This window comes from Atractosteus spatula, chromosome 13 (genome assembly GCF_055471065.1).
Source record: "Atractosteus spatula isolate fAtrSpa1 chromosome 13, fAtrSpa1.hap1, whole genome shotgun sequence".
In the NCBI taxonomy this organism is placed as follows: domain Eukaryota; kingdom Metazoa; phylum Chordata; class Actinopteri; order Semionotiformes; family Lepisosteidae; genus Atractosteus; species Atractosteus spatula.
The window spans coordinates 32309999-32598356 of NC_142718.1; the positions used below are offsets into that span (position 1 = coordinate 32309999).

Below are 288358 nucleotides of genomic sequence, written 5' to 3' on the forward strand. Positions count from 1 at the left end.
GGAATTAGCAAAATGTAGGTACATGTTTATTTACATATATTTGGACACAGGGTGATATGTTATTTCTACCTACTCAGGCTGTTTCTCAGCACCAGAAACAGCATATTGAAAAACAGAAATCCGACGTTGTAACTACTGTTTTTCAGGATCAAAACCCCTTGCTCTGCACCAGTCACTTACATTATGCAGATTTGTATGACATCACTACAATATACTGCCAAGGTACAGTTCTAAAGCAACCATACGCTGATTCCTTACCCTGTGCAGCTAATTGTAAGGATATAGAAATCATATAATCTCGAAAATGTGCAAACGCATACGCTAAACACTGCACATAGCTGCAACACAATTTGCAGAACAATTTATTGCATCCTCGTTATGTGTCACATGTGCAGTGGATTGCTTTTGTGGCGCCGGAGCTGCTAGAAAGAGGAGGGTGAATTCTGAACAATAGAGAGAAATGCAGCGCTGTTCTTTGTAATAACACGGACGGAAACCCACGACTGGAAAGCGAACAGCTGCGACCAGGAACACAAGAATATGGAGGGGATCGTGCACTGATTCTGTGAGACACATCACTGGATATACTTCGAGTTACATTTCCCTTTCTAAAATCCACGGGAGAAAGAAGAAGATGAATTCAGCCGAAGCACCCGATGAAGGACTGAATGATTCGGATGCAGACGCGTTTTTCAAAATAGGTAATGGGTTATTTTTTTTTCTGTTATCACACGTAACTGAAAGGAAATGATTCTGCAGCATCCTGTGAAGGCGAAATGTTAATTATACATTGTGTACGCCTGAGCATGTATTGACCCCGGTATTGACACTGAGTAAAGGAAATCAGAAAACACACCAACGATCATCACTTCGGCCTCAATAGCTCACGTTATGTATTGTACCGGGTTGAAGGAACTGGGTTTCTAACACTCCTGGGAGAGAAAGATTATTTCGTTTTGTGAGAGAGGTGGATTAAACAGGAATAGGATCTCGGAATGTATAGTTATACTAGCTGCTATAGGTGCGTTTAAACGTATGTTTTCTTTCGTGTCGGTGTGCACAATCTTGGCTGATCTTAGATTTTTATAGCCTATAAACAGGGAGTGACTGAATGAGAAAAACATGCCACATACACGCAAACAAGCATGTTGGTGCCGAATACTTACATGTAGTCTATCCCCGTTTATTCTGTATATTGTGTGTGCATGTACGTATGTATGCAGCCATTTCTATCTTTATTTGCCTTTCTGTACACACGTACACATTGGATCAGTGTACACATACATAAGCAAGTGATGTGTAATAATGAGTATGGTAATTTAAAAGTTTAACTGTTAAACGGTTCATTCATGGGGTGATACATTTAAATATAGAGGATTAGTATCAACCCATGCTTTTGCACATTGTAAAACAGTAACGAAACTGTCACCTTAAAATTTATAATCGTGTATCAGTCCAATTCTTTATACTTATTACATATATTATTTAAGTTTATCCATCCTGTTGCGTTTTATTAGTATAATTCAATATGATACAAATATGGAATACATCGATAATTTATTATTGAGAGTGAGCACATGAATGTAACCATATACAGTATCTATATTCTCCACCCTAATCTTCTCTTGTCTCTTGTTATTTTAGTTCCTAAAATGTTTTGGTAGATATAGTTAAATAATTTAGATTTCCTGTTGACAAAGTGACTGTAGGTCCTGGAGAGAATAAAACAGAAAAAGGGAGTGTCTTCAAATTACCCATCACCCTCATCAAATACAGTATGTGTGTGTGTATCCTTTCCTAGCACAAACCTTCCTTTTTAGGGTGTTTTTTATTCTGCACATGCAATGGAGATGTTAAAACATTACAATCTGGATTAATCATTAAATCCATTAGACATCTGCTCTTTGGAGTGACATCTAAACCATGAAGTCAAACAATCTGTCTGAAACCACCAGACAATTGAACACCATTTGCACATTGGGCTGTTAGTTGGCTGAGAGATTCTGGTTTCACTATGGTGACTGTATACCCTCTAACCCCCCAAGCTGAAACTTAGACACAAGCCACAGGATAGCCTTTATAAACCTTAGCTAACCCTATTTGTATTATGCAGGTAAAAATGGCACTTTTTAAAAACTAAATTAGTACTGTAGCATTTGTGTGCTGTTGTTTTTAATTCAGGTCGGATACATGGTGCTGATGTTGTCAGTCTCTCTGATAGCTAGTGATGTAATACTGGCCAAGTCAGGGTTTTTCAATAAAGAGCTTACATTTTGCTGTACCATAGAACCTATTGTATACTCGTTTAAGTTCAAAGGTGTGTTTTCATTCTCGTGGCAATTTCTTACAGAGTAACTAAGAACAGAAAAGTAGAGCCAGCTGCAAAAAAAAACCCAAACAAATTATTTATATGAGAAAATGCCTAACTGAATTTAATCAAATAAATCCTTTAATAACGCTGTTTTTTGCAGAAAAGGAGGGCAGTGTTATATCAGTGTGTGACAGCTTTGTCAAAGTAGGCCAAAGTCGGCGCAAAGGTGTGGTTTTTCCACATAGAAAAATATAGAAGTTTCAGACCAAGTAAGAAGAAGGTTTCTTTTATTCTTTATTTGGTCCACTTATATGAAACCTACCAATTTCTGTTTAACATGCTCTATCAATGGGAGTATTGTGTTGCTATAAATTTTAGTTTTAATTCTACTTACATGACATGACAGAGTGAAGAATTCAGACAGGTTAGTCAAGTTTTTGATTCATGACAGCTTTTACACACCAACATATTTTAGTTATGTAGTAAGTAGTTTTATTTTCTTTTATGGGTGCAATTGAATGTATTAATACAACTGTGTATAAATATGGTAGCATGGTAGCATGTCTTGAAAAGTATTGTAATATTTGCTACAATAATCTCTAGTATGATCAGTTGCTTACATTTGTATAGTGCTTTTTATTCCAGAGAATCCCATAGTGCTTCATGTATAGGAGGACACCCATTTAAAGTGAAGTAACCAAACGTATTTTGCACAGCAGGGTTGCTGGCACACAATGGCTCTTGTGCAAAATACATTTGGTTCATGGGAAAGGAGTGAGACATTGCTTTACCAATTGAATTTAGGAGAAAATTACAGAGTCCAGATTACGGAATCCTGAAATTTAGCTGGGCCTTTGGAGTCAATATGCCTGCTTTTTCAAACAGTGCCAGGGATCTTTATGACCAAGTACACAGAACCTCAGTTTAATGTTTTATCTTAAAGATGGCATGTCCGCAGAATTTTGTCTCTTCTCAACATACTGGTGCATTGGTTTAGGAAATTCTGTTTCAGAGAGAGAGAGAGGAGTGCCACCTACTGATCTGCCAACATCTCACACAGCAGCAGTCTGATGTTTCTTAGGTTTCTCCCGTTCTAGTACTGACCACACTCAACCTTGATCAGCTTCTGAGCTGTGACGAGATCAGGCTGTAAGGTGATAATGCAAAAATACCATTCTTATGAAGTATGTACAGTACCACATGAAGGTTTAATCCATCTTTAGCTATGCAGGATAAGGGGAGGGTTGTTGAGCAGGTTGAGACATCTGCTATTAAAATGTCTCTCTGAACACGTATGATTTTATTTGTAGGATCAGTTTGTTGGGGAATTACGGTACTTGTACAAATTAATCTCCTTTGTTAAGTGGGGCATATGTCTGTGTCCCAAAAAAGCTTACTCAGTGCTTTCAGAACAGATGTATACCAGAAAGTAAGATCTAAACTAAAAAAATGTGCAGAGAAGAAACATTTTCTTTAGTGTCAAGATATAAAGAAGTACAGGGCTGTGTTCGTTCAGAGACTTTTGAGTTCAGATGAACATGAAATGACTCACAGATGGTGAAGGCTGTAAATGCTGCTTGTGAGAATTTGATTCGGTTATTGCTTTATAGACATAGCATGGACATCTGGTCTCCTTTCACAGAGAAGCATCATCAATACTTAATATTGATACATTATGACATTCTGTGTCCTGGAGCTACAGGGATAACAAGAAGGCATGTTGTCGACTCTATACTGAACTCAATGTTTGCATTGTAAAGAAAGATATTATAGAGCTGAAAAGACCAGTAAAGTAGATTTATGTTTTGTGTTTGGAGTGTTTTTTTACTTGGGATCCTAGAGGTGACAGGTAATAACCTTGGGATATGAGGATATGATTTTAATATACCTGTAAAATGTGCTTTTAATGGTGTCATGTAAGAAATATACAGTGAAGAATTTCAAATGTTTGTTAGTTTTATTAACTGATAATTAAGTTGATAGTTTGTTGCAAGACACATCAGCTTGTTGCTTTGAATTCCTTTTCTGAATTGTATGCCTCAGCAATCTATTGACTTTCATTAATCGAGCTAATAAGTGCAAAAGATTGGCAGCAGCAAGTTTTGCAGATCAATATTTGGATTACTTGAGTCTAGCTGTCTGCTAGAAATAGTTTATATTAAGTGCAATACTGTGGAGTACAGAAGCTGGCAATACAACTACTTCATTCCGTTGAGTCTGTCAGAACAGAGTCTGTAGTAGACTTTTTAGCTTAATTAGTTAATTATATCATTAGACTCTAGGCTACAAACACAATGGGAAACTGGAGTAAAGTTTATTTTTAAAGCCCGAGTTTAGGTATTGGTTTGTCAGAATGTGTTAGGCAGACATATTTTAATGGTGGCCTCATTCAGAATTTAGGAAGGGGTTCTATCATACAATCACTGCCGTGGGTGGTGTCTATCTTAATATCACAGATGTGGGTAGTGTCAATGTGAGACGCACAAGCTACACAAATTTATTTGCTCAGCTGTTTTGACCCCAGTGCCCTGAGGAGCTATAATATTTGAGGGTGGTCCTGGTATTCCGTCCAAATACTGTACATGATCCAGAGTGCTGACTTCATGTGTCAACCAAGTTAATGTCTGCTGTGAGAATACATTTGTTTTATACTGGATTTCTCGGTAACTGGTAGCAGAATCTAGGTGTTAAGAATATTCTAATTTGTGGCACCTTTTTAAATTTAAAACCACTTTAGTTTACAATCGTTTATTCTGGCAAAACATCAGGATTTTTCAGCTTTTGCTGCCTCCGTGGCCGCATGACCAGTCTCAGCACACAAGGAGGCACTTAAAACACTGAGGGAACACTGAGTGGTTCACTGGTGTGTAGAATATTTTTGAAAAAATGCTGGTGCTAAATTCGGCAGAACGAGGGGTTAGGATAAACTCAGGCGTGCCATTTCATGGTTTTCTATGCTTATTTGGTATGATAGCATAATAGGAGTTGCATTGTTCTTCCAGAAAATGAATCCAGGGTTTTATTTGGGATGCTGATGTAAATATTGTTTAATTCATTCATTTTCATTCAGCCTGAGAAGCCTCCTCTAAAATGTGTCCTGGCTTCCTTCCCATCTCATAAGGGACCCCTGATACCCTGCTGGCTAATCGCAAATGGTGGCTCTACTCTGTGTATTTTCATGACTCGTGAACAATGAGGTTTGATTCTTGACTGTCAGATGGAACAATAGCCCTGCTGATGGGATGTCTCGGTCTCCACTGATGGGAGTGCGCTCCATTTATAGAGCAATAAAAGCATGGCAGATGGCTAATTGGACAAGATAAACCACTAGGGTAATAGGGAGAGTAAAAGACGATTTGCAGGGATTATTGAGTCATGATCTGACGTGGAAATTGGAGGAAGCTCCCCCAAAGGCTGCAGGTTCTAACTTTTTTTTTTCTATCTCTGACCATATGCCACCTCCAGTGGAAAAGTGAGCCTGGGCAGATAATGTAGATTGGATCTCATTAGTGAAACAGCTCTTCCATTGCTAACCAAAAAATGTTATTTAGATAATTAATTAGGTCTGCTCCCACAGGACATGTTCAGGGTTTGAGGGTATCGTTCTTGAATAGAACAATTGCTTATTTTGAAAATGGTTTAAGCTCACATTTGAATTTTCCATTTATCAAATGTGAACATTTGTTCAGAGAACACATTTTACATACAGTCGTTTCTTTTAGTGTAATATTTTAGCTTGTGATCTCTGGTTACCCAATGGACTTAAAAAAAATAACCAGCACTTTGTTTTTGTATGCTTTATTTCCTTGTCTGACAACCAGGTTGAAGAAAAAGTCCTGTAAAGGCTGAAATGGGCTCAGTCAAATGGTTTTAAACATAAGATTACTAATGTGTACTACAGTACATCATGGCACTACACTTTGCTGATCTTGCTAAACAACATTTTACATTTTCATCAACGTTTATGATTTAATTAATATTAGTTCACATACTTTATCTGCTGTTACATTTTCCACAAAGTTAATCTTTCATTTGGTCATTAGCAGCATTCTACTGAAACTGAGTAACTGAAAAATATATTTTAAATGCAAAAAACAACCAGAATACCAGGATGACATGGTCATCTGGCAAATTAGACTTTAAAGTCAGTAAATCAAAGCATGCCTGGTGGCGATGTTGGATTTAACTTTCTGTCTTGTTTTTTAATCTCTAAATACAGTTAAAATCAACCAGATTAGCCTGTGTGCTTAGCCTTTTGTATTCCTTAAGTGTTTTAAGTGGATATTAGTCTGCTCCTTAAGGAAATAAATAGGAGCACACCGGTCAGCTTGAACACTGTGGTACAGAAATGTTAAACCCACCAGCTCATACAGGTGGAGAGAGATGAAGTATACACAGAGCTCAAGTACAGAGGTAAACAAGGCTATTGAAGTACAAGAAGTCTTAAAAAGGAGTTACGTTCTTTTGTAAATCTGGTGCTGCTGCTTTACACTTGTAAAAGCAGACTTGGAGTATTAGCATTTGCTAATCATTAGCCTCTTGGCAGAGCTGTCCTTGATAACAGGAATGTGCTGTGAAGTAGGCCAATTTTTGCAATAAATAGAGAATTGAAATCAATTGTGGCTATAGTGTCTTTATGTGCACAGTAGGTATGTACTGTATACATGTACAAAGAGAACATTTTCATTCCTGCTCTAACACAAAACTGGTTGAATTAAGGAAAGCTGTTGATACTGTGGGCCATGTGAATGGATATTGTTGGGCCTTATGTGTCTGCCTTTTCATGACATTTTTTGGCATATTTTCTATATGAAAAGAGGTCATGGGCTACAGTCCCCTTTTAAAACTCAGATTACCCTATCTGTGCTTATATGATGACAGGAACATTTAAGCCTTTTTTTGGCTAAAGCCTCTGTTCAGAATGTGTAGCCTTCTGGGTTTGATATTGTCAGTCTTGACTCTGGAACACTACCCCACATTGATCACATTGAGCTAGACTTCTAACATCTAACCAGTATCTGGCAGCGTATCACTCCTACACTTACATCTCTACATTGGTTGCCACGTATTCAATATAAGATCTTGTTATTGACTTTAAAGGCTTTAAATAATCTCACTCCATCATACAGCTCTGAACTCCTCCATATTTACACTCTCTCCTGTAGGCTCCGTTCAGTTTGAGGCTAGTCTGTTGTTCTCCATATCTAGGACTAAATCTTGGATTACTGGTGATTGTGCTTTTTCTCTTGCCGCTCCATTATTATGAAATGCCCTTCCTCCGACTGACTCTTTGAGATACAAATTCCTGAACTCTCTTCAGATCTAAACTTAAAACTCACCTTTTTACTAAGGCCTATGTCTGAGTACCCTACAGTTTATCCTGTATGTTCTTGTTTAATATTTTTTTCTTTTACTTTTCATTGTATTTCTTGTCCTTTACTTTCTTTATGACTATGTAGAGCATCCATGGGGTTTACAAAGTCACTTTATAAATAAAAGGTGTTATTATTATTATTATTATTATTATTATTATTATTATTATTATAGGCTCTCTGATTCCAGCACTCAGCCAGTCAGTTACCACTAGGGTTGGGTAGGGTTAACCATGTACCAGAAACTGGTTTGGAATTTGCAAGCTTGTGACGTTATCATTCAGAAATGTGGCAGTCTTCTGCTCTGCTGCTCTGCCTTTGGGAATCAAATGGTCTGACAGTGTGTCTGTATTGTTCTGTTCTCTCTTCTTTTCTGGTCTGTGCAGTACAGGAGAGCCCAAGTTAATGAGAACTGGCTTTCGAAAATTTGTTGAGCATGACAGTTAGAAGATGATGGATGATTCCATATTCACCAAAAATGGTGACACAAATTATTTACGGAAAGACACAAAATGAGAAATTTAAGATGTTGCAGGTTAAAAAAAACAACCAGAAAAAATGAAGGAAAGACAACTCCTCCATTGCTTTAGATATTGTGGGTCTGGATGTCTGTAAGTTGACTTGCTTGCTAAAAAAAACATACCGCCTCTGGGCCAGAATTCTGTGGTTATTCATGATGGAGTGACAGCCACAAGATCACTCAGGGTAGGACATCTAGGAATTTTTCATTTCTTTTTCAACGTATGTTTGTTAGTAAGTTCCTATGGTCAAAAGTTTTACACTTTGTTTTGGTCCATTTGAAACCAATTAGCACTGTATTGCGTCAGATGTCAGGTGGTTTTGTTGTGCTGATTTGAATGTGCATGCACTAAAAGGAATTTTTACAGAGAGTTCTGTACTAGAATGGCCAGGAACAGTCATTATTACAGTGTTTGTTCATTTATTTTATGTGTTACCACTTCCTTTCCTGGATAAATTCCTTTTGCTTTGCAAGGTTTTAAAGACTTATAAATACTATTCTTTTGGAATGTGCATAACTTTCCTTATTTAACTAATTTGGTTGATATTTTAGTCTCATGAGAGTCAACATACTTAAATTTGTTGCTGTGTATTTTGGCTTGACTAGAGAATGTTTTATTGATGAATCCTCAAAGCATGCAGTCTAAAACATTATTATGATTAAAGCTTAATCACGTCAGACATTACTAATAGCTTAACCTTAACCAATGAAGCCAGCATTTTATTTAATATAAAAAACTATAAAAATACAATATAAAAATGTCTGCTGAGGTGTATAATACACTTTTTCCACATTTGACCTGCTATGCTGGTTCTTTCTCACTCAGAAAGGTGATCTACCTCATCAATTTAAATGGTTAATATAATATTTTTTTTGGAGTCAGTAGTAAATTTGTTTTGCCAGATGAGTATAACTGTTAAATTTAATTTGTGTAACTAGATTCAAGTGATATGAAGAAGGTTTATACACATAAATTGCAGTTTTCCAGTAGTTATCTGGTTTCCAGTTATCTGGCTATGCCTAAATAAGAGAATGATCCACAATTGTAATGATGCTACTGTAAATGACCTGTCTTAGATGGTGACCTGTCTTAAAGTGTATTGTAAATTAGATGCAAAAACTACTCTAAAATCAGAATACATCCATCCATTTTCTAACTGCTTTATCTGATAGAGGATTCAAAGGGAGCTGGGCCTATCCCAGCAAACAGTGGTTACATAGCGGCATACACTCTGAATGGGATGCCAGTCTATTGCAAAGCATTTGCAGACACGCATGCACTCACACCAGGGCCAGTTTTTACAGACGCTAAAAAATCTACCAGTATGTCTTTGGACTGTGGGAGGAAACTGGAGTACCCTGTGAAAACACAAGCAATCACAGGGAGAACTTATAGAAAACAGCAGTTGAACCCAGGGCTCCATCCTTGTGAGGCAGCAGAGCTAACCGGATGCTAATCAGATGACAGCGCAAATAATTTAAAGTATTTTGGTGTAATGTGACTTGTAACTGGATTAGCAATTCTTTAAATAGTGAAGTTAAAAAAATGGGTAATTGCACAATGATAGTAGACAGAAGAGATACCTTGTGGCTGTAGTACTAAATTACCAGCACACTGAAAGTGAGTGAAATTTAAGGTTTGTCTTCCTGAAATAGGGCTGTTATACCCGATTATTGAAGATACCCAAAATAACAATAACAATAAAAACAATAATAAATAGCATACCATAAATAGAGTTCAAATTATTGTAGATACTGCAAGTGTTTGTTTTCCAGCAACTCACCTTGTAATCTTTTCCTCAAAATCCATTCCTTTTTGATAGAAAATCAGACTTGGGAAAAATGAGTCCAGTGTTCAAAACCATACAGGAATCGGGATAAGCATTTAGAGCAGTGGTCAAGCTTTCCTGCTGGATTTTCCGAGCACACGTATCTGTAATATGCAGCCAGAGTAGCTCAGCAGGCACAGAACCCAGGATATAATGATCACATTTTTAAAAAATGTGAAATGTGTGCATTTTATTTACTAGTGGTGGTTTCTCAGCTGTGCTGGTGTAATTCAGAAAAGACGTGTTTAGACTTTTAATCTCTCTGGGTATTGCATGCAGTGGTTAGGCAGCTCCACCGAGCTGGCGTGTATAGCTCAAATGGTTGGAAAACACTACGTTGCCACTATATAGCTTTACATTTTTTCTTTGCCTCTTCATGGATATGTGATGCAAAGAGATACAATTTACTGTACCACAAGATATGCATGCCAACATAGTGATGCCTTAGTGGTATTAGTTTCCCAGTGCTGATTAATTGTTAGAAACCTCATGTGGCCAGTAAGTTTCATGAGAAATTCGCCATGATTACTTCTCTTTTATAAAAAAGGACAAGTTGTTAAAGACAGTTACTGTACACCTAAATCTTGCATTTCTTACAGAGCTGCTGGCACTATTGGTGCTTATGAATCCTTTTGAAGCATGCTTTGCTTAAAAGATTCTTTCTTTAAAAAATTAGAATCTAAATAAAATAAATGTATTTAAAAACAAATGCCCGTTGCAGTTACACTAGTTCTTCTCATTTAGTGGATTTTTAATTTAGCCTTCTTGCATTGTCACTACAGATGCCGGCATGCTTTATGAGAGGAAATGGCTTGAAGCCTGTAACCACGACTGACTAAACAGATTTAGAAAATCACGTCTTTGCAGTCCTTTTTTCAATACAGTATGGCGAGCAGTTCTGTGTCTCTTTACAACTATATGACATTATTGCTTCTCCAGATCAGGTTTTGTTTTCATTTACCTAGTGATAGGAAGTGCAAATTTTAAAAAAAAAAAGCTTGAGTGGAAGTTTGTTCAGGAGCAGCTGGTCAAAGGAAAAGGAGTGAATGTGATTGACAGCATGTTCTGTGACTGGTAAGTCAAGTGCCTTGGCTCTGTAACAGGGCTGTTCTATTCCAGTTTATTACAGCATGCTTAATTTTTGAGTATTTGTGTTTCCTAATCAGATTAGGGTGATTGGCAAAGACAATAAGCATAATTGCTGCAGTCAGAGCCTTCCCATCGTTGATTAACAGTTACTAATTCCAAACCACTATGTGCTGAAAGCTGATAAAAATCCCTAGATACCGTAATTACTTAAATGTATGCAGGGCTGAAAGTTAAGACCACACTTTCTTACACACTTCGCATTAAATGTAATTCATTAGAAGAATAAGCTTTTAATGCCCAAAACAAAGAAGAGTGATACGATATTCGAATGGCAAAAATATTTAGGGTATTTCCTGCTTAAGGGCACAAATTAATATATTTTGCATAGGATTGGTTTACGGAAATATGCGCTTCCCTTTGCATGTGGTCTAATTCCCAGTGATGTCTTAATAAAACGGAAAGAGGAAGCCTTTACACAGCAGTAACTTTATTGGGAATGCTTGTGTTATGTTCTTTTCTGCTGGTACATTGGAAGGTTGGTATTTCATGTGGCTATTCTCTACTTTTACTGCTCCCTTGTATTATCTCCTTTGGAGCTGAGCATATTAAAATCAAACGACATTTAATACTCAGCTTATACAACGGATTAGTCAGTTCATAGTGGGACTTAACAGTAGTAGCATAAGGGAGCCCTGCTGTGATTTAAAAGGTTCTTGATTCCCCTTCTGTGGCTAATACCAGGTAGGATTTGGCATTGCAAATTAATTTGAAACATTAAAAATGTCAATTATATCCATTAAGTGCTAATTTAAAATTTCCTTATTTAAGTTTACTTTTTATGCTTTTTCACTACTATTTTTGTAGCTTTCTTTGTTTTGGTACAGCAACAAGATGTTTTCATTCTAGCACCCTAAAAGCAATCATTCTTAATATAATGTGCTGCATACAGTGTATGCAGTTGATCATATAAGCCAAAACCTCAGTGGCCATAATCTTTTAAGCAACCTGATGTTTTTGCACATTCATGCTTTACCTTTTGAACTATGAATGTATTCAGAATACTAATTTACAATATTGTGTACAATTTTGGTCACCACATGCCAAAAATGATATTGCTGCTCTGGAGCCAGTCCAGAGAAGAGCAATCAGATACATTCTGAAGCTGAAAGGAATGTCCTACATTGGTGGACTGAAAGAGCTGTTTTTTTGAACAAAGAATACTTCTTGTCTGCAAAATCATCAAAGATACGGACGAAGTAAACTCAGTGGTCTTCTTCAGGATCAGCAGTGAAACACAAAAAAAAGAACTCAAGTGAAAACAACAGGGAAGTCCCTTTAAAACTGCGTACAGGAGCCACTTCTTGACTCAAAAAGCATTGTGGGAGTGTGGGACAAGCTAGCCAGCCATGTTGCTGAAGCGGATACCCTGGTTTTCAAATGTGATTGATGGACCAAATGGCCTCCTCTGGTTTGTAACCTTGCTTATTTACTCAACAGGATGTCCCTATCGCATTTTCAGTAGGCTTTCGGTTGCCTGTCACCATTATTTGAGAAACTGCTGCATGGGTGCAGCGTTCAGAATTAAACATGACAACACGAGACTCTTGCTCATTAAGCAGAAACCAATGTCTAGCCTATTATTTTACCTCAGCCTAATGCTTTTTCCTTTAAGCCTTCAGTGAGTTTGCTCAGTGTAACCACAACTTTGCTAAAAGAAGCTAAAAGCTTCTTATTTTGTGAAAAGAAAAAAGTCAAGACGTCCCTAAATAATAGGGCAACATCTGTACCAGATGTTTTTGGGTATATTTAGCATGCAGATTTGTTTTAAATTGAATTTTTGTGAGTAAACAATGATGTGGAGTTTTCTAGACATATAAACCTTTCTGCTTTGGTCCTTCTGGTCTTAGGATAATCACAATGAGAGCAATTTTAAAACAAAACATGTGCTGTTCATCTTGTTATGATACTGCAATCAGATTTCACCAAACATTTTTATAGCTGGTAATATTTTGGGCTTTGACTCTTAGTACCTTCCGCAATTAGGAGAGCAAATGCAGTGTTCACTGCCAAATAAGTACAGTAACCAAACAGATTTTTTGGTATTTACTGAAGAAATATAAAACAACATTACTCATCTTCACCCTCTTGCTTTTGTGCTTAGTTCTTAAGTACCAGCAGTCATTTTTTGCATAACTGGTCTGGTGCAGTATGTACAGCATTAGGTACTGTGCAAGCTGTGTGTCTGAGACCAGAGCTAAACATTAATATATCTTCTGCTGCCTTCTGCCTCACTTTACTGTAATTTATCTAATTCAACATTAGTCTTATTCTTCAAACTCAACTTCTTCTTCATCAGTGTGCTCGGCTTTTGACTCTTTGTCTCTCTACCAGACGTTGCGTAAGTAGATGAGTGAGTCAGCTCTGAGGAAGCCAAGGTAAAGAAAGCTCTTATACAGTACCTCTGAAGTTCAGTGGTGGGAATGTGGGAGAGATTTAATATCTGTGAATCGAGCTTAGATGTAAACTGTAAAAACAAATTGATAGGTTTTGATCTAGTACTCATCCTCTTTTCTAAGAGCCTAAGAAGGTTTTCAAGTAGGCAGAGACATTTCAGCTCTTCTTGCTTGTTTGATAGCTGGTAACTCTTCTCAGACAGGTCTTGAAAGATGCAACTGAATGAGCAAAAATGGCCATCTCTCATGTTTAAGTTTTCTTGTGCTATTAACTTGGCCAGATATTTTTTTTAGGAACCCCGTAACTCTTAATGTAAAGAAGTACCTTCAGTCCTGATGGAGCTAATATCATCTAAAAGTTTAAGTATAAGATGTTAATAAGGAAAACAGTTAAAATTGTGTTGATCTGGGATGGTTACTTACAGTAGCTAATGATGTCCACATGATTTCTGATCATGTTGTGCCCTACTGAACATTTAAGAAACGTAAACAATAATGCACTTATTCTTATAAGTCCTAGTGTAGGAAGCCAGTTGAATCTAGGATCTCTGGTTTCTGTATAAATGTTTTTGCATCCTTTTAATAAACCTGTGGTCTTTTAGATCTTAAGTTCTTATAGCATATTTTCTTTACAGATATGAGTTCTTGCTTAAAATAAATGCATAAAAGACAAGACAGACAGCACATTTCTGTTTTATCTTTACAGAGGATATAAATGGTGTGGAAGTGGAAGACTCCTGAATTGTGGACACATTAAGAATGTAATTCAGCTGTTTTGTGATATTGCATGAAGCCATAAGTTAAATATAATTGTAAAATGTGTTTTTATTTCAGAAAAGCTTGGATGAAATGGCTGTTTTTAAATCGGTTATCCAAATGTGTTATATGTGATCCTTTGCACTGTGAAAAGAAGTAAGCTGACAGTACATTGTTCCTTAACACCGAAACAGGAACATAATGACTAGTGTATAGATAATGAGATGTCTGCTCTTACTTCTGCTGTTTGTTGTTCTTTTTGATGTTCTTGGAAAGTCTAAATATGCACCTAATTACAAAGCAGTTAAAGTATATTTTTGTTTTAATTGCCTTTTGCTTTTTTATTACATGGTCTGCAAGGTGCAAAGTAGCTGGTACATCCACAGACCTTCAATTTATATGTTTTGCTCTGAACTATTTACACTGAGAGAGTCAGTTTCACAATGAAGACTGGTAGCATGAAAACGCTAGAACATATACAGTACCAAAGAGTGTTCAAAATTGATTGGCATTCCTCCCAGGGTGTATCCTGCCTTGCGCCCGTTGTTTGTCAGGATAGGCTCCAGGTACCCCACGACCCTGTATTGGATAAAGCTGTTAGAAAATTAATGGCTGGATGGGCACCCCTGAAGGAAAGATAGTTGAAATTTTTAAATGTCCAGCTTCTTCAGAGAATTATTCTTTCATCTGTAGTCATGCTACAGGAGTGTAATGGGCCCTCTGTCTCAGAGAGTGTATGACTTTTGACCTTGCTGTCATTTTTAGCAGTGGCAATAAAAATGTGATATTAAGATTTTTGCTGTAGTAGTTATTTCCTTGTTTTACACCATCTCAATTGGACATGTGTTGGTGAGGATCTAAGACATAAGGAGAAGACGAAAATGAGACAAGGTTTCTAAGTGAAAACGTCTGCCCCATTGTGCAGCAGGGTTTGTAGTCTTACATGAAATGACTCTTGACAACAGCTGTGTAATCTCATAGGAGACCTATAATGAAAATTGTTCAGCATCTCAGATTGTGAGTTTGGTGTGGTAGATGGAATTTCCAAACACTCCTTTTGGGAGAGATCTAGCACAGCAGCAGGCTACTGTATAGAAGCAACATGCCAGACCTAACAGAATGTCTGTTTTGCACTCTAGCCTGCAACTGCTTAAGCCGTTTTTAGAAAGAGGACATCTTTTTTAGTAATACTGCAAGAGGAGACTCCCTGGGGTTGTACTGATGTTTGATGTGGTGGATATTTATGCTTGTCGTATAAACTGTTCCCTTTTTTAAGGCTTCATCCAGAGAAAGAGTCTGAAGTGAACCTTCGCTGGGTGATGTATTTTATTGAATATCACAGCTGAATTACACGGTGTCTCTTAATATGAAACTGGATGTTTAGATTAGTTTTAAGAGCCATGCTTTTAGCCTTTCTGTTGAACCTGCTTGGTGGAGATCTCAAATCCCCAGTGCTGATAGCAGGAGTTTCTTGGGGTCTGGCAGGAGCAGAATACAGTACATGTCTTTTTTGACAGCAGTGCCTATTAAAGGCCTCTTGTCTCTTGCCAATACTCCATGTATTTTTATTCTTAGTCTTTTGCCCACTTTTGTGCTTCAACATACGTACAGCCCTGCATCCTTTAGAATTATTTAAAAGCAATGTTAGTTACTATGGCTAAGAAGAAGGCATTGAATTCACAGTGAGACTTGTTATTAAAATTAGTCTGTGTGGTACAGAAAAGTGCAATAATTCCTAAGGCCTTACAGCTGGCATTTTATTTTCTCCTTAGAGGCACACTTTGGATTTGCTCTGACTTTGTGAGCCATAATTGCGAATCTGTTCCAGTCTTCACTTTATTTCTGGTAAATTAATATTTGCCAGTTGCAGGAGCAGTGATGTGTGCACGGCATTCTCCACAGAACGTGGGTGCATTATGGATTCCAAACCCACATTAAGGTGGAGGTACGTAGATAATGAGGTGTGAAGATTTGATAATTATGTAATCAGTAGGGAGCAAGATCTTATGTGCACACTCTGGCAGAGTTAGTCATATAAGCTATCTTTGGTTTGAACATGGCACTTGATGTTTTACTGGGTTGTAAAATTTCTTCCATTCACAGATGTTGATATTGAGTGATGCATTGCCATTCCATAAGATTTATATCTGGAATTTTAGGTCTTCTGAGCAAAACCTTCTCAAGTTTCGTTCGACACAGCTTGGATAGACACTCATGCACATAAAAAAGTATCAAAATTTGACATATGTGAATACCATGATACAAAAATCGTCTCTCAGTCTGTTTTCATTTCTGGCTTTCCTTCTGATACCCACAATTCCTTATTCGATGGGTTGGCAACTCAAAATCCAATTTATTATTGTCTTGCTAGGGAGCCACAGGCACTGTTGGCACTGTTATGATTGTTACACCCGCACACTGAACAATTTTATCACGGTGGAGTCTCTTGCGGAAACACACAAGGGACAAAATCTTGTTTCTTTTTGTCAGAACAGCTGTAGACTGTCACCTGCTGATTCAATATCATAATGAAAGTGCAGACCTAGTCTCTTTAGGTAAAAGCCTAAAGAGCACATGTGAGGTTTTCAAAATTGCAATACAGCGCTTTCACTTTTTATCATCGGGAATTGTGGTACTACACGCGGAGGGCGTGTTCAGTGTGGAGGCGGAGCCCTGGAGGAAGGGCAACGCCTCACCTTTGGAATCACAGCTGCCGCCCAACTTTGATTAGTGCGTATATATGCATATGAGAATATTTCTTATTTCTTTTTATTATACAGGTACTGTATTTGCTACAATAATATTGTGTGAATGAGAATGAGTTAATTGTGCGGATAATGTATGTTTTTATAGAATACATATCCATGTCTTCCAGTACTTGATGCTTACAACATAATGTGATTATTCTGGAGAAGAGGTTCATATCTGTTAAACAAAGGCATTACAAATTCAGGACTTGGCACAGACTTCAGCAACAGGCCAGTGTTAAAAAACTGCAATACAATGGCTTTGTCCTACACAACAGCTGACAAGTGAGAGAACTGTGACGTCAGACTGTTCTTGGCATTTGTTTAGCAAAATCTTAAACGGATCCTTTACAATTGGATATTGAACCTTAATAAATAAATTTGTGCAGTTTGGTTGCACATGATGGCCCACATCATTTTTGTTTTTCTTTGAAATGTAGATGTTTTTGCCTTCTGCTTGCTATGGAATTGGAAACAAAGGTCATAGTGATGTCAGGAAAAACAAATTAATGGCTTCATTGACTTACTGTATTGTTTGAATAGATGTGATCTTTAGGATTCTTGATGAAAAACAAATGCTGTGCAAAGCCAGCATAATGGCACCAGAGCTGCGTTTATTGTGGCTGATTTACAATTTGAATATCATACAGTGGCCACCAAAGAGCTGTAAGATATCTTTTGAAGTCTTTTGTATATGCAAAATGGTGGCCTTTCATTAACATATAATTTATGTTGATTACAGGGAAACCAATAGTTTCTTTTGAGTACATTTCCTGGTCTTATGGACCTATTAGGATGTAAAATAGTACTACTGGAGGTAATCACACATTTTTCAACTTCAAGGAACTGATCTTTGTCTTGATTTTTGAAAAGATGAATAAAAACGTTATCAACATAATCTGCTTAATCCAGGATTTGCTCCAACTGCACTAAACATCTTAGGTTTTCATCAGCTATTGCTCAGCTATTATTTTAATGCAGACAAACTACATGGTTAAGTATTATGGTCTGGTACTGTCGTAGTGTTCTCTTTAAAAGTGTGCTTTTGATCATGGTAGTTTAAGTACAGCAGGGAATTTGTAGCAGTGGCAATATGCAGATTTGATGCCTTTGAAAACCTGATTAAAAACTAAATAGTTACTTTACCATAGCTACTGTAGAATTTCAGGTGGTTGTTCTATTATGTTAACAAAGCAGTTAAATTTCATTCCAGGAGGGGAAGTATAAACTCTGTTTGGCCATAATTCAAACACTTTGTGCATAAAGCATGCATATTAACTTCAGTAATGGAGATATGTATTTCCATATTTACTCCAAAAATTAATCACAATGGATTTTAGATTACCTTATTAAAGAGCTCTGTTTTCAGGCTTCCCCTCTTATTTATCAGTGTTGTCTGCTGGGATTACTGGCAGGTAGCAGATGTTAGGAATTTTGTGCAGTGGAGCAAATAGAACAGTATTTTGTGACTTTGTTTTAAATCCGCTTATTAATGCGATGTTCACTGGAACATGCTGGGTGCCTGGGTTTTAAATGGGCCCTGTACAGCTGAATAAGCATGGCTAAAGTATACGGTTTCACAGGACACACTCAGGCAAAAAAATGATGTTGCTGTCTTAATGTACATTTTGAGATATACAATCAGTATTGGTATTCTGGGTTTATAAATACATATTGAACCCATTGTATGTTAAATGTTGATTTAGTCTGGACCCAGATTCAAGGCTGAACATCTTATCACAGCTGGTAGAAAAAGGATGAGTTGATATACTGCTAATAAACGTCAGCATTTGAAAAGAGAATAAGACATGAACAGTCTGGGCTGGGCAACAGGGAACTTTTGCCAGCCTGACAGCATGTATGGTGTTAAATATAACCCGATAGAAAACTAGATAAGTACTTCGAGCAACATGAGTGTGAATAGGCAAAATCAACTATTAACAAAGAAAATCATAACTCTGTAAATATATTTCTGCACACACCTACAAAACTGACAGGCTATCCCAGAGATAGAATCTTGCTTCATATGCTGTTGTTAAAATGGTTTTAGTACTTCTGTAATGTCTTGTCAGTGGCTATATACTTGGCTGAAGAGCCTGAAGTGGATACTCATCAAGCAGACACAAGTCTTTGTTTTCAAAGATCCACAAAGACTAGAAGAGTTAGTGTTGTCATTTTAAAAGGAATCTTTACCTATGGTCATTTACAAGAAGAAACATTATCTGCAGGGCTTAATCAGGGTCAAAAGGTTACAGGGGCAGCTGTTGCCAAGAATGTACTTTAGAGACCACTTGTCATACATTGAACACTGAGAATAATGTAATTGCTTTTATCTCTCTTGACACTATGTAAGAAAGGTGCAGGAATATCCCCTTCGTGATTTTGAAAGAGATCCATGAAGGATTAGTGGGCCAACACAAATACTCTGGGTCTATACTAAGCTGAAGCTTTAGTAATTAACTCATTTATTATTTCAGAGACTGGTGTCGTCTTTCTCTAAATATAATTCTGGCACAGGTGAGAGGAAAGATAAAGAAGGAACATCCTCTACTATAATCAAGTTTGCATTGCAGCTTTCCACACAGAAGAGCCAAGCACATCCCCATAAATGAGATGCAAATCAGAAACTGCTATGCAAATTGAAATAACAAGGAGCGAGTGAAAGCCATTTTGATTTGGGAATTGCTGAATTGTACCAGGTATTCTTAGCTCCATGGTCATTAAACTGTTCTCATTTACCTTTTAGCAGGGATCATTAAGACATAGCCAATACATCATTCAGATATTACTTGTGTGCTGTATACTCTCAGGGAAAAGCTCATTGGCTTTCACTTGTGCCATACAGTACCTCTCTTCAGAGGTTTTTGAAGATGTGTGTAGATAGCATATTTGATTTTTGTACACCATTTTGTACACCATGTCAAATTTGAGAAAATGTCTGAATTAGCATTTTTCAGTTTGTTTTATGTGTTTCGATAAACATTTCACTGGAGGAAGGAAGCCCTTTTCTTGAGCATTCATGGGTGTTCCAGCCAAATGTGGGTAATAGTGACTGACTCCCAGCATTGGAACAGGTTGCAGCTCCCTGCTCCAAGTGAACATTCTAAACATACTGTTGCCATTATTTAGAACCTCAGGAAGAATTCCGTCATAATCCTGGAACGCTCTAGAAGAATGCAAGATATGTGATTTCAGTATTATGGTTGAAAGAACCACGCTAGATATTTAGACCAAAACACGGCGTCATATTCTTGTGTGTTTCCTATTTCATTAAATAAAAAATAAAGTGTTTTTATAAGACTTTTTTTATCATGCTACCTGTATTATTGACACACGGAAAGTATTTAAAATTAAACATTCATTTACTCTGTTAAAAAAGCTCGCATTTACCTTTCAGAAATGTTACTGACGTTGTGAATACATCTGTGGCTAGATACTGTACGAGGGGTGTACAATTCAGTAGAAACATACAGTGGTTCCATTTCGCTCCATGGTATTGGAGTGACAGCTCAGGAGGCAGACAGCCCTGTGTATGTGTAGCTTACCTAAGCTTTGGTATCGCATCTTCCCCAGTGTGCGTGGCTTCACAGTGCTGCTCTCCATCAGTGCCCTTGTTCATCATGATTCCTTGGATCATTACCACCTCATGGGGGAGTTCCAGGCCCTCCTCCTTACAACTGGGCTGTCGTCCCTTCAGCCAAGCAGGAAAAGCCAACAAATCAAAATCTGTTTCATTAAATGGGGTCGTCTAAGGTACTGAACTGATCTAGGGGATTGGCAGTCATATATACACAGTATATGTTCTGGACAACAAAAGCTAGAAAGTACCTACAGTATTTGAATGTTGTTGGCTTTTCACCTGAGGAGTACCATGTCTTCAGGGCATTGTAGTATTGTATTGGGTTTTGCCATGCAAGAAATATTTTTTTTCTGAAGTCCTTCCCACTTATTAGATTATACTTTGTGTGGATTTTTTGCTCCATAAATTAAATGAGGCAGTGTGTTTATTAGATATATACAGATTTGAAACGTAGAGATTTTCATATAGCAATATCTGTCTTTTGTTTTAATTTCTTAATTACAAATAAGCACAAATCTATACAAATTGCATGTACTATATGTATAATCATTAAATAAAATTCAAAAGCATTTGTTATTTTTCATTCATGTTAGCTGAAGACACGTTTCAACAACTGTGATCATGTGGCATTCTTCTTGACACCATTTTGTATTATTTCTTGGTGAAAATGCATTCGTATTTGTGTTATGCAATTATATTTTCCAGAATTTTAAACAGCAATGGGAAAATGACTGAATTGGACTTTTTGTTCATTGCACCATGTAAAATTCCCTTGATTTAAACTAAAAAGACACTAACTGTGAAGCAAACATTTTATCTAGCTCTTAAATAATTAAGGTTGTTGCTCACTCCATATGACTATGACAGAGAAGGCAAACAAGTTGAATTTAATAGTATACATTAAAAATAAACTGTGTATATGTCATCTGATTTTCTGCTTTTATACTCAACATTTTTTTTAGCCTCTAAGATTTCTGTTAATACCTGAGTAAACTGCTCTTATATCTCAATTTCTGAAATTGCTCATAGAAAATGTAGATGTGTGAGCATCATCAACGTGATTGTAGAAGTTATACTCTGAGTCTCCTGCACACAATCAGAGACAGAGAAATGTAAGCAGTTCATGTGTATTTTATAACAGAATACTCTGTGGTGATTTTCAATTCCTGAAGTACTCTAGAGCTCTTGTGCAATGAGTGGACATCTTTGCAAGGGAAATCAGAAATACAAATGTGAGTGTATTAAATGAGGTTGGTCTGGAAACCTGAAACACACTTTTTAAAAGATGTTATTAGAAATACAAGCTTTATTTATGCTTCCTGAGACTGAGATTTCCATAGGTAAAATCTTTTATTTAGGGAAAATGGTGTTAAAGCACACATATATGTTATTATGTAGCATTGCTTTTTACATTGCAAGGCAAACATTTCAATATAATGATCCTTTTTGGAGCAGCCCTGATACTGTGATTGCAGGTTTTTCTATCTGGGAAATGTGGTGTAATCTGTCTACTCTACCAAAAAGAGTGCAGTCAGGTCATAACCAGTAAAATTATATGAGTTTGCTACAAGGCCTCTTTAAAACTGTTTTCTTAAAAGGGGATGATTTATGTGCCGTTTGTATATATTAGTATTATGTCTAGTTCATATGCAGTTTATGTTTGAAGTGCATGTTTGAAGAGCTCTTTGGTTTTCACTTTGCTGTTCTTCCCTGCAGACAGTATCCGTGCCAACACATATGTCATCGATGTATGGCATTTCTATCAAATGAAGACATACTGTAAGAAGGGAGCTTGCATTGGTTTTCAAGTGCAGAATTGCACTTACAAACAGAATTTTCTCAGGCAGTGGAAGGGCTCTGCGAAACATCAAAGTCCTCATGATTTTTACAGAGCAAATGGTCTGAGTGACAGTTCTCACTCCCTCTTGAAAAATTCAGAATTGGAAGCAAAAGCAATGTCTTAGGCCCGCTAGCACTTTTATTTAAAAACTGAAATTCTAAGAAGAATTTAAGAAGAGTTTCTAAGAAGAGTTTCTAGGAAGAAACGGGAATAGATTTAATTTGCCACTTCAACACAGTGCAACTTCTGAGGACAAAAAGCAAAAGACAAAACACAGCAAAGTGACTACAATGCAATAATACAGTATAACATCTTTACTGCCACACTAATGAATGAACAGTAAAAGTAGCCCTAGTTACAAACTAACTAATGAGTTAGTTTGTAACTTATTAAAGTCTAAATCCATAACAAGGGGTAATTTTAGTTAATGTAATGGCCTAGAATCGATAAATATTTTTTGTGAGTGAGTTACTCCAAAACATGTAATGCTTTTCTCAGGTTGTAAATCATCGAAGCAGGTTCAGTTTAACAAAGCCACTATTTAATTTAGAAAAGCAAACATGAGCCTTGAAGAGGTATATTTATTCTTAGCAGCTTCACTACAGAGCAGGAGAATTAGCCTATCTTGGGAATCTGGGAGCAAGTATGCTCAGTGTTTAAATACATCTTCATTTCCATTTTTTTTAAAGGTATTCACATTCACAAAGTATGAAATGTCTTTGTTGTTTGTACTACAACAAAAGTGCCTTTTATTGAAGCAGTAACTATTGACAACTGCCATTTTTGGGGTTAATAACCTTGAGCCATTTTGAAAATCTATAATAAAGTGTCACTGTGATTGTTTGTTGATAAAATACAAGGGCTTACAAAATATTGATTCCTCTTCCTTTATATTTCTTTCCAGAAAAGGATTTGTTTGCCTTAACCAATTAAAATAGTCTTTTAGGATGGATTTTACCTTTTTTTTTTCTTATGTTGGTATTTTACACTATTTGCTATCGAGCAATAATATAGTTCTGGATTATGCTTCGTACAGATCTCTACAGACTAAATTTACTAATAACTGCTGCTTATTATGAGTATAGACATTTATTTTTGGTACAGTACATGTATAACATAACAATACATTCTCGCACCTTACTATACCTAGATATGTGTGTATTGAGTGGAAATTAGACTGATTAGGGATGTTTACATTGTTAGCACTGTGGTACTATTACAGGACTGCTCAGAACCAGAATACTTGTGCTGCTGTTCTCTCACTCTAACAGTATTTGTAATCCTTTCAATCCATAAAAAGCCAAATTTATAAAATGTTACATTATAGTGAAATTGAACATGACTGACAAAAGCTTTTCTCACAAATGAAGCCACAGTATATAAGCAGCTTAGAAATCATGTCATCTTTAAATATTTCCATTATAATGTGAAATTGCAGTGAACTTTGAGACATCATAAAGATTTTTTATACCCTTAGCGTGATATGTCTTGTGAATTTGAAAAGTTCAGAATGTCATTCAGGTCATTTGCTATCAAAATGTTTTAAGGTTGATAAGCCATAATCTCCAAATTCCAGTCAGAAATGCAGCTTGAAATCCTTCTTCAACTTGACAGTAGTTCTAGTGATTTCAAGATGTGGTACAGGGAAAAATATTTTGCCGAAAAAAAAGTGTCTTGTGTAGGTGGTGCATTAGCTTTCTTTTGCAAGATGATGTGTCAGTGAATCTCAGTTGCAGCTGAACATCTCTGCCTCAGATACAATTCAAATTAATCATTCCTTCATCAACCATGAATGCACTTTCTGCTTCTTACAGTTCACTGGACAGTAAGTCATTATTTTGCACTCTGCAGATTAAATAAGATGATAACCAGAAAGAATGATTGCCGAGTCTTTTATTTTAAGCAGTAACATTAAAAAATAATTTTAAACATATCATTTGTGGAACCATAATGGTTAAAAGAGACTTTGGTAGTGAGAATATTGGAGTTTTACGATGGGTGATGCACTATGCTTGCACAGTTCAAAGAATACATATAACTTTGCTCTTGTTAGGTTTATATTCAGCATTTGGTAGTTGGTGGTTTCTCTCTTTATGTGTGCAATCTAATTAATATTTTTTTTTTACCCCGAGTGGAACATAACATGCAAGAGCTTAGGCTGTTATAGGTTTCTGTTAGGCACATGTTGAGAAGAGGACACTTAATTACTTTTAGCAATATTTATACGTTCGTGAAGCACTTATTTTAAAGAACAGTTTGCTATTACCAGTATTGGCAAGGAAAAGAAATGGTGCCAACTGTTTTAACAGAAGGCCGCATTTAAAATTCAGCGCATGTACAGTATTTGTAGCAGGATCTTGTGTGGGTGGACTGGGTTTAGCTTTTTATTCACTCTGTAAAATCAAGACTTAAAGATGAGATCAAATGCAAAGGTTCTAAGCTGTCTTGCCCATTAAGGAGTTAATTTCTGTTTATTGTGCTTACCTATTTTTCTGCTGTTGCATACGGTATTACTAAATTTAGAAATAGATTATGTAGCTGAGACGAGCAAGGGAAGCATTTTTATTTTCAGAAGCAAACAGAAACAGCAGATACAGCTGCAAATGAAATGTAATTATCATTAGGAAGAGGTAACTATAACCTCAAATCATAGTGCGTATTTTATTAAAGAGCATGTTACATAAATTAAAAAGCACAAAGCTATTTGACTGTGATGAACCTGTGGGTTTTGTTCGAGTGTGTTCAGAAACCCATAGTTAGTTCTAATTTGTTTTGTACCATCCATTGGAAAACATTCAGCAGCTGATCACTTACATTTGTAGCTGTGCTACAGTGGATGTGTGAAATAAGCAGTCTTTATAAGCAGGTTTATTGAATTCCAAGTATGTAAAACAAATGTAGCCATGTAGGGTGTCTATAGTCATTTGTAATTCCTTCTCAGGATGTTTGAGCATGTTTCACTTGAGGTTTGTGTGATACATGTGTAAATAAAAGTAAATAAAATAAATTCTGATTTAATATATCTCTTTTTCAGGCCACAAAATATGTTACTTTGGAAAGGGTGTATAGACTCCACTGTATATGGTGATGTAAAAAATAACTCCATGGGTTAAAACATTAAAAATAAAAACATTATTACCTAATTTTTAAAATATTATTCTAACATTATCCCATAAATCCAAAGAACTACGTGGTGAGTCTTGGAAAAAGCACAGACAAAAAAGCAACATGTACTGTAGCAGAACCTATTAAACCAGGGAATAAGCATAAGAAATTGAAAACATTACTTTAGTGTGTCAGACCTTGAATGTGGCATTAAAGATTTTGTAAAATTATGTCACTCTCTAGAACATTGAAGCATTTATTTTGGAAAATGTACTGTATGTAAAAAATACAGTATAAATATATGCATACAGTATATGTGTCCATAGATACCAGTACATGTACGTGTACAGTGAGCAAATGGTGGGCTAGCACTGAAAAGCACCGATAAAGATGCAGAGTGTGGTTCTTTCCCATTGGCTTTTGGATGCAGGCGGTGATGAAAATTTTACTGATGGTGGGCAAGAGTTAAGGAAGTAAACAAGGAGGCAAGCCTGATTAGTTGTTTACAAGCCTGTTAAACTGCAACATTCAATTAACTGTAGGTGGAGTTGTATTATTTTGGAATACAAATGCATATACGTTCTTTAAGTCTTGCGATTAAAATCGGACTCAGCAGCAATTTGCTTCTTTGGTTTCGCTCTTGGGCGCAGCTCCCTGTGAAATGGACAGAGCTCGCCGCCCGCTGCTTCCTTTTCAGATCGGCAGAATGGAGGAATGTTCTTTAGCACATGTAAGAGCTGAAGTGTAAAAAAGGATATGGAGCATAAGACTGCATTTCTCAAGGAAGCAGTGAAAAAGTATTAAAAGTGTTTTTTATTATAAATGAGCTGTTTGAGACCTTTTTACACGATCTTGGGAGTTCACATAAACATGATACATCTGTGCTTTCTGCTGTTTTTAGTGTTATGCATAAGGTCACAGAACAGTAGCTCTTTGTAAAACCATTCGATAGTGATTGTTCATTAGGCCTACAGCTGAAGAGGTGAATGCCTAAGAATCTCCTTTCCCCTTCATGAAACTAGATTTTGAAGGAGGTAAAGGAGATCCTTTGTACTGCTAAGGAACACAAATGCTATGTTACTCTTGTAAGATAACAAATGCCAGGAGTTTTGGATCGGATTTGAAGGCAAATTGCATATTAGTTTAATGTGTACATGAAGCATTGGATAATGCACCAGATGTTTCAGTAAACAAGGGATGTTTCTTTTAAGCTGACTGATAGCAATAATGTGCCAATTTAGACTGTTTTTTATCATGTTTGAGTGATGAGTGCATTACTACTGCCCCTTCCGGCAACAAAAATAAATATTTGTTATTATTCATTTGTCACTGCCAGTTTAATTTTGCTAATATATTTAGAATCAAACTTTGATTGATGTCTCGAGTTTGTCTCTTTCGTTTTGTTTATTGTATCCGAATGGTGCATGCTCATGCTTTGTCCATGAGAGATCTCATTCGATTATTTACCAGTGAGACAGTGAGAAACATATAACATACCAAAAAATGAATTTGAATGGAAGAAAAACCTGTTTCTCTGAGAACTGTGAATGCAATAATGAGTTTGTCATTCCAGCTCATTGTTTATACTGTACTGCCTGGTTTCACAGTGTAAAGGATGAGCTGAATCTGGCACGCAGTGAGTTTCGATAGCTGACAGGAGAGAATTCTCTCCGCTGGCATGGCGAGCTGTGCCGATGGCTGCCGTCTCATTAAAGCGACACATGAAGTCTTTGTCACTGACGTTTACGTGTACTGTATCCCTGGGGAAGAGCAGTCTTCATTATCACCACACTCTGGCTTTTCGTTTTTCGCTGCTGATCATGCTTTCTCCTGTCTGCTCCCACCCTTCGCCAAGTTATCCCCAGCTCTCTTTTTCCCCTTTTGGTTTATTACCATCCATCAATGCCTCGGGACTGCACTGGTTCCAAAACATTTTCTGTCGCTGGCTCTGCCACGGCACCCGTTCTGTTCTCATCTTCCTTGGTACATTATGCTGCAATCAAATGTGTTAAATCTGTCTGCTGATACTGAGAGATCTGCAACACCAAACACATGAATAGATTATTTTGTTCCTGGAGAACTCTGTGCTATTAAATGTGCTGAAGAAAAATGGAAATGATCACCTGTTACTTAGCAACAAATCAGAGCGCCTTCTCTCTGAATTTTCTCAAAGGCAGGGCTTGGGTCTTTCTCTCAACATTGATCATAACATGAAAATTAACCTGTTATTTATCTGTCCATCCATTTTCTAACTGCTTTGTCCAGTACAGGGTTATGGAACGAGGCCGAATGGGACTCCAGTCCATCACAGGGCACTCTCAGACACAGACAAACACACTCACGCCAGGGACAATTTTCCCAGAAGCCAATTAGCCTATTTTACATGTTTCTGGACAGCGGGCAGAAACCATAGCTCCCAGAGGAAAACCTACACAAACACGGGGAGAACTCTTATTTAAATTATATCTAAATTGAAATGAAATGATATCTATACGTAAGTGAAACTGCAAGTTTAGGTGCAGATCATTCTTGCAGCTATATGTTTTAAATCAACAATCTTTCAGCTTCTGTTCTTCAATAAAATGTATTTTCCTGTGATCTGTTACAATGTAGGTAACTGTGCTCCACTCACATCATATCAAATCATATTTTAATCCAAAATGGAAAGAATGCATGACAAAGGTAGTGTTTGTAAAACAGTGAAATTTTAATAATCCCTTTTATTGTAATTTTGGGTCGTTTGTTAACAAATTCATCTAAACTTAGGTTTATATTCAGCATTTGCTTTTGAGTATTTATAAATATTCAGCTAAATATTTTAGTTGTTTGCTAGATTAGTTTACAAATAAAGCTTCATTGTATTGTCTGACAGATGTTACTGCAGTAATTCCTTTTGTAATTGTTTTTCTTTTATGCAGTGTCACTTTTTAGATCACTTTGATGAAAGTTTCAGTCGGCTTACAGCATAAGAAGAAGTGAGTTCATGTTGTTTCCATGCAGCGTTTGTCCTTGAATTCTCACTTACCCCAGCTTGGGTTACGGCTAAATTCAGAGGTAGTGATCTGAGGGCGGTGGAATGTTAATTAAGGGTGAGTTACTCTATTTTAGCAGAGACTTCTTCATTGTATCCATTTTAAAAACTTTATATCTTATGTTACAGTGCTTTATAAGGGAAGCTTGAGACTTTTTATCCTCATTTAGGATTCAGTATTGTCAAAGTACCTGCAATACAAAGAAGAATGACAGCTGGCACTACTGTAGCATCAAGGAAACAGCTCTTTATCATGTGCCTTGAATGCCATTGTATATAAAATGATATTAGTGAATATACACTGCTCTGTTTGCAGTGGCTAATACACAGTACTACAGGTTTAGTAGATTGTTTGCACAAGATAAGCACTCAGTTACTAAGTAAAACAGCACATTTTAGTGCACAGCCAAGCAATGACCTAAATCTAATGATGTGTTGTAGTTCATCTGCAAGTACTACAGTACATGCCTATTTCCCAACAACATGACAGTAGCTTGTTATCCTCATCACATTACAACATTTAAATTGCTCTCCTTTGCTTAGCCATCGTTTCTTGACATTGTATTATGCTTTATCAAAGCTGATCTGCTACACTTTACCGTGTTGTTATAGTGGAAAGCCATTTTCCACTATTACAAGTGGACAGTTTGTTTTTAATGGAAAGAATAAAAAGAGAACAACAAGACTTTGTTAATATATTCAACTTATTCAATGTACTGTAACTACTGCTTTAGGTGATGTGAGCATACAGTGGAAAACACTAACACAAAACTCTAAACTCTCATGATAGCAGAGGTAATGATATTGGAAACTCTCAATTGTCTGCGACACAAGTCCTAGTTTTCTCAGTCCTACTGAGGTACAGGTGGCAGAATGCAGTCATGTGTGAGCCAGTTGCTGTCCCATTTTTCTTATCTGGAAGCCTTGTGGGATCCTATCCTAACATTGATTAAAACACCTACAGGAGATAATAAGGTCAGAAATTCCCTAAACAGGAAGTGGGAATTGTTTTGTCCTTTGAGCTCAAGTGGTTTTTATATAACATCTGTAAAGAAAGTATACTTATTTTTAAAATGACAATATACATTGCACTAGATGTAGGCTACTGGTTTATATAGTTTGCATCGGTATACATCACAAGAATATTTGTTTTATAGTGCTTGTGTGTTTTAATATGAATTTAGCAAAATCAGGAGTCATTCCTTTGCTTGTGAATTCTAGGTGTTTGAAAGAGGCTTTTTAATGTATTGATTTATATTTCTATGTAGGCCAGTGAGAATACCAAACTGTATGCAAATGAAAGGTTTCCTTGGCAATCCCTGACAGTGATCTCCAATGTTCTCTAGCAAGTGTTGCAGGGTGGAATAAAATGGCATGCAGTGTAGGAGGGTTTATTCATTTAACCTGCAGCTATTCTTTTGTTGTTGATGTATTTTTTCTTTTCAATTACAGGCCTGAAATGGTTTACATTATTTTGTGAAGGTTGCAGTGCAGAGATATTGCATATAATCATGAAATCCTTAGGATTACTATTGTGAAAGGTACAGGATAGTACAATGGATTCTAACGTGATTTGTTAAAAAATTTAATTTATCTAAGTAATAATACATCGTTTTTCTTAATGAATGTATTAAACATAAATGTTTTATGAGCATTTTTGCCTTTTCTGTTATTGTGTATAATAATAGGATTTTCATAGTCTAATAGACATAAAGAGATTTATTAGTTAGAAGTGTTCTTGTTATATTAGGAGCAGGACCTTCCTAGTTAAATCTTTAGTGCATAAAGGTTTAAATTGAAGAAGTTGTTTTTTTTAAGTTCAGTTTGCTCCCTGTACCCTGCTATTGTTCTTCTGTGATGGTAAATGTACACTATTGTTTTAGGTGACTTATCATCAGGGAGAAGCTACAATGGAGAAAGCACACAATAGTGTTGTGAAAACAGACAAACACTCTCAGCACTTCTATGCCTGACTTTGCTTTAAATATGACATTATTTTATACACTTAATATAGCTCACAGTTATATATTATTTGATACAGCCCTGCTTCATTTTTCTCACTTTTTTCTAAGTCCTCAACTCATAGCAGCCTTATACTGTACTCAGGTTCTTATTATTTACATAAGAAATACTACTTCTGTGTTGTATTTAGAGGTATGAAACAATTTATTTTTAATACCACATAAAATCCTTGTTTTGTATTCTTTTCCACAACCTGGTTCAATAGGTATGAGCTGGACATTAACCATCTCAGTTTCCATAGTCATTAATATTTTCACATAATAATTAAATAATTAAGTGCATTACGGCTTTTCCCTCAGAGCATTCGTTGGTGATGTCAGAACCATGAAAACCCATTTAAACTGTCACATGTACTAAGCAGGTTTTCAGAATTTCATTCAGTTAATATTTTTAAAATGTGACTAGCATACAGACAATTTATTCTTTTTTATTTGTGTGGGACCAGTAACAGCTGGTTTAGGGCACATTCATTTATTTTTATGGTTCATGAACACTCATTATGTAGTTCCTGTGATTCATCCTGTCATTTCATTCCTGAAAACTGCATTTGTTCCTTTGTTTTATGATGGTAATCCCATATTTTATCACATTCTGACATTATCAAGGATGAAAATGTATCTTTTCTCTTGACAGTAACCATAACCTTCTCCTGGAACCTTAGACTATTAAAGTGCCAGGGAGTCAATGACTTCCTTGTGTGTGGTATGCAAAGTACTGAGTTATGTCAAAGATTTTTCCTTCAGGTACTTGTTGCACTTATCATCACCTTAATGTTTTACTTCTTACAAAGACATGAATTGGTAATACATTTTGACCCTTCCTGTAACCTGTAGGTAATTATCCAGGAAGGTATTCCAGGAAAAAGGAGAAATACTTCTTTACATCTCCTGACTTGCAGGCGCTACTGAAGCATTTATTAATTATTTCTGGAAAGTTTCTATGGTACAGCTGCTTAGCAGCCTGAGGATGTCAATGTTAATGGTTAGTGTGGAATGACCCTGATGTGGCCAAGAATATATTTTTTCTGTGCTGAGGAACAAAGACTATCATTATAGATCTTTTTAGTCTTTTAAAAGAGTAGATTAACATTAACATTGATTTTTCTGCCCTAAAGCGTTAATGGAGTCCGGTTCTTCCTGCTTTCATTAAAGGTCATTTTAATTACAGGGAAAGAGAACTTTGCATATTTAATCCTGCATTCACACCTTAGGTCTCAGTTACATGTGAATACTTATTAAGAAGTGAAGGAACTACACCTGGCAATAGATTTAGAGTGATACAATAGGTGACTGTTTTACATTTTATTTAACTAGGATAATCTATGGATTTTATACTGGTCCATTTTTGTTTGTGGGCATACAAATATCAACAGTATATGATTGATTGTTGATTGTTGAAAGATTGAATATTTTCAATGTTACAGTATAGGCTAAGAAGGTCTTACTGTTTTTTTTCCTGCTAATCAGCTTGAATAAGACATGGATTAAATCTTTATGGAATTCCAGAAGTTGTATTCTCAGATTTTATCCAAAACAACATATAGACACAGTTTCAAAACCACAACACATTGTCACTTTTGCTAACATTCTGGTAGGGAATCAATCTTCAAGAATCAATCTTGCAATCTTCAACTGCAAAAAAAAATCCTTGACAAGAGTATTTCTTTCACAGGGCTCTCTTGAGAGAGTCTCACACATTACCTTAATACTAATAAAAAAAAGAAACATGTACTCTATAGCAAACCAAACACAAAATTCAGAAGGATTTGAATAGCTTTCACTGTGTCTTGCATAGAGTGGACCTTTTTTTCTGTTTAAAGCCAAATTTCTTTTGTGGCAAGGAAACAACAAAATTCTGCTGTTTTTCGCAAAGGTGCATTAAAAACTCTGTTGTCTATTTTTGCCTTTTTTCCGTCTTTGACTTGTCCTTGATACATATACTGTATTCTGGCTCCGTACTCTGATAATAGATGCTCCATTTACAGTATTACCCTGTAGTGCTGTGTCTGTGCTTCAGAGATATCATATGGTTTCATGTCTCCATTGAAGTAGGTTCTAAAAAAAAAGTCAATGACAGAAAGTGATGCTGGATTACTCAATAGATGTTCGCCCTTGCCGTAGAGTGTCAGAGTGCTACAATTCCTACTGACTTTTGCTAACTTGTGAAAAAAAGACTCAAAGTCACAGCAAATGAGTTGGTATGATTTACAGTACCTGTGAGAACTAATTCCTGAGGTACAGTGATGTGCTCAGTCTCTCACTCCTGTGTAGGTGTGAATCCAACAAGCGGACAATTTAGGCTCATTATATTTTCAACATGAAGTGTTTACTTCCTTTTGTTTTCAGCTGTGGCTATATTAATCAGCCAAAAAAAGGAGCAACGGCATTTCTTGTTGTGTTCATGGTTTTCCTAGGAAAAGGAAGGTTCTTTGTTTCATGTACGCATGAAAAATCTACTGTACATCTGAACTGAATGTGTTTACCTACTTTTGGATTAGCGATTTACCAGCTGTTTAGAAGGGGAAGCCTTTACCGATATTATGAGCTTTCTCTTCAGATAAACACAGAAAGGCTCGCAAACCACTGGCTTGCAAAGACTTAAAAACACAGATTAATTTAACTGCTATTGACTTAAAGATGATGATATTGTGAATGGGCTAGAATTTCATCAATTAAAACAAAATAAATGAAAATAAATTGTGTTAAGGGAGACAGACAGCAATGTTGGGTTATTTCTAGTACCTTACTTAATACACCCTTAGTTTTAGTTCAACTTTAATTGAAAATAAAAAGGCAAATTTTAAAATGAAATTAATGTATGCCAAGCAAAGAAACGTTTTACCATATTTTCTAATAAAAACAAGGCACAAAACCACATTTAGGAATCATTTTCTAAGTATGCTTTATCATGAGAAACAAGATGACAAATTGATGTAAATTGTGCCCAATGAGTGATGGAGAAAGACCCACTGGTCTTATACATATACTTATACTGTATAAATACACTTTTTCACCCTCCCCCCTCTTTGTGCAAAAAAAAATGATATAGCACCACAGTATTTGTGATGTTTTTAAGCATTATCTCTTATGAGATTGATAAGCTTCTGTCCTGCTCTCAGAACTATAAATAAATGACCAGCTGTTTTCAGTGGGATCTTTTTTCTCATAGAAAGGAAATATTCTAAAAATAACTTCCTAATTTTTTATTAATCAGCTCTCAGTTATAAACCATTCCAATAGGATGGAACTATCACCTTAAATACGACATTTCTGTTTCCATTTTGTTTTTTAATTTGGGTATGTACAGTTCTTCATATTATGGGTTGCTTTTAATACCCATTAAATATTTTAGTGCAATCTGATGCACTATTCATATGTCTCTTCGTGGTCTTTGAATGAACTATTTACAATGTTACAATTTTGTTAACATATTTTCAAAGTACTAAGCACAATAGTATATGAAGTATTTTTGTGTGTTTAGAGTACATGACAGTCCCAGACTGCTTGTAAAGACTGTGAAAAATGAATCTGATCTGATACAATTTTATTGAAATAGTGAAGAGAATCACGTCTTATCATGTAGGTGGGGAGACATTTCACCTGAAATGAATTGTAACAGATCATCTGCAATGAGACTATCCTTATAGCCTGATCTGTACCAGAACTGTCATATTATTGCTTGTTATAACCTTCTGCTATAACAATGCATAAGGAATTGTCAAATTCAACTCACACGTGTGAAGCTTTTAACTGAGGGTAAGCAGAGGTGTTTCCCTCTCGTGAATGATTCTGCTGTATTAAGGATCAAACTTTTTAGCTCACACATTTGTTTTTGTTGTAATTGTTCAATGTAAGGTAATTACAGGTAATTGTTTTTATTTTTAAACCCAATGAATATTACTCAGAACGCATCTTTTTTCTTCTAACAAAAATGTTTCAAGGAAGTTCTCTTCCTTTATCTAAAACTCTACTGTCTCTCTCAGTATTCAATTTCATTTTTTTGGCAGACGCTGAAAAGTGTTCTCTGTTGCTGATCTCCCGATATCCCTCAACTTCCCAGGCTAAACCCTGCTCATCTTGCAAGATGAATCTTCTCCTGTCTTGTACTAAAATTAAAAAATATGTTTTCAATATCAGGGAAAAACAGATTACATTTCTGTAGTACAAGCTCTGCAGGAAATTCAGCGCTCGGTAATAATAAAACATGACTTAGCAGCTGCCCATGGAAGTGAGTTCAAAACAAGGACAAAATTGTGATCTATGGCCACATGAATTCTACCTGAGTGATGGGAGGAAGTGCAGTTCAGGAGAACCTGGTAAAAAACCTAATCATGGAGAATGTTTTCTTTATGCTGTAGAAGAAATGAAATGACCATCAGCTGTTTGAGGGTTAAAACACTCAAACTAGTGACAAAACATTATGACTTGAGATAGCTCTTGTACTTGAAAGAACTGTATTGTGCTAAAGTTGAGTTTTGTCTTGGTAGTTATCGGAATACACTTTATAATTTCTTATAAAACAAACAGCTTAACCAATAATCTTGCAATAAAAGTAGATTTCTAGTGTGGTATTGTGCGGGGGCTTGCCCAGCGTGGAGGCGGAGCCCTGGTAGATGGGCGGAGCCTCGCCTTTGTAGTCCCAGCTGTCCCGGCTTCTAGATGATGAGCCACAGCTGGGCAGGTCCTATAAAGGCACACTGGACACCCCCGGAAGGGGGAGTTTTTACACCAACAGTCCCGGAAGGGATGGCACCTGCATAAGGCGTTCTTTTTCTTTTCTTTTTTCCTGTCTCATCACATATTTTCACCGGGGCAGGCACACCTTTTTCACACACTAAATTTTTATTTTGTTTTTGCCTTACGCGGCCTGCTTGATCAGACTGGACCCCGCTAAATAGGGTAAGCCCAGCCTGGAGGTCACGAGGGACAGTGGTACACCTTTCTTTTTCCTTTTGGTTTATTTTTCACCCTTTTTGTGTCATTTGTGGTCCCTGCTAACCTCACACCGGTGCTTCTGTCCCTGCACCTGGGGCGGTGGCTTTTTACTGGTGCTCGCTGCGGTGCCTCCCACTCTGCACTGTCACACTAGTTTCACTATAGTAATGGGCTTTGATTTCTATTTACACTATCCATAGCTATCTTCTGTGCAAACTAGCAGTCATCATAACATACAGATTTCTTCTGTATTCATCTTCGTATTGTATTGTTTTTTTAAACTATAGTGCAACAAATAACTGGGTTTTGACATTCTTTGCTCAGTTTTTTGTTTTCTATCTCTCCCTTTTTGAGGTGTGTGTTATTTATGCTGCTGCATGAAACAGATGTATTTAATGTTCCTGTAGAGGATATTCCTCTGTGCTGAAATCAGTTACTGCTATTCAAGGCTACTAGAATAAAAAAAAAATGGAGAGGATCCTAATATGCAACATGTGTTGCTTTTGTAATCCTGCTTCTTCTTTATCAGGTGTATAGAGATTGAGCCAGGGGTATAGCTATGAATTTTAGTGCCCCTTTTTTAATACTGTGCCACGCATCAGTAGCAGAATGGTATACAGTAGCTCAGTGCTTTGATCACCTAGGGGATAAACGAGAGAGAAAAACCTTTCTTGTAGGCTGTTGACATCTACCAGGAAGTGGTTCTCATCTTGTCGTTTCAAATTACTTAATAGAAACGTCCAGCTTTGTTTATCGCAATTGTCGTTTGTATGTGGGATGCTGCTTTCAGTGCCGAGATCTCCCCTTTTTTGTGCAGTGCCTTCATTTTGTTGTACTGTACTTGGGTGGGTGTGTTTTGCATGTTTTATGCAGTATGTGTAGCATAGCTTGACGCCTACAGAAAAAAGGGTTGTCATTGTACAAGCACAAGGATGAGCTGGAGTGCAGTGCAATCTTTTTTTTAGTCAGAGGTAGAGTAGAGGTTATTCTAAGATTCTTTTAGATGTTTTTTACTTTCCTGCTGCTCAATTGGACCTATGCCTGAGTAGCCTGTTTGATTTGTTGCATTTTGCACCAAAAAAAAATAGTTCTTCAACAGGTGTACCGTTGTGTTTAAGGTAACAAGCAGATTAGATATTCAGTGCTTGGTGACAGTGAATGAATGCAATTTGATTCCTGTACTGTACTCATTTTTAATTTATTCTGCACTATTTCTATTTTTACCCACCTTAGGTAAACTCATATATGATGTTGCTCTTTTTTTTAGCTGGGAAAGAAATTGTTCTTTTGAAAGTAAAAAAAAAACTTTAATTCCAAGGAAGAATGGACCCGTAAAAAGCTCTTGCTTTAATTACTGAGACAGGATGGAAACACTGTTATAACAATAAAGGAAAAATAAATTGTTGTGTTTGTGAAAACACTTAGTAATTGGAACAGTAGTTTAATTATGCTTATACTAGCAAAAAATCCTTACAGTTCAATTACTTTGGTTGAGTGTAAGTTCTTCAAATGTTAAGTTCTTAAATGCGCTTTAAAATCTAATGTCTCCCACAGTTGAGCCTTGTGTTTTCTGCAAATTCATATGGTAGAACAAAAATGTAGCACATATTTAATTTCTTGCTGTATGAAGTACCTCTATATTTAAAACAGTCTTAAGTCGTTTATTTTTTTTTTAGATTGCCAAATTTAATTTGCTTGTTATTTACAGCATCACTGTATATTTTCTAGTTATTTGGTAATTATAAGGTGCTTTACTAACACTGGAAGATCTCTTGCAACACAATTTTCCTGAAAATTGTATCTTTGGGAAGGAAAAAAATGTTTGTTACTACAAAGTGGGCTGACCTTCTTAACTGTCTCAATATGACACTGTTGACTTTAATTGAAAAATCATGCTTTTGGCCAGGTCTGCAGCCACTTTTCAAATGAAATGTCCCCGCTGAGAACTCTTGGCCACACTTACACATGGCAGAAAGGTGCAAAAAGCTGATGAATTTAATTTTGATGTATTTCATGATCTCCTTGGTGACCGGACAACAAGCTGTTTATTGATGTGATGGCTCCATTGAGGAGGGATGAGCACAATCAGATAAGTCCCCAGTGGGGAGCCATTACAGATACACTACGAATGCCAGTTAGGACTATGGGAGACTCACTGTTTTGCCACTGACCAGTATAATTTCTCCAATGAACCATGTAGCCCAGTTTCCGGAGTCAAAGGACTCAAACTACAATGAGAATGATATTGACAGAGACAAATTTAATATCTGTAGGCTGCTTTTACAAAAGTACCAAAGAAAGTACACTATATTTCTGTCTAGTTGTTATGTACTATAATATCCTTTTTTGCCTCTGAAGAAGGTGTGCAGAGCGCCCATTAAAATTTGTCCCCAATACTGCAATATTTCTAATGTATTTGACGTGACTTTAACAAACCAGTATTCAATTACTTTGCAGAAATAATAAAATCTGCATGAATCGCTCATATCCCTTTTTTGTTGAGGATTTGAAACCTAAGTCTAGGTTTAGAATATCTTGCTATCCTTTTCCCGTAAAACTGAATTGTGGATATTAGATGAACTAGAGTCTTCATGAAGAAGAAATGTGAAACAGGTGGAATCCATTGCTACAAATTATTTTAACTATAAAATGGTTCATTGATCTTCAGACAGCAAGATCATATAAACGTGAGATAAAGAGCCAAGGACAGCCCAGGTCGTACATGAGTCTGTAGTCTTAAGACTACAAAATGTGATTTCCTTGGCTTAAAGTAGTGAACTCTCAAGTTCTGAAATACTTTGATGATCAAGACTTCTTGTGGAAAGGAATTAATGATTTTATTTTGTGAAAACAAATCTGATTCATTATTTCTGCACACTCTTACGATGGCTGAAAAGATGAGCGTGTTATGCTGAAACAATCTTTTTTGTGTAGGTATCTGGTTAACAGCTGTCAGTAACATTTGAATGAAAACATTAATGGCTATGTTGATTGAAAGACAGAATCAAAGGCTTAATTTTTAAGGAACAGTTACACAAAGAAGGTACAACAATCACACACTCAAATGCATACCAATACAAGTCATGTGGGGGTTTACTGCTACAATATGTATGTGCATTGCCTTCAAAGCCTATAGAGCACAATGCTACCATCATAGGGAACAACAATAATAAATAAAAGAATATGTACCATTAAATGTTTTTCAGTAACTCAACACTGCCTTTATATTAAGTGTTATGCTTAATTTAGTACTTAGCAGAATTAATTTTAATGGACCGTAATTTCATAAAATTGCGTGCTTGTATAGTATGTATACTGTACATAGGGGAATATTTAAGAGTTTTGTTCTTTGTAGGCTCTCAAATCTAACATATAAAAATATATTATGTGTCTGACGATAATTACTCAGCCACACTGAGACTCGTATATACTTTTATATGATATATACTGTACTGTATATAGCATACTTAAATATTTTCCTGTGCTTTAAGCCTGAAAAATGTCACACATATTTCCAACAAATGAGTACAATAAAGCTTGCATCGGAAAACTCATAATTTTTTAACACAAGTTTCTCAGAAATATTTATGGATCTAGCCTTTCCTACAATTTGATGGGCTTACAAGTGTGGAAAAAATGTCAAATTGCTTTTCACTCAGTGACATGCTCTATATTTCAGTCACACTGTTCAGCTGTGGAGAAATGTATGCATTAATGCTTCATCTCATTTATATTCAGATATTCCGATAACTCCGTAGAGAGCCTGCTTTTCTTTCCTGGAGTACACCTTTAACAATGCTAGAAGATGAGCTCTGAAGAGAATGCTATTGAGCAAGCATTCTTGAGGAAGTAGCCATTTTGTTTTGGCAGTAAATTCCTATTGCATACATGTGTGTTTTTCACCTGGAGAGTGGGAATACAATGTGATGGATTTCCGAATAAGTGTTGCTGAATCGCTTACTTGAATACTGTCATACCCAACAGTGTATTTAAACACCCGAAATGCATGAGATTCTAACCATAAACCAAGGGTTGGAGCTCTTTAAGATAGACAGATAAATGATGGGTTTTCCAGTGTGTGATTTAAAACACTCCTAGGTAATGGATCATCATTATGTTTATAGTTGTAATCAATTTTAAATTGAAAATTGTGGTAACTTTTTTTTTTCAGCCTGGGAAACATCTGCTAATAATTGTCGTGAATGCAAGTAAGGAATGATTTCGTTGAAGGGGCCAGCTTGATTTCCAAGCTCATATGATGAATACATTTGGTAGTACAGAATACACAACCACATCATACAATTAGTCTTTATTCCAATTACAGTTAATGTCAATGGAAGTTGTTTGATTGGAGGCAGTGCAGATGTTTTTCTTTGCATTTTCTTTTACTTATGAACAGCTTTGTTTAAGGCTTTTTGGCTGATTATGCATTTGAGCTCTAATTGTTTTGTTGACATGACAAAAAGTCTTTATTGAGATTTAAAAACAGTTTAGACTCCCAAATTCTGTTGAAGTAGAAAAGTATAGCAAAACTAATGGCTGATGCATGGAATGTAAATCATGTCTTGAATTAAACAAGTTATATATATAGACAAGCCATAGTTTAAACAAATATTTCTGTTTATACAGGGTGTCCAGTGGGTTTATCCAGCAACATTGCAAAGGAAAGTGTGTTCAAAAAGTCTATGTCGTAATCATATAGTGTATAGTATTTATGTGACTTCTGTGATGTATGTTGATGATTATTGGAGAAAAACATTGCTGTAAAAACTGGCAAAGATATGGAGCTGCTGGAAGATATTCCCTTATATATACTGTATATGGAGTGCAGCAAACAAGTGTATATGTGCAAACATAATGTCTCAATTGACATTGTGACTAATATAGGAATTGCTGCTTATGTAAAATATGGAGCAGCTGCACATTCTAGTGAAATGTTATAAATAGAAATAGGACTTCATTGTACTCTGTACATTATATTTTGGCTTGTTATTTTTTTTTTTTAGCTTTTTAAGCTTGCTAGATTTTTCTTAATGATTCTTTATTTTTGGCATCTTACCATTTATGAAAAGCAAAATAGGCTGAATGCAAGTGCAGCTTTCTCATTTATAATCATACAGAAAATTGAATACAGTAAAAGTAAAAATGTTTTCTTGACATGTACAAAATTCAGATGTACAGTATATCCTCAAGCTTTACCTGAATTTACACATTTCTAGGAGATACAGATACTACAAATCAAACAAGACTGTGCTGTTGCTAATTTTACTACCCCTATCATCTTTAGTAGACAGCTATTTTACAATGAGAACGCTACAAAAGTTTGGGGTAAAATAATCAAAGTCATCATTTACAGTACAAATACTATGTAAATTAACACATTACCTTTTTAAAAAGTATTCATTTTAAAATGTAATCCCTTGCATGAGTAACTTGTGTAATGTAATAATGGGTTACTTTTTAAAAATAGCTTTTTCTAACACTGTCTTTATTCAAGGGGATCAAAACCAAGAACAAAGACAATCAAATCTGAAATTTAAAGTGATACACTGTATAATCAGGTACAGTATGTGTTTGTAATATTGCTCCAGAAAGTCCTGTGTTTCTTACCTACAATATTACTTCTAAAGTAACAGTACGTTTATTACTTCTGGCTTCTGCAAGCACCATGAAGGTATATACTGTATTTCCTGGGAGATGCATAGTCATAATATAAAGATGACGTGATAAAAACAATCAGATTGCTAGAGTCAAACTGCTTGCTCAAGTTGAATTCTTTAACAAAATGCTTCCATAAGGCCGTGTGGCAGGTTGGTTGTAGACATCATCGGAGTTATTTGTTTCCTTTTTTTATAGAATTCATTGCACATGGATTCAATCACAGAGTCAGAAAATTCCCAAACAGCCATTTAAATGGCTTTTTTGCACAGCATTTCATTGTTTTGTTTTTCATCATTTTCAGTCTGCTTTGCATCACTTCTTTATGGCATCTCAACTGAATTAAAAATCTGCCCATTGTGTTTTTTCTTCTCTCCATGCAATTGCATGGCATCTCTGAAATCCATTTTTATTGTTGGAAAAGCCTAGAATCCCTGCCAGTATTTTTCCAATATTGATGTTTGTGAAATTGACAAAAGACAACAACTGCAGTTTTTAAGTCCTCAAGTTCTGAGTCCATTATACATAATGCACTGGAAAATGGCACATTTTGAACATGCAATGTCATTTAAAAATGAAAAACTGTTTGGGGAAAAAAGGTGCAACTGTTGGATCTTCATTATGTTTGACCATTTTTTATTCTGGTGGTTTCTCTGAAACACACTGAAGCACAAGCTGTTGTTGGACCAAGCTCTCCTGATGCCCAGAGAACATGTCAGCACTTTTTTTTGTTTCTTTGCTTTACCAGGTAGGCCTGCTTAGAATAATTTCTCGTTCGCAGTGTGGTACCTTACTCAGTGGTACAACAGCAGTAGCCCTCCAGAGAATTTGAGCCTACAGCCCACATGTACACTAACCTACCAACCACCCACTCCATGCTCATTCCTCAACTGTGTCCCATTTTGGTTCGAAACACTTAACATTGACAAAACAAACTGTTTTCAATAGATGCAGGTCCTTAACATTCAAAATCAACATTAATTTTAAATTACTTTAAGTACTCTTTTCTATCTCTTGGTCGGCCTTCCTTCTGCAAAAAGAGCTTCAAACACTTCATGCATTATTGTTACTGTTTCTTGCTAGACAAAACATAACAACAGGTTATGTGGTTTGACTGGATCTATCACCTTTAATCAAAAAGAATGCAGTTGGGTAGAAAAAGAATTGGTTTGTTACTGTGGAAGACTGAGCATGTAGTCAAATCATTGATTTGAGTGCTCTGGTGCTTTACCATTTTACTATAGTGTAATTCTGATGAAAGATTTTACTCCTGCCTTGTATTGTTTGACTGTTCCTGTTACTGTTACAGCAGAAGCATGAGGTTTTTAAATGATCACTATTAAAGTTACATTATGTAACCCACATCATTAAAATTACAGAAGGCAGTTTTAATACACTGAATACTAGAAGCATGTAAGAAAACACTTAATCTTTCACAGAGCAATTGTGGGAACACAGAAGAAGCAGACTGGAGTCTTAAAAGAAAGGGAGCGTATCCACAGAGGCAACAGCATGTGGCATGGGAAAAGGAGAGAAGCTATGAGCTGATTCACTGGGCATGTGTACCAGCCAGTCAAGACACATTTGCATTGTTAATGGTTTTCTCTTACTTTTCAGAGCTGCTTGTCTAAACAGATTGCACTCCAGAGTAGGAAGACTTTTTTGACTGCTTTCCACAACTCTCATAAACTGGCATCAATACTTGCCAGATGGTTAGAAGTTTGATCACTTCAGAGAGGAATTTACTTGCCAAATTCCTCCTTCTTCGGAGAGTGATATTGTATAGGAGAAAGGACATGGTCAGGCTCACAGGTCATTGAGGGAGATAGAAATATCCATCGTGTGAAGAAAGGTGGGCTTTATACAGTTGAACACCTCCACATGTCTCATGAAAATGCATTTTACTTTAAAGAGCAAGAAATGTTTTAAACGGGTTACATTTTATATTGTCAATTGCCAACAATTTTATATTGTTGTGTTCACTAAATGAGTGTAAATAAGAGTGAGCACAAACATCTAACGTTTACAGTATTCAATGTGTGGTGTGGGGTCCTAACTTTTACTGCGCTAATCGAAGTAGTTTAATACTTTTAGAAGACAGTCACATACAAATTAATGCCTTTAAGTTTAATTACAGTATTTTATGAAATACGATATTATAAATATTTTAAAAACTGTTGCCATGGAGCTTTACAAGAACTATTTCCAGGGCTCCATAAAACTTGTCCCTATGATTTGGACAATAAAGCTGCAGGTCCCGTGTGCCTCTCTGTCCTGAAACAGGAGGGCAGTGCTGCCTGCCGCACAGCAGGAGTCCAGAGGGAAGCACTCGACCTGTCCAGATCTGCTCACATTGAATTTGTGAGACGGCTTCAGGTGCAGCTGAGGCCAATAGCGCAGTTTAACTATGGAAATCTGCTGTGCCTCTTCACTTCTGAAAAGATGCTATTTTTTTAAAGTGGATCTTCACATTTGCACTGGAGCAGATCTATAGGCTTAAATTATTGTGTGTGCGGTTTACATGTTTTTCATATGTATACATTGTTGTATTTTAAATTATTAAGAATTTAAGTGCTGTATATGAGATGGAGATCGGTAAATTGGGTTACTGCTACAATAGCTTCGGCTGTTCCTGCATTTTTGGCATTTGCACCTTTGTAGATCAGAAAATGAGAAATTGCACATAATGGAGGGTTGCCTAGTTCTGAGAAACAATTTAATTTACTGGGTTTGTGATGTTCAGAAGGACTAATTTGGTTGTCATGGAAACGTTTTGAAAGAGGGAGAGTAAGAAAGATTGGCATACCAGCATGCTTGAATGCATCAAGGTTAGATCACGACAGAGGCTGATAGACAGCTAAGGCGATAGAAGACAGCTGTGGAGACGAAAAGCGATTTTAGAATATTTTCTAATGACAACATTTCTTATTTTATTTTCACTCCTAGTGAGGAAATAGACATCTGACCCAAGATTAATGTTAAAGCAATCATATCTGCTTTCTAAAGCAGAAAAATCACAATAGAAAATTCATACTAACTCCTTGTATTTGCTAGTTTAAATAATTACACCTTAAATTATTTACTTTATATTAGCTTACATAAAATTTCCTCTATATACAGTATCATACTGTGTGTAGCCCAGAAGAATTTTTCAGTACTTGGAATTCACAGACTTCACTTTTTTCAAGCATATTTCTGTATGATGTCTGTATGTTTATGACAAAAGCTTGCATCATGACACTTTGAGTACTGGATTTTCGATATATCAAGATTAACATTAGCTAGCAACTCAAAGTTTGTTCTTTATTTTTAGGATTGATTGCCCCCTTGAGTATATCCTGTGTAAATATCAATGATATTAATAGAAAGCTGAATGTGATATCATATTTGCACTATACTGTATCTTTGTTCCTAGCTTCTGTTAGACCTTGTTCTGCGGTTTTAAACTTGAAGGTTTTCACTTGTACAGCATAGATCATGCCCATTTTGTTGTGTATAAAATTATTGAATTATTGATTGCAATCCCAATAATCTATGTGATTTAGAGTTTCATGTAATCCTTTTCAAGGCACATCGCCAAAGGCTTGCTGAATATAATATTTAACTGGAAACTCAAATAGATGTTGTGAGTCAGATAATTAATGGGATGTATGTAGCATGTAGAACAAGCCAATGGTTGGAAATATTCATAAGTGAATTAGGAAGAGTTTTTTTTTTCAATTTTCAATTACAAGAATTATTAATTCCTTTCCCAAGCTATTGAAATTCCAAATACACCGAAGTCTGTTGCTATCTGGTTGTTGCCACAGTAACAGAATAATCTACTTAAATCATACCTCCACAGATGTTTCACTCATGGCTTTTTCTACAGAGTGGATGAGTGCCAGGCGTTCTGTGTAACGGCAGGCCTTGGCAAATCATAATTAAGATGACACGTTTTTTTGGACTGAATGGTCATTAGGGAGCTACTAAAGAGAATAGCAGAGTTCTTGTCTGGACACAGTAGATCACAAGGGGATTACAGGTTTCTTTTCATTGCATTTAAATAAGAACCTGTTTGAGGTTTTTCAGATTACAGCAGAGCAGACGTTAACACTGTACTCAATACATCCATCCATTATCGGAAAACTGTCAAAATCCTGGAAGCTTGGGTTACAAGGCAGGACTGACAGCACACGATTTCTCTAGCCCTGGATGGGACACCAGTCCATTGCAGGACCAAGGAAAAAGGCAAATGTTAGAATAAACCTTTAAGCCTTTCCAGTGTGTCTTTTGTAAGTGGGAGGGCATTGGAGCACCCACAGAAAACCCAAATGAACATAGAGATGAATATGCGAGCTCTGCACAGAAGAAGCAAAGACCCTAGCACCTACCACTATGCCATCTGATATAAATGTATACAGTATTTATACATAAGAAATTATTTCTTAAGAGTTGTATTTCAGCATTTTTATATTTGCTTTGGAAAATAAAGCTTTAGCAATCTACTCTAGGAATTTAGACTTAAACATGATCAGTAAACTGCATTTTCAATGAGACTGTTAACTTTGTAAATTTATACAGAAATTAAAGAACACATGTAGTAGTCCCAGTAATCATTTGGATTGCATTTGAAATTAAGAATAGGTGTAGTTAGTTTACTGTTTCCTGGTGATCATGCTAATACACTTTCACCACCATTGACCTCTTGGTTAATGGGGGGATTTCTTTGTCCATGTGGTCAGGATTTTGTCCCTTTAACTACAGTAAATAGGTTACAGCCAAAACATCAATAAAGACTCCTTTCACATTTGCCTGGGGTTTGTATTTTCTGAACTGACATTGGTTTAGAAGTGAAATGTTTGTCTTGCAAATACTGCATTCAATAGATTTTTATGCTATTGTAGGAAAAAACCTTAAGAGGGCTATTAGTATGTATTTCTTTATGAAAACCTTAGAATATATTCAATCAAGTTAATAAAATGATATGTAAATATGAAACAAAATGTTTGTTAATAAAAATGTTTTACAGTGAAGAATGTATTTATAATAAGGTTGAATGGACAGACAATTGTAACCTCACATCAGTCTTCTAAACATATCTTCAGGTTTTTATTCAAACCTCTTAACTACAGTATAATACACAACTGAGTACTCCTCCTGCTAAAAGTTGATACAATAATGGTGATGGATTAAGCCTTCTGCAAATGAAATATATTCAGGAAATGGAAGTGATATATTTACTAATCATCCGCCCTTTTGGGATAATGTAACAGCTTTTCAGAAGAGGCTGCACAGATATGTCTCCCTTTTGATTTACCAAAATGGACGGAAAACTGTAGTTTGTTGAGGATGAGTCTTGAAGATGATGAGTCGAGAAAAAAAACCCAGATAATTTTCCACTGAGCACCATTAATATTGCAATTGGCAAATGTAGGCAACAATATAAAAAATCTTAAAAGATCATTTCTGTGTACCTACAAAAACTAAAAAAAGGCAAAAGGGTGCAGTCCTAAATCACTGTTAAAACGATATGGTTCACTACTATGCAAAATGACATTTAGCTGTGAAAGTGCTTTTTTGCTTAGGAGTGATCTGTGTTGGTGCATGGTGATGTGAGATTTAACTACAGTTCTGACATACAGTAATTTGAAAGCCCATGGCTAGTATAGTTGAGTTTCCCACACCTAATTATAATGCCTCTATTGAGCTCGATGCTGAGACACGTCTTCACCCTAATTTGATAACAGAGCTTGACAGAGAAGCAAGCCATGGATATTTGTCTGCAGGAAGAAAAGAAAAAGAAATAAAAACAAAGTCTAGAAAGTTCTTGGCAAACAATTGTTATTTTTCACTGTGGATATACAAGATGTTTTAATTGGTTTGTGACTGTAGAGAGATGAGATGGAAGACATAGCCAGTACTAGGATTTTCTTACACGTATGTTGCACAGTGCAAAAAATGTTCTTTATTGTGATTAATTATATTTACAGAACATCATAACATATTTACAGTATTAACAACATTTACATAACATATTAACATAACATCAAACCTGTGTTTTTTTAACATTTTTGAGAGAGCAGTTAAACTGTTGTGCTATGTAGCTGTGGAAACAGAAAATTTATTTTAATTTGACTGCCTGATATTATTATTACTGTATATTATTATTATTGGTATGATATAAAAATGTCTACTTGATTAGTTGTACAGTACACGCTTCTTCATCCCTTAAAAGCTAGCCATTATTTAAATATGCTGCAAAGGAACAAGTAATAGGTTTATTCCATGCTGAAAAAAAGAAGAAAGAGAACACAACGTTTCGGCCGTGGAGCCTTCTTCAGGTGTGTGAAGGCTCCACGGCCGAAACGTTGTGTTCTCTTTCTTCTTTTTTTCAGCATGGAATAAACCTATTACTTGTTCCTTTGCAGCCTACGCATGCTGACGCAGCTACCCACCTGAATTATTTAAATATATTTGTCTGCTCAATGGTGTAAAATTACAATATAAGAGTTTCCATTATATCATTGCCTTGTTACTGTGGATCAATGAAGACTACAGTGGCCACTCTTCGCCTAGAATTTAGGACTTTTCTGGCATGATTTGGAAAGATAATATGTTTTAAAGGCAGTAATTCCTTTTAGGATGTCATAGAGGCCTATATGAGCTCCCCATTTTAATGGAGGAGGATGTGGAGGATAAAATGTAATGAATGATGACAGATTTAACTTATTCTTGGCTGTGTTTCTGAAACTAATCCGAGTTCTCCAGGACTTTGATTCTCTTTGGGAGGTTCAGGTTTGTGTAGGTAGCCTGGCATTTCATTAACTCTGAAAACTAAACTAGCCGTGATGTAGATATGCACCTTTTCACTTTATTAAAGGGTTCCCCTTTTAAATGTCTTTTGTAGAGATTTAACGTACACATTCAGCATTTTGTAGTGAACAGCATGGCACCAGGCTAGCGTCAGTAGTGTGGATTAATTAGTGGAAGTGAAAACGGCACTGTAAGTGATAAAGGTTGAAAAGAAAATTACTGCCTTTCTGGAGCTCCCAGACACAGGGAACATCACAGCTTTTATCTTTATGAGAAATTTTGATATAACATGTTAGCATCTGTGCTATTTTTTTTCTTTTTTCAGCTTCTTTGTTTCTGAGCCAGTTAAAAGTTGGTCTATGTGCACACTGACAGCAGGAATCTTACAGTCGTGCCTGGATACCCATGTTAGACGTTAGTCCTTTACAGATTTTGCTCTGAAAACCCAATGGAGGAAAATAAATAGCATATTTATTCACAGTGATCATGCGTGCAATGAGGCCAGGAAGACATTATCTGAAATGAGCATGAAAATCCAAGTTAAATGGCTTGGCAGAATCCACCAGAAAAGAGGGAATGGCTAAACAGTGAGTTTTGAGCAGTCACACTGCTCTACCCATTGGCATATTTGTAAAGCAGCAGGGGAAGAAGGCATTGTACACTATCAGCTGAAAACAAAAAATAAACTACTGGAATATAACTGTGTTTTTGTAATACATATTAGGGCACTATGAAACAGCAGAATGCACTATGCACTGCATATAATGTATATTAGCATTACATTGGTTAATTCATTTTGTATCATTACAGGTTGGGATAACATACTCAAATACTGTAATGTACTGTAATTTCATAAAACTCCAGGTACTTGGTGTTTGCTGAGTCAAATTAAAATTGCCAAAATGTGTTTAGGCATAAAAGGCATAATGTTAATATAAAAACAGCAAAAGATCACACTATCCCTTCATGGAGTAGTGAAGATTGCTTTGTGGATATAGGCGTGACTGAAGGTGGTAGGTACACTATGTGTGTGAGAGAGGTTGCTTGGAGAATGAGGTGTTCTGCTTCAGAACTTAGAGGACTAGTCCAGAGAAACAACTAAACCAGCTCTATGAGTGACAGGCCATGTCCTGTAAGAGGGTCACCACACTGGCCCCTGACCATCACATCTGTGTGATCACTCATTTTCAAATTGCATGAGTTACAACTTCCAGGAAACAATAACCTTTGCATCAGCAGAATGATGATAATAATAATAATAATAATGTTTCTTTATTAGCCCTATACAATTTCTTGCATTAGGAATTTGTCTTTTCACATACACCAGCTTTTCTCCATGAGACACAGACAGGGAGAGAAGCTTGGGGTCAGAGCACAGAGTCAGCCATTGTACAGCACCCCTGGAGCAGTTGGGGTTAAGGGCCTTGCTCAGGGGCCCAACAGAGTATGATTCCTCTGCTAGCCGCAGGATTTGAACCAGCAACCTTCCAGTCACAGGCACAGATCCTTAGCCACAGAGCCACCGCTCCACCCTCAAAAGTGATTACAGCTCATTTTCTGACTGAATATGATCTGCATGCATGGAGTGTAATTCAATTTTCAGAAGGCCTTTGGTGAACGTTCCTTATAAAAGTTTAATACTCATATTCCAGGTTGGTAGGCATTAAGGGAAATGTGAGTGTTTGGATTGAGAATTGATTAATATAAAACAAAGATTGTACTTTAGTTAGGGGGTGAATACTCAAACAGGAGCTTACCTTCCAGCCAGCCAATTTTAAAGTGTTGATTTTCCAGGAGGGAAGAGTGGAGAACATCCCATAGCACTCTGTCCAGAGGCTGAACAAGTTCCATAGGGAATCGAGGAGTTCCTCAAGTTCCTCCTCAGGGAATACCAATAGTAACTTTGTTACATTTTCACAGTGATTTTGGCAGTGAGTCATGTTTCATGTTCAAAAACTTTCATGGTTCTTTGATCTGAATCAAGTCTAAAATATTTGATCAATGTTTTACATGTTTTACATGTGTAATGTTATGTATGCACTAAAATTAAAAAGGAAAAAAGTACAAAAGAAGAAGAGCAGCAGAAGAAGAGCATTGTATCTTGTTGTTGAGAGGTGTTTTTCTATTAAGGTGTTTTCTATGAAACACAAATAAATGCTTTATCATCTGGTACCCTTGCAAAGGAAACTCAGACAAATCTAATTTTCACACAATTCCCATGATCATTTTTTTGTCTTTCACAAAAAAATTAGAAAGGTTATTTTCGTACCAAGAAATTAATATTGCACTGGGAATATCTTATAATGATATTCCCAGTGCACAGTAACATATTCTTTTCGGAGATTGAGTTAGCTTTTTGAGATTGACTTAAAAACCCTACGGTACCATTTTTGTTCTTCATTATCATGTACTGTATATATGAAGTTCATGCTTAATGTCATTTCCATGACTATTTACTATAATTATACCATGACATAACTATTAAGAATACTTCTGTTGTAAACAGAAGTGTGATGGGCTGATGTGGGTTATGAGGAGAGTTCTCCTCCCATAATTTCTATTCTGACTGCTTGGATAAAAACAAAAACCAGTTGCTTCCCTGAAGTAAGAAGTTTGAAGACTATTCGTATAGCAGCTCCAATATTGAGGTTCCTAGCTATCTGTAACTGTACATCTAGATCAACAGCCATACAGTATAGTCTAAACAATGTTTTTTACCTTGTATTTCAGGGGAAAAAAAGTAAAGTGACAGGAGAGCTATGGATTTGAACGGTATTTCTGAATATAAGCTGCTCTGCTTTGTTCTCTCCTTGCAACACGACGAAGTTTAAAAAAGGAAGCTCAGGATAATATATTGATTTTCAAAACAGTCTTATTAAATTCATCCTTATCATTTACGCAGCAGGTAGGCTACAGGGAAAGTCTTTGGTTACGAGGGTTTTATGTGGCAGCATACCAGTGTCATTTGTAAATCATGGTGTGTAGATACTGTGGCATTGTCAAATGTTTTTATAGCTAGAATAACGCTGATCACATGAATCTGGAGTAAATAACAAGTGACAGAACTGACAAGCCTTGCCTTACATCTGGGAATGTATTAAGAAGTAGCAATGAAGAGGAAAGTCCTCTTACACTACACTGTGTTTAGATGAGTAGACAACATGTGGTATCCTTTTGCTGATTTGATTTTAGAGAAGAAAAGCACTGTAACACAAATGACTTACAGACTCTGAAACTGCTCGCAGGCTTTCATGTGGTTTTATTAGGTAATTTTATATAGTTGTTTTTAATGTGCGATTCTGGATTTCTCCTGCCTTTCTTACACAGGGCTGCCCTAGTGTACTGTAAAAACAATACATAAAAAAGAGACAACTTTTTTTTTTACTAATCTTGTAGTAAAAGCTGTATTAGTGCTGGCTGCTTATAATACAGTTATAGCTGTATTAATGTGGGAAAGTTGCATAACAAGAAGATCTGTCTCTACATACAAAGGCAGCTGCCAGAGTTATCTAACAAGCCATCCCTCTGTGTGTGCTGATTCTGAGGTACTGATCGCATACTGTAGAAACCTCAGTTCAATTGTGGCATTGTGTGCTCTACACAAGGAATAGCACAACACATGTTCACTGTGTTTCCCATCCGATAATCTAGTCTGTTCAAATCTATCTAATCTGTGTTCTTCTACTGGGCAGGGGTCCAATCCTAGTCAACAACAGTAACAGATAAAGGCAACAACTGTAATGGATACACAAAGCGCATGATGCATTTAGATTTTCAGAAGGTTTTCCTCATAAACGATTAATTCTCAAATTGCAGGTGGTAGGCATTCCGAGAAAAACGAATTTGAATTGAGAAATGGTTAATAAGTACAGATAAGGGATGAATACTCAAATTTGGGTAATTAGTGGGGTACCACAGTCATCTGCACTGAGATCACTGCTCTTCATAAAATCAATGATCTGGATTCTAATATTGTTAGTAAACCAGTCAAGTTTGCAGATGATCCCGAAATTGGAGGATAAGCAAACACTGCTGAAGCAACAAATTAAATTGAAATAAATTTAGATAAAATTATAAAGACTAGGATTTTATACTGAAAAAGACTGGGCTAACACCCGACAGATGTCGTTTAATGTAAACAAGTGTGGGGAAAAACATACTTATGAAAGAGACTTGTTTATGTTTACATAATTCATATCTTGTAGATAATGTGGGGAAACAAAAAGGCAAGCAAAGAATATATAGTTAAAAGCATAGAATTTAAATTAAGACGTTACGATAAAATGATCTAATCTTCTAGTAAAGGCTTGTTTAGAATTTTTGTGTAGTTATGGTCACAATTTTATAGAAAATATATTACTACTCAGGAATCAGTCCAATCAAGAGCAACCAAATAATATTCTGTGGCTTAATGGAATATCCTACAGGACTTTTTTAGTTTTGAATATTGAAGAATATTCAATGGCACTGACAAAGTCCACTCAGTGGATCTCCAGAAGGAACAGTGAAACACAAATGAGAGGACACAGGTGACTACACTGAAGTTAATTTAAAACCCAGATCAAGTGGCAATTCTTTACTCAACAGGTTATGGGATAATCTACCCATCCACTGTTGCTGATGCTAATATGCTGGGTTCCTTGAATCAATGAGTACAAACTACCAAATAAGCTCATTTGTCACCTTTCGAGTATTCTTACACTATTCCTTTTGGGCAGGTGTGTCTGCAGGTTTTCTACGCGTCTTTAAAGATCTTTAGAGTAGCATTTGTAGAGCTGGGAAAAGGTGTTACGTTGCTTCATTAAGTTGAATTTGCTCACTAAGTGAGTTGAGTTGGAATGAAAACATACACTGGCCCTCTAGGACCAGGATTAGACAGTCCTGTGTTCGGACAGCTAGCTTTGTCTGAATGTACAGTATTACACCGAGTTTACTCAATAGAGAGATGTCTGCTGTTAAGGGAAGAATTTCAGTCATTATGTTTGGAGTACATGTACAGTAAGTGCATGTTTACATATTCTTGTTCCATTTAGTATGATATTTTTTTTAATCTATAGATTTCCAAGGCTTTTTCATTGGACTTGGGGAGGTCTAGAATCCAGTATAGAAAGGATCATCATTAAAGAAATCCTCTCATGTCTTAGGCAGTCTGTATTTTTCCAATTGATATTTTATAGCTGCCGCAAATGAGCCTTCTGTTAGACAAATGCTGCCTATTGTAGTAACATCCCTGAACTTCAGTTCAACAGTTAATTGGATGTTGAATTGCTTTTTCTCAAACAACCCCATTTTTTGGTGTCTGTATGCGTGAGCCAGTGCAATGAAAATTATCTGCCGCCTGATTGGATGAGGATAATTGCTCATCAGTGCACTTGGCATACTTGTAGCAGAGTTGTGAAGTGGGAACTCACAATTGAACATCTGTTTATGGAGACATTAAAGTGGCATGCTGGCAAGCTTTATCATCACAGCGAGAAAGACAGGTATTTATTGCAATAAACTGTGTAGATTAAAGTTTCTGTGGTCTTGTGTGCATGTGCAAGCCTGTGTAAAATTTGGGGCCGTGTTGACTTTTAAAGACCATAAAACATTACTATAACGAAAAACACAAAAGCGATTCTCGAGAATTCATTTTCAACATTCATTTTGTTCATTTCAAATTCTTTTTTAGCCTGATGTTTTAGCAGAGTGACTGTATTTTCATCATGTGTTGTACAGATTAGAATAAATGCTTTTCTACATATTGTATTGCTAGTACAGTATTGCTTATAGCATTTTTTCTCTGTTCTGATGAGATGCTTTTGATTAAATGTCAAGCATATTTAAATAAAAGAAATTGTAATCATGGTTTAATCTTAACCGCTGAATGAAATACGCCTAGCTTGAAATCTCTTCCATACATTGTGATATGCTTGAAATATTAAGCATAATGGAGAGTCATTGGTTATATTTGGAGTATCTTAATGTGTATCAGTATATTTATACCTGTTCTTGAGTTTAACAGATTGTTAATTGAGATGAAACAAACCATAGTTTTAAATAATTTCAGTAAAGTGACTCACTGTGTGTTTCCAAAATGTGCACAGCAAAAAAACGTTTAAGGAAACATACAGATTTCTGTTTTAACATGAAGTGCTTGACAATATTGTTCTAAAAGATGGCGTGAATGTAATGTTGTTTATAATGCTTTAAATTACTTTGTTACTAAGCAGAAGGGTTGCAAGAATTTTTCAATTTAAACATATGGAACATATGCATGACACAAAATAATTTTAAAAATTATGGTTATATTGCAGATATTGTTTAATGTGTAGAATTTAGTTGTGTATTAAAATGTATAAAGAACTTTTTGATATAGGAAAGTGAACAAATGATATTTGTGTGCTGGAGATTTTAATTTGGAGCTTGAAATAAAAACTGGTATTCTTTTTTTATGTTTTTGGTAAGGCAGTAGGACTTATTTCTCCTGTAGTCATTTCTGGGAACGTAAGAGAATCATTTTGATTAATTAAAATCAGATTAAAGAATCAGGTTTATCCAAAGAATTCTTAGGTTTATCCATTATCTAAGACAAATGCTAAAATAGTAATGATGCTGTAGAATGGAGAGGTACTGTGTGCTATGATGGAAAACTTATATAGCCAGATAAGAGTCAATGTTATTAAGATTCTGGTTGCATAGAGATTGTATGCTCTTGCCCAGTAGCATGAAAAATGACGAGAAGCACAGGAATGAAATGGCAGTCCTGTTTCCAGTAGGTCTGCTCTATTGATCAAAACCATATTTGTGTCTAATCGGCAGTATGAGCAGCAGATATACAGTAGTACGCAGGTGGATTTTCACAGGCTTTGTCTCGTGGCTTCTTTGTTACAGCAGTGGGTTTTTAGCTAGTTCAATAAAACAAGTTGTAGAAAAAGATTGTTTTTTTTCCCCTCTCATTATTTTTGAAGAGGGAGGATCTCCAGTCGAACATGAACGCAAAGAGGGAACCGATTTCTTTTCAGAAATGCTGTCTGGTGTTTTTCAAATTCTAAATGCAGTTCCACTGCAAGGGTAGTTTTCATGCTTCAGGTCGCAGTCTATATAGCTAATTTATTCTACCCAGTGAGCCAACCCCACAGTTGCTAGGGTTTCGTCTACTAAGCACGATAAACGCGATGTTGGATGCAGCTTTGCAGTGGTGTTATGCAACTAGAGAGAGAGGCAACTTCCTTTTGCCCCTCATCCATTGGTAAAATAACATACAATAGAGTTTACGACCAGTTTCACTTAAATATTCATAGTAATTCCTAGCAATTTATATACTGTATAAAGCTGTTACAAACAATGTATGTTAAGCAAGAATATTATAAATCGTTAGGCATTATTTTGGTTATAATGATGTCTGGGCAGATGTTTATTATAATGCAGTTCTTGTGTTATATTGCATTACATTAAAGGAGGTTTTAAGGGGGCAATATGGTTGGTACTACATTGAATTAGAAGAATAAGATGCAGTCTTAATATAAATGGAATGAAATTATAAAGATGGACTTCCTGTCTAAACAACTGAATATTTCTCTTTTCATCACTCAATGATAGATTGGCACAAAGAGGTAATATAGTAGCTATTAATAGATTTATGCAAGTCAAATAATTTTTAATAATAAAATAAATTGATAAATTTAATAAATTTAAAAATAAAATTGACACAACCTTTTCAACTTTAAAGAACTGGATACTCGATTGATACTCAGCATTTCAATGTTGATCAATCTAGTACTGTATGTTCATTCTCAGTATTTATTTAATCCCTCATTTTTGGTAAGCTAAATAGTTTGACATTCCCTGTTTTCATGCTTACATATTGCATATTTATTAGCTCTATTTTCCAACAGTATGTTGTACCATTTTCCAAACCAATGAATGCTTTTTCCTGATTTCATATTTTTTTTATTTAGTGCAATATACTTCTGCCACAATATGCTAAAGAAACTTTTGTAAGGGGCACAGATACACATTTCTGTGCAAGAAATCCTTTACATTTCAAGCATTGTACAGTACTTGACAGGAGCTTCACTCTACAACATGTACAACATAATGTCTAAAAAAGTGTGTGAAAACGTATTTCAAAATATTGAAAATTGTGAATGGAAAGGAAATAGAGGAGGATGTTGTAGATATTCTTCCTTTTCTGGTTTCATTTGTCTAGTCTACAATTGGTCACATTTGTGCAGCAGAAGTGCCACAAACCCCAGTAGCCCTAGGGAGCTGATGGCCTTTCTAATGGTGAAAATTGATTGTTGCTTGAGCTTTTTTTTTTGTTGTTTTCGATTGTTGTAAGTCACATGTTGATCCAAGTGACTGGTCATTGATGTTTTCAGATATGGCTCCAGAACTCCAAGACAGCTGTTTGGTACTTTGTAGTGTGATTTGAGTGGATTTGTCTACATGGAAGGAAAGGAATTGAAAACTGAAAGACAAACAAGGGTTGTCTCCCGGGATATTGCTGTATGACTTCTTGGGAATCTAATTGTCCCTTTAATGTGTTTTGACCTTCCATTTGCATGCATTATCATATCGGAGCTGTAGTGTTTTCTGTACCAGATGCTTCTTTTTGTCATTGTTTCAATGCCATCAAGCTGCATTGTTCCATTTCTTACAACAGGAAATATTCTGACAGTTAACAGTATTAACAATTAGCATAGCCTCCTACCTCTGCCTACATTTGTGCCTTTCTTATTTTCGTGGATATGTTCTCGGCATGCGAGAACAATTTAAAGGTCAAATTTGGCAGAATTAGCAAATTTGAAATTGAGAATTCAGATGGACCTTATTTTCAGATAGTAGCTCTGATTGGGTGCTTTTCACCCTTACATTAAGTGACAGAAACATGTTCCAAATACACAGGCTTCTGGGTTGTGTTAAGAAAATCCCTGTGAGAATTCTAATTACGTATTTCACTAAGAATCTTTTACTCCACCAATTACCCGTAGCTGTGGCCTAGCCTGAGAGGAAACCTTCGGAGGCAGTTTTCAGGTATGGTGCTAAAATTTATAAGGCTAGTTGAGCATGGAAACTGATGAAAGTGGGTGTTTTTGAGTGCAAAACGAGTTGTTATTGCTTCTCAAGAACTTCACGTTAATGAGTGCTGTTTAAAGTAATTCAAAAGACTTTGATTTTAAAGTCCATCTTTTTTCCTTTCTGGCTTGGCAGCATTTCAGAGCTTTCCCACTTCCCTGATTCTCAAACTGACCATAAACACAGGCAGTAAGAGCCCAGTATATTCTGAGCTGTAGCCTAGAGCACTTGCAGGCTGAATCAGATTTGGCATTAGTGACATCTATCCCTGTATGTATTGAGAGTGTAAGAGAGCATTTCTCGGATAGAATTCTCAGAAGAGTAGCAGGTAATGGCTTACTGGATCAATGCTGGCTATATTGTGCTAGACTTGAAAATGTCACATAGGCAATGTTTCTGTCACCTTTTCTTTGTACAGGGAAATTTGAGCAAGCGTTGGGATTGTATGGTAGTATCCTTCTGTTTATTGCAGGAAAAGCTAAGTACCAAACTCTTTCACGACTGCATTTGTTTAAAGTATGTTTTGTGGTATAGATTGTGTGTTAAGTTTGAATGCATGGTAAAAAAATCCAAATCCAAAATAAAATGGGACTCCTTTTTGTAACAGACAAAAGTATTTCTTTCCATGACTGAAAACATCATAGTAAAAATTTGTGGAAAGGTTATAATTAAAATGAAACAACATTTGCATCTTTAATCCCTTAGCTTTTGGTAAGATTAATAGTTTAACATTCCCTACAATTTTTGCATCTGAGCTACGTAGTTAGAAGTATTGAAAGTCTTTGCCAATGGCCAGTAAAAATGATGGGTTCACCCCTCTTCATACCTTATGTTAACCAAGTGGTGAAGTGATTCACCAAGTAAAAATATAGTAAAAGTCTTTCCCATAACAAATGGACATTGTAAAATTGAAGGTTTCGTCTGTTTAACTATTGTGTTTTTACTTCTAGTAATGTATTGCACACTGAGCAAGAGAGGCTCTAAAAGATATCTTACTTACACATTTCAAAAAGAAATAACTTACAGAGCACACTCCCTAACGTAAGGATCTTCGAATCTTAAATGTAAATCTTAAACATACGGTCTTGGATGTATATGATTAGGTCTGGTTTAAGAAAAAGGGTGGAAATATTGTAGCATCAAGACTCCTCTTTCAGTGATATACTGTACTGAAAAGAAGAGAATTAAGGCACATATGCTAACACTGACCTCAAGCACATGTTTTTAATGAAGACACATTTAGTAAAATGGAGACATGGACTACACTTTAATAGAGCAAAGGAAGTACTGATATTTAATTCTTTGATTTATGTAGAATCCTTTGGGATGCATTCTGTAATCTCCCAAACTGAGTTCCTGACTTTATGGACAATTGGTAACATGGACTTCTCGGTATTATATAGCAAGAAATTGGTCCATACCATTTTTTCTTATTATTTATTATTCAGTAGTTCAGCTCGGAGAATATGTGTGTATACAGTAATTGTCTGTACTGTCTTCCTAAAATTATCCTTTTTTTGTGAGCAAAGACAATACAGAATTTTTCAGAAATAAAAACCCACTTGAATATTAGGCTGTTTGTAAGAACAGCAGGTCTGTATAAAGGTGTGCTTGACCTGGTTTTCTGTGTGGGATATTATAAGTTGGCATGGGTAACTGTTTTGGTGTTGTTGTTTTTTTTCCGGGGGGGTCTTGCTGGTTTAGTGCTGAGCTTTTAAAGTCTCACGAGAAGGAGTCACTTTAATTTGAAAATTGTACCAGCAGGTACAGTAGCTTAGAGGAATACTTGAACTGGACATAAGAAGAGTCTTCTTTACAAAGGTATAATTTGTACGTTAATTTGCATCAAACAGATAGGCCTGCTTTATTTCTCTTTGCCTTTCTTGAAGTAATAGCGTGCTTGATAAAGCTTGTTAGTGAACAATATTCAGGTGTTTTTACCCATGAAAAATACTGTGCTCTGTCCTTTTGAGATAGTAAATAACTGGTAAAGCTTAGGCAATGTATTTGTGTGTCAACAAAATGTGGCAAAAAATCTTACAAGAATTTCATTAGTACAACTAGTGGCCAACACAATCATTAGTAGAATGTAAGGTACACAAGCGTGTATCTTCTTCAGTCTTGGCTGTATCCTAGAATTTGTGAGTGGACTTTATTAGTAAGGTTCAGCAAAAGAATGTGGGTTAATGCTATTTTTTAGTGCACCAAATCACACACACACATCGTACTGTAGGGCATTTCAGACGTCTTAAGCTGCTTATTGGAGATTCCTCATCTTAAAACTGCCCACATGTCCTTCACTTAAGGAAGAGAATGATGAATACAAAGTGCTTTTCCCCAGATATGTCCTGCTGGTCTCTCCCCTGCCTTTTTTATTCTCTGCCCACTCACTTTGGCATCACCAGTTGTTTGCTGTTGTACAACTGTGCCGGGTGAATGAGGATTCGCAGACGTGCTTCTCTGACATGATCACCTGCTCAGAGCCATTCACCTTTCAATGCATTGCAAGCTCAGCAGTGTCTTATGGGAAGAGTGCCACAATATCTTACTGAAGTCACTGCAAGCTCACAGGCTGCCAGTAAATTTGGAGGGGTCACTGTTTCACTGGAAACTCAAAGAATGCTGACTAACCAACACTTACCTCATCCTGCCACATGTAGTACATAGAGGTTCAAGTGATCAGTGGCATCAGTGTGTGAGCTGCAAGGGAACAAGTAGAGTTAAATTCCATGCTGACAATTAGAAAGGAAGGAAAATCATAACATTTCAACTGTTATCTTTGAGAAGTTCAATTTGTTCCATACAGTACTGTATAGTACAAACTGTATAAATACAAAAACATGTATACAGTACCACAGCCTTTGATTTTGCTAATTTTTTTAATTTGGTTTTCTAGTAGAGGTTTGCTTTTTTGTGCTTTTTTTTTACTTTCATCGCTGATTTCTGGGGACCCGTTTTGTTTTTGACTGGCGAATGTAGACTTTCTTTCATCTGTTTTAAAAGAAAGGTAACAAGTGACAGAAAATAAACGACTGACAATTATTGTGAATCTTAATGAGTAGTAAAAATGGACAATGATATTTTACAAAGAAAAAGTAGGCCTTTCACATGACAAAGAAAAGAAAAGCTGATGTGAATATCAAAAAATGGTTTCCAAAAAGTATTTTTTTATACTTTATAGTGTAGCTTTAAGTTTACTAAAGTGAACAAAAGCTGTTGTATGTTTCTTTGGGTTTGTGGATATATGATTCACATATGATTTCAGAGGTGCCATCAGTGTTTTCAGTGTAACCGAGCTGGAGTGCTTTCGCCTGGGTACATTTTCACTTTCCAAATAAATAGAAACTAATACCCATCTGTAGTCTGAGCTGGCTTTGTAGCATACGGAGTAAATATACTTACACATGTCAACAGCACCACCTCAGCTTTGATTGCTTTCCTGGAATGGAGAATGTTATTATTTTTGTATGCCTGGTGGTATCAAAAACAGTGCCAGGCTCTTCAGCATGAAATCTAACTTTTGGGCAGCATTTCTTAGTCCCCCAGAAAACTTGGTTTCAGCTGTTCTTTTCAGAGATGGGATAGATTATACTGTATGTAAAAAACAAAATATTATTGAGAAATCTAAAATGTCATCAAAATGTAAAAATCTGATTATTTTCTAATATGTAAAACACTATTTGTGAATGTGTAAAATTCATAAACTTTCTTTAAATGTTCAATATGAATAGTACACAGAAAATATCTTAGAAGAGCCTGTCTAGTCTAGTATGTTTTAGGAATGAAAAACACAGCCGAAACATTTTTATAATACAGTACTACAGTACTGTAATACAGTATTTGTTCAACCTATGTATTTATTATCTAATGTATTTATGTAAAGTATGTATTAATAAAGTATAAAGTATGTACAGTATGTATCCTTATAGCTCCTTAAAATAAAGCTGAGGGGCTTCTGAGATGTTTTGAGATCTTCAGAGATGTTCAACCAACAAAGGGGCACAGGTCCAACTCTCTAAGCTAGTCTTTGCTGGTCTGTCTTTAGCTACTATGTCTTGGATGCCTTTCTTACAGTACATGGTGGTACACAGTCTAGCAATCACCACTGAGCTCAGGTAGGCCTGAAATGGCCATGGTAACCTTGGGTTGCCATGCAGCAGTGACCCCTATGACATTCCAGGCTCCGGTAAGCTTGCATTGCTGTTTGAGCTGCAGCACTTCTCCAGTCAATTCTACCTCTGCTCTGGGCCCTTTGGAAGGCTCTGTCGCTACAAGCACTGCACTGTACCTTCAGTGCATGATTTAGGCTCATAATGGAAAAGCCAATTTGATTATGTACTTTTCAGAGACGAGAACTATAAAAGGAAACTTAATCATGTGCAATGGCATTTACTTAGATAAAGAAACACAAATAAAAAACAGCCTTTTTTTTACTGATTGAGCCACTGTTCTATTTCAGGTACATGTAAAGGCATTTCTCCAGAAATTAAATTCAAAGAATGTGGTTAAAATATTGAGGAACGGTAAATACTTCAAAATGATATTGAATGCTTTTAAAATGTATTAAAAGCATATTTAGAGAATTAAGGTTTCCTTTTGAACCGGGCTTTCAGATTCTGTGACTCACTTGCTGAGATACAGTACAGCTCATTACAGACATATTAACAGGGCTCATATGATGTAGGAGTAAACTCTCACTTTTTTAATACTGTCAGCTGATGAGCATGCTAGTCTTTCAGCCTTTATATCCCAGCTGTTAAACGAGGGATTGTAAAAGTAACAGATTGTGCCACTAATGAATAACTGCCATCATAATTGGGCCAAATGGCAAAAGTTTTGATCTTTGGAAGAGTGTAATGTACATTATGTGTTTGGATGATTCCTTTCAGGGGTTTACACAGTGGACACATTTCTACCTTTGACAGTAGTCTGCACTTTACTGCTGACATTTTTCACGAAACTCAACATTTGTTTCTTAATTTCCTCCTTCAGATTTCATTTCTGAACAATATGTGATGGCATTATAGGGCATCAGAGCTTTTAAATATGGAAATCTGAGCTATCCCCTGTGCATTCATATTCCATTTTCCCAGAAGCTGAAACACAAAGCAGTCAAAGCAGGCTGTGCAGTGTCTTGCAAAATGTGCAAACAGCCACATAGCATGTGTATATGCAGTTTGCTTGTATCTGTTAGTCACGAAAATAAGACATTTTAATACTTTGAGGAACAGACAGTATTTCTTCGATAAACAACAAGCAGCATAATTCTTGGCTGTTTAATATGGTATATACATTTCACAATTCAGAAAATCAAATTTGACAATCCGGAACATCTGTATTTGGTACATTCATTCATAGTGGCTGTAAATATCCCAGCAAATTCCTGTCTGCCATCTAAATGGAGTTTGACAGTGATGTGAAAGGGTGTCTTTAAAAATATATCCTGATGCTTTCATTAGTTGTTACACTGTAGATACATATAATATATAATATCTTTAGAAATGCTTTCATTGACTTCAAAGAGTTTCTGGGCTTGAATAAAAAAATAAGTGTTTTCTTTAGCGTTATACATTTAGATCTCAGGGGAAAGGAACAAAAACTGATATGACATCAAGAGCTTGAAAATTTGTTTTATGTGTAGATTTCATGAAACAAATATTTATACAGCTCTGTGCGATATTTGGGCCTACAGGTTTGATAATTTGTGGCTAGACAGCAAACTACAGACTCATGTTCTGTGTACTACATACAGTTTAACAGCAAATGATGTGGAAACTTCTTTGTCAGGTTAAAAAAATGGAAACAGTTACAGTATCTTCACTTGTAATATCCATTACAAGTAATATGAAATATAAGGTATTCTGGATGCAATGTAAGCATTCTTGATGCCAGACATCTTGGTAAGGGAAAGCACAGGGTTATGTAGTTGCTTATGCAAGAAATACACTTGAGCAGAAAAACATGTGTACTGGGTTATCTATCTACTGCACTGACAGTTTTGTTGTCACTTAAACAGTAGTTGTAGTAATGTAAATACATTGTTGACGTACAGATAGGTGTGTGCATGTAATAAAAATTATAGTGTTTTAAGTAACAGAATGAATGTACTCATCAAAGTTGATCTTCTGTTCCATGCACAGTAGGCCATTCATTTCTAAAATAGGTGTTGTGAAATAAAGAATAAAATAGTGTCATGAGACTGCAGAACATCAAGTATAATGTAATTATTGGGTTGACACTGGGAATCCCAAAACACACATACTCTGATTTCATTATTTAACTTGAGGCAGTAAGTAGCCAAATGCAGCATGTTGATCTTTATATGTAGATTTAAGATATTATCCAGAGATGTTGCTATGTACCTGCTGTGTAGATGTACCATTGTGTTCTATTATTTATAACATCTTCTGGAAACAACACTTTAGTTATGTGGAGATTTACACATTTTCTCTGTGCAAGAAAATGTCTTGAAATCATTCTGTCCTGCTTGATATTAATAGTAACAGTGGTTTGTGTCCTTTGCAGTTTCGTCTATGGTATTGAAATGCTTGAAATGCATACTTTGTTCGGAAAAAAAAAACACTGAATGCTTCTTCATTTTAAAACATAAAGTGGTTAAGCTAGACATGCCAAAACGGATACTGCAGTTTCAGTTCATTCGATATGTTTAAACAAGCCAATTGTTAGGCAGTGCAGCTGCAGTTGAGATTGCCAAAGCAGACTGCTCAGAGGAAGAGCTTTTACCCTGCCTAGATGTTTGATGTCCAGATACAAGCTGATTACATGTTCTGAAGAGTCAAATACTCCATTACGTTGGGCGCCCACATTCTCTTCTTTCCAGGAATAGTGGAGAAATTATGGATTTTATCGTTCTTGGATTAATGTGGAATGAAAACAAATACCATTTATGATTCTGTGTGAAATGAAGATGAAATGTAAAAGAGCAGCACAATTTTGCTTTTGCGTTCCATGCAAAACAGTGAAGTACAGTATAAAGAAGCTTTTTTGTTGTCTTTGGAGGCAGATAATGAAAGTATAATTTAAAGCCTATAGAATGGTTAACAATCCTTGTACACATGCCATACTGATATCTACATTTATGATCTAGAAGTCTGTTAATGCATGTTTATACATCTGAAATTATACAGTTATTCTATATTTCATGAATATCTATTTTTTGCAGAAATCAATGAACAGATGTTTCATTCTAAGGATGCATTAAGGAGTCCAGAAAGTCCATAGTATGCACACTGACCAGTTTTATAGCTGAGTGAAAGTATGGTTTAGTGTCCTAAAAGAGGTTATGTGCTTATTGTATTCTATTCTTCTATTCGTGTATTTTGCAATGAAACAGCAAGAGCTTGACCTATTCATTCACATCATATAAAAATTAATAAAAATTGCATAATTCATAGCATGCTCTTAAAGGAACACCATAATCCTGAAAGGTGCCCATTGTAAAACACACAAATTATATTGTTTGGATTTAAGTCTATGGCGAATGGCTATATCAATATTAAAAAACAACTGTTGAGTATTGTGTTGAAAGGAGATGAAAGGGCAAAGTGGAAAATAAATGGGGCTAAATCAACAATTTTCTTTCAACAAAAATATGAAGTTTAAACTACTAGACTTCATTTTCAGTCCATTCATGTATACTGTCTATAGTGCTTGGTACTTTTACAAAGGAGAAAAGTGGTGTGTGACTCCTTTATTCTGTTCTGGATGAGCAATGTTGTACAGTAATCATTTTTTATCTTAATGACTTGCTTATAGTAATGCCAATTATCTAACCTAAACCAATTACTATATGCAGGTAAAGTTTTTTAATGATTTAAGTATATATTATGTAAATAGGCAGACATATTTACAGTATTGAAAGAAGTTGAAAACAACTCTCAGATGTGTAGGTCATTACTTTAATTGATTAATTCATTATTAAAATTACTTTTTTTCAAACATTTAATTACCCTTCTGCATAATGAAAATAAATCCTCTTAGAAGCTTTCCAAAGCTAATTATTCTACTTATTTTTAATATGCAAGTGGTACATAGTGTCTGTTTTAGACAGGTATGATTGTAAGGCAATTTGTGAAGGTGGAGGGTGATTGCATTATTTTAACAATTTTGCAAACCTTTTGTGGTATGTGTATTTATAAATACAATTAAAAATGTAAAAATAAGTTTACTGAGAGCAGTTATTTATTTCTGATTTTTTTCCATTGAAATTTGCGTGTGTGTCCAGGAATTTTAATCTTGTTATGAGATTAAATGTTAAATCAGATTATCAAATTCTTTCTGTATTTTTTTTCAGGGTCTTTCAGAAATGATGGAATTAAAGCATCTGATGTCTTGCCTGTACTAAAAGAAAAAGTGGCCTTTGTATCAGGTGAGTTAATTGTGCAAATGCAACTTAAATTTAAATATGACAAATGGTAATAGTGTTACTGAATGCTTTGTGCTTGAAACATTCAAACCATAGATTTTTTTTTTTAGAAAAACAAAAAGTGGCAACATACTAAACAAATGGGTTACAAGGGCTGTTGAAAGGTGGAGGCATCTGTGCAGGATGAGTTGAGCAGGATTGTTGTGAGATTCATCATCTGCAGATTTCTACACATTTGAAAGAAAGTAACAGATACATGCAACAGACTTATTTTTTTGTTTTTGCTTTGAATGCCTTGTGTTTCTGTATTGGTGAAAACATGCAAATGCCAAATGAAATGGTGATCGATCTGAAGTTTAAGTGCAAAGGACTAGCCCTGTGCCACACCAGATACAATGTACTGTATACTGTATATATACAGTATATGGGTTCCTGGCCTCCTTTCTTCCACCTCAAGTGATTTGGGATGGAGGTTCCAATTGCCTCATTCTTACAGCTCCTCTGTAATTCTTTCACTCAAGCTGTCTTACAGCCAAATCTACATTTCAGATTGCCCCTGTACTGAACTGCTCAATGCCGGTCCAAAGCTACTGAATTTAAAATGAATATCTTACTTAGCTGCATGCTTCTTTTTGCTTGAAGTTCTCTTTGCATTCCTTTTGTAAATAAGGGACACTGATATGTGAGTTTGCATGTAAAATACTCGTAACTTTGATTCTCATGGGGTGTTTATGTTTTGCTCGTTAATGTGTACTTAATACAGAGGGATTGACTTTACTGCAGATAAAACATAACTTCTGTGTAAACAATTGTTGATCCACACTAGGGCATGATTACCCTAAAAAAAACTTAAAAAGAAAGAACTTTTTTGTCCTGAGAAGGTAAAAGATCTCATGTGTTCTTAATTAAAATGATGCCTTGGTATTGTTTAGCCATTAGGGGATGGACTGCTTTTTGTAGCTTACATGTAGGAGGACAATCAGAAACCTAGATGTGAATACTTTTTTGGGATGTTTTTATTCTCACTCCATCCCCACCACAGAGGCCTGTTCTTTGTTTTATTTTTCCTGTTCTCTGTGTCTGGTAATCATTACCTCCACCTCCCAAATGGGAATGGGACTGAGGTGAACTACAGATCCAGATACTCAAGACTAAGGCCAGGTTTAAATCAGAGCCCATCCTCCAAATGCTCTTTATAACTCCTCCACTTAGAAGTGGCCCTTTGTTTCACGGATTTGCTTGTTGTTTTCACAGAGTCTTGTTTCTTTTACCCCATAGAAACCCACCATACAGGTTTACGTTTGGACTTGAAGCTGACGTTTTGATTCAGTCCAGTTTCTAGTTTTGATGCTGATTAGCTGAATAATTCAAAAAGAGAGTGATCTGGGGAAAAACACTTTCCTTTCATTTGAGTAATTTAGTTATTAGGGAACTCTTCCCGGGTATTTGCACACAGCAATTGTGAGACACAGTATAGGCCCTTGGTCATTAAATGAACTGAAGGAAAAAAAAACATATCTTCCCTGTATCAAAGGAAGGTGGAAGTCGCTTTGATAAAAGCCACCGAAAGCCCCTGGAAATCCCTGAATTCTGGGAAACAAGCCTACTTTGAACTACTTTTGTACAATGGAAGATAAACTAGAAAAAAAAGAATAGCATTTTTTTTCTTTATATAAAAATATACTGAGATAAATTTTAAAAAGCCAAGTGTTACTGGTTCTAATGCTCATTTGTTGCATTTTAATGCCTCTCAGTATATTAAGACTTTTACTGTGTATCGTCAATGGCAAACTATTCCCCTTAGTGAGGAACAGAATTGGCTTGGATTTAATGAAGAGTTAGCCCAAATAGAATCTCATGCTGTTTCATCCATTTTTTTCTTTATCTTTTGATATTGGGCAATGAGTAGCACTGTTTTGGCATTTGTATAAAGAAAAAAAACACAACCTGTAGATGTTGATTGATGTTGGATAGCAGAAAAGAGCTGCCGAGTTCATTTAAGTAGAATGTGGATGTATTCTAAAGATAAAGTGTTCCCAAAAAGTGTCAGCATGAATCTGTCACTGTGATCATACAGAGATTATTTTAATTCTTTCCTTCCTTGTCTCATGACTTCTGGTGTGTGCGCTGAGGGACTTCTAAGTATCAGAACGGACAAATATGTACTGCACTTCCTCCACAATCAGATGAGCTTTCCCTCTTCACATGTGAATAATGGTGAAAAGCCTCTGTTTTAAACTAACTTTGAGAGCTGCATAACTCTCGTGCTTCTCACGGTCAAATACCGTAGGTTAAAAAGTGGTAACATTTCTATTGTTTCTTGAATACAAAAAACAGGCCATTCACCATTTTTAACTCCATCAGATCAGCTTTTCCTGTTTTATATTACCATCCTAAGGCCATATTCTCTGGAGTGAACGGTGGCTTAATATGTCTCATTGTATCATTTTAATGTGCTGATGTCTTATTGTTTTATAATGCTTATAAGGTTTACACTAATGAGGGCAATCCCTTGAGTGATTTTGAGATTTTGCTAGAACACCTGGCAGGTATTGTATAATTGAATGTCGGCCACCACAGACTTTCACAGTGCAGTGTGTCGTCTACAGGAGGCCGTGACAAAAGAGGTGGCCCAATCTTGACCTTCCCAGCAAGAAGTAACCATGACAGAATAAAGCAGGAAGACCTCCGAAGACTGGTACAATATTTGGCTACTGTACCAAGGTAAACACAAACACGCTAGCCCATGCAGTGAATAAGGCAGCTTTCAACCTTCTGTCGATTGCTGATTGGTTCTACTAAATTGGTCTTATTAATTTATTTATATACAGTATGTGCAGAAATCCATGCAGTATTTATTCTTTTTTTTTTCTTCAGATATTCTATATAATATACAGATGAGATGCAGAGAAATATAATAGATGAAAAAATCCTTCTTCAGATTGAGATTAGATTATTTGTATTACATTGATTTCTGATGACAAAAAAAAAATGGCACTGATTTTTTTCTCAAATATCAGCTTTGGAAAGGATTCTTTTTTCCGGAGTGTGTTTTTATTTTTGTTGGAATACCAGAAGGCGTGGTCCTGTCATATACAGTACTATAGTAACTGCTGGCAGCAGTTGCTGTGGCTTGCATTACTCTGCTTCTAGCACACTTTTTTTCTGGTGTTGGTATTGAATTGTTTGCAAGGTTCCTGTCACGGCTTTAATTCTATAAGTCAATATTCCACTAATGAAGAATTTGATACACCAGTCAACTACGTGCCACCGATCTTACCTCATTATAGAACCCAAAACGGTTTCTCGAGCTAAAAAACGTTCACCTAACCTTTGATGTATCTGATTATTCATCTACCGTACATGTGAGGCTTTTATTGTAGGGCACTTCGTAATTTGTATCTTAAACATTACACTGGGTGCACATAATACACACTGTACGTGCCTCTAACTTGGCATAGACAAAAGTAAAAATGTAATAACATGAAATTAAATGGAATTTGTCTATAAATAATTTCAGTTTTGATAATACACCATGTATAGTATCAGTTAAATAAATAACCCATGAGGGACCTGATTGTTATGTATTGTCCATACAACAAAGTCCATTCACTCTTCATTGTTAGAAAAATGCTTCATCATTCTGTCAGAAGTGAAGTAATTGGGACTATTCTTCCTAGCAGGATCTATTAAATGTGATATATAGGTTTAGCACTGGTGCATTACTGTCAAATAAGTACTTCTGAGTTTAGAAAGTTGTGCCGAGAAGATGGCAGGGTGATTCATGAAGGAGAAGCTCATAAAACATACAGGTAGGAATAAAGACATGTGTTGAGTAATAGACGCATGACTTAGGTTGTGTAGTTACATTTATATACAATATGGTGAAAGCACCGGTGTCATGTTTTTTGGAGTTACTTTACAGGTGCTGTCTTGTAATTTTTCCAACATCGTTTTTGGAGGCGTCACATTCATAATCAGAAATTATAATTTAATTGCGAATTACGTAATATTTACAATATTGTATAATATGTGCTGTAGCTGCTTATTTTCAAGAAACACGACAGCTTGACTATTTTAAATTAAATATATAAATATTGCATAAACATACAGTATTTATTTATGTGAACAAAGAAAGCATAAATTGGTTTTTGAGATATCAGTCCCTGTCAGACTGTAATAAATAATATAGGTAACATGACAGTAGTAATAGATTAATAGTTACATTTACTACATACTGTAATTCAGTATTTAACCTATTATTCAAACAGATGTTTGTTACAATGCTTTAAATTAAATGTATGTTTTTATTATTTCAGCTTTTTTAATTAAGACCCTTTGGCTTACTAAAACGAAACATATGTAATTCTTTTTTATAGGTACTTCACACCTTCTTGATGTATGGTGTAAATCTAGGCACAGCATCCTATCTGTTTCTAAGTCAACCTCCTAGAAAGACTTAATATTATTCATAAATAAGAGCTTATACTAGTCGAATATATTTTTTATTCCTTAATGATTGTGTGAAACTTCCCACAGCTGTTTTCTTTGCCTGTTTTATTTTTATATTAGACTACAGAGGGAGTTCTGGTCTGTTATAGATACAGAACTGTAGGTAGCTTTAATGACAACTTTATCTTTCCAGAAAGGCACCAAATTAAATTCTGCCTGTTAAGGAGATGATTCAAGTTGCTTCACTTAGAAGAAATATGAGGAACAGTTTATGCTTAATTTGTGGAAGCAATATATTATTTCCCTGCCCATGCAATCTGTATCCTAACCTTTTGCTTTCCGCTAATTGATTGTTCATCATGTGTTTTACTTGTTGGGATTGATGTTGAATCCAATTGACAGTCATGTGTATTTTGAATTTAGCAAATGAATGAACTGTTTTACCTTCTTAAGGTGTTTTTTAACCCTTGGTAAGATACTGATATAGATATGCAGTCTAGCTCTGCTGCATTTTAAAAATGTAGGAAATCTCTGCACGCTGGTGCTTAATCCGTTCAGGAACAATGTCAGGACAGTACTGCTCTGTCACGCATTGATCAGTCTTGGCACAGTGCCTATGAAGTAAACTTCAAAGCTCTCTGTAATATAGGACAAAGGCTTGTTAATTAGACTTTAAACAGCCTGATACCTTAGGGGAAAATAGTATAAATAAAAGATACTTTTTCCACCTAACCTTACTTTATTAATACACTCAGAGCACTGGAAATAAGAAACCTCCTTTCATGTCATGATGATTTGCCTCTTTCATTCTAGTAACCTTCTTGAACTGAAAGCTTGTGTATTCATGAAAACTGTTATTTGACTGTTATTTGACTGTTCTTATCTATATTTCACTAAACTTCCTCTTCTGCTTTTAAAACATAAGAAAACATTAAAATTATTTAGCAACATGTAACGAGGAGCAGTTGCAGTACTTTAAGTAGGTTTAGAACTGAGTATTGCACGTTACTATTCAAATTTTGTACAATAAGGTTATACTGTAAGAGATAGTTTTTCCTATCTCTAACATTTGTTCTAAATTAGGACTTGACTTTACTGTCCACAGTCAGAATATCTTTTATACTGTAAATATACAATATTTCGTGTTTGCCAAAATGTAGTGTTTTAACATAAACATTAAAATAAAAGCTTTTTTTTTGTTTTAGGACACATCTCTGCTCTATTACTGTATATCAAATGGTTGATGGAAGTAAAGAAGAGGGAAACAGGGAAATAGAATTATTGATCTACTTTTTTTCAAACTACTACTTGTTTTAAAGATAATGTAAACATTCGGGGTGCACATTTTAAAGGTGTATACAGACATTGAAATATATGAAAATAGAGGTAACAGTTTTACTTAGCAATCATCAGTAGTTTTCTTTTCTTAATCTAACAAGAGGGAATAAAATGCACTGTAATATTGAACTGTTTTCCATGAGTGTGTTTTTAACTAAGATAGTACAACAGCTACAAGGCATTTTTAATTTCCCGCTACTGTAATATTTTCTTCTGCTGTAATATTTTTTTTAAAGATTACTGCCATTAGAAGAGTAAATATCGCAACATAATGTCTGTCTGGAATGTTTCCAGTTTCAGTTTCTTTCAGTGTTTTTAGTGTTACTCTGCTCACTAATTTTGCTTGTACTTATTATTTTCAAAAGATAAGAGGTAAAAATTGTAGATAATTATTTTTTAAAACTTTCACCTTTCATAAAGTCATTTTTAGGTTTGTCCTTTTAACATGTGTTTCCTAACTTAAAGGTACACTATTTTTATATTTAATGCATGAGTCAATATATTGTTGCATTTAATAAGCCAATTGTTGTAAGTGGTATGGTTTCATAGTTACTGTGGCTTGGTTCTTGGCGAGAGTAATTTTCTCTGTGGATCCAGTATTACTTAAAAACAGCTTCTGTCCTGGAGCATCTTAGATGTTCTTTTCTTGTCTTTTCACTGCTGTGATTTGTTTTGTGCTCAAACGCATCCTTTTTGCTACTGCTGTCAAGTGACCCATTTATAATTGAATATAGAGGAAATTAAATGGATAATAACGCTGCTTTTATTGTTAGAATAACTACACGCTTGTGTGGAAATAACAAACATTGCGTTCAGTGGATTTGTAGCCTTAAAGCAAAAAAGAGATTAGTATCACATTAATTCCAGCCGTTTTAAAAGGTTCAGAAGGGCAGGAAAAGGAGTAGAGCAATTATTACTTGTTTTATCTAAGCATCATCACTAATATGTGTTTTCAAAATAAAGGTGCACAGGATTTTAATAGCAGTGTAAGCCGTGAGAAAATAAGATATATATATATTCATTTTCATTAAAGGTTTTAATTAAAATGACCTAATCTCATAACTAAAACTGTAAAAGGTTTCAGAGGACCATGCTAAACAATTGGATATTGGATATCAGTCAGGATATGGTTTATTTACCCAATTGTAGAGAAAAGAATTGCTGCATGGGTAAAAAAGACTTTCAGACCCATAATATTAAAGCTTTGCTGGATTTGCCATTCAGAAATGCAACTGGTATATGATTGTAATCCATTTCACTTAATCAGAGCAGTGAAAAGTTTGTGATATTTTTAAGGTTCCTTTTGGGAAGCAAAGCCTGACTCAGTATAAATGGACTTGAAAGATGTTCATTTTCAGATCATCTGCAGAGTCTCTTTTGACCCAATTGCATGTTTAAAGTGTGTGACTGATGTTGTAGAATGCCATGTTGGCTGTGCTCTAATAGCAATGTTTTTCCACTTCACAGCGATGATGTCTGTAAGCGGGGTTTCACTGTAATTATTGACATGCGAGGCTCTAAGTGGGACTTGATCAAACCTCTTCTGAAAACCCTGCAAGAAGCTTTTCCTGCTGAGATCTGTGTTGCACTTATTATCAAACCGGACAATTTTTGGCAGAAGCAGAAAACTAATTTTGGCAGCTCAAAGTTTACATTCGAGGTGAGGATTTGGTATACATATGAACAAAGAACTTTTTATTTTTGAATCCCATGCATGTGGATTTTATCTTCAAAAAGAATTAACAGTGGTTTGTGTGCCTGTGCTACATGAACAGGTATTATAAAGTTAGTTATGAGATAATAATCGCTTCAGAGACAATGCATGGGGCATTTCATGGTGTAAAGAGATTTATAATGGTGTTTAAAAGATAATAAACTGTATGACCATTTGAATAAATCATATCTGAATGTCAAAATAAAAATATTTAGTGCATGGGAATTATTCTTTTGAATACTTTTTTTTTCCACAGCTTAATTTTGTTGGAAGTACATGTAAAATCGGAAGAGTTGGAAGTGCTCTTAAATCAAAAATAATCTGCATATTCTCTGTGTTTAATAATATTCTCTGATAAGTTAAATTTTGTACAAATAAATGCATAAATGATATAAATGATTCCTCTATTTTTTTCCAGACCAGTATGGTGTCAGTGGAAGGTCTTTCAAAGCTAGTTGACCCATCCCAGCTGACTGACGACTTTGAAGGCTCTTTGGAGTACAACCATGATGAGTGGATTGAACTCCGTGTGTCTTTGGAAGAGTTCATTGGCAGTGCTGTGCACTTGTTATCCCGTCTAGAAGAACTACAAGAGATACTGGCCAAAAAGGAGTTTCCTGTGGATGTGGAGGGGTCCAGGAGATTGATAGATGAGCATACTCAGCTGAAGAAGAAGGTGCTTAAGGCTCCAGTGGAGGAGCTAGACCGTGAAGGCCAGAGGTTGCTGCAGTGTATTCGCTGTAGTGATGGGTTTTCAGGGAGAAACTGCATCCCTGGCAGTGCAGACTTCCAGAGTGTTGTGCCAAAGATTGCCAGTCTTCTTGACAAACTGCATTCCACCAGACAGCACTTGCACCAGATGTGGCACATGAGAAAACTGAAGTTAGATCAGTGTTTTCAGCTTCGACTCTTTGAGCAGGATGCAGAGAAGGTAAAGTTGATTCCCAGTAGGACTCTTTGAGTCACAAATTCCTAGTGACTAAGAAAGTTTATTTGTAAAGTTCAGGGTCTGTTTCTAGTTTGAAATTGCTTAGTCTTATTGCTTAGTTTTACGTAGAGTTACTATAAATGTGAACACGGTATTTCCCTACAAGATACATTGTATTTAGTACCAAGAAAAACAGGATTTCGACCTGCTAGTATCTACATCACTGATTGTCACTTACAGTATGTGGCATGTGTCTAGCTGTGCAGGGGAATTCAAATAACAATTAGAAATGACCAAATTCAATATTTGTGAGATGTTAACAGGGTATTTGCAGGTTACATACAGTACAATGGCACCAATCAGAATTGTTTGCATTCCTGATGTATGTATACTGGGAGGTGTTATAATTTTTCATATTTTTAAAGATTATTATTATTATTATCTTTTTGAGGCTTTGTATCGCACAGATATCTTCATATACAGTACATGTTACAAATGTAATATACTGTATTAATATTGTGCTCGAGAATAAGAATTCTGTAAATGTTTTATAAATGTGTGACTCAGATACATGACATCAAGAAACCTAAACAATTCTTCATCTGGAACCAGTTTAAAAACTGGATATGGAGGATAAAAGCAAAACACAGCAACTTATGATATGTAACTTTCCATAAAGCAACAAGCATTTGTAAATTTAAGTAGTTGCAAGCAATGTATAGTACAGTCTTTCATCTTCATAAATATTTTTAAAGCACTTCGTGTGCTTTCCAGATGTAAAAGTGTTCATATGGTATACAGGCAATTTAAGCCTTTTCTGTCTGCAAACACTTTCCAAGCAATTTGAAAGTAGTGTAGGAAAAATAAAACCACATACCTTCAGATGTAATGGGAAAGCCCAAGCTACAGTAGGTTATTGTACATATGTCAACCCACAGAAGTTTGAAATATCAGATGATTTATTTTAGCAGTTCAGGGCTGCAAGTTTTAGGGTGAAAGTTGAGGATACTGTATGTTGGTCTTTGGAAGTTTCAAAGCAAAGGTTAGCACTTAAAGAAAAGGCTGGTGCCTGGACAAAAGAACGGTCAAATCTATTTTCCAGCTTCTAAGTAAATTACTTCTTTTTCTTACCCTGTGCAATTTACTAAACCTTAGTCTGCTCTGTGCTTTGATTGTCATACAGTAAAAAAAATACAGGAAAGGGTCCCGTTTTCAATTACCGTAGGTTACTCTGTATGTAACAGTACTCCATCCTTTTGTCTTTCCTGAGTTACTCTGGATAAATTAATTTTGCAAGTGACATAAATTTTTATCAAGATCATGTAGTGATAATTGTATCCCATAATCAATCATTACTCCCACATTTCATGTGCTATACGTATAAAAGAGGATGCAATTCATCCACAAATGAAGTGCAGCCCCTTAATTGACCTAGTGAATCCAAATATTTATCTAGCACTTATAATCCCTCAGACTATCAAAATTATATTGATCAAAAGTTGGTTCAGCAACAATGTGACTGCGCTGAATATTGATATTTTTCCTTCAGTCTGCTGGGTTTGAGAGACCACTGCTTGGCCATATGTGTGAGGAAGGCGGAACCCCCCTGATCATGCAGGAGGTTATTAATCTGGGGGTGGAGCTGGGGATGGCAGTGGGGTGTTAGTGCAACATATGCTGGTTTAGAGTCCCATATTTATACCCTGGGGCCAGTGATCAATAGAAACTTGTCCTCCTCCTGAACCCCTTCTCCTCCTTTTGTTAGGAACTCCATTTAAATTCAAGTAAAAAAAAAACATTGGTCGCAGCATAAACAGAAATAAAATAGGTTACATGTGAAATTAATGAGTTACAATGCATACTGTACCTGTGTTTCTATTATAGAATAATAGAACTACCATTATATAACTCACCATGAGCCTGTTCTTTTTTGCCTTTATAGTGTATGTCCCGGAATGACAGCCTAGTAGGACAATAGCTCCCAAATTATATGTTCAAGACCTAATTAGGATAAGTGCAGATACTTCCCTAATTAGTGTCTGCCCCCATGGTGCCTGTTCTTAGAATGGGCAAAGTTAGCTTTTAATTTCCCTGGTGAGGCAGTGCTGATTTAGGACAGAGCCATGTTTGTTTCTGATCTTACAAGTTGCTAATTCTTATGGTGCCATATGCTGTCTTTATGTTTTTAAACATCCTTTCAATGGAAGGCCATTGTTTTTGCTATCAAAGTGCATGATTGATTTTCAGCTTTTCCTTTACTGCTCCTTTACAATTTATATTTTTATAGCACACATCTCAAAATGTTGTGAAAAAAGTTATTTTTTAAAGCCCTGTGATATTGTATCTGGGAAATAGTGGGCACACTAATTAATTTCTTTAAGGGCATAACTTGGACGTTATGTCCTGCTTACTCCTGATTTTTACTAACTCGTTCTGAAGTAGAAGCAGTAATTTGTGAACAGCAAAGCTTGTTACGCATATCAGGAAACCATGCATTTTACAGTTTACAGTACTTTTCTGCAAAGATGACACAAACCCATTAAGCAGTCAGAAGCACCAAAAACGCATGATTTTTAAAAATTAATAGAAACTGGAAAAAGGAGGCATACCAGAGAGAAATACAGAAATACAGTAGCAGAAATATTGAGTTTTGTGTTTTTTTCCCATGGAAATTTTTTTTAAGGAACTGACATTGGTAGAACCATGCTTCTTATTTACTTCTTAATGGAATGAACTTAATGAAAATAATTAAATCACTTTAAATGAAAGCCACTTTTAGGTAATTCCATTGGTATATATTACAGTTTGTAATGTTTGTGAAAATTGTAATTGGAATTTACAATTAAACATTATTGACTCTCCACTTCTATATGTACTTTAATTTGACAGTCACTGATCACTTTGTTTTATGTGAAATGTTGAAGTTCTGTCTTGTCCTGACTAACATTTTTTTTAAACCATTAATGGTTTATTTTCTCACTTTTTAAAGTGTAGTTTTTTTTTGTTGCAACTGGGTAGATGGATGACTACATGTGTTGTCATGTCGAGTTTGAATTTGCTAGAGGTCACCACATTTTTTCCTCATGAATGTGCTTACATTTTGGTAAATACAATTAAAATCAAGTTGAAAAACAAACCATTACTGGTATAAATATTTGTAACTTGAAAGCCAGTGAAATGGCACAGTGACTTGAGTCATTTGACGGTTTTCAGGCACTGTGAAATTAAGATTTCTTTTGTACTTATGAATTTCTTAATTTAGATGTTTGACTGGATCAGTCACAACAAGGAGCTGTTCCTACAGAGCCACACAGAGATTGGGGTCAGTTATCAACATGCAGTGGATTTACAGACACAGCACAATCACTTTGCTATGAACTCAATGGTAAGACTTTTTTTTGCTGAAAACATATTTGGGGTTTTAAAGGCATTGTCTCTTCATCTGCTGGTGAATTATTGATTGTGTGAATAATTCAGTGTTACTCCAAAACTCCCATATAGACATGAATACTTTGGAAACTATGAAAACAACAAGGTAATTGATAAAGACTGATGTTGTTAATTCCTTGTCAAACCTCTTATTACATCAATGACAAAGATCTGTTAGATTATTTTTGAAGTATTATTATGTGTAATGATTCTTTATTCATTGGTTTCTTTTTAAGTAAAATTCTTTCATGCTTAAAAATATTTTTAAAAATATTTTTTAAATGTTCTTTTTCAACAACACATCACTGTCCCTAAAGTTAACAAGTCTTAGACTTGAAAGTCAGTGTTTTAAAATAACCCAGTTAAAAAAAACAGTACAGTATAGTGTCCTTTATTATTTTTAATGTGTTTATTAACAAGAACAGATTGGTGCATTCTTGTTCCTACAATACAAATATATAATGTTCAATTTACACAATCTGTATGGATAAACTAAACTATCTGATGTAAATAATATCATCATTGTGACACATATACTGTACCAGACATACACTCATAACCTTTTAAGAGAGGTATTATTTTAAAGAGTTTCATAAGCTGAACAGATAGAAATATACAGATAAAAGCCAGATGGCAGTACAGCACATGATACTGTTTTTAGTGAGGGTATCAACAAAGATGCACATACTGTATGTTTGATGATTTCTACCCAAATTCAGCTAATACAATGTTCGGTTTTTAATATGTTCAGCAGACTTATTTCCCCGTGCTTCATTCCTATTCCTCTTGTCAGCTTGCAAGTAGATGTTTTATCACAGATATGTTCCCTGTCCTCCCTCATCAGAATGCATACGTCAACATCAATCGGATAATGTCTGTGGCATCCAGACTGTCAGAAGCTGGCCACTACGCCTCCCAGCAAATCAAACAGATCTCGGCCCAGCTAGATCAAGAGTGGAAAAGCTTCGCTGCTGCCCTGGATGAGCGTAGCACCATCCTGGCAATGTCTGCAGTGTTTCATCAGAAGTCTGAACAGGTTAGAGCTGGTATCATCAGTAAGAACTGTACAAATATGTCTATGACTGTAGAATAAGTGCACTATATTTATCATGATGTTTGATTTGAATTGATTCTGTAGAAAATAGTTCAAGTGCACAAAAAATGGAACGGTATCAGTGTCTGCTGACAGCTTTTGCTAAGATTTTTAACTGAGCACTGTGCTGTTCACAGTTTTCTGAACATCAGTTGGAGGTAAATGCTGGCAAAAATATTTTCTATGTTAGTGTTGTTGTTTGGAGTTTTAGGATTTTTATCATAATGTTTTTCATTTTAATGAGAACCCTGCACCTTTTATAAGGTTTGGCCTTCAGGTAACATACAAACCAAAAGACTTGATTACCTCTGCATGTTTTGAGTTGATGAATATTCACAAAATGGAGTCCACTATGAACGTTTGAGAGAGGGACAAGCCCCTGATTGTACCCATGGCGGGCTCCTTCCTTTATATGATATAGAGACATCTAACTTTCCTTTACCCCTTTTCTCATCCCACATACAGTACAGTAGGTGTGCTAGACCACTTTGTCCATGTGGCCATCCTCACCCCTCTAACCAAGCAGGATAGGCCAAAGTAAAACTTCAAGCATCCTGAATCAATATCTCCATAGTCCCTGTGTACAGTGTGTTTAAATGTTTTAAGATGTGTATTACAGTCCAAAATTACTATTTTGAGTTATACTTAATGTTATGTACAGTATATACCTGTATTGCACTGAAGTGTTCATAGAGAAAAACCTTTTTAAACTGGTATTTGATGTCTGATGTTCTTAAAGCAAAGCATAAATATGGTGACTCTTGTAGGTTGTAAACAAAAAATACTGCTCACTGTCAGCAGGCACTTAGCTGCTGATTCCTGTTTACTTCACCAGTCATTAAGTAGAACAGCACTGAGCAACGAATGTACATCTGACCTTGCCATTGTACCCCATTCTCCTTTGTGATATGTCTTTGTCGGAACGTGTTTCTGGACTGATTCCAGTTTCTGTCGGGCGTTGATGCTTGGTGTAAAATGTGCAGTGAGGGAGGCCTGCCATCGGAAATGCAAGACCTGGAGCTTGCCATCCACCATCACCAGTCACTGTACGAACAAGTTACCCAAGCCTATGCAGAGGTAAAGGATTCTGTTTCTTATGAAATGTAGTCTTGCTTGATCATTTAATTGGATTTAAAAGGAAAGCATATTTTTCAGCATCAGATCTAAATCTCTGGAGCACTTTTACCACCTCACGTCTGGATGAAGGATTAGCGAACCATACAGTAGGTAGCATCAAGCTCATAAAGTGAAGAACTGAGTGAACTTGCATTGAGTGTTGTAGAGCTCTTGCATCAATTGAGTTGATGATCTTGGCAACAGCTTTTTTTACTGAGAAAAGTCAGTAACCTTACTTACAAGTGCCTGTTGGTGGAAAACAGAGAGTGGGGAGCATTTCAGGATCATTTCTGCAAATTGCAATGAAGCCTGCATAGACTTCTAGCATTTCACCATTGGTAGTGATTGAAGTGTTTCTTTAACGAAATGGCACATACCTTTTACATTTCTTGTAGATATCATTTCACCTCGTTTGCTTTTAAAGAGCCAAAATAGTGAAAAAAACATCCTTTGCTGTTGAATCCTTGAAGTCTATTTAGACAAAAATTGTAATATCTGCTAATATGTAAGGCCATATCAGTCATGCTCACTGATTCACTGAACTGCAGTGGAAAACATTCACAATATAATAAGTCGTGGTGTATTTGCTAAGACATCCTTTTCCCTTCTGCCTGCTGTTGAAGCTCCAAATGGCATGTTCTTGATAGTTAGCATCTTTGTTTTTAAAGTCTTTGAAGTTTTAAACTTAAACTTTTAATGTGCTGACAGCAACTGTCATTGTCTCCTTAATAACTTTGCCATGGATGAATGATTTCTTTTTTTCACCACCAGATGGTTAATATGAAAAGACACCTCTGTGTCAGGCTTGTCTTTAGCCAAAGGTTAGGCAGGTTTTGAGCTTTCAAAATGCCCTTTAATTCCTTAAAGATCTCACACGAAAAATTGTGAAGGCTTCGCTGTGGTGGAAAACTAGGCAAATGCTCAGGTCTTTAAAATTGGTGAAAAGAAATCCACTGTCCCATTGCTGCCCTCTTCTATGACAGCCTTGGCTTCGCATTCGCCATCTTTGCTTTTCTAAATGAATCCTTGAAAAATAAAAAAATCTAAATCCCACTAAAACTAAACTAAAATCCCACTTTATTTCACGTCTCTGCATTTTGACGGCAGCAGTGATCGTGAGATGCAAAACATCTGGGGCAGTACAGTGGCTGTTTTATACTCTACACATGTATAAGCTAAAAATAATAAACATAATACATAATCAAAATCATAGGAGTTCTGTTTTCTGTAGCGTTCTGATTGGACAAAGACCTAATTAATATGCATGCCCACTATACATTCTCAGATTCCCACAGTAAACTGTAAGAGTGTGCATTCTAATATACTGTATAACCTACTGTATGTTGTGCAGATTTAAATTTTGATCTTTAATATCCTGTGTGGTATTTAAGTTATGACTGTTTTATTACAGTTATTGTTTCTAATTTTTTTTATTTTGCATAAGTAACTTTTTCTAATTTCTGAATTACTAAGTGCTGTTTTTTTCCATTTCGTTTTTCAGTAAATACAATCTTTGCTCCAGGCCATTTATAAAGCAAACAGAGATGAGATGGACAGCAGTGTTTGTGTTAGTTATGTCACCTATAAAAAAGCAAAAAACAAAGTATCTATTTGCTACATTAATATTGACTTTGTAGGCTGAATTCATCATAAACCTGGATAAGAATGTATAGTTTACTCAAATAATCAATGTGAAACAGACATTTCATTTTGGTTAAATCAAAGATATTAGACTATGGATCCACACATTATTAGCTCACTACCTGCAGGATAGTTTTATATTAAAAATGTCAATTGAGACCTTACTCTTTAAGCACTGTTTGAGTATGAAATGAAACAATGTGCAGGCTACTACAGTAAATACACTGTTGTATTTCTGCACCTGACTATAGGTGAGCCAGGATGGGAAAGCACTGTTGGATGTTCTGCAGCGGCCTTTAAGTCCTGGAAATTCAGAGTCACTCACTGCAACAGCCAATTACTCCAAAGCTGTACATTGTGTCTTAGATGTGGTACACGAGGTACTGCACCATCAGCGAAGGCTGGAGAGCATCTGGCAGCATCGTAAGGTTCGCCTGCATCAGCGACTGCAGCTCTGTGTTTTCCAACAGGATGTCCAACAGGTAAAAACCACAGTATGGCAGTGAAGATAAAGTCAGTTTGCTTTCTGCACCACTTATTATTGTTACAGGGATTTGGCAAAAGGAGAGGTCTGTGTTTTTTACTGGTAACATTCTGAGCAGCAGTTGTCTTTGATAATATTTCCTTTTGAGTCCTTTTGTTCTGTTTAGAGGGACAAGTTAATACGTAAAGAAGGTGAAAACTCTGATTCAAGTGTTTCGCCAAAAATAATTGCTAGTAACTCCATTGATTTTGACCCGAAGTGTGCACTTCCAGTGTGGTTCAGCACACTCCTTATTATAATGCTTCTGTGTTGTCTATGCACTTATTGACTTGCGAGTCCTTAAGTCATTGGTCTGTCTTGAAGGAATCACTAGGAGTTCTGTGTTAAAAATGTCACCAATTAGCCAAGGCACCCTGCCTTCTAATTAATGTAGACAATATCTTTGTCACGGATGTCGGAAAGGACAAACCGGGGAATGGCAGGAGAGCGAAAAGACCCTATGCGTAGCGGTAGGACGGGGGTTAGCCCGGTCTCAGCATTGACGTTTGGATGTCCTGAGACCCGCCTAGCACCAGGTTGCCCCATGTCCGCTTAGGTTTCTGAGGGCATAGGTTTCTATACGGCATTTCCTGAACAGCTGAGCCCAGGCTAACCCCTGTCTCGCTACTACGCATAGGGTCTCTTACGCTCTCCTGCCATTCCACGGTGCGTCCTTTCCGACATCCGTGACAATCTTATTGCCTACGTTATATTACCATATGGCTATTATATGGGATATAAGGCACTATATTGATATATTTAAACTACATTATTGAAGAAACACTGTTCTAGACAGCACACATTACATCAGCTTGTTTAGTGTGAAGTAAAGGACATTATATTTAGTATGGTACCTGTTTACTGAGAAATAAATTTTGCTTGTAAATACTGTTCGATATTTTATGACCAAACTGCCAGTTATTATTGGTTGTTGATTTATTGATAATCAACCATATATACACACAGAATCAAACACATAAACTATTTAATAAGTACCATTTATTAAAACTCTTGAAGAATGCAAAATAACAATGCATCTAGGATTCTCTTATTCCTTCTTTGACATTTTGCCAAGAATAGGGATAATAACCCTTGCATGAACCCTACAGTTAAATATAAGCCGGATCTCACTCAAAAGTCAAGTAGTTTTATCAGCAACATGCTCCGACACTTAGGTCAGGTTTAATTCCACTTAAAGGTTTGCCAGTTGTGTATGCCAAGTTTCAGTTTTCTTAAAGGAGTAAAAAAAGCAACAGCTGGTCATTACTAAATGTGATCAAGTTCACTGTTAATTTGTATTTCGCCTCAGGTGATTAATTATTAATTTAATAAATAAATTGGAAACATATATTTACAACACACACACTGCCCTATTATTAGTGTATTTTCCAAATGACCTCTCAGAAAGCAACAGCATACCTGTCTGATGTGTCATTTCAGGCAGTCTCAAGAGAAAAAAACACCATCATAAAGTGCAGTTCAGTTTGCAGGAAGCTACTGAATTGCTACCTAAAGTACATCTCATACTGTAATGTTTGTGGCAGAGGGTGTTTATACAGTATGCATGTTCTCTTTAAAAAAAACACTAATATAATAGAAAATACAAAATTCTAAAACTCTATGAGCAATTTTAGGAGCTTGATAGTGAAATTACTGTATACAGTATCTTCATGGCAAGGATGGAGATGGAAGTTTTTAAAAAAATGTTATTTACTCAGAAAATGTGGTATGGTGTTGCTGTGGTTAGCATTGGTGCCTCATAGCACTGGGGCATTAGGTTCAATTCCAGACCTGGGGTGCTGTTTGGGTGGAGTTTTTTTTTCTCACTGTGTTCGCATGGGTTTCCTCCCACAGTCCAAAAACATACTGGTGGGTTAATTGGCTTCTGGGAAATTTGGCACTGGTGTGAGTTTGTACATGTCTGCGTTTATGTCTGTCTGCCCTGCGATGGCCTTGTGTCCTGCCCAGGGGGTACCCTGCCTTGTGCCCGTTGCTTCCCAGGATAGGTGCCGGCTCCCCCGGGACCCTGAATTGGAAAAAGTGGTTAGCAAATGGATAGATGGATAAGTCAGAAAAGGTCATCATGACAGACAACATACAAACCCTCATGAGCCTTTTTCTGTAGTATATTTAATGTACTTTTTGATATCCTAGTGGCCTGGGCTAGTGGTTTTTGAATCATGGAAGCTATTTCTCATACTGTAGATAACACCTTTCTCCCTTTCCTTCAGTAATATCCCGTTCAAGCCATTCCCTCCTCCTTAATTCTGACCAGTAGATAAACTTACTGACATATAATAATAATAATAATAATAATAATTGCTTACACTTATATAGCGCTTTTCTGGGCACTCCACTCAAAGCACTTTACAGGTAATGGGGACTCCCCTCCACCGCCACCAATCTGCAGCATCCACCTGAGTCATCCACCTGATATTAGAGTCAGACCTTCCCGTTCATTATTATTATCCAGTTACAGAGAAAAACACAATTCCCTTGCGTTTAATAAAAATATGAATGTGAATTAAATGGATACTTCCAGCTGAGGAACCCTGGCTGGCATGCATCTCAATCTGAGCTGTAGCTTGTGTTGTACAACTAGAAACAGGTGTCCAAAACCCTTATTCATCTGAAAGCCCACCCTTAATATATTACTCATTTTGCTTTGGGGTTAAATTTAGCCCAATCTGTGCTCACCTCACTTTTCAGTTACATATACCACATGTATCATTTAATGGTAGCTTTGTGATTGCCAGAATCTTTTTTTGTATTTATCCAATGGATAGCCACAGTAAAATAGTGGGTTTGCATTAGCAGTTGTCAGGAAGGTTGATAATATTATTTAGTCTTGGTAGTAGTCTAATAAATGTAGTGACTATGTTATACAACCAGTTCAGAAGTGAAGATACATTTTCAGTTGCTAGGGTTTTCACAATCCCCATAACTTCTTATATTGTACTTTCCACAATTAAATCTGTCCAGAAACAGATTGCATTTCTTTATTAGAGAGTCTAGGTAATAAACCTTTGAACATTTCTGGATTGTTTTGACCTTTGCTATTTTCATCGTGGATAACACTGTCGTTTTATATACGGTTTACAAGATTTTCTTTCCCCAGGCTTTCTTTATTGTTAAAGGAAAGACAAATACTTTGTAGGCTAATGGTAAAAACAGGACTGCAATCCATCAGAGCTTTTGCAACCTATCAGAACTACCAAATGACATCGTTACCCAAACTTTAATGTGACATTTAGCCTCACAGCACACATAATCGTACTTAAAGGTGTGAAAAGTAATATGGAATTGTGGTCTCAGGTCTCATGTTCTGTCTGTATATTTTTATATGCTTTGCAAAGAGCAAAAGTAACGTTGTCCTGCTCCTAAAACTGTTCTACTGATTTACTTTACAAATAATCATGAGGAAGAAATGCAAGAAACCCCCATGCGGAATAGTTGGATGATACAAAATTATGTTGTTTTGGCAAACAAAGGCTCACACAACTCCTCGGATAAAAATGTGAATGAGCATTTTGTGATCAGGACTATCATCTCTATTAAGAAACTACTTGGACAGCAGTAGTGGGACCATATAAGTCATTTAGTCTTACAGAGCAGTCTTTGTTTCGGACAGTACTTTTTAGTCTCTCAGCTTCTTGGGACCAAACATAATTATTTGTTTTTCTGTTTAATAAGGTGTCATTACTCATTGTATCTTTACTCAATGAAATGCAGTTAAGGAGTGGAGAAATGCAGAAAGAATTGGACTGTTTCCCGGTGTATTAAGAAAGTCGGGTCTGTGGTTTGAATGTATACCTCCTTTCTTATAAAAATGGAGCTATAGTTAGAAATGAAGACTGTTTTAGCAATTTACCTTAATAATGTGTCTGTTTTCATCATAAGCCTTGATTGAATGTTCACTGCTAAAAGCCAAAGTGTGCAAACACTCAACAGTAATGAAGACTGTGCCAGGGATTCTTGTACCTGTCTCTGATTTCAGTGGCTCTAATGCCAGTGCAGAAAGAACTGATAAAAGAGGATATTTCATTTAGGGGACACAGATTACATGTTGTTGAAAAAGATAAGGGGGATTAATAGCTTCACTGTTTCTCTTCTGGGGGCTAATTATCATCTTTCAAAGGTTACTTTCTATTCATTCTGTTTGTTGAACATCGAGTTTTTGTTTAACAACAAAAAAAGTGAAATATTGTTTAGAACCAATAAGCTGCACAAATGTTTAATACGTTTCTAGTAAATCAGACGAACAACATCAGCAGCTCTGTATGAACTTTCATCCTGTTCCAGCCACATTTTTAACGAGGCGGCATCACTACATTAGCAACCTGCTTGCATTTCTTTATTTTTTTAATAATACACTGACCTCAATCAAGAGCGAATTTTTTTCCGGATCTGTTAATGAGTAATTCAGTTTCAAACTTTTATATTTTCAATTTCCAACAAAGAAACTGAAGCATTCGGCATAGGAAGCAGAATTACATCATATGAAAAATGTGTGATTGATGTAATCCACTGTGGCAGCTGTAGTAAACTCTGCAACATCAATTCTGTTGCTCGGAATAAATCTAACGAGAGAAAAGAAACAATTCCATAAATGTCTCCTTCAGCAAGCGGTGCATCATTCTGTCTGGGCAAATTGCTCTTTTAAGAGGCTATACATATTTATAATTTTTATATAGGAGGTAGGAGCTTTCTGATGCCTGTGGTTAAAGACGTAATATGATCGTATGGAGATGGCATTTGTGAGGTAACCACAAAACATTTTTTCAGTTTTATCTAATGATGCAGGGATGGGAGCCAGCTTTCAAGATTAGCAAACGTTAGCCTTTGTTGTAGGCTCATTGGCAAGGCGCTGCTGATGCGTGATTGAAGCCCTTCCATTTCATTACAGCGGTTATCAGTGCAGTGCACAAGTGACAGTTCCAAAGCAAATAATGTGGAGTGCAAATTTCTTTCATTTCAAGTCTTTGAGCCATAAAGTGGCTTCCAAAGAAAATGGAATCTTCCTAAGCCATGTGTGGGACGTTATTTTACACCCTCTATCAAAGGACATCTATACAAAAATGTGTTAAAAGTAAGAGAACATTAAAAACAAGAGAACAGAAAAAAAGAGGGGAAGCTGGAGCTACAGCATTGGTACACTGCAGCAGTCATTGCTTCCAGGAAATTCACTACCGGAACATTCCTTTCACTTCTCACGTTAGAGTTTAAAGGAATCTTTATAGGTGTGATTTAAGAATGTTTAAAAAAGTCTTAAAAACATAATAAGTGTTAGAAATGTTACTGTATTAACCATCACATGAAAATACAGGATTTCTACAATTTGAGGTAATATACAGTATGAACAATTAAATGTTACAGCAATTACAGTAAGTGATGGTTGGGTTGCAGTGTGACCTAATGGTCAGTAAATGATTTATAACTAACGCCACTCTATTTTATCATGTAAAATGACTAATCTAGCAATACAACAATTTACAGCGCTCATAATGTCAGAAAGAATTAGACTGTGTACCCAATCATCCTATGTGTACATATTTTTAAGAAAAACTTTTGTTTATTGCATATCCTGGAGCTAATATATACAAATATACATCATTATTTTCTTTGCTTTTCATAATGTGCATAAAACGTTGTAAGAAACAGTTCTTTCCGGACCCTATGCGGACGACACAATCCAGAGTAGTGAGGAAACACTGGGGAAAAAGTCATGCAGGAATACGGGGATAAAAACATGGGGGCATGTCCATGCAGTGCTGGTGATCAGGGGAGGTGTGGCCGAGGCAAACAATCCAAAGAATAAGTCCAAGGGAGAATCCAAAAAACAAGCAAAAGTCCATGGCCGGGTAATCCATCCAAAACAAGGGATTAAAAACAGGTTCCGGGATGGGACCGGCGGGGAGGAACAGGAGCAGGAAGCTAAAAGCATAACGGAGCCAGACGCAACCAGGTCCCGGGCTCGCACGATGTGGAAATCAGGTGCAGAACCTCGATTGGCGACTGGGTCTGGCTTTTAAAGGGAAGGAGACTGGAACAGGGGGCAGGTGCGGGGAATAGGGCAAACAAGGAAGAGCTGGAGCGCCCTTAAGGAGGAGGAACTACAATCGTGACAAAAGTGAGATATACTTAATACTCAGGTTGATCATTATACTGTTTATACTGTATTAGAGCTCATAGATCCATTTAGTGGCAGATTCAATTACATTTAGCAGGTCAGGAACTACCTAAAACAATGGTTTATGACTTAAAATGATGCTTGACTTCAAGCCAATGACTCTGAACAGTGCCTTCAGTGCTGCTGCTATTGATATTACACTTTTCCATTAACAGATTTACAAAGGGATTCTTAAAGTCTCCGACTGTATTTATGGACATACTTACTATCCCCTGAGTTTTTTAACCTCAAGCAAACAGTGCTCATACAGTACATTAAAAAAATATACTAAATGAAAACATTAATTAGCCGAAAGTAACTGAAAAATAAAAATGAAGATGGGAGAAAAGTATCACTCTTCCTAAAGTTAACTTGGGTCCCCAAATCTCGCCATGAGGTTAAAATATGTCTCAGTCTTTTGAAAACCCTAACCCTAACCCTAGCTGGGGTTTAAACTGAGCTTTTGTGTGATCTGTCTCTGAAGCCCTATATTTGTCAGATTTGAAAATGTTACTCAAATAAAGAAATATGAGCCTAAAACAGTCAAATCCATGTGTAAAAGCTCATGCACATTCGTCTTCTTCAATAATGTACCTTCTCGAAGCAACTTTTCATCGAGCTGAAAAATCCTGCTACAGTGGTTTTTAAATGAGCGTGCCTTGAGGCCAGACTAGGGTTAGGGTTACAAGACCCATCCAATTTTGACTTCATTTATACTTCTCTGTCCACTTGAAATGATAAAAGTGAGATAGTTTTCCTGGTAGAATGCATTTTCTTTACACTTTTATTTTCACTGTTTTGGAGCACAATTCCTGTGCTACGGAATACAATATAAATAGCCAAAAGTAACTGAAAAATTAAAGTAAACATGACAGAAAAATATCACTCTTCCTAAAGTTACCTTGGGTCCCAAAATCTCGCCATGAAGTTAAAAATAGTTTTAGTACTGTGAAAATCCTAACCCTAACCCTAGCTGGGGTTTAAACTGAGCTTTTGTGCGATCTGTCTCTGAAGCCCTATATTAATCAGATTTGAAAATGTTACTCAAATAAAAAAATATGAGCCTAAAACAGTCAAATCCATGTGTAAAAGCTCATGCACATTCATGTTCAGGTTACAAGACCCATCCAAGTCACATTCAGGTTACAAGACCCATCCAATTTTGACTTCATTTATACTTCTGTTTCCACCTGAAATTTTAAAATTGAGATTATTTACGCAGTAGAATGCATTTTCTTAACACTTTTATTTATGTATTTTATTGGAACATTTTTGGAATTCCTGTGCTACGGAATACAATATACTGTATAATATGAGAGTATCAGCAGTAATGTCATAGATATGTAACCTAGCTTTATCCACTTATTTGCTGTCACAGATACAGTATGTAACTAAACCTTAACTATTTATATTCACTGTACTTTATATTCAGAATAAAAGTATGAAAGTAACTTCAAATTCAGAATTATTTCAATCACAATTCTGTCACGTTCTGTTGAAAACAAGGGGCTAATTGCGATGTACACTCTGCGAAATAAATCCAGCTCTCTCAAAGACTGTGCAAATTAGGAAAATTAAAGTACAAAACGCCTGTTTTAGAATTGTCTTTTCATGGAAACAGTAATTAAGATGAGAAAACATGTTTCATTCACACAGAACATCAGCTTTTGCACGGTCTCTTTCAAGTTTTCCTGACTCAGAGTCTATACAGAGATGGAATCTGATTATGGAATCTGCACTTGGGGCAACACAGGAAAATGAGATAATTGATGTTTCCATGGCTCAAACTTAAACAAATTAATTATAATCTTTTTACACTGTGATGTTTGGAAGCAGCATTATACAAGAATGTAGTAGTTTCATGCTGCTTGTAAGATGGATCAAAGAAATCCACAGGGCAGTTTTGAATTTCATTTGACCCTGATTGTTTATCCTTAAGCAAACACAAAAGCTAAACCAATGATTTCATTTCAGCAATAATCCTGATTCACTGATTACCATTTAAATGCACTGTATTTACATATTCTGGTGATGGATGCTAGTTAGTAATTTGTATTTATTTCAGTCTGAATGTATCAGAAATTAAATTTGAACTCAGTCCACTTGATCTACATTAAGTCTGCTTGCATTATAGTTACCTTTTTCTTCAGTGTTCTAGCCTTTGGTAGTATTGATTTCAAACTTTATGTATTTAGCGTTCCTTTAATCATTATTTCATTTTCTGAAATGTATACTTTGGTATCTTATTTATCATCTGTGTACAGTGCTTTCTAAATGTATTGAGACAGCAAAGTCAAAACTGTTATTTCTGATTTACAGTCAAACATTTTGAGTTTGTGATTAGTATGAATAAGTACAATATAATATACATTATATTTTATTTTTGGGAAATTGCATGCATATGGGGCTCTTCAAAATTAATTTTGTATGGCACCCTTTGCAACTGTCTGTATTGTCTGTATTGATGATGTGGCTAAATTTATCTGCTTATGTAGAAGAACATTCTTACATACTTATTGGACAGCACTTCATTCTACAGCATGTCAGTGACTCAAAGCACACATCCAGTGCAACCCAAGAGTTCATCAAAGAAATAAAAGGAAAATCTTAGACCAGCCGTCAATCTCCAGATTTAAATTAAACTGAGCATACATTTCACTTGCTGAAGAAAACTGAAGAAAAAAACTTAAAATACCTTAAGAACCCAAAGTGGCAGTTTCAAAGCATCCAAAATATTTACAGTGTTTGGTGAGTTCATGCAGTTATTGCCTCAAAGGTATATGCAATCAATTACTGACTTTTATGCTCTGAAATGTGCCTGAAGTATACAGTATGAGTCCCAGTACTTCCGGTTACTTGAAGTAAATGGGTTGAACACAAAGTATGTTTTTGTCCGATCAAATGTACTGTATGCATGGAATAACATAAAAAAAATTAATATTATATGTATTATTTATGCTAATCTCATGATCACAAATGCAGATTGTTTGACCATAAAGCAAAAACAGCCAGCAGCTACAGTAACTAACAACTGGCAGCCCACTGAAGTTAACCAGGTGTGAGCCTGGACAATACATGGATGGGTGAGCTCCTGGGAAAGCTACTGGAAGCTACTGGGAAAGCTACTGTTAGTGGGACCAGTAGGGGGTGCTCATACTGCGGTCTGTGTGGGTCCTAATACACCAGTGTAGTGATGGGGACCCAATACTGTAAAAATGGTGCCGTCCTTCAAATGAGACATAAAACAGAGGTCATGACTCTCCATGGTCATTGAAAATCCCAGGGCGTTTCTTGAAAAGAGTAAGGGTGTTACCCCTGTGTCCTGTTTTTTTTTTCCAAGTCCTCCTAATAATCCCAGTTCATGAATTGGCTTCAGCACTCTGTTCTCCTCTCCACTGATACCTGATGTGTGAGGAGTGTACTGGTGCACTTTGGCTGCTGTCACATCATCCAAGTGGGGGTGCACATTGGTGGTGGAGGGGAGTCCCCATTACCTGTAAAATGCTTTGAGTGAAGTGTCCAGAAAAGCACTATATACATTTAAGGAATAATTCATTATTATTAAAAATAACAGTTTTAAGTTTTCTCTCTCAATACTGTCGGAGGGCACTGTACGCGTGTATCATCTGCCTTCAGTTAAAACCCGAAAAGCTTTAATTACACTCCAGTCATTGCTTTGCTGCAATCCTATTTCATTATCTAAAACATATGTCATTTAATTTCTCTGTGGTCTTCTCTAATTCTTTGAAAAAATTATGACCTTGGATAAGACATGCACTATCCATATACAATCTCCTGCCATGTGCACATTCACATCATTATACGAACAGACAATCATTTGAAGCGCAATGTTTGCCACCCAAAATAGATGGTGTAATTTTTTTGTCAGTGGGCAGTATAGTAAAATGACAGTTAATGTTGCTGTTTTATAGCTCTTATAGGGGTACTTTGTGGAGTTTGTTATAATATGCAGCATTTTCATGATGGATGGATCACTTTCCTCAGTTTGAACAATGGTTAAAGCATGCAAAGTATGATACCAGTGAATTGAGCAACTGCTACTGTATAGGAGTGCCAATTTCCAGACTCTTGGCAAGTATAGTTGAAAGAGTGCACTATCCTATCACATGAATGTTCCTGGTACAAGACAGCCATGACAAGAAACACAAGCCTTGACAAGGAACACAAAGGGCTCTGCCCCACAAATTAGTTGCATAGATTTAATCTCTCCTTGTCTATAGAGCACATGTTGACAGATAGAGCTCATTCATAAAGCAGTTTTTTTTTGGATATCATCCAACATTCCGCACCATCAGCCATGAAAATATGTCCTGTCATGAAACCGTCCTATGGTTGGAGAACATGAGACCATTCAAGTGTTTGCAACTGAATGAGAGAGATCTTTTGGTAGATAATTGATCCAAGGATCTCATTTAACTGATTCTTGAAATAAGCCAGGATATCAGCTTCAACAACATGGCTGGGTAGTTGTTTTTTCTGTCCCATATCCCTTTTCATTAAGAAGTGCCTCTTTTTTAAAGTGTCCTCTGTTTCATGTTTCACTGTGGATTCAAAGGGCTTTGATTTTGTCAGTGCCTTTGATTTTAATATTTGAATCAGGTCGTCTTGTAGTCTTCTCTGTGACTAAAACAATTTAGTTCTTCTCTCTTGTCTTTATAGGATATGATGTGTTTAACTCAGCAATTCCATAATCTGTGCTGTTGTTCTGATATTTAATAACGTCTCATGGTGTGTATAATCTGGCTGTAGGTAATGGACTGGATTGAGAATCATGGAGAAGCCTTTCTCAGCAAACACACAGGAGTTGGGAAATCTCTTCACAGAGCACGGGCACTGCAGAAGAGACATGATGATTTTGAAGAAGTTGCTCAGGTAAGAAAAACAATAGAATAAGGTAATGGCTTCCAGTTCATACAGCACTTTAAAAGTCAAACAGAAAAGTGTAACTGCAGATTGAGTAATCTGCATGATTTTAAACTGTTGAATAAAAATGTGTCAGAAGTAGAAAAAGTTAGCAAGTAGCTTAAAATTCAGGAAACAAATAAAGAAACAGGTGCTTCTCATTCAAGGGGTAGCTGTAAAATCTTCAATGGTTCTGTTACTTAGCATTACAATTTCTGTAATAGATTGATAGCACTAATACTATTACTAGCACAGCTTCTCTGCATAAGGTAAACATAATGAATGCTTTGTGGTGTTAAATGGCTGTAAAGTATTTGATGCAACATTTCATGCAAAACAGTCACCACTTTGCTGTCAGTTCATTTCAGCCTCTATAACAGGAATTTCTGTCTGAAACAGTTTATGTGCTGTTACCAATTGAAAGCATCTGGAATCCAGACGTTCAATTTATTTCAGATGCAAATGCTTCCATTTTGTATGTGTCATTGTCTTTTTATGTTAGTATAAACTTAACTTTTGGTTGTGTTTTATTTGATGCATATACCAAAAATACAATTAAGCAGATATGCAGATTATTTTAAAGTCAATTTGTGGTCAATATTTAAAATTATAAGAGTGCAGTGAAAGCACCACGACTTTTAATAAAGCTGTGCTGTTTGGTGATCACATTTTAAAACAACTAAAAACCTTCTGCAAACCTTAAAAGCAGCTCATTTTAAAACTATTGCATGTGACTGCATTGTAGTGATAAAATGTTGTATAATTCTTGTATTAACATCAAATAAGATCTATTTCAGGACTTATTATGGACTTGTTTGATTTAGCTCACAGGGGCTACCGTTTTGTGTTCTCAAGAACTATTTTGTGTTGACTGAAAGAAACGCTGTAAATCCACCTGGTTTTCTATATCTGGAAAAGATCTGTATCTAATCCATTAGGAATGTTTGAAGCAGACAATTCACCAAAATTAGAATTTAGCTAAGTGCAAAAGCACGTGTCTACAGGGACAATGTAATGATACATTTAAAAAGACAACACTAAGTACATGAACTACTTGTCCTAGCTTGAGAAAAAAAGATGATTGTCTTTTTTATAACTTCAAATAAGAAGGTCTTCTGAATACAAACAAAAAGAAAAGTTTGGATTTTTACACTTTCTGTATAAGACAAACATAAAAAATCTGAAGAATCAAATGCAGAATTAATGACAACTGAAATGTGTTGTATTGTCTAGAAAATTAATATAAGCAGAGATATGCCTTACAGAGAAGTTTGTCCTACCAGGACCTTTCCAAGGGCTGATAGGAATTTTCTGTAGAAAGCAGTGGGATAATTAAAACAGAAAACACCAATTGCCAAATAGTAACTGTAGTAACACTTCCAAGAACATATTGCAGTTTTAGGTTTCCTCAAGAATATACACATGCATACATTGTATTTATTTCATTATTCAATTATCTGCTTGATTTGGCTGTCTAACATCTTTAAAGAAGCAGCTGGATCAATTTTCAGTTCAGAAAACCCCAAATGGCCTCTTATCATTTCTAACCTTAGAATATAAAAGATGGCTAGTAACTAATAGCTCCAAGGATCTCAGGTACTCGTTTTGCAGAAGAAGTCGGGGTGTCATCTTAATTTCAATCAATCAGTCAATCCATCGATTGATCAATCAAGTAATGAGTCACATCCTTACATATGTTTGATTGTATACACTTACTTGAGTAGATATATTTAGTGCTATTCCTGAAGTTTGCCTGTTATGTAAAAAAGCAGTATGTTCTTACTAAGCGTTACCTTGGCTATATAATATTTGGGACATTTTCCTAAGAAAATGTCTACCAGGAACAGGCTCTTCCATATTATGTAGTTTTGTAATAATTAGATAACTAATTTTACTATTTACTTATAATGTACCAATATATAAGTTTGTATATGACTATTGTAGAACAGTAAAATTTGTAAAAGAATATAAAATCAACGCAAGCGATTGATGACCATCATATAATTTTGAGTTCTCACTGTAAAAGGATTATCAGTGCTGTCCAGTAACCTACTAATAAATGTCCCATTTCCCTTCTTTTTTTTTGTTTAAACCCCTGCATGCAGGGCACTCTGAATACAGTACACATTACCAAAAGAAAAAGTAAAAATGTTTCCAGCACAGAATGGGAAAAAATGGAGCAACAAGACAAATGTAGGTCTAAACGAACTAATGTTGGAGTAAGCTTCACAGAGCCATTGATTATTGTACTCCAGGGACTTTGGAGAGGGAAATTTACAGCAAAGGAAAAAGCTTTCTCCTGAAATTGCACTGCTAGACAAGAGGTGGTCTGGTGGTATTTTGATAGGGATTGTCTGTTTGCTCTGGAAGGAAGGACAAGAGTCAGCCAGAAAAGATTGCATCTTTGACCACGTCTTGGCCAAGCACTTTCAATTACAGTATAATGCAATCTGTAGTAATGCATATTAAACAGATTCTATAGTAATGCCATTTTATAATGCATAAGAGATGTCCAACTTTGTTTCTAATGAAGAGAGAGAATAGATTTCTCTGCAAACTGGGGAATAGTGGTTTCTTTTTGTAAGATGAAAGCTTATCTTTGTGGATGGTATCTGAATTTTGCTGTTTTTCAAAATTATCGAGAAGTGCTTTTTAAAATCTCTTATTTTTTCTGATTTTGTCTCTTGGGCCCTGTAGTTTATAACCATATTTGTATGCTATAATACATTGTTCCTGTCTTTTTACCATGCATAAATATGATTTAGGTTGAAAATGCAAAAACAGTTTGGGTTTGCCTGAAGCCTAATGCAGTTTTATTAAGTGAAATTATTTCCCTTGTTTTTTTTCAGATTTAGGGACAGAGATGCTACAAATAAAGATTTTCAGTTGAATGAAATTGAAGAATTTAATTGATTAAATGTGAGATTTCCACCTGAATGTGTATATCCTATGTACTATTGGACTGAAATATAGTAAATAAAATAATTGTATGTAAGCCTACATTACACTGACCTCCATTTTTAAAAGATCTGGATTAAGGTGTTTAAAAATGAGAATTCAGAGATTTAAAAAAGCATTTTAACTGTGGATAATCAAGAGATTTATAAAGATTAGACCTCTAGTAGAAGCCAAATGAGTCCTTCATGCTGGCATAAAATTCTTCTATCAATATAACTTGGCAATTTTAATTGTATGCACTTTCAAGATGTCACTTGAGTCTGGGTCATTGTCTTTTATTGTATGTGTTCTCTTTCTGCTTTTTTTGTACCGCAAATAATGTTCCTTGTTTATTATAAACAATTAACATCGATATTTGGTCCCTGTGAAGTCACAAGGAATCTCATCTTTACTGCAGCTCAGGGAAATTCCTGGGATTTTCTAGATAAGCACGTGCATTCTGTTTATTAATCCAGCCTGATGCCTGGATCTCTACTGACTTGCAGCATGCAGATAAAAGAAAAAAAGGTCTCATGCCAAGGACTGGATTACTGGGCTTGGATTTACACTGCAGTCCAGCACAGATGGTGATGCTGCTTAGATTTAATGTAATTGTTTTTTGGTGCTTAGCGAAGCGTTTGTGTGAGCTCGTGTCCTGGAGAGCAGGGGCTGTCGATTTTGATTTGTTGAAACTTGGTTTTTGCAGTAGATGGGCCTGTGTCTCCTAACGTGGTCGCTGTGCTCCTCTTTGACTCCTAGAACACATACACCAACGCTGACAAGCTCTTAGAGGCCGCTGAGCAGTTGGCCCAGACCGGCGAATGTGACCCAGAGGAGATTTACAAAGCGGCTCGGCATCTGGAGGTGCGCATTCAGGATTTCGTGAGAAGGGTCGAGCAGAGGAAGCTTCTCCTGGACATGTCTGTGTCCTTTCACACTCACACCAAAGAGGTATGTCTGGTGCTGCCTACTGTAGGTGGTGGCTTTTCCCACTTCCTGCAGTGAGACATGTGAAAAGATCAGGGAGAGCAAGAGCTGGAGCTGTGGATGAAGTCGATTTGTAGGTTTTAGCTTTCTGTCAACAGAATTGGTGCTAATGACTTATAGACCTATGTAATTCAAAGGGGACCAATTTAAGACTGAAAGGGTATGCTGTCACTCTGACCGCAGCTATAATTTTTTTATTCATCCCAGATAAGAGATAACACAACTGACCAAAAGGTAGTTTTGGTAAAGTCTTTTAGATACCTAATTTTAAATATCTCTTAATCTCAGTCAAAAATAGTAGCAGTAGACGTTGCTCATGCTTTTCTATGACTTGACCTGAAGCAAGAGAGCATTTCTCTCTCCATCGATCAATCTCATTGTTGACAGATATTTGACTGTATGGGTTTTGCTTTACGACAAGTCAGCAGAGCCTGTGTACAGCGCTATAAGACAAGTGTCTATAAGACCACAAGTTACTCAAGTTACTGTAAGACCACATTTCCAAGTGCTCCATAATTATTCGTGATAATAATAATGTTTATTTTATTTTCTATGTCTGTTTTTTACTTATTCCAGCGTATACCTGGTTTTCATATTTCCACAGCATTCTATTAACAAGACTATTATTGCTGTCTAATCAGTAACGTACTTGAAAATAATTATTTCACAAAAATAAACTATTAAAGTACAAGTTAAATTAAATAACAATTCAACTGCGGTAGCTGGATACATTTTATATAGTACAGTCTATTATACTTTTAAAAGCAACAGAATCACTGTGAATTTCTTTGACACACCTCACTAACTGAAATATGGCACTCAAATTGAAAATATCTGCAGGCAATGTAAATCAGATTCTTTGCCTGAACTGCCCCTAAGAGTATAATAAAATCTAATATTGCTTTTGCTCTGCTGACAAATGGAAGGTTAGCAGCCAGAGATTAGTTTGTTTTTAATATTGAGAATGAGCTGCAGCACAGGTCAAGAGATTATAGTAATAATAGGGGTGTAGAATCACCAGCTTAAGCCCTTCTCTTGTATTTATAGGCTATTTGAGGAATAAGGCTTCTTAATATATGTATTCATTATTCATCTCTGATACAGAAAAAAACGTGTCGCTTGATCGATAATACAATTTCATAATATTTTATTTTATACCCTGAACTTTAGGCTTCTTGAATGCTGATCATGAGCTTTTTTTTTCCTTTTGATGATTGAAATGTAAGTGAAATCCATTTAATGAGAACAGTTTTGATTCATATATTTAATTAATTTTTAGAGGCTTGGTTCACTATTTGGCAGCCGTCCTAGTCCTTTTAATTCCTTATGAAAATTAGCAAGACCCTAAGCTAAAAAGGTAACGTGGAGGTAGGGACAATTTATATTGATATGGCATCAATTAAATTAAATTGGAAATTGATGCTTCTGTTTGAAACTTGCTCCTATCGATAAAACTGAAGTTGAATGTCCAAAGAAAGCTGTAGAAGCATACCTGTCAATGTAAAATGTAAACCATTTTAATGTTTTTCACATGAAAAACTATTTTTCCTTTTTAGTATTTGTGCTCTTCTCACAAAAGGAAAAAAAATCCAGAAATCAAACTGGATCTCAGTCTTTGAATTGCCTAATGCCTAATGAAAGGTAAAATCCAAGAGCTAGTAGTGATTTAGTTTAGTTTAAGAAGCAGTTAAGTAAAGGGTCTTCTAAAGAAGAAGGTTTTGAGTCTGAATTTGAAGGAGTTTAGAGAAGGTGACTCTCTGATATCCTTGGGCTTGGGGGCATAACAGGAGAAGGCCCTGTCACTAATACAATGTAGACGGGCTTGGGGGACAGTAAGGAGAGCAGAATTAGGAGAGCGAAGGTTGCAAGGTGGGGAGTAGGGCGATAATAGTTCAGACAGGTACTAAGGTGCCAAGCCATGCAGGGCCTTATACAGTAGGTAAACACGAGGATTTTAAAGTCCACACGGAATTTGACAGGAAGCCAGTTCAAGGACTCCAGGATAGGAGAAATGTGAACACTTGCACGAGACCTGGTCAGGATTCTGGCTGATGAATTTTTGACATACTGCAGTTTGTTCAAAGAAGCTTTAGATACCCCAGCGAGTAGAGCATTACAGTAGTCAATTTGAGAGAACACAAATGTGTTGATCAGCTTTTCAGCCACAGTTAGTGATAGCATAGGGCGTAGTCTAGCGATATTTCTGAGGTGAAAAAAAGATGTTTTGACAATATGTGGGTCGAATATTAAGCCAGAATCGAATATCACCCCAAGGTTTTTCACTTTAGACTGAAGCTCAAGTACAGAACCATCAATGTGATTTTTATAGTCACTTTGTCATCATCTTCCATGATTACTGACATTTGTTTTTGTTATGTCAAGCAAGAAAAACATGCAGTGTGGTAAATTGCCTATTTTTCCTTGCACTGTTGGCTTTATCATTACATTGGCTGGCATTTAATACACAGCATTCTGAAAGTGCATGAAGCAGCAATTAGCTTAAGAGGCCCACAAAGTGCTGAGCATGCAGGAAGAGGGAAAATACAGTATGCTATTCATTTTCAGGATCCTTGTTTCAGTCAAGATTTCCCTTTTAATTCAGTGGTTGAACAACTTGTGGATTGGAAGTGCAGTGTTCTCATTATATCTTTACTTTCGAAACTTCTGTAAGCGGCAAATCTTTAAGTGTAGAAGCTAATATGAGAGTGTTGACGTCTGCAGAAATGGTCAGATTTAGAATAGCAAGCTACAGGCAGACAAACCTAGGGTACAGGTAGGTAGTGTGTGCAAGTTTTTCAAGCTATTATAGTGAAACGAAAGCAAAAATATAATTGCTACTAAATTCTGGGGCTTCATACTACAAAGAATGAAACCGAAGCAAGAGCACAATACTGTAAATTTTTGTAACATTTTTAAAATTAATTAGCACTTTATTCTTACTGAAACAGGTTGCTTAGGTAATTTCAAAAACATTATATGATTTAGGTAAGGTATTATAGTGATAAATGATAGACAATCAATTACTTAAAGAGTATTTTGGTGAAATTTAAAATTTAAAATATATATAACAATAATTACTTATTAAGTTTTTTTATTAGTTTATATTAGTATTAGTATATGTTGGTTCCTGAATCCTCATTTACCTTCTCTGATTGCCAGAATTCATTAATCTAAATGTGTTTTTCTAATCAGTAAATTAACTTCACATTTTATAGAACTTATGTTTTGTCATACTGGCTTTAAAAAATCACCGTTAATTTGTCCTCAGTTGCTCTGTGTAAAACTCACGTTTCACAGACTCGTGGGACAAGATGGTGTCCCTCTACTGTAAAAAGTCTGATGCAAAGCTGACAAAAATGTTTAGTGTAATACAGCACACATTACTCTTATTCCTCTCTTAAATTAGATTTCAATTATATGAAATTATATTTATATTGAATTATATTTTCATTTAAAAGATTTCTTGATGGGCTTGTTGCTTAGGCTTGGGTTGAAGTAATATTTTTTATTTGCATAGATGTTTTTGTAGTATCTGTGTCTAGCTTGCTGTAATGACACTTGGTCTTGACCTAGTGTGCAATTGCTGGCTGCTTTGAATAAAAAAAAAACTTTTCATGAAATGCTTTTAGAAAACAAGTATACAAGTAGAATATAGTATATATGTAGTATATAAGTAGAAAACATGATGTGAGTAAAAACAAATCAGCTGTAGTTACAGTACATACTGTAGACACGTTAACTATACAGTATACAGTAGGTTCAAGATTCAAGTAGAGATCAGTCTTATGCTGAAATGTGCTCAGGCGTGAAAAAATAGTTTTTTTCTTTCTTTCTACTTTTGAATATGGAATTGACCCCTACTTGTTCCTTTGCACCCAGCACACTGGTGTATCTCGTTACATAGATTCTCTGTCCCCTCTTTCATGTGGAATAGTTTTTCCTGATCTGCCTCATCGCTGAACCTTGTTCTGACAGACTAAGCACTATGCTGCCTCAGAAAGCTGCCTCCTGCATCAGAATCGTGTTAAGGATTAAATGGTGAAGACGTCCACCTCAGAGAGAAGGAAAGTGTTTTAACTCCTGATGCTAGAGGAGAAATCCTGGCACATATCAATCACATAGCAGCTCCTCTGCAGGACTCGTTCTCACCAGGAGTTCAAGTCCCTTCATGTCTCAAATGATCGACTCCTTTGGTGTTAATAGTATCACACTATTATGGAATGTGGTTGGTTATTAGTTAGTTCAGCTGTGACAGCTGAATGATTTTCTCATTGGAGTGTAGCCTGCTGTTTTACTAGATGTTACCCTGTTGTTAACCTCAACAAAATGCCATAGTACGTCTGGGTAGAACTCACTGAGAAAGCCCATTAATGTGATTTGTGACTGATATTACCTGACTGTTTGCACATATTTGAATTTAAATCAGCTTGTAAATGTTTATATAAGTATAAATAAATCCTCTGGTTAGCACTTCCATAGATTATTTGGGTGTTTCTTCCTAATCGCATATGCCTTAATTCAGATTTATTTTTCAGTCTCTGTGTAATTCTTCCTAACCTGTTTCGACTTAAAAGACGTAAAAACCCTTCAGTGGCTGAAATTACAAAACTATTAGTGAGCAACATTTGTAATCCTTAGCATGCCCAGACCAGACTTGGTGAACGGTTTCTATGGCAACTGCTGAAATGGAAAAGCCACTCTACGTGTTAACCCTTAAAATAAAGTGAAATCAGACTCAAAATAGAATCTTTGTACTACAGTACTGTTGTGAAATATGAGCAAAAGTTTCTGATATTTCACAGGAAATTGGAAATGCCATCATGAGTCCAACGGTGACTTTGGAACAGATTTCCTACAGATGTTAAGGGCTGAGATGAGAGAAAATTTCCACAATTCAGCAACATCCCAGTCACTCCAAAAAGCTGGCTTACTGTACATGGCGAAGTCGCAAACCCGTCTCAAATTCTACATGGAGTTCGTGACAAAGCTTTTAAGCCTTACTACAAACTTGGGACAAACTGGAACTCTTTAGGCTAAATGCAAAAAATGCAAATTACATCTAGTGAAAAATGTCAAACATGGCTTGGCTGCATTATATTCATGGAACGCCTAACTTGTCAAAGTAAACGTGCAACTGAGTTCGTTTTTGGGTTGTGAGAACCAAGGTGGTGAATGCTTATGCAATAAAGATATTTTAGGTTTGGATTCTTCTTTGCAGTTTTTGCTGACATAAAACTTTCGTTCACCCATGAACACGTTCACTTTTCGTGTTCAGATTTGGATTAAAATTGTTCACTTTAAAAAATGTACACTTCGTTTGTTATTCAACGAAAGGGGCCATCGAGGGAAGGGGGTGAATATCTTTGCAAGGAGCTGTATTTATAAATACAAAATTAGCCCTGCAACTGCTGTAAATTAGATCCATAGTGGAATGATCTGAGATCAAAAGGATCCAGAGTATAGAAGCCTCCTGCTCTCTGAAAGCAGGAAAATATCAGGTTCTCTTGTTAGAATTGTGGTTCTTCACATGGTGGTTATTTGTCTGAAAATGTCGAACAGGCTAATTACAGCTCAGCTGATTAAGCTCCTGTTAGAGCCCTCAGTCAATCAGTCATCACTTTCTTGTTCTTACAGTGTTTAAAATCAATAATCAGTGAGTAAATACAGAAGCTTTTGGCCTTTCCATCTGCTCTCTTTGTACAGCATGTATACATATGCCATGTTACAATAGTTGTGCAAATGCTTTTTTGATCCCTGTATTCTCTGAAACTGTCAGTTATTCTGGTCTGCAATCAGCTGCCTGTGGGCTTTTAAACGCCTCTGGATGTACCTGTGTTATGTATTGCTGGGTTCATTCAAACTGTTCCTTGGGCCTTACAGATTGTAAATAATCCTCATTTCTGGATATATTCATGGAGCATCAATTTACAGAAGACAGTTCTGTTATGTTCAATAAGGAAGTAAAGAGTTTTGGGTATCCTTTTCAATTCCTAAGTAAATGAACTATCTTTCTCATATACTGGACTGTATAATAATAATATTTAATTTCTTACACTCCTGGACACTCTATTCAAAGCGCTTTACAGGTAATGGTGACTCCTCTCCACCACCACCAAAGTGCAGCATCCACCTGGATGATGCGACAGCAGACCAGTACACTCCCCACACATCATTTATCAGTGGGCCAATTCAGAAATGGGGATTATTAGGAGCCCATGATTGGTAAACACTAGGGGGAAATTTAGCCAGGACACCAGCATTAAACCCTTACTCTTTTTGAGAAATGCCCTGGGATTTTTAATGACCACAGAGAGTCAGGACCTTGGTTTTATGTCTCATCAGAAGGATGGTGCCTTTTTACAGTATAGTGTTCACTATATACAGACCACAGGGTGATCGCCCCCTACTGGCCCACTTACACGACTTCGAGTAGCAAACTTTTTTCTCAGGAGATCTCCCATCCAGGTATTGGCCAGGGTCACACATGCTTGGTTTCAGTGGGTTGTCAATTGTGAGTTGCAGGGTGATGGCAGGGTACTGGATGATGGCTAGAAAAGAATGTGAATTCAAATAAAAGGGCATAGTGTGAAATATCCAATATTAGTGACCTATTTTGAAACCAGTCTGCTGTTTAGAAAAAAACATGATATGTCTATATTTCTGTGAGAAAAGTATTTTGGTCAGTGCAATGGCTTATTCAGATCTCTATTTTGTCTGTCACTGTTTAAGGGATGCAAATAGCCCACAAGTGAGTGGTTTCGCATTAAAGCCACAATCTGAAATAGAAAGCAAGTTATGAAAGTAAAAGGTAACAATCTCAATGTATGAGATTACACATACAAGGTACATGAGACATGTAAAGACTAAATAAATCAACTGAGTTTTCATCTCTCTTGTCATTGCTAGTTGTGGACATGGATGGAGGACTTGCAGAAGGAGCTTTTGGAAGATGTCTGCTCTGACTCTGTGGAATCTGTGCAAGAGCTGATCAAGCAGTTCCAGCAGCAGCAGACAGCTACCCTGGAGGCCACCTTAAATGTCATCAAGGAAGGGGAGGACCTTATTCAGCAGCTAAGGTAAGGCATGCCCTTTGTGTTAAGAGCTGGATTTGAAAGCAAGCTGTGGCAGGGAAAATTTCACCCCTGCTGTATACTCGCGTGTAGATTAAGCAATGGCTGGTTTTGATATTAAGTCATTCTGATGTAGTGCTCATTGGGATTTCTCTGAAATCAGCATTGGCAATACACAGACTCATGCACACACATATATATGCAAATATATGAAGAGATAAACATTAATATTATAATACTAATCTTGTTACAAATGGGAAATTTGACCAAGCAGTTTAGTCAATAAGATAATTATTCAGAACCCCCAACTTGCAAGTGATTTCTCAGAATATACCCGAGCGGCTGGTATACTTAGAGGCATGTGAATTCTTTGTTTTTTGGCACAACTTTGGTGAAAACAGTAACAATCCAGGCATACGTGGTTAAACAAATGTTTGACAAGGACAAGACACAAACTACACTACACAAAACAAAAAATTACAACACACAATTACTCTATGTACCATATTTACAGACAAGCCATTTCAGAGGCCTAACATTCTAATCACCCAGAAAAAAACCCAAACTTCTACTAAGCATGAAACTCTTAATTAATGCCTACAGAGGCCAAATAAGAGATACTGTAAGCTGCCTTCTAAAATGCGATACAACTTGCACTTAAATCTCTCTCTGAACCCGGGATGCCACAAAATAAATGGGAGCCTATCTCCCTATTCTAAAAATGCACCCTAAACAGGAAAGACGTTTTTAACTGAGGTATCTTTACCCAGGAAACCCAGGTTCCCTAAAAACACAGAATAGCAAGCTCTCTCTATCAAGCTTCAAATACTTAGCTCCAGTCAGGTTTTGTTTGGATGATCATGAATTAGGATCTCTCACCTGGCGCAAGCTTCATTTTCCACCTCCTCTGGACTCTTGTCTCTCCTCTCCTCTTTCTTCTTCCCTGCTTCTTGTTGTACTCCTTCCTTGTTCTTGTTTTTTGTTGTGATCTTATATTGTGTGCTTCTGTACTGCTCATTAACAATTTTTAACCCACAACATACCTACTGTAGGTATACCAAGGTAAACTTTTCAAAGGTTGCTGATCAAGGGACCCCCACATCTCAACAAACATCCTCTGTGCTTTGAAGCTAGAAGTGTTTACTCTGCCAAGTGTCACACACTTCATCTAAAATCAAAGAGACACTTCTCAATCAAAAGAAAGCTGTAACAATATATTACAATATAATAGGATTAAACAGTGCTTCCCAAACTCAGTGGTGTGTCCTAGAAGGGTCTCAAGTGTGCTATGGAATCAAAAGAGGTGTGGACTTTCAAATATTTCTTTCCAGCTTTGAATCAAATATCAAACAGCTATGTTCAGTGAGACAAGTTTACGTTTTGCATGACTACTGTATGTCACTGGCCAACAGTGATGGGGATTTGGTTCACCACTGGCAGAGCACCAGATGCTTGGGATAATCCCAATAGTGATTCCTGTAACTTGCAGCGATGTCAGTGACAGAGATGCTGCTCCTGCAGTTTGTGCTAACTCTCTAGTCAGGAGCTATGGAAGTTGCAACTTGTCAGAAGAGTGGCAGATTGGAGGATTGTATCCATGTGTGTCATCTGCTCTTTGCTGGCTATTGGAGTCATCACTGACATGATTGTCTTGAAAAAAATGCTGAATTTCTGTACTCTTGTTTGATTTTTTTATTGTAAGGCTGCTTATATACGCAACAGAGTGGTTCCTTTTTCCACAGAGGTCATCTCTGACCAGTTGACTAGGCTAAACTAAATCAACGTTTTTACCAGAATAGCTTTTATGACTTCACTATTCACTGTTTTTAGAATTCTTAAAGGACACATTTTATATTATTTGAAATTCACAAATAACAATTGATTGATAAATGAGAATGAATAATTTCTTTAAAAGTTGTAATTTTGTAAGGAAATTGATATGGTAGCTTATCACTTTTAAATTGATAGGAAATGGTTTTGTTTTGCTTAAGTTGCATTGGAAGCATTGCTCAGAATGCTATATGATACCAAACAAAGTGTTTTTTACTGCAGCTTCAACTACGGTCAAAGCAGATTTATGTACTGTGAGCCCTTGTTAGCGTGAGAGGGTCAAATGTCAGTGTGGGAAATGGGCACACTCTTTCTGCTGGATTCTTCTGGGTCACTAAAAGCCGAGCTTGAAGCTAGGAGAAGGGAGTATTATTGAGAGCATCTTCGTTTGTCTGTTTCAAGTTATACACTTCCACTCCTGTGCACTAATTCAAAAGCTTTCTTGTCGGATTTGCTTGCTTGCCGGTTGTTTTTAATGGTTCATACACATGTTGTTCCCCTCTTTTTTATGTGTTGCCGCAGGGATTCAGCCATGTCCAGCAATAAGATGCCACACAATAGCTCCATCAGCCACATTGAGAGCGTGCTGCAACAGCTAGACGAGGCGCAGGGACAGATGGAAGAATTATTCCATGAGAGGAAAATCAAGCTAGATATTTTCCTGCAGCTTCGGATTTTTGAGCAGTACACCATTGAGGTAAGAGCTGGCATGCAATGCTACGGCAATGGGCTCAAGCAAACAGATGGGGACATTCTCCCTGGAGATTAGTCAGTTCTTCTTTGACACTCTAGGATGGATGGGCTCAGCTGGCAACAGGGGGAACCGAGAAGGAGGTGATTCACTTTTTGATGGTACATCTGGTAGCTGCTGTGGCTTATTAAATAATGTATTATTTTGTAACAGGAGTGGCTGGTTCTAGTTGACTTTGATTAATAAGTCCTCTTTCTTGCGTGATTCCTTTCTTAAACTATAAGGTACACTTTTTTTAAAGCTACACGGGAGAGATGAATGTGTTTATTCTGATTGATTTTATTTACGACTGGTTCTCAAGTTGTAAATAACACAGAACAGAAAAAGGTTTAATTGTCGTCAAGGGGTACTATGCAAAATGTTTGCAGACATTGAATGAGGAATGCCATTTGATGCATTAGAAAAAGGTTTCCTTGTAGCCATATTGTGGTGTGAAAGAGGGCATCATAGTTAAGACTCTGGAGCAAAGCTAGGGGGTAAAATGGATTGCAAAAAGAGATCCTTATTATACAGAATTAATTGACCAGAAAGTGGAAATGAAGTGAGCTGCTCAGATAAGGATTAATTAACTCTTTCACACCTCACTCTGAATTTAGTTTAAGTGCATTGCTGATCATTTTTATCATAGAATGTGGCTTTTTTTGCATCATCATTTATTTTGTTACTATTGTTCAGTGTAGCAGCACTGTGGTAATGGCCTTAGGATTAATTTAATCAAACTTTAGTACTTTTTGGCTTTGTTAAAGGAGTAGTTTATGACCCACCATCCAAAACACTGAGTGGTCTTTGCTGAAAAAAAGGTTTAAATTGTTGTTGTGAATTAGAACAGTTAAAAATGAAATCATTATAATTTTTGGGACTAATTCAAAAATCCAAATTCAAAATGAAAATTATGCTTGAAATTCAAAGCAATGTATTTGAAAGTCTTAAAAATGCACTACAGTATTTTCCCAGACTGACATTAATATTTTCAATGATTTTTTTTCATAATATATTGCATTAAGGCATTAAGCTTGTGTAGTAAGTATCCACCCAGACCATACAAAATCTGAAGTGTGTGCCTTGCTTTAGGTGACAGCTGAGCTGGATGCCTGGAATGAAGATCTTCTGAGGCAGGCAAATGACTTTAACACCGAGGACCTCACCCTTGCTGAGCAGCGTCTTCAGCGACACACTGAGCGCAAACTGGCCATGAACAACATGACCTTTGAGGTCATTCAGCAAGGCCAAGACTTACACCAGTATATCATGGAAGTACAGGCGTCAGGTAGAAGAAGGTTTTTTGTTTATTTTGTACTGTATGTGTGTTTTTCAGCCAAAATGTGTCATTAAAATACTGTACAGTACTGCTTCGTTTTGCAGACCATGAGCAAGTGCATGAGTGTGGAACGTAGGGGAGGCTGTGTATTAATCCGGCCCGCTGCTGGAATTCAGCAGCTGGAGCAAATTCAGGAATTAGGTTAAAATGCAGAGCTTTTTTCCACAATCCTCTTATGAGTGCTGTGCCTTAATGTGACATACTGGGATATATTTTAACTATCACAGGAGAGGTTAAACCTCTGAATACCCACTTAACATGTAGTGGTGGGATCCAGTTTGAATCAACACTGCTCTGCTAGGGAATGATTTGAGACTTTAAGTTTTGTGTGCAGATGAATCCTAGCATCCGGATGAAAGTTCACTCTAAGTATGATTTCTTGTAGTGGTGATGTAAAGCAAGAAGAATTTTAAGTGCATTTTCTATAAGACACAAAAGTGTGACTAATTGCAAAGGTCAGATTAAAGTTATTTTGTCCCATGCTTAAAATTACTGATACAGAATTTCAAAAATATAGAGCAGAATCAATGCTTTCAACTGTCATTAGTTCAAATTGAATGTTAAATTGTTAAAAACAATTCTTCTCTTGTGTGGATTTCTTTTCATTTCAGTGGAAGGCATATTATGTGGTTACACACCTTAACTTTAACCTGCAAAGGAACAAGTAAAGGTTTATTCCATGCTGAAAAGAGAAGAAAAGAAACACAATGTTTTCTTCGGAACCCAAGAAGGCTCCACAGCTGTGTTTCTTTTCTTCTCTTTTCCGCATGGAATAAACTTCTACTTGTTCCTTTGTAGCCTACTCATGCTGATGCAGCTCCCTACTTAAACTTTAACCTGATCTGAAAGGCATTCAAACACATCTTAATTTAGGCCTAATAAAAAACTACAATTTCACTGTTAATCTGAAATGATATTTAATGACATGAGGTGCATTTACCCTCACATTTCAGAACGATTCTCATAATTCTAGAATCATTCTCAATTTCTATACATATTCTGCTGAAATGGTGTCTTTGCACCTCACTGAAAATGGCGGTATTTTTAACCTCATAAAAATGCCTGTGCGTGCACACTTTGTTATTTCATTTTACTTCATTCTCATCACTGTGGAGTGGGACATCACTGCTTCCTTATTTTTGCTCACACTTGGCGTAAAGTTATAGAATTTTGGGACAGCAGCAGTGGGAGGATGTGCCCTGTGCAACTCATTCTCTGCCGAAATTCAATTTCTGTCTCTCAAGTGCCTTTCTACCCTAAGCCCCACAGCACTTCCTTATACAGCAGTAAAGTGTGCAAGGCCAGCTTCCTGTCAGGGGAGAATTCAAGGCTATCGGGTCTTCCTGTGATATTATGTCATAGTAAATGATCAAGAATCAAATGAACCCCTTAATCCCAGTGTTTTTATGTTATTTTTATAGTTTCAGAAGCACATTCACACTACTACATCCTTCCAAAATGCTCTCAGTGGTGTTTGCATAAGAAAAAAATAGTGGAATGCATTTTTTCCCAAATATTTATACAAGTCCAAATGCACTAAACAAATAAGTAACAGCACACCAATCATACAGAGAAAAAATACAATTCATGTACAAGAGAAACACAATTTTTAAACTAATCTGTGCAACCAGGTGAGATCAGCATGTTTTTACTTGAAAATCTCTATATTGGCTTCAGCCAGATTTTACTCTTTCCTGCGTAATGCAAACCTTAATCTTCAGCAAGTGTTTTTTTTTTAGTCATTTCCATCATGCTGCAGAATGGCACCTGATAAAACCTGAAAATGTCCATCTTGTCTCTGAAGTTGATAACCATTGTTATGGCTACAAAAAAACACTGCTTTGAACCTGTTGTTTGTAGATAGTATATGGTATAGTTCCACCTACTGGAGAAACAGTGTAATCTCTGTTTTTAAATTAAGAAAACATTTGGGTGTTTCTTGTTATTTAAGAATGGAATCAGTCATAGAGTGTCTGAGAACAGTATGGGAGACTATGCACATATTATAGTATGGGGAAGATTTAACACCACTTTCAAACTTCTTTATCTAAACATCAGGAACACTAACCCCTGAAATAAGTATGACTTATTTGATATCGATAAAAGAGAAATAAATGTTGTCAAAAATCCAACAACTGTCATTTGGCCCTGTTTATCTTGGATATCCTGGTGCTGCTGCATGTCTGAGTATGCTGTTTTATTTTTATATTTAATCGAACTACAGTTCTTGTAAAAAACTACAGAAATTCTTATATAATTCAGCAAACTGATTTATTCCAGTAACTCTTCAGCGGGTCGTATTTTATTTTCTATGGGTAGCTATAGAGTTTAATAAATTTCATAGCATAAATCCCAAGCAACATTTTTTCAGACATTATTCCTTCTTTTTTGTTCTGTCTGTCAGGGATTGAGCTGACGTGTGAGAAGGAGGTGGATCTCGCTACCCAAGTGCAGGAGCTCCTGGAGTTTCTTCACGAGAAGCAGCACGAGCTGGACTTGAGTGCTGATCAGACGCAGAAGCGGCTTGAACAGTGCCTGCAGCTCCGGCACCTGCAGGCTGAGGTCAAACAGGTAAACGGAAAAGGAAGAGCAGGTGCTACTGTCTGTAGTGTGGCAGAACATTGGACAAGGAAACTGAAATTGTCAACTGTGCTTCCTGCTGTTAATGAAAACATGATAGCTTTGATTCCTACTAACAAAAATTCAGCGGACCGTTCTGTGACTTCCTTAGTGTATCAGTTCAATATTTTATCGATATTTGGCTCTTTGTGTCTATTAAATGTCTCTTTCAGTATTTGAGTAACTGCACATCAGTTCAGTTCTGACAGTGTGTTCAGTTTAAATAACATCAAACCTATTATGATCATTTACAGCTGATAGTCTGAAAAGTCATTGAAGTTTTAAGCTATGTGGTAAAATGTTAGTTGTCATGAGTACATAACCTCAAAGCCATCCATTAGAATACGGTCTGATTTTGATTCTACTATATTGTCATCTAATTGAAGGAAGTGAAAGGTTTAGTATTCCAAGAGGGTGTGCAATTTCATTTAGGAGACCTAACTTTTTTTTTTAAATTTACTAAGAAAATACATTTTAGCCAATGGGAAGTATTAAGAGAGCCATCCTTTATAAATGCTAGCATAGGTTACAGGCAATTATTTTAAGTAAAAACAATACCATAACTGAGATTGCACATTCCATTTCTTTTATCTAAATTGGGTAGACGTATTGGTCTACAGTTTTATGTGTGATTATAATGTAATGACCTTCTAGTGTAATGTCAGTAATGTAATGGAGTAATGTCATGAAAGACAGATTAGTAGAAGCTATTTAAGAGTTTATTTAAGATATTTACGACGTTGATCTTTCAAGTTTCTTATATGGTAATCTTGTTGTGGTTGAGTATAATGAGACAAAGATAAAAGAAAGACAATTCTCCAACAGACAAAAGTATCCTATTGCTGACTTTGTATTTTATTTTTATTTTTGCATTTTATAATGTATTTTCATTTATTATTTATAATAATTATTTATTATTTATTTATAATTTTATTATCTGTATATGACCTGGCGGCATATTTGGTTTTTTTTTTTCCTTTATAATGAAGTTACCTTAAGATAGATAGATATATAACTCATTTTTATGCTTTATTATTCATAATTAATCAAAAGTTCATTGTTATAGAACTTAACCAGCTGTGTGATTGGCTGAGGTTTCCAAACCAGGGGTAGGATACTTGATATCCATTTATCAAGAACATCTAATCTGAAAATAAAATAAAAAAGAACATTGATTGAGGATATTCAGGGGCCCTTGGGCATTTTTTCATACAACAAATTTAAATTCTACAGTGAAACTGAAGTGGTATAGAACGAATTGAATTTTAGATGGCAAGATTGCTGTTTCGTTTCCTGTATGCATAAGGGCTTATAAAATATAAAACATTCTTGTGAGAGGAATCTGTAGAATCATCTCCTTCCTGGTATGGAAAATTGTAATTAAAGTTAAATTAATAATTCAGCCTCATGATACTAGCCATTCATACACTGAACATTTTTGAGACTAGAGAATGACTTAAGTCTAGTACTGGATGTCAATGAATAATTGATCTGCTGTGGGGTCTGAGCTGAACAGTTTAATTTCAGATATTTTGCCTGTTGCCATATTTGCTTAAGTGTTTTCAGGCAAGATCCTTGTCTGAGTCAGTAGAGTTACAACAAAGCATGGCATTCTTGATTTTATTTATTAATTTACATTTCTTTGCTCACAACGTTTCTCCTCAGGCAATGCAAATACCACATTCAAAATATATAAAAAAACTTTGCATAACGTACCTTAGATTAATCTTAGTGTATAATTTGTATATTCAGGTGGGTAGCTACGTCAGCATGTGTAGGCTGCAAAGGAACAAGTAATAGGTTTATCCCATGCTGAAAAGAGAAGAAAGAAAACATAACGTTTCGGCTGTGGAGCCTTCTTCGGGTTACTTGTTAATTTGTATATTGCCTTTCTTATCTCAAATCCGCCTTCACTGGTTTAATATCAAATGTTAAACTGTTCTTGTCAATTTAACATAGTTGCTCAGTATATCTTTGGGGCTGTTGGAAGGAAACAGGGATTGCTACAAAAGGCTTTCAAAATACTCAGTAGAGACAGACAGAAACATTTTAGGATGAAGCTCAGGGAATTCTAGTGAAGTGGAACTTAAAAGCATATTTGTCGTATATAGTATGTGCTTTTAAATTTCATTCCACTGGCCGCAAGGCCATTTAACCTACATACTTCATTTTTATCTGTAAGAAACAGGGCCAGACCACAAGAGCTTCACAATCGTCACAACTAAATTGGTAGGAGGTCTCACATTCCATTAAACATACACTGCACCTCTTTCACTGTGATGGCTGGGACTACTTTGGTAAAGTGTACTGCATTAAATTGAGGAATCAAAGTATATGGTCTCTAGTTTGTTGGATTCCTCAAGGAGTTTTCATAGAAAAAAAGTTGAGGATAAAGAGCAGAACCCACATTTTGTCCAGTCTATGACACCCTTGGTTTTATTGAAATTTACTTGCTCTTGGTATGGATAGATACACTATATAATTAAGGATTTTCCTAACATTTAGGAAAGACAGGAGAAGTATGGAAGCAATGTCTTATCAGACACATATTAGTAACAACTATACATGAGAATATATTCCTTTTCAGAAGGTGTACATGAAGATAATGAGTGCCTGTAATTGGTCAGTGTACTACGACTGACAGAATCTGATTAATCCAACTATTCTTGTGGGGGAAAATCACAAAATCTCTTAATTTAGCTCTGTTTAGATTGCTTGCTTTTTAGAATGAGACACTAACACAAATTATTGATAGTCTATCTCCTACTAAAACCTGTCTTGTTTCTTTGCTCATTCATCCCCCTGTGTGTAAGCATGCTGTTTTCTATGAAGGTGGTAGGGCAATGCCTTGAGCAATTGTGGATGATGATGGTGCTGAGTGTTCATTTAAAGCCATATGAACAGCTGTCCTACAGTAATGCTTTGAGGCAGCAAGATCCAGATTCTACTCTTATTGAGAAGAATCACAGTAATCCTGCAGACCTTTCTTTCCAACAAAATGATAAAACCAGTTAATAAGTCTGCTTTACCACCCTCTGCTGAACAGTGTATTCATGCATTCTTAATAACAGCATACAGTACATACTGTAATATTGATAGACAGCTGTTCACCAAGCTTTCTGCTGTTTGTCAACTACACCCATTCCTGCTCTCAAAAATATGATTTTGTTTAATTTTACTACTGTGAATGCTACTTATGTGACAAGAGTAGAAAGATACAATAAAGTGAGACCTATGGCTTGTGCTTTGTAGCGTTTTCCTACACTCAACTCAAATCTAGCTCCTCTGTTAGATTATGCCTATCTGACCATTTGGTAGATAGTTGCATATTGATGCAAGAATCTCATCCACTTGTTTCTTGAAGGAAGCCAGGGTATCAGCTTCAACCACATAGCTGAGTAGCTCGTTCCAGCCTCATCAATGAGTCCCTGAAATCGGGTCTTGTGCCAGTAAGATATCTTGTGGACTTTAGGCCATGTAATATTGTTCTTATGCACTTAAAATGCAGCTTCTTATACTGCCAATCATGACATTTAACAGGATTAGATAGCAAACCAGGAATTACTGATTCAGTACTTATCTTCATTGGTTTGCCTTTATTGCCTTTGGCTAAAAAGAGACCACTTGTAAGTTTTAGCTTTAAGACCTAGCCTCTGTTGTGTTTGGTTGCAGACATATAACAAAATAGTTAAGGGGTTGAAAATTCCAGGTGGAAGTTGGCTCTGGAGGCAGGACAATAAGAGGTTAAATCTGATAACTCAGTTACTCAGGGTGTTCCACAAGGTACTATGCTGGGACCTGTACTATTTAAATGCTACTATTTGATGTAATCAGATCTCAGAAGCTAAGAAAGGCTAGGCCTGGCCAGTACTCTTATGTGAGACCTTTAGGTGGTGTTAGTGGTTTTGGAAGCACTCTGGACCAGAATTTCCAAGTCCACACCCTAGTATGGTGACAAGGAATAGAGTGTTGTAGTATTAGTGGTGACCTTATATTATAATTCAAAGTTAATTTTAGAAACTTTTTTTTAAAAAGGTATCTGTGTTATATCGCCATGCTGAAAATTAATATTTACCTTTATATCATTATGACCAGACTACTGTAACATCTTCCTAGGATATTTATTAAGATACTACAACAGGCTTAGATACTGTAAATCCAGATTCTGTGGCTCTTACACTAGTCAATACTGCTCTCCCTCAACATGTAAACCCTGTTCTGTGTAAATTGCATTGGCTCCCAGCAATGCATTCATCTTCAGGTTACGTTAATACTTTATTGCATGTTCTTACAGTCCAACACTGAGGTCTGCCCATTTCTCTCTTTTTATTCTAAGATAAAGCTCAACATATTATGTAGTAGAGTCTTCTCGTGTGCAGCTCTGCAAATTGTGGAGCTCCTTGTATAAATCCTTTAGAGACCCTGTGGTTCTCAACATCTTAAAAACTCACTAACAGGTATTTTTCCAGTACTGTATTTTTACTATTGGTTTTATATAGTCAGTTTATTGTGTGGTGCTTCAAATATTTTGAAAAAAAAAAGTTCACTTATTTACAAAGACATTATTATTTTTGACAGCATATATTTAGACTCGCATCTTCCTTTCATTTTGTTCTTTTTTCAAATTTTCCCATCCATTTTAATCAATATTGATGGCAGCTGATAATTACTATTGATCAAGCTTCCTGAACATTGTCCGCTGAAGCAAAGGAAGGGAATTTGCATCTTCGGTCTCCTCTAGTGTCTACCCCTTCGAATGTAATAATTAATTGTGTGAATGCCTGTGAACAGTAAGACAATTGACTGATGTGTGCCTTGTCTTGTGCCTTGTGTCCAGGTGTTAGGCTGGATTCGGAATGGGGAATCCATGCTCAGTGCCAGTCTCGTCAATGCTAGCTCCCTGTCAGAGGCGGAGCAGCTCCAGAGAGAACATGAACAGTTCCAGCTGGCCATCGAGGTAATTACCGTAATAAGGCTAATTGTTTCAATACGCATTGCCATAACAAGCCTCTATATAAACATGGAACAATGCATTAATTGTTTTTTGTACTATTTTAATTTAATTTCTAAACCTGCTTTTTTAGATAAACATGTAAGCATGTAAGCATGGGGGGGGGGGGTTGTTTTGGAAAAAGAGAGACATGCCTGCAATCTTATGGATGCTGAGAGGTCTATTAAGTATAAATGTATCTTCTCAAAGTCCTGAGCCCTGGGCAAATTCATTAAGCCAAACACTTCAAGTTAATCTCTGGAAACTGCACAGACAGTGTTTTTTTTGTGGGGGATTCGTCATTTCTTTGGATTCAATCTGAGTAATTAAAAAAGAGGCCTTCAGCTGACAAAGTTCCTGACCTTTTTGAGCTTCATAAAAACATGTTTTGAGGATGTAGAGCCATATAATACAGTAACCTCTACTTCTCAAATATATAGTATTATAGTATATAATAATGCTTTTATCTAAAGCAAAAATATACATTTTCACTTTTTCACAATTTTACTTAAATCTTCAATATAAATATTTAATATAAATCTCTACAGTATATCTTTAAATGTAATTAAGATCTTAAAGTCTCAGCTTGCTCTGATTTAATTTTAACTTGTATTGTTCAGACAACACACATTTCCAGTAGATGTGCACTGGAAGCAATTACAGTAATACAATGGAAGAAATTAAATGAAAAGTATTAATCATTATTCCAAAATATTTTATGTAGTACATGTGTGTGCTGTCCTTAGTTAGCTTTAAGTAGAAGGTTAGTGAGATATTTTTTTAAGATTAGGGTAGTGTAATTAAACTCATAGGAAGGCCAAAATTCCCTTTTTATTACATACTGTATTGGCAGTCTGTTTATTATCATTCTATACAGTATGTCTGACTAATCAGAGGAACTAAGGAGACAAATTTATGTTAGCATAATCTGGAGGGGAAATACTTACATATTTTGATATACCACTACCAAATTAGATAAACAGTGTTAAAGTGCTGGTGTTTTGCAAATAAATATACAATATACATTAGACCGCCAGAAAAATAAAAGCAAATAGAAGTTGAATCCTGTACTGAGCGATAGTTTTGGTTAATGTTTTCAAAGAAGCACAATACAGTTATGACTTTTGTGACTGTTGTCATATGAATGAATCAAGTGGTATCATAAGTTTTGCTACATAGTTTTGCTTAAAACCCCCATATTCCTGATTGTCAGTTTCCAATGTGTTTAATTTTAGCTGAATACTGGAAATAGTTTGAGCACAACTTGGCAGAGAATATACACTACAGTAGTTCCACTGACAGATCTGCATTATTAGAGGCTGAATAAACTTGTTAAAAGTATTCAGTGCCTCTTAAAAATAGATTTATTACCTCCTCTGCTCCACTTCTCAGTTCAACTACCAAACAAGCATGCAGCATTTTGACACTGAAAAATATGGATGCTGTCCAAGAAAAAATGATTTAGGTCTGGGAGACTATATTTAAAAAAAATCATGCTCAGTTTTAAAATTATATATATATATTTCTAAGTTTAAATTATTTAATTTTTTCACATGCTACATGACCTACAACAAGATTTAAATTTTGTTTAATTTCTCACATTTCCCATGCTCACACCTCACCTTCGTACCATGTGCCTGGCATTTCTGCACAACCGTCATGCCTCCACCCCCACACACAGTCCCTCTTTCACGCCACTTCTCTGCAGAAAACCCACCAGAGTGCCCTCCAGGTGCAGCAGAAAGCAGAGGTCATGCTTCAGGCTGGACATTATGACCCTGACGCGATCAGGGCTTGTGCAGAGAAGGTGGCATTGCACTGGCAACAGCTCATGCTCAAGATGGAGGACAGGCTCAAGCTGGTCAATGCCTCTGTTGCTTTCTACAAAACCTCAGAGCAGGTGAGTGGCACCAAGAGGGGGATATTTAGTTTATGATCTTGCAAAACTATTGTCTGAATGACAACTATATGGTATATCGGTTCTGAATATGAGACTAAAGGGATACTAGTTGACCCATCCCAATCTTTTGAGAGTTAGTACTGCAGTTTATTAACTGAGGATCTCATGCAGCGTTTTTAAAGGATCCCAGGGATCTCTGTATAACAATGTCCTTCCTATTCCCAGTCCAAACCATACTTTTAGAATGTCTGTTCTTACAGTATGTGCACTTACATTTGTTCCACTTTTCTTTGCTTATGGACAATTAAGCTTTTGATTCAGAAATTCAGATTTTTAACAAAAAGAATCAAAATAATTTCAAATAAAATGTGAATTTTTGTAATGCTCATGCTGCACGCTTTGGATTTGTTGCAGTAAGACTGTTGACGGGCTATTTAAGTTTCTTTCACTAAAAAAATAGGTGCAGTAACTGCCTATCTGGATGTTTCTGAGAAGCATTCCAAGAAATAAAAGCTTCCTAAATGCTAGAAGCTTTTTTAAGTCAAATTAGTGATTTATATAATACAAAACATGAAAGAAGTAAAAAAACAAGACATCTCAAAACTAGAACATATGTTATGGCAATTAAGTACTGTAGGCATACTGTGCCAAATTCATACAGTACCTAGAGTTCAAAGATTCAGCCACTAGGGGGTGTCACTTATGCACTTATGCTGTATGATCTCAACTGGGACATTTTTAGTCTTTGGATAACTAGAAAAGCTGTCAGATCTGTTGGTGTGCCTATGAATATTTTTATTCCAGACTGCATAGCATTTCTGAAGGTTTTTTTGAGCAGCAGTAGCATTGAATGATGGGGTGCCCCCTAGTGTCTTAGTCTGGAAACACTGAAAGACACATGACATGATTTTGGAATACCTGGAAAAATACTTTCTTCCATTTTATAGGTACATTATAGGTACCTGCTACATGCTTCAAATGTAAATAAATGACATATTTTTGTCAGACTGTGTATTAAGTGTGTCCCTGATCCTGACAGGTGTGCAGTGTGCTGGAGAGTTTGGAGCAGGAATACCGGAGAGATGAAGACTGGTGTGGTGGCCATGACAAACTGGGAGCCAGTGCTGAGACAGACCATGTCATTCCTCTGATAAGCAAGCACTTGGAACAGAAAGAAGCTTTCTTAAAGGTGCTTCATGGATTAATTGATGAAGGGAAATGGATTTATGGTAGATTTTATCCATGATGTGTTCATGGATCACACTCGGAGTTTTTTTTATATGTAAGAAACATATGAGTCTGTCTTTGGTTGAAAGGACATTCAAAAATGCTTTTGTTTTGCATTATGCATTGAACATGGGTTCTATGTTACTGTACAATTGGTATAGAATCAGATACTCCCTCTGATCAAAGTTAGAAAAAAATGCATAATGCACTGGAAAACATTTTTTATAGACACTTAAGAGAGACAGTTTGTTCTCTAATCACTGCAGGCAAGAAGGTAATGCAGCATAGATGCAATGTGTTCTCATTCCAGTATTTTATTTTAAGCACCCCTTCACAGCTATGTGGACCATGGGAAAGTCCCTGATGGTTGCTGAATCCAGTGTTTGTGCTGCACAGTATGACCTTGCTGTTTGGCCACTAAACTACTGCCCCTCACCTCCATATTTATCATTGAAGCAGTAACATTGAGATAGATAGATAATACTTTATTAATCCCGTAGGGAAATTGATGTGTTACAGCAGTCCAGCCCAAGACAAGCAAAACAGACATCAGAATAGTTATAAAACAAAAGACAACAAAATAAATAAAAATAAATACATAGGTGTGTGCAAAATGTGCTGATCATAGTCACTGTAAAAACAATAAAATATGTGCAAAATGTGCATAGGTTTATACAGACTGATTGTCCAAAAAGTACAATGGAGTAAACATGCTGTCCATAGGGGAGCAAATGAAGGGCTAACAGTCCTAGCCTAGGGCAGCGTTATACACCCTGACAGCCGCTGGCAGGAAAGACCTGCGGAAACGTTCCCTGATACTGATACTGCAGTCTGTTGTGATCATATACCCAAATTGCAAGACTGCAGCATACAAGCATGTGGCTATCATTCTTGTGTGCAGAATGTTTACAAATATGTTGTTACAACAGTATTTACTTTGGAAAAATTGATATCGGTGTGTCACGTTCTGATTCTGACGTGTTATGAAAATCTCATAGTGATTTTACGTGTTACATTTCAAAAGCTGCTTGAAAGTTGTGAAAAATACTGCAGTAGTTAGTTATTGTGACAAGTACAGTATATCTAAACAGTGTAAAAGGAATGTGGCCAATAGATATGTGTGCTGCCCAAGCTGGAAACCTAACTTGTGTTGTACTGGAATGTATTTAATTCACATAAAATGATTGTTCATGCATTTATCTAACGCCAGGAAGGATTAGGCACTCTTTAGGCCTGGTGTATCCATTAAATTTGTAATGTGTTCTCCTGGCCCGATGTGTATTAATAGATTGTAAAATTTTCTCTGGAAGGCATGTACATTAGCAAGAAGGAATGCAGAGGTATTTCTGAAGTACATCCACAGAAATAATGTCAGCATGCCTGGAGCAGCAAGTCATACCCGTGGGCCTGAGCAGCAAGTGAAAGGTAAGTATATGAATATGACAATAAAAATGTTTCCCTTCCTTCTCTGTTGAATGTCAAGAACTCAGGTGCTGCACAGTCCTTTGATTTTCGTCTGTTTTTACCAAGCATTGTTCATTACCTGCAACAATTGAAATCTAGCCTTATGTGAAATTATGATGCCCCATTTTTCATTTCTGTCTCTTGTGCTGTGACTCTACAGTTCACATTGCACCCTATTTCAAGAGTCCAGAGAACCACAGCCATACAGTGGTCAGACACCCGTTGAGTATGTGTGAGCTATACTTTCCTGATCCCAGCAGGAGCCCATGTCTTCTAGGAACACAATCATAAAGATGCTTTGCCAGAAATAAACTCCAGTTCTGTAGACCAGGGTTACTGACTTTATCCTCCCAAAGTACTGTATAGGAGTGTTGATGTCAACATACAGGCAAGGGACTCGACCACAAATCATTGACTCCAAGCACATCTTCTTTGTGCTCATCCCAAAGTGTCTATTTATCTGCATTAGTCTCTGACTCCATGTCTTTATTTTTATGGTTGTCAGAGCTTCTTATATAATCAAATCCTTTTTTTTCTGTGAATGCATTTCATGCCTTTTTTGGGTCATTTTCAGCCTTGTGTATTTTTTTGGGTAAATGAAAGTATAGATGTAATTTTCATTCTGGCTTTCCAGCTATTCTGAACGAGCTGCTGCAGAGAGAAAACAGGGTATTGCACTTCTGGACGATGAAGAAACGAAGACTAGACCAGTGCCAGCAGTATGTCGTTTTTGAACGGAGTGCCAAACAGGTATTGCCGCTGGTGTCAAGCTAATTAGGGATTGCATCCTTATAAAAATTTAATATGGAATGTGATCGCTGTAGATTACTACATGTACCGAGGGAGTTTTTTATGATGAAATGCAAAATTTCCATATATAAAAGGCTCCAACTTCTCTCCCTGTATTATGTATTATTGAGCAGTAAAATAATTAGGCCCCCTGAGCACATAGTCATGAAGGGAACCTGTATCGATGTGAGACTCTGGACATTTTGTTTTGACTTTTGCAACAGGCCTTAGACTGGATTCAGGAAACCGGCGAATATTACCTCTCCACTCATACTTCCCCTGGGGAAACTTGTGAAAAAACTCAGGAACTCTTAAAAGAATATGGAGAATTTAGAATATCTGCCAAGGTAAGAAATCTAAAATAGTACTATTTGGGTTCTTCCACACTGCTGGAATTACTGTCCTCAAAATGCTTGTAAGTTTTCAAGTACATTTTAATTTTAAATTATTGACTGACATTATTGGCATTTAAATATGCACATACAATTGATTTCTATTTAGATCAATGTAGGATTATAAAAGAAAAAAACTGTTCCTAGAATGAAAAAGAGAGATCTGAAATAACAGTGGTAAACCCTAACAAAATACCTACTTTTTCTGAATTCCCTTATTCTTGAAACATGAAACGTAGTTCCTGTATATGTGTGACTTGGGAAGAGTTTGAGAAGTAGAAATGTTTGCCATGCAGGTTATTTCTGAAATTATATATACATCACCTTAGAGGTATTCCTTCAGCATCAACTGATGTTAGCAGTGATTCAGTGCATATTGGTGTCAGCACATGCTTATGATATTAGGACAGAGATTCAAGGTACTGTTTAAGTACCCTACTGTACTTTGCATTTTTCCTGAAATCATATGGGTTGTATTAGAAATAGAGTAAAAGAGATTCTGAACCTTATCCTTGAGGTGTACTGTATTATTTAATACTGCGGTATAATGAAAGTATGAAGTCCTCTTTGATGGTGCAGGTAAAACTCAATTATTTTTTGCTGGAAACAGTTTTTACATGCCTGTCATTGTTTGAGCAGCTTCACTTTTATTATTTAGTAGATCACTCATTTTCAAGTAACATATTTCATAGGTCTGCCTTGATTTTTCCTTTCAAATTTCAAGGTTTGCGATAGAGAGGTTTAATGTGAGTACTGTATGTTTGGTGCTTTAGCAAATCCAGGAGAAGGTGAAGCTGCTCATTCAGCTGGCCGACAGCTTTGTAGAGAAAGGTCACGTTCATGTTAACGAACTGAAGAAGTGGGTTACCACTGTTGACAAGCGCTACCGTGACTTTTCACTACGAATGGGGAAATATCGGTCCTCCCTGGAAAAAGCGCTTGGCATCAGTTCAGAGGTAAGTGTATTCTGTCTTCAGCCACTCTTTCAGTTCAGAATCTTTTTTTCCCCTTACTTTCAATTTGGCTGGAATCAACTGGATTGAGGTCTGAATCCAGAATGTGCCAGCAGTCATGCAATATAGATGCCTTCTGCATATGAGAGCTGTTCTGTTTCAGTTCCTCTTACATAACAGCTTGAAAACAGGTACTGCTGAACAGCCAACAGGATATACAGTAAAAATGACTGTCCGAGAATATGGAGCCATATCAATTTAATTTGATAAGATGTTTTGCAATTAAAGTTTGACTCCTACTTTACTGTGGAATATTGCTCAGTGTGATCAGGATAAAACCTGTATATTCAATGGTGCATGAACCTCACTTTTCTAACTTGACAACTACAAAATATACAGTACCAGAAGAAAATAAGGCAAGTTTCACAACACATAAACCGTAAAGCAAGAACCATTGCTTATTTTCTGTTGGGGGGAGAGGTGATGTGGGAGCATGTCTTGATTTTCTTGTTAAGCATTATCTTTAAAGCACTCAAAAGGCACACATTTCTTACTTAAACATCTAAATCACAAGTGGGCAAGAGCTGCACTAGTAATAAAGCTAACGAGCCATGTGCTTTATCAAAGCCTTGGGTAAAACTGTATGCTAACCCTATTAAAAGATAACATGGCAGGCTAATGTAAAAGTCGAATAACTTACAGTGAATCAAGGAGATGTCAATATAAAAGCAATGTAAATTACTGCAGCCTCATAGGAAACCACAGGAAGTGGAGTAAATCAGTGATGTAAGCATGCAGAAACTGGAAAAACAGCTAAATCAGCATGGGAAGCTTTCATTTGGAAAGGCAAGCGTTCTTCATTCTAAAGGTGTGACCTGTCATGAAAATGGTTCTCAGAATTAATAGGAGTGCTGTTGTGTGTGTAGGAATACGAGCCTCAGTTAGTCTGAGCACACTGCAGACTACATCAGGGTCTAGGGTTGAGTCCCTGTTCAGGCCTCAGAGGGGAACTGGGAACGCTATCTCATTAGCTACTCAGGTGTAGAGTGGGACTAATACTTATTTTCTCAGTAACCGGTAATGTTTATGGCACTAGACATTGACTGATATGCCAGTGTTTTGTAAGGATTCCTGGTTCTAATTTAGTTATTGAAATTTGGTGCTGAACAATCAGACAGCATTCATTTTCTGCCTGGGGATCATTAATCTGCAAGACTGCTTTTGGATAGAATTTCTTATTTACAGGATTGGAAGGGATGAGACCTCTGACAGAACTGACAGAACAGGAACTGATAATTGCTCGCCCCATTTGAACAGAGCTTTTCTGTGGTGTTCTGATTCATTCCTGCCTCCCTCTTACAATTGGGGACAGTTGTAGAGGTCATTCCAACACAACAACTTGTTAAACAAACATGGATTCTGGATTCAATATGTAGGAACCTTTCTGTTCAAATTTGAGGTTATTATTTATACAGATATTGTAATTTACAACACCAAAGGAGAGAAAAACATCAAGAACATTAAAATATAATCTATTTCAAAGATGAGGTATAGATAAGATTTATCTTAGATATGGAACTCAATTTATACAGTATGCATAACGCAAGCAGATGAATTGGGATGAAGATATTTTGATCCTCTTAATTTCCCAACTAAAATAACAATGATAAAAAGATACTTTGACTTTCCCCTTGAAAAACTCCTTTACAATGTGGCCTACATTGACTTTGGTTGAGATTGGTAAGGACAGGAATAGACGCAACCTTCCCTGTAGCAAATGTGTCAATATACACGGTCAGCAGGGAGAGTTTGGCTTTTTTTTTCCTTCTATTCAAAGGCTAACAGTGACCTCATTAAAGAGCAGAACGACTCCCTGTCATGGTTCAAGACACTAAATTGTTGCCCTGCTTTGGGCTAAGCAGAGACTGAAGCCCACATAAGAGAGCTGAGTCGAACAAAAGAAAAAGTAATAAAAATTGGAGGGGAGGTCAGTACTGAATTGTGCAATGAAAACTGTATCTTTTCTCTTAAAATTTATTTCACCCATGTTTAATATGGGGATTCTTCTATTGCTTCAAAGAGAAGAAAAAAAATCTTATTTGATTTCATTTTCCTCAGTTATTACCTATGACCCTGGTGTCTTGGGGATATTATTCTTGGGGAACTGAAGAGGCTCTATCTGTTTTATTGGTAGGATAATAAAGACTTAGAGCTGGATATCATCCCAGCCAGTCTCACTGACCCTGAGGTTAAACTTCGGGATGCAAACCATGAGGTCAATGAGGAGAAGAGAAAATCAGCCAGAAAGAAAGAGTAAGTAGGGTAATTTCTTACACAAAAACTTAAAGATACAGTATGGGTGTACAGAATTAATATATTTTGCCATGTGTTTCCCATTGCCAGTCCTAGTGGACCACTGGTCAGCCCAGATTTTTATTACAAGTGAATGTTTATAGAAAAATCAGAATGCTTTCTGTTGTACACTGGGAAGTCGTGTCCTCATTTACTTTACAGCTAGGACATCTTGAAGGGTTTTAAATGTAGCATAAACCAGCAGAAATCTTTATATAAATGATTAGGTTACATACAGTAGTAACAGTTAGTTGTTTACCAGGACTGCAGTTGGTAGCATTGATCAAGTATTATCTGGTGCTGTCACATCAGAGACGCAAGAACGAAAGACTCTCAGACTAAGTATGGCCAGAATCTGTTTTGTGCCTTCATTTAAACAGAACTTAGTGTTATCTCAGTATTGTTTCTGCTTTTGGAATACTTGTTTTTCACTTTGTTGTATTTAGCCTGAACATGTAGCCTGATTTATTATGTACTGTATTAAATATACCTTTCTTCCGCAAATACTTTCTGAGTATATTCTGTTTATGGCTTTCTGTGTGGTCTACTGTGATCATGATTTTTAGGAGTAGAATATCAGGAGTTGAACTTCAGCTACAAGTGTAGTTTTCCAGTGAAGAATATCTGAAGTGAACCCCTTTTCAGAGAATACATAAATTAAAACCTTTCTTTTTTCTCCCCAAATAGGTTTATAATGGCTGAACTCCTACAGACCGAAAAAGCATATGTCAGGGATTTGCATGAATGTTTAGAGGTGAGTGATGTCTTAAATCTTGAATTCTTACTGGGAAATTTAAGTGCTAGCACTGACGATAACATAAAAAACTTGTTGAAATAAATTAAGTGAATGATGTAAATGATTCATAAATAAACAGGTATATAATAAAATGTACATTAAGCTCTGAGGATGTTTTAAATTCCATACCTTTTTTTCTTTGTCTAGACCTACCTTTGGGAAATGACAAGTGGGGTGGAAGAAATCCCTCCAGGAATAATTAATAAGGAACATGTCATCTTCGGCAATATTCAGGAGATATATGATTTCCATAACAAGTATGTGAAATCTATACTGCAAATGTTACTTATATTTAGTAATAGAAAATTCCTTGCATTTATATAGTGCTTCTCAGCCATAGGATTTATACATAGGCTCAATACCTTATAGATCAGGTGGAGAACAGAGAAATTACTTCATTCGTTGAAATTAAGGCAGCCCTGATTGTGTGAAGCCAAAGTGGAAATAAGTCAGGACACTAGGTTAACACTATGAACAGTGCTAAGAGATACTTAATTACTAAGCAGTCAGGACCTTGGTTTTACTGTATGTCTCATCCAAAAAATGACATGACAAAAATGACAAAATAGCACAATATCTCTAGTCTTCACACTGGTCATTGATTTGGAAATTCTAGTAGAGTTTTTCCTACTGGTCCACCAACATCACTTATAGCAGACACCTGATTTTCCTTTGAGCTCTCCTGCCCCAGCACTAAATACGGCCCAATGTTGTTTAATTTCTGAGATCTGTCAGATTAGGTTACAGGGTGGCTTTGCTGCTTGAGCATATTTCCTGGTACATTAATTAGTTTGGTTCAGATGATTTTTTTCCCCTAGAAAGATCAAATTCACATTTTCAAACAAAGCTTTAGAATTTGCAAGAAATATGGGGTGAATTATTTTGTTTAGCTCAAACAAGTGTCACCTTTATATGTATAAATTAATTTGCTTAGATAAATTAAAATTAGGTCCACAGTGATCCTCAAGATGGCTCTGTATGCAAGAAAGATGCTACCTGTACTTGCTATTTTAGGTAATTAATTTTTCTGCACAAAGTAAGTCCTGACATTCAACATACAACAAGGTTTGTATATTTTTATCCATATTATTTAGGTGATTGTAAGACTGTTTATTGATCTATTTTATTACAGCATTTTTCTTAAAGAACTGGAGAAATATGAGCAGTTACCTGAAGATGTAGGCCATTGCTTTGTCACATGGGTAAATATACATTTTCTGTATTGTCTGCAACATTTGAAAGTTACTTCATATTCAAAAGCTAGTGGCAATTTTTCATGCATTGGCAAAATCAGAATGCTGAGTGGTTTGTGACTGCAGTCTCTAACGTATTCCACACTGCATCTTTATCCTGTCAAACGTCTTTCATCATAAGGCTCCCTGCTTAATCCGATGCATGTCTGCAGCACTTTATGTAATTGCTAACAGCCAAGTGTTGCCCTCTAAATAAGGCTCTTGCAAGAGGTGTGGACAGCAGTTGCAGCATACAGAATTCTTCTGGAGGCTATGTGAAGCTTCAAAGGAGTTTATTCATAAGGGAAGGGAAAACAGAGTGGATGAAATAAAGATAACATAAAGAACTGGCTAAAATAATTCAATGGAATATCTGTTAAATATGGAATTTTCTTTGTAATAATAGTAATTGCTGTACTTCTGTTTTTCTTTAATTATCTGGTCAACAAATCAAACATGTTTTTTTCTTCCAGGCTGACAAATTCCATATGTATGTCACATACTGCAAAAATAAGCCAGATTCTAGTCAGCTCATTTTGGAACATGCTGGCAGCTTTTTTGATGTGAGTAATTTTTCATTTCAATTTGCTGTATTTTAACTTTTAAAAAAGAAAGAAAGCAAAAAAATAGACCAGAGAAAGGACAGTACCAGAAGTAGAGGTACCCCGTTTGAGTACATTATTCTCCTATATTGTTTAAAGGGAAATATTATTTATTGGTGTATATAATGTATTAAAAACAGATTAAAATAAATCAAATGAAATGCATCATAACAGAAAGAAATGTCAGTTCTTTCAAATATCCTGCAGATGGCACATTAGAGCTGTCTTTGTCCAATTCAATGGCACCAGTAAATGACCAGATAAGTATAAATGGTGGCAACATTTTGGTGACTGTACTCAAATAAAATCGCATCAGATAGAAAAACTGTGATTCTTCCATTATAGTTTTAGTAGTGGTGTGATTTGGTTCTTCTGTCATCCTTCAACTATTTGTAGTTGTTTGTTTCTTTAACTAATGAACACTTGAGTATAAAATGCTGTTTCAATCACAATGAAATCTGGAATGCATAAAGAATTAATAAAATATGTGAATAAATAACTTTTTCTTTTGCATTTTTAACAGGAAATCCAGCAAAGACATGGCCTGGCAAATTCCATCTCATCTTACCTAATCAAACCAGTACAGAGAATCACAAAATACCAGCTTCTTTTGAAGGTACAGTAAAATACTGTAGCTTAGAACGTTCTCCATTCGTAAAGAACACTAATTAGTCCAACTCCCCCTGGAATCTCTGAAACATCAAAGTACACGACTCCCTCTCATTCTCTGTTTCCTGTGTATTGGTATGTTTATAAAGATGGTTTAATTTTAGAATGTCAACTTGCAACACTCGCTAATAAGTCCCCATTAGCACTTCATTTTGCTCAAAGAACAGGCCCTGTTGTAGGCATGCTGCACAATTAGTGTTTTGATCTTGTGCTTTTTTTCTTAATTGAAATGTGAACATCATAGCGCTTTAAAATGCAAATCTCTAGATTCCTACAGTTTGTTTTTAAAATGGAATTCAAATTTCAACGAAAGGGTTTAGATTTATTGTTCCCTGTATGTTTAAATTAAAAAATGAACATATGTAATGTGGAACAACGCAGAATAAATTCAACAAATGATGTTTTATGATAATGATAGTAGCATAGAAATCATAAGGGGAGAATGTACTCTTGACTGATTTGTGTGTCCATGGAAGTGTGAACTATTTGCATGTTGATGCTTTTTTGAGACACCAGGGAAATACTGTACACATTTTCATGGAGTGATATTTTTTTAAATTAAGGAAATTATTTCAGACGCCTTCTTGAGAACTGCCTACAATTAGTTGAAGCGGCATGGAAGTGGTAAATGCTTAATAAAAAGTGAAAACCAGTTTACTCCTCCACTAATCAAGAAAGCTGCTTTATTGGAACAGGAACTTCTGACTTGTTGTGAAGAGGGGAAAGGCGAAATTAAAGATGGCCTGGAAGTCATGCTGAGCGTCCCTAAGAGAGCCAATGATGCCATGCACGTCAGCATGTTAGAAGGTATGTCCCAAGGATGTATTTTGAAGAAATAAAGTAAAAAAGAAATACAGTACCTTGTTTTCATTGGAATGACTAGCACTGTGGCACAGGTGGACCGGGCTTTTGAAAGGATCTGTTTAATCTCCCAGGCTTTGATGAAAATCTTGATGTCCAGGGTGAGCTCATCCTCCAGGACTCCTTCCAGGTGTGGGACCCCAAGTCTCTCATTCGGAAGGGAAGGGACCGCCACTTGTTCCTCTTCGAAATATCTCTGGTGTTCAGCAAAGAAATAAAAGACTCCTCAGGACGCACTAAATATGTCTTTAAGAATAAGTTGCTGGTAAGTATGATATTTTCTGCTCTTTTCTTTCAAAACAACTACCATTTTTTGAAGATACCACCTTAAAAAGAATTAAAGGAAGGGAAATACTTTAATTCTAGAGTTAAAAATTCTTCACAGCACTTGAGCATCACAACGCTTTAAAATTCATTGCACACCTTTAAAAGACCAGTGCGATGTGTGACTTTTTTGAAGGCAACGGTTTGTTTAATTATTCCAGAATCAAACCTCTGTTGTTTTTCTAAAAAAATCTGTTGACAACAAGCATTATTTAAATTTTCATGCTTTTTTGAGACATCAGGGAAGTACTGGTAAATAAGTAATCAGCATCAAGTCAATATCTTAGATCACTTTCAGTACTGGATTTAATAACCGGAGTGTTGTGAACTTGTGAGAAAAGTGCAAACAGCATGGTGGCATGGCTGCTCTTGCGTTCTGGGTTTGATTCTGGAGTTGGGAATCCTCTGTGTGGAGTTTACATGTTCACATGGTTTTTTGCATGTTTCGTTTTTCATAGACATGTCGGTTAAGTTAATTGGTGTTTCTACTGTAAACTGCCCCTGTGTGTGCCATGCCATGGACTGGTGTCCTGTCTAGGGTGTTGATCTGGCTTGCACCTTGTGTTTCAGGGATAGTCTTGGGATTATCAGTACCCTCACAAGAGGTGGCTTATTAATTGATTATGGCACCTTCTGGTGGGATTATGAAGGATACACAGCAGTAAACATGATGAGTGATTACTATGCAAAGTCTCTGTTCCTTTATTGCTTTGAGCATTCTTGCTACAGATGCTCACAAACCCCAACTTTTACCCGTCTCTTACAGTTGTGTGGCAAAATTATAAAACGATAGTACAGGCCTAGCTTGTTTGTTCTATAGAATGAGATGTGACTCTAGGGAATTAGAGATAGATGAAACTGCTCAATGCAGGAGGCACAGCATAGTGTAAGCAATATACCACAAAGAGTATACTAATTTAATAATAAATGTCTAGAGCTGTTCTTAGGTCAGAAATTATAATATTAACTAGAATCTAGCAAACACAGCGGCAACACAGGCAAACAAGTGGTGAATATTTAACGCCTGAACAGATGGAGGAGTTTCAGCCCCTAATCAGAACTCCCATTCATAATGTATTGGTGACGAAGGTATACATACTTTCATGTGTGAAGCCAGCTGTTGCATTGCCAGTGCTTCAGTGATTAAAATGTTGGTGAATAAAAGATGCAAAATAAAATGTGAAATTAAACACAATAGTCTTGTGCTGCATCGTGGTGATTTGTAAGACCGAGATGAAAGAACAGCCTAATATAAACATTGTAATGCCATCCAGACATGCAGCTGATTTCTTTTTAGCTGTCTGTTTATAATTGTATTGCAGATGAAGGAATCTGCCTTTAAATGTGTAGGTTCTGCCCAGATCAAGGGTTGCAAATTTTGCCCAGTTTTCCAGTAAGTCGATAAAAGTGTTTCTCTGCACCGCTAGACATCCGAGTTGGGAGTGACGGAGCACATTGAAGGGGACCCCTGTAAATTTGCTCTGTGGGCCGGAAGGACCCCTTCATCTGACAATAAGACAGTACTCAAGGTATGTTCCTGGGATGCACCACGAAGTACAGTATTAGTTTTGTAGTACGAACTACAAAAGGCTGATTTGCTTACCATAACATGAGCTTCATGTGTGAATTTTCTTTAGCTTTTAAGATTGTATTTGGTACAAAGGCCTTTCTCCTTCATCCCAATGAAAGTCACATTAGTGTCTGTAGGAAACTGTGTACTGTATACTGCAGTGTAAATTCTTCTTAGTTCACGTACATCACAGCTGTGCATCTTCTCAGTCGGTCTTTAAGACCAGAATCCAGAACTGGATAGGAAAGAAAACTAAAAACCTCTCTTATTTTACCAAATGGGTTATATCTAGAATGAGAATGTTTCATTGCAAGATGCCAGAATTCACACATCTGCCATGCATGAATGGAGGATTTCAGGTTCAACGGATTTCAGTACAAGACCTTTTTCTAGCACATCAAATGTGATTGAGAAGAGCCTCTGGATGTTTAAATTGCTACACATAAATTGTGCTTAAATATAACTGAAGATGCTTGCTTGCTATTTATCTTGAATATTTATAAATAGCTCCTTGTCTCATATTTCCCTTAAATATCTCATTTACACAGAAGTATTAAAGTAAAAACATCAGCAACCTTACATAGAAGAGAGAGGCCAACATTTCTTTTTGGCTAGCAGCTAATTGTTATATTTCTGGGGTAGTTTGTTCTAGACCCCACAGCATTTTATGTAAAACAATGCCTACAGTTTGCAATTTCAAGTGCACTTCCAATCAGTTACTATTTATGTCCTCTGTTTTATGTTCCACTGTGTAAACAAAAGCATGTTTCAAGTCTTTCATGTTTAACAAAGTTGCTCATGCTCTGAATTAGTACTGAGTGAGACAGGCATTTATGTCCATTAACTGAATACTTAATTTCAAGATAACACTGATTTTAAAAACTGAGGGATTTTAAGTCTACAAAGACTAATGTCTACGATATTACATGGTGTGAGACTATTGCACTATTTTGTAATAATGTAGGATCTTTGGAGACTCATAGTTTCATTGTTGCTGTGTCTAAGTATCTACCGTATATCCATCTACAAGTGCATTGTATTTTTAAGTGGAAGACCAGGCAGTGCTGTTCCTGATTTATCATTGAGCATTGTTAATCCAATAATTAGAGCATTTTAGTTATAGTGGACTGTTTTACACTGTTGGTTATTTATCTAGTTGTTTGTGTGTGTGCTAAACTTCAGGCTTCAAGTATTGAAGTAAAACAGGAGTGGATCAAAAACATCCGGGAAGTAATTCAGGAGAGAATCATCCACCTCAAGGGTGCTCTGAAGGAACCCATTCACTTGCCCAAGACACCTGCCAAACAGCGTAACAACAGTAAAAGGTGAGCCTCTCGTTCTGCATTTGTTTCATCATGCAAGCGAAAACATTACTATGTTGCTTCACTGTCAGAAATAACATAACATAAAACTGGAAATAAAATAATGAAACATTGCCATACACCCAACATCCAGTTATGTCGAGGTCTGATTTGGTGCTGTTTTGGCTGCTTCAAATGGACTGAAGAAGGACTCATCAGTTGAGCCAATCAACCTGTTTTTGGCAAATTATAAATCTGAGAACCCGGAGATGACAGGAACATGTACACTCCTCACAGAAGGCAGCCTTGGCTAGGGTTCTTACCAGACACTAGAGCTATGAGGCAGCCGTGCTTAATGCCACCTCATCATTCCTTCTGGCATATTTACAATGTATCTTGAATTTTATATACCAGATTTCCTGTATATTACAATCATATGAAAGAGTATCTACATTTTGCTTAGTGTTTAAAAACAGTGCAGATGCTGGAAAATCAGTCATAAATAAAAGTCCAGATATGCTACATATTATATTTTAAACAAAAGCAGCACTCCACCATAATGATTGCTGCATGTCAAAGATGCAGAGCATGTGCAAAAAAGCTGGTTGCTCACTGAAGGGTAATTGAAAGCAGCAGACGGTTTGGCAGACTGAACCTGATGTACAGTGTGCTTAAGTGTTTATTTAACCCATTTTGACATTGTTGACATTCATATCATTATTCACCATTGAGGTAAATTGTTGTGATCACTGTTAAAAATAACTGAGTGAAAATAAGCACAAAACCAAGAAGCAATATGAAAATCAGTCCCAGTAGCAGAGGCTACCAATGATACTGAGAAAACTGACATTTTAAGTGCCCATCTGTCCAAAATCCGTATTATAAGAAAATCAGGAAATGCTTATTTATAAGAGAACTGTATAAAGAGACAGTATATAAGAAATCCTTCCTTTATTGAGAACATAAGCAAGATTACAAATGAAGGGAGTCCATTCAATCTAACTAGCTGGTTTGGTTCTCTCTAACCATGTTGTAAAGTTTTGGCTGCCCTCCTGATGAGCCATCCTTACAGCATAAAAAACATGTTTAATTGAATGTTACTACAAACTGCTTTGCCACTTTATGATTAGTACGTATTTTAAAATCATGTTTTGAATTATCTGCACATGGGTGGTATTTTTTTGTCCTCCTTTCTAACCCAATGTTTTATCTTTGCAGGGACACTGGAGAGGATGCTGACAGCCAGGGAGATGGGAGTAGTCAGCCTGACACCATTTCTATAGCATCAAGAACATCCCAGAACACTGTGGACAGTGACAAGGTAGGGCATGGGTTTAATTAAAACCTTATCTGCGTGTCAGACAGGGACTGGAAAATCTTATCTTAGTCTGTCACCTGTAGCATCTTCTGGATGACATTTGCTATGTTCTATTTTAGCCTTTTCTGATTGAGCTGTTACTTAAGTAATGCTGTTTGTTGCTGGAGGTTTTTAAGTTACAACCTGCTGTTCTTCACATTTTACTTAAAAAAATCTTCAAACTTAGTCAAAAGGCAAAATTGAATAAGCTTTTAAGATGTTTGTTGACTTACCTAATTTGATTTTTCATTACTGTTATGCTGGATGATAAAGGATAATCATGCTTATTTTGTTTGAATGTGATGCTGTAAAATCGACAGTATAACAAAACTCTGAGTTTTACCTTCATTCTTATTCAATAACTTTAATCTATTCATTAAAATTCCAGCCTGACCTAATTCACATGACTTCTTTCCTTCTGTAGTCTGTGGTGCTATTTATACCTAGGTTTTAGAGCACCGCCTCTATTTTGTCACATGACCCCTGAGTGACAAGTAAAATTCACTAGGGGTTTCCTATGCCTACCCTTTGTTTAAAGCAGGGACTAACTTTCATGCAGGTAAGGTGAGCATGTGGGTTTTATCAGGTCGGCTTCATATTGTCATAGTTATAATTTATACTTAAAGAAAAGGAGGCTCTTCTACTGTAATTTTGAAATAGATAAATCAAGGGTCTTTTTTATTCAGTAAACTTCATTTAACAGAAGCAAACAGCTCTGATTGACACACTGGGTGATGATGAACTCTACATTTTGTACTCAATATATTTTTTAGTGTTTGTTGAGAAAACTCCCTGGATTTCTTGTTTTTCTATCTGCCTCTGTCCTCTACCCAATCTCTGCAATGATTTATTCTCCACAAGAGACTCCTAGTTAGACAGGCGGCCTGGTCCAGCTGCATCTTGTGGTTGCCAAGTGTACTTTTGGCCTGGCATCTAGTCAGACAACTACAGCACGGCTTGAAGTCCACATTTATTCTCTGTCCTGAATGTAGGTTCCAATCGTACAGATGGCTGTAGCATGGTGACGTGGACTTGCCTTTCAGGCATGTCAGTGCAGACACTCAGATACTGTTCTGTCCTGGAAATTGTTTTTCTGTTTATGACAGCATATTAAAACACATGCTTAAAGGACGTGACAGGACTGAGTAAAACATACTGTATGATAAATGTGCTTGTTTCGGGAGAGCAAGAAGGTTCACAGAAGTGTAACACTTGCAAGGAAGACTTGGCAGAACTTTCATTGTTTGCTTATTTTTTCTGTTTTACTCAAGAACAGATAAAACAAGTTCATATAACTTTGGACTCCCAGCTGTTCTTCATCTCAGGAGTTTATAGCTTACTAGAACATTAGCGTATCAAACTTCTTATACAGCCAACAGTATTGTTGTTTCAAACTAAATAGGGCAGAATAGTTATAGTTATATTTTTATTTTCCCCATGTCAAAGATTTTAGTCAGCAATTCCCAATGGGCCTCAATTATGCCATCTTAAAGGACTGTTTATAGTTAAACAGACTGGGGAAACAAAGTTAGTCTTAATAAAATTAGTCTTAACCAGTTAAATGTTAGAGTTTCTTTATCATTTTTATAGAGTTTTTACTCTTACTGAACCCAGTACTGGACAGATGCTTATGCATTAATTGGAGGTTGTTGTCAGAAATCCCATTACACATGTGTTTTCTCTAGAGTATTTTCTCTAAATCTGACAGCATTGTATTAGCTCTTTTGAAAGCATTATTCAAATGGAAGTTGACATTTTAAAGCTTTTGGTTACTTTGAATATGTTTCCTAGTCAATATTCTAATAGTCTGTAGCTTCCCCAACACCTCTTTAATCTATTGTTAATTCAGAGAAAAAAGAAAGCTCAGAGGCAAATGATAAAAAGTGATAAAGTGATCAATTAGATAAAAAAGCAAAATGTGCAAATATTTAATCTGTGACTTAGTAGCTTCACCTTGATTTTTTAATATACGGTAGCTGTTTATTGTATTCAACCAAATAAATACAAATGAAACCATATTGCTGTGTGTTGTCATTAGTCATCACCATTGTTTTTGTATCTCAGCAGACAAGGCAAATTGTATAAAGCACACTAGTAATTAAGCTGAAATACCAGATTTTAAAAAACACTTTGGACTCCAGTCATTCAAATTGAGGGTCAATAGTACAGTATTTCTTTATGCTTCCGTATTGTGAAACAGGTGAAATTGATAGTAGGTAATATGTAATGTGCTACAGTATGTTTACCATTGTTACGCAGCTGAGCTCTAAAGCACCATTCTACAACATTGTGCAAGCACTAGCGATACATAACCTATTGAAAGAAAAGGAAATACTGCTGCTCTTTCCTGACTGTGCAAAGATTAAATACAACTGTAGTGACTGGCAAAACCTACTAGCTTTGCTAATGCCCGGATTCTAAGGAACTTCTATCATAACCAGAAATAAAGATCTAAATAAATATTAAATATAAATAGTAGCCTGCCCAATGTAAGAAGGTCCAAAATTGTTTGTCAGTGATTGAGCAATCACTGAGTGAATGTGGGTGTTACTTCTACTTCCTCATTATAGCTGAGTGAAACATTTCATGAGCACAAGCGGTTACTGCTGTGGATCCAGAAAGTGAATCATCATTTGTTCCAGAAAGCCTTCCCAATTGTCTGCATTAATATCCTATTTACCCGCCAGACACTGAGTTGGCTGTTCCACACCAGCATAGGCTGACTCAGTCAGCCACTCCTTCCTTTTTTTGGAGATGGGGACATTCTTTTTTTCCTCCTCCAGTAAGCCACTACTTATTACCCACCCAGACACACACAGCTTTGCTTTCCAACTTCCCCCTCCTTTGTCTCCGCAATTTAGTGGAAACTGCAAATGTTTTCTTATTCTTATTTTTATTATTCTTTTATTTCAGAACATATTTGAATGTTCTTGCCACAATTGCAGTTGCTTCAGATCTTGGCCCACAGTTAAAAATGTACTACAGATAACTCCAAGGAGAAAGGAGTTAAGGAACTCTCGATTTACATGACACCACCTATTGAGTAGAAGATTTAGGTTTCCACTGTAGTCTGATCTCACCTCCCACCCGTGAAGTCGCTGGCTTATAATAAACATTACGTGTGTTACGTGTGTGTATTCTACATTTTCGAAGTCTGCTAAGAAAGCTTAGAGTTAGAAACACTGAAAACACTAAATTATGACCATTTTACAAAATAAGCCTTAGTTTAATTTATTCACATGACATAGTGTATTGCACCAAACATCCTGTACAGTATCAAAAGTAGAAGTATGCAACGTGTATGCAACGCATATAGAAGACTCAGAGTGTGTGGATTACATGTGCCCGTTTATATACTGTATAATAAAATGCCAACACATAGCCCCAGATAGGTGTAATCCTGCTCTGAAGACAAATTGTAGAGTTCAACCTACTGGTATTTTTAACAGCTGTTAGTCATTCTTTGGGGGGGGGGGGGTGTTTCAAAAACAAAATGTTTCTGGCTTAAAGAAGTTGCAATTACAGTTCCTGTATTTGTAGATGTACAGTATAGTACGCTAAAATAAAAACAGTATATTGACAGACTGATAAATAACCAGAATGTAAATATTGGGAACAAAATATGAAAGTTCTTAAAACAGTTTAGGAACAGAGGCTCATGGCTCCAGCATAAACACTGTAGATCATAAGGCTCTGCATTTCTAGGGTCTTATGAGCTTGAGTACTTATACAGAGTTAGGTTTTTTTCCCTGTAGACAAAGTTAACATTCACATATGCATGCTAGACCACCCAACTTATGGGATCTCATGCTTGTTTTGAGTTCAATAAACCAGATTTTGTTCCATTTGCAAAATGATCTGATGATCTATTTCATTAAAGGAATTAAATCAAATTCATTACACCCCACTCTCGAGAGCTTGTCATTAAGCCCATGTGCCTCCAGCCAAAGTTGTATTCTGCTCTTTTAACAAACCAATTCTATAGGCATCACTGTTTCATCTGTAGGTCACAAGATCACCCTTGTGCTTGTGATCACGCCCCAGGCAGTGACTGTGTTAATGTTGGATATCTTTGACAACTCTCACAGTAGAGAAACTGTAGGCAGAAGTGCAGGTGCTGCAGGATATGTTTTTTTATCCCTCTACAATTGCTTGAGGAGAGCCACTAGATCAGGAGTTGATAGTGATTACGTATTTAGAGTACAGCAGTGTTTTTTAGCTTCAAATATTGGAGGATAAAACAGTATCATGTCAAAGTGGATGAACTTTAAGCCGTCCAAGGAGAATAGCCCTGTAAGTAATATAAGATTATTTGTACAAGGTATCCAAATACACCTAAACTAAGTTAAAGTTTTAATAATAACAATATGACTACATATAAAATGTAAAATGTAGTGTTTTTAAGGCAATAGTGTTTAAATGATGTGACCTGTTCTGAAATGTATTTTTAGTTTGACTTGAGGCAGAAGGGAGATTGTTTTGGACAACATTTTTGTCAGTATAACAGTGATATTTGATATTTGAGATTTTGGATTATTCATTTTAACTGCACCACTTTGTGAAAGCAGAAGGCTTTTATTTCTCTTCTCTGTGTTGCAGTGAAGTGGTTAAGTTTTTCTACTCATACTAAAGGCAGGAAGCAGACTAATAAAGGCAGTTGAACTAGTCTGCCTAGCAATTACAGAGGCAACGATTCAAAAGGAAGACTCTAATTTTAATGGCTGCCTTGGTGTTGTGCTCTACAGCCACAAAATAGTCAAGATTTTGGTTTATAGTAATATAGTACGATCTTGACAGCATTCATTCTTCACTTTTATATTAAGTGGGGGGGGGAAAAAGTAAGTCTTGTCTTGGGAAAAGAAATCCAACGAAGATCATAAAGTCTCTTCTAGAGAAAAAGGGAAGCATTTCTGGTGATGTTGTACAGTTAAAGTTTTTGTATAACCTTCTTCACATCCCATGAACATAATCCTGATCCTGAATATGTGCATAACTGCAGAGGGTTGTCCTTGTTAATGTTGTTTGGACAACTGTAGTTTCTCCCACTACTACTGTGTAATCATTCCGGTTTGTGTGGTATCTAGTATGTTAAAAGACCTGATTATCTGCAAGCGATTTTAAATATATACAGTACTGTTGTGACTTGCAGCACATGCTTCATACCAAGCCAGGTGAATAGTCTATACTGTAGGTGGTTTCCTAAGTTATTTTTCTGTCCTTTTAAGGTTCAGTTGATAACATTGGAACCTGCTGTTATTTTGACCATTAAATAAAATATAAAGGGCTATGGGGATAATTAATGAGGATTACAGGTTTACATAGCTGAATTATATGCCTGGACTGTTTCAGCATATGGGTTCTCCCTCAAATACAGAATCTATTTCCACTTATAATACAGAATCACTGCAGAAATGCTTTGTTTTATTTTTATTTTTGTTTCTTCACAGCTGCAAAAGAATACCTCTTTTTTACTGTAATGAAAATCAAACTGCTGTCTTGAAATAAAATATCCATAACAAAGGCCTTTCCCATTAAATTCAAATCTGAGCACTTTTCAGCATGGTTATCTTTTGTGAGATATTGTACTATCTCTTCATCCCCAGAAGTTGCCTGGCAACCAGCCTTCCATTTTCTCTTCTCAGGTTGATGTGATACTATACAGATGGTAGTTGAGGTAAACATGTTGGGGCTCCTTTGCCTATCCACATAAACCTAAAACCATAACAGGGACAAAACAATATGTAGTGAAAAATATGATCTATCTCTAGTCCATGAGTGTAGCAGAGTGTAGTACATTGTTTTGCATTTCTAAGTTGAGTTTCAAGGAAAGATTAGTGTTGCACAAATACACCCATCATCTCAGCTGGAGTGAAAACTTTTATAAGGTAAGAAGGAGGAGCGTAGAAGTACCCAAGTTAAATATTACTTTCCTGTTCATTGTTATCACAATTTGAAGTCTGAAAAGGTTGCAGCACTCTTACAGTAAACATTTGAAGTACATTTAAGTATTAATTGTGAATGAAACATTAAAAAATTAATTTGTTTTTCATGACGGATCGGTATCGGGATATTTCTGAAGTAGATTATTAGTACCCATTCTGATTGCTACAGTTTATTAATTCGTGGTTAACAGAGCTTATTTAAATGTAAGTTATGTCGTTGTGCTCTTCTCTAAAATAGAAATTGTGACATTGCAGTTTTTAGTTTCCTAGAAATAAGGACATTTTTTGCACAATAACTGTTGTATTTTTCCCTTTCAGATTTGCATGTGATTTGTTTATTTTCTCATCATGTTACTAGTTCATGCCATAGTAAAGAGTTAAAATGGGATGTTTTGCATTGGATTTTGTGCTAGGGTCTACAGTAGTGTGAATCATGTTTTGCATATAAGACATTATTTTTGCTGTGATTGTAATCATGAACTGCAATTTTGAACTGACATTTGTGAGTATGCAGAGTAGAAGTAAATGATTTGCATGTATTTTTTAGTTGTATTACCAGGACTCAGTGGTATCAATAATCTGGAAGTCTCTCAGTCATAGTAAAAACTGAAGAAACCTGCAACCTCAGAACATAGTGTGCAAAGTGGGACTGCAGGCTGCACAGGGCACTCCAGTTCAGGGCACATGCATACGGATAATGAAGAAACACCACTTTATCAGAATGCCTCTGGAAGATGGGAATCAGAGGCATTCTGTGCTGTGCTGTGTGGTAGCAGTGTCAAACCATTGTGCTATTGAAGCGTGGGAGATGCCAAGTTTTAACAATACTAAAGATAGCATCTTTCACAGTCAGACTTTCTCAATTGATGGATTGTGTTACGTCCCAGTGTGTGTTCTGTGTGTGTTTTTTCTGTTATGTCCACACTGTTGACCCGTGATTGTTCTCCCTTCCCCATTGGCCCACCATTACACCACACTTTCAGTTGATGTCATCATCAGTTAGCTCTCAGCCAATCAGAACACATTTTATTCACTATATGACATGGAGGTTTTCAGCAAGGAGAGGCCTTTCGTTTGACTTCGGTCCCGTTTGGTTTTGGTTATCACTTCGCTTCGCTTCTGGTTATTGCTTCGGCTTCGTTTGTTGGTTTGTTTTGTTTGTGTGTGTGTATTTTCGTATAGCTTCGGCTTTGTTGTTTTGTCGGGGGTTTTTTTGTTAGTTTCTTTGTACTTTCATTTGTTTGTGTGTTCATCCTTGTTTTGCCATTACCTTGCCCCAGTGTTACATGTTCAACTTTTGTGTTCTTTTGTACCCTGCTCCTATTGATTACTCTTGTTTTCCCTTATTTGTATGCCTGGTTCACTTGTGTTTTTGTGTGAACTTTTGTATATAAGGTTAGTTTAGGTTGTTGGGTACACTTACACACTTAGTTGATTTTGTATTAGTACACTAGTTTAGTATGGGTGAGTGCCGTTTGTCTTGTATGGTTTTGGGTAGTCAGTGCAGGTTAGCTCGGGTGTTGAAGACACCGAAGACCGTGTGTTTCGGGTTTTCTTTTGTAGTCAGATTAGCTTTCCCTCACTGTCCTAGCCAGCTCCATTTTGTTTGTTATTTTCTTTCCTTTGGCACCACTCTAGTTCCTTACCCTTGTTATCACGCTTCCTAGTCCCTCACCAAAACCCACCTGCTTCCAAAAGAATTATCCTAAATGTTACACCTCTTTACCCCTAGACACTTGGGGTCATAACAGATTGACAGTAGAGTTTGGACACAATTATCTCCTCTCAACTGCTTGGCATCTGCAAATCAGATTCTGTTTTCTTCAACCCTTGATGCCTGACTAAAAAAAACTTTGCCTATTATGGGGGTGATAACAGCATAGTTGTAAAGTAATTTGCAATATCAGCAATATTGCACCAAAAACTGCAGCTGCAGAAGCTAGAAGAAATGCATTGTAGTTCAAGAATGCCATTAACTTGGCTTTCCAATGTTAGATTTCACTGTTAACAGTAAACTATACAAATTACTTCGTAATGTATGGAAGCGAAGAACAAAGGCTGGAAATGGACAGGGATCTGAAAGAATAAGAAGTCCTTACTGTACTTGAAAATGCGACATTGGAATATTGTATTGTGTTTGGGCAGTGACAGACTTTCCAGATAATTTACACTCTTCCAGTGTGGAAACTTGCAGACTTATGTAGAACAGCTTAATCAACAACCCTATGAAAAACAGGCACCTTTGTCTCAGAATGGCAGCTCTTGTAAGTTATGTGCTGATTTTACAATTTTGTGATAACATGCACTGGTTATATTTGAATTACCTCCTATTGACTTGCCACAACTCATAGGCATGGCATGCACACAGTAGATGCAGTAACTGTGGTATTTTTTTTTTTGCTTACTTGTTTAAACATATAAGTTCTCTATCATAAGTTGAACAAACTGAGGGTAACGCCTTGAGAAATTATTTCTCCACCCCTTCCTGGGATGCAGTGTGTTTTGAGGCCTCAGAATATACCTTGGAGTAAAAAACAAAATCCTGGCTACCCCTTTTGCAAGAGGTTGCAGCTGCAATATCCAAACCACCAGGCATACCCATCACCTGTTTGGATGGAATGTGCTCTCCACGTGTCTCTACAGCAGTGTCTGCTGTGGGGACAGTTCACCTCCTAATGCTTTACACAGCTCCTTCCCTTGGAGGTCCTGCCACTTTTTCAATACCTGTGTCACGGTCCTCCTGGTAACTCTGATAGCATTATCTCTTACCACTACAGAGAATGATGTATCCTTTGTTCTCTTATCTTTTGTTGGCAGAAGCAAGTCTCGGTCAAATTCTGAGTTACTTTTGCCACACTCTCAGCCAACAAACTCTGAATGACTTTGTATCTGTTATTTACTGTATAGTTTGTTTAATCTTTGCACTGATGTTTGCACTGATGAAAGTATGTTCTCTAACTTCGTCTCACTAAGCTATGAAAATGTCTGCTAGGAAGCCAGGTGATCATGGTGTCCCTCGAGGAGTAACAGTGTTCAGCACTGTGTCTGCAGTGAGCCCATGAGTGACTGTAATCCAGTTCCAGCAGGAATTAATACATGTGGTAGTGAAATCAGGGTGTATGTGATTTTCAAATATTTTTTTCCTTGTACAATGTATATTTTCCTATTATGTATCTCCTTTTTTCATTTGAAAAAGATAGCAGCAGGTGAACTGTTGGTCAATCTAAGCAGCATTATATTTTAAAATTTTTATACTGAAACAATTCATAGAGTATCTGCCATATACAGTTTCACCTGTTTATTAATTGGGTGGCGCTAATCTTGTTAGGAGATGAAACATGGTCATACGCCTGTCGAAAATATACACGTCCTTTGTTTGACCTCCTTGTTACCTCCTGAGTATGAAACAACAAAAAGGGTCACAGCATATGCATGGTAAGAAAAATGTACAGTACATGTGAGTTTACACATGAAAAGATTATATTTGTATATATAAAATGCATATCGGTTTACTGTTTTGAGTCCGTAACAATACTACAGTTCAGTGGAAATGCCGCAGCTCAGTGAAAAATTGACCGTGACGTTTCTAGGGCAATCGGGGATGCTTCCATCCACCATTCATTTCAACAGCCTTACCAGCAGACAGAAAGCACCTATAATTGGCCTGGTATGATTAATTATGTTTAATTATGCGGAACAAACGTGGTGAGGGATCACTTCTGCACTGCAACGACTATAGTTTTATGAGAGTAGGCTCATGGAATACTCATAAACCTTATAATAGTAATTAGTCAAGTAAGAGTTCATATGCAAATACCTCCACAGTGGTAACTTATTGACTCATTGTCACCATCTGCAGATTGTAAGTAAAAGTGCATAATAACGACCTGGATGTTGGCAAAAGATACTGCTTTCTGTCTGAGCTGTAGTGCTGTATTTATTTGGCTATGGCTGAACATTATTACACAGAAAAAAACATGAAGTTGCTGAGTTTTCTGTAAGGAAACATTAAAAATTAGGTAGAAATGAGTAATTGTGTGTATGTAGAAAGAAGGATATTCAAGCTCAGTGCTGTGGTTGATGGGAGTATCTCCACTGTGCAGCAGTACGTTGACATTTTGAGACCTGCGCCCATAGCTGTAGCATCACCAATGTCAACACAGTCCATTAATCTTTCAGAATGATGATGTTTGTTCCCACACAGCAAAAGCTAATGTGAATTTCCTGGGATCATTGTAAGGCACTGGCCTACCAAGTACCTATTGTATGAGCATCTTGGTGTCAAATACTGATAGATATTGTCACTGATATGGCAGTCACCCTAGATATAGACTGGAGGAACACATCCGTTGTCATTGTAGACATACAGCAAAGTAATAGGTATAGTTCACTTGCTGTATGTAGGAGCACCTACCCATTGACAGGTGACTACTGGACCTTCTTGATGATGTAGGCATCCTCTTCAAACTTTATCCTACTCATAATCTAAAAAGTGGTATTGTATGTCTAAATTATTTTGTTGTATTTAAAGGCATTTAAATCAGTTAATACTTGGAGACCTTAGCACATTCTGCAGACTCCACTCAGAGTGCTTTACAGGTAATGAGGACTCATCTCCAGCCCCACCACTGTGCAGCATCCACCTGGATGATGCGACAGCAGCCATAGTGCACCAGTACACTCACCACACATCAGCTATCAATGAGGAGGAGAGTAATGAAGCCAATTCATAGATGGAGATGATTATGAGGCCATGATTAGTAAATGCCAAGGGGGAAATTTTGCCAGGACCAGCATAACACATCAGCTCTTTACGAGAAATGCCCTGGGATTTTTGATGATCATGGGGATTACGTCTCGTCTAAAGGTCAGCACCTTTTTTACAGTGTAGTGTCCCTGTTAAGGGCATTAGGACCCGCACAGACCACAGGGTGAGCGCTCCCTACTGGTCCAGCTAACACCTCTTCTAACAGCAGCCTTAGCTTTTCCAGGAAGTCTCCCATCCTGGTACTGGCCAGGCTCACATCTGGTTAGCTTCAGCAGGTTGCCATTTGTGAGTTTCAGTGTGATATAACTTCTGGCTGGTTTATCTTTTAGTGGAATTGGCGTTTGATTCTGAGCTATATTGGCACAGCATGGATGTCTCAAAGCTCTGTGAAATATGAGGCTTATTCTCATATAAGATAAAGGTAATCTTTTCATGATAACAGGCAGTGAAAAATATTCTTGACTAAATGACTTCATTGGGTATAGTCTGAAATGTTATATTAATTATAAATGGAGATTTTCCTTTTGAATCTACACGCTAGTTATTATGTACTGTTTCTAATTATTGTAGTTAAGTACCTCTGTATTATCAAGTCCTTAAAAACGCTCATACTCTGTAAAATTATGTCATAGGATATGCAGTGCCTACAATCAAAATGTTCTCATTTACTTTATGAGATGTTATTATATTATAGAACATATTAAAATCTAAAATTAACATTTTACTTTTGTTTTTAATAGTACTTAAAATTTAATTATGATGTTGGATTGTCTTTGAGTTGTTACTGAGGAGCTATAAATGCAGCGATGTTTACTTCACATTTTTGCCTGTTAAAAACAACTCTTTGTGACTGAAATAGAAATAGCTATTTAATAATGTATCCATGACAGAACAGACTGCTTGGTCATAATTCACCACAGCACCAAAAACTATATACTATTTTGGAACCTACAATTTCAAAGTTTTGGATTTTGTCAGTTAGCATTTCTAAATATTTACATAGACTGCTATTGAAATCCAATGGAATTTCTATCATATACAGTTCATTTGATAAAATATTTCCTGAAGCATGAGAGTGAAGTAAACGGGAAAGTAGATTTTCAGATTTTAAGTGAGATTTAAATAACTGAAATCTTAGGAAACTCCAGAACAAACCAGAAGCAGTTTATTTATTTAGTGAGATATGTAATTGCCCTGAGCAGACAGCAGCTCGCATGTTTCCATTGGCTGGTTTGTCAGATGCAGCGTTGGCCCCAGTAGGAGTTGGAGATCAAAGCAGCCCATCTTGGCTGCAAACAAGGTTTGTGTGTGTGTGCGTGCGTGTGCAGCAAGCGAATCTGACAAGGGCTTGTGCGAGAGTAAGCACTGGAGGATTCAGGCAACAGGTTAGCAGGCATGAAGGACTGTTGCTTTGGTCCAAAGCTGATATTAAAGATTTCAGGGGCTGTGAGAGATACTCTTTCATCGTTGGAACTTGCACATTACAGGGTAAGATGCTCTGTATTATACCGGATGTGGAGTCCAATGAAATTCTGAAAAGAGTGATTGAATAAGTGTCAGTATACTTGTTTAAATGCATGTATGTGTTGTTTTAAAAGCTTAATTAGGCACCGTTATTCATTTAATATTCAGACACATCTAGAAAAACGTTTGAAACCACAGCTGCATATACAGTAGTAAATTCAGAATTCACTTCCACTTTCTTAAGAGCAGGACATCTCACTTTGATTTCATATTCCTTTTAAAAAGATATTGAACTTCTCTCCACTTGCAAGGAAGTATTCACTCACAGTTTATTTTAATTTTGTTTACCTTAGAATGAGATGAGGTGGTAACATTAACACTGTAGAAACATTTATAAATTAAAATAGCTGACTAGTTTTTGACTTATTTTTACTAAGATATTAAGTTTAATTATAGGGAATAACAGATGTGTACAGTATATATAGTGATCATAATGACTGTTGAATAGTATTTTGTTGAAATGGAAATATATTTTGTTTTACTTTGCCTGACCCATCTGTTGTCTAATATCTTATATTTTAGATTCACGTGGCAAACAATGTTTCTGGTCTAGTACTGCAGGACTATAATATTAAAGAGCTGTTGAGCATGGCGTACATCCATATGGTGATACACACTTCTTACTATAAATAAATAACTTCAATTGTCATTAGTACTTTCTTTATATTTGTTTTAGGTATTAGGCATAATTAGGCATTAAATCATTGGATTAGGCTTCATTGCTCTCAGTGGTGTGATGGACATCTCTTATATGTTACTGCATTGTGTATTACTATATTCTCTAAAGAATGTCTTTAGTGTCTGATCTGTCTTTTACAGTACTTCACCTACTTCTTACATAAAATCCATACTTATTTATGTACTAGACACCAGTCATTTCCTTCTCCAGCTGCTATCAATTTTCTGTTCATCTTGGCTTTCCTTCATTTGTTGGAGATGTCCCTTTTATATGTGATCATCCTTAGAGCTAGGCTTTGCAGAAAACAGTGGATTATTGAGTATCGTTCACTCTAGTTGTTTCGCTCTTCCTCTTGGGAGAGGTGTCTTGAAAAATATGCCGAAGTCCTTGCCTCTAGCAATTATTCATTGACAGCCACAGTTTTGCCTGTCTTCATCTGGTATGAGCAAAACGCATCTGCCATTCCAGGCAATAATGAATGCTGTTGCTGAATTTCAAGAGATTCATTTTTGAAATATTGAATTTGTATTCCTGGGTTTGAACGTGTGCCACGTTTAGTGCATGAAGTTGCTTAAAACTAAAACCCATGTAAACATAACATTACTTGTAACAGTGGATATTTGAAACCATTAACTGAAAAGGGTATGTACTGTATAAAAAATAAGACTTATTTTCTTCTTGTGGACTAATCTCAATAATACATTTTCAGTATGTGTTAACTCCAGCATTTTAGCTAATATTCACTCTGGCTTGCAAATTCTAGCCTATCTAAAATTCTCCTTTGATTCAGTAAGTGAAGCAATTTTTAACCTGTGTGCCTGATCTGCTGACACACAATGGTTTCCTCCATGCGTCCCCCACCCTAATATGTAAAGTGCGTTAGAACGAAAAATGCAATGAATAGGATAAATGCAAGGAATAAATTAGTTACATGTAGATCATTTGCACCCCTTTTATATTTAATAATTTACATTGCCTTCACTTTGACAAACTGGTCTTAATCTAAAGATAATATTAAGAACTAATTCAATTCCTTGCTTTACTTTAAAAGTGTGGTTTAAAATTGCTTTCTGTATGTCCTTTCATTATAGTGCTTGTAAGGACTGCACCATTTTCCCTGGCTATAAAAATCTAAAACAATTAAATATGGATCAATTTGAGTGCGTTGCCAAGAACTGAATAGTTGGGCTAAACAAGTTCTAATCAGAATCTGCAGAGTTTATCTTAATATTATGCAGTCCAGAAAGTAGGATCAGTCTAAAAAAATTAAATATTTTATTGGCCAACAGAAGATCCAGATTTAGTATGTTTAAAGCAAAAAAGCCGAAGCCCTGCTTGGGCATAAAAGAGTATTCACCTTTTAACAATCATGTTAATTTGCTTAAGGAAGTAAGCTCATTAGAGTAACCTCTGCACATAACTGATAGTTTTACATATTAATCTGAATTTCAGTTAAGGAGATTTTTGGATTGAATAAGAGTGATTTACATATTCAGTTTTACTTTCTTCAGAATTGCATGTAACCCTAACTTAACTGCAACATTATTGGTTTACTTTATTTACTTTAGTGCACTAACTGAAACACAGGTGCAATTCAAATTTTACATAATGAAAAATATGCTGTGCTTGACTGTAGTTTCAGTAACTTAATTATTTTTTTAAACATATTTTTTTCCAGAATATAATGTGAATTTTAGTTAACATAAATTTCTTGGTAATTGGCTATGTGTTTTATTATTCAAATTATAACTGCAAATACTGAATATGTATTGTAGTTTGTAGGGGTGAAATGTTATTACAGTATATCATGAATGTTTATGTTGTTGTGGAGTTTTCCTGATAAACTAATAGAACTCCCAAGAATCTTCAGGCAGAATTGTTCATATTAATTTTAGTTTCCTGTTTATGCCACTATGTGTATGAGCTTTTCCAGTAAGGGGTGGTACTTTAATTAAAGTTGCACGAAAGACAAAATCTGAGCAAATATTTCTTCTTTACCACTACCAGCGTGCTGGATATAGAAAACTATTAGAAACTGTCATAAGTAGAAACAGTACCAGGACTTGATTGTGTTCAAGTGAAAAACAAATGCAATGAACTGATTAAGACTGCCACATGCTTGGAATGTACAAGGGATATCTATTCTAGTACTTTGCTGTTTTATATGAAACAGCTGAACTCTGGTCTTAGCATTATATGGAAAACAGAATTAAGAACAACACATTTTGATCAGCAATTGTAACTCATTGCAAAGTTTACTGAAATGCAGGAAAAATCCAAATAAAACTTTCAGTATTTGTTACACAATTTACTTTAAGGTTGAATACTGTCATTTAATTTTTGTATTTAATCTGAATAGCACCCATTTTGTCACAAAACCTTCCTTTTTCTTCTTTTGAAATGAGAAAGATTGATCCTGAGCAATCCCGAGAGCTCCAGACTTCTCATTTAACCATTACTTGCTGTTGAAAAGCAGATTCCAAAGTTGATGTTTTTATATCCTGCTTCGAATTCTAGGAAATGTATCTGTTTCGAGCTATAGAGACAGAAAAAGCCTTGCTGACTTGCACAGTTAACAGGCATGACATCAGCACAGTGTAGTAAGTGAAAGCAGGTGGACAGGAAAAGGGAGAGGCGGCATGACTGTGACTTTTGCCAGGAGAAGTGATGGATTCTGCAGGCTGGGTTTCTTTGTGCAGCTTCACCAACCAAGTGTGGGCTTTATAGTTTCTGACTGACCTATAGCATTTGTTAATCTGATTTGTGTCTGTGAGACTTTTTCTAATAGCTGTTGGGTATAAACAAAAAGAGTCTGACCCAGAAATAATCCAAAAGAAAAAAATAGGTTTTGAATTAAAAAAAGCATTTGCTAACAAACTTGGGCATTATTGCTATTACAGATATATGGAGGATTACTGCTTATTTTTATTGAGTGAAGACATTACTTTTCCGATGTAGGGTACGTCTTTTCAGAGTTTGAAAATAAAATGTTCTTTTCTCGATAATAACTGTGAGAGATTTGCATATGAGAAAGTTAGGCGAAGAAAAAAAGCTGACTAATGCCACTGATAAAACTGGTTCTTTTGCAAAGTTCAGCAGAAAGTGTCCAGAATTGATGGGAATGAGGTGTGCATTGTTGCCCTGGCAACACTACACAGGTACCTCTCATGCAATTCTTACATTCTTACCTTATACTTCACATACAATATTTATAAAGAGTGAATGTTTACTTGATGTTCTGAGAATCTCAAAATGTGTGTCAAAGTTAAGAAAAATAATAATTTAGTAGCTATGTAAGTAGAGGAAATGTTTCAAATACACCAAAGTTTATTTTTGTATGCTTTTAACCTTTATCGCTTTAAAATGTTTAGTATAATATTCTGTTTCTTATTTTTTTCTCCTATGTGTAAAATACCTCCTCTTTCTAGTTTTAACTGCACATTCCATAGTTTTCACTTGTGATCTCTTGTTCACATTTCACTGTCATTTTGAAGAAGTTCATTGAGTTGACCTAATGCCTTTTGGGATTTTGATTACTTGAATCAGATTCACTTGGAGTCTTCCCTATTCAAGACTAAAAAAAAATGCATTCTTTTAAAAAAAACACCTGTTCTCTTTTTATATTGATTCCTACTAGAGAAGCAACCTTTTATGGCTGAATGGAAATTGTAAATGATATTCTAAACAATATCTAAGAAACATTTTGCACAGTTTTGCACAACCATAAAATCACTTGATTGATATTCTACATTTTCTAGCAAAATTTTTAAAAATTCCGTCTAATTTTTTGTAATTGTACATTCTGTCTGCCGTAGGCAGAAGTAGTTCTCTGTGTAGCCAGTGAGATACTGACCATATTTTTTTATTTTTGATAATGTGAGTCCATTTATTTTGTTCAATTTAACACACCCAAGCTTTCAGATTTTATGAACCTGTAAACACTGAGCTCTTTAATGAAAGAATAAGAACAACATGCTCTAGAGTGCAGTCCTGGCACGAGATAGCAGTTAATGGGAAATGGATGTTGTTTGCTAATGAACATCACAGGGAAGACAATTTCTCAGGGAGAAGTGCAGGTGTGGGAGCAGGTTATTGCACTGCTGTAAAATTGCTGGCCAAATTCATTAAAAAGAAGTAACACCATGTAGCCTATGTAAGCCTAAAAGATTTAAGCCAAAATGTTATATCCAGATTTTGTAGTTTAGCATGTTATCTTTAGTTCTTTCATCAGCTTAATTTTTTCTCTTTTGAAAGCTCTTATTTTTATTGTTATGTTTTAGTCACCATATCTGAAAGCTATTATACACCCAGCCAACCAGCATACCAACATGAGAAATGGGGGAAAACAATGTGGTTTGCAACATTTAATGGAGCAGTAGTCTTCTAAAATGATTACACATGTTATAACTCCGTTAAATGAACTTTTCAATTAAAAAACACAAAGTGCTGAAATCTGTTTTATCCCCATCTTTCTTTGTTTTTTCTGTGATGTTGTGGGTGCCCAAATCATTAAAACTGTGATTTTCTAGTATTCTTTCCTTTGTATTTTCTCGGAAGCAGCGAGAAATAATGTATCCCTTGTATATGTACAGAACACAAAAGTGCTGGCTGAGTGTGACTCAATGGCTAATTGCTCAGCTAATGAAACAAAACCAACTGTACGCATATGAAAAGCAAAACTGGATACAAGCACAACCTAAAAAACCTTTAACATGCTGAGCTGCTGAGCAGTGTAGCCACTGGTGGTCTCTTTTAATCTCCTCTACAGCAGATATGGAGTTTCTTCGGAGAGAGTAACCCGGTCAATATTTATGCTCCTTTTATTTAGAGCAACAGATGGGAGCTGACTCTTGCATCTCATCAGATTTAATCTTAAGAATGTTGTGTCCAATTGGGAATATGAGCTTTCAAGACCATAAAACACGTCCCGTTTTTCACATACTTAGTTACTTTGAGCACAGAATGAAATTAGAATGATCAAGGGCTCATCCTCAGGACCAGTGTGAGGGTTATTAAAGCTCAAGTGGAATAATCCTTATACTGTATGATGGCCAGGCTCAGACAACAAGATGTTTTTTTTTTGTTACAGATTTTGCACAGATGTTATGTTTAGCTTTTAAATTAAAAGGCTCTAAGAAAATGTTTTATGCATTTTATTTGAGTTCAGAAATAGACAGTATCCTCATATATACTGTATCTAGAAGATACTGTATACTGTAAGAGGCAACAGCTTTATTCCATGCTGAAAAGAAAAGAAAGGAAACACACTGTTTCGCCTGTGGAGCCTTCTTCAGGTGTGTATGTATATACTGTATGTATATAGTGCCTTGCAAAAGAATTCAGACCGTCGCAGAGTTTTCACATTTTTGGGGTTTAAAACTTGCTGTCATTTGAAGCAGACTCAATATAGCACATCTCCCAGTCAAAACCATTCCTACCATCAAGTATGGTGGCAGCAGCATGTTGTGGAGATGCTTCTCCTTATTAAGGACTGGAAAGTTTGTTAGGACAAATGTAAAGAGTGAAAAAATGTTCAGGAAAAGCTGTTTCACAAATTCACCGTTCAGCAGCACAATGGTCCAAAGCTCAATGCCAAAGCTATACTGGAGTGGTTTGAGACTAAGAACATGAATGTTCTTGAGTAGCCCAGTCAAAGTTACTATAATTTTTTTGCAGGACTTTGTATTTAGTTTCAGTTCAGTGTCTTGTGGAAATATGTTTGTTTTTTTTCCAGAATGTTAAAGAACTGGAGCTCTGTATCCATGAATAATCATTAGAAGAAAAATATCATAGGAACTCATCCCTTGAGATATCACTACCTCCTTATAGTTCACATCGTGTTGTAATTTTTGCTATTTTTGTCTTTGGAGTGGCAACGTCTTGCCACAGCCAGCTGTGTTTACTTAGAATATTACACTAGCATTTCAGCAGCTTCTGTGTATTGTTCTTGTGTTGTGTTGATGTTTATGATGTTTATGTCAAGTGCCAACAAGTAGTGCTACATCCTCACATCTTGTAATTAATTTATTTGTAGTTTAGAACTAAAAAAATCAACACCGTCAACTCTTTACACTCTTTTGCTCTTTGAAATCAATACTCAGGAGTAGGGTATCCTTCTTAATTGGTCTTTTCCTACTATCAAGAAATGCAGTTCTGGAAAGAAAACCTACTTTATCAGATTAAAACTTTTTTTTAATGTTGCTAATGGGCTGTGAAGTCTCCTCCGAAGCTTCCTTCTTGTCATGAAATGTCTGCAAGTCATTGCGTTTTTTATCTTCCCTGTTACTGTTTCATGTCTTTGACAAATCATATTTTTTTTAAGTGAGAGACCAAAATTTAAATGAGATCTCCTGGACAGTAAAAAATACACTATGGAAAAAATGCCTGTGGCAGTCCACCTATAGTTGCTGATTCAGATATCAAGTGTTTTATGTTAGGTCTGATCTTTAGATTTAATTGCTTCCTGCTCTAATGTAATAGAAGCACAGAGGCGGGCAGTATTCACACAACAGGAAATACCAAAGGTTAGAAGGTACTTTTACATTGTACAATGTGAATATGAATTATTATTTAAAAATTAAATGCTAGCATTTTTGAAACAACTTAATTGCTTAACTGGAGCTTAGTATATTATCTTTAGAGATGTCATAGTAAAATAGACTGATTAATAGTTTAAAAATACAGCATTTGCAAACCTCATAGCCTCACATGCTGCCACCATGAATGTAATCATGTAATCATTTTCTAATTATAGAATTCTCCTGATTCCTTTCAAATGATCTGCCATTACTCGTGTACACATTTCCTGTTGAATAATATTTGTAAATGTATAGTTTTGAACCTCTCTGTTAACAGAGCAATAGAGACCTAACAGCAAAATAGATTAAGACATTCATGTAAACCAATGGCCTAAAGTACCTTTTAGCACGAGATACAGTATGTACAGTAACAGTTTAAATGTACTGTATTTCATTTTCAGATTCTAGTTATTTTTCTGTTCCTGACTGTTGTATTAACTCCAGAACTACATCATGTTTATAAATTAGGTGTATGACTTTAAAAGAAGATTTAAGATTAACAATACTTCATCACTAAATAGAGACTAAAATGGAAACTTGCCAGTGGAATTCTGTTTTACTTTACTAAGCTGCTCTGTTCTTAGTCGAACATCCACCTCTTGCTTAGATTGACTTAAAAAAAAAACAGCTCTTCTAACTGGACACTGTGCCAAGAGTATATCTTCATCACAGAGATACTGTACCATCAAGAAGCTGCCTCAGACTGTTTACTCCGTAATATAAAAGGCTGTGACAAGTTGTGCAAAAACAACATACAGTACAAATATAGGCACACAAAGGATATTAAACTGTTTATGATTTTAAAAGGAATATTTACTGTATATTCATGGTACAGTTTATCTGAACAGTGTTTAGCCCAGCATAACTGTTAATCTCACCTAGCCACCATAAGTAAGAAATAATATATACAAAATTTAATATTTTCATTTCAGCTCCCAGAACATGAGCTGTAGCTTTATATATTTGTAATGTCTTTACATTAAACAAAAGCCTTCAGACTGCTAAAGGTATCTCAGTTACTATAAACTGGTAATAATCCAAAACAGTGAACTAAGTACAGTTCACTGAGTGAACAATAGAACAATGTATTTATTCTATTTTAAAATATAATTTACGTAGAAGACTTTGGAGTTAAGAGTAAATTCCAAGGCGCTGGACTGTAAATACACAGCTTTTTATTTTCAATGGTTGGGCTTTCTAGTTTACCTTTGATCCTCAATTTTACATACTGTAGATATCAGCCAATTATTTTGATTAGTTTGTGTACAGACCATCTAATCATTCACAGAACAGTAATTTTATCAAAGTGTTTTGTGAAAACAAAAGTTATTTGAACAAACGTTTCTTTATTTATAAACATGTTTGTGAATCATTGTGAAGTGGTGACTTCCATTTGTGAAAATCCTGTATTTGCAGAATTCATTCCTGTCATGCTAAATGAATTCTCTTTGATTCACATGATGGAAGCTATCCATAAACAGTACACATGTGAAATAACAAGACTACCACAATGTTAGTCTTTATTCTTTTTTATTCTCTAATGTGTCAGCAATGCCTAATGTTTAATTATCAAGGTATCATTTCACTGAAAAGGTCTATAATTACACAATGAAGACGGTTAAAAACATTGCCAAACATTTGGCGATGTGCATTACTGACACATGACTCGAATAATTAAGTTGTCTAAATACACCTGTAACAGCACAAGTTAAATATAGTGATTTAAATAATTGCCCTCTGAGTCATTCAATGAAATATGAAGACCGGTAGGGAAAGCTTTGCTAAAAAAAACTGTCATGACCCAAAACTACTAGGACTAGGACTGACTAAAGAAAATCAGTGCTTTCATAATAAAGTAACACAGCATATTAATAGACCTCTACATTCCCTTATCCCTATTATCATCCATTTCTTAGAAAACAGTAATAATAAGAGTTACATCATAAAAGATAAGATTTCACATGGTTACGCTGAAATCACATGGTTTACAGTTTATACCATTAATCAAATTTTTACTTGTTTTACTTTGCTGTAGTACAGAAAAGAAGGGTGCTTAACTTGCTTAAAATACCCTGCCCTTTGCATGCCTCGCTCCTGGCATGGATTTTATTTTTGCCGAATGTTCCTAACTAGACCAAGAATACACTGGGGAAAAATGAAACGCCCCAAGCACCTGCCATAAAGTTACTCATCCACACCTTAAAGAACCATAGTACACATTTTCAGATCTGCTGAGAGGTATGGGGCATTGTAATTGTCATAGATTTTTCCCTCGTCATTTCCTATTCTGTTGTAGTGCTGTTCAGCCTGGATAATCTTTGAATAATTACCCTATACTGAGCGTCATTCAGTCCACTGGGATGAGGGATCATTTAAAACAACTGAACCACACCTTGTTCGGAGGACTCACGTCCTTTCTTACAGTATGTTTTCTTTTTTTTCCCCCCTCATCAGCTATCTGGAGGCTGCGAACTGACAGTGGTTCTCCAGGACTTCACAGCTGGCTGCAGCAGTGAGCTGAGTATCCAGGTGGGGCAGACAGTGGAGTTACTGGAGCGTCCGAGCGACAGGCCCGGCTGGTGTCTCGTGAGGACCACCGACCGCACCCCTCCCCAGGAAGGCCTGGTTCCCAGCAGCACTCTTTGCATATCCCACTCACGCAGCAGTGTGGAGATGGAATGCTTCTTCCCATCCGGAAAAGGTAGGTTTTGAAGGGGAAAAGGACATTTTGAAGAGCTTTAGTGGCAGGCTATGAGAATGGTTGAATAAGGCATGGAGACCTGTTAGAAAGAGTTCAAGAGTGACTTATCATTTCTAAATAAATGAGCAGTAAACTTTACAGTAGGCTGAGTTCTTTCTTTCCTCATCAGCCTCATTGATTAATACAGCTTATCATAACATCTGTGAGGTATTCTTTTTTAAAAGTGATGATGGCTGACTGCTATCATCAATAGCTATGATTGCTATTTTCTACTATTAATGTTTTCATGAACTTGCCCAATAAGACAGTTTTCCTTTTGCTTACCATTGTATTGTATAGTCAGGATGTGTCGTAACAAGCTGTTGCTTTGAAATGTATGGTTTGAAGCTTCTGTTAACAATTCGTTTTAAGAATTGTGAACTTGAATACACAACTAGACTTTCTAGAATTCATTCTTTAATGGACTGGTATACATTATGTGTGTGTAAATATATAGTGGTGAATACTGTATCTATTTCCATTTACAAAACATTTTGTACCCTCTATTTAAAGTTAGTTAAAAAAACATTCTTTTTGCTTGAATGACATTTTTCAGTAATGCACTTCATTTGAACTTTTTCTCAGAGTAAGTGTTACTTTTGGGAACAGGATGTTCAGAACATTTTAAAAGTTTTAAAAAATGACGGGTAGGGGGAGTTGACTTCTTTCCCTTGTGTTTGTCAATACTGTACATTTTTATAGATGAGGCTGTAGATATATTGCTTTTTAGACCTTTTCAATTGCAGTGGAGTAATTACAATTTTAGTCATTGCACTCTTTTTTTTAAAATAGCTGTGTAGGGTTATAAGTTAATCGCTACATTCCTAGAGTTATTTTAGTCTGTGTGGCCTGGAACATGTTTAGAAAATTACAGTATGAATAAACTTAAAGTACAACAATGTTCTGTCACGGTTTTCAAATATGAAAGAACTGTAATCTAAGAACTAGATAATTTATGGGCTGTTTTTTTAATTAATACTTTTATAGATTCTGCACTATATGTTACATTTATTTTTAACTGTAATATAATTTTCCATATTGGAGTAGTTGTAAATATATTTTTATTTATACTTCTAAGATTACTGTGGATGATTTAACAGTGACATAGAGTTGCTTTTTGGACTATTGCACATCTAAATATTGTTTATTATCCTTATACTTTTTATTCTGTTTACTTTATGCTGTGAAGTTCAAACCATTTTATTTATTGCCTGTAGAGGGCACTATCGATGTGCTCTTTGCAGAGAAGAAAGACTATTATTCCTTTACGTAAATCCCTTTCTTTTTTGTCCAAATTTAGTTTACATGAAAGTTACTGATTTTATTGTCATAATTCAAGAGGGAGAAGGTGGATTTTGTCCTGTTGGATTGTTGTCAAAAGTTTTGGATTGGTGTACACTTTTCAGCCCACATCCTTAGGGGGCTGTGCATTTTGTTACAGAAGCTTGGCTGTTCAATGAAAACTTCTGATCACATAATATATTTGTGGTAAATTGCTGAATGTAAAGCTTCAAATTCTGTGCCCATTCTCCCATGTTTCTAAACGCAATTTCTCTTTTAACCCCATCATTAAGTGACAGAAGATACTGTAGGTTAGCAAAAGTAAGGAAAGGGAAACCTCCAATGAAATCTAGGTTTTTGTTCTAAGAAGGAAGACTTTCCACTTAACCAAAATATATTAAAGAAAAAACTGCAGTAGTGTTTTAAAGTCTTATAATAGTTACAAAGGGGATCCAAAGTTACTGAGTAATGCATGGGAAGAAAGTGACTACAGTATTTGTTGTCAACTAGTATTTTTGGGAAGCAGATATACTGTACTGTATCAGACATATTTTAACATCAGGCCAAAAGCTTTTTTTCAAACCTTTATCTTACAATATTAAAGTTTTGACATCCTTGTAAACTGATATTGTTATGTTCCAGTTCCAAATTAACAAGAAATGTGCAATGCAAATGGTGCTTTGCCCATATAGAGCTTGCAGAGACCGAGCAAACAAAATGACTATACTATTGGCAGTTACATCTTTTTCCATCCATCCATTTTCGAACTGCTTTGTCCAGCACAGGGTTGCAGGGGGGCACGAGCCTAACCTAGCAAGCAACCGTCGCAAGGCAGTGCACACCCTGGATGGGACGCCAGACCGTTGCAAGGAGCACACAGGCACAAACATGCACACACACCAAGGCCAATTTTCCTGGAAGCCAAATATTTTACTAGTACTGTTTTTGGATTGTGGGAGGAAACCGGAGCATCTGGAGGCAGCCCGCGTGAACACGAGGAGAACATCCAGACTCCTTGCCGATAGCATCCAAGGTCTAAAATTGAACCAGGGCCCCAGTGCTGCAAGGCAGCAATGCTAACCACTGCGCCACCATGCTGCCCAGTTACATATTTTAAAAATGAAAATATGCGTGTTGTTGCTGGCCTACTCTCAGCTGGATTGAGTGATCAGGAGCTTTTTACTGTTAAAGTACCCAGGCATGCTTGGAAAGGAAGAGCAAAGTGCATTACAGTATATTGCACTGTGTAACAACAACCTTGATAAACCTGATTAAATCTACCTCCAATGCATTTCACTGAGGCCAGCAGTCTTTATTTTTTGGGAACAGGGTTACGAAATGCGAATGAGGTAATCTGAAGTATTATACCTCAATATAGATTAAACAACAGATTTTACATTTGCACAAAATTCAAAAGTGCTTCTCAAGTTGTTTTCTAAATAAGTATTTAATGGCAGCATAGCACTTCAGAATACTAAAAAAAACCATGCTATTATTTGCTTGCTCTGTAGGACACAGATAAAATTCCGGTATTGTACATGGGAATTGCTTTTGCCTCCCGGACACTATTTCCCTTGTTTTGAGGATAAGAATATAAAACATCCTTCCCAGTTTAATTCAGTGATGTCTGAGCCTATTCCTGTGTGCCTTCAGTGCTGCAAATATTTAGAGTTACTGTATGTTGACAATTAAACTGAGGAAACGGAGTGCTTTCATGTGTACCTGTCCCTATTTAGCAGGTCTGCAGGGACTGAGAGGAATGCCGTACATTTCAATTTAAAAATAAAAATGGAAAATTGCGGGTCACATCTTGGTCAAATGTTAATTGTATGGATTACCTTGCTAAAGCTGTGCTCAGCTTGAGAAGTCTCATCACAGCCTTTTCCACCTGTTCTTATTTTTTCCAATAGCTTCATTATTTGCAGATGTCTTTTCCAGTTTCCTGTCCTTCTGCTGGGCAGGTGAAGTGCTGTAGAAACTTGTCAGCTTTTTGTTGACTTCTCCTTTTGTCACGATGATTCTAGTACAGTTCGTTCTGATGTCAATTAATAGGTTCAGGCTTGTTTTCATTCTCGTGTTCCCTGTTAAGGATCCTGAGTTCATTACACTGTCCCAATGTACACACCATAATGTGTTTATCTAGAAACAGTAGCCATTATTATGTTGCCACATCTTACTCAATGTCATTAGACTTCCTCTTTTTCACAGTTCCCTCTTTTATAAATAACCTGCAAGCCCTCCTCTCAATGTCTCTTTGTTATGGAATGGAACTAATTTGTTTATGGAAGGTGCTACTGTGCATTTGAAACATTGTATTTTCAATGTGGAAATGACCAGAAAGATTTAGAACAGCTTTTCTTATTTAGAACTTGCATCCACACTGAATAAGAACTCCAATTACACGTGTAGCATTTTCATTACTTCTGCTCACATAACTACAGTATATGTCATGATGCTAGAGGCCATGCATTTTATGTGTGAAAGTCTCCTATACCATTTTTGTAAGTTAAATCATAGGGTATGGCTTCTTAGTAGTGTTTGAGGCTGTATGGTCTTAGTATATAGTTCGTTTTGTCTATACACTACCCCTCGTTTTTTGTTTACAATGTAAACCTTCTCTGTTGATAACACATCACTCAAAAGGATGTCTTTAAACTGAGTTAACTTAAACACAGATTGTTCCCCTCTCACCATACCCCTCACAAATTGCACTTTCTTATTCCCTTGGATCACTGTTTATCCCTAGTAATTGAAAATATGTTTTTGGCATCATGTGGATCTTGCTGCCTTAGCCTCTGTCAAGGTGCTGTACTTCTGTCTTAGCTAGAGGCTGTTAGGCTGTGTTTTTTTTTATTTAAATTTACAGATTACAAATTCCAGAAAAAAACATTAAGAATCATAATAGTTATTTCTGCAATAATGTGTCTTTCCAAAATGCAAATCGGCTGTAACATTATTGACTTATTAGGGAACACTTTTCCATAATGCGAGTGCATTTTGGCTATAATGCAATTCCGGTGTACTGGAGCTAGTTACACACGTAGAGTAAAACAGTTGTGCATGCTGGCATATTCTCTCACGCACTGCTGTCAGTCTTTGTTCAACCTGCATGGGCTTCAAAGTTGTGTATCTGTGCTAAGCTACTATATTTTCATTCTTTGGAAACATTGATATAAATATTGCTGTTACAATGAGGGGCGAGGGTATAGAGTCTTCTTTTAGTGTGTGTGTTGCAAGTGAAAAGAAAAGCGATTTACTCTAGAACAAAAGCTTGATGTTGTAAAGAGATATGAGAGAAAGGAAAGAACGTGATCTCGTCTGCACTACTGGGTTTATAATAGTAGTGTGTATTAAATGTTTCTTACAAAAAATTTTCTCACCCTCCTCCACCTCAGAATTTCCCATTTCAAAGCAATGTTAATATTGATGCCCATTATTCCTTATTTTATCAATTTCTTCACTCTGTTCTGTTTAAAAGTATCACAAGAACACATTGTGTAGAAGTAATACATTGTGAATCCGAACTCTAGCCCTCAATTCCCAATGACCCAATGGTTTCTATAACTTGCTTTTCTATAAGGTGGTGTTTTCTGGGAACAAACCTATTCATTATAGCAGAAATGCCTGTGTGTAACCAGAGAGGTCGTGGAGAACAGAATCTCAATTACATTGATGACCTGATCAAGAGTCGATGATCTTTGCAATATAGAATACAAAGAAAGAAATCCCTGCTCCTGCTTTCCATCCAGTGGCTCAAGCCAGTAAATTTCACTCATGGAAGAAAAAAGGTGAAAGACAAGCACAGCAATGTAAACCGTTCAGGTTTACTGTGGCTTTTTCATATGGCATGATTGCTATCAGAAGCCAAGGGAACCATCTGACCCCTGCTTGATAATACAGAAAACACCTTCAGAAAGCCTACTTTCTTCTCTAGTAGATGTTATCTTGTGTACTTCGCACATTTAAGTAGGTTGAGTACATAGGCCTTTGAGTAGGGAGTGTTTTTTTTCTTGGCATTGTGGAATTTTTTTTCTTCCCCTCCATAGATTGTAATGCCCTACTTTTGTAGGATTAGCAGAAGGTTATGTAAATGCAACACAGCAAGAGACCATGGATCTTTCTGAATATGTTTCACTGCTGTATGCTTAAAGCCAGACAAATGCATGTGTGTGTTTGTGTTAACATTAAAGCTGAGTGCATGTGGGTTTGAATTCATTTTATGTTATTGAATGAAAAAGGCAGACAAAACCTCGCTGTGAGACTAGGTGGCATTTGTGAACAGTTCCCTGCTGACCGATATCATCAATTTGGATTTTTAAATACATGTTTGGAAGTTGATTGGACCCTATTTGAAGATTTATGTTGAGTAAAATGATTGCAGTTCGAAGCTCCAGACTTGGATTTTCTCACTTTAACACAGTATAATTGATCATTACTTGACAGTGCTTTATTATAGCAGCACTTGTATAAAGGTCAGTCCCAGCATAGCTAACCAGCAATCTAACCACTATTAAATGCAATTTAATAAAGTGTAGCCAGCTCCTGAGCTCCCTTTTAACTATGCCTATGACAGTGCACAGTCCTGATAGACGTACAAGTCAATTTACTGCTCTGATAAATCTAAAATAAGCATAATCTGTACTTACAACTACTGCATACAATGAGCAGACATTAGTGCAGTATCACCACCCACTCTTCTGGTCAGTTATGACTCCCAATATATCCTTTATGTTCTAATAAAACTATTGAATATTTGGAGAGAATTCCCAATGTTTTTTTTCACAAAACAGACATTTGAGCCAATTTCATTTATTCAGCACAGCATCACAATATTGGAACAGAAAAGCACCTTCGTATAATGAAATGTCCAGGATCGGGGTGGACCGCTGCATTCTTGGAACGTACATTTGTGATTTTTTTTTACACATCTGATTTGGCTTAAACCAGCTTTCCTGTGGGACTGAATAGAGGAAAGCCTGGCTGGTGGGATAAGGCCATCCGGACTGCCCCTACTGTAGGTGAAAATACAGTAGTGAAGAAGCGCAGACTGGTGGAGGGATACAAGTTGAAGAATCTTAAACTCAGGAGTTTGTTACCTATATTTATATTTCACTGGCTGTGGCATAATGTTAACCCTTATCTTGACCTTTGTTATAAACTCAAATTTTGGATTTATTTCAGCCAAACTTTTGGACAGTGTGTGCTTAAATCTATCAGTAAGACAAGAAGCAGAGGCACCACCAGTGGAGAAATAGCAGCACTATTATAAACTTAGGAAGGAAACCAGAGAAGGCCTTTGGGCCTATTTTGCTTATTTAGGAGTTTAACAGCTCAGTGAATCTTAAATTTTATCCAGCTACTTCTTGAAGGAGCTCGGGGTTTGGAATTCAACCACCTGGCACAGAAACCTTTTCCAGACACCTGCTACAGTTTTTGCAAAATTGTTTTCTCTTCTCTAACAGGAATTGAATTTTCTTTTACCTTCCAATTGTGACTCTGTGTCCTTGTTCTGTACAGAATCTGGATACATGTATAGTAAAATTTTACTTGTAATCTAAGCAAAACAAAAAGTATCTTAATTTCTGCTGTAATACTGTACATAACTCAAAGCAAAAGCAAAGAAAATTGACATTTTTTCGGTTTCATTGTATTTAACAAGAATTGTTCTAAGGTTGTAAAGGTTCTACAGCAAGTTATGAATTTATCCGTAAAAGTTACAACAGAAGTAATATCAATTTATTTTTTACTTCTTAGATTGGTACCATATTTAAACCAGTGTCAGCTAAAAATGTTAGACTCAAGTGCCGACCACGTTTACTAAATTCTTAATGCAAAGAAATTGAACAAACCTCTTTGTACAACAATATTTGAAGAAAAACACCATTAACTTTTTCAAGTCTGGTTTAGAGATTTAGAACATTGACTTAAAACCATACAATGAATTGTAAACTATGTAGTATGTGCAATAAAATATTTAATGTGTTTACGTTTAACGTATCACATAAACATCTAGCTGTCTAGCATTCTCACAAAACCTAGTAGATGTCCCAGTTTTGGGCTGCATAAAATTATTAATTTTGGTGCTCAAATTTTAAATTGTGTTGGGCCTGTGCAGTGCAAGAAAAGACTATTGTGCAGTTTGCCTCTCATACATGCTGCAATGGGTATCTGTGAAATACATGATGCTTCTCTACTGTAGATGCGAAACTGGGACACCTGCAGCAGAGGGAATTTGGGAATTCTTTTTTAGACAATCTGCTCCAGTTTTCTAGTGTCTTGCATTCTCTGTGCAGTGTGTCTGCAGTAATAACTCATTTTACCCCTGAGCCAATTAACAACCTCTAGATGGCCAGAATTCAAGGGTGTTTCAAGATGACCGTGATCATGCAACCAAAAATGACACTGAACTATTCAACTAATTAACTGTAAGATACGGTATCATTTGAAAAAACACAGAATCCATGGTGAATGTTTAATGTTTTAATGTTTGATTTCCTTTTGCCATTATTCTGTAGTAATTTGGTTATTGAACAGTTCCAAATAATTTCCTTAAACCCTTTCTTATATGGATTCTTAGTGCTTCGACATGTAATCCAAATAGTAAAAACTGAAAGTTCTCAGTTGCAAATGTGTGTAACATATTGAAAATGTGCTTTGAAAAATAATATATTTAATATTACACGTATCCACTGTATGTACTGTAATTCTTATCATCTAAATGGATGAACTCCAAGGCAAACCAGGTGTCTTCTTTATGTGGTTTTGATGGACCAGTAGGCGACACTCCTCCCATTGGACTAAGATTTTCCAAACAAACACCCCAGTATGGTGACCAAGGACACTATGAGAAGCCGTACTTCTGATAAGACCAGGGGACCCCGAGCTCATTAAAAATCCCATGTTACTGTTCATAAGAGTATTGATGTTGTCGCTCGTGTCCTGGATAAGTTCCACTCTGAGCTTGAACAATCTGGCTCTTAATTCAATTAGCTAAGCAGTTTCTCACTTCTCCACCTGATCTGCTGTGAAGTGGGGCTGCTGGCGCAGAGTGGCTGCCACATGTCACCCAGGTGGGTGTTGCAATCAAGTGGTGAATAAAGTGGCTCCCCTTCTTGTGTAAAGCATTAATTGGTGCTTTATCTTCAATAAATTATGATAATAAACAATCATACAACCTCTAATCATTTGGAAGGCAAAATCTCTAGCTATAAATACACATTAATCAGTGACGTACGCAAGTACAGTATATGTGTTATTTAAGAATCTTTAGAATACTTTTAAGGGGAATTTTTTCTTTTATGACTAACTTCATTTATCTGGTCACTTATAGTTTTTACCAGGTATGTCCCCCGTAGTTAATTTTAGATTATGTACAGTATGATCGTGAGTTTTCCCATACATTGCTTAGAAATAATTTCCATCTAGCCCCAATCTAACTGTGTGATATAGAAAAACATTACCTAGACATGATTCACAAAGGATAATATTTGCCCCACTCAGTCTCACTATTCACAAATTGAACAATTTTAGAAAAAGTCCATTGTTAGATATTAAAAATACCCAAATCATTATGCTGTCTTTATGCTATCAAAGTGAGGTAAAGTTTTTTGCAAATTTATTTTAATCTGAGTTATACCATATCCTAAGTATGTGGAGTAAATGGTATGAAAATTGATTACACTCTTACTAAACACAGATAAGCTCCAGAAGGCTTTTGGTTCTGTATGGTTTGTTTTTACATGTAATGTCTTTAATGATACCTGGTGCGTTATGTATCTAATTACAAGATTACTGTTAAATCTTCAATGTGTTCTTAATAAAAGTAATAAATTATAAATCTTCAATGCGTTCTTAATGAAAAGAAATAAATTAGTAGCTAATACACTGTAATAATAGCAAGCATTCAATGTTGTTTCTTTTAGTACTGTATTTACAAAAATGAGAGCAGTCCCTTTGTGAAAAGACCTCGCAGCTAGCTATAGATAATCATGGCTTTATTTTGATGTTTTATTTTTTTTGTTTTTTGCCCAACTGTGTTAAATGTTCTCTCAGCAGGTTAGGTTTTGAATAGCTGGCTCGAGTCAGTGGAGCCTTTGTTTAAGGACGTGTAACATGATCTGCACTTCTGCATGATCCCGGTTTTTTTCTTCCCTAGGAGCAGCCAGAGAGTTAGACCCACCCCCTCTTCCCTACAGATCCTCCCCTGACTAGAAGGTAGTACTTGCATAGTAAACTAGGGAAACTTAGATCAGTGGCTTCATGCAGAAGCAGCAGCTAACCTCGCTTGCGGATCTTATCTTTTCTGCGGCTTTCACCCTGCCATGACTAGGACCAGGGCAGAATGAAAAGTGGGCGGAAATGCTGTTCCTCCCAGTCTTGCTTTGGTTGGATTCTAGCAAAGTGCTGCTGCTGCTGCTATAATGGAAGAGGTCAGTAACATGGACTTTATCCATTCCAGCCGTAAATATCCTGAACTGGGTGGGTGTTTATGCCATACAGGAGCTAGAGGTTTTCTGAAAGTGGCACATTGATGTTTTTAAAATCACAGCCCATTTTCTTTTTATCTTGTAAGGGGGGGGGGGGGGGGGGGTTTACAGGGTTTAAAATTAAAATAGGCGATGACATGAAAAAAAAGTTGTCAGTAGGCTCTTAGTAAAGGTGGTCATCAAAATAAAGTAGCAGACTTTTAAAGCCTGGACAGTGCTTACAGATGCGGTCTTGTAGAAATTAAGTTTTATATTGAGAGCTGTAAGAATGTTTTTCCATTGAATATATATTTATTGGCAAAGTTGAACCAGTTATTTTAACTGTACTTCACCTCATGCAAGAGAACTGAATGGTACTTAATATGTTTCACAAACACCATGGTATGAAGGATAATTATTTACGCATAGTTTTTGAAACATTATAGTAATGTGTAAAAGCTTATAGTGTCTTTGCTTTTTTGTAGCCCTTTTCAGTAATTAGATCTAATATGTTGAAATGGATCCACTTTAACATCACATGTTATTATGATTATACAGTACCTTAACCTACACACTATGGTCAATCTTGAATCTTCTAGTATTTTAGAGTAAAATATAGTAGTAAATGGTTTAATTGTGTGATTTGCAATTTAAATCATTATTCGTCTAGTTCACTCTAAGAGCTCTGTAACTCTCACTTTTTTTCTCAATTGGGGAAACAACAGAGGCAAAGTGCCTTTTGGCTCTATGCTAATTTATCCCCAAAGTGCACTTCCATTATTCATTAACAGAAGAAGCCTTTCTAAGCAATGATTTATAGCATAGAATGCAAAAGTCATGACAGTTAACACTGAAAGGGGCACACAGCTGGAGCAAATTGAACTAAAATGAACTTCTGTCATGTGAGGAAATGAGAAAATTCAGTCACGAATATGACTGCAAAAATAACGTTGTACATGGATAAATGCAATTTCTAATGCTTGCAATATGGTGTAGGAGTAAAAAAGAAAAAAAATAGCCCTAACAAGGGCTGTGTTCTAAAACAAATTTTAACTTGATTTTTGTTTGACAACTGTTTACTAAGAGTCAAGAAAGAAAATATCTTGTAAACTTTAATGATGTGTTCAGTAACATCAGCAACAAAAATGGATATTTTATAACCCCACTCCCCACAGGGTACTGAATGTTCACAGGCATGTGACCTCAGTTGTTTTTATGAAAGTGTTACTGTCTTTTAACAGACAACACTCAGATCCAGAGCTAACGGAGACAAATTTGGGATGAGCTGATTTTATTGGCCGCGAGCCTGAAAGAGAATAGTGGAGGGCATGATGATGTTACCATGGCCCAAAGAAAGGAGATAAAATATGCTGATCACAAATTAAAAAGGGCATTCTGTGAGGGAAACGGCAAGTCCAGTGCTACATCATGGTATATAGACCGTAATCAGTAGGTACAATACAAACAGAGACCAAACAGAAGTGTCCAAGGCTAACCATCAAGAAAAACAGCTACTGTAGAAGAGAAGACGGTATAATTGCTGCATTCTGTAATCTGAGGCTCATCGTTTTTTTAACCAGCTTTCTGCTTGTTTCCATAGGAAACTGTAAATGGACTTCTTCAAAAAAGCAGGTAGCATGGGGGAGAGTTGCAGCTCAAAAACCTTTTCAATAGTGAAATTCTTAGAACATCCCAGAGTGACCATCAAACCATAAAGACCGATACAGAAGACAGTTTTTGGTCAAATGAAATGGGTGAAAGCTGTATATGGGAAGAAAACCAGCCAGGAGACCACCAAAATGTTACGTCATGCTGACAGCATAGCATGAAGGTGACATTGCTGTGGTTTGGACATATATGTAAGAACAGAAGGTAACATTACATTGAATGTAATATTCACAGGAAGGTGACTTGTCAGTAAAGGATTGGTTTTACAACTTAATAATGACACTAAAAACATAGACCTAAGCCAAAATGACTTGAATTAGAAAAAGGAACAACTGATTTTGAAAGTGATGTGCTTGGCCCCACGGTCACCTGACCTTGATTCCATTCAAATGTTGTGGCCTGACTTTGCCGGGAAAGTGGGGGGGAAAAAAAATTAAATTAGTGTACAGTATTGCTTACATCTTGCTTACTTCCTGTTTTTGACAGAACCCTTAGGTATGTGCTATTGATGGGCTATTTGATTAGATTAAATTCCAGTAAAATGTTCTCTGTTCCATTTTTTTCCAGATAGTTAATATTTATATATAGACGTAGTAAAGCCTTACCATCACCTTGAAGCAAGAACTGTTGTTTTTCACTAACCTAATTTCCAGATCAGGAAGGCAAGTCTGTTGCATTACTGCACTTGAGTCTTTGAAATCCAAATTAGTCTTAGATTCCCTTTCATCTGATATGTTTTAAAGCAGATTTTTTCTTTTAGGGTTTATCACGAGTAGGGATATCGCAAGTCTTTTAGACAATTGACAGTATGAATTCATTTTTTAAAATTCTAGTTAAGAAAGATATATAACTAGCTTCTTTAATTCTCTATAAACATTTACATTTTTTACCTAAAGGAATAATGTTTGAAACCTGCAATTCGATGATACCAGAAAACATCTCCAAACAGCTACAAATCCCTTCAATATTTTGGCGTGCAAAAAGAAAAAGGTTTCTCTTTAAAGTGTATGTGCTAGAGAAGAAATTGACCAGGCAGTTTTTCTGGATTTTTGTGTTGCCAAGACAACATCAAAAGTATGAGGAAATGAAGCTGACAATGAAACTGTGAGGACACTTGTATTTCATGTTGTCAGTGAAGGCACACAGCTTAGGGTTTACAGCACAGCAAGTAAAAAACGTTTGTCAGCTTTTGTCTTACATAAGTTCAGTCACTTCCACTTTGGATAAAAGTGAATTATTTTTATTATGTGGAGGCGACACAGCTTACAGGAATGGACAGATCAAGGTAAGAAATGTGAAATTTGATTGGTTCACACGAGCTGAAGTTGCTCAGATGTGTTGGTGCGTATTGTTGTAGTTGTCTAAAAATATTGCTCATTGCAATAGTTTCACAAATACCCAGACTAGGACTGGTTTTGCGCTACCTATGGTAAGACAGAACTCATTTACCTAGAGATAGGTGTGATTGAGATCTGTGAACCAAGTTATTGGTTGAATAAAGGTTTCATCCACAAGAGAAACTGAAATATCTTATTCAATTATTGTGTAATACCTGTATTGTACTAATAGGGGAAAGGCTGGGTGAATGTGCAATTCCAAACATTCTTTGAGAAGTTTCACTTTTCAGTACAATGGATGCCGCCATTTGAATTTGTATGACCATATTTTTCTGTTTCTCTATAAATGTTGTTTCAACAGTCGTTCAATACTTTGAAATCACTTTTCACTCTTTTCACATATTAAATGACTCTTTAATATTTATTTAATAGTATATTTTTCCTTAAGGTGATTGAAATCCTTCAGAAATGTATTTATGTATTCCACAATATTAGGATCCGATTGATCAGATTTTTTATTTTTGTTTGTGAACATATGAACCATTTGTCTCCTCTCCCTCTCCCCAACTTGATCTTTTGATGTCAATGAGTTCTTAAGAATTAAATGTCATTTGAAGTTTTGCGTGTCGTTATTTGCTTCGCAGTGAACCGGCTCATAATTCAGAAATCGTGGTTGAAAGAGGACATACATAATTTAATTGAAAACTGCATACAGCCAAAATATTTTTTGCTTCAGCAGGTTAACTGTCTTGAATTAAAGTGATCTTTCCCTATATTTCTTAGTTTTTTTTTGCACTTTTAGGTGTTATCTACAGTATGTACATTTAACAAAAACTCTCAATTTCAGTCCAAGAAAAAGTACACTGACCCATAAAAACTGGATTTTGCACATACTGTATCAAAAACTTCTCTCACTTCTAGATATTGTCAAAATGAACCCTTGCAAAGTGATTACTTTGAAAGAATGTACAGCATAACTAAAAAATGAAGGACATTAAACGTCTCACAGCCAAAAATGTGCTTTAAAATGGAATTCTCCTTACTGTGGACTAAAATGAAGTAACTTTCTGGACCGTGTTAGTTATTGTAAATCTCCTTACTATAGTAGATTGTCACTACTTCCCTAAACTCTTAATTAAGAGTATTAATTAGAATCATTATGGAATAACTCTGTGAATAGCTATCACATCATTCTAGGATGGTTTTGTGAGGATCCCAGATTTTTTAAACTATCCCAGACATGTAAAATGGGATTATAATGTGATGTCCTTGAATGCCAGTCCATCTAGTCTTCACAGTTCAGGAACTGTGAAACTCCGTTTCTCAACAAGCTCTTTAGGTCACAGTTTTTGCTGACAGTGTGTGCAGTAATGCCAGTGCCACAGCATTTCCTGCTTGTGATACTGATTGATATACATTGTAGTTTTGAATGATTTTTGCTCACTGTCAGGTTATTGCCAAATGTTGTGTTTAGGTTGGATTGTTCTTGTGAAGCATACATCAGCTTCTCAAAGGGATAATTTCTTGTATTCATTAATTCACAGCCAATTTTGTGGTGCAAATTGAGTGCATCTGGCACAAATTGAATGTTTGAATTTTATTATGTAATTTGAGCTACTGTTGCTTATATTGGGATTCGTACTCGTATACCGCCATTTCTGTTATCTTTCTATGCACAGAAATAATCCATGTTAAAAAACAGAAGGTGGTGAAACACTTCTAAAATTGTTTGTGCTTTTTGTGCTTTCCCCGTGTATTTTTTTCACAACTCACAGTTTGTTGTCAAAAATATTGCATGTGAAAGTAGGTCACACCTATCCATTTTCCTTTGGATAGACTTTAAAATAATGTGTCTTTAAGATTTCTGCTAATGAGTGAGGAAGGGGCTCCATTAAAGAGTTACATCAGCATGCTGGCTGCAAAGGAACAAGTGAAGATTAATTCCATACTGAAATGTAGAAAGAAAATGAATTAATATTTACTTGTTCCTTTAGAACAGGTGAAGCTACTCTGCTACCAAAAACCTGTAATTTCACTTAAGTCAGAATAAATCTTGCTATTTTAGATTTGAAACCATGAACCTTTTTATGAATGCGTAACAGAAGTTGAAAATAATGTGTTGAAATGAATGATGACTGTACTTTATGAGGAAACTTTAATTTCACTTCTCCCAGAATAGTTTCATCTAGTTGGCTAGTTTCAGTCAGTTGGAATGAGATTTTTAGCATGTATTTAGCATGTATAAATCTAATAAAATAAATACAGTGTTTTCCCAGAGTGTTTGTAGAGAATTACTTTTTCTTTGATCCTTTGAAAGCCTTTAATTACTCAACCTAAAATTGTTTTTTAAATAGATCATTTACTTTTCCCCATGAGCTCTGAGATTACTTGGTGATAAAAAGCCCTGATACAGCATCATCGTAAAGAATTTGAAAATGGTCCCATTTTTAGTTTCATTCTGCCTTTTCCTGAAAAGCTGGTTAAATGGAATGCTGGTGCCATCAGGGATAGTATATACAGTACTGTACAAATAAAGAGTAATGACTAATGGTAGCTTTGGCTCAAAAGTGCTAGTGTGCATGGAATTGAGTGCTGTTATCAGCAAGACTTGTTCTCTTGGTCCTTCAAAGGCTCTTCATTAAGTACTCATACTTTCTTAAAATCCACGCTGCATACTGTATAGAAACAAAGGGAGGGAAGGAAAGCCTGGTTTCACTTCTTAACAGTATGAGTAAGTAATCATTGCATATTGAGAGTGTACATTAAATGTAGCTTAATTGTTCAAAAGAAAATGTGTTTGACAAATATTTAGTTTAAATCTGTGAATGGGCCACTTACTGTATTTACACAAAAGTTTGTGGGAGTATGTACTGTAACATGCTATCCAGCCATGATACTAAAGCCAGGCTTATTTCAAGAAGTGGCCGGAAGAGATCTTTAGATCATTTAGCTACTAACTACCTAATGGGCTAGATGAGTCCAGTGACCTTGTTTGTAACCTTTCTTATGTTCTTATTTTCTAAAAACGGTGGAGTTAAAAAATGTACTATGAAATAAAATCACTGTGTCCTCTCGAGGAACAGTGCTTTAGTTACCTAGTCTGATCGATTCCTAGTACATAAACATGTGGGAAAGGCTGCTGATGCCTACAATAACATTCTGTCAAGTGGCCATTAAATCCATTGTTTGAACACTGCTTGATTACAAGTCAAGAAAGATGACATGCTGTTGCTGTGTTCCTTTAAATGCTAAGTTTAAGGATTTATAATATTATCAGGACTTACAGTAAAAGATTGTTGTGGTTTTGATAAGGTTATTCCACATTATCTAACTAATGCATGTGATTATACAAGGTCATTTCCTTATTTTTACCTAATCGTTTTGGATTATTGCATGTCTTATACACAAAGATAAAAATGCAAGTATTGGGTGCTAAGAGTTTAGCAGATAGAAAATACACCTCATTTGCAACAAAAATAAAGTGTATGGGTTTTGGGTATTAAATGTTTTGGGCATCATTTTAACTAATTGATTATTATTACTGTGACCAAAATCTTCCATTTATACAATGATTTTCATAAGCATTCATGCCATGCTTGATGCACTTGAGTGAGTTTGTTGAATAAGCACTATACCACTTCATCAGTGGTGAGAGTTAATTGGGCATAGGTAATGAGGTGATGTAACCTGTTAAATTTCAACCTGACGAGAATCAAAAAGGACCAACACTGCAAGTAATCAACATGACCCACTTCTCCAAAGCACATCTTCATGCCAATCTTGAGGTCCATTAAACCTACAGTATATGGAATCAGCTAGGATGTCCAGCTAGGTGTCACAGGCTTGTCCAGGCTCTCTGAGAGGAATGCAACAAAAAAGACAAAGTTTGCACCCTACTACAAAGCACGCATTGCAGATTTACAGCTTGTAACATTTCCAATATTGGCCATCCCTGTTAGTGACAAATATTATCAGCTCAAGAATTTACTAATGCCATATCCAATAAAATCAGTGTACCTTCTACACAAAAGGCACTTTCCTGATAGCCATTTTGTGGATTTGTGCAGTAGTAAGTGATATGTAATTATATGTAATATGACATTGTGCAGTCTTAATGTGCAGTATGTCAGTAAATATTATATCAATTTATTATACTGTATACTGTATTCAGACACTAACAGTGTTCACCTTCTCGCAATGATGTCCTATTTGGTTTCAAATTTGAAATGATATATATCAATTGTTAAGTATTTTTAATAAAACTTTAATGCTGAAACTTAACCCTTTTGGGTGAAAGTTGTTTAATGTCAGTAAAAGCTGCAAAGAAAAATCCTTCTATTCCTCCATCTCCATCTTTTTCCAGTACACATGGAAAGCCAAAGCAATGGGCACAAGACAGGATACATCCTGGATGGGACTCCAGCCCATCACTGGGAAAGAAAAATCCAAAATTAAAATGTTGATTGCAAAAGTATCCTCCTCACACCAAACCCTAAGTCAGTTTTGCTAGAAGAACCTTTAATAGCAGTTACAGCAGTTTTGGATAAGTCTCTACCAACCTGCTGAAAGCTGAATTTTGGTTCCAGCTTTAGGTCTTTAGCAAGTAAAGCAGGTTTCTCACTCAGATATCCTCATTCTTTGCTCCATCATTTTTCTTCTCAGTCTGTAGAAGTTTCCCAGTCTTTGCTGATGAGTAGCTGCTCAATAGCATAGTGCTGCCACCTCAGTGCTTTGACAGTAAGGATGGTGTTGACTGGAAAATATGCAGTGCTGTGTTTGTGACAGATGCTTTATATATATGCTCAAAAAGGCAGAATGAGAAGTTGTATAACAAAGTTAATCCATATTCATACCCGTAATTATATTTACATGAGAAGTCAGAATCTTTGGCCTTAAGGACAAGCATGTACTGTAGAACCTGTGCTGTGGCTTTGGCTTTTTGAATTTCAAATTAATGGCTATGTGGTATCATAGGGCAATGTGGGAGTAAACATTGAAAGATATTTTATTCTTCCTCTTAATTGCCTCAGATGCTATTCCACATGACCTTTAAACTTCCTTTATTTCAGTAATTTCATGGTTCATTTTCAGTGTTTTTAATCAAGTCATGTTGAAATTAACCACCACCTGAAAACCCTAATTAAAAGCACTATTTGACCCTAATGGCGTACTGTCATTTGTTGATTTTTCCTTTTTTATACAAAAAATTAGATTTAAATTAACATGGAGTGATTTCAGGAAATTATGTAAGACCGGCTTATCAACCCTTTCCCATCATCCTACTGGATAATACTGGACTCAATTAGTTCATCAAGTCCAAGTCATGATGAGAAGACTGGGATCATTAACATGGCGTGTTTATTGTTGTTGTTGTTACTGTTATATAAAAATATATTTTTTCTTCTTTTCAGTGTGGAATTAACATTTTCTTGTACTTTTGCAACTTTTAAATAATATGAAGTTTGTGGAGAATTGATAATATCATAATAATTACAGTTAATCAACAGTGAACATCCAAGATAGGTGGGAAGAGCTTGGTTTACTTGTTAATTCATTTCTCATGCTGTCGGTGTGTCCTGTAGTTTACATGGCTCTCATTGCAGTTTTATCACTGATAAAACAGGTGTTATGATTTTTAATTTGCAAGAATCCTCATTCACAATTTCTTAATGTTATGGGCATGGAATTATATCAATCCATCCATCACAAGGCAAAGGGTGCAATTGAAGCAAGGAATCCAGTTTACGTCATCAGCATGTCTTTAGAAGATGGCATGGACTTTGCACGTTTACAGTACATATGATTATGAACACTGTGTGTTCCTGGTCCTAAATTGTAGGAGAGAGGAAAATTATTTTGGGAGACTGTTATAATTATTAATGCTTACCGTTATTGCTATTTATGAAGGTTTTTCTGTTTTTCCGAAATATAATTGATTAATAAAATTACTTGCAGTTATAAAAAATCATTAGCAGTCTTGCTTGTAATTAAACCTCTTAGTACCAGTTGTGCAGTACTGTTTTTTTCCCTAGCATGAGACTACAGGAAGTCGGCAAACATACAAAGGATCGTCTTTGGATGAGATGGTCGTGTTCTTATTGTGCATTATTTCAGTTTGACATAATGGAATACTGCTCTGAAAATGGTGACTGAACCTATAGGAACTGAGTTTTTATAACTTCTATAGGTCCTGATTTTGTTTGTATAACTAACCATAGTACAGCTTTACACCTGCAGTATCGGTAAACTGGTTTTCTTTTCGTCTTTGCCAGGCTTTAGGTCACAGACAAGTGTAATCTGTTCTAAGGATTTCATTGCATGACACTGTTTCATAAGGCTTTGAGGATCACTGGCATGAACTGGAGCTTTAATTTTGCTGTCTCACCAGCAAGACAACAAACTAAGGGAGAAAGGGGGAGGAGTTCTTTACACAGGGAGTGAGGGTATTGTGCTCCTACATTTGTTTCTCACAATAGTACTGACCTTGACTGCATTCCATTCTCAGCCTTGGTGAAACTGACATACTGCACCTTAATAGGTCTTTTAGCAACACAGCATTTTTCTTGTTCTCTTGAGTTTCACAATTTCATGTTTGGCTGCGCAGATTCAGATGGTGGCTTACATCTTAAAAATAAACAGGCCCTTCTAAAATCAATGTTTTATCCACAAGATTACTCTAAATCCACTATGAGGTTTTCTGCGTTACAGTATATTCCTGCATAGAAAGCCTGTTTTAGTTAGAAAAGTGGGCATGTCTGGCTCTGTGTTATAATCACAAAGCATTGCAGTGTTTCTTCATGACTGGGTAGTGAGTGCAGTGACTCTCTGCCCTGTCTGAAGATGCCTGTAAGTGAGTGAAACAAAGAAGTAATAAAAATTATTTTAGAATTCATCTTTATTATGAATAAACTAAACTCGGTAGATTAAGGCAACTGATTTTACCACTACCCTGAACAGTTATACAAGTACAATATTATGTGCTGTTACAGTAAAACCGTCATGCAATGAATACCTTAAAACAATTCCAGCATATCTTCAGTATTTTTTTTCTTTTTTGTCTTTAAATGGGGCCTTGATTTCTTTGATTTCTTATGGTGTGATATTAGTCAAGTTTTCCTACATGTTATTTTCTTGCCTTTAACAATGGCATTATGATCCTATTTTCTACACAGGTTTTAAGTCTCATGTACAGTATTTTTTCATGTTGGCTTTTTTGTAAAGTGTTATAATTGCATGTTTTGTTACTAGTGTTTGAGGTTGACAACTGAATAGAAACAAGTTTCACAGATGCAAATATCCTGGCAACACCTGCTGCTGTATTTACTGATCTGTAATCACAGCTATTGTGAATCCTAAATCCTATTTAATGATAGTTTGTGGTTTTCTCTTCCCAAATAAGGGTGGGTTATGTTTCATGGGCCTTTTATTATAATGTGTTTCTGGATTTTTTTGCATGTTTTATTTAGAAACATAGAAGTGTTGTTATGGGAGGCATGACCACTCCAGAATTTAATCAGTCTCTGCTCAGAAATGTGCTGTAGGAAGAAGGAGTGTAATCAGATAGATCCTCTGACTCATGTGAAGGAAAAGAATCAGGAACATTTAGAATTATTTCATCATAATTGTTTGGTTTTTTTTGTATTTTCTGCAAAACCTTTTTGTTTTAAAATCATTTAAGTGAGCTAACTTTGTTGGGACTAATATTCAGTACCAGCTAATGGTAATCAAAACACATAGCAGTGCAGTGTTTTACAGTAAGTATTCACCAAGAAAGTGACTTTTGGATTCAAAGCTTCATATAATTCATATAAGTCCCCAGTTAGGTTCCAGCAGATTTTTTCTGCATGGCATCATTTTATACACAGAGACTTGTCCGACGTGTTCGCTATAGTACATGTGAAAATCTGTCTGCTTCCATAAACAATTTTTGTGCTTGTGTTATTTACAATTAAAATAATTAAAGCATATTTAGAAAACTATATTCTTTACATTTTTTATTATACATTTAAAAAATAGGGCATTTGTAGTCTGCGTTTGGTCATTTGTTGAGGAATTTTTTGTTTTAGTTCTGTGCTTGTAACTTATTAAGTAGCAATGTGCAAGTCATAGGAGTTACATAGGAGGCACATTTGGTTTATTATTCTTTGAGGGAGCAGGGTGCTGGGATAAACCTGTTATTTTCCCTTGTTCTTCCCTTTTGAGGTGCATTAACAAGAATAAACCATATATAGGTGTGCGGAGAGAATGTAAAAGCCGTTGTTCGTAGTCATGTTGAAATGTGGCGTCACAGAAGGTCAGATTTTCAGAGAGAAAAAGACATAGTCAGAATAAAATGTCGACTGTATGACATGACTGTATGTACAGTATGAGCCTTCCTAACTGTGAAGACTTTGAGGTTCTGACAATATATGCAGGGAAATTTATTGTGTGTGTGGCATATGATATATACCATCTGCCCTTAACTTGTGCCTTATCTGTGGAAGGCTTTACTTGTGTATGACAGAATTTTTCTCTTCAGGAAGTTTTTAACTGTGTTTTCATAGATAGCATGGCCTATCTTTATATTTGTTTTAATAAGAAATGTATTTTGGATTGCAAAGTAGGTCTGTGTTGAGTTAAATATAGTATGTCATAGAAGCTAAAAGACACTTGTTTATATACAAGTATGTTATATTAAATAATACAACTATAACATCAATGTAGGAAATATTTCTTTGATTTAAGGCTCGCACTAAGATTCCTGTGACTAAGCTTCTAATGCTGTAGCTGCGTGGTTTCCTCTGTGAAATTAAGCAGGCGTCTACAGAGATGGCAGAGGAAGAAAAGAGTGTTTCACAACTGAGTGGTCAATAATTGGATAAAATAGCAAATAAAGTTCCAGCTTAGAGATACTGTATCTCTGAGCCAAAAAAAATAAAAATAAATAGATACTGAAGCACCATAAATTGTTTTTGAAGTACATGCACACCTATCATGTGACAGTTTATGAAAAGAGGAGTGGACAGATATATCATTCATGATTCATACTTTGCCTTAAGATGAAACACGTGTTTTGTGAGAAACCTTTAGATAGCTCCTTTTAGTTAAAAAAACAATAAATAAGAAACTGGTGTGATCATGTGTTTTGTTTTAAAGCTTCAGTTTAAGAGGTTTCATTCAAGACACAAATAAATCACTGTGCCTAGTGTTTTTACCCTAGTATGATTAAATTTACTGTTCTCATTCACTTGACGTTTTCAAGTTTCAAGTGAGACTAATATGTTTATAGCAGAAGTTAGTTTTCTAATTCTTAATTTCCTTAATAGAGGAATGAAACACATTAATCACTGTTTAGTTACAACTGTTGTAGTTAATTTTATTAAAATCTGAAATGTAACTAGATTGATTTGTTATAGAAAAACACATTGCGCAATTTACATAAATGTATTGACTTTATTCGAACCAATATCATAAATTGAGTTATTCATTTAAAGATTATATTTGAAAAACAACAATAGAAAATATAAAGTTATGCTGAACTATACTTATTTAGTACTCATAAACCTCAGAATGGTATGCTATCTGGTCAGCACTGTTTTCTTAAAATACCTTTCGGATCAACATATTAGTTGTCCTTTCTTTAGTACGGGCAGCAATAAAAAAGACACTACTTCCAGAATCAGCTGTGACCGTTTTTTTTTTATTTCTTTTTGCAGATAATTATTCTGTCTCTGCTGCAGAAAATGGGGGCAAATCTGAGTCTGTGGCCAATCTGCAGCCACAGACTTCAATGAGCTCCATCCAGACAAGCTCCCCAGGCCCCAAACGTTCAGGGAACACACTGAAAAAATGGCTGACCAGCCCAGTGCGGAGGCTGAGCAGCGGAAAAGCCGACAGCAATGTCAAGAAGATGCCCAGTAAGCCTAAAAAGAGGGACAGCCGGAAGAGCTTAGACCTGGGCTCCCCCAAACCGGGAGACAACGAGACCACTCCACAGGATGACAGCGCCGACGAGGTAATGTTTCACTTCCTCTCATGGTTGTGACATGAAGATGTGAAAGTGAAAATGGTTTTTAAAACATTTTTGCACAGATTCGTCTTTCAAATAACAAGGAGCCCATTTTCTGAATAATTACCTACACAAAATGGCCACACCTTTTATGTTTAACTGCAGCGACACAGAGATTTCAATTGATCGCTTTTGATATTTACTCTCAGAAGCCAGACTTTTAAGAGAGACAATAGGAATGAAGGTATTTTCTGTGGTCATTAACTGTTAAGGAACTCAAAATGTTTAAAGAGGACGTATTGTTAAAAGAACAGCAAAACCTGCTCCTTTTGTCTACTGTATTCCTTTCTATTTTAGTTATGCAGTCAGTGTTCATGATGGGTGGGTTCCCAGGGAGGCGGCAAGTCAATCCTGATTCTGCAGCTATGCAAACTCAAGATATGTGTTTGTGTGGTAACATGGCCTAAACTCTAATGGAAGCCAGACGCAGACAACAAGTGTCATTCCCTGTTAGAACTCACCTACAGTATATCTAATATCCATTTTACCACAGGAGCAAAGCTTTTAACATCACTTACATGACTGAGTTTTTCTGTTTCGCATGTATAAGAAAATGTTGTTCTTCACGCTTTTTGTAAACTGCCGAATTCATGGTGGGACCTACGGCAACTAGTTCAGTTCTGTACAAGATGTCTCCTTTCTACTGACCTTTTTTTCCTTGTAAGTTGGTGCTTTACAACACATCCAAAACACACTTTCACAAGTTTCACAATGAATTAATCCATTCACTCCTACTTAAAAAATAAATTAATCAATTTTCCACTTAGGAAACCATAACGTATAGGGTATATCATGGGACTGATAATTGCTTATTCTTTCTACGTATTCTATTGAATTCCATATGTAGCTTCCATATGTAGCTTATGCTAAAATGTGACTCACATGGTTGACTCCAGTAAAAGAACCTCATGAAAAAAAAAACAGTTTTTCTTTCTGTACACCACTGCCACCACACATTCTTTGTGTTGGCAAATGCACTGATGTAGCAGTAAAATAAGTGAGACTGAAATTTATTTATTTTTTAAATAAACTAGCGTTGTTAGTGTTTTTCAGTCTCTAAAAGAACTCTGTAACTAGGAATAGCCTATTTCTATTCAACACCATTAAATGCTAAAATCGCCCTGTCTAAAAATTAAATAAATTTAACTTAACATGCCACCTCTTTCTTTTTTTAGTACAACATATATGATCTAAAAACTCTAGGCCTCATCTTAACTAATAATTATTACAAAGTATTATAATTTGTAATTATTATTAATTAAATATCATTTCAAAAATAACATTGAAATGTTTTTACACATTTTTAATTAATAATTAAGAGCTATACATTTCCATCATAAAGGTGTCATGTTTGTCATCATTATTTTTGGTTGAGTTTCCCCAGCTTCTGCTTTGCCCAGTACCTGCAGTTACTTTCATTTGGATGGTTTCCCATTTCTCATTAGTATTTATGCCTTCAAAAAGAAAAAAGTGGCTTTTTATGATAATTGTCTTATTTGAAAGCTAGTGCTAACTTATTGTCATAATGTGAATCCCATAGAATTTTCCCCTCATTTAATTTAAATGAATTTCAGTGAATGGAAGAAAAAAATCACTTTCTTCTCATTATTTCACTATTCTTCGAAGCTGAAGAATGTCAAAGAAAATAGATTTCTATTAGCTGGTTTTTGTATTATTGTTAATAAACATACTTGAATTTTTTACTGACTTCAATGTGCACTTTTGAATACTCTAGCTACAAAACCAAATGTCTTATGTACGCAAGATTTATAGCACTTTAATTATGTTTTAAAGCATAAATAAACATGTAAAACCTTTTCCTTTTTGACAGAATTTGTAGCAGATTAGATTGTTGCCAAAAACCTTGGTTTCACTCACTACCGGACTTTCATAAGTTAGAATGCGAGTTCTCTACTGCATGTAACGCTCTGATGTTTGTATGTACAATCTGTTCTCATAAAGTAAAAACTAGCCTCTTTGTCCTAACTATTTTCCGCAATTTATCTGTGTTTTCAATCTTTATATTGTAAGATATCATGAATGGGCAAGCTACAAAAGCACTTAAGTCATTCTTAGGCTTTTGGATGTCATTAATGAGCACAGTTTGAATTTCCTGTGGCAATTAACATTGTCACATAGAGTCTAATCCTCAACAAAGAGCTACTGTGGCGCAGGGCACAGCTATGAACTTTGTAGTAGGGCTGATGAGATCATTACAATGGATTTCATTAATTCTTTTTATGCCGCTTTCTTCAGGGAAGGAAGGGGATCAAAGATGGCATCATCAGCGGCTCTCTATCCAAGCCGTCTTCTGGAATGCAGAGTGGAGGAGAAGAGGAACCCGATGAAGAATCGCACACCCCACTCCCACCTCCCATGGAAATCATAAAGGATGGCACTTCGCAGGAGGAGAAGGTATGGTGGTGCACACAAGGAGAAAAAAAACAGAAGAAGAGTGGAAAAACCTGACCTCCATGTTCATAAAGACGGCACAATGTTCTCTGTGCAAACAGCAAGACAACTGCACTCTATGAGTGCCCCCAACTGCTAATGAAGGGATTACGGATTCACAGGGAGCAACTGTTTAGTTTCGGTACACCTTAGTCTCACTCCATCTGCGGTGTCACTCAGCACAAGTTCATAACGAGTCTCCACCTGTCACTTTTGTTCCCCCTCAATGTGTAAATCATGCTCCTAACAAATGGGTTTGCTGCTTAGCTTTGTCTCTGCTGTCAGTCTTTAGCTGTCTGCACCATCTGCACCTATTAATCCTGTGTTTTCTTAGCATTTTAATAATCCTGGCTTGGTCTCAAAAAGAAGTGCTGCCATCAGAACTCTTAAAAATGCCTTTTGATATTCATTCTTTTAATAGTGCCAGCTCGAGCTCAGTTTTGACAGTGAGTACTTCCTACTGGCTTTTGAAGCTGCCCTTTCTTTTGCTGATGTGCCCATGTTTAGAATAACATGTAGCTAACAAGGCTCGCTTTGTGCAGTAGAACAGAGTATTTACAGGTTCAGAGTATGGTGTTACGTGTTTCTTAAAAATGTATTTATTTGAAATATGCTTTTCTACAGTTAACCATTATGTGTTTATGTACACAGATAAGCATTAAACAGTCCATTATAATTGACTGTATTAATGGACTCTTTATATAATGCTTTATATACAGTACCAGTACGGATTTTGCACCCAGTGTTTGACCCAGTGCAAATGTAATGGCCGGTAGCTAATTCAAAACACCTCTAAGGCATTGCCAAAGACCTTGTCTTAGTCTCAGCAAAAAGAAGAAACCTACAGATGATCTCCCTTTTTTGAGCTTTGTGGTGTGAAAAGACATTGGAGCTAATGAAGATCTGTAGCGGACTGAAAAGAAAAAAAAACAGAAGGGATTATTTGTATTGTGTTGCAGCAGCCATATGCATTTGATTTCTGCCACTGCTATTTGCACCAAGCCAATGGCGATTTTCTTCTGTTTTCGTTTATAAGCCTAAGTGTCAAAGAAGCGGAGATGATGCAGCCTCCTGCCTTGCAGTTTCACGTGATTTTCCTTCCAAGCTTTCCACTTATTCTAACCCACTTCCCTGAACGCTTGTCTAATAACTACCTGTGTTTCTTTTTCCCTGTCCCTTCTCTCCATCTTGCTAATTTGCCGTTCCTTTTATCAAACTGTGCCTGCAGTCCTCCTCATTGCTTACTGCCCGTCACTGCTCAGCTGAAGTCCCCAGTGCAGCGGATCTTGTCAGTGCAATAGAAAAATTGGTCAAAAGTAAGCTGGTAAGTGTGGTACTGTACGTCAGCAGTTGAGACAGAACAGCAGTTCAGCAACCCTGCCTTTAATTAGTAGAGCAGTGGAGTTCCTCAGAGTAAATCCATAGCTGCTCACCAGTGGAATGAGGGGGACGAAACTTGTGGGTTACCTTTTCCCAGCTGCCGTTTGTGTTGTTGTACAGTAGGAGTGAGAAGAAAACCTTTCAGTTTGGAAAGTTTCAGTCCTAAACGTGGTCATTGGCAAAGATGTATTTTTTGGCGTAATGACGTTGCCATCTTTCCTATAGCATAAGCATGTGTGAATGCATTGATTCACAGATTTTCACACATTAGAGCCTTGTATGTAATATACTTGGATACTGTATATTAGACATAACTTGGCATTAGTAGTTCAGGTGGGTAGCTGCGTCAGCATGCGTAGGCTGCAAAGGAACAAGTAATAGGTTTATTCCATGCTGAAAAAAAGAAGAAAGAGAACACAACGTTTCGGCCGTGGAGCCTTCTTCAGGTGTGCACACCTCTTCCACACCTTCTTCCACACCTGAAGAAGGCTCCACGGCCGAAACGTTGTGTTCTCTTTCTTCTTTTTTTCAGCATGGAATAAACCTATTACTTGTTCCTTTATAACTTGGCATTGCATGCAGGATGGAAGGGAGGGTTTAGTTATGCTTCCTTGTGAGATGTATGCCCAGTTACAGTATATTTCAAAGCATTTTCTACACTGTGGTAGTCTGCTTCACATTTGTTTACATTGCTTTTATGACATCAGTGCATTTTAAGTGTTTTTCTGCATAATGTGTGTGTTTTAGATATTTGTGAAACTGTTTATTCAAGAGCTGGATAACGCAGTGCAATGTAATCTTCATAACGTGTTCAGCCATCCTTTTGAAATGTACCAACTGACTTGGACTTAAAAGGCATGATTTGAATCATAATGATTGTTTTTTTTTCTACTTCAAAAACCCCTATGAGTAATATTGCCATCGCTTTACATGAATATGTTAACTTGACTGTTTTTTCTAGCTAATGCTTCGTTGCATGCAAATGGTGTACTGTATATGTGAGGAAAATAAATGCTAACAGGAACAGATAAATGGAAAGTAGGACAGAGGAGCAAAAGAGAAAAAAATGTTTCAAACAAAAACAAATGTTGTTTATCTTCTACTATGCTGGAGGTCAAAACCAGGACAACTGAATAAACTATCATTCAATTTATGTTGTTATACGATATCTTTGAAGTGACAAGAAAATCCCCAACAAATGGCTGGTTATTACTGGAGATGTTAATTTACTGTGGAAAGGGGTGGATATTTAAGAGCATAAAAGTAACAGCCATTTGCTGCATCTTCTGTCAGGCAGTAAAGAATACAAATGGCTCTTGTCTTTACTTTTTGACTAATGAATTGTGATTGGTTGTGTTTTAAATATTTAATGAATATTGCATTTATTGTCTCTTAAATTTCTACCCGGGAACAAGCATTAAAAACAAGAATGACGGTAACATCTCTTTAGCACCCCGATGCAGCTATGTTTTGCATTTTGTGATCAACCCTGAGACGGCACTGAGTTTCAATTTTTTTTTCTCGTTCATCCACAGACTTTGGAGTCGGGTTCATATCCGAGTTTTAGCTCCATGAATCCACCTGAAACGCGGCAGACCACGGTGCAGCCTAGAAATCCTGAGGAGGAACAGAAAGCCAAAGCATTACGAGGAAGAATGTAAGCTCTTGGAAGAGAAGATTGCAGAGCTTGAGCCAAGCATTTCATGTATTTTAGTTGTGTCCACAACACAATAGCTTACCTCTAATTTGAGAATGAAGGTTTTTTTTGGATTAAAGCTATTACTTTGTAGTTATTGTGTAGTTAATCTACAGACTTTGCAGACATTCTTCTCCAACTTCAAAACTCAGTTTCGGTACATGGTGCATATCTGAAAGGCATATGCCTACAGTAAATCAAAGATTTACACATTCTTGCTGTAAACTCTGTCCATGTGATTCCCTTTAAGGTCTGGAGGCAGTATGTTACGGGATAAAGTATCAGAATTCATACATCTTGTACATTTTTTGTGGCTGTTTCCTTAAACTTTATTTAAAACTATATTCTTGTAAAGTTATCTGAGATTGAGTTTGTTTTTATAAATGAGTGGGCAACACATTCCATTGTTTCCATGCACATTCCAGTGCTTTTATCAGACCTATAATAGCATTTTATGTTTTCCTAGTTTTATATTGTTTTATGACATGACCTTGAATGAATCTTAGAAATCTTTGAATACAGAACAGTTCTTCAGAGGCATCTGCCTCTTTCTCTATTCAATGGAAACACAAAACATTTTTATATGGATACTGTATGTATCTTTTTCCAATTCAAACCATGCTGTTAAACAAAGACATTGTTTTTACTACTTTAGTACATACAGTAAAAAAATAAAATCCTCCATTATTCAATGTATTATTTCTACAGCTAATGTAGTTCAAAGAGTTAAATATTGTAGTTCACGTGTTTGTTACGGCAACCTTTTCTCTTCAGATGAAGTTTTCAAAGGGCGACTAGTATATTCACACTTCATTGACTTGACATTACTGTTCCAAGAATAATAGGTCTGTTTCATAACTAAGAGGCTCTCCCAGCTACATGTCTCCCTTAGGTAACACAAAAAAATAATTGATTTTATTTAGTTTAGAAACATTGCTGTAGATATTGGGATAGTGTTAGCTGAAAACACTTCTAATGCTTTGTTTTCTTTTTCTGTCTCTGATTTAGGTTTGTACTTAATGAGTTAGTACAAACAGAAAAAGACTATGTGAAGGATTTGGGTATTGTTGTAGAGGTAAGTGAAATATGGCTTAGGCAGGCTTGGTTTGGTTTTGAAACTGAAAAGAACATCTTAGATTTCTTGTAAACCACCTTGTGTCACTTAGATCAAAAGAGCTTTCTCAAACAGAAAACAAGTTGAGCTTTATGTGTCATTAACACTTGAGACACCTCAGGTCTGGCTATTTTAGATTCTCTGGTAGACATTACATGTTCACCCTATAGACTGCTATGTTGTGTTTTTTTTTAATCCATTAAAAGCTCTGATCCAATATGTCCATTATCTGTAATTTTACCTATATATGCCTTGTTACAACCCAGGTCCTAACGTCTTTGAATTATTCTGTTTGAATTACATAGCCACTGTTGTGTGTATTATTTATAACATCTGAAAATTCACTATATATGATAGCTTCCTTCTCTGCCTTACTTTATTTAAATAACACACCAGTTATACCCCTGATTATATGTGTACACTGTACGTGTGTTTGTATGTCTTCACAAAAGGAAGCAGGTAATATTAACAGCACATGAAAGGATAAATGTATTGTATAATTTCTCAGTTTGAACAGCAACCATTTTTGTGTCCAGATATGGTTGAGGTTCTTTTTCTCACCTAAAGGTAATGATGTCTACGAATTGAATGATATATATGATATATTTTCCTGATTAATTTGTCTTATGATATCAGTCACTATGCAGTATTGGAAATAGGTCAAATAGGTTAAAAGGGTTAATTTTTTTCTTGTTTATTTATCATCATATTAGGGTTTTATGAAGAGAATAGAAGATAAAGGAGTCCCTGAAGACATGAAAGGAAAAGACAAGATTGTGTTTGGGAATATTCATCAAATATATGACTGGCACAAAGAGTAGGTTTTAAATTATATTTTTTGTCCTTTGATGTATGCAAATTTCATATTTCAAAAGATTTGTAGCAGTGACTATTTTAGACTAAAATGTATTTATATACATTTATATATTGAGCCAATATGTTTTTAAACTGCTGCTTCTATAAATAGGAAAAAAACAATTTTGTTACACACATGGTCTATGTGTAGACAAGTACTTTGTGTTGTTTTTTTCTGTTGTAAGTAAAGAATGTGAGTCCTACAGTATATTAATAAAATAAAACATTCCCTATAGTTTTTTCCTGGGTGAACTGGAGAAATGTCTTCAGGACCACGATCGACTCGCAGAGCTTTTCATCAAACATGTAAGTGCGAGATTTACCTGCCACAATCAAACTGCCTGACACCAAAACAACTTCTAACATTTAAGACTTGAATTACTTAAATATTTTGCTGTTAGTCTGTTAAAATCTTATTTTTTTTATTAATACAGTATTTAAATCTCTTTTACATTGTAGTCAAGCGCTTTCTGTTTATGAAGTATTATAAATGATTGTTCATAAGTATATTGTTTGGAAAATTGATTTCATTCAAATGTAAACTTGTTCCTTTGTAGGAGAGACGATTGCATATGTATGTGGTTTACTGCCAAAACAAACCTAGATCTGAGTATGTGGTAGCTGAATATGATGCATACTTTGAGGTAAGTGTTGTGCTGATGCCTATTTTGTCTTCAAGAAAGTGCTAGTGGATTTTTTTGTCTGAATTGCTAAGTCTTAGTGTTAGTGTTATTAATGGTAATGTGTAAAATAAAAACATTTTAAATGACATTATACTGTATCTATTTTCTATTCAAATGAATACCAAAGAAAATTTTGAAATACGATGGGAAAATCAACAACTTTACCCAACCCTGCAAAATTATCTAAATATTGTTATAGGGCACCAGTAATTTGTATTGTTATGATACAATGGTAAGTATATATTTTTCCTTTGCTTCGTTCCTTAGGAAGTGCAGCAGGAAATAAGCCAGAGACTGACTATTAGTGACTTTCTCATAAAGCCAATCCAAAGAATAACCAAGTATCAGCTGCTTCTTAAGGTAATATGCCGAAATTCTTGGAAAGCTTTTCCTTTTTTGTCACATAAACAGCTTCAGGGTCTTATCTCACAGCTTCCAGTACCAATTCCGAATCCCTGACAGACCCCCACAATTACAATTCCTTTTAGAAAACAAAATGAAGAAAGCTTCATACTCTACGTAGTGCTGCTGTTTTCTGCTGGATCTAAAATTATGTCCTGTATCGTAACGTTGCCATCTAATGTACCAGAAGACATTTGTGCATTTCCCATTGTTAAAAATGGTCCACTATCATCTATTTAAAATGTATCTCCTGAAACAAGTTGTCCTTTAATTAAAGGTTTTATGCACATGCCCTTTCCTTAAAATATTACACATCCCTTGAACAAAAAGTGGAAAAGTTTAGTTTGCGCTCAGCTCACCTTTTTTTCTTTAATGCTGCAGAAATACATTGCTTTCATAACCACAATTACTGAGTCATAATATTGTCTGTTTTCTACAGTCAATCTTTAAGTCACCGGAGTTTGTCAATTCACTAAAACAGGTTGTTTAAACTGTCTTCGGGATTCGCTACATAATCATTCTGTGTTCTTGTTTAGGACTTTCTGAAGTACAGTGAGAAAGCTGGAATGGACTGCCAGGATATTGAGGTAAGCTGGTACATGGTGTCATTGGTACGACTGAGAACGTACAGTATGAATGAAATACATTTTCCTCACTCAAACCAGGAGTCCCCCTAGTAGTCCAGTTTTTACCATTGGTAGTTATGCATTCCATATTGTTTTGGTGTTCACTCTATGTAGCAACTCATTATTCAGTTGACCTGTTGCTCCGTAGGAAGTTGGATGTGTGTTGTCTGTTTTTGGACATTAAAAATTAAATGACCTGATCCCTAAATGAAATGTTATTCAGATCAATCTATGCTTTTAACTGCTCCCTAATAACACTACTGTAATATGAGCCGAGAGACAATGACATGTTTATGTCCCCTCTTTGTATATCAAGGCCATATTATATTAATCTGTATACATCAGAAAAGCATTTAAAAATACAAATACATTTCTGTTCAGACATACATTACATTACTGTTGATTTCTTTCAGTCTAGCAAATTATGTTAATTTTTCTAAGTAGCCTTACAATTGTTTCTGTTGTGTTTTTGCAGAAAGCAGTTGAATTAATGTTCCTTGTACCTAAACGTTGCAATGACATGATGAACCTTGGACGTCTACAGGGTTTTGAGGTAGGCAGCCGAAAGCTCTGTAGTTGTATAAAATCAAAGTACTAAAAAGTAAAAAGTACACTCCCATGTTATTTGGCACTATATACACTGTATAGAATGATGTGGATACCTTGAGCAGTTGTTTACAGGCTTGTGTTTAAGGGGAATGTACTTATCACAGAGGGAATAAAAACAGGGATGTGAGTTAGTTTAGGATAGCCTTGTTCAGCTGCAAAAGAGTCCCCTTTTCTGTAAAATTGAAAAAAAAAATCCTGTTTTTTTTTGTGGTATGAAGCAAAATATGCTTGCTCTATACAAATCCTTGAAAGCCTTTCTAAATTGAATCTTTTATTCAAATATAACTTAAAAATAGTTAAAAAGATGGACATGGTTAGCTGGCCTAAAAGCTTTTGGATTGCCTTTTATAGCAATATGATTTGAGGAGGATGTCTTCACACAGGGTTCCAGCTATATAATTTATACAATTTGGTTCCTAGAGTACTATTTCTTAAGGGCTACTTCCCATACAGATTTCTCATTAGGTTATTGTTTTGCAGGGGATGTTTTTTTCTATCATATATGAGTATTACAGTATGTTTGGAAAATTAATTGTACAGCAGTACTAACATGTTGCAGAACTGCAAGGGGACATGAAGAGGTTCCAAGCTGATGAGTAGAAACAAAAACAGTTTCAGCTGTTAAGACTTCTTCAAGTATAACATGCTGTTAATGGCTGTTAAGCTTTGGATGTTAAGAATTCTTCAGGAATTCTTAAGAAATTCCACTCTGAAAGTGGAAAGAAAAGAAAACAATGTTTTGACTGTTAGGCCCTCTTCAGGTGTGACGTCTATAGTAGGCTTAATAGCCAAATGCAGCTTATTAAAGTATTCAGCGTGGAATTAACCTTTTCTTGGTCTGTTAGGCCTTCCGTTAAGCTGCTCTGTTGCAGCTCACCAATCATTTATTGAAGAACTTAAAAAGAAAGGAGTTTTTAATGAATCTGGGGCAAAAAAGACAAAAGTCATTGCTCTCTAGAGTGAAAGCAATTTTTCATACCACATGTTTGAAGATTGCACATGAAGATTAATCAATATGCAAAAAGTCTGACCTTTCCTACAGGCAGATTTCTTGCAGCTCTCTTCCTGTTTCTCTTACTGGAATGACTTAATTTTGCAACTCATATTTTCACAGGGAAAGCTAACAGCTCAAGGAAAGCTGCTGCAACAAGACACCTTCTTTGTCACAGAACAGGACACTGGAGTCTTGTCCCGTAGCAAAGAACGGAGGGTCTTCCTCTTCGAACAGATTGTCATCTTCAGTGAGCTCCTCAGAAAGGGATCTGCAACGCCAGGTTACCAGTTTAAGAAAAGTATCAAGGCAAGTTCAAGCTCACACACTCCAAATAAAATGGTCAGACAGTTATTGCTAGCAGAAAGTTTTTAAGACTACATTGATACCCTCAATTCACAACTGAAGTAACTGCAGCAAATATCATTTATGAGGGAATTGTAAGACAAGACAGTTTTTTGAAATCTAGCAAATTAAGAGGTTTTCATTCCGGATGAGCCCTGAAGACTTAATCACACCAATTTTTCAGTTACTACTTAAATTGGCTTAACTTACTATTACTTGTAGCCATAAGGATTTTAAATCCTGCCTGTGAATCATGTAGGATTATGGCCCTTCATAACCAAAACAGGATCTGCCAGTACTGCACAATGAACAAGGCAGGCAACAATGTCATTATTTAATGTAGTAGTTCAGGTGGGTAGCTGCGTCAGCATGCGTAGGCTGCAAAGGAACAAGTAATAGGTTTATTCCATGCTGAAAAAAAGAAGAAAGAAAACACAACATTTTGGCCGTTGGCCTTCTTCAGGTGTGAGGTTATTTAATGTAACTGAGTAAAGTGCCTTGGTATTTCATTAATACTATAATAAATATTATTATTTGATTAAACCTTGACAACAGTTTGGATGTATAAAAGTAATATCAGCTGACATGTATAGGGGAACAAATGTAGCTTTTTAGTTTTCCAAGTGAAAGTTGATAGATACTGAAGACTTTTATATTCAGTCTATTACTGTAATTTACCCAGAACTAAATATACAGTATAGGCGATCCTAGAAAGTTACAATGACCGATTCTTTCAAGATTCCATATTTTCAGTGACGAGGGTAGTGTCTTCCTTTTCTTTTTTTCTGCAATGTTCTTCAGCCTTGGCAATGGCAAAGAGCCCTTAGAAATGTAGGAACTTAGAAACTACAGACATGTTGGCATTTTTAAATATTGGCTGATGCTGCTTTCAAACAGTCAAAGAGTTTGGTCCCTGACCTTTTATGGACTTTTCTGAATGTTTCTGTTTTTTCTGCCTTGTAGATGAGTTACTTGACCTTGGATGAAAATGTTGATAATGATCCATGCAAGTTCGTCCTGTACTGTCGGGGATCATCTGAAAGGTTCACACTCCAGGCTGCCAATCCAGACATTAAGCAGGCATGGGTTCAGGACATCAGCCAAGTTCTGGACACTCAGAGGGACTTCTTGAATGGTAGGAAAAGTGGTGTCATGGGGCTACTAAATGCATAATAATCAAGATGTGTAAACCTAATTATATGTTTATAAACCATAAAGTACATATGAGATCAGCCTTTAGCTAGACCAGTTCAATTACTACTTTTAATAATATTTTAGAAATACTATTATAGTCATATTTATTTATTTAATGGACAAAGCAACAGTTGTTTTCCCTAGCCAAAGCTTTTAGAAATAGCACTTAGATAATACCTATAATGGAAAAATTTAAATCCGAAGACATACTACCATTCATTTTTGTGATAAAGCTTGTAGGTAATTTTGTTCAGGAAGAATTAAAACATAATAAACTAATACTAGTTTAATAAATAATTAATAAACTAATACTAATCACACCGATTTATTAATACATTTTTCCATGTATATGTCTGCACAAATAGATATTACCTTTCTTCCGTTTTTATATATATATCTGCATCTATTTTATACAAAGTAATATTTGTTCACTTTTTCTGCCCTTTAGTCTAATATCAGAAAGAAATGGTACATATCTTGGCAGAACATTTGAATGCTTTATATAACTTAGATATTTGCGGAGATACTTTAATGATATTCTTGTTATTTTAAAAAAATCTGTTTTATAAAAGCCAAACAATATATCAAAAATGACGCAATAAATTGTGTTACACATTAATCTTGTCAGTTTCTGCCTGCTTGATTGCCTGCATGGTTACTAAATTTATGTGAGTCACACTGAGGTGAGTCAAGGCAAGACAATGTTCTGACTTTAACCTTTTATGATCAACCTCAGCATTGCTCCTAGTATAAAAAACAGGTGCATTCACAGTAGCTGAGACTAGCTAGGTGATTGAAGTGAAAGGATTCATATCTCTGCAATGTAAAGCAAATGCCAAAATCAGCTGCCTGATATCTTCTGTATTGCATGACTTAAACTGATCTATAATGAACACTTTAATTTGAGACCGATATAGAAAAGTTGTTTAGAATCGGTCACTTTTTGGGGAATGTTGAATAACCCCTTGTTTTAGCAGACTGAAACAGAATAAACTTTAGAAATGAGAAAATGTGTCGTTGCCATAGTCATAGGCTAACTAGAAATATCGTTGAGGAAAGTGATGACGAACGCTGTCTCCATAAAGGAAAGGTTTAATCCTCAAGGTATGGTATTCACAAGTTTATATCTGAATACTGTAATTAAACATGAAACCACACCAGCAATAAGGCACATTTTGAAATCCTGCCCGCAGAAAGTCTTAAATATTGACTATTCTCGTGTAGAAAAAAATGTTTGCTCTTGCTAGTAGGAAGATCCGTCTACCTGGTCAAGGGCATCGGCAAAGCAAATAATAATAGCTAGTATATTTTTAAGATCCTTCATGGACCATCATCTTGAAAATGAATGTACAGAAGTATTTTATAAAGTATACAGCACACATAGTGAAAAGGAACAAGTAATAGGTTTATTCCATGCTGAAAAAAAGAAGAAAGAGAACACAACGTTTCGGCCGTGGAGCCTTCTTCAGGTGTGAAGAAGCCACACCTGAAGAAGGCTCCACGGCCGAAACGTTGTGTTCTCTTTCTTCTTTTTTTCAGCATGGAATAAACCTATTACTTGTTCCTTTGCAGCCTACGCATGCTGACGCAGCTACCCACCTGAACTACTACACATAGTGAAAGCTGTCTATGGCATTGCAGTAGAGCGTATGTCAGAAACTGGGTAGGACCTCTGGGGGGGTCACCCCACCTGGGCACCTGTATTCTTCACATTCTCATGACGAAATCACTGAATTGGCTGCACCTGGAATCCTGGAATGCACCAGTTATCCAAAAAGGCAAACGGTCTTTTCAAACAGGATCCTCAGGATTATTGGGAAACGCCTACCTGGCCAACCGGAATTGCCCAAGTAGGGTAATTGCTGCTGCTACAACTAAACTTGCAAGCCCCTACCATGCTATCCAAAAAGGGATCTTTCACAGGCCTGCTGGTGCATCCAGCTGTGAAATGTCAAAAGCCAACTGAGTTGCACCATTATGTGTGGTTCTCCTTGTTTTTTTTCATTCGCAGCATTGCAGTCTCCAATCGAGTACCAGAAAAAGGAAACCGGGACTCATTCTTTAACCAGGAATCAGTCTGGCATTAGGATTCCACAGTCGAACAGTCGTCCTCATTCCTCAGCTTCAGTGGGGCCGGAGAAGCCGCCGATGTCTGGCAGAAACCCGACAGCACTACCCTTGAAGTTATCTACCTCTAATGGCAGTCCATGCTATGATCAACACAGACATGCAGAGAGATATGATCCAAGCAAGGTTAGTCAGAGGAAAATTTCTTTAAAAAAAACATTCTTTCCAGTTCTTCTTTAATAGAGACAAAAATTGGACACAATCCTTAGCAGCCATAGTTTATCTGTAAATGTATGTGAAGTCAAAGATAGTTGTTGTAGTATGTCAATAATGAGGTATAATACCACATTTTAAAGCAGTTTGCAAGCTGTTTTAGTGTTGGCCTATTTTTGCTGCATGCCAACATGAAACGTAACGCATTTCTTTTCTTGTGCTAGTGTCATAGACTTAAATTAATGATCCAGTCATCTCTGTAAAGTCCAGCCTAGTGTATTATCATAAATCAAATTGTCGTATTGGGTGTAGCTCTATAAGGGTTTAATAGCCTAGTTTCTGTCTTATTTTTAACTGTCTTAAAGATTAGTGTTTTGGACTTGCTTTTCTTCTCAGTGGAGATACCATTTACAGTATGTATGAACGTTGCAGTGTAGGTACTGTAGCATTTAAGTTTGGTAATGGTGTTGGTGTTTGCATGGGGAAAGGTGAGGCCAGATCATTTCCTTGCCTCTAGTTTAACTACAGTGCATATGGTTCCTGTAGATTTCCATATTAAAAACACAACAACTCACTTCATTGAACAATATTTGCTTCTTTGAAGCAAAAAATCAGATGTGTCTAGAGATACTGTATATTCGAGTAACTGTTTCTTGCTTGTTTGTGTTTTTGTGTGTGTTTTCTTGTTTTACCAGAATGATGTTGCTGGATGTAATGGGATGTCATCCACTATGATGGTGACCCAAGATTACAATGCACTGAAAGAGAATGAGATATGTGTGATTCAGGGAGAGATGGTACAAGTCCTGGCAACTAACCAGCAAAACATGTACCTGGTCTATCGACCTGCGAACAATCACTCCCCAGCAGCTGAAGGCTGGGTTCCAGGAAATATACTGGGCCCTGTGAATAAAGCCTTCATAGAAAGTGCTGAAGGAAGTATCAAGTAAGTGCCACTTGGAGTTGGAGCACTGTATGGATTGTAGAGGAAATGAGAGAGATGAAGGGCTCCCCTGCTGATTCTACCCAGATACCCATTGGAACAAACTCTTTAAGTGCTGGATCTTAAGCAGGGGAAGTCTCAGCTGACATCTCTTTTTTGTTGTTAATATATGTAAAATAAATAAAAAGGACTTCAGGACAGTCATGGCCTGTTTCATGTTTAGAAAAAGATATCAACGTGGAACTGACTGGACTGGACATTAATTTCTGTTTAATTTCTAACCCTTTTTTTTTGTTTCTTTAAACATTTGGCAAAAAGGCCTCATGTTGGACTGAGGCCTGCTTCTCCGAAAGGAGAGATTTTATGTTATTGTCTATGGCAATTTGTTTGTACAGCTTGTATTTTTCTTTGTTTTATTTTTTTTTCTTTGTCATTTTCAAATATGTTGACGGTTTACTGTAAAAATGTTTTGTTTGTTTGCCAGTACTCTTTCCAGTACATTCCTGTATAAAGTCTTTTGCACTATTTAAGAAAACCATATTAATGAAGTCAGGTTGTGCAATATAATGATAGTCACAATGTTCATCATTGTACTTGTAATGTAACTAATAATTTTAAATGTATTATTTTAAATATGTAAAATAAATTTTCAACATGAGCATGATTTAATATGGCAAAATAAGTTGAACTTGTTTTGCTTGTAAAAAAAAGAACATCTAACATGATGTTTAACAGTGGTGAGTAATATTTCACCTAGACAGTTTCCAAACCACCTGCTGGATCTTTTAACAGTAGAAACTTAGCAAAAATATTTAAAGAAACAGAATCACTCATTATTTCTATTTGAATATGTAATACTGTCATCAAAACAGTTCCAGCCATTCTCGAGTAATGTTGATTTTAATTTGTAAATCTATAGATGTTTAAAAATAATACAATTTCTTATTTGTATCTGCAATAGTTTGCTTTTTAGAATTATTGTTGCAGATTAAGTATTTTCCCCTTGAATTAAGTTAAAAATATATATTGCATCATTATTGTGGCTGACCGTTAATATTCTTCTTTAATGATGAACCATTTTCTGAATTGTGGACTACATTAAAGTTGATCATTTTTCTCATTGAACAGTGATGGTGTATGTTACTTTTCATATACATACATAATAATGGTGAATAAAAACAGATTTTTTTAGATTTGTTTCAGTTCTGCTCTGTACCAATTTTATGATCTTTTTTTTCCTTTTTTGGTAACACATTATACAGTATATGTTGAGAAATGGATAGCATTTTATTGCTCTTATTTTGCAATAAATCAAATTTCCCAAGACAACATATTTGTACTGTATAATAAGCAATCTCTACAACAGGAATTATGCTAAACGAGCTGACAAATATATCCACATTTTGGACTTCCAGTCTGGATTTTGAGGTGCAATTGATGGATTTGAAAACTTTATTTTCCTTTGCAAGTGTTTTTAAGTGTCACAGCATCTCTCCCTCTGCAATTTTTGATCCTTGTATCTATTCTTAATTTTTTGTTTATTTTCCATGGGATTTTTCCTTTCCAGAAGATGTAACTTTTTTTTTCCACCAAATAAAATGGATGGCCCTCCCATTTTTGTCCCCTCTCCCCTCTCGCTGTTTCCCCTCATTTGACTGGTGCATTTTTTGGTACAACAGGAAGTCTCTTTCTTGGCACACCCTGCGCATGAGAAAGCGAGCAGAAAAGGAGAGCAGTGGCAAAGGTGAAGCAAAGGTTGAGAATGGACTTCGTAAGCCCAAGGAAATTCTGAGCAACAAGGTCACTGTTAAAGTGAGTAAGCAGGCACTGAGGACCTGTCTGCCACCTGCCTCCCCACTTGTCTTAAAACAAAACAATGAACACCTTGACCAAGTTTTTGTGTTTGCTTTTTTGCATGCTACTGACAATTTCTATAATTTATCTTATGGCTGCAGGCTTGACATAATATAGTGGCAGAGAAAACAATATTGTGACTTTTTTTTTTGTTTGCAAAAGCTCTGCAAACAAGATTTTGGGCATCAAAATCAAATGGGTTTCAATGTTATCAAATTCTTAGAGGTAATTTTTTTTAGGTAAGAAAAAGTCTGACTGATTTTTCTGGAATAACAGAGATGCACCTTGGTTTTTTTTTACGTTTGCATATCACGGGCTTGTTTTTATGTTCAGCCGCATGTTTTCGAATTCACTTTGGTTTGTTCAAACTGTGGATGCCATTCAAAAGACTGACATGGTTATGACCTGGAGTGACTCTTAACAGTTTTAGCCCTCGTTCCTGAACCATTAACCTTCTAAGCAAGCAAATCCACCTGTTAATGGCATTGCAAGTAAACACTACACAACAAAATGCTAACTTCCATAAACTTTCTACAAAATAGTTGTGAATTTTTATTTTCTGATTTAAAAACAGTATTATTTTGTTTTTTGTCTGCTTTATTTTATTATTTAAGTTGGTATTTGCAAATAATTTCACCATGGTCATATAAGGTAATTGCAATTCTATTGTCTAGGTTTTATTGTAACTTATAAAAACTGGAGTTTATGGAGTGGATTCTCTCTGCAGAATACTGTAGGTACAGTATGTCTTGAAAGGTGCTACTGTACAGTATATCCACTAAGTGATGTGACATTGTAATGTGGCTACTACGGTTACCACAATAACCACAAAGTTAATAATAACATTCCCCCTTAATGGAAACAAAGGATATCACTCCTTAGAAAATGTTGTCCTTTCAGTAGACATTCTTCATTGTTTAGGGATATAATGGATTCCCCTATATTTTCATCTGCAGCTCTGTTGTAATACACTCATTTTAATTCGTGTGCTCAGTCCTCATGGTTTTCAGTCAACCTCAGTTAAGGACTCCCTTTTTCAGAAACACATTTTCAAAAACACCACACTTACCCCTCATAAAAAAGCAGAGCAATCTAAAAAAAGTACATTCTAAACTGTTGTTTGCATGCTTCAAAAGTAAGAGGCATTAAAAACGTAAGAAGTCCCATTATTGAGCTGTTGCAATTTTAATGCCTCTTATAAAGTGAAACAATTGTATATCTTTATAAAAAGTGGCAGACAGCACCAAAACATCTAAAGTTAAAGTTGATCCTCGTTAGCTATTGTGCTTCTTGTGGTTTCAAGCAGGAATTTTGGGTCTGTATGTAACAACCCACTGTGTTAAGGATCCCTGTCTGAGGTCTCACAGTTTGAAAACCACTGGACTGCTGTAACCTGTGTCTAATTTTGCTTTCTCTCATTCCGCACTGCAGGAGTCTAACAGTTCTGAAGAGTCAGATTGTGATGAGCTAGATCCCCAAACTAGCATGGAGGTAGTAATATATATCATCTCATAATGCATGCAGCCCCCCCAAAAAAACTTATATATCCCTCTGTAGATTTCAACGAGCCCCACTATGAAAATGCCCTGTCTGCAAACCACCTCTAGCCATTAGGTCTGTGTTGATGTTTCTTTCTTTGTTCTGCATTTGTCTGGAAAAGACACAAGCAGAAAACCTATGGTTTGAGTGTCTGCAGGTGGCTGCTCAAACGCCAGCTGAGAAGAAGTTCCTCAGGTCATTGTTCCATTGAAAATTAGTGGTGCTGCTTATGCATGCGATCCAACTGTGCAATGGCACAGACTGTCCTTTCCGAGACCTCACTTTCCTTATTAATCTTTACTTGTGTTTCTTTTGAATTATTTTTAAAGATGCTCACCAGGTCTGATTTTTTGTAATATCTGGGCTTCTCACCAAACTAACAAATGTAATCTGTACTAAAGAGCTGTTTGTATTGCTTCCTGATTAGTGATGGTACAGTATGTGTGATCAAGGTTTGAAAAATATCATTTATCCGTCATTACATCACTGGAAGTTAATTGGTATGAGTTGATCCTCAGAATAGCATTTTCTGAAAGATGTTTAAATGTTAACTGGAATGTTTAAATCCTTTGAGATTTTTTTTTGCTTGCTTACAAATTGTCTTTCACTTTGAATACATGAATCTGGGTTTGCACTATGAGCATTAAAGCCATAGGCAAAATAAATCAAGCAGAGATCAGGTCCTTTCGGGACTTCCTATTCTAGTTTTATGTGAGCACACATAAATCTTAAATAATGTGTAAGTTACACTATTTCTCACCTATTAACTGGAAATTTCACTTTTCACTGGAATGAAAAGAAAATATCTACTTTATGTTGCACTGGAATCTGCCTTTTTTCAGTTCAAGCCCACCTTTTCATTCAAATGAAAAGAAATAATAAATACAATACAATGGGAAATATGATACACAGTATTTCAATCATTGAACCTTGTATAAAATCCTCTTTTTGCTGAACACAGAGCATAGACTAGAGGTCACCTTTGATGACATTGTGGTGTTCATCCTCATTCACACTGTGCTTATTATATCAGGATGCTAATTAGATTACACAGAGCCAAGTATTCTCTATCTGTGTTTATTCACTGTTTGAAATCCAGATTTGCAAACAGCATGGTGGTGGGAATATTAAAAGTGGCCTGAAGGATATCACCCATGCTGTTACATTTTAGTTATGAACAAACACTACAGATCCAGCCCTTGTTCTATCCTGCTGTTACCAATATTTTTTTTTATTAATTTGTCAAATGGAAGTTCTCATCCAGTGCAGTCCTACACTACACCTTTAGTTGTTTTTAATGACTTAAGGCTCATTTTGCTGATTGTTGTAAATAACTTTTCAGACGATTATCTAAAGCTGAAGTTTGTGGAGAATTGATAACCTGCTCCAGTTTTTTTCCAACTTAACTGTATCACTTAAACCTTGCTCTTAAGTGAAGACCCGTTAGTACCTAATCTTTTTTCCAGGCCCTAAGTACTAAAACTGGGAACCTCTGGTTTAGTAAATGCATAATTATAGACGGAGGTCTTGAGCAAGCGGATACCCTGCTGGGGTCATTTGTTTAGCTCAATAAACAATGACTTTGGTAAAAAAAAAAAAGAAAAGAAATCTGGTACACCAAGATAACAATTCTGCATATATTGTGCTATATTTCTGCTGGATATATTTATATCAACAGTTAAGAACTGTATTGTGTACATTAACTGTAACAATAATTAAATGAAAATTTGGCTTTTCACTCATTCTTGTAGTGCAAATAGATTGAAGAACAATAATCAAGGTCAGATTGTGCAATGCAGCGTCTTTTTTTCCACAGTACAGGGTCTTCATTTGTTCCAGTGCAAAGTGCAAACACACTTCTAAAGGTTAATGTTTTATAGTATGTGACCTCATACTTCACTGTACTTCAAATACATTATAGTGGAGCTTTACAGTATGTTGAAAATGGAACATTTCTGCTACCTAGTGTTCACATGTGCAGAGGTACTGTACATAGTACATACATTTAAAATGCAGTCTTATTTAAAAGAAGGAGTCTTTTACAGAAGGTAAGAAAGATTATTTCATAAAGTAGTATAAATGAAACAAAGTTTAAAGGAATAACCCTGCAGTGTTTTTCTTGTTTTATAGAACTTAAATAGCACACCTTCAAAAATCCTTTTATTTTTATTTGTATATTCTCTTTACTTGTCTATTAATATCTGTTTTACCTTCATTAATCTGCAAGTATCTAAACCATTTCTTATTGAGAGCAAAAGGTTTTTGAAAACTAAATAAGGACTGTTTATAAAATTTAAATGTACAGTGTATACATACAGTACTAACTGGGTACGACAAGGCTCAATTCTTTTCACTGTCCATTAAAAGGGCTTAATGTCCTTTATTCTGACAATGTTCAATTTTATGTGCTGGATTCCCTTAAGCAGAGTCTTGGGAATTAAACTGAAGATGGTTTTATATGAATATGGCTGGAGCTATATTTGAGGTATATACTGTATACTCAAATCGAATATATTAATATTTTAATATTCACATGGCATCTTTTATCCACATATTTTAATATACTACAAACCAGGAAAATATGCTTTTGAATGCAGAATTGTTTTAAACTGATCAGTTAACTATCATTAATTTGTTTTTCAGTTACTGAATCCCAATTTCATTCAGGAAGGTAAGATAAATGCAAACTATGGTATTTATTGCAGGAAAGACAATATACCTTTTACTGAGACTAATATGTTATCTACGTAATAATGGAGATTATATTTTTTAATGTTAAATGTTTCTGTTACATGTCAAGGATTTGTGAATTACTGGTATACCTAAAATCGTCTATAAAACAGAAACTATCTGCCACATATGTAATCAAGTAGCCATGTAATTCAATTGTGATAATTTACCTATCTGGAATCTCTGTTCAAAGACCTTTGTGACCTAATTGTATTAAAACAATTTCATTCACAGTTGCACCAGAATTCCTTATCCCTCTTGCTGATGTGACTTGTGCGTTTGGGGAAACTGTAGTCTTGTGTTGTAAAGTATGTGGACGTCCAAAACCAAATATCACTTTGAAAGGACCGGATCAAAATTTGGTTGTCAACAACAGTCGTTTCACAATTGACATCAGGTATACTCTCTGAGTAATTAAAAAATCCTCACACTGTGAATGTTGCTGGATTCTAAAGCATACAATTGTTTTGTGTTATAAACTGTTTATTACGCACCCCTTTTCCACTTAAACTGAAAGTTGTTTAAGTGTTTTAATTAAGCTTACAATATGTGTATTTGGGGCCTTATTCAGCCTTGAGCAAACCTACCTATTAGCATTCATACAAGATGTGTATATCCATCCATGTTATGTATCTATGTCATTAAGATTAAGAGCCTGTTTACTTTCTTTAAGCTTACTTTACCTGGCTGCTGTTCAAAGTGGAAATCCTAGTTTTGATGTAACCTAGTCTTTGGATGTTAAATAATGAAGGAGGAAGAAAAAGTCATATAAAGCTTTCTTTTAAAAACCAATAATTTATAGTGTGCCAATGTAGTGTTCTTATTTCTGTCAAGCTCAGATTGTTTGCAAGAAAGACTTTATAATGATGAAATATTGTATGTTTGGTGGAGGATGAAACCAAGCAACTATTCACAGGGGGCACAGAATTGGCTGAAAGAAAAAAATTGGGTTATAAATAGTTTTGAAATAGTTTATAATTCCTGATTGGACCCAGAGCTTGTTATTGACCCTGAACAAGCCAGACCAATTTTTGCAACACTTCACTGAACTTTGTTGTGTCCAGGACAGAGGTCCTACATGAAGTGGTCTCTGATACCAAATAAAATTATATTCTGGAATAAAGGGGCTGTTCTTAGGCTCTAGAATGTCTGAGGTATAGTCATCTATTTCCACAGAGTAACTGGAACCAGAGAGAGTTTGTGAAGAAATGCTTAAACACAAAGATGGAAAAGCAATTAAGTATATGAAGCACGTTCAGCAGTGCACATCTGGAGATAAATTTGATTAAGATAAAATCTCAGTATATTCTTAATGTGCCTAAGCGTTATCAGTATTCTCTCAGGAAACTCATTATCATTATTAATCTCTGTAAAAAATCACAGTCATAATGCTCCCCAACTGTCTTCTCTGATTTTTTGTTCTTTGGGTAAATAATCCTAATTGTTCCATCTGAAATCTGGTATTTAAAGACTCGGTAAATCCAAGACATACTGTATGAAATGGTCAAAACCTCATTATTCCAAATGCATGTAGATGTGAAATATCACACATTGCGCAATGTGTAGGACATACAGTACATACATAAAGTAAAGAGGCTGCACTAAAAACACAGGATTAAATATCTTAAATATATATCTATGTACTCTTTTGATTAAACAATAAATTGCTTACTAATATTGGCATAAATCATGCCTCCATTAGGGGCTGTTGTATTGGCAGTGCTAAAAATGTTAAAAAGTGTAATTTTAAGGGCCAATGAGAAAACGCAATGACTGTTCAATTACCAATTTGTTTTTTTTTTTAACTTATGCACAGTGTATTGGATATTTTAGAAAATTTATTTTTGGAGTGGTTAATTTAGCGTGCATGTCAGAATGGGTTCTTTTAGCATAAGGTGGTCCAGAACAGAGATACCAAACATGACCGTAAGTACGAGTATACACAGCTGTAAAATAATGTGATCTTCATTTGACAATAAGGGAAAAATCAACAAAAACCAAAACAAAATGTAAGCTCCACGTGAGCTACTGACTATACTTCTTCATGTCCTGATCTATCATAGCCTGGCAGATAAGATGCCTACTGGTTTCAAAAGCACTAAGTCCAGACTCATCACAAAGCTTGGTTCCAGTCTCACCCTAAGACTTCACAACATTCTTCCAGACTAGTGTAATTCCCTCTCTCTGAGGCGTTTCACAAAATAAAAACTTCCAAAATTCTCAGAAACTTCCTTCCTTTCCCTTGGTCAGTCACTTCTTTCTCCCATCCACTGATGAGTATGCACTGCAGAGGTCCTATGGTTCCGTATAGCAGACTGCCCAACACAGAAAGTCTTGGCTTCCTGCTTTTTAATTTGTCCCTTGACCAATTGTCTTAAAGCAAATGGTCAGGTGCCTGGGGCAAGCCTCTCATTCCCCTACAGGTTTCTGGGTAATGTTGTCCAGACAAGGCTGCTCTCTCACACATGCTAAAAGAACAGAATCATTTTAATCCTAAACAGAGAAGACTATGAAGGAAGCTTGTTTACAGTATGCAGAATCCTCAAGAGAATTAACAAGTTTAAGTTCTGGAATTCTGCAAAACTGATTTTAGTAGGTTCTTTCACAGCCTGCTCAATAAACATTTTCAAGAAACCAGCTTCAAAAACCCACATGAATCCTAATAAGCTCTGGTGTTGCCAATTTGCATAAGAATAAACAAAGAATAGTTTGATATTTAAGAGAAGGTGCCAGAAACCTTTCAGAAATTTAACAGAGAAAATGGATGGTTTGAAAAGGTGGACATCAATTCACCTGTGGATTTGGAAATTTAGTCCCTTGTGAAACAGGCTTTTAACGCATGAATGCTCACACCATAAAATAAATGATACATTCTCAAAACACCGCAGGCTTCTGAAATAGTCAGGAATCCTAAGAAGATTCTTTCAAATACACAGCAACATCTGGGAACCATATCTCTTGAATCCAACTGCCACAAGAGCTGCCTTTGAAGCTATTCATTACTGTGAAATAACAGTACCACTGCACAGAACAGAAACCTGATTCTCCCCTTAAGCTTCTGAACCAAGAGGGCACAGCACACAGTTTCACAACCACTGTAGTAAATGTATATATAAAAGGTGTATATGTATAGCTTGTATATGCACATACACATTTAAGTGGTGTATTAACCAGCATTGTATTATGTCATCCACATATGTCATGAAAGGTCAGATATTTAGATTTTACACCTTTTAAATAAATGTTGATGTTGTTTTTGTTGAGCAACTTGATAAGGAACTAGAATTGCTCTTTACTTTTTACTTTTTTCTTTCCTCCGCCTAGGGATACTGGGGATATACTCTTGAAAATTTGTAACCTCATGCCACAGGACACAGGCATTTACACCTGTGTGGCAGTGAATGACCATGGAACGTCATCCTCTTCTGCTTCAATCAAAGTTCAAGGTTGGATGGGAATATTGGGGATATCTGGGGATTGCTTATTGTGTGTTGTGTGACATTTTTAGAACTTTTAACAGCTTTGATAAATAAATAGTTCTTTCACTTAAGTAGCACTTTTCTGAACACTCCACTCAAAGTGCTTTACAGGTAATGGGGACTCTCCACTAATGTGTAGCCCCACTTTGATGATGCAATGGCAGTCAAAGTGTGCCAGTACACTCACTACACATCAGCTATCAGCGGGAAGGAGAATAGAAAAGTCAATTCATAGATGGGGATTATTAGGAGGCCATGATTGGTAAAGGCCAGGGTTAAATGTTGCTTAATGACTGCAGATGAGCACCCCTACTAGCCCCACTAACACCACTTCCAGCAGCAACCCCAACCACGTTAACTTTCCCAGGAGGTCTCCCATCCAGGTACTGGCCAGTTTCCCACCTGCTTAGCTTCAATGGGTTGCCAATTCTGAGTTGTGAGTTGCAGGGTGATATGGTTGCTCATAAATTATTCAAGAATTAATACTGTTAATAAATGGATGAGCAAAATATATCTTATCAAGGATACAGTGTTTTGTCACCTTTGCCTGCACAAGCTGATTTCAACTACTACAATAAAATATTGTGTACCACTTTAAAAAGATATGTCCAATGCATTCTTTTTAAACCCACATTCATAATTTGAAAATTATCTGAATTGATATATATTCAATAAAATTGGCACATTTATGATTTTTCCAATACAGTGTTTGGTGTTATCGAACACAGCGGCTCATTAAAATGCCCTTGCTTCACTTAACAGCTTGCAGGTTGTGTCTTATAAATCGAAGTTTGATTCCAGTTTGGTTTGTTTAACCTAACCCTCTCCATGACTGTAGGTATTGCAGCTGCCCCCAGCCGACCAGTAGCCCAGGAAGCCAGCAATACTGCTGTAATCCTGCATTGGCTGCCTCCAGCTAGCTCAGGGAACTGTGCTATTTCCAGCTACACAGTGGAATACAGACAGGAAGGTAACAGCAACTGTTTCACCAGGTCACTCATTAGTGACTTTAAGAGATCATGGGGGAAGAGTAATTTGAAATTATCTGAGCAGTACGATGGGAATGAACATGCATACAGAGCAATCTTATAGCAAGTGCGTGAAGTGCTAAAATTATTCCTGAGGTTAAAAAAAAAAGAAACACAACTTTTTATATCTAATTTTAATAATTTCTGAGGACTGTTGGATTCACAATACATTTTTTTAATTTATTTTTTTAGCCTTTTGGTCAGAGTTATCTACATCTAGATAAAGTAGGAGATTCAGCCCTTTAAAAAAGCTTTCACCTTACTGTACTACACTATAGCGACCGATAATGTCACATTATGTAAGGCATTGAAATACCATTTTCTGCAGAATCTGAATAATTTTACCAAAAATTGTAAGAAATTAACTTAGAAGGTTTCTAATACAACATACTATTCAGGACCTGTGACATAAACAACTTGAAAATTAACTTAGATTTCTCTTATTTCCATATTGTTCCAGTAAGAAAGGAAATGCAAACAAAGCATAAAAAAACACGTCATGGGGAAAATACTTAAGCCTTATAGAACAGATACATTTTCTGTTTTCAAAACCTGGAAGCTCTTTTATTAACTGTAGTAGGAACATTAAAACAATTAAGCTTTTGTCTTCTGTGTCAGTGTACTTCTGAACTTTTAATTCATCTTTAAATGTAAAAAGTGTTATAACTTTTAGAAGAGAAACAGGGGGTCTTAGAGATAATCATTTTCATGATTCTAGGAGGATATCATATGATATGTTTCTGTTTATAATCTTTCATCTAGATTCACTTATTTGGCAACAGTCTGTTGCGTCAGCTGTGGACACCTGCATAAAGATAGAAGACCTCATCCCAGGTGGCCACTATCAATTCAGAGTCAGTGCCATTAATCCATGGGGAGTCAGTCCTCCTAGTGAACCATCAAATATGGTGACACTGCCCAGTGCAGGTAAGTATGACTGTGCAGTTGTAAATATCATCTCCATGTTTTATAGATGTGAAACAAACGGGCAGCTTTTTTGGACAGTCAAATCTAAATTATTGTATTTCTGAAATATAATTTTCTAGCATCTCTGACATAAATTTAATAGAAATAAGTGTTTGCTAGGGAAAAGTTCTGCTCGCTTGAAAGAGCTCTCTCTTGCAGGTGTTTTACAGCATTGGTGAAAAGTAAAAAAAGCAGCAGCACCTGATACCTAAAAATATAATCCCTGCCTGTGCAAGTTCCTACACTGTTACCGCTAATGAAGACGTTTTTCAACAAAAAATAACTTTTGCTTTTACCGCTTGCTTGCTAGCAACATGGACATAATTCTTTCATTTTTTTATTATCCTTGCAAGATTCATCATATGATGGGACAGACATCCACTGGAAAGATAACTTTGAATCAGCATATACTGAACTGAGTGAAATTGGAAGGTAATGTGCTATTGTCTGTTTGATTATATTAGTAATTACTGGCATTATTTCCTGATGAATGCTTTAATGTTGGGACTATAAATGCAGAAACATAAGCTATAAATGTAATATGTAAAATCCTGTAACTAACCTGAGCTTGAAGAAGGCATTTGTGAAAAATAATCAGGGGTTTATGCTGGCACATCATTTTTCATCTTCTTTACAAAGTGGGAATGTATTAAAACCAAATGCTAGTTTAAAAGAATAGCACAGAGTGACCACATAGATTCCTGAGACTTGAAGGAGTGTTTTACTTTAAATGCCTCTTTTAAGTCTTGAACTGGCACTAAGAAAGGACCTTTGGTTTAAGTAGTCAAAATCCTCAAAGGCATTGACAGTCAGTTTCTTCAGAACCAACAGTAAAACATGAACCAATGGACACACATTGAAACTACAATGGAGAGCACTAACCAAGACCCTGTTGTTAACTCTGACACCTTAACTTCATTCAGGAAACAGCTGAGTGAGATCTTCAACTCACTTAGCAGCTAACAAACAAACTAAATGGCCCAAAAGGCCTCCTCTCATTTATAATATTTTTATTTGCTTATGTGTACGTTTACTGATGAATTAATTGTGCTGTCTACTCTGTAGACAGGCCAGACTGAAATAATTCAAGACATTAAAAAAAATAAACTTAGATTACAGTAGTGAAAACACAGCTTGTATTTGATTACTGCATGGAACCCCATTACAGTGTCTTTAATGATTTTCTTTCACTTATTTGTTATTAAAATAATATATATATAACATTAATTATAATATTGTGAAGGGTGATAACAAGAAATTATACTAATGTATTAAGTATTAATCAATCAGCCAAAATCAAGTTTTCTAAAGGTATTCTTTGAAATGACCAATAAAGGCTCATAATTCGGGTCTCCAAGAATGAAATGACTTGTGCTAAAATGTTGTTTTCTAAAAATACAGCATAATACAAATGTCTAAAAATATGAAATTATCAAATAAAGCTTTCTAGTCCCCTTTCACTATGAGTTATAGTGTCTCACGTTCTGACATGGAATATACAGTACGTTGGCTTGTACAGCCCCCCTCGTGCATTAATAACAGTCTTCTGTTTTTCTTTCACGTCTCCATGTGATTTCAGGGGCCGGTTCTCAGTCGTCAAGAAGTGTGTGCACAAAGCTACTAAAAGGGAAGTAGCTGTTAAATTTGTCAGCAAGAAAATGAAGAAGAAGGACCAAGTGGCGCATGAGGCAGATATTTTGAGGCGTCTACAGCACCCACAGCTCCTCACCTTGTGCGACACCTATGAATCCGCTGGCAGTTTCATGTTGGTGTTACAGCTGTACGTGTCAGATCCCACTCCTTTCACTGTTCCCTATTCTTTCCCTATTCATGGCAGTAAGGCTTTACCTTTTGCAAAATAAAACTGTTTTGCAAAACTGTTTTTTTAAGACTAAACTATTTTTGTTTTTTAACTTTAAATTTGACAAAATAGCTTTAGTCATTTGCTTTTCTGCAGTACAGGATTCAATTCGTGTTATCTGTGGCACAGGATTTGTGCAAATCCTAAACTGAAAAAAACAGCATTATCAAAAGCAGTCCTCCTATAATAACTTATGGAGTTCGTATGCTACATTTATAACTGTATTTCACTGAGAAAAGGCATATTTGTAGTCTGTTGACCTAGTCTGACTTTTCTTTTTTTTTCAGCTTGGCTGATGGGAGACTTCTGGATTATCTTGTTTCCCATGATGAACTAATGGAAGAAAAAGTGGCTTTTTATGTCAGAGATACTTTGGAAGCTGTGCAATATCTCCATAGCTGCAGAGTTGCACACTTAGATTTAAAGGTAAGTTCAAGGAGAAATATTTGCTAAAATTGCATCCAATATAATGTACCAATGTTAATAATCATAATTCCTTCTCCTGATAAGTGAACTACTAATTCCCACAAAAGCATTAACAACAAAGCTAATAATACCTAAAAGTTTTATAAACAGTCCATCCATTTAAAAGCACATTAAATCAATTCAATAATTTATGTATTGCTTTCTGTCAACAGCCGGAAAACCTTTTAGTTGATCTCCACATTCCAGTTCCTCGTGTCAACATCATAGATTTTGGTGAAGCCATTCAGATTACAAACCACTTTTATGTCCACCAGCTTCTGGGAAACCCAGAGTTTGCAGCTCCAGAACTGATCCAGGGGACTCCTGTAGCTCTTAGCACAGATATCTGGAATATTGGAGTTCTGGCGTATGTTATGCTAAGTGGCGTCTCCCCGTTTTTGGATGAGAGCTTGGAGGAGACTTGCATGAATATTTGCAGACTTGATTTCAGCTTTCCTGATGAGTTTTTCAGCGGAGTCAATCAGGCTGCTCGAGATTTCATTACATCGCTCCTTCAGGGAGACCACAGAAAAAGACCCACTGCTGCCACCTGTCTGCAGCATCCCTGGTTACACTCCCACAGCAGTGAATACTCCAAAACCCCACTGGACACTTCACGGCTGGCCTCCTTCGTTGAGAGACGCAAGCAGCAGAATGACGTTCGGCCTCTAACTAATGTCAAGAGCCTTGTGTCGAGCAGCATGGGTCGCACCTTATAAAAATGGTCAAATGGTGTATAGCGGTATGTATTATAGCCTGAAAGGACATTTGTAAAATTAATATTTGATACTTCATAAATGAAGTAAAAAAAACATGCCTTCTTTCTGTAAAGATAAACAGTTGTAATCTAAAATGGTTTAAATTTCTAATTTTGATTCTGTTTCTTAACTTAAAGGTGCATTAAGGATTTTTACAACCTAACTTGTAAGATAGCCAAGGAACAGTAATTGGAATACTCAGATCTATGTCAGACATTATCACAAATTCACAATGTTTGATATTATATTTGTTAGAGGTTTATTATGCTATAATTTGTTTAAGTGTTTTTATGTGGTTATCTATTCTTTTATCTATACATATTGTAAGTTCACATTAGTGTTCTAAAATCTTCACAAGAGGTGAGAAAGAAAATGCTACATTTCGATACATTTTAAAAAATCCTTGAAAGTAAAATTACTTAAGAATGTAAATTAAAATAGAATGTGCTCAAGTAGGGCTAAGGTCTGCAAGATGGGTAACAGATATTCTTTTTAGGTAAAACAGAGCTGCTCTTACAGAAGTTGTATTAGTATTAATTAAAGATTTATGGCAAGTGTTTACAATATGTGGTTTTTATCCTGTAATCTAGCGATCCTTTGGAACCTTAGAGTTTTCAAGAGGGTCTGCAAAAAAAAAATCATAGGGAGGATTTCAGCAGATGAGTATAATCAACACCGACAGCTCTGAAATGCCACTGGAAGATTGTTGAGAAATGCCTTTTTTTTCCCATGTAACGTTGTTTCTGTGATAGGGCTCTTTGATGTCTTTAAACAGTTTCACCATTCAGGAAATTGAAAAAGAAAACAGGGTTAATAAAAAAAGCCACATTTGCATACCCTAAAAATCCCATAAAGCATTGCTCGACATATAATCTTGGTCACAATGTGATAAAAGGGTAATGAAACTAAAAACTCCAAACAATAGAAACCTCCAAACAAAAGAAACAACATGTTTTTATAAGGTCCCTTCACCTTGAAATATACACTCAGAACCTTTTAATACCTCACTTTATGTGGAAACATGGTGAACAATGAGCCTTAACACAATATTTATTTTAAATAAAATCAACATATTATCATAAAACTTCTAATTCTAATTTTTACTTTTCATTTCTTTGTAAATTCATTGCATATTATTTGCTTTTTAAAACAGTCATGTATTCTGTGAGGAACATTTTTATTAACCTACACGTTGTTTTGGTTTTGAACACTTAAGTAGTTTCTCTTTTCTTGAGCTTTTGTATTATAGAAAACGATGTGAAGAGTCATAATATAACTGTGCGTCATACAAAGGTTATTATTCTGTGAAACAAAGAAATCAAAGCTTTAAGAGTGATTTAAGATTGATTTAATATTGCCTTCACACTATGGGGGGGTGGGGGGGGAGGGGCAAAATGTGATGGTTTGCACTGCTGCTTCACAGTTCCGAGGTCCTGGGTTCGATTTCAGCTTTTGTCTGTGTGGAGTTTGTGATCGACTACTCTGAATTGTCACTATAAATACAATCACATGAGTCCAATGGATGATAAGAGGAGGCCCTGCTGTGTATGAGATTACAACCTTGCAAAGTTCCCTCATGCTAGCCATTGTTTTAGCATATAATGTTTTATTAATCGAGGGAGCATTCTACATTCTTAATATTTCTTTCATTAATCATATCATTAACAATGATGGGTGGGTGATCAGCCGCATATACAAAATATTCAGGATTGACATTTTATTCCAGGAAAAAAATGTTCTTAAGATAAATATGCATTTTATAAGGTGTACTGTATGTCTTTCAGGCAAATGCAGGGAATTGGCTATTTTTAATCTTAATTAAGGATATTATTTCCAAACCTTTAAAATCTAGAAATCAAACACCATTGTATTCATGCAGGTATTCATCATAGCAATTAGTTACTTAATTACTAATAGTAATTAGTATTCAAGAGAAGTACTTTGCAATTCTTTAGTCACTAGAGGTGACTAATGTCAGAACAATATGCTACCAAAATGTGTGATGCCATATTATGTTTTTTCCTTTGGTTTCTAAATATTAAATCTGCAATTTCTGTAATCCTGCTCAAACCCTGGTCCTGGCTAGAGCTACGTACTGTACTATTCATTGAGTTTCCCTGCTGACTTGTATATGTAGTGTTCTACGAAATACCATGCACTCTTGTACAACAACGTACTGTAAAAGTAGATAGTGAAATTCAGAAAAAACTGCACACCAACAAGAAGATGAGCTACAGGTACTGTATGTGTTTTTAATGTTTCACTTCAAACTGTTGTTTTTTTGTTTAATTCTAAAAGAAATCTTCAGTGTTGTTTTAGCATGCCTCTAATTTTTTAATTTTTTTCAATGCCAATCATTCCATATTCCATCAAATTAATCATTAACTCTCTGAATTAAAAACAGAGAAGCATATGTGTCTTATAAGGTTGTGATTGGGATTTAAGATTAAAATAAACATGCACAACAAAGGATTGCTAGGCCAAACCAAACTTAAGGCCTTTCTTTTAAGTTGAAAATACTTGACCAGAGGTCTGAAATTTGTGAAACTGCTCCTTGTCTGCACAAGGAATAGTAGATGTTGGGATGAATCAAATTACCAGGCCAAATCACTGTGTTATTTGCCAAGAACACCAAAGTGAAGCTTGTATACAGTTCATCATGCCCACTAGAATTAGAATAACTTTGTACTGTAAATGACCAATGCCATTAGAAGACAAGACAGCTTTTCAGGTTTCTGTAGCTCTGTGCTAATTAAAATTGGACCAAGCAGCAATGCACGTTACAATGGTATGATGATGCTTAATCAGAATGTATATACTGTCCACCACTGCAGCATTTGTATCTCTGATGTTGAACTGATCGCAAAACTGGTATCAGCTGGTGATTGATGGGACACTGGTTAAAACTGCTGCACTGACTAATTGTTGTAAAGTCTCATTTTCCGCTTAACAGTCATTCACAAGGTTGAAACTATTATCATTAGCATCTATTTATTAACTACAGATGTTCTGTACCGCATTTGCTTGGTTCACTGCAATAGCATGCAACATTCAAATTACATTCAAACACGCAGTCTGCAGTATTTTGTACATAATTCTGTGTAGAAGCTTCAAGACACAACATCTAGAAACAATATCTTTCTTGGACCACACAAGCTGTGTTTGTTATTGTATGTTTAATAAAGAGCTTGTTTCTAAAATGCTTGTATTTTTTGTATTCTACTTACACTATATACTGTAGTATATAAATTACTACTGAATTAATCAGAAATGAATTCCTAGATACCTTTATTCAATTTTCATGGTACTTGGTAAACATTTCATAGAGATAGTGTCCATTTAGGTAATACTGTACATCTATATTATATTATATTCTCTTACTAACTTTAAAAAACAGTCTCAACAGTGCATGACATGAAATGTATTTAATATCAACAGCTAACTGTGGTTATGAGTAACTGTGGTCATAGAGTTTGAATAGAACTTTTTTATGTATATACTTTACAACCAGATGATTATATATTTTTATACAACCAGATGATTTTGTTTTATTGAGATACTGTACCTACAGATCTTTTATGGAGAACAACATTAGATACAAGCAGGTAAATGCAAAAAGGGAGCTGTATCAGGGGACCAACTTTAATTCGTCAGCAAGTTACAATAAGAATCTGCTTTGCAGTTACCCATCATACTACTTTGCGAAAATATTACGTTAAGTGTGGTTTTGAAAACATGATCCTCTGCAAAATCACTACAGAGAGCAGACAGAAGCAAACCTAAACTTGTGGTGCCATACTCTTTAAAACTCCCGCTTCATTCATAGAGTGCTGGAATTGGAAACACTTTCATTTTGTTCTAATATGTTTCTACATATTGCTTCAAAAAAAAGCATTCATGTGATTTGCAAGTCATTACAACTGGAAAAAACAACAAAAACATTTTGTCTACATATTATTAAATTACTTTACAAAAAAAGGCCTTATCATTCTGAAAATCACAGTGAGCTATGCAAGAAAAAAAGATGCCGATGCAGTGATCCCTGGTTTTATTTTCAAAACAAAGTACACATTTTTGCAAAAGTTGATGAACAAAGCCCTTTTTTTCTGATAAACAGGCAACCATTTCTGAAAGTTCTGTTTATATAATACATTGATTTCTGAGTGTTGCATACTGGCACAACAAGAGGTTATCACTTTATATCTCTTCTCAAATTATTGCTGGCATCATGCCCGATGTATTAGCACTATATTTTTAGATATAGAGCTGAACTGTCCAAAGGGATAGCTACAGTAATTGTACACCTGCAATAAGGTTAGCATGATGTGCATGACTAAAATATATGTTTATTCTTGAGTTAGACGCTATCGTACTCCAATGTATACATCAGGTTGCTTAATCAAATCCTAGAATCTTTATTGCTTGTGGTCAAATCAGTCAGGCTAAGACCAAAGCAGAAAATACATTTTTTCAAATAGCATTCTGACGTGCATATTTCCGCTGCCTTCTTTCCCTATTTAATTCGTAATTTTGTAATTGTACTAAAAATACATTTTAATCCAAATGACAAATGAACTTTATGATACTAGTACAATGTGTTATAGTTTAAGTGCAAAAGGCTAAATCAAACACTTGACATTTTTACATAGACAGAAATCAGAAAATCTCTACCTTAAAGTCGTGTAAAGAAAGAAAATTCTCACTACAGGTCCACTACATGGACATACTGTATATTTAATGCAGCTAATTACATACATGCGCTGGATTAGTTTTTTTGTGAATTTTAATTACTTACTAATTAACATCACATCGTCATACGACTTTGAATCGCGCACATTCTCGCCAAAATTACACGGAAAGACACGAAACGTACCGAGAACTAGCGGTATACTAGTACAACTAGTACAGAGAAATTTGTGGGATTTTCTAAATGAGGTTATACCACACAAAGTGATGCGGTGTCATGTCGAGTCGGAAATACACGATATATTCCGGCTACTGCCGAAGCAAGAGAGACATATTGGATTCTTTATGCGGTTATGTCACACAAACCAAGACAGACACAAGTCGGTGAAAGGGAACGAGTTCGTATCTTGTGTTCGTGTTGAACTGCAAAAATGGAAACTTTAGACGAGCTCATCATTAAGTTATATGAAGTTCAAGCAGTTAAATTTGGCACATTCCAGCTGAAGAGTGGGATAACTTCACCTGTTTATTTTGATCTGAGAGTAATCGTGTCTTACCCAGCTTTACTGAACCAGGTAACGTAACCAGTTTACAGATTTCACATTCACGTGCTTGTAAAACTCACGTGTTCCAGATCTTGAGTGTTTAAAAATGTCACTCTGCAAGATAAAATATCTAATATCCTCAAATGTGATGTGACCCGCATGCATATACAGAATATCAACATAACAAATTAGTGAAATAAAAGCACGCTATACCAGCACGCTCTCAGTCAAAATGGAAAAACAAGATGTTTTCAAACTAACCCCGATCTAATCAAACGTTAATTGTATAAACAGTGAGTAGACGTCTATTTTATTACCTAGTAATAGAGTACTGGTTTACTTTTATATAAAGAAAATGCTCCCATGAAATATCTTCTTACTTATTAATTAGTTTTACTGATTATTAGAAAAAGTTCTTATCAATTAAGATCGTAGTCGATATCACAGGTCCTAGAATTCTTATAAAAATTCATTTCAGCTGACTATACAGTATGTCACTGAAAAGCGATATAGGAAATTCGAGATGATTTTACTGGCAAAAAATATTACTATTTTAAACGACATTATGTCTTGAAAGTTTGATGATTATTTAAAAATATGTTTTTATTGTTAATACGTTGGTATAAATGGTGGCCTCTCTTGAAACCGATATTTTGAACTCGAGGAGTCCTTATGGTTAAATAGGGGTTAAATTAAAGAAAAATAAAATATTAAGGTTTTTTTTTGCATTCTGTATCTGGATCATTTCGAAACAGGTGTCCAGCCTTCTCTTCCAGTGTGCTCAGGGCGCAGAAGTGAAGTTTAACAGTGTGTGTGGAGTCCCCTATACAGCTTTACCCTTGGCCACCATCATGTGTTCTGCCCATCAGATTCCAATGCTTATTCGAAGAAAGGAAGCCAAAGATTACGGTATGCGAATTATGGAAAACTGTCCTCATCCATAGGTGTAGACATTCAAACGTTAACATCAGTTTATTTGCTTAATTTAATCAATCCCTTGTTTATATTATAGGTAATATGGGTAATGTCTTCTCCAGCGACTTCCCATAATTACATGGGTAATAATGGATCATTTTGACGATGATTTAGTAGTTCTACATGCTGAGCACTGCATTTGAAGTTGCCATGCTTACGTTTTTGTGACGTTCTGCCGGTGTGACACCTGACAAAGGCTTAACGGCTGAAACATTGTTTTTTCTTTCGAATTTTCAGCGTAGAAAGAAAAACCACAACGCCATTGCACACTGACACTGCCTCACGCCTGAGCGTGTTCTTGTCTTCAGCTGTTGTCACATAATCACGTTTTCTTCTGCACGTGCCTGTGTTGAGATGACTGATGAGGTATCAGCGAAAAAGCTTGCGCTGTTCCTAAAAGATTTCAAAGAGGTCCAGTGACACACAAATCGGAGAATCGCAAAGGATCAAGACCATTTCCTGTAACTCATAGTCACCTTTTAGATTGTGTGTCATGTGGGCTTCTTTGATTGTAGAGTTGTAGGGGCTGACAAAAGCAAGATATTGATTTGGGGAAAAAAGGTTGTTGGGATGAAAGATCTAACATGTTCCCTTTGATGCATTTTTTCTTCTTGTCATCTAAATAAAGGAACAAAACGCCTTGTGGAAGGTACCATCCATCCTGGGGAGACTTGTCTCATTATTGAAGATGTGGTGACCAGTGGAGGCAGCGTTCTAGAGACCGCAGAGGTGCTCCAGACGGAGGGCCTGAAGGTGACCGATGCCATAGTGCTGATGGACAGGGAGCAGGGGGGCAGGTCCAGGCTGGAACAGAAAGGCATCCGCCTGCATGCCGTGTGCTCCATTTCAAAACTCCTGGACGTTCTGCACAAAACTGGGAAGATCGATGCCGAGGTGGTGCGCAGTGTCAGCAGGTTCATACAGGAGAACCGCGCTTTTGAGTCCCCGAAAGGCAACAGTTCGACGCCAGCAAAGGAAGAGGATGAGAACTTGAGCTACGGTGCTCGTGCTGGACTGCCTTCAGTGCATCCCTTGGCGGCCCAGTTGCTGAAGCTGATGGAGAAGAAGAAGACCAACCTGTGTCTGTCGGCTGACGTGACGGATTCTGAAGAGCTGCTGAAAGTGGCAGATACTCTGGGTCCCTACATTTGTCTGCTCAAGACGCATGTTGACATCCTCCAGGACTTCCAGCCTGACTTCGTCAAGGCTCTGAAAGCTCTGGCGGATAAGCATGAATTCATGTTGTTTGAGGATCGGAAGTTTGCTGATATTGGTAACACAGTGAAACACCAGTACGAAGGTAATTTGACTTAAGTGGGAAACCAGGGCAGTTTGTAGATCATCAGACCCCGATTTAGCGTGTAGTAATTGTTTGTGATGGCTAAAGATACTGTAGTTGTCTTTTGCATTAATGGTGCACAGAGTGCTCCATCTCATTTAGGAGATTTGTCTTGACTTTATTGGAAAGGGAAAGGGAATGGCAGCCAAGCTGAAATTGAATAAAAACTGTCTTTTGGGACATCCAGGTACTTAAGTGTGCTTTTGAAACTAAATGCTTCTAAATAGAAATATTTAAAAAAACTTAAGTCAAATGTTTTTTTTTTAATTAAGAGCCCTGCATTAGAGTCCTGATTAGATTTTTGTGTTCAGATCCCTTAGTCCAGGTTTTAAAAATGCATTGTCCTGTTTTCATCACAAAACCTTCCTCTGGTTTTCTTCAATAGGCGGCATGTACCAGATTTCCACTTGGGCTCATATAGTAAATGCCCACGCTGTGCCAGGCCCTGGGGTGGTGAAAGGACTGAGTGAGGTGGGGAGACCCCTGAACAGGGGTTGTCTCTTGATTGCCCAGATGAGTTCACAAGGCTCCTTGGCGACAGGAGACTACACCCAGGCTACGGTTAGTATTGCAGTTTATACAGAGAAGAAATACCACTTTCTTTAACACGGTTTTAATCTATCCTATTAAAAATGACCTGAAGGCTAATATGAAGCACAATTTTAGATCTATGATACCGGTTATTTCACAATTCCTGAAGCAATACTGTGAACTCTAAACTTACTAAATTTTCTAAACTCTTAATTACTGTATGTGTGTATGAGCCTTCCTGTACTAAGAGGGAAATACAAGCTGTGAATGCAGTAACCAATATTTCCATGTTTTCACAGGTTAAAATGGCTGAAGAACATTCTGACTTTGTATTTGGCTTCATTAGCGTTTCTAAAATAAGCAGTAAACCTGAATTTCTTCATTTGACTCCTGGAGTACAAATGCAATCAGGGGGTGAGTATGGTTATGAAGAAATAGTCAGATGTGGATCTTAATAGGGGTATATTTGTCCTTAACATCTTGAACAACCTATGACATTAAAAGTCAAGGAGGAAAATATATAGCATACTGCATGTGAAAGTGAATTTTAGTGGACTTCTGTACTGTCTTAATGAATTTATATGACTAGAGTGCCAGAATACAAAATTGTACAGTATGATAAGATACAGTGCCTTGAAAATGTTATTACCACCTAACAAGTCTCATTTAGATTAATTATAGGTAATGTGTACACAGTGCAGTTCCATGGGTTTACTGAGCAAGACTGACAGCTAGGTTTTGAACGTTGCCACAAGATGGCGCTACAGTATCAAAAAATCAAAGATTGCTGCAAAGGTTGACACAGGAAGCAGTTATTAAGGTAGACTTTCACTTTAGTGTGTTTTAGTTCTAATTTAATTTTTATTTTGATCTTTTTGCCAGCATTACCATCAAAAATGTATTGCAGTCTGAGTTTTAAATCTCATTTTTTCTGCTTCAGAGATAAAAAACATTGATCAGTACATGTATCTGCTTCTACCAAACGCCTTCATTTTTTAGCACTTAAGTATTACAGGTCTCGTGTTAATGATTTGAATGGTATAGGCTTACAAAGGCCTTTGACCATTTAAGAGAAGTGCTTTATGTGAATCCACAGCAGACTGTGCCATAATATGTATGATGCAAGACTGCTGTCTGTATTCTCATCTATTACTTATCCTGTCGAGAATGCTCTGAAATTGAAGAAAAACAGGCACAAGGTAGAGTTTGTTCACAAACGTGTATTTACTGGAAACTGGAAAAAAACACAGGTTGGTTGCAATACAAATGAATAACTTGTTTTACATTTATTTTGAAGGAGATGCTCTGGGACAGCAGTATTTAAACCCAGAAGAAGTGCTTTTTAAGAGAGGTTCAGATATCATCATTGTGGGAAGAGGTATTTTACTGGCCCCAGATCGAGGGAAGGCTGCAGAAGACTACAGGACAGCCGGGTGGGCGGCTTACCTGAAGAGGATTTCTGGACCTCAAACCCCATAACTTCAATCATCAGAAAGAAGACTTACATTCCTTAATAAAAGCAGAAATTCAAACCGGACTTTGGTTTCTTTCTGTTCATACTAGGTGCTATTTTCCACTTTCCAGCCTTGAAAAACGAAATACATTTGAGTTCTAGAACTGGAAAAGCCCCTTTTCAAAATTTAGCATATTCAAAGCAGTTACTTTTCGGAACCAGCAATGTGACATCTTCATTTCATTCCTTCAGCAGCATCAGAGTGAATGTGTAAAGATACACATTAGCATAATAAATCAAAATTGTCAGAATTTAGCATTAAATTCTTCAGTTATGTATAGATACATGTGTGAACAGTTCATTATGTATTTCTAGTTCTACACTAGAAAAGGTAGAGCTAAAGATTCAGTTGTAAAAATACATTTCAAAATACTCTTGAAGTCCTTGTCTTTTGTTTGAAGCTGGAAACAAAAGTTCTTATCAAATCATTTGTTCAGTTATATATTTGACTGAAGACCAGCATTGCAGGTAAAAGGTTGGTAAAAATGATATATTTTGGGGTTGTCCAATAGTAGCCCTGGGAGGGATGAAATGTCTTTAAAATGTCATTTTAGCTAAGCTTCTATTTTACCTAACTAAATGTATTGTCTTTTACTACTCAATAGTATTTACCTAACAGATGCCCTTCTACAGAATGACATTAAAATGTGCGTACAAGGAGCAATCATGCAGGTACAGCAAGGCAAAAATACTAACCGTGAAGCTAGAAAACACTGGCAATCTTCAACTGAAGGGCTGCTCAGAATAATTGAAATGGTAAGAATTAAAACAGTACACAAAGTGGATACAGAGCAGAAATATAAACACCTTATGTATTCCATACTTACAGTACAGGAAATATCTGCAATTAGCAAGTTACATTTCCAGTCAGAGAATTAAAAACATTAGTACCTTACAGTGTAAGAGTTATTGAAAAATGTAGAAGGTGAAGAAAAAGAAGGAAATTACAGGAGGTCAGGCTTCAAATAATTTATTTTAAGATTATGAGAGTCTATCGAGAAGGAGAAGGCTCTGGGACAAGCAGAGACATGCAAATTGGTGGAAGGAAAAGAGAGGACAATTTGACCCTCATTAGCATAAAAGTGGTACAAAAAGATGTGGCGATGAAATGAACCAGGGAGTCATTACAGAATAAGAGATGCAGGGGACCCAGGACAGAACCCATTAGTAGAGCTGCTATGACCATTCAACAAGGACGGAAGAGGACCAGGTGCGCCCACTGACAAACATGTCTAGAGCTGAGAGAGGTGATAGAAGAATAAGGGGATCAAGTGTCGAAGAAGGTGTGAGATCAAGGAGGATTAAGACACATGAAATGGAGGGAGCATACTGTAATTTGGGTGAAGAGAATCATTAACCTGAGAGCAGCTTCTGCTCAAATGTGTCAAGTCAACGTCGGACTGGAGAGTGTCAAGCAGCAAGTCAAGCAAGAGGAAAATGGAGGGCTAAGCAATGCATCCTCTTCTCAAGGGCTTTAGAAAAAAAAGGGAAGAAGAGAGAAAGAACAGTAGTTCTTCAAGAGATGTGAGACGTAGTGTGTTTTTTTTAAGGGATACACAATAAAATGGAAAAAGATTGATAAAAAGAGTATAGGGCTGTTGAAGAGGGAAGAAATACAGTGTAGGGAAAAAAATCAGTTAGGGATAAACCTGAATGGTAGTTTTATGGCCCTGGACCAAAGAGAAGATATCCAAATCATTTCTCTAACTCACACTAGCTCTAACATGCAAAAAGATGTTGCATGCTGCTTATCTCTCCAATTTTGAAAAGGGGCTTTGCCTTTCTGAACAAACAGCTTAGAATCTTTTTACAAATAGGTGTGATACTAGCAATTTGCCAGTGTTGACACAGAATGTTGTTTTGTGAGTCCATTGGTTGAAAGCTGTCTGTATTGACCTTAGCTATGATGTGACATAGTTGTTGTTCTGCTTCCAAATTAATTATCATGGATTCTTGTTTTTAAAATGTCATTGAAGCATACATTTCCACATGTGAGTGCATTTATAAATCCACACTGCAGGAGACCTCATTTACATTTTCTAATGTATCTGACACAGGAAGGGTTTCCCAAATTGTACAATTTTCATATACTGTGCCTGCAATCAAAATCTGGCACAGTATGCAGCTTTTCAGACTAACTGTGTATTATATTGAAAATCTGATACTCTTTAATCCATTACGCATATCCCATTTACTGAAGTGACGTTAGAGATACTATACATAAAATAGTTTATGTTAGAATAATTCAGAGTCTTGCAGGATAAAATGATTTTTAAGAATCTGTGGTAAGAGCCCAAAACAATCCACTTTAACAAAGGGTCAAGGACAACAAAGTCTTCTCTGCATAATCCTGAAACTATCTGTAAAATTGAGATTTAAATTATGCTTTATGGTATATCACCCACCTGACCTTCATGTGTTCAAAAGAGCAAAAGGAACTTACACAGCAGCTTTTGTCCAAACTCAGGGAAGCACAGAAAATGCACTCTGACCCATGTACAGTACTTCCTAGTGATAAAAATACAACAATGTTCTAATGTGTATGTCAGTGTTGGACTGTTCCTGTGTTAAGAATTTTCGTATTGTATACTGAGCACTGTATATCTACTAGAATTTACGCAGATACTGCAGTTCATCGAAAGGCTTCAGCTCAATTTCTGCTCTTCTCCGTAGTCATCTCAAACACACACATTGTTTATCACACCTATGGGTGCATGTTTAGATATACAAAAAAGAAGTGCATAACACAAACCAGGAGAACCTGTATATATAAATAAACAGCATACATTATTTTCACATTAATCTATTATGAAACACACACTGTGTTTTATTGTTCAGATTAGAAGTCATTCTTCCCTTCTCCTATCCTTTCACTGAAAATTAGCTTTTCAACTTTATATTTTTAAAATATTTTTAATTTTTATTATGGGCTCTTCAGAGTGATTTTGCTAGCCTACAGCGAAAGGCCAGGAAGCGGACTCAATTTGCAAGCCGTATGGAAATCTTTGTGTAAATTAGTTGCAGCAGGTGGGTGGAAAAAAGCGAGACAGGTGCTTTTTTTCAGGTTAATGAAACTGCTCTATGCGCCACTCAATGCACCTTTCTATTCTATTTTACAATCATCTCCGAGTGCAGAGATCAGCCAACAGACCTATCATATCACCTCCATCAGCCCTAATTAACAAACTGACACACTCCTTAGTTTGCATAGAGTCCATGCTGGAAAAGCCAAGGGACTTAATCACCTCCCTCGGCCCACCCCCTAGTCCTTGTGTAAATATTTGATCAGAGCAAACGCACCGTGCGACAGGTGTGCAGAAGAGGATCCTCTCTCTTTAAAGACTAATATATTTTCCCCCCTCTTACCTCTTCTGATAAATGGAGGGGTTGCTATTTTTACCCCGACTATATAAACTGGTCTACTGGCGTATAGGTTCATTTCCCCTAAGGACGCAGAAATGAAAAAGGTGACATTTCTTTGGGAGAACTGCCGACGTGTCATTCACTGGAAAGCAAACAAGCTAGTGACAGGTAAGACGTTCGTGTACGTGATTCAGACTCTACATCTCAACTTTCGGTAACAATTCTAATCAACCGCCACTTTTTATTCCTTTTGTTCAATTGATTACATCCCAGACTTTAAACTAATTTTGTTTGATTCCTCTCGTTTTTTCAAATTGGTTTAGGACCTCACCTTACATGGAAATGAAGTTCACCTGGACAGGCTTGGGAGAAGAAGACAACCTGAAGACGAAAGCTGTTCTTTTCAGAACCTGAAGACGACATCGCAAAGGTCAAACTACTCAGATTCAAGAAGAGTTCTGCAAAAAAATGACTTTAGGGTTGTGTTGACCTTACACGGAGACTCAGATTATTTCTGTATTTGCCTCACGTTGAGCCAGACGTACAATACCTGAAGACGAAGTTTTGTTCGTTCGGCTCGCGTTAAGCAGGTACAGATTGTCGACCCATCTGAATCCAGAACCACGAAAATTAAACAACGATATTTACTTGGAGACATGCAGAGGACAGAACCTATAACGGAGGCGCGTAAATCATGAAACCGAGGACTACTTCAAATTGTGCCTTTATTCAAAAACGTTCAATTTAATAAATCGTCCTAGGGCAGATTTTGAAGCGAGGGATTTTCAGATTTTTATTTATAAGGATTTTTGAAGCTTTACCTTCTCTGTTAAACGTATAGAGTACTTGGTACAGGTTTGATAGACTTCATATTCGTCCTCGCCCCTTCTCTGTAATTCACTTAGAAAGTGTATATTTGATTTACACCATTCGAAGTCATGGTGTGTGAAAAAAATATCACGTAGCGTTTAGGTGAAGAAAGATAAAACGCTTTACTTACTATTTCCTGTTATTAAAATGTTCATTTCCTAAAACAGAATATCTTGTATGATTCTAGACGGAACTTCTAATAATGTTTTTTTTTTTTTAAATGAAAGAAATCATTACTTGCATTTAGATATACTTAAGTCACAATTAGGCTACTTACATGTAGGTCTCTGCAGGAGTTTGTACAGTATGTGTATGCCAATATTGTTCACTGCAAGTGGAAGTCAATAAAAATAAGTACCCGCAACAAATAATCTGACACCCACAAGAAGTTCTGAATAAGCGTTTATATTTAACTACATCAACCATTTCCCCAGCCTGCTTTTTGGAAGGATTTTGAAAATTTCTGCGTATAAAGAAGAATCCGTATGGATTGCTGCAAAATAAAGAAAATGAGGGAAACCGGTCTTACCGAAACGACATTACTGTACAACGCAGCCACCGGCACACAATTTTCATTTAACCAAAGTTTCCAGTGATTCACCACCCAATGTTTTGTAGTGCTAACGAGTTCATCTTGGAACAACTTTACATGCTTTCATTATGAAACTATTCTGTAACAATAAACTAACACACCGTTGCTCCTATTTGATTTTTTAAAGTGAAGTCTAACTATCAATTCATCCGGTTTATCTCTACAACAAATTGTTATAGCAGTATGAATGCGTAATGCCATTTGTCTTAAACACTCCCACATGAATGCTAACTTTATCCATGTCCAGTTTAAAAATTACAATGTACTCTTGGAGATGTAAGTTCTTGCCAGAGACTGAATGCACTGGAAGAGTAAACAAGCTTTCTGCTAGTCATCTGGACACCCAAAAATCTACAGTACATACAGTATGATGCAGCTAATAACACATTAAAAACAAATCCTTAGAAAAACTATGGACTCCGAGGGAGCAGACTAATATAGAAAATGCATCTGGTGTATTTTTAAAATAAATATCTGTGTTAAAAAAAGTCATACACTGCATGCATTTTTTTAAGAACGGAGATGATAACTATTAGGCATTACCATGGAAACCAACACCAAGACTTGTGACATAAGCAGCAGCTCTAACATGTTTAACAAACACTTTAATGGAACAGCGTAAAACATTAACTACAGAAAACAGCATGGTCAATAATATGAAGGAGAACATCTGTCACTTTAGCTCCCCTGACGTCCTAGATCTACTTATTAGTTTATAGCCCTGAATCTGAAAAAAAGAAAAAGCCATTTTCATGCTCTGTTTGAGTGTCACTTATTGACTTCTCAACCTTTTTTTTCATTTTAACATAACATTTCCAGAACCCTATTAGTTCTATATTACAATATATACTGAATTTGAATTTGCTAGATTTTAGAGAAAATCCTTGTTAAATGTATCATTATTTTACACCTTATGTTATTATGTCTATTGCTGCACAACAAAAGATCAAATACAATTTTCTTGAAGTCTGAATAATTCCATTGGTTGCCTTCCATTCTATCACATATAATTAGTACTTATCACTCCTGTTTCTTTTAAATTTACAAGTTAAATTTACTATAACATGAGGTTGTGAAAGATGGTAAATTCTTTACCCAAGACTTCCAATCAAGTCCTGCCTAAGCAAGTGGAGACAACTAAAGAAATTTGTCAAGGGCTCACAAAACCTACTACAAGGAGAATTTATTTCTCACATTCTAAGCTACAGTTTCTGTTATCAGATATCATTTAATGTCAATTTGTTGTGTATTATAAAGAATGATTATCTCAAACTATAGGGAGAGAATGAAGGACTGTTTTACGGCCATACTGTAGAAGTAGCGTATCATTCAGTGTGTTTCATCTTTAAAGAATGTGACTCTATTCTAGTACGCTTTACAGAGGTTGTGGTCCAACAGAAGCAGGACAACAAATGTAACTAGACTGAATACTGAATTGTGTCTCAATGGCAGCTGAATTCAGCCCACTGCCATGTTCCTTTGGCTTGTGAGAGAAAGACATTTTAGAAAAACTACTGGATTTGTGTATAGATTATAGGGCTTAATATGAGACATTATCATTGATTCTCCAATAATCTTAATGGCACTGTAGTGACGTTTTATTTATTATTATTTATTATTATAAAACAAATAGCAGCATTCTTTCCCTGGGTGACCAAAGATTAATGTAATCTAGTAATACTAATGTGTGTATATATACAGTACATACTGCACACATATTATAATATGTACAGTAATTATATCACATATTGTATACATACAATAATGTAAAGACATCAGAAGTATTTCAAGCTCAAACCACAATTGGCAAAGCAAAAACCAGGATGGAAGAGAATTCATGTCAGTGAACCAGTGTTTAAAGAAGGAAAAAGTAACATTTTCAATAATATTTTGGCATATAAAACCTTTTAGCTATTTAGCACATATTTTAAAAGTCAGTTTAATATGTTACACTTTTGCAAAGACAGGGACCTACTGTACCAGGGAATTGACAATCAAAAGCATTCAGTTTTTATAACGTAACATAAAGAAATTGCCTTTAGAGCAACATAAACTTACAATTACAAACAAAAGAAAGGTGTCTGCAAAAAGAACATAAAATAAGGATGTTTCACAGGCATGGGTTAAGTAGTTAGGAAAACTGCTTATGCTCTGTTCATGTAAGCTTTAGAAAAGTTCAAAGTGATCTTACTCTCTGAATTTTAATACATTTGCATACATGACCCGGGACTAGTTTTTCAAGATGAACAGAAGCTACAGGTATATACATTCAAGACAATCATCTACCAAGTTCTGTGTTAGAGCAGAACCTGGAAACAACACAAAACAGAAACTTAATTTCTTCACAGTTAAGAACTGTTTAATTATCAGATACTCTCCCTTAAAATTCAGGATTCACATCATTTTTGCTTTCTTTTCTCTGAAATTTTTTTTAACCTGCAATTCATGATAGTACTGTAAAAACTAATATAAAAATATATTAAGTTTGACTTTATCTTTATGTAAAAGGGAAAAGAAAATGTCAAAATGAATCACAATTGGGCACCATTTGGTGCATATGTTTCATTGCATATCTTTTTGAAACACTACTACTTGCATGAAAATGCACAATGTTTGAAAATTGTGTTGCAGTGATAAAGCAATATTACACCTGAAATATACAATTTCTAATTCATTCCAAGTACAAAAACAATCAAAACGTAAAATCCTTGTAAAGGAGAAATGTACAGTACAACGGCTGTAAAATTAAAAAAAAAGGCTCAGTAACAGCCTACAATGCTACCTTTTTGACTATCAATCTACTTTTTACTTTTGTTTCTATTGCTCTACACAGCAGCTGACAAATTTGTATTGTGAAAATTTTTCTTTGCTATAATGCAAACAGCTGTTGTAAGCTCTGTTTATGCCTGAAGTGTTTTTATGCTGTTCCTTCAGCACAGGTACAGATAAATAATGTAAGGAATTACAAAGACAACGATGCCTGTTCCCCTCTTGTTCTAACTAATATAAAAGTAATGTTGCATGGTAAATCAACCATTACTCCACTACCTCCCAAAGTATTCACTTTACATTTTGTGATGCTGGGTATAACTAACAACTACTGTATATTATATACATTTCTGTGTAAACTGTTGTTGAAGGCTTTAAATAGCAAGGAGGACAAAACAGGTGGAAATATACCCATTACAATTTTTATTTGTACAAAATGACTATTTAGTGATGGTCTTTAAAAGCTACAGAAAACTAAAAATCTTATTAAATATTTGCCAGTTAGGTCATTGAATAATAAACTGGCCTATCATTCAAGAACAGGATAAATGTTGATTAGAGAGCAGTAAGAATTATAATGATGTGAAGGACTGGTTCTTGTATAAATGGGACAAGAAAGGTAGTCTTGATAACACACAGTACAAAGGGTTTTCAAAGTGCTATTACTTCATCACAAATAAGCATTGCTTTTGATATTATTTGACTCCATTTTGTCTAGAAATATTCTAGATCATTGCTTTTCTTGGGTGGTAATTACCGATTTGGATGTGGGTTTTTAAATAGTAAGAATACTCTTTATTGAAGCGACAACTTTAGTTTTAATGGGGTTTAAGGGAGTTTGAAGAGAATTTAAAAAACTCAAATCATCATAAATCTTGAATGAACAACTGAAAACAGATGCAAAATGTTCATCTCAAATTAACTTTTTAAGCATATGGCTTTCCTTTTGTACCTTATTAGTAGCTGTACAGAAAGCTTTATATTTTGTTTAACAGTGTTTTGCACCCATCTGTGTTTAGCTACAGTTCTGCACATATTTATTCTACACATTGCAAACTAAACAAAGTCTCAAAACCAGCATCCTGGTCAACACCCAAAATGCTAACTAACAGATACCTTTCCAGTTCTCTGTTTCATAGTGCATCTGTTGCCGATTCAAAGAGAAGCTATACAGAGAATAAGTTGCATGTTACTATTATAACATTTTTCTCATTTATGTTCCTTGTCATCTGCATCTGTAGTATTAGGCTGCAATGATGTATTTATGAAGTTATGTTTTTTGACTAATTTCACACATTCTTAAAATTTCAAAAACTCAAAGAAACTTTCTATTTTAAACTTTCTTAGGTTTATAATTAAGTTTCTATTAGTTTTTCCCACAGAACACAAAGTAATTGAAACATTGCTTTCTTTTTATTTTTAGCTCAATGTTTATACTTTCTAGTTGAATTAACATAAAAGAATTTAAAATAATGAGAAGAAATAAAACTTTGATAATTCAATGCAAAATGCAGGAAAAATGATCAGTACAGGATTGATTTTCAAACTGTCCATTTGTGGAATTCAAACATAGGTGTAATAACACAATCATGGCAAAGAGTGCCAAATTGTTTATACTGATTGTTATTGATAAAAATATATTTATTGTCATCTGTATTGAAAATAACCCTGCTACAGCAGTTCTGCTGGTATCTGTTTCATCTTTTTGGTGAAATACAAAGTAATCAAAAGACACAGCACTGGTCATGTTACACATAGTAGTCAGGAACAGATGCAATTATTTTAACAGCTGTTTTCTTTATTAAAATTTGTTGCGCATTATTGTATTATAATACTGTGTTTCTGCAGTACGTGTTCCAATTACGGCTTTTTGTTCTTGGAGGTTTTCATAGATAATTTATTACATTTACAAAGCCAGGGGCACTGTGTTGCTGGTTAAATAGGTCTTAGTCCGTGCCTGAGGGGTATGAGCTGTTTAATACAAAGATGCATGAAAGGTTACTAATGAAATATGCAAATGTTTCTAGGCTGTTTATCGTTGTATTTTATACAGGAAAACTGTGTGATGGTCTCCGAATCAAGAAATTAAGTAAAGGGTACATCTAATAGTTCCAGTTTTATGTTAAATGCTTCATTGCTATTATATGCTTAGAGTTGCACCATAACAGAAAGCTTTCAGAGAGCAGATGTTACCAGGTGGAGCTGTCAGTGCCCGTTCAAATTTGTCCTTCAGAGGATTAGTTTCTATGGCAGCAACAAACATGTGGAACAGGTAATTTTGCTGTCCATTCAATGACTATTTAAATAGCACTTCCCAATATTAAACATACAAAATGCCTGGTAACTAGTCAACTTATATTGTCTGCACTGCTAGCTGTTATTATTGATCCACTCAAGGCAGGCATCTTGAAAATGTCATGTGTGCACAGCTACATTTTACAATCATGCAGGATCAAATTCAGAAATCATTTACCATCCTGTTAAGTTTACAACTGTTTCTTTTCTAACATGTACTGTATGAAACAAAATCAAGCATAAATTTAATGTGTAATCGATCAATAGACAGATGGTTAGTTCGCATGAGTCTTAAGTCTTAAGGATGCTAAATGAATATCTGATGCTTCCCAAATTTCTTTTTAATTTTGTAATAGTAGGAGTTTTCAAAAATATTACCATGCCCACAAAACTGCAACTTTTTGTTTTTAGGATCAAAGACTGATAATCCAAAATTCAATCATTATTCAGTATTCATTTACAAATATTTTAAGGTATAAACCACTCATGACTTTAATAAAAATGACAAGCTGGTTTAAAAATCAAGTGAAACAACTTTCCACTCATGTTCCTTAATAAATTATTTTAAATTATCCAGTTTTACTGCAATTTGTTTTCTTTTTGTCCAGATCAACATATTTTACAATACAATTTTCCAATTTTCTTTGAGTACACCAAAGTTGTAGTGACATTTGCGACTTGTAATGTAGAGATATAAAAGTTCTTGTATTTTGCAATGTGTGCAAACTGATACCAATAGTTTACGAAGCTACAATGAGAATCCTGACAACACAGTAAATATATATTCTTGAGAAAAAACAATATTATGGTGGGCTGAACAGATAGCTGTTCTTTTCTCTGCTTTTCTGAGGAGAACAACATAAAGTCAGCTTTGGTAAGATGTCATATCAACGCTGTCAGAAAAGAAGTCCACACCCTCTGAGTGTTTGCATGCTTTGAGGTGGGATAAAGAGATCATTCTCTGATATGTAAAGGAGAAATTTACAAGTTAAATAGATGTAACTGTTGGTAGTTTAAAAGTGTTGGATTTTTCTTCATTATTTTACGAAAATGCCTTCAACGTTTAACATAACGTCTTTGGAACGTCAGCCTACTTGATTGTAGTGTCATAAACGAAAACGTGGCATTTCACTTTGAACCAGCTTAAATCCTCCCTTCTCTCAAAAACAATTTAATCACCAACCTGATACGCTCTTGTTTTCGTGCGACTGCTCTATGGCAGTGTGTGGGGGTGGTGGTGACGGCCGGGTAACCATGGTAGAACCTTGGTTCAGGAAAGGTTTATTCCTTCATCACGCATGAAAAGCGTATGCATTCAAAATGCCCTGAACACTAAAGAAGGGGCATTTTGGCAATTGATTTCTGTCACTCTAAATTATAATGAAGAAACAACAGCTGCATTTTGATGTGCGACTAATAAAAAATTGATGCGCAGCAAGGATGAGAATACTGAAATAAAAGAATTCAGATGTGTTAAGATTTTTGTTTGTGTCCATCGGCTTTATGAGTCATGATGTCTATGTTTATCAATGCAACAAGATATGCAATTTTTATTTTTAAAATGTGCACAGGACACAGTAGAAATATACCTTAATATGGTTTTAAGCCTGTTGTGCTAAGTCAGTGCATTGATATTTTAAACACCTACACATTATAAATTATATTTCTGATTCATAACACAAAATGGTAAACTATTTTGGTGTAGATTTAGAGACTTATTTTTTTAGAATTATTTTAGCATACCCAGGCCCACTGTCAGTTAATGAAAGAGAAACAGTAAAACCTTTTGTGATATCTTTGTAGCAAAGATAAAATTCAAAGTAGACTAGTGAGTTAGCAAATTTACATGGCTACCTTCTACTAACTCAAATTTCCTAGTAAAATAAGTGCTCAGCTGATCCTGAGCAGACACAGATCTAATCATTCAAATACAGGAACAAAGGACACCTGCTGTGCATCTGCCTGCCTTGTTAACAAAGTCTGCAGTATGCATTAGCCAGGCAACTGAATTGACAATCCATCAGGCAAAAAGAATCAACCAAACACAATGTAAACACATTTCAATTAACCCAAAGCACTACCACCTCCCTTTGCACTGTGCAAAGTGGGAAGAGTTTTATTCATTAGTCACACATTTGGATTTTTATAAACCTGCACCATGTTCTCCTGATGTTATCATACATAACATTTTAGATAAAAAGAAACATAAAAAACACACATATATACTTTTCATGATTCTATTTCTCTTTAGCAATTTGTTGCCTGGTCATTTTTAAATTTCATCTCCAACACTGCATAAATCTGGACTTTTATTTAATGGAAAAAGGGTGTATAATATAACAATATATTCCAGTAATTATATTTTGTTTAAGGTATGTATTTTTTCGCAAGCCTTTTTTAAAGTAATAAGAATGTATAAAAAGATTAGGTGTAGAATCAGATTATATTCTCTGGCAGAGAACCTAAAACAATTTCTGAATAAGATGTAAACTACACTTCTTAATGCTGGCAGCAGCATTCACAGCAGATCAGCAGTAGTCTGATCTTCTAAGAACTCAGCAGCCAAGCAAAGCTGGTCTTGGATAGTACAGGGATGGGAGTCTTCAAAGGATTACCGAGTTGCTGGTGCAGGTGGCACGATGCCCTCTGGATCAGAATTCCAAAAACAACATGGCCATAGAGTGGCATGATGGTGTAGTGACTAGCATTGCTGTCTCACATCACTAGGTTCTGGGTTCAATTCCTGAGGTGCCATCTGCGTGGAGTTTGTATGTTCTCAATGTGCTTGCATTGATTTCCTCCCATAGTCCAAAGACCTACAGGTAGGTTAATTGAATTCTGGGAAAAGTGTCCCTGGTGTGAGTGAGTGTTTGTCTGTGTCTGTGTGCCCTTGCACCAGTTGCTTGCTGGCTGAGATAGACTCCAGCTTCCCCACAGCCCTGTACTGGATAAAACATATAGAAAATAGATGGATGTAATATGCCAATATGAGCACTGTTAAGAAGAGTAGGGCTGTTAGCCCTGGTGTCCTGGATAACTTCCACTTTGCGCTTGTACAATATAAATTGCTGTCCGTAAAGTCCCTCCTTAATTCAATTTGTGAAGCAATTTCTTACTTCTCAGTGTGATCTGCAGTACAATGGGACTGCTAATGTATAATGTCTGTGTATCATCTATCAGGTGAGATGCACTTCAGCAATGGATGAAGTGGGTTCCCATTCATCCATTGAATCTGCTTTCAGATTCTTTTGAAAGAAAAGCACTTGGCTATAAACTCAAGAGAATTATTATTAACATTATTATTAAGGAACTAATAAACCACAAAGAAACTCCCCTTTCTCTTTATTGCCTTTAGTACACATTGTTAATAACCTTATTTTATTATTTTATAGGTAGCATGTTCTTGTTGCTATTGACCTCTTTGCATTCGTAGCTGAAGGGAAAAAATAAATAATTATTTTGCTCAGGAGGAAGGGATTTTTTTAACCTTATTCCCTCTAAGCAATTTCTCCTGTTGGCAAAACTGTTAAATTCTTTGCATAACAATTTGATGCACCAAACATACTGTAACATAATTCAGTATTGTACATGAAACTCCTTACTCCACAATAAGAAGATTTTCACTATCCACCACTAGGAGGTGGAAAAAAAAACAAGGCTTCATCCAGTAATAGAAGAGGGAATTATAGAAAACCATGACAACTGTATGATTTCACAGTCCTTCCTTTCCTGAAGTAATGTGTGTAACTAATGTTAAAGCCCATTTCCAGGACTGTGCTTTATCTATGTACTTTGTTGAAACCAGTAAATGTAATAAGAAACATTATAGTAAGCCTTGAGACCAAGTGTAAACTAAAGTTAGACTAGCAATTTAGTAACAATTCTGTTCAGCCACGTTATTATGGTCTAGGAAGCTCCACAAGAGCAGCTGTTACTTTTTTCTTCTTCTTCATAACTGTTTCTTGATCACAAATGTCCCTAATGCAACACTGTAATTGGGGTCTTGTATGGTAAAGTTCCTAAAAAAAAGTCTAAGCAACTATCAGTATTTGAAATGATGCCAAATATATAAATATAAAATGCAAAAGGCCGAACTTATGATTTATATACAGTACTTATACTGAACAACTCACTGTACTGATATGAATACCATTCCAATCTCCGTCATTCTGCAAAAATAAAATGCAGGTTTTGGATTTCTGAAACTCAGATGGATATTTAAATAGAACATTCTAAATGAGACAGCAATTTTCACATAATAGATCTCTCTCCATCTATATTTAACATTATTGGTGATTGGCTAATGGTGGTTTTAGACCTGCTTCCTACAGTGTAATGAGGCGTGATCCTCCGTCACTACACTTTCTCTCTATATTTGCGTAACATCTGTCAGGCAGTTGTAAATACAGTATGTCCGGGATCGTGGTTTTGTTTCTCCCTTGAGAAGAGACATTAAAACACTGCTGTAAATAACAATAATAAGGATTCTGCAGGTTTGAAACATACCTTACATATAATTGACATCTGGAAGGTATTTTCTTAGCTTTAGAATTTTTTGTCTTTACCAAGATATTAGCCAAACTAATTATTTTCACTCCTTTTTCAATATATTCTTACAATATGGCATTTGACTGTGGGTATACTCAGACAGAAGCCCTGTTCATAACACTGACCAAGGTTTTTAAGCGGTTTCGTTTTTGATATGCAATGTTTTAAAAAGAAATATGACAACGTTCCTTAAATTGAAATATCAAAGCAATGATCATGTAGTACTATTAAGAACAATTTTAATATTTAAGACTTTTAAAGGTATTTAATGTAAAATTAAAGACATAAACAGAGGCTGTTCTATTAAAGACAAAGGGTCATTGCTTTCAAGTAAGAAAGCAGGTTTATAAAATCTTGCATGATTGTATTAATGTGAACAGCAGGAGTGCATTTCTCTAACAACAACTTTCTAAGTTCAATCATCCATTTTCCTTATTCTTAAAAAAATTTGAATTAGTCATCATATCAGACCATACAGCTTTTTGCCCATCACAAAAGTGGCTAATTGAAGCCAACAAAAAGTCATATAATACCCTTTTATAAACTAATGGAAACATGAAACCTCTGGAACAGGCTTGAGCAGTCTGTGTTTGAGAAGAATGGATGTATTTTAAAAAGTAGTGTGATGCAAATGCCAATTGTAAGCTTGTCTCGAGAATTAACTATTTTATCATGTATGTGCAGTACACAGTTACTCCACAAGATGTCATTTGAGCTTTATATTTACAATACTATAAGAGAAGTACTGTAAATTAAGGTTTTTTGCATTTTCAATGTCTGCTTAAAGAGATAAAATCAGTAAAATAGTTTAAAAAAGTTGACTTTCCTTTGCCTGATATCCGAATTTTAAGAGAACAATGGAGAATACAATGTCCAAGCAGGAACGTTTTGAGGGATGTAATTGGTGGACCATGTGTGTCTCAGTAAATATTGTAAATCCATAACTAAAGAGATTCTAAAGAGACTTTCACAAAGGCTACATGACATCTGTCAAACTTAATAGATTTCCTTCAGAAGCAGAAGATTTTCTGTTGACTAAAACTATATCATTATTTAATGCCAAATAATTAAGCATATTATACTTTCAGAGTGACTGAAGCCTGCTTGACCTTAGTATTGAGTATCTCCTTATCAAGCCAAAAAGGCAGATGCAGAAAAATAGTAAAACCTTAAACCTAAAATGAAAAATGCAGACCGTAAAGATATCTTTTCAAGGAAAAGACAATCCTTGAAACAATATTGCTGATGGATTCACTGAATAGCAATGATGAAATCTGGGAAAAAATCATCCTGCTAACCACAAACTAATACTACTTACTAAGTTACTAGCCAGGCTAAAACTGTTCCTTTTATTAAAGGTAAAACCTTATTTAGCTTACTTTTAAACTTTTCTTAACATTCAGCCTTTATGTGGATTCATTTTTACAGTATTATCTCTTTTGTGGCACAAACTAATTCCAGTGTATATCTGTACATCTGTTAATTAATATCTCTTTTAGAACGGTTTCCTGCAACATGCCAGTGAGATTCTTCTTTAAACACAGTAACAAATGCCTTAGCTCTGAATGTCGAATGGCATAATGAAGGTACTCCAAAAAGCAGCTTTAATGACCATCTCTACAGTTAATCTCGCAGAATACAGTTATTATCCTGCTTTCCAATCAAACTGTTGTGTCAGTTTTTTGGCATTGAAGGTGTCTCTACATCAATCACGGGGCAATAGTTTCTATTTTGATGAGTCAGAAAACCTAAGACCCTCACAATAGACATTTCAGAGCCTAACAATAGTTTGAACTAATGCTCTCTTTCAGTCAGGCATTGCTGAGTTAGCAGTGGTTGTGCGTATTCTGCATTTAAGCCAAGGCCTGGTACTATATAAACACTGGAGCAAAGCTTGTCCCCGACATTGACTTTACTGGATCTGTCCACTTCAGAATGTAAGTATCCTATTGCTGTTGAACATATGGACTGAATTGTATCACATTATAGTTTTTCATATATTTAGACAAGGACAACTATGGTGGACTTCACGGTGCACTTCAAAAACAATAACACAAACCATTAATCTAAACTGACTTTTGGTGACAGGGAATTAAAAACAAGGCATCTATAGTTCCTTTAATTACTTTTCTAATGTAAGTTGAACTTAATGTTTTCAAATCATCAGGGCATCAAAACATTGCTGCCTAAGCTAACAAACATTATATTGTTCTAGACTCTAGATGATAGTGATCATGCAGTTTTTGAGTCTAGATTTCTAGCCAGTTAAAAAGGTTAATATTTAATCTCCTTCACTTAAGTCCACTTTCTATGTTTTTATTCATACAGAACAAGGTTATTGGAGCCAGCAAAAATGACTACGCAACCAATGGTCGAACAAATGGGACAGTGGAAAATCACTGTGTGGGAGGAGGAAAATTTCCAAGGAAAACGTTGCGAGTTTATGATGGAATGTCAGAACATCATGGAGAGAGGATTTCACAAGATCCGCTCCATCAAGGTGGAGAATGGCCCGTAAGTCTGAATGGATATCAGCCTGGTTCTTTTCCTCAAGACATTTTTATTTTCAGTACTTCTTTTAAAACTGAGGTAGACCAGCACTCTATTTAGAGTAAGATGTGATTTTCACACACAGTATTTTTACTATCTTGTCTCTAACATTTGCCAAAAAAGTATTTGTAAGATTCATTTGAATATTTCTATACATTTTTGTGCTATAGGAATTGATATAAACAAGTACAGTACTAGTATTCAAGAACATATCCCTTTTAACAATTTCTGGCATACTAAATTTCTAGTATTGAATGAAATGTTAAATAAAATAAAAGTCTGACAAATAAAACGGAAGGTCATTTATGACAAATCATTATCATATTCATAAGTGAAAAACGTAAAATAACAACCTTATAAAGAGACCTTTTTGTAATTTACTTTGTAAATAACGTCTTTAAACTGTATTATTGTTACAAGCAGTCAGACAATGAGAAATATATAAAAATAACATTTTAAAGGTGGACAACTAATAATTGTGGTAATTATAATTTTATAGATAACATTTTAGTAAAACACAAGATTAATAAAAATTGCTGGTTCTAAGATTTTATTGGGATGATGCCATCAATGAACCTGAGTGTGAATGTATCATCATTAAGACCTGTAAAACAAAGGTAGAAACATGTTAGGACAACGTGTATTTTCACTAGAAAATGATCCACCTTGACTCTAGCCCTTTCAGGATGTATTCGTGGATTTGTTTAATGCAGATTTTGAGAACCTGAGGCAAAACAATTTGATCCATTGTGATTCCAGAACAGGTTTCTTTAATCTTATTAACAAATGCGATTTTGGTCAGATTTTTCAGTCCTTCCCAAGTACTCATCTTGTTTCTCACCCCCTTGCACAGCTGGGTCGGCTATGAGTATCCTGAGTACCAAGGCCAGCAGTTCATCTTGGAGAAAGGAGACTATCCTCGCTGGGAGGCCTGGAGTGGAAACAGTGGCTACAGAACGGAGCACCTGCTGTCCTTCAGACCAATCAGATGTGCTGTGAGCTTGAAAAACCAATATATGTACCTTAATTTAGACATTCAGACAGATGCACATGCTCTAGACAAACACCAGATTAAAGATTAAAGTGTAAGAACTTGTACTAGAATGGCCCTTACATCCTTCCCTATGTATTTCAATTACGCTGAAGTGCTAAAACACTCATGCAATGTTACAATTACAGCTAACACTTTAAAGTTATTTTCATAATTTAAACAAAGAAAATCAATTAAGTCAATTAAAACCTTCAAAAAAATGGTTCAAACACCCATTTTATGATTGACAAGGGCCATGTTACTTAGGGGAACTAAGAGAAACTACTGCACTTTGTTCTGTTAAAAAAAAACAAAAAAGCACCCATATTGCAGAAACACTACTAATTGAGATACTTCGACATAATATTGGAATGAAAGTGTTCGAATTTTGAAACAGCTTCATCAAAAATCCAAGGTACCCATTTTTTTTCCCTCGTTGCTCTCTGATCAGTGTTGTTGCGTTTCTCTGTAGAACCACAGTGACAGCAAGGTGACTCTGTACGAGTGCGAGGACTTCCAAGGCCGGAAGTTTGAAATGTGTGATGACTACCCCTCCCTGCAAGCCATGGGCTGGTGCAGCAAGGAGGTCCCATCAATCAAAGTGAACTCTGGGGCGTAAGTTTGACTTAAATACCAGTTGACTTTAGTTTAGTACGATTACAGTATGTGCACATTTAATCACACCAAGCAGTGAAAACTGTTTTTAATAATCCTGTTCTGTTTATGTTTTGCTCATGAGTGTGGTGTGATCTCTTTATTGCTGGAAGCCTGCCAGTCATTCCTAGTCAGCGCTTTTAAGATCCCTTTTAAACCTCATCATGCGCACATTCTAGTGGCCAGTTCTAACAGTGATGTTTCCTCCTCTATCGATTCTTCACAGTTGGGTAGCCTATCAATACCCAGGTTACCGTGGATACCAGTACATCCTGGAGAGAGACAGACACAATGGAGAATACAGAAACTACAACGAGTACAGCACCCAGGCTCACACCAACCAGATTCAATCTATCCGCAGAATTCAGCACTAAGTCCAACTGACACTTTTCCTTACAGTGATTATGTATCTAGCATTGCATGAAATGTACTAAAATAGGCAATAAAAGCATTGTTCAAACTATGGAAAAGAGTGCATGTGGCCATTCCTTGCTTTCCTCAGTTCCTCCCAAAAGTGGAACTATCTACTGTATCTATTATGCTAGATGACAACCTGAGGCAGATTTTAAATAAATGTACCACACTTGACTGTCTGACTCCTTCTACATTTAAATCATATCAACAGATTTTCAAATTTCAACTATGATAAAGTTGAAGTCATTCATTATATCAATTCAGATCACTTTAATCCAGTATATAGACAGACCTTTTCATAAATGTTTTGTATACATACAATAGTGTGAAGAAAAGGATGGCTTGTGGTTATTTACAATAATTTAAAAAAACATTTTTTCATGTTAACTATAGGCTGTTATCTGTCCTTGTCACCGGGAATGTAGAAAATCACAACTGACAATAACTGTACTTTATTTCCAATAAACATAAGCATCAGTTTAATCAATGCTGTAAATGTTTCTATTATGTTTATTTCATAGATATTATATTATATATTCTATATATAATGCTAAGGCAAATAATTAATTTTGTTTGCCTTGGAATACATCAATTTTAAATAGTTATGAATACATGCATTTCCTTGGGGTTTTCACTAAAGAAAAATGTTTTACAAGGATACTGTGAAATTTAGTTTCAGCTGTAAGTGAAATGTATTAAAAGTTCCCCAAAATCTATACTAGAAAAAATGTATAGATTACGATACATTAAAGTGCCTCATATTCCTTTATCCTATTTAAGCCCTATATTCTTAGTTTACATTTGAAATCAGCTTTGTCTATAGATGTTTTTCTTGATCAGTTTACATTAAGACATTGAAGGGTTGTGTTGATGATGTTTAAATTGGGTTGTGCAAATCAAGTGCTGATAAACTGTTTAAAAGAGAAGCACTCTTTTGCATATTCCTATTTTCTCAGAATCATCTCAAAACATTATGTTGTTTTAGTGGGACATTACAAATTTTAGAAGCTTTTAATTAAACTTAACAGAATGTGGGTAATATAGAAGTATTGTTTTTTTTTTACAGAAAGCTCTTAACAGATTAAGTACAGACCAATAGCTATCAATCTAATATATCTAAGAAACTAAGTTTCTAAGAATTATTGGAAGGGATATTAATTGGCTCCTGGTGTTTCACAGCACCATGGTGTATAGAATATCAAAAAGAATTCTAATTCTGCCTTTTGCTTATACAGTACGAAATTGAACTTAGTAGCCTTGGACAGTAGTTTCCACCGTTTTAGGGTTCATCAGCATGGCACAGCTAACCGGTGACTGGTGATAAGGACAATATACAGTAAGCATCTTACACTGAGCACCTTTCACATCTGCAATGCTCTTTAGTAGTATACTGTCAAACACTAGCATCCATTCTATACTGAAAATGTTTTGTTAATAATTTCAGAAAACAGAAGAAGGGGTCACAAATATGCAGCTTAAAATCAAGCAGGTAAATGAAAAAGAAGGGACCCATGTTTTCTTTACTTAATGTTGCAAGCCTCTGGAATAACTCAAGTAATGTTGGTGATTCTTCCAGTTAAACTTGAATTTTGTTTACGAAGTTCTCTGAGCTGTCCAAGGTACTGAACATTTTCAAAACCTTTATTCAAGGGTTCCACCTGCATATGAGAGGCAGTTGTAGGTTATTTTAAATGGTAAAATGATGATTCGGTATTATATACAGCAAACCCATCAATCCTATATCTTTGGTGAAGGGACTTGTATGCAGAAGATCTGCCACTGCTAAAACACTTAAGATAATACTGAAACCTAATCCAGACTAATCAAACCTTTATACTGACTTGAAATATCAGGCTTGTAATCAGTGTGAATGTGAACCTCACAGTATTGACCAAAATATATTAATTGCAAGAGAACATGAATAGTCAAGTCCCTAAATCTGGCACTTTCGTATTAATCTCTCTTGCTCTGTGGTGTAATATGGTAGCTCTCAAAACTTCATTACAATCTCCTATTGCCACTGCAAAAATAAGAACAATGGGAACAAATATAAAGTTTTTATGCTGTACACCATGTTTAATTAAAATAACTGTAAAAAGTACTTGTTTCGTGGTGTTTTACTTACCTCGTGCATAACATATAAATCTATTTCTCCACCTGTTTGTAAACTGCGATCAACCTACTACTGTACAGTGTTAACAGATTTCAGAAACTAAACTGCAGTACACAAAATGAAAGACTGAAAAGATCTTTGTTATAAAATGTTCTAAAAAATGTTCTTTTACAAAACAAATGATTTTTTACACACTTTGTTTTTTAGCTGGGCAGTAGTATAGGCAGAGACACGTAGTATTCCGGATACCTGTCTCATTCAGTGGGTGGGGTACGGTGCAGTCGGGAAGACGTTTGTGTAGTTTTCTTCATTTGAATACAGCCACGAGTCACGCTGTCACATCCTGCTTTGAATCCGTCTCCTGTTAAAATTTACAATGGAGAACAACATTCGCTTTACCTAGTAAGTTGTACTCCCAACACACCCACAAGCTAACTTGAATCCATGCTCCAGCTTTGAACTCCCAATGCAATTTCCCACACCCAGAACAGGATCTCTTAATAAATGTTCAACTATACACACCTTTTACAAATACACTTTCCTATCTCAACTGATTAAATCAGCTGCCCCTAGCAGTGTGCATTTAGCATAGCCAGACTACACAGCTTCTTAAGGGACAAATATAGTGCTCCTAAGAGGTAAGTTAAATTATTAACAAGGCAATCTTGTGTTTTAGGAAATACTGCCATAATGGAGACGTCTTTTAAATATATATATGCTTCATATTAAAGAAAAAAACGAATATTTAAGGGAATCGAGGTAAAAGGATTTTGTTCATTATTTTAAATAGTTATACACATGCAACAGGTCTTGACAGGTGAAGTGTTCATACACGTCAATCAGCTTTCTCAGACGCTTTGAAGAGGATAATTTTGTTACCATTATTTAATGTGATTTTATTTCGTTTTTTGTTCTCTTGTGTTCATACTTATCGTTTTTGCTCTTTGTTTTATTTAAGGTGTTAATTTGTTAATTCTGTATTTCTTGCATACGTTAAAAACAGCGGTTAATCTGTAAGGGAAGGCAGTTATATTTTGCGTTTTTTATTGGTGTCCAAATATCTCTCTCAAATTACTTCAACTACATTATCTTCTTTAGTTATATTCTGTGAGTTACTGTATACAGGCTTTTATCCTGATTTACATCATAATTCTGTTAGAAATGCAACAGGCTTGAATGGAAACAGCCTTTAATCCTTAACGCACTGCTACAATCTGCATGTCAAAATTTGAATTTAAATATAAAATAAGATTTTAAACGCATTCACTTTGTTTATTATTTCAGATACGGAAGCAACACACTCCTGTAAATGAAACGTTCCTTCATACCGAAGCCACTGATCACAGTTATCACCTGGAAAAAAACCCAAAACTTAGTTTTGAAGGGGGTTGAAAACAGCATGCATGCTAATACACAATTGTAATATACATAAAGATCTAGTTAACGTATTTGCGAATAATACTGTTTCACAAGGAAAACGGTAGGAAAAATCTCTTGTATTCTGGGCTTGTTTTAAGTTGCCTGCGATTTGTTTAAAGACTCAGGCAGCTAAAGCAAGTCTGGAAAGCCGGAGGCAACTTCGATGGAGACCCGATAAAAGCACAAAATATTTGTAGAACAAAAATCTACCATAATTTATTAATCCCTTTTAAAACTTTTACTTTATGAAATGTAAACTAATTAAAATAACATCGCAAAAATGCGTCATTCGTGCCTAGTAATGTATATACAGACGCTAAAGGGACGAGTATTTCCTATTTTAAATTCAGTTTGCTAGTCAAATTCAGTTTGCTATCAAACACGGAAAGCGACGTCACTTGATCACTGGACTTGCCTCTTAGTTCCACACAATCCCACAAACTTCTATTAATGGAGAACATCACAGAGCGAAACGTTTTCAAACCTCAACAACTCCCGAGTAATTTAAATACAGATTTGTGTTGGGATTAAGCTACCAGTGTTAGCATTTAAGTTGATCTGTCCGTTATTTACTGTATGTGCAGCTGCTGTGCTCCTCGTTTTCAGCAATGCCATGTTATTTAGCTACGACAGGGTGTCGTTTCACGAACTGCTGCACTGGAGAGAGACAGTAAAGAGCGCATGAAAATCCACAGTCAGTGGAGCTGCTGTAGCGTTGAGAATCGTTCTACTGAATTGCAAGGGCTCTGTAAATAGTTTAGTGTTAAGTAGTGCGCTCCTTAGTATGTTAGTTTAGTATGGTAGGTTTCCCGGTGAGGGTTGGGCGACAATTATTTACAGATCCCTTGCAATTCAGTAGCAGACCAGGTTCACTCCACTACACTGTGCGTTTATGAAGTGTTAGCCGTGCTCTTGTAGCTCTGTGTTGAATAAAGAGCAAAACTGGACAACACGCGTCACGTCTTTTTTTGTACGTTACAGCAATATTATAACGTTTGTTCTTTTTTTTGCTTTTTATACTATCTGGCTATCTGACAGACTGAAGCCGGAAAGTAATTCTATAATATTGAGCTGGTTTACTTTAAAATATTTAAGATTAACATATTATATTTCATATTTATGTTTGATCTCCAGATACACGAACGCCATCCGAGTCAAAATGCTTTGGTCCGTGTTTACATAAATTAATTTAGTTTACCGAAATACCGAAAACTGAAACTGTAGTTTCAATGTTTTCCAATACGTAGCCTTGTAGCTTTTTACTTAAACTGTTCTAGTGCAGCCAACAGGCCGTAACCTCGAGTATTTTCTACCTTACGTCTCATACTACTGTATGATGTGTTACAATACTGAAAGATATGTTGGCTTGTTGTAAATGGATCTTTCAATTATCTATTTTCTAATCCACCTTGAAACTATTGAAAGTACTTGTAAAGTGCACACTGTGGAAAATGGAGATAAAATGGAAAACAGACATGCCTTAGAAAAAAGTTGTTTTGATTGAAAAATACATATTTCAAAATGTAATCAAATGCAACAAAGTCTTCCTGGAAACAGTTGTATCCTATAATGACTGTAACCATCAGTGTTGTGTATTGACTATCACTCAACATCACATTTCAATTTTAGAAAGGGTTCAATGTTATAGAATGGGTCTTAGAGTCAAACAATCATACAGACAGAAGGTATGGCAAAATGAAAAATGAAGTAACAAAATATAGTATACAGATATTCATTCACAAGGAAAATCCAGCAAGTAATGTTAGCTATACCATATTGCATTCCTCACATTAGCATTTAGAAGAAACAAGACACTGGGTGCAGAATCCTCTAAATAAAATCTGTTTAGATTGCATTTATAGTGTTGGAGACACTCCCCTCTACATCCTCAAAACTGTTACAAAAAAGAGCAATTGGGACTTCGAAAACACCAGGTTAGTGGAGAACCAAGGTTACATTTTCTGTCATTCTGAATGTTTTTGTTTACAGGAATAACAACCTGTAAGGAAAAAAAAAAGGCAGAGAAAAATAATCGTTTGAATACTTAGAGGGGTCATTCAGGGGCCATCCGAGTGATTCTACAGATAAAGGTGCTCACTTGAAACCAGGATCAACCCCTTTGATGCAGGACTGAGTCCGGGTCATGTCACTGTCTCACTGTGCCAGGCCACGGCCTAATGGCTGAGCATGAGCAAGGTTAGGACACGGTTCTCAGCAACACAGCGACCCCAGCAACCTCCTGGGCACTTGCAGGCACATGGCACTTTCAGTGTGTCTCACCTGCAATCTACGCTGAATCTCAAGTATGGGGCTGACTAGCTGGTGACATGTTAGGAGCGGGAATGGCTCAAAGGTGGGAGGGTCCTAGGACTCTGCCTACATTTCCTCATTCTCCTCCGTGTGTCACGAAAACTGTAGCCAGGACATCAAAAACACATGACTGGCTACTCCAAAGTAGATGGGCGTAACAAAAATAACAGGCCACGTTAAACTTGTAAAAACACTGTCCTTGGAAACAGTCCGAGTGATACACGTAAGGGGAGATCCAAAACAACTGCATTTGCAGCTACAAAAGTGTATTCCATGTGTAAGTGTACCTACTGTAAATAGCCAGGTCACAATATCCTGGACTGCTTGTAGTTACACCATAAGAGAGGACTAGAGGAAATTTGCCAAACTGATATTAGTTCTTTGACACTGCAAAGCACTGAATCTAAGAACTTTGGTGTTTAGCATGTAGTATAGCAAAAGACATGGTCTTAAATATCTGTAAATACTTACAGTAAGTGGGAGGACAAGACATGCACTGATTTTCTATATTAGGTAGAAATACTGTAGTATCCTGTTAAAGGTGTCTTATAAAGGATATCAATTTCAAAACTTTCAAGGCAATATTAAAGAGTTCTAATCCTTACAATGAAGGAAATGTCAGAGTAAACTTAAAAAAAAAACTTAAGACCTATCTTCAACAGGGAAAATGGAAAAAAGGTTGGGTGTTTTGTGTACCTGTGGCAGAGGCTTTGTTAAAAAACTTAATTTATATAAAAATATGTAAATATGTTATATGTAGAAGATTAGAAGTATTGGATAAAATCAGGTCAATAATAATTTATACAAATATAGTATTACTACTAAATGAAACGGCTAGTAGAGTTTCAGAGAAAAGGCGGATCGTTTCAGCAGAAGCATTGAACAGAGATAAAGCTGAGCGCCCCCTGGCTGACAACCTGATGATAAATGATCTGACCAGCAATCCAACTGCAAGGTATCTACAGCAGATGATGTGGCATTCGGTGAATGCGCTGTATTAAGTACTTAAGGCAGCATGCTGAACCATAAAGCCGACACGCTAATTCAGTGAAAAGACCAGGTGTTACCAATACGTTATCGATGTCCGATATCTAGCAGTTTTCTATGTAATTTCCGTAAACCATCGGAACAGGAGGCCCAAACTCAATCAAAAAAAATAAAAGTTTCAAATTCTAAATGCACAAAAGTCCTTTTTTTTAAATCGTTAGAGACTTGGAAAAGGAGTTTCCGGCTGTAGAGAAGTCAGGTGACAGCACTGAATCACGGTAAAGTGTTTGACTAACGCTGAAATAAGAAAACAAAATATTCAGAGAATGGTCTTGTAAAACAACAAAACAGACCCCTTGATTGTTTTCGAGTTCCCACCTTCGTGAAGAAAATCCGGAGTTCTCCCGTCACCCAGCCTACGGCACGCCTCCAAGGCCACACTGTACAGAGGCACTACGCGTTGTCTGCGTGCTCAGAAATATTCGCCAAAGGAAGACGGTAAACAAGAGTCAATTTCCTCCCTCCTTCAAATCTGGTCCTGCAGACCGACACACCTGCTGATTTCTGTTACACCTGAGCACTCGGTTAGGGTCTTCAGCCATTAATAGACATAATTTAACTGTTAACCATGCAGTATAGACTGTTGTCTATTACAAAAAAAAACAATTGTATTTCTTAAAATCTCCAATCTTTGAGTAGAAAAAAAACTTACAACGGTTTTAAGCAAGCGACATGTTGGTCCAGATCGGGATACATTTCCGTGAAGAGCTCAGCAGCAATGAAACCAGCAGGTGTGTGGGAACACTTGAGGTAAAAACCTCATGTAGAACTCCAGGATTCTTGCAGATTTTACGACTAGCAGCTAATTAAGACCTAGAAAAACAGGTGACATCACTTCTTATCCAATATCCAAAAATATTTAGAGATACCATACTGTATATTTAAATTTACACTTAAATAATTGATTAGTATTGTGCAATTTTTAAAATTCCTTAAAAAGAAGATGTACACAATTTTAAGATATCTCTAAAAATGTAAGACATATTTAACATACTATACTAATTTATAGACTAATATGCTTTCCAGATATCTAAAAACATTCTTACAAATAAAATATATGAAATGTATTGTGATAAATATCACTGGAATGAAATTAAGAAATACAATGAAATTAGTGGAATCTGTTGCCACTGCAAAGTCTGTCAGATACTGCGTGCAATGTGGACTCTGACACTGGCCTTATCACTCATCATTGGTTAATTGTATAACTGTATAGGGCACATCGACTTTCTTTTTACGAATTCATGGGTGCTTGGCATGTCTTCTTAAACACTGTGTTATTGTGCATTTTCCATAAATAAACTGGAAGTGCAGTTCAAGGAAATTGTGATGTCACACTTGAATGCTATTCTTGGCATTTGTTTGCATTTGGGTGGAATAATTGTGCATGCATTAGATATATATTATAATAAACATGCTCTGAAAGGTGACAGGGATAAAGGAATGAATTTCCACAATGCCACTGGGTCCATGGACGTTCTTTGGCAAAGAGATGACTTGTTTCCTTGAATGCTGGCAGCCAGTGTTTGATTTCCAGTTTGACCTAGATCCCCCCAGAGCATTGCTGTGTACAGAGCATTACATCAGAATGAAAAGCCAAGCAAAACAGAAAGCAGGGTAATATCAGGCTGGATTGCTTTCGTAGGGATATACTGTATGTGATTCTGAAGGGAAAACTTCCACTGTTTTTAACTCTTCGGTATTTCCTATGTTTACATATAGATGTAAAACGTGGACCCTGAATGTAAATAATTATATCAAAATTTCAGACAAATCAAAACATGCTTGCGTGGATCAGCAAAAAGAAATAAAAAGAGAGCTAGAAAGCAAACAAGTAATTAGAATGCCACATCATTGGACCCGCTAACTATACTCTTAAGATAAACAAATAGAAAACAATATCTACCTAGATAGCATGTTCACATGAAACACATTAACAAGATCAGTGTGGAGATGTATACAGTAAGACCACAATTCACTGTGGCATCTTACAGAAGTGAAGTCAAAAAAGACTAAAGATAAAGAAAATCATCTAACTAAACATCATAAATGAACTCAAAAGTATTCTGAAGTCCATTATTCACATGGAACAATACAGTATAATGGATAACATAATAGCAAGCAGTATCATTTGTAATGGGTTGTGGGCATACACACATACTGTATACACAAACAGTACACATCTTAATAATCTCATGTCATTAAATAACTTTTACCAATATGTGAATAACTCAGAATGAATGAGTAAAATGTACACAGTAGCAAACCCCCTATCCCAAACACACAAAGTACCCTGATATTCCTGTGCCATTGCAATTATGACACTAAGAGCTTGTAAGATTGATTGTAGTGGTACCATATTAATGTTTTCCATTGATCAAAATAATCCATTTCAACCTTAAGTTGAAAATCAGCCTTTACCCCTTTATTTTTAGCACCTGACATCTGAGTTTCGTTAAATAATACCACCGTTATTCTTTGAAATATTAAGCTTTTACAAAAAATATATTTATCCAGACCAATAACACCAGCTATAGGGATGTTTCAATAAATATATAATATGTATGAATGCTTTGAAAAAGATGAGTCAGACGTTTGTAAAAGATGAGCTTTAATAGATGAAAAAGATAATTGTGGATGAACAACAAGGAGAACAAATGACATATTGTGCCAGTAGTATTTTTCATGTATTCATGTATGAATTTTCTTTTTAAATCATATTCTAGATATAAGGTAAAAAGTACAATTCTACATCATATAATGCCATCTGAATGTGAAAGCTTTTCTCAATGGCTGGCATTTTAATAAATTATTGCTTTAACTTAAGATTTTAAGTCGATTTATCACCATTTAACCACATATTGAACTATTATTTCATTTCGATCGCTGATAGATAACGACAACCCATTATCCAGAACTGGAACAATCGTGTTCCTGTTTTCTTAGGCGCACTGAAGCATAATTTAAAATGTAAATATTTTGTTCAGATTCGAGCCGGACCGTTTTGTTTACAAAGAGTTAAAAAGGCGGAAAATTGAACGGATCTGAACAGGTTTCCATGTCAAACACTTCAATTCTCCATAGAAACTCTGATCTTAACTCGGAAACTTTATTAAACCCCGATGGAGGATTGATAAAGCAGAATTTCTATCGGCTTCTTTTTATTGTGGAGACAGGGCATGATGACAGAGGTAAATTGCTCTTTTAATTAAAGCAATGCACCAAAGGAAATTACAGTCTGAATATTGTCTCAGAGATGGCGTTTGTGACTGTTGCCTGGAAACTTCAATCTGTTTCACATTTATTCCAGATCACAGTTTTGAGATAAAGTTTAATAAAAATCCTTCCCCCAAATGAAATTCAGCCCTTTCTGATCAAACAGCTACAATGAAACAGAACTGTGGAGCAAACCTTATGTTTAACATGTATCTCTCAGGTATCCGCCACTTTCTGATTTTAAGCTTTTAAAAATACAAGTTTTAACTAAAGAAGAGGATTGTTTTTCATTTTATATTGCCTGGTCATTTCTTGTCTGCTATTCAGCTTTTCCCTCTGCAGTCTGCTGGCTTTAAGCCCCCATCTCTTTGTCGGAAATCGGATTTCCTTTTTCCTGAACGCGTTTCCTGACTTCACCTCTAAAACTCGGAAAAGAAAACTGCAGATGCTGCCAAAGGAAAAAAAAAAACTTTGGGAAAAGAAGACTTGCACAATACAACAGTGCAAGAAAGTTTTTAGATGTATAAACTAAAGTAGCTCAAGAACTAATCTAATACAGTCTTAATATCTTGTTTTTTTTCTTTTATATTTTAGAAAACAATGAAATTCATTTCGCTTGCCCTTTTCCACTACTAGTTATTTCATCAGTTAAAAGCAGAGAAAAAGTCGACGATGGCATCAAAATAAACAATTTAAAAATGACCAATTAGCTGTCATTAAACACAAAGAGGTGTCTAAGTGTAAAATCCAAATGCCAAATGTAGTGCAAATTGTTACTCGTGTTCATCTTTTTTTATTTCAGATCCCTCAGAAAATTTATTCAAAGAAGGAAAAACCTCATCCTGGAGTCCTATTAACACCGGCGTGCAGAAAGGTAAGTCTCGACTATTATTATTGTTATTATTATCGATCTATTTGTAATAGATTATACTTATTTAAGAAAAAAATAATGAAAAACAGTTAATATTGTTACAAAGGGTAAAAACAAGACAGTTATTGAAAGGTAGCTTTTGTTTTTCTTACGCTAACAACAGCTAATAACAATAAAAATACAGATGACAATCACGCACCAGAGGTTCGCATACAATGGCTAAATAATATAAAATCATTACTAATGAGGGCCGTTAGTCCTCATGTATATAGACGATTAAATTATATCATCATACTCCTCACTTATTTTGAAGAAAGCTAAAAAGGAAAAAAAGAACATTTATATAAGCACAGAGTAAACAACGATACGATATCAAGCCCATTTTAGTTGTATATATTCGTTATATAAAATATCTATTTCATTTTTTTAATTTTTGTTACAAAAAGGTGATAGTATAGATTGTCCAATGTTTAAAAGCTAAGAAACTCACACATTCATAGACTGCAGGTAAAGTAGTATGTTGTATACAAAATAAGTCTTTAAATAATTTGTATACGATGCCTTTAATCCCAAAGGATATTTTTAAAACACTTTGATTTTCTTATGCTTGCCATGTGGCGGCACGTTAGTACCATATTAAATTTACTGTGCGTTTATATTAAAAAAGGAAAAAAAAAACAGTATCACCAGGAGAAGTTCGAGTATTAACCTTAAATTTCTTCAGAAAAAAAAACAGTGAACTACAAACATGGTGCATCCATATGTACACATTCATAAACATGTTACGTAGTGTATGTATTTGCTGTAAGAAAGATATACATGTATCACTTAATATATATGTGCAATATGCAACTTATTTTATTGCTTATAAGACTGTAATACTGCTCATACTAAATCTTTCAATGAATGAACCTGAAGTCGTTGCCTTATGTCGATTTTAAACATGATTTGTGACACTGGTATCTCTTAATCTTTGTGTTCCTGTTGAGCCTTACACAGATTTCCAGTATATTCAGATGTTCAGGGTAGGCTGAACACTATAACAGAATAACATTCGACAGAGCTGATAATTTGTTGTCTTTTTTAGGAAGCGGACAGATTCAACTTTGGCAGTTTCTGCTGGAACTACTATCTGACAGCTCAAATATGAGCTGTATTGCCTGGGAAGGGACAAACGGGGAATTTAAACTGATTGACCCTGATGAGGTGGCTAGGAGATGGGGTGAGAGAAAGAGCAAGCCTAACATGAACTACGACAAACTGAGCCGAGCTCTTCGCTACTACTATGACAAAAATATCATGACAAAAGTTCATGGGAAACGGTATGCCTATAAATTCGATTTTCATGGCCTAGCTCAAGTCTGTCAGCCGTCCACCACCGAGCACGCCTTGTACAAATTTCAGAGCAATTTCGCTCCCATCCCCTTTTCGGGAATTTCTAAACTCAATCTCGTAACTCCAAGTGTCGCTCCATCCGGATTCTCCTACTGGCCCGGGTCTCCGCCTGCTCTCTACCCCGGACACAACCTCCAACCCTCCGGAGCGTTCAGTTCAGTAGCAGCATCTCATATAAGCGGCATCAACAATATTAACAACTTAAGCAACATCAGTAACCACTACCATTAAGCATACAGTATAGGGTTTTTCGTGCTATTTACAAAGAAAACAGTATAAATTATTTTTAAGGATGTGCTGATTGTATATTTTGAAACAACTTGTCTGTTTACTGATCTCCTACTACAAAATGTTTTTAAAGGAAGGATTTTCTGTTTTAGAGACGGACCGCATTACGCTGGCAGTATTTTTCGCTGCATGCAAGTCTGCTGTTGTTGGTCAGAGGCTTGTTGAATTATTAATGGACGATTTCCATTCCTCTACCATCATTAACAGTGTGCCGGAAAATACATATATTTATAGATCCGAATTCGTAAAATGAAAACAAAGCATTTGCCCTTAATACAGTGAAGGTATTTTAAAATTGGCTGCTACCTTGAAGCGACCTTGATGCTGCCATCACGTTCGATTAAAAATTGTCCCAATGGGACATTTAGCGCCATCTGGTGTTTGGAACTATATAGAAAAAGCTATTATTATTATTGTTGTTGTTTTAGTAGTACTGTATACTGTATGGATACTATAAAAAATAAATGTGAAAGCATTGTCATTACGGGGTTCATACATTTTTTAAAAACGAAGTCTTTGTTTACCTAGGCTATCCATCTATCTGTTTTCTAACTGCTTCTTCCAATTCAGGGTGGCGGGCAGCTGGATGCATTTGTGGTATCTATACATAAAGTATACAAAAAACATCTTTCTAACATCATTTCTGGTCAGCAATACCCACACAGTGTGAAAGGCAGGATGAGTATATGTAGAACTGGATTAATGTTTGTTCTGTGATCTGCGGTTGGTGGCGAATGTAGGAACGGCTGGATATCACTGACTGGGAGCTTTTTAGATGTTATGATAAAAAGCGTTTTCAAGGCTAATTCAAGTTTATTCCACCCCCTGATGTATACACACAGGACACCAGGAATCACCAGCAATGTTTAATTTTACACCCTTAAATACAGATCAGCTTGAGCAGTTCAAGAAAGATTTAAGAATAATTAACATACATGACTATTCTGAGCCATTTTTTGTGTAGTGATGTTTACAGTTTTTTTGTATGTCCAGTGTCAGTCTAATGTCTTGATTATGTAAAATAGATAAAGCCTGCATTCCCATTTCCCATTGCTCTGTAATATACTGTAGCTGTTTCCATTTCATTTTCTATTGCACTGTAGTATAATTATTTCTCTTCAGTATGTGCACCTGTCTTGTAAAATAATTAAGTGTTAATAATTAAATGTTCTTCAAAGTACAAAACTCTGAGCTTTTCTGTGAGTTTATATATGTCTAAAAGTAGTACAATGTGGATATACAGTATGCACAGCTGCTTTATGTATCATTAATTATCACATTTTCACAGTGAACCTTTCTAATGCCATTTGAAAGACATTTAAAACAATATGGTTTAGCTTTTTAACACACCATAAACCCAGTCAGTCCATATCTGGTATAGCATTTCTGAGCATTGAAAAATATCACATGATATGTTTAGTAATTTTAAAACATGATATATTAAGATTTATAGTAGAACCACTTTTATTTGAACCTTTCTGACTTGATACACATAGTCTTGAAAAATACATACTAGTATCCTAATATTTCTGTGAAAAATAATTACAGAACACTGTAAAAGAACAGATGAAAACAAGATTCACATGTCAGTTCTTTCTAAGGGGATACCAGCACTATAGCACTATACCATATACAGTATTGAAGTCTTGCACAGATAACCATCAATATGAAAACTGGAAAAAAGACAATCTAAATTTTCACAGTTCTGACAGCCATTTTTTATAGAAAAACAATGACCTTTTGTCTTAAAAAGTTTCTCTTTATTTTTACATTCAACAGAGATATTTGGAGCAAAAGGAGACCAAGGTGTTTTATATTTCTAAATAAAATATGTTTGTACAGTTTTTCAAGTGTGTACTGTATGTGGGCATGAACTCCTATCAACAAAGGGGCAAAATCACTGAAAATACCCCCGTGATGAAAACTCTTTTTTTTATAAAACAAATGGCATTTAAAAACAAAATTAAGCGCCAAAGATACACTGCACTACACATAGGCTTAGTGTCATAGTAGTGCAGATGGAATAGTAGATAACATTTAGAATATGTGTGTGCGTATTTTTACAGTATGGCAAGGTTTTTCATTTCAAAACTAGAGGCAAGTGCCAAACCTCCTTGGGTAGACTAGACTTGATACATCGTAATCTCATTATGTAGTCCTAGATTTTTCAAAACTCAGTTTCATGTCTGAAATTTCAAACCAATTTGTCCTTTGCATTTTAAAAACACATCTTGTTTAAGGAAAAAAATGAGAACTTTTTCAGTTCTGAAGTATCATGCAGTTACACTAAAAACAACAGCAAAAGAACTATTGTATATTTTCAAATAACTGTTTCAATCTGTATGCTAGGCACAAACTCACTGGGCCCTACATTCAAAACACTTAAGGGATTGAATACCAGTTTCTTTTTAGGGGGATTCAAATATTAGGCCCATAATTGTTATCCATCCATCCATTTCATAACCACATCTTCCAAAACAGGATTGCAGGAGAGCTGCAGCCTATCTCGGCAAGCTACAAGCAAAAGGCAGGGTATATCCTGGATGCTATGCCAGTGCATCGCAGGGCACTCACAAACAAACACACACTCACACCTGGGCCAATTTCCCCAGAAGCCAATTAACCTACTGTACTAGAATCTCTTTGGAACATGGGAGGAAACCAGAGCACCCAGAGGAAACTCGCGCGAACACAGGGAGAACAGGCATTAATATTATGTAATGAACTAAAATATCTCAAAGGAACAAGTAAAGGTTTATTCCATGCTGAAAAGAGAAGAAAAGAAACACAACATTTCAGCTGTGGAGCCTTCTTCGGGTGTGTAGATAAATTACATTACAATTACTCACACCAGAAGATGGCTCCACAGCTGAAACGTTGTTTCTTTTCTTCTCTTTTCAGCATGGAATAAACCTTTACTTGTTCTTTTGCAGCCTACGCATGCTGACGCAGCTCCCTACTTGAACTAAATTATTTCAATGCTTTCATTTAGGTCAAAGTAATTCACAGCCTGCATTAATTACTGCCTCATAACCCTGTTGCCTAGGTCATGCTTTAAGTGCTGTGCAGTTTATTGACGGATACATACTTTCTGTATAACTAGAAGTCAGCTGAGATGGTCTTTTGAATTAATACACTTCTTGATCTTCTTGATCAGCATTTTCACACGCTTCTACACTGTATGATTCACTTCTGGTGAATAAAAACATTTAAAATTTATTCTGTTTTATTGTAGAGAATAGAGAGTTTGGATAATAACAGAATTTTTACTTTTATTTTCATTCAATTTATTATATTTTTTTCAAAATTATTATTCCCTCTGTGATCAGTTTTTTTGCGCCCTACAATTGTGAAAAGACGCTTAGCGTTAAAAGGGTATTTAGCCTCAAGAGGGCGCTGTTTCTTTAAAAACAAGGTCATAGACAAAACTGCAACTCGAAATGTCACTGCTTTGCTGTCGGTCGTTCCCGATAGGTTAAATCGAAATTTTATAAAATTTGCTAATTAATATGCAGGAATTCAATAAATGATGGAATGTCTTTTTCATAAAGTAAAAGTAATTAAAAAATCTTAAAATACAACTGTGAAATATGGATGTTTATGTTTTAACAGTTCCTTCTTAAAACTCTATGACATAATCGAACTGCATGATTTCCCTTCTACCATATTTCCATAAAGCAATATGGTGTAATCATTTTAAGATAAGTTTGACATTCTAATTGTTCAAATCTCAATGGTTTTGAAAGTTTTTCTGTGAATGTTTGGTTACATGTAATTCAATGATATTTTTACTGAAAGAAGCAAGCTACTGTATATTAAAACATCTATCAAAATGTACACACTTTAATTTTTAACAAAACAAAAATGTAGACAAAATATTGAAACATATTTGCCTTGATATATTTAAATAACTAATATGCAATTGTGCTGAAGGTGCATATAATCATTTTAGCTTATCATAATATGCTACTTTAGACAAGGTAGGTACTGTAGTGTAGACAACATACTGTATACTTACAGCTGTGGCCCTTAACAGTACAGGCCATATATCTAGGTATCGAGTGGATGTTAACACTGCAGTTATGCCACTAAAGCAACATTTTAAGAAAATACTTAAAGTTATAATATGATGAATACATATTAAATATGTTTTGAAATATATATATAATTATAATATATATCTTTAAGAACAACTAATCTAAACAAAAAAAGTGCTGGCTAAAATAAAATGGTTACTCAAGAACATGTTTTTTTTCCAAAAAGGAAAATCAAATGATCTTCAGATTAGGCACCACTCAGACACTGCCTGTGACTTTTCCTCTAAAACGGATGGAAGAAATTTAATCTGGATGATTTAATCAGATGTGATTGATATGCAATCGTGCTAAAAAAGGTACATAAAATATTGAAATTAAAGAGAAGCTGATAAAAATCTAATTAGATGAAATTGATAGGTGAATTTAGCAGGTAAATAATACAATTTGCATTGTTTTCCAGTGTGAATAGCTTGATAAGAAGACTGTATGTGTGACCTGAATATCAATGACATCTTCTGGGACTAAGGATTTCCATTGATGGCGATGTCTGTGCCCACAGACACAGGAAGCATTTTAAATCCAATCACTTACTGATAGAAGCAAGCCAAACAGTGGGCTCTGAAGACATGGATTTAAAACCTCTGTGAGAGAACAGTACTTGGCTGTAAGAACAGTCAGATGATTCATAAAATATTCAGTAAGAAGCTTCTTTACTTTAACAGAATGAACAGCTATGTTCCAATCACATCGCCTTTAACAAAAAATAGTCAAATGAATAAAACCTATTCGAAGGATCCTAAACCCAAAGCCAATAAATTATTTTTAACCTTAAGAATATTAACAAGATGTATTTATAGCAATAATAACACGTTATACATGTTTAAATGAGTGAGTGAAACCTGTAACTTAGTATTTGTAACGCAATACATTGTAAACAAGCTTTTGGCTTTCATTTCATCTAGACTATTTGGCCTATTTGTTTTAAAGAAAACAAAGGAATAATAACCACGAATGGTTTCCCACTGCATGTGATGTTGAATATGCAGTATCAAGAAAAAAGACTCTCACAATTTCCTCTGTTGTGTGAAAGTATGACATGATATGAGTATTTAGCTGTGTAAAAAATAGATGAGTATACAACCATTCAAACATTCAAAGTTGTCAAGAATAAACAGACAGGTCTCTATATTGTACACTGTACATATATACCATTACATTATTTTACATTGATACATATTACAGATGTATGATAACAAGCATCCTGGTAGTGACTTCTGTGGCCTCAGAAATATTAAACACTATGTGGGCCATAGCATTTAGTATAATTTTCCAAAACAGACCCTACTGTGCTTTACATAAACTTTCAAGCCATCCGAAAAGAACAGTGCCTCAGAATTCTGGTTTAAGTGATATTTGTTTACATCTTACTATGGGAGAATTCAGGTTAGGTTAGTACTTTCCATCTTTTGTTGTTTTATGTTTTAATTCTCAGTGAAATTATGCACACCACATTCCTCTCAAAGCACTACAGAAAACATAAAAGAAAATGTCCTAGACAGAGTAGAGTGATTTCAAAATTTTCGGCATCAATAAGCCAAAATGCTAACCATTGTCATGAAAAGGAACATCTATTTATTTATTTGATTTATTTGTGCTGATTTCTGTTTCAGCTCAGACATGAAAGCTTTGTATTTGCCTCTATACTTTTGTTTACCTCAGAGCTTGTTCTAAAGATGTATTCCTTGTAACATGCTGTTCTCTTTATAGTGAGGCGTTTAATATGCACCATTAACAACATATTGTACACAAAAGGAAAAAACCAACATATGGTGTTGATGTAAAATATTAGATGTAGTCCTAGATTTGCATTGGAATCTTCAGCTTTAATCACCAAACATTTCATTATCCTTCAAACAACCTATAATATATTCTACAAGGAATATACTATATCTATGGACAGTTTTTTTTAAAGACTTGAGGTTTAGGAATTAGCAAACACTTTGTATTTTTTTTATCTTGATGCACATATAAAAATATATTCTGGGGCTTGGTGGTGCCCTTTGATTTTTTTTGGCTGTGGAATGAGGGTAGTCTCTACACTGCTGTCACAATCGCTCATTTAGTTTGTCAAAAGCAACACTGCTGGCAACCATAGCAACAATCTCCCGACTGGGTTCCTAGTGAGGCCAGGCAGAGACTGGCTGGACTGATCCATATTCTCCATGGTTCATTTCTCAGCAACATCTGATTCAGGTACAATACGCAAAAAGACAGATGCCATCAATTTACAGGACACTTGGTGGAGATGACATAGAAATCGTTTGTTTAAGGAAAAAATAAAAAAGGTAAAAATTTGGACCCACCAAAATTTAAATTTTAATATGATAAAAATAATGTTTTTCCTTGTAGCTATACTGTTTATACGAAGTGCATAAACAGCAAAGGAATAGCCCTTTTAAAGTCAGTCACTGTAAACCTACCAGAACCAAAATGTTAAAAGAGTAATGAAAGAAGATGCTTAAGTTCCAAAGAAACATACTGTAATTGCAGTGAAATAGGCAGTGTTTTGGAGTACATTTATTGTTTTAATTGTTTTTAGTTGAACAAATGCATCAACTGATTATAAATGTTCCATCTTTGTGCAGTCATGACAATACGTAATTTTAGTTTATTTTAGAAATGTGTGTGATGTTTTTTTCAAATTACAATATGACTCATTTATATACTATATATCTATTAAGTGAACAAGGTCAACATGGTTATGTAATTCAGCTTAAAATGGCTTCTTAGCAGAGCTGAGATGGAGATGAATATATAATCCGTTAGGTAACTATAGTATGTAATTTGAACCCTAGGACACATGGCCCATATTTTATTGATACAAAATTATATTTAATGATCAATACTTTTACTAGCATTAAATAAGGAGGTACAACTGCTTTTCAATCAAGAAACCCTAAAAAAAAGCATTACCTTTTCAGATTCAAAGTTTCAACTGTTCATACACAATGCTCAAAACAGTCCTGCCCATAAGCAATCTTTAAAAGGTCTACTGTACTTTACAGCTTGCCCACACCATTTACTGTTTACTGTGACCTCAGAGATGAAGGCAACCCACCAACTCAAAGGTTCTCTTAAAAGAACTATCTGGGTAAGGCATTGTTTTAAGATGATAGTTATTGGTATCTAGCTAGGGTTGTAGAGACATTTCAGTTTTGTAAAGCCCAGCTGATATTGTTAAAAATCCAAATTGCCTTTCTATTTTTAAAATGAGCGTTTTCATTACCAGTTCCTAGTGATTGCCCCATTAAAACTTTGTCATATTAAGCGGATTTACATCAGTACATGGGCGGCACAGTTGTGCAATGGTTAATATTGCTGCCTTGCAAGACTGAGGCCCTGGATTTACAGTAGTTCCAGACCTGGGGTACTATCTGTGTGGAGTTTATGTGTTCTCTACATGTTTGTATGGTTTCCTCCCATAGTCCAAAAGCATACTGGTACAGTAGGTTAATTGGCTTCTTGGTAGGAGTGTCTGTGTCTGCCCTTTGATGGACTGATGCCCCATCAAGGGTGTATCTTTCCTTGCGCTTGTTGCTTGATTAGGCTCTGAACTGGATGAAGCGGTTAGGAACTAGATGGATGGAAATCAGTACATAGAGCCGTACATAGACAGACTGTGAAGTACTTCAATAACATCTTCAGTCTAAAAAGACAGGTTTGTCTGCACATTAAATTTCTCTTTAACATAGGAAAGAAAGCCAACATTACCACTTTGATAAAACATAATGATGAGACATTTTGGCCATAACCTGCAAATGATTTCATATACTGTATCACTTAATAATTTTGAAATACGTTAAACAAGCATAGTATGGGTTGTACAGAAAAAAATGTTTTTCATGATAGTAAAAATAGACAAGTAATAGACGAGATTAACTGTTTGAATAAGAAGACACTACTTACTGTACATCTGTAAAAAATAAATCGTTATGACTAAAACCTGTGAGAAAGTTCATTTAAAGGGGAACTGCAATGCTATTTTTATATTCTGGTTTTAGAAAGAATCAGCATTGATGAGTGCATTTCAAACCACATTAAAAGCAAAATGTATACAGTAACTTGGAAAACCTCCAAACAGACTAAATGTCCAGGTATGTGCAGCGCCATATTCTGCGAATTAAAAACGACTCAACAAAACTTTCGGTTATGTGAAGCGTTCCTATTACATTCTAAAGAAGCAGGCTTGTGATTACATCTCTTTTAATCCGATACATGTAATTTACTTGTTAACTCTGTGTGCAGATCACATTAGAATCTTTCTGCAGTGAAATATCAGCTGCACAATTTATACTTACTGTAATTCACTAGTAGATCGCATTACATTGGTTATTACTGCGAGCAGCAAGCAGGAACGGCCGCATCAAGGCACAATTCGTGGGAACTCTCTCTCTCGCCAATGCGAGGGGTTTGGGACAACATTGCGACTAACAGTACTTTCTCAAAGTTTAGAATTTTGTGCTTCATTCGAAATTTGACATTTTTTTCTCTACTGTTACTTAATTTATTTTGTTACCGAGATTGAATAACTAATGGGATTGAGTTCCATAGTTGAGAAGTCACGTCTTTGGATCTCGGTGATGTCAGTTGCTGTTTGTGATGTGTTTATACACTAGTCAGCTTGCAGTGTTATCACAGAGTTGTATCACTCCTCCAGTCAATTCTAGCTTCACTATGATTAAGCATTGAGAGAGTGGCAAGCTGTATTCATTAACAAGCAGTGAGTGATATCTCACTGGAGGATTTTATAAAGAAAATGAATTGCTGACTTAAAACAGTATAAAGTCAGTTCTGTCATGCCTTTTGTAACTGGGATTTCTTAAAGATGGAGCACAGTTGGCAGAGGCAGAAAGCTGCTGGGGGTAGGATTGGGATTAACCAGCCAGGGTTCTCTTATAACTTTTGAAACAGTGACAGTATTTTTTTTCCCTGTGGGGGATGAGGAGTCATTGCAATCAGAACTGAGACATAAAGAAACTATTGGCGATTCCAAATTTAGAATATTAAATCTAAACAAAAATTAAAAGTGAGATCTATAAATTCAATTACAGCATGTTTTTGTAATAAAGAATCATTCCTGTATTTTAACTGATGTAATTCATATTTATATTCAGATTCACTTACAGTATCCCTTATAACCCGTAATACATTAGTATGATGTCAATATTTAGTGACCTCTGCTAATAGATATTAGACATTTGTGATTTATTTATTTTTTATGAGCATGGAAATGATTACTTCACTGTTAACAACTTATACTGTACCATGTGATTTTTAAGCCTTAAGATCAGGTTTTACCAACATTTCTGAGAAAGTCATACCCCAACTCCTATAATCATGAACACAGGACCTTCCTTCCCAGTGTTCTTTGCTCAAGTGCCCCTCTGATGACCCCACGTCACTGTCCACACAGCAGCTTTGTCTTGTCTGTAGAGGACTCTGACCGCATCATCCACATGGCCAGGCCGGACTCCCTTGAGCCAAGTGGAGTTGAAGCCAGCACAAGTTTTTAAATCTTCTAACTCAAACTAATAAATTGCTGTGTTGTTGTTTCATCTCCTGAATGTCATAAAGAGAATGGTGCAAAACCATAGAAGTGTGAAAACATTCATGCATAGTTATTCAGTTATTCAGGAGATGAATATACTGTTGATATTATATAAACTGTTCTGAACATTTACACAAACGAAAGGCAGTCCATGGATACTAAATTTGGCTACACAGCTCGAGTGAAAGGAAAGACACAGAGCTGTGGAAACTCACCACAGTAAATCCTTATTAAGGTTAACTGTTACAAAGCACATCTGCTAGTGTGAGTTACGTATTACAGCTAATCTTTTTGAAGCACAATGCTCAAGCTAATAGAAGATCCATACTTTTCTTCTTATATAACCATCATTACTCCCAGATTGAATTATTATTGAATAGACAACAAAAGAACCGTTAGAGAATCTTCTTTAAGGCTTAATAAGAATGATGAAATTCTGTGACCACATGCATGAAAACAAATGCAAAGTAGACTAGGGAGTTAGAAACTGTGAAATGATTCTTTTGAATGAAACGCTTACTTGAGGGTTTTACAATTACTTGATGTAAATTAAAACACACAATCTCTAATGGAAAACATTTACCGCTTGTTTATCTCATGTTTTTTATGGTTATGTGTATAGTATGTATGTAGAATGATTCGAGATGTTTTATTTACATATTAGCCAAATGTAACTGTTTGGAACTCATATGGTGGACTAAGACTTTAGGATTTTTAGATTCTAAAATCAGTACTGTAAATGCAACTTTTCACTGGCATTTCTCACAAAACTTTGATAGTTTGAAAAAGGAAAACCACGAAGCACTCTTGAAATTTCTATTATTTTAAATATTAGTGAAACTGTAGTATAAGAGAAGAAAGCTTTGTACATGGATTCCTATGACTGAACTGGACAGTTATTCAGTTACCACTTAATAATAATGTTATTAGAGTTTTTGGAAGATAAAATCTGAAACCTGGTTTCTCCTGTGTTATCGCTCTCTCTTTGTCCCACCTCCTCTTTACTCTCTTTCTAACGTTTTTTTATTGAATTTTGCAAACTGAGCCCAACATGGTTTTTGTATGCAACAGATGTAATGTGATGAAAAAAGCCACATGCTGAGCAGTACTTTTGAGGGAGTTATTATAAAACGGTGCTCTGAATCTGTCTAAACGTTTTAATGACTAGATTCCAAATCTGTAGGTGGTGTTGAATATCTCTTCAGTTGAATTCAGCCACAGTACACCTGCCTTCTTTCTGAAGATAAACCAGCAAGGGGTCTCCATTAAGAAGGACCTTTGCTTTTTATAGAACAAACAAAACTGCAGATGAGTGTTATTTTTGGAATGGTCTGTTCCACTTTTTAGAAAAATGAAAGAGGAAAAAGCACATAAAGCATGTCCTTCTAATTGACTGCTTATTATGTTTTGGTTAAAAATCCAAGAAGGATTTGGTTTTATAATTGTGGTTTATATAATTACTAAATTATTTTATTTTTTTATAATCTTATTTTATTTTTGATACTATAGGTAGGGACCGGACCTATGACATCATACTGCTAATAATATAATATCTTTAATTTTAGTAGTTAGATCAAGCCCTGTCTAAGGCAGATAAAAGGCATGATAAGAAAAGTGAGCTTTATTAGGGTACTCATCTGGCACTAAGGACGGTGCTGTTGGACCTCCCTCTTTTTAGTGAAGAATGAGCTAGGGAGCTGCAGCAAGGTTGAAGATGGAGAGGGATGAAAAAATTAAACACTTTAAAACTGAGTTGGCAAAAAAAACGTAAAATTTACCTGTAAGTACGTGGATCTGGGTGAGTTTAGGTTTGGTAATACTCCATTTGTAAGGCTGTTGTGCTCAGAAAGCACTACAATAGAATGCCTTCTGAAAGTGTTCACATCCTTCCAGCAATGTCCAATTTTACGTGTACATATTTTTTAAAGTGAATATTATTTTTGAGTGTTGAAACTGAATATCTTTATGGGTGAATAATGTTAAATGTCAGCAATGCAATATATAAAACAACTTACACCAAGGCACTGTACTTGTAAATATACAGTACATCACAGAATATAACCAAGACTCAAGTGAATTCCATGCATATAGTCTGGACATTTCTCAATTACACTGTCTTCACAGGTTTTCTGAACCCACCCACAAATATTAATTAATTATGATCAGTTACAGAATATCTAGTTTTTGTCTAATACTAGCTTCAGTCTTTCAGTTTTGAAGGATTCATTTTGTTGCATCTTAAACAAAGATTAAGTTTAGTTTTGCTGCATGTCAATGTGTTTTTCCTCCTTCAGAGTACAGTAGCAGTTGTCAAACTGTGGGGTGCACACCTTCCAAGGGTGTGTGGGATGAATCAATGCAAAAAAAACCATATACAAACCTGTAAACCAGTTTGCCACAACCAAACCAGTATTACATGAGTACTAGGAGATATCATTAGTTAATACTTGTTCATCTTTTGTAAAAGTTATCATCTGTAAATGTAATGCAACACTATGTACTGCTTACAAAAAAAAAACCTAAATCAACCCCTTTGCTCTGAGGCTTGTTATATTATTTGTATGGCTTTTGTTGAGGAGTTGAAGATAGTTCATAGATACCTGTACACCATTGCCATGATTCCAAAGTGAAGCAACAACCTTTGCAATTTGCAACTTTCAAACAATGTGCAGGAGTGGAGCAAGCAGGCAGATACTTTGAAAGAGCACATTGGCTTCACTCAGAGCAATCTCAATACTTTCTCTCACACCAGCATCTTCTCCTCCACTTCTGTGCTTTCTGGCATCTATTATTCAAAAGCTCTTACTTTTCATGGTTCTAGGCGGCTGAATAAGTGCTGTTGATTGCTAATGGTCTGATCTTCAGCCTGAGACAACCCACCCATTGCAGCCTCTTTAAGCTGATTAGGATGCCTCCATATAGTTACAGCTGAGTCTGTTACATTTGAGCTAACTGAGATTCCCAGAATTACCCTGTGTGAGGGATTATTCACAAGATATTTTTAGTAAACAACAACCATAATCTTCCCCTGTTTACTCCAGATTTTGTGCCTATAAGGTGAACATAATGCTAAACTGTGCAGTATATACAGGTCAGTCTATTACTGTCATGGCCTATAAATACAGAGACCTTAAAATATAGCCTTCATTGAGGTCATCCATGAAAATACCAATGATTAACAGTAATAAATGTTTTAATTTAAGTGTATTGTTGGGATCTGCATTATTTGAAATTTGCATTATCTGAAACTTCAGATTGTTCAGAATTCTACTTTACAAGGTACCAGAATAAAGCTTTATGCCCAGAGGAGGAACTGCTTGGAGTTGAGAAGCATCTTAAAAAGGAAGGAGAGTGGAGATTGATGAGAACTGAGCAGGGGAATATTAACTGTAATTATATGCAGAAAAATATCTTAATGTATAGTAGACATTAATTATAATGCACATCAAATATTTCACATTTGCTTAAAAATATATTCCATGAAGCCAAATACAAAATCAGCTTTAGTCAATTTAAAGCACTGAGACAAAAGCCATTCAATTTTTCTTGGGATATCGTAATACAGGCTGCCAGTCCTTCATTCAAAAAATTATGCATTTAGTTTTTGTTCCACTACAGAAGCTTTGTGTCTCTCAGATCACCAAAGTTTGAACAAAAAACAGTTAAACTGGAGAGCTGAGTCTGGTGCAAAACCATGCTCGTATTAAACATCAGATTAGAAATATGTCATGTGTGTAATTGAACAGGAGGTTGGTTTGTTTTGCTGGAGTAATGGGGCCAACTATATTGCACCTGTCAAGTGAAGTCTTGTGCTAATGTGGATCACCAGTGTTGACTGATTCTTAAGTGGAAATGGAAATTTATTTTTAGAATGGCCAATTGGATAGTTCATAAGACCAACCACCTGAACATGGAATGCAAAAATCTAAGACACCCTGCTAATAAACCATCATCATAATAAGTAAACTTCACTGCATGATTCCCTCAGCTGACATTAAATGCTTAGCTAACATCTTAATTCCAAGAAGTTTCCTCATTGATAATATTTAAATCAGTGTTTCAATAAGTTACAGTTGATAAAGGTTTGTATTAAACCCCTAAAGAAAAGTACAGAGGATACCATTCCTTATGTTTTGCTACTAAAATCTAAAAGTACCTTTCCCCCCTTTTGGCATGCATTGCAGAACAGAGAAGAAGACAAAATAAGAAGAATTTGACAAATGAGACTGAGACTTCAAGTCTTGAAATATGCAAAGTCCATCCTCATTAAGAAATATGGCGTATTGCAAATGTATTTGTTCCTACATTGTATAAAAAAGAGGAAAAATGACATGTAAGAAGTTTATCCATTCATTTTCAATAAAGGTTCAGGCCAGTACAAGATAACTGTGAGCAAGAAGCAAGAATCTAGCACCTAGCAGACAGCAGTCTGCCAAACCTTGCAGACAGTGCAGGTAAAATGGCACCCTTAATGGCATGCCACTCTATTGCACAAAAAACAGACATACTTGCATTATTTTGAAATGGCGATCAACCTTGGCATCATGGCTAGGAAACCATGCATATAACAAAAACATGACCACAGAGGGAACACATGCACTCTGCTCAGGAGGGATCTCAGTCCCACATTGAACTCAGGACCCAAATAGGAGAATGGGAATACCACGTCTTATCGGAATCTTGTGAATTTTATATTAAATACCGAGTTGTAATAAGCGTATGAATTTCCTAGTTTTCCTAGTTCAATTAAGTTGTTAAAAATATTATTTTTCTTAAACTTTTCAGCTAAATGCAGTATCATGAATCTGTGATTAGTAGATATGGATAAATGTGGTGGGTTAACTCTGTGAAAGTTGCATTGTGGGAAACTGTTTTTTTACAAAACAGGAAAAGATAGTCACTTGTGGATAGATTGTGACTGATAAAATGCTGAAAGGTGAAGGTAACATCTACACAGATCTTCCTATAATATTGTGTGTTTGAAACGTATTCATTATTTAAAATAAATGATTTACCTTGTGAAAAACATACAACATTTTGCAGTTAGAGGCTGTCATTAGTACTGAATCAGCAGCATTTCTATTCCTGCACTACATCTGGATATCTTTACATTACTGCTTTGATGTATACAATAAGGTGACATAAAATATGCTTTTTAAGATTGAACCCAATTTTGATATCTTTATTATGTGAAACTGATTCATTTGAAAGCACATCCATCTGGTATGCAAAATACTGTAGGTAGGTAACTAGTAAGAAACATAATAACTGTGACAATTGAGGAAGTGTTAAACTGTGTTTCTTTCCCATAGCCATTATGCTTTCTTCTGAATCACATCCTGGTTTTGTCCTGATACAGTATCTCCATAACAACTATGTTTCTATAAATGTCATCATCACATTGCCAATGAATAACATATGGCAGTTTTTAAAATTATATAACTTGGACTCTTTTCTTTCAGAACACTTTCTATCTGTGCATTTCTCAAACACGAAAGCGGGTAATGAAAGCATTCATTTTATAGTTAAGCATTTGTCCTTCAAGTGTCCTCAATGAACTAGCTTGTTGCTAGGAAATTTCATTACGCAGAAGAACTGTCCACCAAATTCTAAATCACATTTTAACACAAGGTGATTCATGTTTGTGATTAAGATATGTAGGCAAAATAACTTTAAAAGATATTTTTAATTTGTCAGACATTTCAATTGTAAAATGTGCTTAATTTAAAGATGTGTGAGTACCTTCTTAATGAAATTGGAAAACTTAGTTTTTACCTGTTCAACCACTTTAAAAAGTGAAGTAGTCTTTCCTCTTCCTTCAAAGTTTACACATTCTTTTACTGCCTAATTAAGGATAGTTTTGCAATGCACACTGTTCAAGGTTATAGTGCATTTTAAGAATAAGCAGTTGCTATGAAAGTTGATAGTTGATCGATTCATATACTTCTTTTTCAGTGATCAGACCCACTATATGCCCCACTGACGATTTCTATGAATAAAGCCGGCTGTGTCTGCAACTTCAAATGTACATACAATAATCAAAACGCAATTAGAAATGCAGACTGTTCTATCTACACTTTTCAGCGCTGTAAAACGCTGAATACATTAATATGTATATTGCCGTTATTCAATTACATAGTTCTTATAAGAAACACCTTTTAATGTTATGGTATTTTTAAGAAAGAAATTACTGCAATGTCATCCTGATTATACACAGCGTTTAACAGTCCTGTTAGATTTAGTTGGTTTTCATGTATTTCAAAGTTAAAATACATGTAATTTGATTTTTTTATATGTACGATGCTAAACACGTATTTTTTGTGTTTTCGAGAAAGCAAATCCCTTAGAAGATTTATGATAGAAACAAGAATTGGAGAACGTACATAGTAGAATTAATTTGGCAATTGAGCTTTTTCACAGATGAGTGCGCTGTCTCATTCGCAACACTATGTATAGAAATCTTTATTGTTAAAGGTTACAAGGTATACTTCTGCAGTATTGCATTATACATTAATCTAGTCCACGCTTGATGTGGATGATACACGTTTACTAATGTATCAGTTGCTATGGCTACGAAGGGAATGCGCCTGCAGTGTTGGATTATAAATTCCCCTGACCCAGCAACCGGGCTCCGCAGCTCTCTGTCAGAGTGACAGCTCAAACAGACTGCACCAAATTCCAGCCAATCAAGTTTGAGAACGGCGATGCCATGTGCTTTATTCACAAATTCAGTTTTTTTTTCCTTAATTCAAGTTTAGAGTTTAGTGCGTAGGCATGTAGTATGTAGGATCAGGCGCTTATTAGTGACACATTTCTGGAGGCGCAATAATATAGTCCATCTATAGTCTTTCTATAGTCCTTCTTTTTCACGCTTGGTTCCAAGGAAAAAGATAATTAAACATTGACGCATTTGGTCGGCTTTGTCACGAACTAGGAGCTGCTTTCAGAAAACAGAAAACAAAAGAATTGACTGAAAAATCGACTTTATCAAATGCTTTTATTAGATATAATTGTGGAGTTTCACAAAGTCACCGTAGATAGACTATACTACTACATTAGAATGATTATATATAACGCTGTGAAAATCCTGTGGAGCGCAGGGTGGCGATTGCTGAAATAATACTTGGATTAATATGAGTGGTTTTGTGAATTGCACGTTCCTCAATTAACGAATGTTATTATTATTGTAATTGTATTTACCGTCTTTTGTCTTGTCTGCTGTTCTGTATATACTGCACCTGAGAGACTAATGAGAAACACTTTCATTATACTATGAACCTGTGTAAGTATAATGACAAATGGTTTAATTGAATTGAAATTATAAGTGCATTCATTGAGAGTTCTGTCAAGATCTGTAGGTCTTATAATAATAATAATAATAATAATAAAGTAGGACTGTCAGGTAAACTGACTGAGCTACTACTGTAGGTTGTTTTCAGCACCAGGACCAGCTACTGCAAGTGAAGCACCCTGACAAATTCCAAGGACAGCCCTTAAATTCTTAAATTCACTGGGTCTTCTTACATTTAAGATGTCTTTTACTGGTCAGGTGTATGTTGGTGTTTTTGTTGAATGGATCATAGGTCACACAAATCTACACAGCACAAGAATATATCTATGTGAACATGGATCTCTCTGGGGGATGACGTGACCGAGAAAGGTTTAGTTTAAAAATGTTGCTGATTTCTAATTCATTTACTAGCGAAAAGAAGCAAGATGCAAATTGAAAATATAAGTCTTGGGAAGAACAAATTAGAACACTGAGGAGCAAAACAAGATAGATTTCAGTTGATTTAATTAAGGGATTTGATCTTTAAAAAGACGATGAACCACTGCTTTCTTGAACAGCTACAAATTGACATATTTACAATACTACTAGTTTCGTTCCAGTGTTTGGATAAAAGATCACAGGTTAGGCTTATTTTATTCATCAAACACATACATTTTATATGTGTGATTATTTAATCATAGCAGAATAATTAAACATTATAAATACAAAAGTACGTTAATAAACTTAATAAACAACAGATAACCCGCCTCTTTAAGGCTAAATATAATTAACGAGTTTAAATCTAATGTGTCTTGAACGTCATTGTTATATCTAAACACCGATCTTAGAAAATCGGTATTCAACACATAGACAAATCTATTAAACTGTGAGGTGTACTGCCAGATCTGTCATTAATAAATAGTGCACAATGACAAGGATACAGTTGCAGCATCCACATTCATGAAACTCACTTGTACATACACTCTAAATCATTTTGAATTTTTTAACAAAGTAAAAAATAAAATAAGAATTCAATATCATGGAACCAGATGTCATTAGTATTTATATATATATTTTTCTTAAATATACAATATAAAACAATACGTTTTATACTTTAACAATATTGGCACATAGGACGGTATAGTAACATTTCTTTGTAAAATTGTACATTCAAATAGCATGAGGTTCAACATAGTAATGTGCAATATGTCCGTTAAAGGCCAGCACCTTGGATAGCTCCATCTCCAACCCCAAACTTTAATACTGCTATTTCTCTTCCGTCTTCCTTTACAATTAAAATATTTATATAAATAAATTATCTAAACATTGACATACTAGCTAACATTTTATTTGCTCCACTGCAGCTCTGCATCGCCACCCATTTTAAAGCCACAATGAAGGTACAATTGGAATACACATTAGGCATGCATTTATTTACTCGTAACTGCCCCTTAATCTAACCCCAGTGTACTGTGATTCACAGTAGCAAGGGGGTATTTATTTTACACTGATTTACAACACGAAACATCTCTTGTCAGCAAAGGGATATCCCAGTCTCTTTTGATTCGAAGGCTCCAGTACACATTACCTGTTCGCTTTCACAGAATCTAGACCCTAAAACCAGCCTCCCGTTTCATGGGTGCAGCAGAATATTTCTCCTACTCTAACATTTGTTCTATACTTAGCGATCCAGATTGATAGTCCACTGTCCATTTGTTTCCCTAGTTCCTGCTTCGTTTTTCAGGTCCTGGAATACCTGAGTAAAGAAGTGTGGATCGGAATTGATCTGCAGCATTTTGGCACTCATTTTATCAATGACCTGCAGACATCTCTCCCAGAAGACCTCCTTGTTGGTCTCAACTAGAAAGGGTTTTAGAGGGTAAGATATCTCGTTACCCATGTACGAATAAGCCAAGTAGAGGCAGGTCAGGAAGGTGGCTTGAAGTTCATATTCACTGCTTATGTCGTCGCTCACGGCTTCTCTGCAAAGCAAGTAGACAAACACCAGGTTAGCGGGCGTGATGAAGCCTTGATCCTGCCATCCCTGAAGCAGGAGGGATCGGTCCACATTTCGGAACCACAGGATGATCTCGTTGGGGCTCAGCTCCTTGAGTTTAAAGCATCTCCTGCACATGAAATCGCCGAGGCAACGCAACAGCTCCCCTGTAGATGCCTGAACAATCACGCGTCTTGGAGAGATGAGAGAGCGATTGCTAGGCTGCTTCTGAACCGATATGAGCTGCTTTCCATTCTGTGAGACGTTTTGGGTTTGACTGGGATGTAGGCTCTGGTTGGGTACAGTAGGTACCGGTACCGCGAGGGGTCCGGACTTCTGGTCCCGATGTGACCCTTTCCGATCCGAGCCCGGCTGCTGCGATTTTTTCAGGTTTTCGTTATTTAGCTTTTCGACCGGGTTGTTGTTAGCCTGCGACGCTGGGGGGTTCGGATTAACTTTCTTAGCATTCTTTTTCTTAGCCGAGGCGGCCACCAGCCTTTTCCATGTAAGAGCCGAAATCAATACTGAGTGTCTCTTCAGACTCTTCTCTGTTTTGCCATTTTTGCTGTTAGGAATAGCCGCGTATCCTCCCACTGAGTCAGGCTTCTCGTCGAGAATGCCACCTTTTCCTGATGCCGGAGATAAAGAGAGGACCGTTCCCATTTTTTTTGTGATCAACCAACACCCTGTGGCCTTGATGTACGCTGTTTCTTGCCTTGCTTACTCCGACGTCTGTCACCCGACACAAATAAAATAGCTTTAAAGTCAGAGCCTCAGATTCAATTCCATTGATAATTAATTAGTCCACTGGATAGACAGTGGGGAGAGGCTGCGGGAAATCGGATGGAAGGCGCAGGCTGAGATTCCAGCAAGAGATGTGAGGCTCACAGCCACTCCTTCTGCAGCAACCCGCTGAACCCGCAGCTTCAGTCAGTGAGAGGAATGGGCTGGACTGAAAGATTCGTAGCCAGGCAAAAACAATCTGGATAAACCTGCAAACCGGGATAAGCCGCTCTGGTCTGATGAGTCAGCCAACCTGAAGACGATGCTTCAAGAATGACAGCCGCCTGTGCCAATCGCGAACAGCATTTTCCACACCATATCGTAATTTTACGGCAAGCAATTTATAGCATGCAACCGAATACAGCGTTCTATTTTCATGAACTCTTCGTGTTTTTAGTACACTTTTCTAGTTGTCTCGCAGAACGATCTAAGTTTACCACGTTCTCTGCTCGTATTGTTTAAAAACAGATTTGTAGCTACAGTATGACCCGTTTTTATTATTCAGTATAGAACGATAACTGTTGTACAAACATTAAAAAAATCAACAGTTACCCTAACTACGACAACTGATGCAGCAGAAAGCTATTGATGTAAACTGATTATTCTTTTATTTTTCTTCAAAACCGCAACGTTTCAGAACGCTCGAATCGTATTCTACGTGTTCTATTATGTGTATTAGAACTCCGGCTGAAAAACCTGAATACGCAATAAAGGTTATGTTTTCCGAACAGAAACAAAGACAATCAGACTGGCCGGAAGTGTTCCGTGAATTACGATTCTTACGGTTTTATAATATTCTGACGTTCGTCTAAAAAGATATGCCAATAGTAGTTCAATAAACCAAATAAACAAAAACATTAAAAATTCAACAAATGTTTTTGGTTCCAACACACCTGAGATGTGAAACTTGGACAGTAATGACTATGTCTACAAGAAAACCATAGTGTACATTTCTTTCAAAGAGCCTCCAGGACGACTTGCAACAAAATAAACTATATAAAATTAGAGGAAAATTTAAATAAATTGCCTTCATTGGTATAAGTAATTTAAAGCCAGAAAAGTGTGTTTTTCCCCCCAAGAAGGGCACAATTATGAAAGTTTAAAGGTTGTACTGTACATACAGTAGACTATATTAATTTCAACAGCACAGTAAATCAACAGCAAGAAGTAAATGTAAAAAACACTAAAGACAAAAGTGCAAGTGGGACAGTTAACAATGAAAAATAATCAGAAGTAGGATGCAAACAGAGAATAAGTGTTTAACAAATCTGCATTTTAAGGAAGATGCATGAGTTTCAATAAAAGTTATTTTAGCTCTATCTACATTTAATCATTTAAACATTTAAGCTATTAAGTGGAAGGCACAGGCTGTAATGGAAAGTTTCCTGAAACTGTAAGGAACTCGTAAGAAGATTAGCCTCAACATGGGGCTGTGCTCTCATTAGAGTGCCATCAGTATCCATCTGGATACAGCCACGTCTTTCTACATGAATGACCCAAGACTTAGGTTTACAATATTTATCAACAGTGCGTGACACCTGGACGACCCAAAATTACCAAGGCAGCAGTTTCATGGCAGCTAAGGAAATGTGACAAAAACACAATAAAAACATTCAGCTGAATTTGCAGTGGCATAATAATAATAATTCTTGCCACTTATATAGCGCTTTTCTGGACATTCCACTCAAAGCGCTTTACAGGTAATGGGGACTCCCCTCCTCCACCACCAATGTGCAGCATCCATCTGGATGATGCGACGGCAACCACAGTGCACCAGTACACTCACCACACATCAGTGGGTAGGAGAACAGAGTGATGAAGCTAATTCATAGATGGGGATTATTAGGAGTCCATGATTGGTAAAGGCCAATGGAAATTTTGGCCAGGACAGCAGGATAACACCCCTGCTCTTTTTGAGAAATGCTGTGAGAAATTTGAGAAATTTTTAATGACCACGCAGAATCAGATCCTCAGTTTTTCATCTCATCCAAAGGATGGTGCCTTTTTACAGTGTAGTGTCCCCATCACTATACTGGGACATTATGGCCTGACACATCCAACTGTGGGACACATAGACTGCAGCATGAGCGCCGCCTACTGACCCCACTAACACCACTTCCAGCAGTAACCTTGGTTTTTTCCAGGAGGTCTCCCTTTCAGGTACTGACCAGGCTCACACCTGCTTAGCTTCAGTGGGCTGCCAGTTATGAGCTGTAGGGTGATATAGCTGCTGGCCATATAAGCAACAGAAATAAAAAATGTTCATCCAAAAGGCCAATGGGGATTTTGATCTTAAATTGGATGGACAGGGAAAGAAACAAAGAGATACAAAAAGAATTAAAAAGTTGTGTTGGTCCAGATTGACAAGGCCACTTACAAGCCATGTTAAGACACACATATGTTTACTACTGTAGGTAAACCTGTTCTCAGATCTTATTCATTTTTTGTCCAGTACTGACAATTATAACAGGATTTTCATGTGTCTGAGCAGCATAAACCTGCAAAGGTGACTCTTTGGAGCAGACATTGGGGTCTTAATAACAGACACTGGTTTTTGAAGACGTTCAAGTAGGTAGCTGCATGCACAGGCTGCAAAGGAACGTGAAAAAGGTTCATTCCATGCTGAAAGGTAAGGAAAGGAAATCTAAAGAAGGCTCGACATCCAGAACATTGTGTTTCTTCCCTTTCAGCATGGTATTAATCTTTACTGGTTGTTGAAGTCTCGTTAACTAACTACTGTATGATGGGGATTTCAAAAGATGTGGTGCAAACGTTTTCCAAGTGCAATAATGCTTAGCTGGGATTTAGTTGGTCAGTGTTGGGCTTGTTGGGCAGCTGTGAGCTTACAGTGCTATGAGCAAGAGAAGTATCACTCCCTCAGTCAGTTCTAACCGTGTTGTGGTCCCTGTAGATATTGTACTGGGAAAAGTGACAGAGAGGTTTGATAGCGCACATCAATCACAGAAATGTAAGTGCAGTCCTCATCTGTCCTGTACTGATATTCCAAGCTAGAGAGAAGATGGGCTGGTATAAAAGAAAACAAATATTGATTCTTTCATGTGATATGAGATATGGTTATTATAAATGATAAGCAAGTGAAATAATGTGAAAAAACCAATGTAGAGCATATTGAATATTATTCACCCATGTGAAACACACATTACAACTTAATGCTGATCTGATCTTCAGAGAAAACACACACATAATTGTTAAGTGATACCTGTGAAATGTAAGATTAATGTGATACGGTAAGAACTCCAGTGTTTAGATACAGTAATGTGCATTGTAAGGTGAAAAAAGATCTTGTGAGATCATTTCTATGATACATTAATTGTGTAAAATTTAACGTTACACCATAAACTATTACAATTTAGTAGTAATTTAATACAATTAAAAAAAAATAATTTGTTAAAAGAGCTACAGTACATGGAGCATGATACCAACATTCACTTACTATATGGGTTTATATGAAGAACAGAGTTCTGTGTTCGCAGACCAGATTTAATTTTTTAATTATTTAAAATAATGTCATTACCTACCAGAACATCCACAGGCTTGAATTTGGACTTAATCAGATTTTTAGCAGCACAGTTACATAACATAAACCAATACAGTGATAAATTCTAAGTCTACAATTTATTTTACCTTCCATTTTAAAAAGGTGCACTTTACAGCTCCTTCAAAATACCACTTGAAACTTGTACTCTAATGCTAAATATGATCCAGACTCTCTTTTGAGTACTATACATTCAGGATAATATTGGGGTATATTTGCAAAAGCTAGGCAAACAGTTACTTCAATTAAATATGAAATAGTTGAAATCTGAAACTGTACATTGCCCTGTGATGGACTGGTGTCCTGTCCAGGGTGTAGTCCTGCCCTGGTCTTATGGTTCCAGGTTTCTGCAACCTTACAGAGTACCGTTACCATTACTATGCCCCTTACCCTTTCAGAGCACCAGATAAGCTTAATGTGTCTTGGGAAATATACAGATAACATCAAACACTGAAGTCAGATGATTAATTAATTGTGAATTTTAGGGCAATTTAAACAAACAGCAATCGTGGATTCCTGAAGCAAATACAGTACCTCTCTTACTGTTTTTTACATGCTTAACAGGCTTGGCAAGCTCCTCTATCTGGGCAAGACTACCATGCAGTACCCATCTGGGAAATTCATTGACATATGCTGTGCCAACAAGAATGGAGAGTTCATGCAGCAAAACTCCAACCAGCTTTTTGCTACATGATCTGAAACACAACTGTATGCTTCTATTAATAGCTAAGAATATAATATCAATTTCATTGTGACGCTATGCGCACCATCCAAGATGACTCTGCCCTGAGAAAACTGCAGCACGAAGAGGCCCAACGAATCATTTCAAAAATTCAAAACAGAACTTAAACATCATAAATGGAAAAAATGAATTAAGCCTTCCTTTTTTAGTCACTGGCACAGAGCAAAATCACCAATGGCACTAACCCTTTCTGAATGGCACTGACATTTTTTTACCTTTTAATTTCTGGATTTAGCTACTGATCAAGCAATATATTGTTCAGCACAAACCAGGATGTTTTTCACAGGTATGGACGCTGGTCATATAGCTTGTTGTCAGTCCTGCATATAAGATTAGAGCTCTAGACATGTGTAAAGTAAAGCACTATACTAAATTGCTAAATCCATCGATTAAGGGTACAGATATACATCTTCTGCACAGAAGAAGGAAGAGATAATTTTCTCTGTCCCTGCTTTAAATTCTGAAAATGCCTAAGAACACATTCTCTCACTGACCTATAAAAGTTTAGCTTTAGGACAGCCAGAGGAAGAGCCAATATGTACATCAAAAATCTCATAAAGCAGGTGTTAACACATTAGTTCTGCCTAATTTCAGGTGCTGTTTACTGAGCTAACAAATATTTCAAGTGAGCATTGCTATGTGTTCATTCAGAATGGAAATGAGGTCCAGGTGACATCTATTTGACAAACGTATGTTTTGAAAAACAGTCTCAAGCAGTTCCAAATTGGCATTCTGCTTTTCAAACGTCCACAATCATACGAATGATGACAAAAACAGTTGCATGTTTATGGCCAGTAGCCTTAATTTCACCCTTGAATTCACAACTGATAACCCACTGAAGCTAAGCAGGTGTGAGCCTGGTCAGTACCTGGATGAGAGACCTCCTGGGAAAAACCAATGTTGCTGCTGGAAGAGGTGTTAGTGGGGCAGGCAGGGGTGCTCACCCTGTGCTCTGCATGGGTCCTCATGCCCCAGCATAGTGACAGGGACACTATATTGTAAAACAGGTGCTGTCTTTTGGATGAGATGGAAAACCGAGGTTCTGACTCTCTGCGGTCATTAAAAATCCCAGGGTACTTCTTGAAAGGAGTAGCGGTGTTACCCCATTTCCCCTTGGCCTTTACCAATCATAGCCAAGTAATAATCCCCATCTATGAATTGGCTTCATCACTCTGTTCTCCTCCCCACTGATAGCTGATGTGTGGTGAGTGTACTGGCGCACTATGGCTGCCGTCGCATCGTCCAGGTGGATGCTGCACATTGGTGGTGGTGGAGGGGATTATATACTACCTGTAAAGCGCTTTGAGTGGAGTGTCCAGAAAAACGCTATATAAGTGTCACAACTTTTTTGTGATCTTTCATAAATACAAATATCCCTTTTCCAGTTGTCTGAAGGAAGACGTCTAAGATACTGTAAGTCATAGAGTTACTATAGTAAATTTTTATAGATCTGTTCTTTTTTTTCGTTTGTGTGCCAAGAAGTAATTATTAGACCTGGCAAGGTGGGTGATGATTCAACGCTACATCTTACATTTAAAGAGTTTCTCGGCTCCACGTTGTGGTCACTCTGGGGTGGTGCAGTGCCTGCGGCATAATACGAATTAAAAGGAGTCTGCCGATCCGAAACTGAAAGATTGTGCTTGTCACAGTCAATCTAGCCTTTTAGCTACAATAAAATACAAATAAAAACTATGAAAATATATATACTCTGAATACGAAGCAAGAGAGTAATACAAAAATTAAAAACATTTTGTGTTACTCCGATGTACTTTACAGCTTAGCCTGCTATTTGTGGTGTGTATAAACCATGCAATCAGTGCCCACTAGTGATCTTATCATCTGTGCATTAATGGTTTTTATTGGTTTTGATATTTAGGAATTGCATTACTGTAGATGTTGTAAAAATCCTGGGTTCAGTTTAGGTTTTTAGGCATTCATATGAAGTAAAACAGAGCTTTTACTGAACGATAATCAAACTTGATTCGAAACCGAAATAAAGAAGAGATTAGAAGAAAAAGAATAACAGCGCGAACGTGATTTCTCAACCACAAACGTCCACACCACAATTTCCTCTGGGGCAGAGATCAAACAAAACGTCTAAACAAACCACCACAGTAAAAATAAACCTGAATAAGAATTTACAATACAACATACTGAACATGTTAACACAAATTAAACGTCTCGCAATATTACAACAAACCGTTTGATTATTATGGTTATTTCATGAGTTAAATAGGTAAATTTACCCAAATTAATTTGTAGCTTCCTAGGTGTGCTTTTGTTCCTGTTAATGGGTATGTATAGTCAACTTTTGAACTCTCTGTCCTAGAGGTAGGTTGAACAAACAAGTCGTGCAGTTCTTTGAAAATATAAAACACTTTCTACACTTTCATCCCTAATAATATAGAGAATATCGCAATCTGCAAGCTAGTTACAGAGCTAGGAGTATGAATGAGAACTAAATGCATCTTTACGACAATGGATATGTCTTAATGCTGTATATTACATAGCTTTATTACATGGCTATGACCAGCGTTTAGTTGTTGGATTTACAGCTATACTGTATACTGTAACTGAATATGACGAACGATGGTACTTGCATTAACTTTCTTATTATGGGTTGTACTAAGATCAGCTATGTATGAGGGATTGCCGGAAATGTAAACATTTAGAATGAACTATCACGGTATACAGTAATGCTTTCAATCTAGATTGACATTCTTTCTTGGAATCTAATCCAATTTTGCCTACAGATTTATGAAAAAAATGTTATTCAAAAAGTAAACAGCAGATGGCAGCATTTTCAAAGCTAAACTACAGTATTTAATCATAAAGTGAGTAATTCTGGTTGCATGAAGGCTGCTGAGCTAACCTGTCAGCGGTGGCCTTCACCACTTCAGGCTAATATTTAATAATCCAAACTGCAAGTCAGTGAAATAATAGATCTCAAGGCTTCTATCTCTGTAATATTCACTTTAATGACAGAATCCTCCTTTCAACCCACTTACCAATGCCAACAATTTAATCACAGAACAAATGGCAATTATACCTACCCAGCTGTTAGTTCAAGAAAACCTTTTTATATTAAAGAAAGCCATTTACTCAATTTGTCAGCATTTAGTAGCTGAAGTTAGATTTGAAATAAGAGGACATAATGAACACGTGTTCTCCTTAAAGGCCTTTCTCAAAGTTAATGTCAGCAGAATTGTAAAATTCATTTCCAGAAAATTTAACTAACAATTACCTCTGATATTGCCTGTAATGTAACGTTACTGACTGTGATCTCACGTTTCCTATTTTCTCTACTAAGAAAACATTCTTGGTAAAAAAAAATGCACGTAAATTCTCATGAAAAATGAAAAAGAAAAGGGAATCAAACATTCGATTACTGATTTTGTTGTGAGAAAAGGATTAATTTAATCAAAGGTTAAAAATGTATTTACTGTAGGATGCTGAACGTCTTTACCATGCGTGTTTAGGTATTTATTCACAATACTGCATGCATCACCTAAAAACGGTTGAATAATCCAAGCATTAATCAATTAGAAATCAGAAAAACAAATCTTTTAGTTTTGGTACCCCACAGTATAAACAATCAAGTATGCAAAGGTAATTTCACTTTGTTTTCATAATCCTCCTCATCTCTACAGTTCTTATAAGAATATTATCAAGGGCAACAAAGCCTGAGTACCTGGCAAGTTTTAAGGCTCATAATTGTGTTATATATAGCAGAAAGACATTCTGAAGATCCCATTACGTTTTGTACTCAAACACATCAAAAGAAAACAAAAGATCACATTCCTGCCCTTATCAAAAAATTGTCCATCATTCCATTCAGCACAGGCTTAGCGTTGAGTTTGAGAGCAGGTGGATGTCTGGGAAAATTAGAGATCTACAGCAAAATAAAACTGCAGCTGGGGTGCACACACTAGATAAGGCATATAACGAAAAATGTGACATGAGAAAATAGCATAAAATTACAGATCACAGAAAGACATTCATACCTCATGACTGCCTTCTTATAAAAAGGAGGGATTGTTACAGAAATGGAGGGCTTTGTCAAAACACACACCTAAAGACATGGTACAGTATACTGTGTACTGTATGAACCCATTTCACAGGAAAAAAACAGCTTAACAGTTCTTGGATAAAGTAATCGGAAAGCTTTAAGCCACATTGAGTCTCAACATGCTGTTGTCTTTTACTTATCGTATTTACTTTCTATGGATCCTTGAGGGTTGTTTTTAATTTTTTTGTGAAATGAGACAAATACTGTACTTCAGATAAGGGTTTGGTTTCAGATTACAGCCAGCTTGTCTAATGTATCCAAAACAATTTTAAGACACTGTAATGCATACATGAAACCGTCCAGCTGTATGCAGTGTTAAAAGCATAAAGCATTTGTTCCTGATTAAAGGGTCTCATTTGAAGATACTAAAGTGCAAAGAATGAGGCTGGTCTCGTGCAAACAAATCTGTCTCTATTTTTAGTCATTGAAGACATCAGTTTACATACTTGATGTTATTTTTCTGAGTTTGCAGAAGAAATCATCCACTTTAGTCATTCAACTCAGCCTAAGAACATAGTGAAATTATTTAATTTTAGCAATACAGCAGGGATTACTTCCATTAAAACTAAAATCGGCATGGAGAGCCCATTCACTCTGGTTTCCTGTTGTTGCAAAGTCCTCAGTTACACAAAAGACACCAGAAAATGTACCCCATATTGTGTGTTTGTATTTTGCTGTTGGAGATTCCAAAATGATAATTCTACTTGTTTACTATAATTATAATGTTTATTTTTCCTGTCCATAGTTAAATGCTGGATATAGATTTTATTATTAGGTAAATTACAGTAAATGGAACTTAATAGCACAAAAAAATCAGAAGACAGATTTTGATTGCTCATTGATGCACTTGGAGGTGTTTAGTTTTCATTTCATACAATGTCTCTGAGAGATTGCTCATTATCTGGTGGTGGAATAAAATATTATTCTTTGATATTTCTTTAGTCTAGAAAAATCATTTTTTTACAAGAGTGTTTGTTGAATAACTGGATGTATATATTAGACTACTGGAGTTTGTACACCATTTTACATACAAGGCTGCTTTATTAAACCTGTAATTCAGTTGAACATTAAACCTTTAATTCAATTGAAAATTTACTATCATTTATCACAGTGACTCTCCACACATTAAAAACAGCTCTAACCCAGATTTAGTGTTGCTAAAGTCATACAGTTGTTTTTGTTTTAAGGTTGTTCTGTGTCAGTTTCTGTCCATTATGATCTGTCAATAATGTATAGTTCATGTTGTTTTGGTCCACTTTGGTCTAGTCATGCTAGACAAAGTATAAATGTCGAGCTACAAAATCTAACAGAGGCTTTGAAGTTATTTACAATAACAAGTTGTGATCTTCACAAGCATGTGAATGGCACTTTCTATGAGAAATTTGTCAAAACTAGTGTCTTAGTACATGTGCTGGCAGGTATAGGACTTTTCTCTCTTAAAAGAATACTATACAATGTATTTATAATATTTTTCACATTGATATTGAAAAAACAAGTTAGGATTTTTCTGCCTTAAAAATAGTAAGTTAATCAAGCAGAAACAGTTAAAAGAGTCAAAATAGTGCTCAAACATTATTTGAAAATAATAAAAGCACTTCTTCCCTTATTTTGAGTATTGTAAAGATGCAATTGAAAGATTAAACTAGGCAAGGAAGGTAGAATCAGACAGGCTGACTTAATAAAAAGGTTATCTACATCTGTTTCCCGCACAGACCTGCTGGGACTGGATAAGACTGATAAAATGACCTGGAATTCTACATTTTGTCATCAATAGGTGGCAGCCTTGTCTGTATATCTTGTCAGTATCTGATCTGTTAGAGTTTGGGATTTGCTTCACTTGTGTATAGTATAAGGGAGTGTTGACTGGTTTACATCAGCAGACAGTGCTGACCCTGTGCATTGAGACAGGGTCGTGTTTAATGCTCTGTTGCTGCCAGGATAAACAGACAAATCCCTGATTATATTTAAGGAAAGCGGTTCATGAAAGGCAACCCTGCAGATAAATACATTAAACACCACTCCCGTTGTCATCGTTTCAGCCTTTGATGGAACACTACCCACCGGCTTCCCAAAATAAACCTGTTTCCTCTTACAGGCCTGGGAAATTGGCTGTGCCTGCCACCGGAAAAATATTCCACGCTTCATTTCAGTCAAAAATACATATTCGCTCTTAATCGTTTCAAGTCCTGTAGTCTTCTAAGAAACCAGTGAATGGTGTGGATTCTGGAGAGCTAAGACACAGTAATTATTTTCTTTAGTTACAGATGTGAAGATGCTCTTTACCGCTGGCTCTTATTAAAGCTTGTATTTTCTTGTTGTTGTTTTTGCTACTGGATTGGTCTGTTTCTGGTAGTCCGGATTAAACAAGGGAAGCATGGTTTTCTGGTGCTTAGCCTCACAGCTCTTGGTTTCTACGAACAATTCTGGACTTTGTCATCTAGTGAGTGGAGTCTGCATGTCCTTACTTTGATCACACGCGTCTGGGTGCTCTAGTTTCGTCCCACCTTCCAGAAGCATGCTTGCTCATTGATGTAAATTGAGGTCTTTGAATCATACCTGTATAGTAGTGAGTGTGTCCTGTGATACACTGGTGTCCGTCCTGTCAATGGTGAAGTCCCATGATCCCAGGATAGTCTGTAAACTGTTGTGACCTTTACCTGAAAAAACCAAAAATAATTACCAAAACGTGATCTCTGTGTTTTGAAAGACATAGACCACAGAAATCCATAGCACAGGTTTTTTTTATCTCCCAAAATTGCTTTTCCTTTTCCAAGCTCACACTGCCATTACAGAAGAACACTAAGCGTGTTGTTTAGCCAAGGTGTAATTGCTGCCACCTTTTGATAAGGGCCTGTTAAAGCCACCAGACACTGAAAACTATTGCAGAGCCTTACATATTTCACTCACTTGCTCTTTAATCGTATTTGATTTCAGAAGATGTAGATTAACAGTATCTATGGCCCTGAAAGTAAAGAATGCACACACTGTAGTCATTAAAAAATCAGAACTATTAGTGCAAATTTCTCTTCTCTAAGTCAAGGCTGTTGCATTCCTATCGACAGGTGGTTAAAAAAGTTTTCATATCAGAGACGCTCCCCCTCTTTTCCTGTCTGTACCACCCCCAAACAGACTGAGAGAGACCTCTTGTTCCTCAGTCTCAGTGCTAGCCAAACACCTGGTCCAAAATCAACAGCACATGTTGAAAAGGGCTAACAGCTCTCTGTTCCATGCTGAGGATGATGTCATTCCATCCCACTATGGCAAAACACTATGACTTGTCAAACTAAAGAGAAAAAGCCACAAAAAACTCCCTCTGGAAGTAATAAGGAGATTTTTTTTTCTGGGAAAGAGTGTTGTGTGAGCAGTGGTTTCCAGATTTCACCTGCTGCCAACTTTTAATGCAGAGATAAACAGAGGAAAATCATTATAGACTTTTAAAACAGATTTTGCATACCAAGCGTGACCTTCATCTATTGATGAGTGAAAGAGAAACCCCAGGCAAAGACTTGTCTTAAAAAAGAGAGTATACATTATTTGGTGGTTTATTTTATTTCTTTGAAAGTCATTTCATCAAAAAAATCAGTTAATCTAGTAAAGTCATATGGTAAAATATCCACGATTCCATTATCTTCTTACTTCTACTGTGCAACAAAAAGTGATAAAATACTGCCAAGGCTAAATAAAACATTTGTCTTTGGTCATGGCACTTTAACTATGTATTTTAAACAGAAATTGATATAGAAAGGTTAGCTCAATCAGAAGAATTTTTAGTTTTTAAATTGGGCTTTTGTGAGTAGAACTAATAAAGTCCTGAAACTAAACGCAGACTATTCATTTTAGAGAAATATTTAATTTGTGCTTTTTGTATCGTGGGGGCAGTTGCTCATAAGAAAATAGAATGTCAAAACATTCTATTCTGTTTTCATAATGAGAGTTTATTGCTAAGCTCATGTAACTGAAAACATGCTCCATGACTTCTCTACTGTCTGCCAACGCCACCTGTCTCTCAGATGCAGAAAAGGTATTGTACGTCTTGTGAAAAGTCATCCAACAGAGGGCAACACAGGATATCAAATCTTTACAGGGCTCCAATAACAGAAAATTAAGATTTCTTAACAAGAAGTACTTAATTTATTCTGAATGAGACTGCTACATTAATTATGCAGACAATTAAAAGATTTGTGATGTTAAAAACCTTTCTCTGGAAATTAAATAAAACAAAGAAATAAATTAACACGTCCACCTAATATACTGTAGTGAAATACTTTTAGAACCACGTAAGCTACTTTTACATGTTATCACATTACCTATGTTTGATTCTTCTGCTAAAAGAAGTTGTAAGTTTAAAATGCTTGCCTCTTTTATGAAATGTTCACTCATATAACAATGATATTTTTCCTTAATATTAATGCTGTTAAGTCTGACCTTTGTACTATATACAGTACGTACACAGTGAATTTACAGAATTAAGTTCAAAGGCACTTGCTTGCACAACACATATCAGCTGCTTGTTTTAATTCATATGTCAGTGTTTTATGAATTATGAAAGATAAATGTAAAATTACCTACTGATGAACAATTAGTAACTGTGGTTGTCATATTATTCTCTGTGTAATATAACCAGTTCAGCAGTATACATTTTAAATCAAGTACGTAGCTGCATAAGCATGCATAGGCTACAAAGGAACAAGTTAAAGGTTTATTACATGCTGAAAAGAGAATAAAGGAAACGTTTTGGCTGTGGAGCCTTCTTCGGGTGTGAACCAAAGAAGGCTCCACAGTCGAAACATTGTGTTTGCTTTCTTCTTTTTTCAGCATGTAATAAACCTTTAACATGTTCCTTTACATTTTAAATCATTTTCTCACAATTGCAGTGTGAGAATTGTGACTGAAACAGACAGAAAAGGGAGTGAGGCGACATCAATAACTTACTTCTAAAACATGAATTAGAAAAAATGTCATGGATTGAAAAAGTTTAAAAATGGTACATCTGTTTTCTGACTATAGTGGTGTTTGTCAATAGAAAAAAAACAAAAACAAGAAGGATAAAAAAACTGATGAGAACTGATGCTCACATAATTGCAGAAGAAATGCTTTATATTTATTCTGTCTGGGCAACAATTATGCATAATTCTGGACTATGGCATGGATAGCATTGGCATAGCTCCAGAGTCCTGAGTTTGATTTCTGTCTTGGGAGTTTGGTAAATTAATGATTCTTAAATTGTCTCTTTCTCTGTTGCCCTGTGTGATGTGCATCCTGATGTGCATCAATCCATTGAAAGGGTCAGTGTACTCTCAGCTACGCCTTGTGTCCAGTGCTTTCAGAATAGGCTCTTACTTACCACCACCCTCACCAACCTTACTTCTGTAAAATTGAGAATAATCTGATAGGTGTATTTGCACAGCCGAACTCGATAGAACTGTAATTGAATTCATACAATTGAAGCATACGAGACAAACATTGGCACATATTCCAGATTACGTGAAAAGAAAAGACAATATATTTTGCATTGAATAGATGAGTTATGGTTTGTTTCCATTGTTAATAAATCAACATTAAAGACAATATTAAATAAAACCTAAAATCAATTAACAAAAACATTGAACTTTTTTTACACAGCCAGAACAAAGCACATCCTAAAAAGAAGTATAATTTATGGGTTAACATTTTAGTGTATTCCAGCATTATTCTGTTGTATATCTATAATATATTCAATTCTAATATTTGTATTGAAAAGCTGCTTTTTTATTAATGTTCTGGAACATTCTTTTAGATGGTTAATAAATAAGTCATAAAGTATTAACAAAGCAAAACAGTACATTACAGTACTACATTATTAGAATATATTGATAGTTTTAGTAATATCTTCCACTGACTTCACTTCTCAATACTATAAAATGTCATATCTAAATAAAATTCTAAATTTTATTTTTTAAAATAAAATCTACAATAATCACTTATAAGCCACATTAAAGTAAACTGTTGCACATTGTATTTGTCCAGATATTGAATTGAGCAGTCAGTGAAAGTGAAGGCTTAAGGTTTCAAGATGTAGAAAACAAAGAAAAATCTTTAGCGTATAAAAACAGTGATGGAAACCCTTCATTTTTCTGCAGTCATTTTAAGATATCTGAATGGCAATTTCTCCTAATGTTTTTTTCTTTGCTTTCGGGACTGTTATCGCCTCTCATCAGGGCTCCTTGAAGTTGTTTTATAAGACATGACGACAGAACAGTTAGAAAGTGATCAGCCAGCGAGGAACATCTGAAATCCATTTCCAGCAATTAAAGAGAGAACTATCAGCTCTAAACATCACTCGTTACCACGGAGCCAGTGCAAACATTCTCCTCACACACATCCCCATAAACAGTGACAAAACATTTCCAAATATAATCAAAGTACAGAAAAATAGCTCTTCATGAGCAAGACTAAGAATGTGCCGATATTCAAAACCCTTAAAGATATTGACAAAGTCATCCTAATTGATTTCTTCTCAATCAGCAGTGAAACACATACCAGGGGACACAGATGGAAACTAAATGGAAGTGGATTTTAAAATGTGAACAGGAGGCCCTTTTCAACACAAAGGGTTGTGGGAGTCTGGAACAAGCTACCCAGCCACACTGTCGAAGTCAATATGCTAGCCTGTTTTAATAAATGGTTGAATTAGATTTTTGTGTTAGTTAGTTTCTAGCAACCAAATGGGCCAGACATGTAACCTTTGCACTCATTTCAAAAGTTAAGAATACATCCAAATAGCAAATGTAAATGCCAAGAATCGTAGCATAAGGGCACTCTACAAATTTAGAAGAAAATGAAGAATTTTTCCACTGTGATAGCTTTACTTTATCATGGTTGTCCCATTGTGATTACTCTAAATTTAAATTTAAATCAGTCTGGAGTTAAATTTTCCAGAGTGGGACAAGCCATACTACAATGCTGTTTCAGTTTATTTTTATTGTAATTATGATTATCATACTTAACATTTTGTTTAAATAATAGCTGTTGCTTTAATACAGTCAGGACAGACTTCAAAAAATGTGCAAAGCCTTAGTCCCCCCACCCTTTAAAAAAGAATAACAAACATAGTATAATGAGCTCCTTCATTAATTAATCGACTTGTTAATTATGTTTTTCAGATATTGAAAGGATGCAAGTTTTTAAAGTCCTTCTTATCAGTTTGTTCTGTAACAGGATATACATGTAATAAACATGCTGATCTGACAGACAATAGAAGCACTTTTGACACACTCGGTGCTGGAATGTCCCTGCCTGTTATAAGTAAAATAGCTGGAAGAGAATATGCAGCAGGGAGCATCATTAATGTCTCTCAGTAACAACAGAGGGAGGCCTCATGTTGGGTCAGAAGGAGCAAAGAAACAGTGAGGGGGTGGAGCGGCGCCATTGGAACATAATGGCAACAAAAGGTTACCATGTTGTAACAAAGATAATGTGTTGATTTTTCAAAGCAAGAAAGAAAAATGCTTTCAAGTGTACTCAAGGATAACGCATTCTGAGAGACACAGATTCCAACTGCATTAGCCAGTTGTTTCTTGGCAATGATCAAGTCTTGCATTTACAGTATGCAGATTAATACATTAGACAGACAGACAGATATCCTCTTTCCAGCGTATAGATAGTCAATGTATGTCCTTCAACAAGACATTGCCAGAAGTCTGAGATAAGAAACCAAGAGAATGTGAAGGTATAATGTTTTAATGCAAAATATTAGATGATGTTCTTTACAGAAAAACGTGAAGCTTTCATTTTGACTTTTCAGGATCTTGCAGATGAATATTTGTCTTCATTTGGACCCAACTCAGTGAGAAAACACTAACACTGCTTTTTCCCCAATAAGTGTAAATTCCTTTTTTACAAGACTTCAAGAGAACTGTGAAAGCCTTGCACAATACACCAGTAATTCATTCTTCAATTGGGTGGCAGAAACTTAATTGAATATCACATGGCTGTCATTTCTAACTGATGTTTTCTATGTTATTTTCCAAAAGACACTTTTGGAACGGAGGTATATTTTATATACAGGAAACTTTGGGAGATTTTGGACTGATTTTCTTCATTGTGTGATGATGTTATGTATTGGATGAGGAGTTTGGATCATATCTGTTACTATAAGAGCATGAGCATGTTGTTTTGCTTATAAGAACATAAGAAAATTCATGACGAGAGGAAGCTATTCTTCCCATCTAGCCTGTTTGGTAGCTAGTAGTTATTTGGTCCAAGGATCTTATTCAGTTGTTTCTTGAAAGAAACCAGGGTATTGGCTTCAACAACATGACTATGTTGCTGGTTCTATAATATGTACAACAAATGCTTGTGGGGAATACAGAACTTATTTGTAGAGCAAGCACTGAAATGCAGAAAGCTTTACACCTCTCAGTCAATCGCTCATTACCAATTAGATCTAAGAACATTTTTTTGTTTTCTAACAAAAATGTACAATATTAAATCAAACTATAACTGTATTTCAGATTCTTCTATCCCCTTTAGTTTTTTAGAGTAGGGTAAAACACACAGCTTGAGTAAAGCAACTCTCTACATTCTCTTTTGAGGATCTAAAAAAATAACTTATTTAAGGAAGTTTTTTTTTACTTGTTAAACTATTCCAACTGGGTGGAAAGTAAATTATTAAGGGTGTGTTTGTGCATGTATAATCCCAAAAGTTAAAAACAAGGAGAACATACTTTCTGCTTTAGATTTCCATGGTATTTTCACTGTAACACAAAAGAAACACAAAACAAGGATTCAAGCCTACAGGAGGGAACTGACTATATATAGAGAGAGTATATTTAAGTACATTGTTTTCCAGCCATGAACAGAAGTTTTAAAAATTTTAACTGGACACTAAGGGTACTCGTACAGGAGAGCTTATTTAAATGAAAAATCAACACAAAGTATCAATTGTCATCTAGCAATTGTCAGATAGTAAACCTAACATGCCATCTGGATTGAATCTAGTTTGGTTGACTTAAGACTGGAGCTTTATGCTATATTTACAAGAAAGGAGTCACAGATGTAGGAAAACAGTTCTCCCAGAGATCATGCAAAAGCCTGGATCACAGTTTTCATTCAACTCTGAAAGACCTTTTGGAAGCAGTACACAACAGATTTCACTGCTTGGAAAATGCAGGCAGTAAAAGTTTGTTCATGTTTGAACAGAAAACTAGCACTTGATGGAAGATAAACTGTCAAAAATTAATATAAAAATAGAGATAATTTTACCAAATGCCTGAGGTACAAAGCCTCGAGCTCATTCTTACCTGTATTAAGCTCTAAACAGTCTTCAGACATCTTTGCCTTAGTATGAGGCAGACCTCCTGATGCAGCAGGTTAATAACAGATCATTTTTGTATAAAAAGCTTAGAGCAAAACAAATGTAACTTCTGAGATGATACTCGGGTGTCAATTCAAAATTAAATATTGATCAAACAGTAAATGAAATAACTGTTCAATGAAGTTAGGGTAATCAGGACATTTATACCACACTCTGGGACTCCTGCCCTCAAACTCTTTCCCCATCATGATATGAATTTTACAATTTCTATACTTTTTTCCTCCTAAAAGTTTCAGTTAAAAAGATATGCGAGAATTTATGCCAAGATGCAAAATCCTTTTTTTATTATTTAATTGTGGATTGAGCTTCACGTATAGCATGGGGTTAAATTGAGCTAAGGTCCTTAGTATGAGTCCTGCAAAACCCTACCCTTTCATGGATCCTCAGAGAGGTGGCAAAAAAAAGCAATCTGTGACATTTACCAGTCTTGGCAGCGCAGGTTAGTCTGTACAGTCAAAACTCAATTTCGGCAAATTAGCAAACTAAAACAAAATGAAAATAACAAAAATAGATAAGGCTTATTCTCTGGCAAGAAGTAACCTGCTCTAGTTTGCTGGAGGAATACATTCTTTTCCTCCAAAGCCAAAAGCTACTTGTCAATATTTTATACATGTTTAAGCATCTCTTTATCAGGCTACAGCTACCATGCATGGCCTGGAATTTGGTATCCAAATATTAATGTTTTAAAAGAGAACTTTATATTGTACAGTTTAACATGCTTGCTCTTCCATTCCATCAACTTAATTTATGGTCTCCACACCCACATCATTTTCCTAAGACTGAGCCTTATCAACTGTATGTGAGTGAACTTGTACACTCAAGCAAAACAGTGTTGTACTTGAAAAAGGAAGGTAATGTCATCATCATTTACAACATTTACAACCTGAGTGAATATTTTTCTTTTAAATCTGGAGTTTTGATTCGATTGATCTGGTACAGCTTTGCTTTTGCTACAAGCACCTGTAGAAAAAATTACGCAGAATGAAAAACAAATAAAATCTGCGTCTTTAAAGTCTGAAATCTGGCTCGGTGAGCACACATCTGTCCCAGCTTGGTAGAAATGCCTTTAAGAATTTTTCAAAGAAAACTCAATATGAAAGGTGTCAGTTAATAACTCAATTAATTTCTATACTTGTAAGCAAATAAACACAAAAAGCAAGAATAAGTAAAAGAATTAGATTTAGTTCTTATGTTAAATGATTTCTTATTTGAAGTTGAACACCCA

The 288358-nt window shown here is 35.9% G+C and overlaps 5 protein-coding genes across 7 annotated transcripts; 4 read left to right on the plus strand and 1 right to left on the minus strand.

Annotated features, from left to right (window-relative positions):
- Positions 1–428: 428 nt before the first annotated feature.
- kalrna (kalirin RhoGEF kinase a) lies at positions 429–209461 on the plus strand. Of its 2 annotated transcripts, XM_088930063.1 has the most exons (59): positions 429–701; positions 65417–65491; positions 68098–68212; positions 72746–72938; positions 73411–73923; positions 77183–77305; positions 78194–78385; positions 79388–79519; positions 81451–81681; positions 92662–92784; positions 96511–96702; positions 103645–103814; positions 106161–106335; positions 107461–107656; positions 110112–110278; positions 115164–115283; positions 116998–117216; positions 118256–118405; positions 119754–119868; positions 120542–120657; positions 120921–121043; positions 121862–122044; positions 124236–124354; positions 125081–125147; positions 125337–125446; positions 126322–126391; positions 126895–126984; positions 127547–127639; positions 128388–128499; positions 128628–128818; positions 130305–130406; positions 131630–131772; positions 132967–133069; positions 155051–155297; positions 177783–178081; positions 180392–180550; positions 183502–183623; positions 184671–184737; positions 185490–185593; positions 185868–185937; positions 186189–186275; positions 186582–186674; positions 187253–187303; positions 187818–187895; positions 189066–189251; positions 190251–190422; positions 192493–192734; positions 193457–193707; positions 195384–195516; positions 196990–197049; positions 199741–199768; positions 200062–200224; positions 203152–203273; positions 204145–204276; positions 205097–205261; positions 205654–205732; positions 206880–207080; positions 207449–207587; positions 207800–209461. In XM_088930063.1, exons 1-59 carry the CDS (start codon positions 635–637, stop codon positions 208343–208345), a joined length of 8886 nt encoding a protein of 2961 aa, XP_088786189.1. In that variant the 5' UTR covers positions 429–634; the 3' UTR covers positions 208346–209461. The 2 variants fall into 2 exon arrangements, with proteins under 2 accessions (XP_088786189.1, XP_088786188.1); XM_088930062.1 differs by lacking the exons at positions 429–701; positions 65417–65491; positions 68098–68212; ... (40 more) ...; positions 207449–207587; positions 207800–209461 and adding an exon at positions 164863–165046 and having other exon boundaries at positions 193457–194829.
- A 3962-nt stretch (positions 209462–213423) lies between these two features.
- On the plus strand, positions 213424–217995 carry umps (uridine monophosphate synthetase). Its single transcript, XM_088930509.1, has 6 exons — positions 213424–213645; positions 214371–214524; positions 215219–215890; positions 216315–216490; positions 216760–216874; positions 217758–217995. Exons 1-6 carry the CDS (start codon positions 213502–213504, stop codon positions 217937–217939), a joined length of 1443 nt encoding a protein of 480 aa, XP_088786635.1. The 5' UTR covers positions 213424–213501; the 3' UTR covers positions 217940–217995.
- Positions 217996–234763: 16768 nt separating this feature from the next.
- LOC148822086 (beta-crystallin A2-like) lies at positions 234764–237018 on the plus strand. The gene is made up of 4 exons (XM_088930630.1): positions 234764–234924; positions 235814–235955; positions 236463–236605; positions 236871–237018. The coding sequence occupies exons 1-4, from the start codon at positions 234764–234766 to the stop codon at positions 237016–237018; spliced, it is 594 nt and encodes a 197-aa protein (XP_088786756.1).
- Positions 237019–239757: 2739 nt separating this feature from the next.
- fev (FEV transcription factor, ETS family member) lies at positions 239758–250902 on the plus strand. Of its 2 annotated transcripts, none has more exons than XM_088930542.1 (3): positions 239758–239809; positions 247966–248037; positions 249122–250902. In XM_088930542.1, the coding sequence occupies exon 3, from the start codon at positions 249181–249183 to the stop codon at positions 249658–249660; it is 480 nt and encodes a 159-aa protein (XP_088786668.1). In that variant the 5' UTR covers positions 239758–239809; positions 247966–248037; positions 249122–249180; the 3' UTR covers positions 249661–250902. The 2 variants fall into 2 exon arrangements, with proteins under 2 accessions (XP_088786668.1, XP_088786667.1); XM_088930541.1 differs by lacking the exon at positions 239758–239809 and adding an exon at positions 247335–247383.
- Positions 250903–267140: 16238 nt separating this feature from the next.
- On the minus strand, positions 267141–269602 carry cdk5r2b (cyclin dependent kinase 5, regulatory subunit 2b (p39)). The gene has a single exon (XM_088930638.1). It carries the CDS (start codon positions 269289–269291, stop codon positions 268314–268316), a length of 978 nt encoding a protein of 325 aa, XP_088786764.1. The 5' UTR covers positions 269292–269602; the 3' UTR covers positions 267141–268313.
- Between the last annotated feature and the right edge of the window lie 18756 nt (positions 269603–288358).

Excerpts from the sequence above, each read along its gene's own strand:
- kalrna (XM_088930063.1), top strand. The coding sequence starts at position 635 with ATGAATTCAGCCGAAGCACCCGATGAAGGACTGAATGATTCGGATGCA. Across the intron at positions 125,447-126,321 it reads ATATATGATTTCCATAACAA|CATTTTTCTTAAAGAACTGG; the intron begins GTATGTGAAATC and ends ATTTTATTACAG. Across the intron at positions 128,500-128,627 it reads GCACGTCAGCATGTTAGAAG|GCTTTGATGAAAATCTTGAT; the intron begins GTATGTCCCAAG and ends TTAATCTCCCAG.
- umps (XM_088930509.1), top strand. The coding sequence starts at position 213,502 with ATGGAAACTTTAGACGAGCTCATCATTAAGTTATATGAAGTTCAAGCA. Across the intron at positions 214,525-215,218 it reads AAAGGAAGCCAAAGATTACG|GAACAAAACGCCTTGTGGAA; the intron begins GTATGCGAATTA and ends ATCTAAATAAAG. Across the intron at positions 216,875-217,757 it reads AGTACAAATGCAATCAGGGG|GAGATGCTCTGGGACAGCAG; the intron begins GTGAGTATGGTT and ends TTTATTTTGAAG.
- LOC148822086 (XM_088930630.1), top strand. The coding sequence starts at position 234,764 with ATGACTACGCAACCAATGGTCGAACAAATGGGACAGTGGAAAATCACT. Across the intron at positions 235,956-236,462 it reads TCAGACCAATCAGATGTGCT|AACCACAGTGACAGCAAGGT; the intron begins GTGAGCTTGAAA and ends GTTTCTCTGTAG. Across the intron at positions 236,606-236,870 it reads ATCAAAGTGAACTCTGGGGC|TTGGGTAGCCTATCAATACC; the intron begins GTAAGTTTGACT and ends GATTCTTCACAG.
- fev (XM_088930541.1), top strand. The coding sequence starts at position 247,335 with ATGAAACAGAACTGTGGAGCAAACCTTATGTTTAACATGTATCTCTCA. Across the intron at positions 247,384-247,965 it reads GTTTAACATGTATCTCTCAG|ATCCCTCAGAAAATTTATTC; the intron begins GTATCCGCCACT and ends TTTTTATTTCAG. Across the intron at positions 248,038-249,121 it reads TAACACCGGCGTGCAGAAAG|GAAGCGGACAGATTCAACTT; the intron begins GTAAGTCTCGAC and ends TGTCTTTTTTAG.
- cdk5r2b (XM_088930638.1), bottom strand. The coding sequence starts at position 269,291 with ATGGGAACGGTCCTCTCTTTATCTCCGGCATCAGGAAAAGGTGGCATT.